Source organism: Trichoderma camerunense (assembly GCF_050948025.1).
Source record: "Trichoderma camerunense strain CBS 138272 chromosome Unknown V8C40scaffold_29, whole genome shotgun sequence".
Taxonomy (NCBI): Eukaryota; Fungi; Ascomycota; class Sordariomycetes; order Hypocreales; family Hypocreaceae; genus Trichoderma; species Trichoderma camerunense.
The window spans coordinates 1-223,440 of NW_028145341.1; the positions used below are offsets into that span (position 1 = coordinate 1).

At 49.2% G+C, this 223,440-nt stretch overlaps 72 protein-coding genes and 3 non-coding genes across 75 annotated transcripts; 42 read left to right on the top strand and 33 right to left on the bottom strand.

Annotated features, from left to right (window-relative positions):
• Window positions 1-1,125: 1,125 nt before the first annotated feature.
• Window positions 1,126-1,832, bottom strand: V8C40DRAFT_132361 (uncharacterized protein). Its single transcript, XM_083211069.1, has 2 exons — window positions 1,810-1,832; window positions 1,126-1,756 (listed from the first exon to the last, which is right to left on the bottom strand). Exon 2 carries the CDS (start codon window positions 1,568-1,570, stop codon window positions 1,211-1,213), a length of 360 nt encoding a protein of 119 aa, XP_083067402.1. The 5' UTR covers window positions 1,571-1,756; window positions 1,810-1,832; the 3' UTR covers window positions 1,126-1,210.
• On the bottom strand, window positions 1,714-2,470 carry V8C40DRAFT_132356 (uncharacterized protein). Its single transcript, XM_083211068.1, has 2 exons — window positions 1,942-2,470; window positions 1,714-1,756 (listed from the first exon to the last, which is right to left on the bottom strand). The coding sequence occupies exon 1, from the start codon at window positions 2,357-2,359 to the stop codon at window positions 2,042-2,044; it is 318 nt and encodes a 105-aa protein (XP_083067403.1). The 5' UTR covers window positions 2,360-2,470; the 3' UTR covers window positions 1,714-1,756; window positions 1,942-2,041.
• A 1,746-nt stretch (window positions 2,471-4,216) lies between these two features.
• On the top strand, window positions 4,217-7,209 carry V8C40DRAFT_258594 (uncharacterized protein). Its single transcript, XM_083218759.1, has 3 exons — window positions 4,217-4,271; window positions 5,063-5,270; window positions 5,482-7,209. The coding sequence occupies exons 1-3, from the start codon at window positions 4,237-4,239 to the stop codon at window positions 6,670-6,672; spliced, it is 1,434 nt and encodes a 477-aa protein (XP_083067404.1). The 5' UTR covers window positions 4,217-4,236; the 3' UTR covers window positions 6,673-7,209.
• Window positions 7,210-7,388: 179 nt separating this feature from the next.
• V8C40DRAFT_258599 (YL1 nuclear protein-domain-containing protein) lies at window positions 7,389-10,478 on the bottom strand. The gene is made up of 2 exons (XM_083218760.1): window positions 8,380-10,478; window positions 7,389-8,318 (listed from the first exon to the last, which is right to left on the bottom strand). The coding sequence occupies exons 1-2, from the start codon at window positions 10,355-10,357 to the stop codon at window positions 7,432-7,434; spliced, it is 2,865 nt and encodes a 954-aa protein (XP_083067405.1). The 5' UTR covers window positions 10,358-10,478; the 3' UTR covers window positions 7,389-7,431.
• Window positions 10,479-10,727: 249 nt separating this feature from the next.
• Window positions 10,728-12,993, bottom strand: V8C40DRAFT_258600 (triglyceride lipase ATG15). The gene has a single exon (XM_083218761.1). The coding sequence runs from the start codon at window positions 12,807-12,809 to the stop codon at window positions 10,968-10,970; it is 1,842 nt and encodes a 613-aa protein (XP_083067406.1). The 5' UTR covers window positions 12,810-12,993; the 3' UTR covers window positions 10,728-10,967.
• Window positions 12,994-13,374: 381 nt separating this feature from the next.
• On the top strand, window positions 13,375-14,249 carry V8C40DRAFT_258601 (membrane magnesium transporter family protein). The gene is made up of 2 exons (XM_083218762.1): window positions 13,375-13,497; window positions 13,590-14,249. The coding sequence occupies exons 1-2, from the start codon at window positions 13,442-13,444 to the stop codon at window positions 13,924-13,926; spliced, it is 393 nt and encodes a 130-aa protein (XP_083067407.1). The 5' UTR covers window positions 13,375-13,441; the 3' UTR covers window positions 13,927-14,249.
• Window positions 14,250-14,317: 68 nt separating this feature from the next.
• V8C40DRAFT_258603 (uncharacterized protein) lies at window positions 14,318-16,763 on the top strand. The gene is made up of 4 exons (XM_083218763.1): window positions 14,318-14,414; window positions 14,624-15,355; window positions 15,418-15,789; window positions 15,851-16,763. Exons 1-4 carry the CDS (start codon window positions 14,404-14,406, stop codon window positions 16,446-16,448), a joined length of 1,713 nt encoding a protein of 570 aa, XP_083067408.1. The 5' UTR covers window positions 14,318-14,403; the 3' UTR covers window positions 16,449-16,763.
• An 833-nt stretch (window positions 16,764-17,596) lies between these two features.
• Window positions 17,597-19,915, bottom strand: V8C40DRAFT_278365 (uncharacterized protein; the record flags this gene model as incomplete). Its single annotated transcript, XM_083221055.1, has 1 exon — window positions 17,597-19,915. One exon carries the CDS (start codon window positions 19,913-19,915, stop codon window positions 17,597-17,599), a length of 2,319 nt encoding a protein of 772 aa, XP_083067409.1.
• A 6,073-nt stretch (window positions 19,916-25,988) lies between these two features.
• On the bottom strand, window positions 25,989-27,775 carry V8C40DRAFT_284139 (ankyrin repeat-containing domain protein; the record flags this gene model as incomplete). Its single annotated transcript, XM_083222108.1, has 2 exons — window positions 25,989-27,198; window positions 27,244-27,775. 2 exons carry the CDS (start codon window positions 27,773-27,775, stop codon window positions 26,039-26,041), a joined length of 1,692 nt encoding a protein of 563 aa, XP_083067410.1. The 3' UTR covers window positions 25,989-26,038.
• An 807-nt stretch (window positions 27,776-28,582) lies between these two features.
• V8C40DRAFT_271181 (uncharacterized protein) lies at window positions 28,583-29,163 on the bottom strand (the record flags this gene model as incomplete). Its single annotated transcript, XM_083220255.1, has 3 exons — window positions 28,583-28,689; window positions 28,808-28,956; window positions 29,018-29,163. 3 exons carry the CDS (start codon window positions 29,161-29,163, stop codon window positions 28,583-28,585), a joined length of 402 nt encoding a protein of 133 aa, XP_083067411.1.
• A 510-nt stretch (window positions 29,164-29,673) lies between these two features.
• On the top strand, window positions 29,674-30,912 carry V8C40DRAFT_278367 (uncharacterized protein; the record flags this gene model as incomplete). The annotated part of the gene is made up of 1 exon (XM_083221056.1): window positions 29,674-30,912. The coding sequence occupies one exon, from the start codon at window positions 29,674-29,676 to the stop codon at window positions 30,910-30,912; it is 1,239 nt and encodes a 412-aa protein (XP_083067412.1).
• A 669-nt stretch (window positions 30,913-31,581) lies between these two features.
• On the top strand, window positions 31,582-32,586 carry V8C40DRAFT_278368 (uncharacterized protein; the record flags this gene model as incomplete). Its single annotated transcript, XM_083221057.1, has 2 exons — window positions 31,582-32,013; window positions 32,071-32,586. The coding sequence occupies 2 exons, from the start codon at window positions 31,582-31,584 to the stop codon at window positions 32,584-32,586; spliced, it is 948 nt and encodes a 315-aa protein (XP_083067413.1).
• A 4,886-nt stretch (window positions 32,587-37,472) lies between these two features.
• Window positions 37,473-37,877, top strand: V8C40DRAFT_271184 (uncharacterized protein; the record flags this gene model as incomplete). The annotated part of the gene is made up of 1 exon (XM_083220256.1): window positions 37,473-37,877. One exon carries the CDS (start codon window positions 37,473-37,475, stop codon window positions 37,875-37,877), a length of 405 nt encoding a protein of 134 aa, XP_083067414.1.
• A 287-nt stretch (window positions 37,878-38,164) lies between these two features.
• On the bottom strand, window positions 38,165-38,245 carry V8C40DRAFT_t202. Its single transcript has one exon. It is a non-coding gene; the product is annotated as a tRNA-Trp (tRNA).
• A 771-nt stretch (window positions 38,246-39,016) lies between these two features.
• Window positions 39,017-39,101, top strand: V8C40DRAFT_t200. Its single transcript has one exon. It is a non-coding gene; the product is annotated as a tRNA-Trp (tRNA).
• Window positions 39,102-39,627: 526 nt separating this feature from the next.
• On the bottom strand, window positions 39,628-43,487 carry V8C40DRAFT_258613 (uncharacterized protein). Its single transcript, XM_083218764.1, has 3 exons — window positions 43,132-43,487; window positions 42,311-43,070; window positions 39,628-42,229 (listed from the first exon to the last, which is right to left on the bottom strand). Exons 1-3 carry the CDS (start codon window positions 43,394-43,396, stop codon window positions 39,718-39,720), a joined length of 3,537 nt encoding a protein of 1,178 aa, XP_083067415.1. The 5' UTR covers window positions 43,397-43,487; the 3' UTR covers window positions 39,628-39,717.
• A 95-nt stretch (window positions 43,488-43,582) lies between these two features.
• V8C40DRAFT_258615 (5'-methylthioadenosine/S-adenosylhomocysteine nucleosidase family protein) lies at window positions 43,583-46,916 on the top strand. The gene is made up of 3 exons (XM_083218765.1): window positions 43,583-43,995; window positions 44,066-44,532; window positions 44,588-46,916. Exons 1-3 carry the CDS (start codon window positions 43,687-43,689, stop codon window positions 46,617-46,619), a joined length of 2,808 nt encoding a protein of 935 aa, XP_083067416.1. The 5' UTR covers window positions 43,583-43,686; the 3' UTR covers window positions 46,620-46,916.
• Window positions 46,917-47,746: 830 nt separating this feature from the next.
• Window positions 47,747-49,910, top strand: V8C40DRAFT_284141 (DUF3176 domain-containing protein; the record flags this gene model as incomplete). The annotated part of the gene is made up of 3 exons (XM_083222109.1): window positions 47,747-47,932; window positions 48,022-48,703; window positions 48,817-49,910. The coding sequence occupies 3 exons, from the start codon at window positions 47,747-47,749 to the stop codon at window positions 49,908-49,910; spliced, it is 1,962 nt and encodes a 653-aa protein (XP_083067417.1).
• A 2,953-nt stretch (window positions 49,911-52,863) lies between these two features.
• Window positions 52,864-56,084, top strand: V8C40DRAFT_284147 (WD40 repeat domain-containing protein; the record flags this gene model as incomplete). Its single annotated transcript, XM_083222110.1, has 4 exons — window positions 52,864-53,214; window positions 53,270-54,245; window positions 54,276-54,447; window positions 54,484-56,084. The coding sequence occupies 4 exons, from the start codon at window positions 52,864-52,866 to the stop codon at window positions 55,808-55,810; spliced, it is 2,826 nt and encodes a 941-aa protein (XP_083067418.1). The 3' UTR covers window positions 55,811-56,084.
• A 405-nt stretch (window positions 56,085-56,489) lies between these two features.
• On the bottom strand, window positions 56,490-58,897 carry V8C40DRAFT_132501 (magnesium transporter NIPA-domain-containing protein). The gene is made up of 2 exons (XM_083211071.1): window positions 57,857-58,897; window positions 56,490-57,794 (listed from the first exon to the last, which is right to left on the bottom strand). Exons 1-2 carry the CDS (start codon window positions 58,797-58,799, stop codon window positions 56,521-56,523), a joined length of 2,217 nt encoding a protein of 738 aa, XP_083067419.1. The 5' UTR covers window positions 58,800-58,897; the 3' UTR covers window positions 56,490-56,520.
• Window positions 58,898-59,752: 855 nt separating this feature from the next.
• Window positions 59,753-61,123, top strand: V8C40DRAFT_258620 (uncharacterized protein). Its single transcript, XM_083218766.1, has one exon. It carries the CDS (start codon window positions 59,767-59,769, stop codon window positions 60,988-60,990), a length of 1,224 nt encoding a protein of 407 aa, XP_083067420.1. The 5' UTR covers window positions 59,753-59,766; the 3' UTR covers window positions 60,991-61,123.
• V8C40DRAFT_258621 (mRNA-binding ribosome biosynthesis protein NOP4) lies at window positions 60,867-63,571 on the bottom strand. Its single transcript, XM_083218767.1, has one exon. It carries the CDS (start codon window positions 63,513-63,515, stop codon window positions 61,260-61,262), a length of 2,256 nt encoding a protein of 751 aa, XP_083067421.1. The 5' UTR covers window positions 63,516-63,571; the 3' UTR covers window positions 60,867-61,259.
• Window positions 63,572-63,751: 180 nt separating this feature from the next.
• V8C40DRAFT_132511 (condensin subunit YCG1) lies at window positions 63,752-67,127 on the top strand. The gene is made up of 2 exons (XM_083211072.1): window positions 63,752-66,456; window positions 66,515-67,127. Exons 1-2 carry the CDS (start codon window positions 63,834-63,836, stop codon window positions 67,006-67,008), a joined length of 3,117 nt encoding a protein of 1,038 aa, XP_083067422.1. The 5' UTR covers window positions 63,752-63,833; the 3' UTR covers window positions 67,009-67,127.
• Window positions 67,128-67,132: 5 nt separating this feature from the next.
• V8C40DRAFT_258623 (mannose-ethanolamine phosphotransferase LAS21) lies at window positions 67,133-70,317 on the bottom strand. Its single transcript, XM_083218768.1, has 6 exons — window positions 69,913-70,317; window positions 69,809-69,853; window positions 69,464-69,755; window positions 68,392-69,404; window positions 67,882-68,336; window positions 67,133-67,806 (listed from the first exon to the last, which is right to left on the bottom strand). Exons 1-6 carry the CDS (start codon window positions 70,125-70,127, stop codon window positions 67,247-67,249), a joined length of 2,580 nt encoding a protein of 859 aa, XP_083067423.1. The 5' UTR covers window positions 70,128-70,317; the 3' UTR covers window positions 67,133-67,246.
• A 93-nt stretch (window positions 70,318-70,410) lies between these two features.
• Window positions 70,411-71,113, bottom strand: V8C40DRAFT_258625 (DUF2423 domain-containing protein). The gene is made up of 3 exons (XM_083218769.1): window positions 70,878-71,113; window positions 70,763-70,813; window positions 70,411-70,685 (listed from the first exon to the last, which is right to left on the bottom strand). The coding sequence occupies exons 1-3, from the start codon at window positions 71,038-71,040 to the stop codon at window positions 70,540-70,542; spliced, it is 360 nt and encodes a 119-aa protein (XP_083067424.1). The 5' UTR covers window positions 71,041-71,113; the 3' UTR covers window positions 70,411-70,539.
• Window positions 71,114-71,674: 561 nt separating this feature from the next.
• On the top strand, window positions 71,675-74,028 carry V8C40DRAFT_132533 (PINIT domain-containing protein). The gene is made up of 6 exons (XM_083211073.1): window positions 71,675-72,046; window positions 72,181-72,504; window positions 72,573-72,880; window positions 72,965-73,070; window positions 73,128-73,353; window positions 73,408-74,028. Exons 1-6 carry the CDS (start codon window positions 71,881-71,883, stop codon window positions 73,847-73,849), a joined length of 1,572 nt encoding a protein of 523 aa, XP_083067425.1. The 5' UTR covers window positions 71,675-71,880; the 3' UTR covers window positions 73,850-74,028.
• Window positions 74,029-74,585: 557 nt separating this feature from the next.
• V8C40DRAFT_258628 (transport protein particle component) lies at window positions 74,586-76,422 on the top strand. Its single transcript, XM_083218770.1, has 4 exons — window positions 74,586-75,056; window positions 75,178-75,295; window positions 75,407-75,496; window positions 75,638-76,422. The coding sequence occupies exons 1-4, from the start codon at window positions 74,731-74,733 to the stop codon at window positions 75,767-75,769; spliced, it is 666 nt and encodes a 221-aa protein (XP_083067426.1). The 5' UTR covers window positions 74,586-74,730; the 3' UTR covers window positions 75,770-76,422.
• On the bottom strand, window positions 76,161-77,774 carry V8C40DRAFT_278378 (lactate/malate dehydrogenase; the record flags this gene model as incomplete). The annotated part of the gene is made up of 7 exons (XM_083221058.1): window positions 76,161-76,301; window positions 76,367-76,511; window positions 76,585-77,047; window positions 77,161-77,248; window positions 77,384-77,494; window positions 77,583-77,614; window positions 77,762-77,774. The coding sequence occupies 7 exons, from the start codon at window positions 77,772-77,774 to the stop codon at window positions 76,161-76,163; spliced, it is 993 nt and encodes a 330-aa protein (XP_083067427.1).
• A 1,339-nt stretch (window positions 77,775-79,113) lies between these two features.
• On the bottom strand, window positions 79,114-80,104 carry V8C40DRAFT_258642 (ribosomal L28e protein family-domain-containing protein). The gene is made up of 5 exons (XM_083218771.1): window positions 79,994-80,104; window positions 79,789-79,889; window positions 79,699-79,722; window positions 79,487-79,611; window positions 79,114-79,408 (listed from the first exon to the last, which is right to left on the bottom strand). The coding sequence occupies exons 1-5, from the start codon at window positions 80,046-80,048 to the stop codon at window positions 79,234-79,236; spliced, it is 480 nt and encodes a 159-aa protein (XP_083067428.1). The 5' UTR covers window positions 80,049-80,104; the 3' UTR covers window positions 79,114-79,233.
• A 516-nt stretch (window positions 80,105-80,620) lies between these two features.
• V8C40DRAFT_271199 (DUF2015 domain-containing protein) lies at window positions 80,621-80,992 on the top strand (the record flags this gene model as incomplete). Its single annotated transcript, XM_083220257.1, has 1 exon — window positions 80,621-80,992. One exon carries the CDS (start codon window positions 80,621-80,623, stop codon window positions 80,990-80,992), a length of 372 nt encoding a protein of 123 aa, XP_083067429.1.
• Window positions 80,993-81,634: 642 nt separating this feature from the next.
• V8C40DRAFT_132701 (sterol desaturase family protein) lies at window positions 81,635-83,169 on the bottom strand. The gene is made up of 2 exons (XM_083211074.1): window positions 82,739-83,169; window positions 81,635-82,600 (listed from the first exon to the last, which is right to left on the bottom strand). Exons 1-2 carry the CDS (start codon window positions 82,987-82,989, stop codon window positions 81,811-81,813), a joined length of 1,041 nt encoding a protein of 346 aa, XP_083067430.1. The 5' UTR covers window positions 82,990-83,169; the 3' UTR covers window positions 81,635-81,810.
• A 6,164-nt stretch (window positions 83,170-89,333) lies between these two features.
• V8C40DRAFT_278380 (WD40-repeat-containing domain protein) lies at window positions 89,334-91,154 on the top strand (the record flags this gene model as incomplete). Its single annotated transcript, XM_083221059.1, has 3 exons — window positions 89,334-89,395; window positions 89,464-90,385; window positions 90,462-91,154. 3 exons carry the CDS (start codon window positions 89,334-89,336, stop codon window positions 91,152-91,154), a joined length of 1,677 nt encoding a protein of 558 aa, XP_083067431.1.
• Window positions 91,155-91,598: 444 nt separating this feature from the next.
• On the bottom strand, window positions 91,599-92,478 carry V8C40DRAFT_132727 (uncharacterized protein). Its single transcript, XM_083211075.1, has 2 exons — window positions 92,166-92,478; window positions 91,599-92,098 (listed from the first exon to the last, which is right to left on the bottom strand). Exons 1-2 carry the CDS (start codon window positions 92,405-92,407, stop codon window positions 91,711-91,713), a joined length of 630 nt encoding a protein of 209 aa, XP_083067432.1. The 5' UTR covers window positions 92,408-92,478; the 3' UTR covers window positions 91,599-91,710.
• A 561-nt stretch (window positions 92,479-93,039) lies between these two features.
• V8C40DRAFT_258655 (transmembrane amino acid transporter protein-domain-containing protein) lies at window positions 93,040-96,166 on the top strand. The gene is made up of 5 exons (XM_083218772.1): window positions 93,040-93,723; window positions 93,807-94,873; window positions 94,942-95,102; window positions 95,169-95,234; window positions 95,307-96,166. Exons 1-5 carry the CDS (start codon window positions 93,554-93,556, stop codon window positions 95,862-95,864), a joined length of 2,022 nt encoding a protein of 673 aa, XP_083067433.1. The 5' UTR covers window positions 93,040-93,553; the 3' UTR covers window positions 95,865-96,166.
• Window positions 96,167-96,808: 642 nt separating this feature from the next.
• Window positions 96,809-99,288, bottom strand: V8C40DRAFT_132743 (kinase-like domain-containing protein). Its single transcript, XM_083211076.1, has one exon. It carries the CDS (start codon window positions 98,729-98,731, stop codon window positions 96,833-96,835), a length of 1,899 nt encoding a protein of 632 aa, XP_083067434.1. The 5' UTR covers window positions 98,732-99,288; the 3' UTR covers window positions 96,809-96,832.
• Window positions 99,289-101,743: 2,455 nt separating this feature from the next.
• On the bottom strand, window positions 101,744-102,294 carry V8C40DRAFT_258661 (uncharacterized protein). The gene has a single exon (XM_083218773.1). The coding sequence runs from the start codon at window positions 102,228-102,230 to the stop codon at window positions 101,802-101,804; it is 429 nt and encodes a 142-aa protein (XP_083067435.1). The 5' UTR covers window positions 102,231-102,294; the 3' UTR covers window positions 101,744-101,801.
• Window positions 102,295-105,040: 2,746 nt separating this feature from the next.
• On the top strand, window positions 105,041-106,873 carry V8C40DRAFT_132831 (protein UTR4). Its single transcript, XM_083211078.1, has 4 exons — window positions 105,041-105,240; window positions 105,360-105,431; window positions 105,602-105,642; window positions 105,940-106,873. Exons 2-4 carry the CDS (start codon window positions 105,380-105,382, stop codon window positions 106,600-106,602), a joined length of 756 nt encoding a protein of 251 aa, XP_083067436.1. The 5' UTR covers window positions 105,041-105,240; window positions 105,360-105,379; the 3' UTR covers window positions 106,603-106,873.
• On the bottom strand, window positions 106,874-108,420 carry V8C40DRAFT_132805 (25S rRNA (adenine2142-N1)-methyltransferase). Its single transcript, XM_083211077.1, has one exon. The coding sequence runs from the start codon at window positions 108,009-108,011 to the stop codon at window positions 107,145-107,147; it is 867 nt and encodes a 288-aa protein (XP_083067437.1). The 5' UTR covers window positions 108,012-108,420; the 3' UTR covers window positions 106,874-107,144.
• Window positions 108,421-108,509: 89 nt separating this feature from the next.
• V8C40DRAFT_258674 (60S ribosomal protein uL23) lies at window positions 108,510-109,804 on the top strand. Its single transcript, XM_083218774.1, has 3 exons — window positions 108,510-108,912; window positions 109,004-109,296; window positions 109,359-109,804. The coding sequence occupies exons 1-3, from the start codon at window positions 108,838-108,840 to the stop codon at window positions 109,444-109,446; spliced, it is 456 nt and encodes a 151-aa protein (XP_083067438.1). The 5' UTR covers window positions 108,510-108,837; the 3' UTR covers window positions 109,447-109,804.
• Window positions 109,625-110,560, bottom strand: V8C40DRAFT_258675 (Tim10/DDP family zinc finger protein). The gene is made up of 2 exons (XM_083218775.1): window positions 110,250-110,560; window positions 109,625-110,141 (listed from the first exon to the last, which is right to left on the bottom strand). The coding sequence occupies exons 1-2, from the start codon at window positions 110,365-110,367 to the stop codon at window positions 109,978-109,980; spliced, it is 282 nt and encodes a 93-aa protein (XP_083067439.1). The 5' UTR covers window positions 110,368-110,560; the 3' UTR covers window positions 109,625-109,977.
• A 150-nt stretch (window positions 110,561-110,710) lies between these two features.
• On the bottom strand, window positions 110,711-113,122 carry V8C40DRAFT_133060 (magnesium transporter CorA family protein). The gene is made up of 2 exons (XM_083211080.1): window positions 111,642-113,122; window positions 110,711-111,575 (listed from the first exon to the last, which is right to left on the bottom strand). The coding sequence occupies exons 1-2, from the start codon at window positions 112,895-112,897 to the stop codon at window positions 110,996-110,998; spliced, it is 1,836 nt and encodes a 611-aa protein (XP_083067440.1). The 5' UTR covers window positions 112,898-113,122; the 3' UTR covers window positions 110,711-110,995.
• A 1,584-nt stretch (window positions 113,123-114,706) lies between these two features.
• On the top strand, window positions 114,707-115,770 carry V8C40DRAFT_258679 (signal peptidase complex subunit SPC1). Its single transcript, XM_083218776.1, has 3 exons — window positions 114,707-115,331; window positions 115,398-115,457; window positions 115,512-115,770. The coding sequence occupies exons 1-3, from the start codon at window positions 115,281-115,283 to the stop codon at window positions 115,683-115,685; spliced, it is 285 nt and encodes a 94-aa protein (XP_083067441.1). The 5' UTR covers window positions 114,707-115,280; the 3' UTR covers window positions 115,686-115,770.
• Window positions 115,559-116,796, bottom strand: V8C40DRAFT_258684 (SCF ubiquitin ligase complex subunit HRT1). The gene is made up of 5 exons (XM_083218777.1): window positions 116,592-116,796; window positions 116,270-116,527; window positions 116,133-116,211; window positions 116,012-116,082; window positions 115,559-115,940 (listed from the first exon to the last, which is right to left on the bottom strand). Exons 2-5 carry the CDS (start codon window positions 116,366-116,368, stop codon window positions 115,842-115,844), a joined length of 348 nt encoding a protein of 115 aa, XP_083067442.1. The 5' UTR covers window positions 116,369-116,527; window positions 116,592-116,796; the 3' UTR covers window positions 115,559-115,841.
• An 895-nt stretch (window positions 116,797-117,691) lies between these two features.
• On the top strand, window positions 117,692-119,037 carry V8C40DRAFT_133131 (uncharacterized protein). The gene has a single exon (XM_083211081.1). It carries the CDS (start codon window positions 117,771-117,773, stop codon window positions 118,893-118,895), a length of 1,125 nt encoding a protein of 374 aa, XP_083067443.1. The 5' UTR covers window positions 117,692-117,770; the 3' UTR covers window positions 118,896-119,037.
• V8C40DRAFT_133132 (uncharacterized protein) lies at window positions 119,038-119,441 on the top strand. The gene has a single exon (XM_083211082.1). The coding sequence runs from the start codon at window positions 119,180-119,182 to the stop codon at window positions 119,390-119,392; it is 213 nt and encodes a 70-aa protein (XP_083067444.1). The 5' UTR covers window positions 119,038-119,179; the 3' UTR covers window positions 119,393-119,441.
• A 612-nt stretch (window positions 119,442-120,053) lies between these two features.
• Window positions 120,054-122,015, bottom strand: V8C40DRAFT_278389 (NAD(P)/FAD-dependent oxidoreductase; the record flags this gene model as incomplete). Its single annotated transcript, XM_083221060.1, has 4 exons — window positions 120,054-120,227; window positions 120,396-121,619; window positions 121,712-121,867; window positions 121,947-122,015. 4 exons carry the CDS (start codon window positions 122,013-122,015, stop codon window positions 120,054-120,056), a joined length of 1,623 nt encoding a protein of 540 aa, XP_083067445.1.
• A 470-nt stretch (window positions 122,016-122,485) lies between these two features.
• On the top strand, window positions 122,486-125,614 carry V8C40DRAFT_133170 (tyrosyl-DNA phosphodiesterase-domain-containing protein). Its single transcript, XM_083211083.1, has 9 exons — window positions 122,486-123,526; window positions 123,648-123,827; window positions 123,949-124,133; window positions 124,249-124,286; window positions 124,360-124,433; window positions 124,495-124,555; window positions 124,619-124,782; window positions 124,884-125,086; window positions 125,223-125,614. Exons 1-9 carry the CDS (start codon window positions 122,813-122,815, stop codon window positions 125,446-125,448), a joined length of 1,845 nt encoding a protein of 614 aa, XP_083067446.1. The 5' UTR covers window positions 122,486-122,812; the 3' UTR covers window positions 125,449-125,614.
• Window positions 125,474-126,767, top strand: V8C40DRAFT_133187 (uncharacterized protein). The gene is made up of 2 exons (XM_083211084.1): window positions 125,474-126,621; window positions 126,693-126,767. Exon 1 carries the CDS (start codon window positions 125,780-125,782, stop codon window positions 126,455-126,457), a length of 678 nt encoding a protein of 225 aa, XP_083067447.1. The 5' UTR covers window positions 125,474-125,779; the 3' UTR covers window positions 126,458-126,621; window positions 126,693-126,767.
• A 7,832-nt stretch (window positions 126,768-134,599) lies between these two features.
• On the top strand, window positions 134,600-137,104 carry V8C40DRAFT_258700 (Gti1/Pac2 family-domain-containing protein). The gene is made up of 2 exons (XM_083218778.1): window positions 134,600-136,436; window positions 136,493-137,104. Exon 1 carries the CDS (start codon window positions 135,135-135,137, stop codon window positions 136,410-136,412), a length of 1,278 nt encoding a protein of 425 aa, XP_083067448.1. The 5' UTR covers window positions 134,600-135,134; the 3' UTR covers window positions 136,413-136,436; window positions 136,493-137,104.
• A 697-nt stretch (window positions 137,105-137,801) lies between these two features.
• On the top strand, window positions 137,802-140,283 carry V8C40DRAFT_258702 (lysophospholipid acyltransferase). Its single transcript, XM_083218779.1, has 5 exons — window positions 137,802-138,084; window positions 138,154-138,198; window positions 138,275-138,374; window positions 138,449-139,470; window positions 139,537-140,283. The coding sequence occupies exons 1-5, from the start codon at window positions 138,063-138,065 to the stop codon at window positions 139,965-139,967; spliced, it is 1,620 nt and encodes a 539-aa protein (XP_083067449.1). The 5' UTR covers window positions 137,802-138,062; the 3' UTR covers window positions 139,968-140,283.
• Window positions 140,216-143,917, bottom strand: V8C40DRAFT_133268 (uncharacterized protein). The gene is made up of 3 exons (XM_083211085.1): window positions 141,680-143,917; window positions 141,216-141,625; window positions 140,216-141,156 (listed from the first exon to the last, which is right to left on the bottom strand). The coding sequence occupies exons 1-3, from the start codon at window positions 143,629-143,631 to the stop codon at window positions 140,903-140,905; spliced, it is 2,616 nt and encodes an 871-aa protein (XP_083067450.1). The 5' UTR covers window positions 143,632-143,917; the 3' UTR covers window positions 140,216-140,902.
• A 2,632-nt stretch (window positions 143,918-146,549) lies between these two features.
• V8C40DRAFT_258708 (CAAX prenyl protease) lies at window positions 146,550-148,215 on the top strand. The gene is made up of 3 exons (XM_083218780.1): window positions 146,550-147,055; window positions 147,136-147,528; window positions 147,639-148,215. Exons 1-3 carry the CDS (start codon window positions 147,002-147,004, stop codon window positions 148,116-148,118), a joined length of 927 nt encoding a protein of 308 aa, XP_083067451.1. The 5' UTR covers window positions 146,550-147,001; the 3' UTR covers window positions 148,119-148,215.
• On the bottom strand, window positions 148,066-149,798 carry V8C40DRAFT_258712 (ERMES complex subunit MMM1). Its single transcript, XM_083218781.1, has 2 exons — window positions 149,605-149,798; window positions 148,066-149,527 (listed from the first exon to the last, which is right to left on the bottom strand). Exons 1-2 carry the CDS (start codon window positions 149,637-149,639, stop codon window positions 148,357-148,359), a joined length of 1,206 nt encoding a protein of 401 aa, XP_083067452.1. The 5' UTR covers window positions 149,640-149,798; the 3' UTR covers window positions 148,066-148,356.
• Window positions 149,799-150,592: 794 nt separating this feature from the next.
• Window positions 150,593-154,863, top strand: V8C40DRAFT_278396 (glucose inhibited division protein A-domain-containing protein; the record flags this gene model as incomplete). The annotated part of the gene is made up of 5 exons (XM_083221061.1): window positions 150,593-151,723; window positions 151,794-152,363; window positions 152,701-152,759; window positions 152,821-153,115; window positions 153,196-154,863. The coding sequence occupies 5 exons, from the start codon at window positions 150,593-150,595 to the stop codon at window positions 154,861-154,863; spliced, it is 3,723 nt and encodes a 1,240-aa protein (XP_083067453.1).
• Window positions 154,864-155,235: 372 nt separating this feature from the next.
• Window positions 155,236-160,638, top strand: V8C40DRAFT_258717 (pentafunctional protein ARO1p). The gene is made up of 2 exons (XM_083218782.1): window positions 155,236-160,017; window positions 160,096-160,638. Exons 1-2 carry the CDS (start codon window positions 155,377-155,379, stop codon window positions 160,162-160,164), a joined length of 4,710 nt encoding a protein of 1,569 aa, XP_083067454.1. The 5' UTR covers window positions 155,236-155,376; the 3' UTR covers window positions 160,165-160,638.
• A 313-nt stretch (window positions 160,639-160,951) lies between these two features.
• On the bottom strand, window positions 160,952-161,046 carry V8C40DRAFT_t201. Its single transcript has one exon. It is a non-coding gene; the product is annotated as a tRNA-Leu (tRNA).
• Window positions 161,047-161,653: 607 nt separating this feature from the next.
• V8C40DRAFT_278399 (uncharacterized protein) lies at window positions 161,654-164,176 on the top strand (the record flags this gene model as incomplete). The annotated part of the gene is made up of 2 exons (XM_083221062.1): window positions 161,654-161,888; window positions 162,405-164,176. The coding sequence occupies 2 exons, from the start codon at window positions 161,654-161,656 to the stop codon at window positions 164,174-164,176; spliced, it is 2,007 nt and encodes a 668-aa protein (XP_083067455.1).
• A 1,078-nt stretch (window positions 164,177-165,254) lies between these two features.
• V8C40DRAFT_271222 (uncharacterized protein) lies at window positions 165,255-165,548 on the top strand (the record flags this gene model as incomplete). The annotated part of the gene is made up of 2 exons (XM_083220258.1): window positions 165,255-165,449; window positions 165,522-165,548. 2 exons carry the CDS (start codon window positions 165,255-165,257, stop codon window positions 165,546-165,548), a joined length of 222 nt encoding a protein of 73 aa, XP_083067456.1.
• Window positions 165,549-166,002: 454 nt separating this feature from the next.
• Window positions 166,003-169,951, bottom strand: V8C40DRAFT_258720 (GMP synthase (glutamine-hydrolyzing)). The gene is made up of 26 exons (XM_083218783.1): window positions 169,858-169,951; window positions 169,601-169,748; window positions 169,511-169,543; window positions 169,419-169,458; window positions 169,353-169,361; window positions 169,287-169,299; window positions 169,181-169,232; window positions 169,039-169,122; window positions 168,865-168,978; window positions 168,655-168,683; window positions 168,388-168,586; window positions 168,303-168,335; window positions 168,095-168,252; window positions 167,936-168,028; window positions 167,853-167,866; window positions 167,759-167,802; window positions 167,678-167,706; window positions 167,515-167,529; window positions 167,442-167,453; window positions 167,267-167,367; window positions 167,111-167,150; window positions 166,980-167,054; window positions 166,893-166,929; window positions 166,778-166,823; window positions 166,598-166,726; window positions 166,003-166,545 (listed from the first exon to the last, which is right to left on the bottom strand). Exons 1-26 carry the CDS (start codon window positions 169,900-169,902, stop codon window positions 166,509-166,511), a joined length of 1,629 nt encoding a protein of 542 aa, XP_083067457.1. The 5' UTR covers window positions 169,903-169,951; the 3' UTR covers window positions 166,003-166,508.
• An 88-nt stretch (window positions 169,952-170,039) lies between these two features.
• Window positions 170,040-173,964, bottom strand: V8C40DRAFT_258727 (ankyrin repeat domain-containing protein). The gene is made up of 4 exons (XM_083218784.1): window positions 173,336-173,964; window positions 172,688-173,285; window positions 171,999-172,614; window positions 170,040-171,935 (listed from the first exon to the last, which is right to left on the bottom strand). Exons 1-4 carry the CDS (start codon window positions 173,888-173,890, stop codon window positions 170,246-170,248), a joined length of 3,459 nt encoding a protein of 1,152 aa, XP_083067458.1. The 5' UTR covers window positions 173,891-173,964; the 3' UTR covers window positions 170,040-170,245.
• A 3,517-nt stretch (window positions 173,965-177,481) lies between these two features.
• Window positions 177,482-178,661, top strand: V8C40DRAFT_284163 (RTA1 like protein-domain-containing protein; the record flags this gene model as incomplete). Its single annotated transcript, XM_083222111.1, has 5 exons — window positions 177,482-177,538; window positions 177,594-177,831; window positions 177,913-177,973; window positions 178,036-178,443; window positions 178,496-178,661. 5 exons carry the CDS (start codon window positions 177,482-177,484, stop codon window positions 178,659-178,661), a joined length of 930 nt encoding a protein of 309 aa, XP_083067459.1.
• A 2,053-nt stretch (window positions 178,662-180,714) lies between these two features.
• Window positions 180,715-183,050, top strand: V8C40DRAFT_284167 (HET domain-containing protein). The gene has a single exon (XM_083222112.1). The coding sequence runs from the start codon at window positions 180,870-180,872 to the stop codon at window positions 182,868-182,870; it is 2,001 nt and encodes a 666-aa protein (XP_083067460.1). The 5' UTR covers window positions 180,715-180,869; the 3' UTR covers window positions 182,871-183,050.
• A 631-nt stretch (window positions 183,051-183,681) lies between these two features.
• On the top strand, window positions 183,682-185,039 carry V8C40DRAFT_133476 (glycosyl hydrolase family 45-domain-containing protein). Its single transcript, XM_083211086.1, has 2 exons — window positions 183,682-184,389; window positions 184,526-185,039. The coding sequence occupies exons 1-2, from the start codon at window positions 184,046-184,048 to the stop codon at window positions 184,932-184,934; spliced, it is 753 nt and encodes a 250-aa protein (XP_083067461.1). The 5' UTR covers window positions 183,682-184,045; the 3' UTR covers window positions 184,935-185,039.
• Window positions 185,040-186,316: 1,277 nt separating this feature from the next.
• On the top strand, window positions 186,317-187,586 carry V8C40DRAFT_284170 (necrosis inducing protein; the record flags this gene model as incomplete). Its single annotated transcript, XM_083222113.1, has 1 exon — window positions 186,317-187,586. The coding sequence occupies one exon, from the start codon at window positions 186,317-186,319 to the stop codon at window positions 187,484-187,486; it is 1,170 nt and encodes a 389-aa protein (XP_083067462.1). The 3' UTR covers window positions 187,487-187,586.
• Window positions 187,587-187,609: 23 nt separating this feature from the next.
• On the bottom strand, window positions 187,610-189,427 carry V8C40DRAFT_258733 (uncharacterized protein). Its single transcript, XM_083218785.1, has 4 exons — window positions 188,934-189,427; window positions 188,618-188,886; window positions 188,425-188,567; window positions 187,610-188,371 (listed from the first exon to the last, which is right to left on the bottom strand). Exons 1-4 carry the CDS (start codon window positions 189,352-189,354, stop codon window positions 187,690-187,692), a joined length of 1,515 nt encoding a protein of 504 aa, XP_083067463.1. The 5' UTR covers window positions 189,355-189,427; the 3' UTR covers window positions 187,610-187,689.
• A 506-nt stretch (window positions 189,428-189,933) lies between these two features.
• V8C40DRAFT_133489 (flavin reductase family protein) lies at window positions 189,934-191,141 on the bottom strand. Its single transcript, XM_083211087.1, has 3 exons — window positions 190,687-191,141; window positions 190,384-190,636; window positions 189,934-190,324 (listed from the first exon to the last, which is right to left on the bottom strand). The coding sequence occupies exons 1-3, from the start codon at window positions 190,965-190,967 to the stop codon at window positions 190,079-190,081; spliced, it is 780 nt and encodes a 259-aa protein (XP_083067464.1). The 5' UTR covers window positions 190,968-191,141; the 3' UTR covers window positions 189,934-190,078.
• Window positions 191,142-191,287: 146 nt separating this feature from the next.
• On the top strand, window positions 191,288-192,309 carry V8C40DRAFT_258736 (uncharacterized protein). The gene has a single exon (XM_083218786.1). It carries the CDS (start codon window positions 191,682-191,684, stop codon window positions 192,216-192,218), a length of 537 nt encoding a protein of 178 aa, XP_083067465.1. The 5' UTR covers window positions 191,288-191,681; the 3' UTR covers window positions 192,219-192,309.
• Window positions 192,310-192,904: 595 nt separating this feature from the next.
• On the top strand, window positions 192,905-194,986 carry V8C40DRAFT_258737 (major facilitator superfamily domain-containing protein). The gene is made up of 5 exons (XM_083218787.1): window positions 192,905-193,183; window positions 193,236-193,339; window positions 193,401-193,748; window positions 193,804-193,944; window positions 193,996-194,986. The coding sequence occupies exons 1-5, from the start codon at window positions 193,019-193,021 to the stop codon at window positions 194,816-194,818; spliced, it is 1,581 nt and encodes a 526-aa protein (XP_083067466.1). The 5' UTR covers window positions 192,905-193,018; the 3' UTR covers window positions 194,819-194,986.
• A 406-nt stretch (window positions 194,987-195,392) lies between these two features.
• V8C40DRAFT_258742 (major facilitator superfamily domain-containing protein) lies at window positions 195,393-197,600 on the top strand. The gene has a single exon (XM_083218788.1). It carries the CDS (start codon window positions 195,755-195,757, stop codon window positions 197,216-197,218), a length of 1,464 nt encoding a protein of 487 aa, XP_083067467.1. The 5' UTR covers window positions 195,393-195,754; the 3' UTR covers window positions 197,219-197,600.
• Window positions 197,418-198,981, bottom strand: V8C40DRAFT_258743 (zinc finger CCCH domain-containing protein). The gene has a single exon (XM_083218789.1). The coding sequence runs from the start codon at window positions 198,832-198,834 to the stop codon at window positions 197,833-197,835; it is 1,002 nt and encodes a 333-aa protein (XP_083067468.1). The 5' UTR covers window positions 198,835-198,981; the 3' UTR covers window positions 197,418-197,832.
• Window positions 198,982-203,986: 5,005 nt separating this feature from the next.
• On the top strand, window positions 203,987-206,493 carry V8C40DRAFT_258748 (serine/threonine-protein kinase). The gene is made up of 3 exons (XM_083218790.1): window positions 203,987-204,582; window positions 204,648-204,863; window positions 204,960-206,493. The coding sequence occupies exons 1-3, from the start codon at window positions 204,274-204,276 to the stop codon at window positions 206,100-206,102; spliced, it is 1,668 nt and encodes a 555-aa protein (XP_083067469.1). The 5' UTR covers window positions 203,987-204,273; the 3' UTR covers window positions 206,103-206,493.
• A 1,002-nt stretch (window positions 206,494-207,495) lies between these two features.
• V8C40DRAFT_278412 (Fructosamine kinase domain-containing protein) lies at window positions 207,496-208,756 on the top strand (the record flags this gene model as incomplete). Its single annotated transcript, XM_083221063.1, has 4 exons — window positions 207,496-207,574; window positions 207,614-207,732; window positions 207,800-208,563; window positions 208,624-208,756. The coding sequence occupies 4 exons, from the start codon at window positions 207,496-207,498 to the stop codon at window positions 208,754-208,756; spliced, it is 1,095 nt and encodes a 364-aa protein (XP_083067470.1).
• Window positions 208,757-210,205: 1,449 nt separating this feature from the next.
• On the top strand, window positions 210,206-211,801 carry V8C40DRAFT_284172 (MFS general substrate transporter; the record flags this gene model as incomplete). The annotated part of the gene is made up of 1 exon (XM_083222114.1): window positions 210,206-211,801. One exon carries the CDS (start codon window positions 210,206-210,208, stop codon window positions 211,748-211,750), a length of 1,545 nt encoding a protein of 514 aa, XP_083067471.1. The 3' UTR covers window positions 211,751-211,801.
• Window positions 211,802-211,840: 39 nt separating this feature from the next.
• V8C40DRAFT_284176 (uncharacterized protein) lies at window positions 211,841-221,406 on the bottom strand. The gene is made up of 24 exons (XM_083222115.1): window positions 221,052-221,406; window positions 220,906-220,992; window positions 220,785-220,850; window positions 220,702-220,730; window positions 220,611-220,637; window positions 220,432-220,552; window positions 219,949-220,373; window positions 219,658-219,887; window positions 219,542-219,571; window positions 219,344-219,483; window positions 219,265-219,284; window positions 219,189-219,210; window positions 219,086-219,120; window positions 218,101-219,025; window positions 217,731-218,020; window positions 217,428-217,659; window positions 217,189-217,372; window positions 216,907-217,127; window positions 216,079-216,844; window positions 215,956-216,014; window positions 215,722-215,899; window positions 214,358-215,666; window positions 214,039-214,292; window positions 211,841-213,981 (listed from the first exon to the last, which is right to left on the bottom strand). Exons 1-24 carry the CDS (start codon window positions 221,358-221,360, stop codon window positions 212,375-212,377), a joined length of 7,566 nt encoding a protein of 2,521 aa, XP_083067472.1. The 5' UTR covers window positions 221,361-221,406; the 3' UTR covers window positions 211,841-212,374.
• A 1,124-nt stretch (window positions 221,407-222,530) lies between these two features.
• Window positions 222,531-223,334, top strand: V8C40DRAFT_258751 (uncharacterized protein). The gene is made up of 3 exons (XM_083218791.1): window positions 222,531-222,690; window positions 222,747-222,997; window positions 223,059-223,334. Exons 1-3 carry the CDS (start codon window positions 222,545-222,547, stop codon window positions 223,277-223,279), a joined length of 618 nt encoding a protein of 205 aa, XP_083067473.1. The 5' UTR covers window positions 222,531-222,544; the 3' UTR covers window positions 223,280-223,334.
• Window positions 223,335-223,440: the final 106 nt, after the last annotated feature.

The following is a 223,440-nucleotide window of genomic DNA, read 5'->3' on the forward strand; positions in this document are numbered from 1 at the left end:
AATTATTATAATTATTATTATTAATATATATTAATTTATACAATATAAAATTATTATTATTATTATTATTATTATTATTATTATTATTATTATTATTATTATTATTATTATTATTATTATTATTATTATTATTATTATTATTAAACTAGGAAATATTTTAGTAATAAATCCTAAGTAGTTCTAAATATAACCTATATTAGAGAGAAGGTTAATACTAGGGTTAGTAGTTTTATATAAAAGCTAAGTAAAATATTATTTAGCTATAATCTACGTATACTAACCTAAAATTATTAATATTACTAAAATATTTAAAAAATCTTTAGGAATTAGTTCTTATAGTTAAGTTCTTGCTAAAAGGAGCCTAAGTTAGCGCCTATTATACACTTCTTAGGCTTAATATTATATACTTTACTATAGTACTTTTATAACGTAGATTTAAAAAAGAATAAAGTACTCTATAGAAATTATATTAGTACTAATACTAAAATATCTTAGTAATATTTCTTAATTAGTTTAAGTACTTATATAAAAATATAAAGTACCTATAATATTTAGGTAGTAATAATAGACTTCGCTAGGTATAATAATTAACTCTTTTTCTTAAAATTAATTTAGTAATAATTTAATATTTTATTAAATCTATCTCTTACTTTATTATAAATAAAGTCTAGCATAAGGTAATCTAGCTGTATATTAGCTAGTGTATTCTAATATATAATATATACAGGGAGGTGCTTATATATAAAAACTATCTTAAAAGTAGTTCTTAATAATTAAGGAGTTAATTACTTACTTAAAATAATTAAGAAATAATTCTAAAATAATTAAAGATATTAAGTTAAAAAAAAAAAATTAAATTAATATACTAGATAGTAAATAAATAATTCTATAATATATTAAATAAAATTTACTTTACTTTTACTTTTACCTTATATTTACTTACTTTTTATATTATAAATTATAACTAAGTTAATTCTTTATTTATATAACAGTTCTATAAGCGGAAATATTTCTAAAAATATTATAAAAATAAATAAGAATTACTTTAATAATATTTCCTTTATATTTACCTTTAAAAAGTTTAATTTTCCTCTTTATTTTCCTTTACTTTAGGGTAATATAGGAGGGAAAAGAAGAAAATACGTAATACACTGCGCAATGTTACAGAATGCGGAAAATTAATTATCTATAAGCTATATAGGGTACAGCTTTACCCCGCTGTAGCAAAAAGGAAAGCTGTACCGGGTATAGGGACAGCTTTTAGGGGGGGGGGGGGGCACAGGTTATTATAACACTGGAGTCGGGCGGGCCAGGCTGAAGATCTGGAGCTCCTGATGCCAGTAGCCGTCGGACCACGCGTACTGTAGCATAAAGAAAGCATCATGTGGTATGATGTGCACCAATGGGTGCACAGAGTATAGAGTACAGAGCAGAGCTTTGGTACGGCAGCGTGAAGCCACCGAATCCTTTCTCTCGCTGCGTTGTACTGCGTTGCACTGCGTTGCACCGCGTTGCACTGCGTTTTGTCCCACAGTCGAGATTGTGGCGTGCATGCACTACACATATGCATGTGCAATACGTGGATAGGCTGGGATCCAGTAGTTTCTCTTTCACTTGGCCTGACAATGCTCTAGTTTGAGCATATTGGCACATTAGCGTGCTTTGCAGAATGCCTGTACGGAGAACACGCTCGTGAATGCTCATCCACTGGGTGGTGTAGAGTGTTGAATACAACCGCAATCATATCGTGCAGATGCTAATTGACAGTCAGCCCTGGCCTCGCCGTCCTTTGTGATATCTGACACACGCCTTCGGGGACCTTCTCAAGGGACCTAATCCAGTTTCACGTGGAAAAGGCAAAAAGGAGCTCGATGGCCGATTCTCGATGCTTGCGGACCAAGCTGGAACAGGGGCATCGGGACCCAACGCAGAAATGCATACCTGAACCCGCCGACTTGTGCATAAGAGGCTGAGACAAGACAAGACAAGACACGCCCCTGTGGCCGCGACCAGGCCTTTTCTGGTCGGTTCGGTGATGCAGTCACAACATGACGGGGGTGTTTGTTGGCATTATTGCTGAAGACGCACTGCCGGGTCGCTGAAGGGGGCCAGAAAGAACTTGTCTTCTTGTTAGAGCTGCCTCAGCATGTCCATGCAAACTGCCATGATGATACGGAGTAGCTGGCATTTGCTTCAGGCCAGCCAAGAAAGAGTTGAAGCCCTGCATCTCGTATCGTAGATTATTACTGGCAAAATACCTATTTACTTCGTCTAGAGCTATCGATAGGCCAAAGCCCGACCAAAGCAGCAGGCGGTCGGGCCAAAAGAGGGAAGGAAGGAAGGAAGGCAATCCCAGCATTTTGTAAGCGAGCGATCGAAATCTTTTCCATCTCCACTCGAACCACAACCGCTTTCATCGAGCAAAAGAATAAGACAAAAGCACATGAAGATACCGCGTGCAAACGTCGAGTATTGCAGGGTATCACAGCATACTGTACGGTCTTGCTCCTGTATACTAACTGCACTGCTTCTCGGCATGAGCCTTGCTAGGCCCGGCGTGGCTAGGCGCTCGGCATCGTGCCATGGTTGAAACAAGTGCTCCCTTGCAGCAGCAAACCAAGACACACCGCACGCAGCGGGACGTTTTCTCTAGTGTGTCGAGTCTGGGCCTAGATTCGACGTCGAGAACGGAGAGGAGAATGGGAGAAAAGCTGAAGCTCTACAGCAAACGCCGAGCCAGTGTCGTCATGCCGCAAAACTGTCAATGCTCAACGGCAACGGCAATAGCCAAGAAACTAGGGTGCTTGAGTGCGGATAATGCTGCCGCCAATAATGCACATAGCGGCCTCTCAGCGTCGACTTGCATATGGAGCCTGATGCCACGAGAGGCATCGCCCATGATTGGCGCCGGTGATGCCCCAGCACGGCCCCGTTCAATCTCTCTGGTCCCTCAACGCACGGCCAATCATCCAATCAGCCTCTCGCTGTGCCTGCGTGCGTCAGAACGTGCCCCTGCCGGGACCCTGGCCCGAAGCTTCCTTGGGATCCGGCTCAGGCGGCTGCTGCCCATCCCCGGCTGAGCTGAGCTGAACTCAACTGAGACCTGGAGTTTGGCATCGCCACGTCCATGTCCCTTCAGAGAAATCTCGGGGGCTGATGAGAGGCCGCTTGGTGCTTTGACTGCTCTCATTGGCACGGCATCGGGCTTTCCGATCAATAACCTCTGGCCAGCAGCTCGTTGTTAGCTGGCTGTTAGCGGAGCTCAACTTGCTTTGTCCCCATCACGCCGGATCCAATTACTACAGCACTAACGAACACTATCTACGAGCGCCGCTCAGCTAGCTAGTCAGCCGTCTCTCCGGATCCCACGGTGGCTCCGGCAACAGTTCAAAGTTTACACGGCCATCACAAGAACAATTACCAAGCTATGGACGAGGAGGAACCTGTCTTTTGCCATCATCTTCTGTAGCCAGGCTGGAGCCTTGCGTCCTCTTCCTCATTTCCCGTCGTCCGTCTGTTTGTGGCTACCTCACCACTCACAGATTCTCTTATAGCATCGCCATTCTTGACCTTTGATCTTGGCAACAAAACTGCAAACTATATCATCTCCGCTTTGAACATCTATTGCTGTATTCAGCTTGTCCGGTTACTCGCGATCCCTGCTCGCCGCGGCTTTTTCTCTCTATCCCAGGCCATTCTACCCGCCTCGCCCCTTCTGGATCGCGAGTAGCAAGATTCTTTTCAATCATACTAATAAGCGCCCGTCTCTTCTCTCCCTCTTGGTCTTAACCCCCCTTACTTCGGTAACATCCAACGCTGGAATACTACCCAAACATCATCCAACCGTCCAGGAACCGATTCCACTACTGTTCCCCCGGCTCATTGACGGCGCTTGCAGCATCCAGATCAAACACACCAATTGGCCAATCACGTAACCCAAGCTCGGTGTTTCGGCGCTTCTTCAAACATGCCCACCAGCCCGCCTTGTTTCACCCTCTGAAGCTCTCTTTTTGTCTCTGATCCAACTTTACAATTAAGGAATATTGCATCGGAATACGCATCTCGACTTACTCTGCCATCGCCTAGGTATTATCCAACATTAGCGCGAGACACTGCAAGATAGCCGCCGGCTACCAGACCGAGCGTGTCACCTTGGGTCGCTTGCGCTCAGTACTAATAAGGCCGTATCCCATATCATACAAACCTTTGTTGTTGCTTCTTTTGCCTTTCTAAGCAATGGATCCGACAACAACTCTCGTTACATTTATGTTGTGAGTGTGTTGTGGAATATTCTCTCTTTTCCTTCTTTTCTTCTTCCCGTGTTTTACATTCATTTCGGTTTCCTCCCTCGTTTTGGAACGTTCTGTCTCTCCTATTTTTGGGTGGTTCCCTTCTTTGCGACAGCCGAAGTCCTTCTTTTCTCTCAGCTGTTGTCTCTCGTTTACTAGTCTGGAACGGGGACAAGGCGCATTGATATTCATTTCTTCATTCTGCTGGCAGACTCCCTCTCCCCGTGCTACTGAATTTCCGCCCTTCGGATGCCCAACCGTTCATATTGTCCGGCCCAGGCTCCGTCATTTTGACAGCACGGTACGAGTACGGAGTAACACCCTTCATTTGCTTTTCTCACCCGGGTGTCGTGCCCATCAGCGTGGCCGTCAGCCCGCTCTAATCGCCCACCCCCTTGCATCGCCTTTCTAGCCTATTGGTATGAGTCCATCATCAGTCTTTGCCACGCCGCTTCCACGCTGCCCTGCCCTTGATTCACCCTTTCCCTTACCCCCTTGATCCATGGTTACGCCGATACCGATTTGACACTACACCTCACTGCCTGTACCCTGTTCACATCACCAGCCCTACGCTTCTTGGGGGCGGGCCCGGCGCATAACACAAGATGGACGGGATCTCGACGACAAGAATTTTGACTCCCGGCTTGTGCTAGTATGGCCCCGGTTTCACACCACACATACATCTATTCGTACCCCCCGTTCAGAAATGATATTTTTTATCAGCCATCACTAGCCCGCTGGAACGGACTTGAGCTGACGCCCTAATCTCACAGTCAGACGGAAGCCTCTGTCCAATCGGTACGCCTCATTGGCTCCTGGGACAACTTTACCATGTGCTATAGCATGGAGCGGGACAGTCGACGTGGCCATGGCCAATGGAGAGGGTGCTTTGCATTCCAAAACATCGTCTGCGATGATGAGAACCCGCACCACCAGAAGCGAAGTGGTGGTCTAAAGATGGGTCACACCTACTACTACTATGTAAGTCTTGTTCCTTTTTTCTATATCATCGACGCTTCTCCACTGCCCTTCCATCTCCCATCTCGATCCATGTTGTGGACCAACCTCCAGTCTCTTCTTCGACTTGATGTTTCCTTTTTATATACTCCCTTCAACCCCCCACCCATTCTTCTCTGTGTCTATCCACCTTCACATATTCCATCATTATCAAGTCTAACCTTTCGCCCTTTAGTACGAGGTGGACGGGTCAACTGAGACTTTTGATGCTACGATGCCCTACACAACTGCCTGCCCATATATGCCTGGTCAAACAGTCAACACTCTCCACGTCCCTATTGAACACACAATCCGCCTCCGAAGTGCATCCATGAACTCTATGCACCAGGAAAACTATAGGACAATGGACCCAGCAACCAAGTTCATGAAGCCGCTGCCACCCACGCCTCTCTTACCAGGCATGGCCAACCGCCGGGCTCAGTCTGCCCCAGTTACACGCCCATCATCGTCGTCATCTCGCTCAGTTTCTCCACCATCATGGAAGAGATTCTTCTCACGCAAGCCACACAGCTCCGACGGCCAACGCCGCCAATCAGCTGCTTCTGAAGAAACCACTTTCACCATCTATGACAACGTCATCACCGTCCCCTCACACGATGCTCGCCATGGTCGTCATACATCGTCACTCAGCGAAGGTGCCCGGCCAAGAGACATCTCTCCGAGCTCACTATCTCGTATCTTACGCGAGGGTAGCCACGCTCCACGTCGTCCTAGCCACACCGCTCAACTGCCATCCTTGACGATTCCTGAAGATGTTATTGAGGAAGACGAGGATGATGACAACTTTGCTGCTTCTGCAGTCTCGGAGAGCATGCCATTTACCACCATCCTGTCGCCGCCTCCCTTTCAACGTTCTTCATCATCGGAGTCTATCAAACGGGATGCCGAGGCTGGCAACTCTGCTGCGGTGGCCAAACCTAAGCTTTCAGTTCAGCCTCCTTCTCTTGACAGGAGCCAGCCTATATCCGCTGTAACAAACGAGCCCAACCCGGTACCTCAATGGTCCAGCTCGACAAAAGATAAAACCACTGCAAGCCCTCTCAACGAGGACGTCCCCATGAGCTTCTATGACGATGAAGATGACGACGACGATGTCCTGTCCAGCAACGATGACGATGGTCACTTCCCCCCTATCCCCATTTCAAAGTCTCGGCTGCTTTCCTTCAAGGGATATAGCTTGCCACGTCACATTGAAGAAACCAAGGATGCTTTTGCCCCTCATCAGACCTTTGCAACCACAAGCTCACCAAAGTTGATCCCCAGTGGGTCGAATATCTTGAACACTCATGTCGAAGCTGGCCTTGATGACTTTGCCAGTGAGCTCGGCTGGATCGTCGATGCTATTGGCACGACCAACAGCCACTAGGCTTTCAACAAGGATCTTTGACGAATATTCTCTCTTTTACTTGCATACTCGCGTCACGCACGATATAGAGCGTGAATCAGTCGCTATTTCATTGAGCTACAGATGGGCTCAGTTCTCACATACATCTCTTTTTAGATACTACCTTGTATTACTTTTCTCTCGTTTTTCTTTTGCTTCTGGGCTCGGCGCACACTGTATAAACTCGGTCACAGGCATCTGGGTGGATATACAGAACGATATACCTCGTTTTATTTGTCTTACATATATACTGGGGATCCCAGGCCAAGCTTCAGCGAAGCTGCTGAATGGGAATGGCTAGGCGTTTAGGTTTGCTTTGACTGGGAATGGAAAATGGAGACGAGAAAGTCTGATTTTATACGGGACATGGAAATGATACCTCAGAATTTAGAGGACTACCTCTCTTTGAAGATAAGGCGTTGGCATGGACAGCGATGAGCATTTAGCTATCCTTGATATTAGTTTTTAGCTTTTCGAATAAGAACGACACGCTCGTTGAATGAATCGAATTCGATTAAAGCAAACATTGTGCATCATATGAGTGAATGGGCCTCTTGAAAATGTGTGCCGTCTTGAAGACATAATAAATGCTTGGCCTCGGACGATACATCACGACTCAGATACATCACTACATAATGATTCCATAGAACATTAGAGCGGTTCTGATGTTTACTTTTTTTTAATAGATGTATATAATTTTCTACTAGTACATGTCTGGTATAACCATTGGGTATGCTTTCGTTATTGTGTCGAAGTTGCCGTTGCCTGCACCCCTTGCTGCGGAACAGGGGACACTTGCGGCCCAGCTGCAGGTTCTTTTTTAGGCTGAACTTGGGATTGAGGTTGAGGGTGAGATGGAGGCTGAGTCTGAGGAGATGGCACTGCTGCTGGAGCAGGGCTTTGTATAGCCGGAGGCGGCGATGTTTGCACCGGCTGTGGTGCTGGTACTTTGAGAGGAGATTGCTGTGGAGGAGCCAGTGCTGGAGACGCATTGGGGGCCGTACTGGGCGTTGATAGCTGCGGCGGCGGCTGCTGCTGCGGTAGTGGTGCTTGCAGATTTGAGGCTGGTCGGTTTTGTAGCTGTTGAGGTGCTTGCAGTTGCTGGGGCTTCGCCAGTTGCTGCTGCTGAACCTGCTGTTGCTGGTGTAAAGGCAATTGAGGTCGATGCTGGGGAGGTAATGATGGTCTCTGAGCCCCCTGTTGCTGAGACTGCTGTAACTGCTGCACATGTTGCGTAACATGAGGCGATTTATGAGCCGCTGCCACGACTGCCGCCGGCGGCCCCTGATGTTGTTGTTGCACTTGAACAGGTTGAGGATGCTGCTGCTGGACTTGCACAGGTTGAGGCTGCGGCGGAACGGCCCTTATCTGAGCCAACCTTTCCTTTTCCCGCTCTTCAGGGGTCTTAGTCGGAGCATTTGGGTCGAGGAATCTTGCTGGTACGCCGCGAGCAGCCATCTTCTCACTACCTACCCAGGCGTTGAGAATTGCGCTCCAGCTCAGTTCTCCACGCTTGATACGCTGGAGCTCCCGATAGGCAGCAACGCTGTGGTACGGCAACCCGGTGTCGGGGTCACGGTAACGGGCTGGAAGGTTTGTAATGACACAATTCTGACTAGAGGGGGGTTCTATACCAATATCACGTTAGTGAGAGTACTTTGAAGTGAGGGAACTGGCTGAATAACGCACTGTTGAGCTTTGTCATCTTGCGACCAAACAAGATTTGAGTCTGTATAGTCTTGTCTTGAATGGCATTCGTATCAAAGTTCTGAAAGATGATGACATTGCGAGTGGTGGTTTCAGGGGCTTCAGGGACCTCAGCTGGAGCAGGAGCAGGCTGCGAAGGTGGCTCTGAGAGGCTAGGGCTTGCAGATTTGCTGATTGGTTCGAGATCGGGATTGATAGGTCGTAGAACGGTGTGTCGAAGAACAGGTTCGTTTGAGACGTGAACAGCACCAGCCATAGGAACAGGGGGAGTTTGACCCTGCATTGGAGGTGCTAGAGTGGTCTGAGGTAGCGGAAGCGCAAGGACGTTGGATTTTGGTGCCGGGCTGGGGCGATAGTCTATGCTCATGACTGGCGGAGGGGCAAGCATAGGGGGCGCGAGTACAGAAGATGGCTTGCTGGCCTCTATAGGTCGCGGGCTACCAATACCAGCGGGTGCCGCCAATGGTGACATCTGGCGAGGTGGTCCAGAGGGTGAGGCGGCCGCCGGTGCAGCTAGACCACTATGAGACGGAGGTGGTGGTGGAGGTGAGGCTATCGGTGGTTGGCGTAGTTCTTCGGAGGGCTTTGCGACAGTAGAAGTAGTAACTGCAGAAGGAGCAGGAGGAGGAGAGAGAACATTGGACGGGGCAGCGAGGGGGCTGGCACCTGAAGCAGCGGTAGTAGCGGCAGCGGCAGGAGGAACAGCATCGCTAGGAGGCCGTAATGATGCGTCTGGAGATGGCTTCGAGGGGGCTTGGGGTTCAAGATTCTCCCCAGTGTCTTCTTGTTTCACCGGAGGCGTTGTGTCTGTAACTTTGCCTTCGGTTGCTGTTGTTGTTTGTTCCTCCTCCGACCGCGACTCAGTAGGATCTGCCTTGGGCTGGGGGGCAGAGGTATACACATCACTACTAGCTACCACTTTCACTGGAGCATCCGTCTGTTGCTGGTCTCCTTTGCCTTGCTTGTCCGCTGCTGGGTTGGCAGCGTCGCCCTTCATAACTTCGGCTTCCTTGGGCTTTTTCTCTACCTTCTTCCTCTTCGGTTTTTCTTCCTCTATGACAACACGTCGCGCCTCGCCGAGACCTGTCCAAAATGTAATCACCGGACCCTTGAGGGTTCTTTGGTTGAGAGCCGCCAGTTTTGCCCTTCGTTCCTCTTCCCTCTGCTTTTCAGCCACCTCCCATCGATTCAAGCTCTTGCTGTTGCGCTTCTCCACGATTGCAGCCTCGCGAAGCCGATCCTCCTGCGTCATGGGGGGCTTCTTCAGTGCCTCCATCTTGGCCGCCTTTTTCTGCATCTGCTCCAGCTGCTTCAGCCGCCGCTCTTCTCGCTCAATCATCTGCTGGTGCAGCTGCTCTTTGGACATGCGCGTCGTCTTTCGAGAGGATGCTCGAGTGGGAAGATCGGCCGGCGAGGGCAGCCATGATGTGCGCTCGGATTTCTTCTTGGGTCGAGGCGCAGGAGCTGGCGTTGAGGTGTCTGATGCTGCCGGGTTGATGCGGACCTTTTTCCTGAACTTGGCTGGGATGGCATCTTGGGCCTTTCGCTTCCGCTGGGCTGCGCGCCGCTCCCGAGCCTGTCGCTCGAGCTCCTGTTCGCCCTCGAGATCGTCGCCAGCATTGTTCTCGTCTTCATCGTCGGATGACGAGTCCATCTGAACGTCAGAAGCATCCCCGACGTCGGAGAAGCCCTGGTCGTTCTCGGATTCGGCAAACAGCAGTTCGAGGTCGGAATCTGGCTCTTCGTTGGCGAGCATCGACTTCATGCGATTGCCAGCCGTAGCTCGGCGCGATCGTGAAGTGGCGAGCCATTCTACGGGCTCGGGCTCCGTCTCTTGTCCCGCCTCTTTCGATTCCTCGCTGTCGCTGTCGGAGCTGTCCAGGTCGCTGAGAGGAGGAGGCGCCGAGAGCTGCGACTCTTCCGGTTCGGACAGCTTCGCTTCGGAGCCGATGGCCGACATTTTCAGCGACTCGAGAAGCAACGGGTGGGTTAAACGACTTGAAAGCTTGAGCACTTGAGCGCGCTGAATTGTAGCGGCTACATTGGAGCCGTGATTGATGGTGAAGAACCAAGGCGGGAGCTTTTTGGGATGGGGGGAGAGAAACGCGTTTGTCGTTGGACCGTGAAAATAAAAATTCCACTTTCACTGGCTGACATCACACCTGCCCTTGATGAAAGCTATGCAAGTACAGGTACTTATGTAACCCATGATTCCGCATACAACGCTATGTACCTCTACTTGTGCAACGAACAAGCTTGTAGATCAAATGCAAGCGATTATAACCATTACCAACACCACCTCATATCACAAGAAGCAGCAGATTGTCAAATTGAAAAATAAACCTCAGTTGTCATTGTGTATATGCCTAGGTACTATCTAGGTCGAGGTAGGTACTGTTTGCCACCTACTCATTTATCGTAAACGCTACAGAATGTTTGCCCGCTTCAAACACGAAATCTTCCCAACTAACCCCAGCAGTGGTCTATTAAATAAACAGGTTACCCAACGCCATAGTATTAAATCAGAAAAGTACATCCATCTCTCTTCCAGTCATTCGCATTCTTTGCCGTCATGTTGGAACCTCGGTGGGGGCCGCTGTGATAGTTGGAGCTGTGCTCCCAGCGGCAGCTTGTGTGGTCGTAGATGTTACCGCATCATTACAACCCCAAAACCTGCCAGGGGTTGCGCAGGTCGTAGTCGCAGGGATCGTTACGAACTGAGTGCTTGTCTCAGTAGCATCATCGTTGCAGCCCCAGAATCGTCCGGGAGTTTCACAGGTCGTTGTTATGGTGGACTGAGAAGTGCTTGCCGGCGTCGTTGTCTTGTCTTTGCATCCAAACCAGCCAGGCGTCTTGCAGGTGGAAGTAGTAGTGGTAGTCGTCGTAGGTTCAGGCACGTGTGTGCCCCCTGTGGTTGTTTCGTCCAGGCATCCCCACCAGCCGGGAGTCTGACATGTCGACGTACGTGTCCGTGTTCGAGAGGTTGTGGTGGGAACTGCAGACGTGGTTGTCTCAGTGCCGTTGCTCTCGTACATTTTCCAGGGACCACAGTCTCTACAATCGGGAGTACGGACACATTTGGGAACCGTGTCGTATTTGAGAATGACATCTGAAATGACAGCCCGAATCTTGTGCGTGCCAATACCGACTCGCCACCCCTTATCAGCCACAACATCATAGACACACTCATAGCCAGTGTGGCAAGTAGACTCCATGGCATAGCCAGCAAACGAGCACGTAGCAGTTGCTCCATTGCATGTACCAATGTATACTGGGTCTGCGGTGTGGCCAAAGTGATACGTGCCAGTGTAGGCTCGTGTCTGTGGTGTGTCGGGGTTGGCTCCAGGAGGAATCGGGAGGCCCAGTCGAGATGCCGGAAGTGCTTCAGGTACGGCCTCGAAGGTTACGGCGGGTAGGCCGTAAGTCAAGGCTAGGAAAGAAGAGACAGCACCTCCAAGAGAATGGCCTGCTACCCAAATGTTGGAGTCAGGATACTGTTCCGTGACGTTGGAGTAGAGCTCGCGAGCCGCGGCGTAGTAACGGTTCTCCTCTTGAAGGGCCGTCCTCACGCATGTGTTGTTGCAGGCATATGTGCCGGTAGCGCAGTCGCATACCTGGTGCCACGTCCATTGGCCCTGTTGAGCGCAGCAACAACTGAAGAACAAGTTGTCATTAACCTTGTCGTTGGTCGTTGTGCCCTCTCCGTCAAAGACGGCAGGCGATGTCCCCTTGAGGCCTATGATGACGGTGGAATTGTTCTCATCAGCCCAGATATGACCACGAAGACCGTCCGTCCCCCAACCAAAGTCGAGGCTTCGGTTGAAAGGGGCGCCAATATCTTGCCAATCAGCCTGCCCATCATTTTCCACGTAGGCATCAGCGGCAACATACGCCATGGTAAGAACGGTGTTTTTATCGGTGATGTCGGGCGAGGAGACTTGGTCCATTGTCCATGCAGAGGCATCCAAGACGGCTGCATAGCCTTGTTTCCGAGATTCGGCGACAATGGGGTCAACAACGGAGGGCCGCCTGTCAACTAGGCGCTCGATCGTCTCGCCACGGCTCTTGGCTGTGAGTTTCGGCACCGTGTGCTCAGCATATCCGTCGTCGGCGGCGAGGAAGACTCGGGACTGGTCGTGGACGACGTCTAACTTCCTGTGAAGCCTCGGGTTTCTGTTGGTACCGTGGTGGTAGATGTGTCGAAGAGTGAAGGTGTGTTCACCGGGATGAACCGTGTTGGGCTGTGAAGGGAGTAGAGGGCCTGGGCCAACAGGCATCAGGACCTGCTGATCGAGACCAACATCACCGCCGATTATATTGGCCGAGACTGGCGAGATGGCGAGTGCCGATGCCAGCAGCAGGGCGGCGGTGACCCTGCCGGCAGGACCGCACCTGGAACTGGGCGATACCATGGGCAGATACGGTATGGAGGAATCAGGTTAGAGATGGGTTATTCCATCTAGAGGGCGAGTTCGGGTCGCAGAGGAGTTGCGGAGTTGCCAGTGATGATAAAGGAGCGTTCGGGTGATGGCGATGGGAGAGTCGAGAGGAATGAATAGGGAGCGGCTGTCAGGTGATGGAGTGCATGTAGTTGTCATGGAGCATTATTGAGTTGGCATCGCACGCGCCCAGATGACTGACGTTATCTCGTTGCTACAGGAGGCGACGCACTGTGTGTGCCAACCCAGCGCTGGCATTGCGGAAGGTACTTGTAGATGGCTGCAACAAGTGTGATTAGCCTCGGTACTATCTCCAAGTATATTTACAAATTAATTTTGCAGTGATGGTACCTGTGAGGCCGACAACTTCTACCGCATTCTGTTAGTGGCCCTGCCACCCACGGAGAGACCCCCGGCAGTTAGCGGGCCCTCCCCGTGCTAAACTTAGTGGAGCCACTGTGCTGGTCACTGTGCAAACTCCTGAACCCGGCGCTGACCGGCGGATGCTTGTTCCATGCCGAGCCTCAACTAAGCTTCACTTGACCTTCTCACCAGCACCAAGTCAGTCGCCAACCTCATCTCACCAGCAACCGAGATCAACTAACATGGCGTGGCTCTCTCGTCCTCTGACCGTTATCGGTCTGGTCATTCTTGCTCATGGGTATGATATTTGCGCCTTCATCTTGTTCTTTTTTTCTTTGTCTTGTTTGTTAGGAATGCACATGTGCATGCATGATACTAAGATGATGCCAGATGTTACTCTGCGCATGAGCACACAGTCCTCTCATCCACCTCAGTACAGCATCCCACATCACCGTCGGCAACTTCTCTACCTCTGGACATTTACATCGAAACTATTGCGGCAACTCTTTTGATCTGCTTGGGGCTTGTGCTGGGATCAGGAACGCCGGAGCCAATTCAATGGCACACTTGGGCTGGCAAGATTGAGCGGGAGGGAGACAGTACCTCGAGCGATGCGGACAAGGAACTGCGCAGCAATCCGTTCAACGCCCTGGAAGCTCGAAGCGGGTTCATCAACATTAGCAAGCTGCGTAACGACTTTGTCAAGTATCAGCAGCTGGGCAAATAGCTTCAAATTTAATGATAATCTTAATGGTAGTAACAACGATACCCGAGCACGCTGAAGCTCTGAGCTTGGTAGAAAGGCAGTACCCAGTCATATTCTGTGCTCTTATGTAGATAATTTTCACTCTGAATATCAGGATTAAGATCAAGATCATTATCAGCCGTATTTTAACACAATACGCCTGTTCTATATGGCTCCTAGTCATGTAGATTCGTCATTGCTAGAGCTGCAAGACCGAGATCCAGAGCTCAGCCTTTCTAATGCACGAGCCACACCAGCTGGGCATACTGGGGTCTGCTGTGGCTGAGGCGCAAAGGCTGAGGCGCACATGCGGGTGGCGCGTCTTTGCGCGGTGCAGCGTCGCGCCGAAGCTCAATTTTAATCTATTAAAGCAGCCTCACCTTGTGCAAAGCCACACGCAGCTCGATTTTCCAAAGCCTTGCTGGCATCATTTATTTCGCATCAATTTGGGCTGCTAAAATGACTGCAATGTGAGTACCCCCGACTAGGTCTCTTCTGTTATTTTCGTTCTTTCCTTTTTTCTCTCTTCTCTATGTTTCTTGCCTCTTCTTCTCCCTCCTCTCTTCCACCAAGGTAGAGGGAGAGACTGCCAGCATCTTTGGCGTTTGTTCACGGCGTCCACCAAACCTTGCCCCCGGAATCGATTCCCAGCATGCTAATCACAGCCTTTCCCATACAGTGAGAGCTTCGACAGCATCTACCTTGACCTCTCCAAGGAGAGCGGCAAGTGCAGATTCGCAGAGACCGGTTTCGGATGGAAGCCCGCGGGCGGCGGTGACACCTTCACCCTCGATCACAGCAACATTGGAAGCGCCCAATGGAGTCGAGCCGCCAGGGGATACGAGATCCGAATCCTGCAGCGCAACTCGGGCATCATCCAGCTGGACGGTTTCCAGCAGGAGGACTACGAACGCCTCAGCAAGATCTTCAAAAACTGGTACAGCACCGTGCTGGAGAACAAGGAACATGCGCTGCGGGGGTGGAACTGGGGCAAGGCCGAGTTTTCCAAGGCCGAGATTGTCTTCAATGTCCAGAACCGTCCGGCCTTTGAGATGCCATACTCTGAGATTGGAAACACAAACCTGGCTGGTCGAAACGAAGTCGCAGTAGAGCTGGCGTTGCCCCTCAACGCCAACGACACCGGCACCAATGGCCAGCTGGGCGGTGCGCGTGGCAAGGGCAAAAAGGCCGGCGCGGGCAAGGATCAACTCGTCGAGATGCGGTTTTACATCCCCGGTGTGACGACCAAGAAGGAGACCGAGGGCGAGGACGCCGGTAGCGACGCCGGCGAGGAGGAGGAGAAGAATGCCGCGACGCTCTTCTACGAGACACTGATTGAGAAGGCAGAGATTGGAGAGACGGCTGGTGATACTATCGCCACCTTCCTCGATGTTCTGCATCTCACCCCCAGGTACGTGTTCTGCCTCCCTAACACCCCCTCATTCAGTGGGCTCTTTGCTGACACATGCACAGAGGTCGTTTTGATATCGACATGTACGAAGCCTCGTTCAGACTCCGTGGAAAGACATACGATTACAAGATCCAGTATGAGGCCGTCAAGAAGTTTATGGTGCTCCCCAAGCCCGACGAAATGCACTGCCTGCTCGTAATTGGCCTGGATCCCCCTCTCCGTCAGGGTCAGACAAGATACCCCTTTGTCGTCATGCAGTTTAAGAAGGACGAGGAGGTGACTATCGACTTGAACATTGACGAGGCCGAACTGGAGAGCAAGTACAAGGACAAGCTCGAGCCTCATTATGAAGAACCCTTGCACCACGTCGTGGCCAAAATCTTCCGAGGCCTCGGCAACAAGAAGATCTCATCCCCTGCGAAAGACTTCCTTACGTATGTAACTCCTCGCTTAGACATCCCTTTTGATACAAATGCTAACTTTTTCATACAACAGCCACCGCAACCAGTACGGCATCAAGTGCTCCATCAAGGCCAGCGAAGGTTTCCTGTACTGCTTAGAAAAGGCCTTCATGTTCGTCCCCAAGCCCGCCACGTACATCGCCTACGAGCAGACCCAGTCCGTCACCTTCTCCCGCGTCAGCGGCGCAGTCTCCGCCCTGTCCACCTTCGACATCACCGTCGTCATGAAGAACGGCGCCGGGTCATCGCAATTCAGCAACATTAATCGTGAGGATCTCAAGGCCCTGGAGTCCTTCTTCAAGCTCAAGGGTCTGCGCGTCAAGAACGAGATTGACGAGGACGCCAACCTGCTCGCTGCCGCTCTTCGTGAAGAGGCCATGTTAGAGTCTGACGACGAGGTCGTCGCTCCCAAGGCGGATCGTGGTTCTGCGGATGAGGATGAGGAGAGTGTCGATGAGGACTTCCAGGCTGACAGCGACAGCGATGTTGCTGAGGAATACGACAGCAATCACGAGAGTTCCGGCTCTGGAAGTGCTGAGAGCGATGTGGATAACGACGACGAGGATGAGGATATGGACGATGTCGATGACGAGGAAGAAGAGGAGCGACCCAAGAAGAAGTCAAAGAAATAAAGAGAGCATTATCCAATCCCGCCAAAACGGGTACTTTGGCTTATACGTCTATTAATTCTACACACTTCACGATGGGGTAAAAGAAAAAGAAAAGAAAAGGCAAACAATGAAGGGATGAAGGGAAGAATGACTAGGATGGCGTTTTCCGGAGGCGTGTGGTTTTGCTTTTTATCAAAGGCTAATCGAAGCTTGGTTTATTTTATAACATCTCTTTTTGATGCTTTCTACGTCGGTTGGGTTATTCGCAAAGATACGGGGTTTCTGTAGTTGATAGTTCAATATAGCTACACATAACAAGAAGCATCAATCATTTCACCACTTTCAAAAACGTAAAGGCACCTCAAAAACATATCCCGTTGTACGGTTCTCTTTTTTTCTTTTTTATATTTCAAGCATTCTCTATTCAATGAAATTATACACAGTTTTGTGTCCTGAACAAATCCAGATCCAAAATCCCCAAAAGCCAAACCCGCACTTATTACCCTTTGAATAATATCGGATTCAAGCACAAAATAAATCCCAGGTATTTTCCTCGCATACAACAACAAAAAAAAAAAAAGGACCAAGTGTGATGCCAACTCAAAAAAGACAAAGAAAAATTCGAGACGAGGACAAAAGCGAGAAAACAACAAAAAAAAAAAACTCCTTCTAAGTCCAGTTCATAAATCCCATCGCATTCGTCATAAAAACCCGCAATTCCATCCCGGAATTTCCATTTCCAGTCTTTCCAGACAAGAGGAAGAGAGAGAAAAGACCGCGGCAGTTGCGTGTGTGTTTTACCTGCCTTTTTTTTCTATATCATTCTTTTTCTTCCGGTGGGGTTTTGCTCTCTCTTTTTTTCCCCTTTGTTCCCATCATCTCTAAGGAAAAGCCCAGCGTCAGGCAAACATAGGCAATCTCGTGCCTCTAAAATTCTATACAGCAGAAATGAACGCCTTTAACGATAGGTAAGAATCTCAAAAACTTGACAAGGAAATAATAGGTGGTGTACATCGCTAAGGATACATAGGAAATCGAATGGCGCATGCTTTCAAAAAGAGTGCGTGATAGTAAGGCCGATTTCGAATCAGATTTGAGTGCGATGTGTGTGTGTATGGGGGTGCGGTATGTAGGAGAGGATGTATTTGTTTGGTGGATTGTGTTTTATTTTAGATGCGATCGCCAGTTGGCTTGATGTATGATCGGGGAAACAGGGCATACTGTCCCACAGGAGGTGCTTGGCTGCTCAAACTAGCAGTCCTAGCTCGTGAGCCACGTCTCTGGCCAGCCTCGAATTGCTTGAATGAAGGCTCTTCGTGGATAATCGACTCGCTGGCATGAGACTTGTGAGAAACCTTCCTGGATGGGCCCAGGGGGAACGAGACAAGTTCGGGAACTGTGTCTTCTGGGCTAGCAATACCCGCCTCTTCTTCCGCGTCAACATGTTGTGGCACATCCACCTGAGAAACGGGCAGGGGCTCTGCCGTCTCGGTCCAGGATCCAGTCATCTTGTGGACAGACCCGCTGCTGCTAGCTGTGTGGCGGGTGAAAAATGACCAAGTAGAGTTGGTAGAGATGTGGCGATCGGCAGTCGAATCAGAGTGAGTGGAGGCAGTCCCCGTTGTGGAGGTGCTTGCCCGCTGCTGCGACCATTGCATAGTCTTGCTAGTTTCGTCATACAAGGCAGCTTGGGCGTATGGCAGCGCTAGCTCATCCTCGTCGGGGTACTCGTGTCTGGCGCCCTCTTCAAGGAGCATCTGCTGATGGAAATCGCCAGGAATGAGCAGAGAAGGCGACAAGGTAAAGCCGTGAGACTCTTTGAAGCTCGAGGCGTGCGAAACGCGGAACAGCTTCTTCTTGTCAAGGAGGGGAAGAGAAAAGTTGGCCGAAGGGGCGGCGGATACAGGCGTGATGGCCTCTTGGATAGTGGGTGTCGATACCTGGCTAATGGGGCTCAAGCCTGGAACGTCAAATGTGGCTACTGAAAGCATGCCAGGGGACGACCTTGCGGTTCCGATGGGCACCTCGACATCCTCGGGAGCCAAAGTCACCTCGACTGGGAGAGTATCGCTATCACGGGCAGTATCCATGGAATCACGCTCCCACTGGTAGTCGCAGTCAGCTTCAGCTTCGTGCTCATAGCAATAGTCAATGTCATCTTCCCAGCTCTCCTCGATAACGCCAAAGTCGAACCCGTGCTTCTCAGCGGTCAGGTCCATAGAAGCCTGTTGCTGCTGCACCGACATCGTGTGAAGACTGCCGAGAGTCTCTGACGCGTTGCTCGCCGGGCGATGGGATCTACGAAGCATAGGGACAGATTGGCTGCCCCGGATAGACCGTCGATGGGCGGCGCTGTGCTCATCTTCCTCCGGGACATCGGCAAGCGGGGTCTCGTATGTGGCCAACGTAGGGCTGGCGAGTGGCCAAGCGGGCTCAGTAGGCGAAGGCTGGATTGGCGAGAGCATCGTGTTATAAACATGGAAGTCTTCTCGGCTAGTCATGATCGGCATAGGCGGGAGTGGCTCGGCTGGGTCGTTGGGGTTGTACGGCTGCGGGTGCCGGAAACCGCCGCTGGTCTTTGGTCGCTCGATATTGACGACCGGGAGCTCCTCCTCAACATCTTCGTATGCCACTTGGAGGCTCGGTCTGCGAGCGGGTGAACCAGGAGAGCCTGGTTGCGGTGCGGTGGGATGGATAGGGGATCTGGGTGGTCTGGGTGGTGGTGACATGGAAGGAGTGCTTCCTCGGAGCTGGTCCTGCGATCGGATCCGCCTCATCAACCGACGAGGTCCAACTGATGCTGACTGGCGTGAACCCGCAGCAGGCCGGGAGAAGAACGCGCCAGAGTCGTTGTAGGCGTCGGGGTGGAAGAGAAGACCAGATCCCTCGTTGACGTTGGGGGCGCTTGTTGGGCCAGTTGCCCGCATCGTCAACTGCTCGGGGGCCTCATTCGCCGAATTTTCGTCGCGATTGGTGTGCATGACATGCTGGAAGTTGTAGGGACCCGAGATCTGCAGCTTCTTCTGTGCTGCTGCGGTGTCATCTCGGGAAGCTCGTCGTCGAGCAAAGGCCTGGATGAATGATTCTTTGGGGGGCGGAGCAATGGCATTGTCCGGTGGTGCTTCAGCTGAATACATGGAGCTGGCTGAGGAGGAGTTGGCGCTGCTCTCGCGCTTGGATCTCACTCGCCGATGGAAGGGGTTCTTGCCAAAGCCGTAGATGCTATCTGAGCGCTCTCTCGAGTGGGCACTGCTGCCGGTGGACTTTACAGAAGCACGCCTGCCAAGTGACAGGTTCTCCAGAGTCTGCTCCCACCCGGGATTCTCGAGGTTGGAAGCTACTGAAGCCGACGCGGCGGTGCGGTGGCCGTTCTGGCGGCGCAGCTGCGAAGCTCGCCTCATCTGCGAGTTCAGCTGCCGAAGTCTGCTTGGGGAGGGTGGCCTGTCCATGGCAGGCTCGAAAAACTCGGCGGCACTCATGGGAGACATTTCGGATGATGGATGGTTGTCGAGGTTAGGAGAAGAAGGTGCCGTCGACGACCTATTCAAGTACCAGTAGGAAGACGTCTGAGGCCTGGCCCTGGAAACTTGCTGCGGCGCTGGGCCGCCAGCATAGAAGGCTATGGCATTCATGCTCCACATTGCGAGTCAAGGGCTGGGGAGGGCGACGACAGACCATGCCCTCTGGGGATCTGCGGCGAGACTGACTGATCCAGGGTGAAGCAAGGCGATGAGGGGCCTGTTTTTTTTCCTCTTTTCTTTTTTTGGTGCTTTGCTTTTTTTTTTTTACACTTGGCTCCGCTATTCGTATGAGTACTTGTAAGGATATGATTGTCCGTGCTCCATACAGGTATGAGTATGAAGATTGTTCCAGGGGAGTCTGGTGATGAACTCAATCGACAGTTCGGCCAGGGCGAAGCGTGAAGTGGATATGCTCAGCACGAGGCACGAAAGTAGCGGTCCTGGTATATTATATCTGGATGCTGGAGCTGAGATGAGCTGGGCCAGAGAATCACGAGCGAGGGCTTGCCTCCAGGGCCCTAGACAGAGTGTTGCTGCTAAAATTCCCAAATTTGGGGGCTATCCTTGACCCCAGGTCAGTCAGGAGATTGGACCGCGGAACCTCGTCGAGAGTAGCGTCGTCAACATGGGGGGGCCTGATGGAGACGATGGTGCTGGGGAATAGCTCCCTGTTGGTCTCTCGGCCGACAGGGTCGTGGGACCCCTGAAGCGTCTGGGATACTGCATCCTACCGAAGGCTGGGATGGCCGGGCACCTTGTCTGCATACCGATGGGGCCGGTGAGGACAGGCAAAGTTGCACGAACAAGCCGGAATGACTGAGCCCAGCTCTGTATGGACGAGGCCGGAGTGCAGTGCGGAAGAGAGGCTTGCGAGCACCCTCAGGCTCGTGTGACGGACAAGGCTACAAACATGTGCGAGCCATGCAACCGCATTTAAGCGTGATGCAACCTGCAGCTGCTACAAGAGCGTGCGATGCCTGAGCTGCAGGAACGCGACCTCGTACGGAGCGCAAAAGTAGCAGAGTTGAGTCGAGTGGTTGGAAATGGAAGCATCGCGAGATGAGCAAAGGACCGCTCGCGTACGATGGCGTGGAATCGCACGGAGTCCCCCGAAGCTCCTTACAATATCGTCGACGCCCTTCTGTGGGTGCTTCTAGAAGGCGAGGACATGCGGTATTCCGGCCGGGTCTGAGACAGCGCGGCGCTGAAGACGGCGTGTCTCATTTTGGCCGTGCAGCTGAAGATGAAGATCCCAAGACAAGACACTGGAGCTAAGGCCGATCGATAAATGGGCGATGGATTCTGGCGATGGCCGTTGAGGGCGGTGCGGCACCCGCGAAACAGGTACCTGTACCTGTACCCGTACCTGGACCTGTACTGGTACTGGCACTGGGGCCGGGCTAAGCCCAAAGCAACGCGCACGGGAGGATTCCGTCGCTGGCGTGGGAAGAGCAGTGCGCTAGCCTACGCCAAGGTACCAGGCACGAACGGAGAGCATTCGTACCTGTACTCGTACCTGTCTGTGCCTGCGCTAGGATGCAGTCAGTGCCGTTAGTACGAGTACAGTTCTGATTGAGAGCTCTGGCCAGGGGACAGCCAACACTGATGAGGAGAGCCATTCCACGTTGTTGGAGGACCACGTTGTTGAAGGACCACTTGTGCTTGTCCTATTCGGGCACTTGTATATCTGTATCAGCTAGGTATCTTTATCTGTACCTGGACTTTTACCGTACCAGCCCGGGACACACTGCGTACCTTCCTACAGTATCGTACTGTAATCCTTCTGGCAGGAGCCCCAGCAGCTCTATCCCGTCCACGCGTCGGAGAAGCCAGACGGCAAGGATCTGCGTGGCGCTACTGAGCAGTGGCCCAATCCGAAGCGTCGGGTCGGCGCTGCAGGAGCGCTGAGCAAACTCTTACCCTGGGCGAGGGGGAACAAATCGGTGTGCAGTACGGAGTACCTGTACCTGTACATGTGTCTGTATCGTATCTGCGCCTCTGCTCTGACTTTGACAGCTTTCAAGATTTCTATCTGCTAGTAGGGACAAGGGAAATTGGTATCGATAGCCTTGCAAGTGAATGAATGATGTGATACTTTAGTTCAAGCTGCCAGGTACGACGATTTTAGCACCTCATGGCTGTAGATGTCAGTACCTAGTATGACTGGTAAGCTTAGTAGCACCTCGATGCAGGTGCTATTGATCCCATCAATATTCCGTGCCATTATAGGTACTTACCTCGGTCAGGCATAGCTGGGATTAACGTTACCTGGTGTGTTTTGTTTTGTCTTGGAACCGAATCTTGGCTCTCTTCACAGGCTCAACGCTAGCATGTACAGGGACATTGATCCCTAACTCGGTACCAATTAGACCTAAGCCCGTCACACAAGGGGACCAATGGGTTTAGCTCCAGCCATGGCCAAACCTCGTACAGGTACAAGCCTGCAAGTAATCGGCGATATGCGGCCAGCTTCCCCTCCATCCTCTACGGCGTGCATATGCAGGAACGAAGACGAAAGTTGGCCATCGCTCAACGAAGTTTTTATTCGCTCAGCCTCCACACCGCGGCCGGAGCATTTGGGGTTTCTACATGAATATTGGCTTCTTGCTTGCGTTGTGCGGCGTCGTATCGAATGTACGCGCAACACAACAGCAGCACAACACAACACAGCGGCAATGGAACACGAGCCCTCTCGCCTGTTCGGATCGGATACAGAGCTGACGTCCGCTGTAGAGTGACGTACGAGCCCACGAGAACGGCGATAACAATCACAATCAAGCATCACAACATGCAATCTGGTCGCAAGTACCAAATACGGCCAACTAGCTCTTACAAAGCAGGGGCCGCTGTCGAATCGAGAGGCTGCTTGGCTGCCCTACAGACAAGACATGGGTGGGGGCGGACACGAAAAAACTCGCTCGAGATTGCCTGCCAGGGAAGCCCATGTCACGCCTTGCCTAGCTCTCGAGGCCATCAAGAAACAACAAGACGACAGTGCCAGGACTCGCTCGCCCCCGCCAAAACGCTCTTGATCAGCAGGGATTGGCTCTCCGGGCCGGACAGCAGTCGTGAAACGTCTGGCTCGAGGCCTAGTCTGCTCCTGGCACACGAGCATGGTTCTGTATGCCCCCCCGTCCGGCCGTGCTCCAACAAGCCCGACCAAAGGTCCACGATGAGCAGCCGTCCTGTCGAAACGGGAAAGCCACCCATTGTTTGTCAATTGTGATCGCTGCTCAGAAAAAGAGGCGACAGGCTCCGGCGTCTCATTCGGGGCAGCGAGAACCATCAAGTTCCGGGTCAATTGCTACTCTACGGGCTCATACCTGTTTCCTATGCGGCTCTGAATAGGCGGATTATTTTCCACTTCTTGCTCTGATTTTCGTCGGTGCTTTTTTTTTTCACTTACTCCTCCTTTCGTGAGGGGTTTTCCAGGCTGCAGCTTTCGGCATTGCATTGCACAATTGCTAGCGCTCGTGCCTCGCTCGTACAGGTTACATACACACTTGTACGAAGCAAAAGGATGGAGCATGAAGCCAAGACGGTCAGTGGTCCATGGACGAGGATGGAGCCGTTCCGGGCCATGGTCCATGGCCAAGCATCTCCATCATGGTGAGGCACTCAGGGATCCCCCAGCGAAGCTCCGCTCGTGCTAAACAGTCCCAAGCCGACGGTTAGTACCTGCAACAGCGGCATGCCAGTGACCGCTGCCCGATTGCTTGCGTATGAGTACGACAAGTACACGTCGCAGACTCTGAGCAAGAGCCCGTGCGTGCTCGTGGCGGCCCAAGCTGCGGGAAGGATGCCGGTTCTATATTTGCTCTGTGGCTGCTGCAGGCACGCTGGAGGCTTCCGACGATGATACGAAGATGGACGCTCGCATTCGATAAATCTCGGCACTAGATTTACGCGTCTCACGATGCTACCGTGCCCCGTGGTCTCGTTCCTAGAGGATGGCAACACAAAGCAATGAATGGCCCTTGCTCCAGGTAAGCTCCCTCACGAAAAGCAGCTCTTGGTTTCTGTAGATCCCTGCCCTTCAGAGCACCGGCGTACTACTGCTAGTGGTGAGTCGTCGTATCAGTTGTAATTTCCATGTATCTGGTCGCTTATCTCCCTGACCTAGACGTTCATCCAAAACCAATCTCCCCGGATATCGGCCGTCAGGATTCTGCCTGCGAGGAACGGTGAATTGTCGACATCAGCCTGTATTGGGGATTGTGATTGCCAATCCCCATTATTCCCCGTTCCCCCCAATCATCAGCTAGTCAAATTACCGTGCCGTTTGCCATATGTGATGCCCGGCCCAACAACGCGGAGAAGGCGTTCCTGGAGGAGGAACTTCTGCCATGCTCATTTACATACAACCGCGTCCATCTAAGATCGGCTGTGTACTTGATTGGTGGCGTTTGGACTAACACTGTTGGATTTTGGACCTAGGCCTGGGCTCCCGGCGGTCCCTTTCCCCTACGGTTCTTCTTTCGAAACGGTATCACCAAAGAAGCTTCAGTGCAAAGACGGGGGGAGGTTTCGACAGCGAGTGGCAGAATCGTACAGTTCCAATCGCAAATCGTGCAACTTTGGAAGCAAATCGTGCTACTCTGTGACTAAACTTGTTTTCGCAACGCAACCGAAGGGGGTCCGCAACCCCGGACAGCAGCCATTGGGCCGTTTCATTTGCTAGCTGCTGTTGGTTTTAGTGCCCAAGCAAAAGAGTGAGAAGCCAAAAAAAGAGCGTCGTCCGGGACAGGTCTGCAGGAATCCAAATTGAGCTACTCCATTGGCGCATCGCGGGTTCCCACTATGCCGTTCTGCGTAAGTCGAGGTAGAAGCTAATTTGGCTTCCATTAATTTAAATTAACGAGGCGAAGAGACGAGGGAAAAGGCCAAGCAGATAGACGGACGGGATGCTACAGGTACAGTACTACTGTACGAGTACACTACGACGAAGACGACATTGAGGCTATTTACGCCCGCCCCTCGAGAGAAAAGAGGGCACGCACCAGATTTCCTGATACGGCAATGCAGGATCAATGCAACAATCCAGCATTGGACCAACAGCTCGAGAAATGCAGCAGAAAACGTGAGGACAGCAGCGAGAGCCAGAGATGAAATGCAGTGACCAATTATCGCCTTACTGTAAGCATGGGTCTAAAAGCGTACCCGGGGAGAGAAAAGACAAGCCCAGGCCCCCTTCCCGTTTCCAGATCAGCAGATTGAAGCAAAATGTTGGACCAATATGCGGCATGCCGTCCTTGTCGAGTGTTTCGAGAAGGATTCGTCAAGGATTGGTAACACGTTAGCCCTTTAGCTATGCTTATTTATTTTTTATTGCAATTTTTTTCTTCGTCTTTCCTTTTCGTCGCGAGAAACCGGGTTCCGTCCCGCTGGTGGGATTTCCATGCATGCAGGACATGTCGCTTCCTTTGTGGCTGCATATGCAGAGACATGGATTTCGAGCTCAGCTCAGCTCAGCTCTCTCACTTCATCTATATGGAATCTTTGTTGCTGGCTGACGCCCGCCGGAAGCCGTCTTATACCAGGGCTTGGGTGTTGTATCCGCGGCATCATGTGCTTTTTGTTGTTTCTTTCCGCCGGCTGGCTAGGAGCTAGCTACCCTATATGGGAGTTTGTATTTTATGTTTTATGTGAAACTTGACTGGGTAACAGGATGATGGGTGAATTCGGTATGGTTACTAGATTGAAAGAAGATCAGCAAATTAATTAGCTTTGCTCTCCACACTGTTGAGTATCGAAAGGATTCGTTAGACTGTTTCCAGTAGTCTTCTAATAAATGACAACCCAAGTCAAAGTTCAGCAAATCATACGTAGGATTTTACTAAAGCAAAAGTACTCAAGCTTCCAACATAACATGAGCAAAGTTCCTGTAAATCGTGAATAGTCCTCTAGTAAACCCCAGGTAAATTGTATTAGTGAATTACAAGTACGTAGAGTCTTCTACCTCAATGCAGTAAGTCACAAGCAGTCTTTCCGTAAACCATGGGCAAAGTTCCCGTAAATCACAAGCAAATTCAAACACATCATCAAGGCAAATTCAAGCCACCTCCAGGGTTAGTTTCCCAAGGCGCAGTGCTAAGCTTTGCCGCGTGCCGCGGCTTGCTCAACCTCCTCCAGAAACTTTGATATCCTCAGAACCTGATCATCGGGAACCAGATCCCGAGCCGTCTTCCCCTCAAAATCACAAGCCAAGGGGTCGATGCCCTTCTGGACCAAATACTTGCACCTCCAAAGTGCTCTACCCCCCAGAGAATTGGTCCGGGCGACGCCGTGCAGCAGCGTCCTCCCAAACTTGTCACGGACCATCCAGTCAACGCCGAGGTCGTCAAACTTGCCGAAAAGCTCCTCGTCTACGGACTGCATCTGCATCTCGGGAGATTCATGCCAAAACTCGAACCATTGCTTGCCGTGGTCCTCGTTCTTGCGGGGTGTGTAAGAGAGCACAAGTTGAATAGGTGTCAGGCCCATATTATTAGCCAAATTGATGTACGAGGCGCATTGATACTTGTCGAGCAGTGTGTAGAATAGCTGCCTGCGGCCCTCGCCCCATTTGAAAGCATCTAAGAAGCTGTCTGCGAGATAGTGAATGACAGTGTTGCCTTGGGCATCCCGCGCATGAACATCTGCGCCGGCGTTGATTAGGTCCAGAGCAGTATCCCCAAGAGGGTAAAACCCTTCATATGAATAGTTCAAATCATACGACCACATACGCCTTATGGATGAGTGGATCGGAGTCAATCCATTGTGATCGGGCTGGTTGATTAGGGATGGAAATCGATCAGTCAGATAGCGCAATGTCTGATGGTTCACTGGCGATTCCTGGAAAACCCACGAAGGTGCATCTAGCAGCTGATGCAAGGCGTGTTTGCCTTGGTTATCCGTGGCCAGCGGATCCGCGCCCAGCTTCAGCAACGCCTGGATTGCCGTTCGAGGTAGAGCCTCCTCTGAAGATGGCTCCGAGTAGACGTCAGGTGGAAACGTGACGAGATGCTCGCCCATGCGGTCCAACTTTACATCGTCGCTGGAATTCCAGCGTTGTGGCTTATCAAGCAATGCATCTGCTCCCCTCGAGCTGCGACAGGCTGATAGGAAAAGCGTGCGGCCTTGAGGGTCACGGTATTCGAGCTTCAAGTTCCTCATGAAGTCAGGAGACTCAAGAAAAGCCTGAAAATACCCAGACTGCTCCAAAATAGAATGAATGACGGTGCGGAGGCCAAAGTCTTTCCACGGCATATCTCAATCACTGTCCTCGTCGAGCATCTTTTCTGCTCTTTGCACACGGTGAAGCTCCACTGCCATTAGATCTTGCGGCTGGCTAATCTCTTGTCCGGGGAACAAGAGGCGCACTTCTAATTCCGGATCTATCGGCTCGTACAATTGATCTGCGAAAACGGCATATGGATCTGCACCATGGCGTAAAAGTGATTGAACCATGCGATACGCCTTCTCTTTTCCTCCCTCATAGGATGGTGCCTCGGCAGCGAGACCGAGGGGGGTTTTGGTATCACGGTTGTTGTTACACGTCCGATCCGGATATCTGTCAAGCCAGTCATGTTCGCCCAGAGACATGACCTCCTCGGCTTTGGCATGGCGTCGATTGGGGTCTACTCCAGCAGACAAAAGTAGATCAACTACTTCTGGCCTATCAAATTCGACTGCACCCCACAGGACGATAGGCGGAATAGGTGAGCCATTCTCTATGAGCTGCCTGACATGAGCTTCCTTAGACTGCTTGTATACTTTAACCTCGTTTATTTGGGCGTATGTCCAAATATAAGGCTCTATCGACGAATCTGAGTCGTCGGTATACATGATGAACGGTATGATGAATAGCGTGATGATCAATGTCAATTGGAAAGTTTTGGAGCCTTGATTTGAGTTGAAATACTGTTTGCTTGGTGGCAAACGGAGGCGGTGGAGTGGTCATAGCGTAGAGGCTGAGAGTCGGGAGAATGCAGGAATTGTCAAAGCTGAGAGACCGTGCGACACTGGCTAAAGATTGAGTCAGTTGGGATTATGAGTCACCGAATAATAAGAAGGACAATAGTTATTTAGCCATCTAGAATTGTACCCGTAGTTAGGAGATATTGCTGCTTGTTTCTGGACGTCTGGTACAAGAGGCGAAGAGGGTATAGGGACAGAGGCGGACATTGGGAATATTGTTGGAAAGAACAAACGTAGATCTAGTTTACAGGCAAACCTTAATAGCGAGCGTACATGGCAACCGCCGTCTGGGGATGTCGATTAGTCTACATAGTTACAATAACAAAATCCATCATGCATTTACCGTCTTCTATCTCCAACAAAGGTAACATACCAAAGGCAAAACATGGACAACATACTAAAGATAAAACACGGGCTATATAATACATGGGCTCTTTGGATATTGCCCTGATACATGTAATGTAATGATCAATGCGAATAGCAAACATTGAACTTGAATATATACCTCAGTCAAGTCTCTCGTCGAGTACCCGCCCTCTGTAACGCCCTGCCTACCCGCACCAAGCTTCATGTTATTTTCGGCAACTATCCAAGACACCAAAACTCCGATTCTAGGAAGATGTAAAGTTGAGAAATGAGGGCATCTCACGTTTCAAATCGCGAGGACGCCACAAGCTACGCGCGTCCTGCTGCTAGTTGAAGAATCATTGATCGCATAACAATCAGCGGCACCCCTTCAGTAGGAAGTCCAAGAGCTTTGAGAATTCTTCGTGATTCATTGCCTAAAGGCGTGAATTATTACTCGCTAATTTCATAAAGAAGATGCATTTGCGAACAGCATGTTTGGACCCATATGCTGCTGCGACAAGTAAGTTTGGTGAAAAGAATACCACTACTTACCATCAAGCGCAGAAATTTCCTCCGCGGTGGCGGGAAATCGTTCAATGACTTCTCCGGTCCTTAGATCGGCTAATGGAATCAGAGGCACATTTGTGCCGGAAAAGCGTTGCATGAGCCCATTGTGCTCTTGACTATCCGCATTTCGGGCCCTGGAATAAATGAATGTTAGCAACAGTCGTTGGAATATCTGTATCTAAATGATATACAAACCTAGCTCTCAACTCAACTAAAAGCTGCACTTGTATATCCCGATACCTTCGCCATTCTTCTCGATACCGTTGAATCTCATCATAAAGGGTGCGAAGCAAGGTAATCGCCTGCTGGATGCCGTTGGACTCGAGATGGGGCGTTGACATCTTGAAATTGGGTGAAAGCGATTGTTGAAGTGTATTTCTCTGATGTATAGGATAAACGGCGCTCTGAAGGAGAAAGTAAAGGAAGAAGATGAAAGGCGGATTAAGGAACTTATAGCCAAGAGGAAGAAACGAAGAAACCCAAATACCATGATTCCTTCCCCCGACAGCCATTCTCGGCCTATCAGAAAAGGCAGAGGCGTCTTACACTTTAATCCTCTGGGTTTTTCTAATGCTATATTATTTCAGTAGGCATAGATGGATAAAGTAAAAGGAACATCGAGAGAATAAAGTTTTAGGCATCTACTATAATATTGTCTCATAGCCACTTTTCGTATCTTTTATTTCTTCGTTCATCTCCACGTTCCCTAATACATTCAAGGCCCTGTTATCTTTCTCTTAACTCCATTCCTCCAAATGCGTATTTTGCTGCCTGCTATGCTCTTGGGCCCTTCCGCCCTGAGCATGAGAACTACAGATCCTCTACCACCATGCAACGACGAATACTAAACAATGGAAGCGCTAGACGCAGCAGCTGGAAACATCACCGAACACTGTATAACACTCTATACATTGACTGCGCTCAATAACCTGCTCAAACAAAGCTTGAGCAATTATACGGACATGATGTCTCATGGATATGACGACAAATTCAATGTGTATGCTCAATCAGTCGCCGCGCAGGCAGGTTCTACGCTTCGCAATTGGGTCAATACCAACGGAACAAATTACTTTACGTGTGAAGTTGCCGAGACCGCGATTTGTTGCGACGCGTGTAAGCTCAACCAGAGGCGCCCTAGCAAGTGTGATTATTGCTTCAACGATGATTGCTATCACTATGTCCACTCTGGCGTTCCACTCGGGCGGTTCGGTCCTCCAACCCCAGTGTTGCGGACAAAGGTATACAACGAATCGGAGCCCTGTCCGCCAGATTACTCCAAACGAGGATATGGGTCGGATGACCCGTATATGCGGTCGGTTTACTGGACATTTTCCAACGAAACCGGCTTCTACGCAGACATGGAGTCGGACACAGGCATCTCGAAAAACAAGACCAAGATTGGTAATTACAATCGTGGGAATACCTATGCGCCATCGTCCAAACCAGACGACTCGTGTTGGGCCAGGGGCATTGACTACAATGTCCCCTTAATCAATGGATACTCTGCTTCAGATGTAACCAACCCCAAAGAAATCGTAAAGAAGGGCCTCGAAAATGCTGAAACCCTAGGGCCGCAGATCGATAGCATCATCACCACTCTCAAGCTTGACGGCTGGATTGGCGAAGGCTCCGACTTGATTGACAGTCTCAGCATGCCGATTTTCATGATTGCCTCTGCCACAGAGAAGATGGGCTTGGTGGAAAGCATCGCAGACAAAATTGAGGAAGAGAAGAGGAAGGCATTTATACTTGAGTTCTTGACGGCCATTTTTCTCTTCATCCCTATTGTTGGAGAGATTGTTGGCTCTGTGGCAGAACTTGCCGATGTGGCAGTCATTATGGGCTTGATTGGAGCCGCGGGCAATGCCGGAATGGACATTTACACCATCGTCGATGATCCACATAACGCACCGCTGGCTATTTTCGATCTCATATTGAGCCCACTTGCGCTTGGGGATGTGGCCAAGATCAACAAGGCGGCGAACATCCGACGAGGGATGAAGGGGGATGAAGTGGCTAAGTTGGGCGACGGCATCAAATCGAGCATGGACACCATTGAGAAGGTAAAGGGAAAATGTGTGACACGATAACCAAAATCTTGCACTGGGCTGAACGGATGTATCCATAAAGAGTAAGTTTGAGCGAGGGTACGTTAGTGAAGAGAGGGGAGGGTTTTATTTCTGTTGTTACTGATAGATTTTGCTTCTTCTTTTCACTGTTTCATGTTATCAGTGCAGAGGCTCGGATTCGATTATAGATGTAGATTTTGCGATGAGTAATTCTACAGGTTACAATGTTTACCTGCTGATTGTATTGGACATAAATGTGTTAATAGCATAAGTTCCATGTAGTATTCTCACGACCATTAAAAGCCGATATGTAAACTACTATTCTCAGCCTATTAGAAAAGGCAGAGGCGTCTTACACTTTGATCTTCTGGATTCTTCTAATACTATATTATTTCAGTACGCATAGAGGGACAAAGTATAACGAACGGCGAGATGATAAAGTTTTGGGTATCTACATATCTACGCCAGGAAGACATTAAGTTTTTAATCTGTAAACAAAACAATGGTCATCTCCCTCCCGCACCAGACATTTCCTTTTTGTTTCCCAATACATCGCCATCTTACTTACTGTTCCTTGAATACTCCTCGAACCATCATCACCGTCTCTCCTTCCCAAGTCACACATCCCATCCGAGTCCATTTAGCTGGCTTAAGCTGTTATAATCCTTTCTTCTTTTCTCTATCCGCATCATGGAGCTTTTTATGAACTGGAGTTCTTTAATCCCTAGCATCGCAGCTACCAATGCACTTCACAATGCCAACCCACAGCCGCTTCTCTGTGATACTGCCACACATAATGGCTTGGAAGAACCAATAATCATGAGAGATTTGAGAATGAATACCTCCGAAGGTGTCATTAATTACGGGTTTTGTTCACTCGATGGGGCGGAAAACTCCGATCTGGATTTATCGAGTTGTCTCATGATGAATGAACCCATGGTCTCCTTTAGCTTCACCACCGGCAACGATTATAGAACCGCTACTACGAATATACGCAAACCTATTTATCTAGACTTGTCAAAATTTGTACATGGGCCAGACGACACGGAAGAAGAACCGGCGTACTGGACGATTCCAGAAGCCCCCTACGCCGATGAAAGCGTCTCCAAAGAGAAGAACCAAGTCTGTAACTACGATGGTGAAAGTCTTTGCATGTCGCTATTAAAGTCTGACGATTAGGTGTGTTGGACTTTTGCTATGGACTGTGGTGTCTCCTTGGTAAACGGATACTCTGCTTCAGACGTTGCAAACTCCAAGGAGACCGATGAAACGGGCCTCGAAGATGAAGAGGCTCCTGAAGCACAGAATAACGACATCGGCGAAATTCCAAGTTTTAACAGCTTGGTGGGCTCTGTCCAACCTGATGGCCTCACCTTCAAATTCCCCCCTGACTTGCAAACTATGATCTGGATGGAGAGCGGTCTAAGTAAGGTTGAGCAACATAAGGATAACGATCCATTTCTCGAGTTCATGTCACTCTATTTTTCTATGGTCTCTAAAGTTGGAGGTGTCATTGGTTATGTGGCAGCGATCGCCGATATGCCAGAGGTTGCTGATGCGGCAGCCAACCTGGGATTCATCGTGACTGTGGGAAATATCATATTGGAAGTCTGTTCCACTCTCCAAGATCCAGCAAATTCACGACTGGGTTACTTAGTCCGCTTTTTGTGGCAAGTTTGGTTAATGATAAGATGATTGGAAACTCGACAAGACGACTGCCTTCCACAACGACCAACGTTTCCCGGCTTGCAGGGGGTAGATGTACAAGGAAACTGGATGGAACTGGATTGACATGTAAGAAGAAATGAGAGAGTCTAGTGTCTTTTGTGATTATATTTTTGTATTTCGTTGAGTTTGGTTAACTAGCAGCAGAACCTCGGGCTTGAACAGAGGTGGATATATGTTAAGAAGTTCTATAGTGTCAATGGTATAGCTATGAAGATAGATAGAGATTGTGGATTCAACAACAGCCAGTACATCGCTCTCATGAATCTCAGCTTCATAATGTATAAACCACTATTAAACCTGACTCTGCAGTTCAGACTTCACCATGTAAGGTCACTGCTGTGTACGGCACGTAAGGCACTGACTTAAGCCAATATGCTAATATGTCTGCTGAACCGAATTCTTGGTACTTGTGGATTTTCTCTCCACTGAGTGGTTCTACTCCATCCAGAGATATGAACTACAAGGTACGATAATACCATGTTGCAATCCTAATTTCGTAGGGCTCAAGCTTGGGCACAGGAGCCCTGGGTCTTCGGATTCGGGGACGTAAGACGTGGCCAACTGAAGGACGATGCTACCTCTGTTTGATGAGCAGTTACAGGCACCCCTGGCTTTGAGGGACACACGTTTGTAGTGGAAGAGAGTAACCATGGCCATGATCACAGTCGCACCGAAGCGGGGTGTTGTAAGTGACAGTCCGGGGAAAGGGGGAATGTGTGGGGGTTCGTGGAAGAGGCCGACATGTCCGGGATAAGAGTTTTTTCGGGTACGAAACTTGGTCCCCGGTACCGGCACTCGTCCAGAGCTCACATGTACGCTCGGCTCCCAGGTAATTATCCACAGGCGGAGTCCGCGGGCTGAGAGGATGCGGCAAGCTCTTGAAGCTATACTAGATGCTTCAGAGCTAATGGGCAAAGGGCCGACTATTTATTAGTTTAACAAGTTTTAGAGTGAGACAAGAGCTATCCCTCGTTTGTCTCGTGCGAGTTGAAGAATAGTTGCATGTAAGTGCGATCCGGGTAGCTAGTGCCGTGTTCTACAATTCCTCTTCTCACACTCGTATTCGTCTCAGAAAGGAGATGGTGCTTTGAGCTGCCCTGAAGAGAGTTTCCTGCATGGCATCAACTCTTTCTAATGACCGGTGGTACAGTATTATTCCCGAAAGCGACACTGCTATCAACGCCTCGCTGTTATTTATATGACCGACACCAAAAATATACTCAATGAAACCATCTGACCAGTAGCACCTAACTGTAGCATTATAAACTACCACGTGTGCGGTCGGTGTAACAGTGAGTCCTATCCTATTGCTGATGTCGTATTGAGTCATTCATGCTCACGGCCTGGCTATTTTTGCTGCCGATCTTTCGCTAGGATCCCAATCAGATTCGGAAGCTCAAAACGGAGCCGGGCTCAATCGGGCTACATGGCCTTTCAAGAATCTGGGAGTGCTTATTATCACGAATCTTCGGTTCTCGCTGCAAAAGCCAAGCTGGCTGTGTCCACGGCCGCTCCGCCGCGGTTCTCCATACTTGACCAGGCAACTCATATTGATGCGGTACGACGCAGGATCGGAGAGGGCAAGGATAATACCACGTTTGCTCGCGGTCTTGGAAAGCGTCATCTTGCAGATGTCCTCGTGTCTAAGCCATGTCTCTGCATCTTGCGTCTGCATATGATACATAGGATATCCAGGTACAGGAGTCCCTTGCAGAGTATCCATGAGCGAGCAAGGACTTTTTCCTGCCCCCAGCATCTCACAGTCCGGGATCAATCCCTCCCCCTGCTTACGCCTGCAGCAACAAGCATCACCAACGCGTATCCCTGTCCGCAAGGGTTTAGCAACAACCATTCCGCTTCCAGTTGTATCGGTCTGCTAGCACAACTGATGCTTGTACTCCGTGCTATTGTAGTGCTTGTCTAAGACTGTCACCGCCATTATCACCATCGCGGCGCCGAAACCGACGCCCGCAGCAACAGGTCAAGTGGAGTTCCGGAAGCGCCATAACCGGGCCGTCCCTAATATATTTATGCGTCGTACGGAACAGAACTCCCGGCTGAGCGTATACTAGTGCGGTCTTCATAGCACGGATCGTCAAAGTATCTGTACGATTACCTACGGATATCAACACGGCTCACTCTGTCAAGGGAATGGAAATTCTCCGCTCGCCATTCTTCGGCCTTTGTAGTTTTTGCCAGGGGAATATTGTTTGGTGGGTACCTGTAAGAACTACTGTCACCGCCTCATCAGAGTCCAAGTACAGGTACATCTCCCTCGTGGGATGGAATAACCTTGTTGAAGTTACCGCCTATTCGGAACAGTTCCATGCTTGTGGAGGTAGATGAGATGGAATCCAGTATTAGTTATCTTGTTCCACCGACGGGCCAATTCATGTCCACATGGTCAGAGATACGAGCACGTGGTAATCCTTTGCTCCACGGCTTACTCCGTACGCAGTGCCTGTTGATCCGGGATAGACGTAATGTTCTTGCCCAGGGCTACTCTTAATGGAGTCGCGATTTCTATTGGTGGAATCGACTCACGTCCTGGATAGCTTTTTCGACATTGCAGTCCGTATGTGTCGGCTACCTCATACTAGTGGGTTATTTACCAGAGTGAGCAAAACAGACCTCGACTTATCTGATCCTTTGAGAACCTGAATCATGTACTTCAGAGGTGAATCGAACCTAAAGATGTAAAACTTACTTGAGCGCGACACCTTTGCACTTGCTACTCGCCAGGTTTGTATTCCATCTTGCCAAATCTGGGCTACAGACGGCCACCTACCACCATAGAACTACATAACATATAGAAAGCTACCTGCTCTGCCAAGACAGTTTCAGATCTCCCGATTCTCTCTGTGATCTAATTAGACTGTTCACATTTTGAGGCTGCTGTAGATATTCGAGTCTCCACTCGTTTGTAGTGGTTTGGTTCAAGCAATACATCTATTAGATTACAATTATCAACCCTTACCCCCAATATTTGTATCAATGAGATGAATGATAGTTACTGAAGGAATATATAAATGTGTTCCTTTATATATCATTCGGTTTAGTTTGAAAATGGTTCTGCTTGCTAGAAACAGGTCTTAGCTTGAGAAAGGCCCCTGGCCACCATGAAGCCGGAGAGACCAATCAAGTCTCGGTTTGCTTAATGGCAACTGCTGCTTTATCGTTTATATTGGTCAGATACAAAGAAACTCATATGCTTTATGCGCAACACACCATGCTTTTACAGCGGTAGGACGCAGTTGACATTTGACTCTGCAGCTGTCCTGATATATGCCAGGTTCGCTTACTGTAATCAAGAAGTGTGTGGACATTAAATCAGCTGAAAAGGCAGCCATGTATAGAATAGGCAGCTGGGAAACTTGCATCAACTGATCCGCTTGATTACGTGAAGCTTTTCCTGAAATGTGACGAGCATCTCGATTGTAAACAGCTACTTCTCAGATATAAAATCACACCGTCCCAAGAGTTATAATGCGGCTCCTGAAACTATGATAGCTTCTACTATATTTACAAAGAATTTATACATTTCTCTTTTAAATTATGATCACTATCCATTGCCAGAGCCTGTAAATCAATGTAAATACAGCTGTCCTGCCGGCTGTATCTAGCCCACCGTCTATAGGTGTCAGCACAATCGCATGCTATGAATAGCTACGTTTGCTTACGGTATTAATGCGCTATATTTGACCTTCTCAGCTACAAATTAAATAAAAACCGTCCTGTTAGTAATCAAGATTGACAGGGATCGGAGTGTAGGCGGCTGACGAGACCCAATTGAAAGAGATGGTGCATACAACGTCTTACGCTCTTTTTGGTCAAAGAAATGATCTATTACTCAACCACAACTCAGCGAAGGAGAAAAATAACAACGAGAAGGTCTTTGAACTACCACTAGACCTAAACATGAGCGAATTCAGGAAATATTGTGAGATGCAGGTTGAGAGTTCTATTATAGATGTGCAACACCAAATTTAAACTGCGCTTATTATCAAGGCGCAATCAGCTAATCAATATTTACAACAAATGTAGAAACTGAATGAAGCAATCACTTTTGCGCCCTAAATTTATATGACAGGAAACAACCTCCCTGAGCTGTATGGTTACCTATGCACAGATGGACCTGGGAAGGGTGGTTTATGTAGCCAGATTTTACCTTTCCCTTCTTCAACTGCTGGTTCCTGAAGAGGGGATAGCACCGTGCCACAAGCACAAACACATTTTCACCGTCCTGTACATCCATGAAATCGGATGGCAACCTTACCAACAGTTGTCAGTATCTCTGCGCTTATTAACTGGGCCGATGGTCCCAAAGTGGGAACTGAGTACATGTAACCATTGAGGTTCAACTCGCTGAGCCCGCTCAGCCCGCCCAATCCGCTCTGTCCGCTCAACAATATATGATATGACAATGGACAGCTGTCAGATACCCATATTAACCCCCACAGATTATTGGAGAGTTGTGGCCCTTTTTGCACAGTTCTAAGCCCGCAACAATCCGACGGTGTGAACTGAATGACTCCGTGCATGCATTTAACTGATTACATATTACTAAACGGGCTTCTGGTCAACTAAACATACGATTGAGTTACATGATCTCGTGAATCCATAGAAAGGATCCTTGTCAGTAATGAGCTGACGATATAAGCTTATTTGAGTCTCATCAACATGCCTTCTTCAATATATAAATGCTTAGCTCGTTCTTTTCCTTTCAAATCTCCTGTAACTTCATCTCAACTTCCACAACTCAATCTTATCACAAGGTTTCCAGAAAATATTCCAGGTATGGCAACACCATCCTGCTTATAGTACACCAAGCCAAAATTAACCTCAGTTGCAGAATGCACTCCGTTCTAGCCTTCGGTCTCGGCCTCCTCACCATAGCCCCTGGCACTCTTGCCGCAGCTCCCCAATGCGGTGTTCGCGTTGTTTCTAGCCAGGGCTTGACAAACTGGAAACAAGGACGATGGGATGGCTTCTGGGCTGCCCGTGACTGGCTCTGTAACAACACTCCCTGCAGCGATGGAACGTATACGACGGCAGATGGCTTGACCAGTGCTCAGACCAGAATTGCGCCCAACATTGGGTGCAGCCCGCAAAGCTGCTGGAACAATTTTGAGGCCATTATTGATGACTGCATGGACACGGCGCACGCACACAGCACGAATGGTGGGCAAGTCAGTGATTATAACGGAAACGCCTGGTACTGGATATCGACCGACACAGTGCTTGAGAATGGAAACTAGAATATATTTCGCAAGGCTTTTAATTAGACTATTATATACATTGAAGTATTTCCATTGGCTTAACACTGAATCGAATTACGAGTGCCCATCTTCTGAGATGTTGAAATGATGTGACACATTCATCAAGCATTATAAGAGGTGGGAAGTTGTCTGGTGAGAAACCACCTTCATAATCCTTCTTCACAACAGAACAACTGAGCAAATAGAAAAGCACCTGTACAAATTGCTTCATGCGCATAGATGGGCAAAAATAGAAAAAGACCAAAAAAAGAAGTTTTGAAGGGTATTGAACCCAACCCGATTCGAACGGATAACCTTCAGGAGATTCCGAGCTGGAATCTGACGCGCTACCGTTGCGCCATGGGTCCTGTTGAATTTAGTTGAGAAAAATCAGTCTGTAAGCTTTTGGCACTGAGATGGCGCCAATGGCTTGGTCTAGACCAACTTCGTCTACTTCAGACTGCAGCGAATCGCTAACGTATACCTACTGGTATTGGACATTTCTTTATTGCTCTCTCAGCAGAATTAGGAGCTCTATTAGTATTTTGATGAAACTGAATTGTTGGGTAATTATATTTCCCATGTCTGGTCGAAGCTGCTTGTGAAAAAAATCTGCTCTCTTTGTAAGAAATAAACGGCAAACACATCTAGCAATATTAGTTGGCATAACACTCATATTTGAGCCAGTGCATGTGGTCCTAATGGAGTCATAGAGTATCTAGCTTAGATTCGATTGAGCCATTTGGCAAAAAGGGTTGTACATCTTCTCGTTTTGTCATAATCTTCCATAATTGTGTCCAATAAATGTAACCTAGGTAGTAATAGTGGTATGTGAGTATCGCACTCTACTTTAGTGCTCTGCATCCACAGACAGAGACCAGTATGTGTAGTCCGTCGTGCAGTCATGTGAAAAGGTGCCGCAATCATCATTGCTGTAAGATTTGGTTCACTCAAAAATGCAACAGAATTGAAGTCATGAAGAAAACAAAAAAAAATTCATGACTTTGAAAACATACACACATATTTCGGCGGTACAGCACCTGTGTAATCCAATGCCCAATATCCGGAATGCGTGCGATCGGCACCCCAAATTTGTAGAGGGGCTTATGAATACAAATTTCTCGGTCGGCATTCACAGCGGACCCATGGCGCAACGGTAGCGCGTCAGATTCCAGTTTATTTGGAATCTCCTGAAGGTTATCCGTTCGAATCGGGTTGGGTTCAATACCCTTCAAAACTTCTTTTTTTGCACCTTTTTGCTCTCATCTTGCTCAGGCGTTGTTTGAGTTTCAAAGTTTCAATATCTCAATTTGGTGTTTAGTGATTAGCCCATGTCACCCAGTTGTAGGGCGTCTCACGTTTGTCCGCCGTAAGATCATGTGTCGCAGACGGTGTGTGGCTGGCGTGGTAAATGGCATCATTGCTAGTCTTGGTCGAATCGTGTGGTGCATACGCTGTAAGCTGGTCTGTTGGAAGCTGTCTTTTGCTATACCATTGGATCTTCTCAATTGTAATGCGACGGCTGAATCCCACCTGGATGCTAGAATTTTCGCTGCATTGTGCTTACTCGTCGCCTTCAATCGTTCCAAGCTGTGGCCCCGTGTTCCTGTCGCCTAAAATTTCTGTGAGATGAGATGGATACAGTTCTTTAGTATAAAGGCATTAACGACTGCCAACTGGTTACTCATACGGCGCACATAGCATGAAACAACATGTCTGATCACGTTTCTCGGATGGTACATCATGTCTTTCGCTATGCATTCCTCAGTGATAATTGGCACGAGATTCGGGTGACCTCGCGGGCGAAGCCTCACTCCATACTCGCTTCGCTATCAAACTGCTAATCGTCGATTCTCACTAGAAAGGCTTTTGTTGTTGCTGCCGCCGTTATAGCTGCATAGTTCTGCCAGCTATCGTCCCTGTGGCCATCGGCATAATCGCATACGCCCTTGATAGAGATATATGGAAAATTTCCCCAGCCACCAAGTCTGTCCTTGTCAAAGGCAATAACCCCTGCCTGATCTGATGCCTTGTCTCGCTCCAGCCCGTTCTTCACGACGATTTCACCCGATGCAATCTTCCCAAAGTGTATAATTGGCATCTGAGGTCCCCAAACAGTTTCTTCTCGAAAAGTTTTTCGCAGGACAAGTTGCCGTTCGTCACACCCAATCTCTTGGCAAGAAGCTTTGCGAGCATAGCTGCAAACAGCATCAGGGCCCCCATTACATACACTGCAATCGTCAGCCGTGAAGTGGTGCTTGTGAATGTAATGTGCCTCAAACAGGCGATCTTTTAGTCCTGTAACGCTATATTTGAATTTCGTCTCTTTCAACATCTTCCCAATAGCGACTTCTTTAGTTTGAAGTTCAAAGAGAATTCGGTGCATTTCTGCCCATAGGTTATCTTCACTTGCGTCTAATTGGGAAAATGAATACAGAACTTGTTTGGCTCTGTTTTCCAGGGCGTTTGTGCGTCTGAATCTGTAAGTTCTACCAGAGTCGAACCTGTTGATGACAACATCTCCTAGCAATATTTCGACCTCTTTTCCACTACGATTAAATTTAGGCGCGCCTCCGCAAATACCAACTCGTAACAAGAGCGCTGATTCTGAGTTTGTAAATTGAAACTGCGCTGTAGTAGTAGTCACAGCATCAGCTAGACTTCTTGTATGGGGCAGGAGAGCAATCACAATGTTATGCCTCCCAAGGCACCCAGTGGTGTAAATGTTTTCGTCTTGCTCGTTCCGTTCATAATCTTTGTCCCAAATTCTGTCCAATATGAGACAGGCTGCGTCATACTCAATTAAAAGCACACAGAAAATGGCAACATCAAAACGCGCTCTTGCTGTTTGGATGCTAACAGACGGAACAGTTTCGGCACGGTCCGCGTCGGCAGGGGGAAGCTCCTGGGATATAATCGCCGATCCACCTACTGGAATTTCGTCCTCTCCTTCTGTTGACCTATCATCACTGAAGTCGCTATTATTCTTTGTGAAAGGAGTAGCAGATTCGAAATCAATTTCTCCTACTAGATAGGTAAAGATTGTCTCCAGACAATTTTGCTTTTTTTGTGTAAATTGCTCTGCAAGTTCATGGAGCTCTTGATCAAGCCTCTTGTGTGTTTCTTCTGGTATAGATGGGCTTTTCTCAATAATGAACTTTGGCGCTTTAAGCTCGGGATACTCTGTAGGTATATCAATCTTTATCTTCATGAAGATGCCTATTCCATCTTTTCCCCATGGGCCTTTGAGCGAGGCACTCAGCGTCAAGTTGTCCATGTCAATATTGTCCCACCTGACGTTTGGAGTCAGAACACTAATACGCAGGATCTCGTCTTGAATTGTGAGGGGCTTGTCCGATTGGCCATCAGAGTCATCTTGGTCCGGCGAATTTTCATCCGTGAGCTGCTGTATAATGACAATGGCTTCCTCAAGGTGCGCAGCGTCTTCAGCTTTTGAGTATTCGTCGCTGAGAAGTGCCTCAAGTTTGTCTGATAGAGTAGATAGTTCTGTGTCCCCTTGGTATTGCTTGATTGCCAGTCTTATCAAGGTCTTATCAGAAAGCTGTTCTCGCAGACTTGGTGGGTCGTCTCGACCGGCAGCGTCACAGAAATAGCTACATGGACCCTGCAGACCTGGTGGATCGCATTGCATGACAGTGCCACCGATATGGCTACGTGAACCTAACAACCTCCTTGTGTTATGTTCAGAACCGCCATCGCTGTCTGCATTTTCTGTGCTATCAGACTCTGATTCTGATACGAAGTCCAGAATAGTGCCTCGCAAGCCAGGCTTTTTGCCCGGCTTTTTGCGGGGTACACCGGCTGCTGTTAGTTGCACCCATTCGCCGTCGATGTACGAGTATTTCTTTTGCGCCTGGCTTCGAGAGCCTGGGGCGGTTCCAGGGATATTTTCATTTGATATCGAGTTGTCGCTATGCAAGTAATCTCCTTGTTGGGAGTAACGTTCGTCGTCATCTGGCCAAGGCAATGACCGCAATGCAAGGTCGCGGAGATGTAGTCCAACATGGTCCTCAAGGTTATCGGAAGTCCCAATGCAGAATGGACAATCATCAAACACAGTGTCCTTTGGACGTGAGCTGTTCTCTGCAACCAATGATAGCTGGTCGTTCCTGAATTTTCCTGGGTGTTCAATCTTCATATGCTCAATAAATCCATTCTCACTGTCGAACTCCAAAGCTTGTGTATGTGGTTTGGCAATACAGTACCATCTCATTAGATGGCGTGTACTCATGTGGGTAAGCCATTCCTTTCGAGATGAATAAATTTCGATAGGATCATCGCATTTATCAACAACGCAAACATATGGATATAAATCTTTGTTGACATGATCTCTATTTGTGTGTTAGACATTTACAACTTCACCCGCATGGGGTAGTTATAGAAAGAGATGAGACATTCGTGTGGGTACTCACGCCCAGGCCTTTCGGTTCAAAGCAATCTTGCTCGGAAGAATAAGACAACAATAGTCGCAGACGAAATCCTCACCGAGATTGGCCCCCTTGGGCGAAGGTGGTACGAGCAACATGCTTTGCTCATTCAGTGGAGCAGTGCTTCCTTTAGATATGCCGGATGGTGCTAAGACACGTTGGCGGATGTTCTTGTCGACAGTAGTTGCTGTCAATCGTGATGGCGCCGTTGTTATTGCTTCTGGCTCCAACACAACCACCTTCTCATTTTGAAATGGGACACTTGGCTCTAGAGGAGTCGGCATTAATTTAGTCGATGCCAACTCAAGGCTTTTGGTCTTGGGTTCGACTTGAGGCATCTTCCAACGGTGCTGCTGAGATCGCCTGTACATTATCCGCCTTCGCCTTACCAACATTGATGCTGCTAGTCGTTGGACCAGAGTGTCTTGCATGCCGTTAAATTCCCGCTTAATTAGTTTTGTGTAATAGTCTGTCAGAGTATCACTCATATCGTTGTCGTCGTCATCCTTAAGTATGAACTTATCAGCCCTTTTGTGTTGGTTGGCAAAACTGGCTTTCCTGACAAGATTAGACAACCTATGGAGCCAATCAATGCTCTGGTGGATTGATTGCAAAAGTTGTGTAGTATTCCAGTCTTGAAACGTGGCCGCCGTTGTGGACTTGGTGGATGCGGAGATACCCGGCTCTTCATCTTCATCTTCCTTGATGGACGTTTTGGACAGATCCTGCTTAGCAGCATCATGTACTTTTTTTTTCATGTTTAACATAAATAGCATGGATATTTCGGTGGAATTGAAGGAACATACGCTGTTGCAGCCTGCTCTCGATTGTGATTAGCTGTCTTGTGAAGGAGTCTTTGATGTCGTTGAAATCCCGGAGCCGATAATCTAAAGAAGAGTGAAGGTCCGCAAAAACGCCTATATTGGATGTCCAGAGCTTGAACCGGCCGAATTCGTCAAGCAAGCCATTTTGATCGTCTGAACTTTCAGTTTGGGCTAGAAGTAAGATGGCCTGGGAAAATAGATCGACACAAGTAGCAGCACGTTCGCGGATGGTAACATTTTGAGACATGGCAAATTCCCTGTACCTGAGAAGCGATGCTTTATCAAGTTGATTCAAGTGTTGACCGGGAGTGAAATAGAACAACTCGTTTATTGCTCTTACATGGATTGTGCTGAGAAATGCGGGGTTTTGATAACGACATCAACCATTCGCTGCCTGACTTTTCAAATTCCCCCGCTCATCTGCAGCCTTGTTGCACTCAAGTCTAGAACATATCCCGTCTTCGTTTTTTTATATATTGATGGTTTAAATATTCCTTCTTTCACTTCCCTTCTCATTCTTCCCACAAGTGTTATAATATGGGCGGTGTTGTCTCATCCTCAAGCAATACCACGGATTCGGGCGACTGCCTCAAGCTCGTCCTGTACGTCTTACCCATCCTGAGGGAACTCGTCACATGCTTGGAGAAGGATTTGAGCCCGCGCGATAGACGTTATGGGTATTTAGGTAATATATACACGGCTGCAACGGTACTGAATGGCCATCTTGGCGCCATCGGAGAAGCCGAAAGGACACAATGGTTCGTAGGGCAAATCGCAAGCTTGGCCGACCTACTTGAGGAGGTCTTTGACAAGATCATCGACTTTACGCCACTCCAAAAAGAAAATGTATGAAGCCATCAGATGCTATTGTGCCAGCTTGTCCACCTTAAAATGCCGCTGACTGACCGACCTCGAGCCATCTAATGGCCCATCATGCAGGCATCCGCGGCTTCTGGCTATGCAAAAGCTTGTCCCAACCACTCACGGCTGGGAAGAAAGTCTAGCTAAATTATCGATTGTCCCCATCAAGTACCAAAATATTGCATGGGATTATCTCCAAGACGCCTTGGAAAAGCTTTCGGATGAGCTTCAACGATTCGGAGATGACGTATCAAGCATTGACAGACCACAACCACCTATGGCTTCCCTGGGAGCGTCAGGTGAACTCGTTGCATTTGCCGATCGTGTTTTTTCCTTGGTGCACATAACTTGTGACAGGTGTGGAAGTGCACCTCAGCGTGAAGTAAGGCTTAGGATAGGGACCTACAGAAGAGAGAAACGACGTGAAGACGAAGGGGTGAACTGCCTGAGCATATTGCTCGCGCCTGTTGCAGCTGAATACAACTGGCATGAGGTCTCAGTCCATGATATTCAACAACCTGGGTAAGATAACATACTCAGCTAACACATGTGTGCCAATTCTAACCAGTCAAACCAGGAGGAGACCAAAGGTCGGATTTGCCGGGCTAGAGGGAACACCAAAGTCCACAGAACTATGGCGAATTGACAATCCAAAGACTCATCAGTGCATTTGCACACTCTTAGATACTCATTCAAAATCCAGATCCGACTTCTGGAGACTAAACATCATTCTGGATCCTGCAGGTGAAGGGATGCAGAGCCATAAGCCCGACGAGAGAAGACACAAGCGTGAAACATTACAACAAGAGGTAAACCTCAACACTCTAATAGCATCTCAGGCCAAAAGATGGACAGCAATGGCAAAATTTACGCTCAGCCTCACCCTCTGCTACTCCCTTTTCCATTTCTATGGTGGATCCTGGACGAAAGAGCGATGGAGCCGAAGGAATATTGTTTTCTTCGGGGACGGCACTCAATTTCCTTTGCGGCCTTTTCTATCATCTGATCCTCAAAAGTTGTGCGGCCCATTGTATGATCCGGATGGTTATCACAAGTATCCCGAATTCCTCGAACTCGGCCTGATTCTGCTGGAGATCCATCTTGGGCAGAAATTGGAGTCCTATTTGGGGTACGACGAAGACATTTCCAACTACGACGACCTCTGGTGCAAGACCTTGGAACTATTCAAGGAGTTGCGGCCCGATTTCATCTCGACTGTGTATCGGGACGCAATCCAAAAATGTCTGACGGCAGACTTTTCCATCAATGATTCATGCGATGAGCAGATGCTGCGAGATTCGCTCTTCAACGATATCGTAAAACCTCTTGAGGCAGAAGTTGAGACAATCTTTAAAGAATTTTTGTCTATGGATACACTTGATGAAGAAGCAGAAAAGAAAATTAACCTTGGATCAATGGCACAAAGCATGTACCTTCACCCTCGCCCCGAAAGCACCAAAACACTCTCTCCTCCACCTACTCACGATGATACTTCCTCCCTCCTGAACAAGCAACTCACATCACCCCATCTTCAAAAGACCATTCTTACCATCTCTACGATTTATCCACACCCAAATTCCCGCGAAGATTTCGAAATCGCAATTGTCTGTGCGCTACCGCTCGAATATGATGCCGTCTGCATTCTCATTGACGAGTTCTGGGATGAGGAAGACGATCAGTATGGAAAGGTTAAACGAGACCCAAACAGATATACAACTGGGAGGATTGGCAACCATAACATTGTTCTAGTACTTTTACCCGACATGGGAAAGGTCGGTGCGGCCAGCGCAGCCGCAAGTCTTCGACTGAGTTTTCCGGAAGTGAAGCTTCTCCTGTTAACTGGTATATGCGGGGGTGTGCCTGGTTCTGGAACCGCGAAAGAGCTTGTTCTTGGAGACGTCGTTCTGAGTACATCTGTTTTTCAGTACGATTTTGGTAGGCGTCACGGCGATAAGTTCGTGCCCAAAGACACCTCAACGGACAGCCTTGGAAGACCTAGCAAAGATATTCGAAGTCTACTCAAACTCTGCGACACAAACCGCGGGAGGAGACAACTTGCGAAACAGGCATCCCTATACCTTGAGCAATTACAGAACAGTGCCTCCATGGAACACCCTATAGATCAGTATCTCTGTCCGGGCGCTGCAAATGACAAACTGTTTCAGGCTACTTACGTTCACAAACACTACGGCGAACCTCAGTGCCCCTGCAAGAGTCCTTATGAGACTTGCGACAAGTCTCAAAAATTATCTTGCCACAAATTACAATGCGACGAGAAGTTTCTCGTTGAAAGGCGTCGGATAAAGCACAAGCTGCAGTTAGAGCAACAAGGACGTAACAAGGAAGCACAAGCGCCTGCGATATTTCTCGGAACCATAGGATCAGGAGACACGGTAATGAGATCTAGCGAGGACCGCGATCGAATCGCCGAGGAATATGACCTTATCGCATTTGAGATGGAGGGAGCGGGCGCTTGGGATGAGCTCCCTTGCATTGTTGTGAAGGGCATTTGTGACTATGCTGATAGCCACAAGAATAAGATGTGGCAGCATTTTGCTGCTGCTACGGCAGCGTCTGTTATGAAAGCGCTTCTTGAGAAATATACTTAAATAATTTGCATGTCTCATAGGTAGATGAAGCATAGTTATGTTTAGAAAACTAACAAGTTATTAGATTTGAGGCTCTCATCGGAGCTCTGTACGCAAGCGCGAACATGAGTAACGACTCAATTCAATCTCCAAACTTATTCTCCCTCTTTTCTCTAGCAAGCAGGCTATGAGTCTCAATACGATGTGGACTCGAATGCGGATGAGGCTTGGTCTCGAGGGAATCTTGGACAACGCTTTCGAATCTGTTAGTATCTCATCTCTCCAAGTGCTGGTAAGAATGCCAATGAAACCCTTGAGGCCTTGTTTCTTCCATGCACGTGTACGCATCCGCCACCCCACCACCTCATTGTTCTGGATGCCTTTGAAGGAACGAATCATGTATCGCTGATTTCAGCCGCAAAAAAAGGGGTCTGAAGGATACCCCAGCCCCATCACACTTGGAATCCCACATGGCTTCCTCTCTTCCCCCCTCTCCCTCTCTCCCCCTCTCTCAAAATTGGCATTGTCACGATATTTTCTGCATAGTGTGTTATCGTTATGGCCGACTTATCAGCCAAAGTACTCCATACATATAGCCATTCATCTTGTGCCAGTCTGCCTGGATATGGGATTGTGATACAGGCCAGCTCAAAGTCCTCAGATGTCATGAAATACTGCCTATGACCCTTATCACACCACGCGATCCGCTCGACGCCTGGAGGATTGATTCCTACCAATTTTAGGCTAATATTGTTTCGCTTAACTAACCTATCAATTGTTTCATTTGAAGAGCTTGGTAGATGATCCTCCTCGCTCTATCTACTATAGTTAGTAATTTGACAAAACCAGGCGTGGGTTGCACGACGCCTGGGATTCGCAACCCTGCAATACGATATCACAAATGTTGCTAGACTTATGCATGCTGCAGCCATCAGGCTCTAGCATTGTTCAACTGGCAGGCCCTACTTGACAAGCAATTACCACTATTCTCTCTTATACCCATCTTTCTCTCACCTTTCCTAAATTCACGAGGCGAGAAAAGTCTAGGAGATTGTATTGAGTCCCCATTGTGTCTTCACCCTCGAAATTGGCACCAGTTCTGAAATAAAATCCATGACAGCTTAATCCGTGACAGCCCCGAGTTTACCATGTCAGTCAAAGAGCACCCGGATACGGTCGCCAGTCTGGACTCGACAGAGGCCAGCAATCTCAATTTTACCCATGAGACTCCTTCCACAAAAGAAGCATTCAAAAACACCATTTTCCAAGTGCCTGAAAGTGACACGCACTATCAAGCCGCGGAACAAGGTGAAGAGCAAAAATACCATGATAAGGTAACATCTCATTCATGTAAATGGACCGTGAACGTAAACTTGAAATGAAGCGTATTCCAAAAGTATCTCTAACCTAAACGAGATTGAAGGGCCTGCGTCTTACTAGAGGATTTAACTCTATTCGAAGTCGATTTACGAGGCGAAGGAACCAGGTTTATTCGCGGCCGGGAGCTGAACGTGACGATCCTAACGAAACAGAAAGTAATCACCATCATTCCAGTTACCAGACTGAAACTGGGCGGCGGCGGCGGCGGCTTCTCCCAAGACTGTCAGCACTTGCGACATGGAAATGGGAGATGCTGGCTTTACTCATCAGCATCTTATGCATGGCTGCTATCATAGGCATCTTAGCCGCGATGAAAGACCAACGGTCTACCGCTTGGCACGTTGGATCAATCACCATCAACGCAGCCATAAACTTCCTTTCGACAGTATCCAGCATGACGCTTGGCTTTGCAGTACCTGCCTGTTTTGATCAAGAGAAATGGCGATACTTGAAACAAACTAAGAGGCATCGACTTCAACACTTTACTCTACTAGATCGGGGCTCTGGCGGACCAGTTGGTGCTATCAGAGTTATTTGGTCAATCAGATGGCGTTTAACCGCATTGGCATCTGTTGTTATTATATTGGACGTTTTTACCGGCTTTATGCTGCAACAATCCGTCAAAATTGGATCCGCTTCCGAATATATAAACAACGACAATTCGCCTGCGTTTTATACGTATACTGAAAGCTTTGGTACAACTGTCCATGTTTCAACCGAAGATGGTATGGTTGCCTGTATTTCCTACTGATCCTTTTTCTCTTTCAAACAAGATCATGCATCGAGATATTGTCATACAATGACTGGCTAGTAGCTAACAAGTTGTTGTCATGGTTAGCTCAGTCGAGCCTGGGGTTTTCAATGCAAGCCGCCATCTTTCGAGGTCTTTCAGAAACGAGTTGGTCGAAATCGTACACTTGTGGTTCCAATTGCACTTGGCCAGCCAGCCAGTTGGTCTTGGGATTTGACAGTGCTTGCAGCAATGTGACAGCCCAAACAGACAACATCTCACAGATAGCGGCTTTGAGCAGGCAGAGTTCCGGGGTGTTAAATCTAACAACCCCCGGCGGTGTTGTATTCCCATATATGTGGCAGACTGGAGCGTCCAGCGGCAGAGTCACTGCAGCGTCCTTGAAGACCAACACATTGGGAGCTACAGCCATGGCTGCCAACGGCTCTTTCATGCAAGTTGCTTTTCTCAATGATTCTTATTTTGGCTATTACAGCGAAGACAGCATTTACGTCGTAGGACCCTCTACACCCGAAATTGTTGAGTGTACTTGGAGCCTGGTCGCTTGGAACTATTCGCTCGTCACCTCGGATGAGAGCAATCTCAACATTGGATCGCGAGCATTGATCCCACTTGTTGATGGTGTTTACCAGCAGTCAGGCACCGGCTTTATCACAACGACGGCCTCCCACATCAACTACACTGCCGGGGGCCATGACTTTTTTGTTAGCATGGATGCGGTTGAACCTTTGCAGAATTTCTTTGCCTCCTCAGCTTTCGAGGGTAATGTTGATTACGGTGTCGGCCATGGCGCCGGGGTTGGCGTAATACCAGCATTTATGAACGCAAGTTTCAGCGATGTGATGGACCGAGTCGCGCAAAGTATGACCGACAGCCTTCAACAGAACGCGACGCAACGTGCGTACGGCCTCATGCAGGTGGATTTCAACTACTTCCGGGTATACTGGGCGTGGGTTTCTCTGCCCGTTGCGGTGCAATTCTTAGCGCTGGTGCTTCTCATATGTACCATTCTCCGTAATGAGGAAGCCGGCGAGACGGGACAAGTGCCTATGTGGAAGTCGTCGAGAACAGTGCTTCTATTTCATCACTTTAACGAGGAGAATGATTTGCTATGCGATGTTCAGGACTTGAAGGAGCTTGAAGATATGGAGAAGACGATGGAAACAAGGTTAGGCTACTGATAGTTTATGGGTTGGATCGAGATTAATATAGGCTTGAACTTGCCAAATAAAGGGGCCATGCATGATTACGAGAACATACGAATGGAAAGACACGAACACAAGGCAGAATTCACTTGTCCACCAGTGTCTCAATCTAGAGCAGAGAAGTTGCCCAAGGGCGTGATGTTAGTTGCCGCCTCATACGGCAATTCCAATTTGGACAAGATTGTAGAACGGTATCAAGACTTATTGTTTGAAAAAAGGTATCGTCTAGCACAAATGCCCATAGGCCTGTCAAAGTCAAATGTCGGACATGGATTGCATCATTAGCCAAGATGCGGCACAGTCGGCTGAGTCCATGCCCAATTTATACGCACAGCCTTGTTTCTTCCTACATGTGTATGCACATGTTACAATCCAATCGTATGCCCCCAATTGATGTACCATGTACTTTTTAGCTGCAGGAAGAGGGGCTCAAAGGATGCCCAACTTCTTTAGAGTTGGGCATAAGGCTATTGTGAACATTCCATCAAATTTGTCACTTCTTCACCATATTGAGTATCTGCATCGAATACATGATAATAATCCGAAATATCTTAGGGACTATAGACTCACAGAACACACTTTTGTCGTCAATATGGCGGCAGATAAGGTGCCCCAACCAACTAACAGAGACGAATTCGAGATTGCAATTGTCTGTACAAGGGCGCTCGAATATGATGCTGTCTGTTTACTCTTGGACGGTTTTTGGGACATAGATGGCGACCCATTCGGCAGAGCCCAAGGTGATCTCAACACCTACACCACAGGATACATGGGCAAATATAATATTGTTGTGGTGCTCCTCTGCATTTCAGGCAAAGCCAACGCAGCGAGTACATCAGCTAGTCTTCGATCGAGTTATCCTTGCATTGAACTCCTTCTTCTAACCGGAATATGTGAGGGTGTCCCAGATGCAAATGGGGAAGAATTGCTGCTCGGCGATGTAGTCATCAGCGAAACAGTCATTCAGTATGATCTCAGCAGCCCGTTCAACCATGCACTTAAGAGAAGAAATACTCTTGAGGATCGCCAAGGGCGCGCGAACAACAATATCCGAAAATTTATCGCCAATCTTAAAACAGAGATGGGACTGCAGCGCCTAGAAGTGAAAGCGACATTGCATCTGGAGCAGATCCAGAGTCTTGCTTCGGAGGCAAAGTATCGACAAAGACGCAAAGGGACAACATACATGCACCCTGGTTCTGAAACCGATATTCTCTTCGAGTCAACTCATTGTCACAGACATTACAATTCATCACAATGTGTGTGTGCCGACTACAGCACAGGAGAAAACTCGCACACAGTGTGTGATGAAGCTAGAAATTTGGATTGCGAACAGACTGGTTGCGAACTCAGCTCTTTGAAACACCGAGATCGCCTACACCAAAAGAGCCTGCTGGAGGATGGTGGTAACTTGAAGGCTGCACAAATTCCGGCCATATTTTTCGGACGCTTTGGATCTGGCGACAAGGCCTTTAACTCAGGTGTTCACCGCGACTCTCTGGCTGAAACACATGGAATCGTCGCTTTTGAGATGGAGGGCGCTGGAGTCTGGGACGAGCTGCCATGCATCATTGTCAAGGGTGTGAGTGACTATGGAGATGGTCACAAGACAAGAAAATGGGCAGAGTGGCAAAACTTCGCCGCCGCAACTGCTGCGTCGGTTGCAAGGGCTTTAATTGAGCGCTACCCCCAGACCGATAAACCGCCTGTAACTGGGCTGAAGGCCGATAAACTGCGTGCCCAGCTTCAGGAAAACAAGGTTTGTCTGGATGCTTTGTTTATCACAAACCCTGAGGATGACAAGCAACGCATCGAGGACACGAAGGGGGGGTTGCTTCTAGATGCGTATATCTGGATTATACGAAACAAAGAGTTTATCCAATGGCTTGATGACCCTGAAACTCATTTACTATGGATCAAGGGCGATCCGGGCAAAGGAAAGACCATGCTGCTATGCGGCATCATCAATGAGCTAAAGACGACGAGCCCCAGGGGCAGCATCTATTACTTTCTCTGCCAAGCAACCGATGACCGCCTTAACAGCGCTTCGGCGATACTACGTGGCCTGTTGCATATGGTGGTTGTCCAGCAGCCGTCACTTATCTCTTACATCAGAGATGAGTACGATAAGTCAGGAAAGTTGACGTTTGAGGGCGCTAATTCCTGGGTCGTCTTGTCACGGATATTTGAGAAGATGCTTGGAAATAATTTATTAATGGAGCCAATCTTCATTATCGATGCGCTGGATGAATGTGTAACGGATTTAACACGACTTCTCGAAATGATAGTGAGAACCTCGTCGTCATCGTCTCGGGTGAAATGGCTTGTCTCAAGTCGCAATGAGGCGGATATTCAAGAGGCATTAGCAGCTGCAGAGAACAAGTCAACTGTGAGCCTCGAGCTCAATGCAGAATCTGTATCAATTGCTATAGGCACTTTCATTCAACATAAAGTGCAGCTTCTAGCTGACAAAAGGGGTTATAAACAACTTACACGAGAAAGAGTCCAAAGATATCTTTCTGATAACGCAAATGGGACTTTTCTCTGGGTTGCGTTGGTATGTGCCCTCTTGGAGAAAGCACCACGATCTGATCCTCTCCCAAAATCGGCAAATTTCCCTCCAGCGCTTGATCAACTCTACGAACGAATGATAAGTAGAGTATGTGATTCAAGTATATCGGACATTGGCGGAAGAGTTCTAGCAATCGCTACAGTCGCCCACCGACCTCTTACCAAAGAAGAATTATTTCCTTTAATCAATACGGGCCATCGTAATGAAATAATACAGCCTTCTGAGTACGACTGGGAAGACATGCTGGGCCACTGTGGCTCCTTTTTGACTATGAGAAGTGGCACTATATATTTTGTCCATCAGTCTGCCAAAGACTTTCTCGTCAAAGAAGGAAGCCAACGGTTATTTCCGGATGGCATGGAATACGTTCACAGAGAGATCTTCGAGGTGTCTATTGCTTTTATGAGAAGCATTTTGAGAAAAGACATGTATGATCTAGTCGATCCTGCTTTTTCGATGGATAGCATCTTGCAACATGCCTTGCGCGACGACCCACTCGTTCCTATCAGATACGGCTGTGTATATTGGATTGATCATTTTGAACAATCTATTGCCAAAGCTGGAACAGACACCAATGGTTCTTCTGGGAGTTATGAATTGATATATGACTTTCTCAAGGAGAAGTTTATTTACTGGGTAGAAGCTTTGAGCCTCCTAGGAGGAATTTTCGACGGCATAGTAGGAATGCAACGATTGGAGCAACTGGTTGTAAGTCGTATACGAGCCACTCAAGCTGAGATCTACTTCTAACCTACTGTAACAGGCTAATTCTAAAGCATCGGGGATACTTGAGCTTGTCAAAGATGCTTGTAAATTTATTCAAACATTTGGCAATGCTATCGCAGACTACCCTTTACAAATTTATGCGTCAGCCTTAATTTTTAGTCCAACTCGAAGCATTATTCGTCGTCAGTTCAAAGAACAAGTTCCCAAATGGATTCAAACATTGCCCGACGGTGAAGCCGAATGGGATCCATCTTTGAAGATGTATGAAAGTACTATGCCGATTAGAGGTATCGCAATTTCTTGCTGCGGAACGTGGATAGCTTCTAGCCATCCAATGGGCTCTACTATATGGGAAACTTATTCTGGGAAAATAATTCGAGTTTTACATGCAGCTCAAAGCCGTAATGCACCCAATTACGCTTATGAAGACAAAACGCTTATTTCCTTTTCTCCTTGGAATAGAGAGGAGCTAGTATCAAGCTATTGGAAAGATCGAAACCATTGTCAATTAATGGTTTGGGATGTTACAACGGGCACAGTGTCGCGACAGCTTCGAATCGAAGGCTGTATAGCATCAATGTCATACCTAAAATCTGCACGCGATACACTTGGCTTTCTCTCCTATACCGCCGAAATCGAAAAAGACGAACTAGGGCATTCTTGGTATGTCAGTCGAATGCTCATTGCTTCAATTTGGGATACCAAGACAGGCCAAATGATTAAAAGGATTCACTTGCGGGAACCAAGCCCTCGTGCATGGTCTTCCATATTCTCGCCCGCTGATGACAATAAAATAGCACGTTGCGGAGGTTCTGGCATTGAAATCATTGATATTGATACTGGAAGTACCGTTCATCTTCTTATGGATAACATCAGCGGCATCGACAGCATGAAAATTTCTCCGGATGGTTCCTTTCTGGTCGTTAATAAAAACATTCGTAATGATCCACAGTCAGATACATCATCATCACCAAAACATTCGTTCGTTACTATACTGTCAGATACGTCGTCAGGTGAGATTATATGGGCATTTCAAACTGAAGATTCCATTTATGACTCCACTTTCTCGCCCGATGGAAAACTGCTAGCGATTGCTACTTTCAAAAGCATTGAGCTTTTAAGCACAATTTCTGGAAAATGCTTGTGGAGCATCTTAATACGTAGCGACCAGTTAGCCTTTTCTTCTGATGGCAGTAAGATCTTTAACGCTCATGGGTACGTGGTCAACGTTCTAGACATAAGTCAGGAAAGCTTCATCGGGACGAATTCAGGTGATAACTCCCTTGACAAAAATATCATCGATATTGACCGCACAATTTCTCTGTCGCTGAACGGGAGACTTGTCGCATCAAACTTCAAAAACAGACCATTCATAGAGATTTTGGAAATTGGCCCAAAATATCCCACTCGTTTTCTGAGAAAACCCGATCTCATTCAGAATGAAAGTTTGCATCTTTATTTCTCTCCTGATTCAAAAAAACTGGTCGCGACTTCGAAGGATATCATCGTACTATGGGATGTTTCCTCTACACTAGCGGAAATTATCTTCATGTGCGAAAAACGCTCCAGGAGCATTACCTGGCTTAATAAGTTCATTTTTTCGTTAGACAGCACGCGCTTAGCTATCCTGCTCTCCCACGAAGATTCCTTCAGCGTCCAAGTATGGGACACAGACTCTGGAAACCGTTTATTGCATTTGGAAAAAGGACAAAAATTATTGGGCGGTCCCCATATCTGTATTTCACCAGATAACGGACGACTAGCAATCTCATACTTGGGAGACTTCACAATCAGAGTCGAAATATGGGAGATTGCCTCAAATTCAGCCATTCAAGCGATAGACTTGAGCTGGCAGGATTTGCATAACAATTTTCAATCGTCAAATCCTGACCTAGATTCCAGAGGTTCGTTCGACGTGGAAATTCAAGAAGATGGAAAGGCGCCGGATCAGGTGAAAGAAGAGACGAAAGAGAACAACAAGGAGTATATGAAGGCTCAAGTCCCATATTATATTACCCAAAAGGTACAATTCATCGAAAAGGGACACCTAATCTTTGATCTATCAGGGTATGGTGAAGAGGATATCCGAGTTGTATTACAGACGAGAAGGGACCCAGAGCTCACCAGCAACATGATGATACCCTTCAGAGAAATAAAAAGTTACGAGCCGAACCCCCATACTTGGATCAAATTTAATGGGAAAAGAATTATATTGATACCTCGAAAATACCTACTAGATGCGGTACATATTGCACAGGCCTGCATTGTAATCCCCCACCTCGGAGGGCCCCTTTCTATTATTCAATTTTGTCACAGCGAATTGCTCAAACAAATACCTCCCCCACATACATCAGTTATGGAGAACACGCCTTTGATACCAGACACAGAGAGGTTTACATATTTACAAGAGCTAGGAGACGACTGGAAGGTTTTGTACCGCGACATGAGTGAACCAGACGATAAGATGATGCAAAAGATAGAAACTGTTGATGATATCAACGACACACCAGAAGAAGCCGCACAAGAGGGCATTGTTGAGAATTATTCCTATTGGAAGTGGACGGTACTTGGCTTCTAGTGGAATTCATAGAGTCAACAAAGACTCTAGATTGCTGAGAAACATGGTTCTCTTATTTACTTTCCCATATATGGGTTTAAATGTCTTGTTTATTCCAATACAAAAAGGATGAATACCTGTCCAATCTCCAATATTCTACAGCCTAACATTATCACCAAGTAATACTTGTTGAAGGTATATATGCTCATACCATGTTACGAATTGGCGAATCCTAACTTGGGCTGTAGCATAATTGACAAAAGAGTCAAACATAATATTAATCAATACTTTATCAACGTATCTTATCACACAGAAACAGAAAAAGGAGACCAAAAGGGGCTGACCCCATCCCAACTCATCTCGCCTAACCAACACAGCCATATATTCATTTTACTATCATCAAACAATAAGAAATACCGCAAACAAAGCAAACAAAGCAAAACAAACCACAAGCAAAACCAGATCTGACTGACTAATGCCACCCCCCGCCTCATTCATTCATTCATTCAATCATACGAGCCGCTTTTCTCCCTGGCCCCTCCTTCCTCGTGATGCCAAAAATAACGCCGTCACCATGGATGCATCGTACTTCCGCCAAAAAAAAAAGAATCTTTTGAACAATTATCTTCAAAACCAAGATATGAGTAGTGAAATGCGCGTTGAATATTAATATGTAAAGACTGTAAACCCGCCCGCCCCCAAAGAGAGTTGATTGTTTTTAACTATTAAAATTATGGACTGCGACTTGATTGCTGCTCGTCGTCGCCATCTAATAAATGTTCGTCTTCTTCGGCCGCCTCGGCCTTCTTCTGCTTTTTAGGCCGGAAAAACTCTCCAATTGTGTCGCTCAGACTCCGTGCTCTCCCCCTTGAGATTTTCGCGTCTGTGCTCGGCCCAGCATCTTCATGGCCCAGGGCTTGGGGCAGATTGTCGTCTGAGTAAGGAATGATGGGCTCTTCCGCGATGCGCTCTGGTATGAGGGCATCTTCGTCGTCGCTATTAAAGAATAGACTCGCTCGAATGCTAGATCGTATGCGTCGTAGAGAGGATGCAGTCGCCTCTGGGCTGTCATTTTCCCGAAGTATGACGTCCTTGACTGCTGTTGTGACTGTGGAAGAAAAGGGAGAGGGAGAAATAAATGGTCGTGATCGGTGATTGGCCGATTTGGAACTATGTGCTGCCCGAGGTGTTACGGGTCGATCGGTGGAATGTGATGGAGTCACCTGAGGCTCCTTGAAAGATGAGAGAGGATGCGGTTGTACAGGCGTTGAACCCAATCCAGATCTTGTGAGGACGGATTCTGCTGATACTGTGCGAGTGCCTCGAGGGGGATCTGGGCTCACCCACAGGCCTTGCCATGGATTATTTACAAGAACATGTGCTTCGTCGCCGCTGAGATGCGCTGGAGAATGTGCTGATTCGAAATAATGCGTTGAGGGGGGGTCATGGGCGCCATGAGGCGAATCGGACTTGACTCTGTCGGCAAAGCTCACTCGCGACATTCTACTAGATCGGCGAGAGGGTGTTTTGGGAGTTGGCACGCTGAGGCGCCGCTGGTCATATTGTGGTTGAGGAAGCGCAGAGGAAGAGGCGCTACCGTCGTGCTGCGTAAGCCCAATGGTTTCTTCGATGCCGTCCGTCTCGGAGAGCATATCCTCGTCATCATCTCTGTGTTCTCTCCCACTAGTAATGAGAAAGACGCCAAAGAATGTGAGAAGACAGCCGCCAACAAACTTGGCAGCTTGCTTCTTATTCGTCTTTTCGAAATCGCGGTACAACACTGCGCTGCCGATGATGACACACAGTGTGAACATGACGAATTGAATGGGGATGACTTGCGTCGAGTCGAAGCGAGATAGAGCCTTGTTGACATAGCGAATCTGCATAATGGCAGTCGATAGTAGGATAAATATGAGGGCATATGTTACAGGCGTTGTGAAAGCCCCCACAAAGCTGGTGGAGAGCATCGATGATACACCTTTGGTGGCCAAGGCCGTATATCCACCTGCAAGGTCCGAGTCAGTATGAGATCCATGTAAGTGGTGGGTAGCAGCATGAACAACTCACCAAAGAGGCCAACAAGGCCGAGGTCAATCAGGATAGTGCGTTTGCCATATATTCTGCTAGCCCACATGAGCACGATGATGAGAAACGTCGTAACGCCAAGGTAGATTTCGAATTCCATCGTGGTAATTGCTCCCCAGACGTCGTGGGGATTCAGCTTCGTCTCCTCCTGATTCGCACTCAATACGACAGTGACAACGCCAGAAACGGCAATGACAACGCCCCAAAAATCGCGAACTCTAAACTTTTCGTGAAACATGGCGGGTGCAATGATGCAGTTGGACACCAGCGCAACGACTCCGAGAGGCGAGACGATGGAGGCCGGCGCAAAGCCATACGCTAGGAAATTGCCTGCTTCTCCCAACGTTATCAAGATCTGGCCGAGCCACCAGTATGGCGATTTTAGATAGTTTGACGATGGTTTTTTGTCGGATTTGGTATCGGTGTCGGAGCTTGCCGTCGTTGCGCTGGACTGAAACGAGGCCATCAGGGGCTCGTCTTCGGCGAAATCGTGCTCGTCGTCCGAGGGGTCATCGTACAGCCCTCTATCGTGGCCGTTTCCGTTTGTACTTGAACGGCCATTTTGGTAATGATCTCCTGTATCGTCGCTGATGATAGTGCCATAGACGCCGACCTGCGTGCTCCCATTGCTGCTACTGCTATGCGCTCGCTTCAAGGCTGCCCGAGCCTCTTGTTTTAGCCTCTTGCGCTCCTTGTGCAGGCGTGTGTGCGCATATCTCTGGACGTTGAGAGCAAGTGCAATCAGAACGTTGCCGACAATGGCCGTGATGATGCCAATCAGGGACGACCACCGCTGCAGGGCATCTTCGTCGTCGTCTCGCCCCGGGCTGTCTCCGGCTCCCAGGCCGCTTGTGCTTGTCGCTGTCGGTGCTGTGAATACGCTCGTCCACGTCGGCAGAGTCGACTCTGTGAAATCGGGTCCCATCGTCGCCGCCAAGTGAGGATGTGTCTGAGGACGAAGCAAGGCGGCAAAGGGGGGGGGATGAAGAAGCAAATGACGGTAGGATCGGAGATTGGTGGAGAAACGCGAAAGCGAAACTACACTCGCCAGAAGCCGCGGCAGATTGCCTGACAAGGTATCATCGGGGCGAAGAGCAGCGACAGTCGGTACGGGCGAGGATCATGATCTTTTTAACCAAGGCTGATGCAGAGGCTGAGCTGGACATGAATGAAGCAGTTCAAAAATGCGGTCCAACAGTCACGCATCATTATTGCTGTCGCGGGCTTGGCGCCGAATTTCCGCCTGCAGATGCAGATGACGGGAGGTACGTACCCCCACGCTATGTCATCACTGAAGACAAAATTTCTGAACGGCTCAAGGTAACTAAGACAGTAGAACAAAAGACAGCATAAAAGAAGAGAATTGATCATTGATGTAAATGCACAACAGAATTATTTATATCTGTCTATGCTTAATTATTAGGTTATTTATAGTAATCTTCCTGCCTCTTTCATATTGAGCTTGTCTGTTACAAAGAGTGCGTTTAAGTGCTTTCAATAACACCTTGAAAGCCGCCGAAAGGTTACATTCAACGCAGGGCGGTGACATTGATCAAGTACCCGACGAGTCTTCAAGCACAAAGCACACGCAGCTGCACCGCCACAGCCGTACCAGCCACGTCTTGAGTGCGTACATATGCACGCAATTTAGTGCTGTCAGGTACTTAACATGACGGACACTCCCGTTACATCATATGCCAAAATCCAAAAGCTGGGGCTAGCTCCTCAGGTCATGAGACTTCTGCTGTTGTCTCTCGATAAGACACTGTATCATCTTCTTCTTATCACCATCACTCAACTTCTTCTTCATCTCCCTTACCTTTGTCTGTCTCAATCCCTTATCTCATCCTCATCCTCATCCCTCACAGACAAACACCGTCAATGTCCTCGGAATGCCCCGCGACGGCGATCCTCTAGACGTCTTTGTTCGATTCAAGCAGCACGTGGACTCGGCCTTTCACTCCCTCCTCCAACCCCACCAGCCACAACTACCAGCAGACGCTCAATCTGATCTGTCAACCTCCAAATCACCGGATACGCCTATTTCTGACAGCTCTAACCAGCCAGCGCCCCTTGCTCCGGTCACAATGGACAGCTTAGAGTCTCGCCCACCGGCTCTAGACACCGTCTCAGTCGCATCATGGGCTTATTCGCCAGCCAATTTGCGCCACCTCAGACAGCCCGTCCCGAATGACCTGCCACCGCAATGCGACTCGTCCGTCTTCACGTTCGACGATGCTTTTGAAGACTTGCTCGCCGTTTCTCAGGGACAGCCTCTGCCTGACATCAAGTCTAGGTACAAGCAGAGGCTGCTGCTGCGGCAAATGTTTTCCAATGGCGAGCCTACCTGGTTCTGGCTTCGAAGGCTAGAATCTCAAGGTTTGCTTAGACGACCCACTCGGGAAGAGCTCTATTTCCAACCTCGAAATTTTGGTATTTGGGGAGACGATGCCGAATCTGAATTCCCCAACTCAAATTGGAATGACTGGTCTAAGCTTCACGAAGAACTCGATCGGAAAGCAGCTGAAGTATGGAACAGTGTTGCTGCAAGTGAGCAGTCTAATGGCCATAGCCAGACCAACGGTACCAGCTTCTTCGATGAAGTGCGCCAGACATTCAAGCAGCTAGATGATAGTTTCCATGGCCGTAATAAATCACACCAAGACGACCATGGTGACCAGCACCAGAAGAGCCTCCCCGATCACTTTGACGATCTCTTCTCCTCTCTTGGCTCGACCTTTGCAGAGGGCCACAAGACGTGGGACACTTTCGTCAAGAGCATCACGGATAACAAACCCGTGCCCACTGATATCTCAGCTTCTCCATCATCCAGTACGAGTGAAGAAAAGGTATATGACAATGGAAATAAGGAAGTTGTAACAAGAGAGGAAAAGGTCAACAGCTTCGGCTACTTGACTACAACGGTGACGAAGAAGACATTCGATAAGAACGGTAATGAAATCGGAACCGAAACACACTTTACTATGCGTCCGGCGGATCAAACGCAGAAAAATGAGGCGGGGAGAAATAATGATACCAACGTCATCGAGCGAGCAGACGCAGATGCAGAAGAACCGCAGACACAGGACAAGAAGTCGGGATGGTTTTGGAAATAACGGCTCTGCTTTACATTTTCCTTTTTTAACACCTTCTCAGCTCAAAATTCGTAGTATATTTTCACTTGGGCAGAATCACCATTCTTGAACAAAAAGCACATAGCCTCAGCTAAATTGACATTTTTTGAACCCACTACCGTCTAAAAAGAAATCTTCAAATCCATTATAGCCCGTGAGAACAGAAAGACTTATAGCTCGTGAAAACAGAATAACCATGTACAACAAAGAAACGAATCATGCCATTGGATATTAAAATAGACACCCAACAATTATGCTTTTCCCCTTGATCCCGGCTTCTTCTTGCGCATCAGCCTCTTCCGCGCAATCAGCTTCTGCTGAATCGCCTCCTTTGCGTCCACCGGTTTCTTCTCATTTTCTTTCTCTCCGTCATCTTCCTTGGCAGGCTTCTTCACCTTGGGGCCCTTGTTCATGTTTCCCTTGTTCTTCTTGCCCTTTTGCTTCTTCTTTGACGCAGGGGCCTCCTCTTCCTCTTCATCCTCCTCATCCTCAGAGGCATCAGCGGCGTCATTGTCCTTTGTCTTGGGCGCCCTAGAGGCATTCTCGGCATCCTGTCGTCGCTTCACTACCTGTGCGTTCTCAATGGCAAACTCAACAATCAAGCGCTGCTTCCTGCCATTGTTTCCGTCCAGCTCAAGACCGTTCAAGTATCTCAATCCCATCAGAGCCCAGCGGTGAGACGTGTACTCAATGAAACCGTAGCCACGGCTCTTGCCGGCTCCACTAGTTTCAGACACCTTGGATCCCTTGTTGTCCTCAAACACAATCTTGGCTTGCTTGACAATACCTTTGCGCTTGAGCTTACGGTCCTTCTCCTTATCCTTTGCATCCTTACCATCTCTGGCATTCTCCTCCTTGGAAAGCGGCTGTCGGCGTCCTTCCTTGACATCCTTGGCAAAGCCGACGACGGCCTTTCTAGCCAGCTCTTTCAGATCCTTGGCACCAATATCGTTGGGAATGTTTCGAAGAGCAAGACGGGTCATGCTGATGTGCAGCATGGGGTTCTTCTCAACAAGCTTCTTGCGCTGCGCCGCACTGGCTTGTCTCATCCGAACTTCAGCGTCGCTCAAGAGGCCGCGCAGAGGAGATCCCGCGCCGAGCTGGCCTTCTGATAGGAGGTACAATCGGCGCTTGTCCTTTTGCCTTCGCGCGGCGAGAGAGTTCTCTGCCAAGTTGGCCGCCTCATTCTTGCCCACGGCTTGGGCCACCTGCAAGACTCGGCCATCAAGCGTGTATTTACCGGTAGGATCGGCGTTTTCATCTTGAAGAATAGAGTGCTTGACACCTCCTGCGGTCGGCTGTGTGCGGCGAGGAGCACCGATTAAGCAAGTCTTTGCGTCGGCAGCATCAACGAAGCAAACAAAGCCTGTGCCGGCCGGCCTTTCGGTGGCCTTATCCATGACAACTCTGGCATATCGAACACTGCCGAAGTGGCCAAAGAAAGATTTCAGCTGCTCATCTGTAGCCGTAAACGGCAGATTTCGAACGAAAACGGTGGCAGAATTGTCCGTCATCAGCTCACGCTTTGGCTTCTCGGCTTCCTTTTCCTCCTCATCCTCCTCGTCGTCCAACAGCTTCATATCTTCGTCATCTTCATCCTCATCCTCGTCGTCTTGCTCCTCGTCTTCGTCATCTTCGTCTTCCATGTTTCCCATGTAGTTTTTCATAAAGTTTGCAAGATCTGATTGTAGCTGGTCATCACGATTCTTGACTTCACCATCAGCTCCAACTCCCTTATCCTTGGCAGTTGGTTTATCATCTTCATCCTCGGTCTCCTTGGCCTCCTTTCCATCACCTTCTGCAGTTTGTTGCTTGTCCCAGGTCTGCTTATCAACGGCCCAGTCGACGGCCAAGGTTCGACCGTCGATAACTTTGCCGTTGACAGCCTCGAGAGCCTTTTCTGCGTTCGGGCGTCCCCTGAGTGTGACGAAACCGAATCCCTTCAATTTTCCCTTGTTTTGTGGCAGATCGGCAAATTTGACTTTGCCATAGCTGATGAATAGCTTTGAAAGCTGTTCAGATGTCTTAATGCTCCACGGCAGATTTCGAATAATCAACTTGGTGGGTGGTGGCTGGTACGCTTCTCTACCCTTGCCCTGCTTCTTGCCTGCATCTTCCGAATCCGGATCGTCTTTTCGCTGTCTAGGTTCCGCGACTTCGATTCGAATGCGTCGGCCATCCCATTCTTTCTTGTCCAATGCCTCCTTGGCATCCTTGGCGTCGTCGGCATCAGCAAACGAAACAAAGCCAAACCCTCTCGACTCTTTCGTTTTTTGATCAATAACTACAGTAGCATGCTTGACAGGGAAATATTGCGAAAAGAAGTCTGCAAGGCTCTCGTTCGTAACGTTGGGGGGCAATGACCGGACAAAGATGGATCGTCGATCGTCAGTCTTTGCTTTCTTGGGAGTTCGCGAAATTCCACCGTCTGGGTCCTGAGTTTTCGGGGCAGTAGAGGTTTCGCCGTCTGACCTTCTGCGCTTGCGATCATTCGTAGGGGGCGCCATGGTGTTTGTTGTTGCGAAAACAATTGCAACAATACTTTGGCTGTGATGAAAACAAAGTCTGGGACAAAGTATCTCTGCTAAGAAAAAAAAATCTGGAGCTTCAGCTATCAGCATTCTTATCTTATCGATTGACTTGTTTCGATGTTGGCGCTAGCCCAGATGTGGATGGCGGGGTACCAACACCACGTTATGCCAAAACGGGAGAATTGTTGATCGCTGTACCTGGAAGACGCGCTGGCTAAACAACACACGATCCAACATACAACTTTTGCAGATTCACGGCATCTTGCGGCTCACGCAGGATCTCAACAACCAAAAATGCCGACAAGATCAGGCGCGCGTCTGGGGAGACCGGCCAGGGCCAAAAAGACCGAGGCTCCTGTAGAAATTACCGAAACACCAGCCAGTGCGCTTCGAAATCAAGTTTGCGCCATCTTTCGCGATGCGCAAAGGACCACGGCCACGCATCGAAAGCTGGCGGTCAACCTTCGAAAGATCCAGGAATCATGCTGCTACGAGCCCGTCAGTACGAAGAACCCATCCGAGGACCAATTCGACGAGAAGGCGTTCAATCACGAGTTCGTTCGATGCGTGCTGCGGATTATGCCGGTGAAGAAGGCAGAGAGTGTTGGAGAGAAGTTGATCCGATTCATTGGGCTTTTCCTGCGACATGCTTCAGATAAGGATAACGAACTTTTGGATGAGGCCGATGTCGACACGAGCTTGATGCCCGAAACCCCCAGCACACGGCTTTCTTCAGAGGTCCTCCGAACTGCACAGTCCTTGATGCAAGCCAAGGACAAGTACGTGCGATTTAGATCAACACAGCTTGTCTCTCACATCATCAACTCTCTTGAAGCCATCGACGACGACCTATTCCAAAACCTCCGCAACAACCTATTGAAACGAATTCGAGACAAGGAGGCTATGGTCCGCGTTCAGGCGGTGCTAGGCCTTGGACGGCTTGCGGGAAACCAACCCGAAGACGACGGCAAATCAGACGACAGCGACAACCCGTCTACCGGCCTCTTGGATAAGCTCCTAGACGTGTTACAGAACGATTCAAGCGCCGACGTCCGACGATCACTTCTGGTGAACCTCCCAATCCTACCCGCTACGCTCCCATACCTCCTTGAGCGTGCAAGGGATCAGGACGCCGCCACCCGAAGGGCAGTCTACTCTCGTCTTCTGCCAGCTCTAGGAGATTTCCGCCATTTGTCGCTATCAATGAGAGAAAAGCTACTTCGATGGGGTCTTCGTGATCGAGACGACAACGTACGGAAGGCGGCAGGAAGACTTTTCCGGGAGCGCTGGATTGCAGACTGTGCTGGCGTGCCACCAACAGAGGAAGCTCCACCAAATTTTGAAGGTTTGTTGGAGCTTCTGGAGCGAATCGACGTCATCAATTCTGGAGTCGAGAATGGAGTGGCCCTTGAGGCAATGAACGGCTTTTGGGAGGGTCGTCCAGATTATCGCGAGGCTGTGGTCTTGGACGATCGGTTCTGGGAGACTCTATCTGCCGAGTCTGTCTTTATGGCTAGAAGTTTCAATGACTTCTGCCGTAGCGAAGGCAATGGTCGATACGAGGCCCTGGTAGAGGAGAAGCTGCCAGAAGTCACCAAGCTGGCTTTCTTCCTGGAGCGCTATCTGAAGGTCCTGGTGGATGCCATCAAAAGAGTGGCAAACCTTGAGGAGGAAGACGATGAAGAGGATACCGTTGAGCAGGAATTCATCATCGAACAGATGCTCCACATTGCATTGACTCTTGATTACTCAGATGAGGTCGGCCGAAGGAAGATGTTTACGCTGCTTCGCCAGTCCCTAGCCATCCCAGAGCTCCCAGATGAGGTTACAAAACTTACCATGGAGGCTCTTCGGTACATTTGCGCTCCTGATGCTGCTGGAGAGCGAGAGTTCTGCAGTATTGTCCTCGAAGCCGTTGCCGATGTGCACGATACAATTGTGGATGAGGATGTCCCTGGAGAAGACGACGACAGCTTCGTCTCTGCCAAATCCGACCTTAGGAGTCGGGAAAACACTCCCGCCCCTGATTCCAAAAAGGGAACTGAGTTGACTGAAGAGGAGGCTCAAGAGAAGGCAGTGAGAGAAATTATCATCAACTTGAAATGTCTTCACATTGTCCAATGCATGCTTACACACGTCACTGGAAACCTTAAGGACAATACAGACTTGGTGTCCATGTTGAACAACCTGGTAGTTCCAGCCGTACGAAGCCACGAGGCGCCCGTTCGCGAAAGAGGACTTCTCTGCCTGGGACTGTGCGCCCTTCTGGACCGCTCGTTGGCCGAAGAAAACCTGGGGCTCTTTATCCACTTCTTCACCAAGGGACACACAGCCTTGCAGATCACTGCCCTACATATCTTGACGGACATCTTGAACGTCCATGGATCTCAGCTGCTTGACTCGACTCCAGCTGTTATCAAGGTATACGTCAAGGCAGTCAAAGGCGGCGGCAGGTCATCCGAGGTGCAAGCCGCAGCTACTATAGCAGCATCCAAACTACTCCTAGGTCGCGTCATTTCCGACGAAGAGGTTTGCGAAGAGCTGCTAAAGTCCCTAGTCATTGCCTACTTTGACCCCGCGTCCTCTACCAACCAGACAGTTAGACAAGCTCTCAACTACTTCTTGCCAGTATTCTGCTTCTCTCGTTTGGAGAATCAGAATCTCATGAGAAAGGTTTCCCTAGTAGCGCTGCATTCTCTGCTCAACTTGCGTGAGGGTCTGGAGGATGACGATGTTGATGTTGAGGAGGACATGGTTAGCATGACGACCATTGGTGCTTGTTTGGCGGATTGGACCGATCCGCGGAAATGCTACAGCCCAGAAATCCTTCTTGACGGGGAGAAGAAGGGTGTCAATGGTGATGTGCATCTTGACTTTGCCTGCGATATTCTAGAAAGGCTTCGTGCAAGCATTAGCAGTAAGTTTGACCCCCTACATATCAATATTCAAAGAACATCAGCTAACAAAGTTGATAGAAGCCGAAAAGAAGCTGGTTGCTGGCCTTCTCGGAAAACTCTACGTATCACCCAACTCTACTGAAGAGAAACTCCGAGAAACCTACGAGACTATCTCTGAAGCCGTTGAAGAAGGTCTCGTCACCGACACCACCGGCCGCAACGCGCTATACAAGATCCACGTCAGCCTGGGCAAGATTGTCAACAGTCTGGATGAACAGCGCCCAGCGCATAGTCGTACCAGCCGCAGCGTATCAGTCGCCGTAGATCGACAATCGCGCGAAAAATCCGTCGTGTCGACTGTGGAGGAGGACAACGATAACGACAATGACAATGACAATGACAACGACAACGACAACGACAATGGCAATGGCAATGGCAACAAAAGGATTAAGATCGAGGATGACAGCGATGGGAATAGCGACGAAGGTACTGTCGTGCCGGAGAATCCGAGCAGGGATGAGCTTGTGGAGGATTTGTTGTCTGATGAAGATACCAAGATGGAGGATGTGTAAGGCAGCATCGCGGATGTTTAATGTGTCATGAAATATAGGTATATAAGCAAATTGGTTTAGATGGGAGTGGTTCAGGGGATACGATACAATTATTGGCTACGTAGCTTTATGATTTGAAATAATGCAATTATCCTCTTTTTCTATATTAAAATATGTAACTGATTCTAGACGACTGTCTGTAATATGAACTCTTATTCTAGAAATCAAGTCTCATACATAGGCATCTTCCATGTCCAACTCAAGTGCCCACCCAGAACAGAAAGCTCCCAAAGCCAACATTAATCAACAAATGCTGCCCCAGGCTCCACGCCATGCAATACAAATACTTTGGCGAAAACACTGTCCAGATAAACAAATGCGTTCTCAGCGCCGTACACGCCGCAATCACAAACGCCACACTCATCGACACGAAAATCGTCAACAAAATCACATGATTCTTAAACGCATCCTTCTTCCCTTCTCTATACTTTTGCAGAAGCAGCATATTCGTCGCCGATGTCCAGAATATAGGGCCCGCCCAATTACTGATGAGGGTGAGCGCGCCGACGGCGAAGACGTTGAAGCCGCTGATGCCGTTGTACGCGCTGGAGAGGTCGACGGAGGAGATTGCGTTTGAGCCGCCAAAGGCGAAGAAGGTTGTGTACTGGAGGACGATGGAGGTTGCGGTGATTTCGGCGATGGAGAGGCTGGTTGATTGGAGGGTTTGGAGGATGATGCTGGAGAGGAGAAAGAGGGGGATGTTTGTGGCGCGGGATTGGGTCATTGCGAGGAGGGTGCTTAGATGGTGGACAAGTTCGACTGATTTAGTTGATGGGTTAGTTGAGAGTGCTTATAGGATGTGGGAAGGGGTTGATGTGAGGATTGTAGACTTACCAGATGATTGGGAGGCTCGAGGGCCACCGGTTTTTGCTCGGTATATGGCGAATCCGTATAATACCGCCAGCAACCCGAAGATGATCCTCGCTCTGAAGATGAGAGATGGGCCCTGAAAGATGTCCAGGAGGTCGTGAGCAAATCCCACAACCAACTCCGGTGCATCCTCCGCAGTAAAAGCGAGCTTGAAAGTAAAAGTTGCCAAAAAGACGGCCGGCATCAGAGAAGTGGCCAGAATATAGGGCAGACCAGATAAGCTCTGAAGGGTTTGGAAAGTCACCACGACATACCCCAAGGTGATGAGGGCCCAGAGAATTTCAGGGTTGGGAATGAGGAATCTCTTGACAGTGTCTGATTCACCGGCGAATTTCTGACCGGTCTGGTTCCAGCTTCGGATGAGTCTTAGTGCAGCCAAAGCTAGTACGTGGTTTGATATCGAAGAGAAACGTGAAGATCTAAGGATAGTCAGTATAATCACGTATGATAGTAGCAATGATGTAGTCAGCGTACCTTTGAACCTCCTTAACACCGAGGTAAGCCAACCATATGGTAGATGTCCAGTACCAGAAATGATGCTCCTCTTCCACATAGCTACTGGCAAACATCATGGGTCCATACGACGCTGCAAGCATGAATAAAGGCAACAAAAATCCCGCCTGGCAGAATCCTTGCAGACCCAAACTTGCAACACTGGCAATCACGGCAGCAACCGACAGCCCCTGGCCAAGCGACAGTCTTGACATGTCGTAGTTGGATGCCATACTACTCATCAGATCTTGAGCTTTGCGAATCCAAGCAGACGTAGCCGAGAGCCACGCCTGGTCAACCTCCTTGGCACCAGCCTGCGAAGCGGCCTGTGAATTGATCTTGCGCCACTCGCAGGCCAGTTCATCAACATCCGAAGATGTCGAAACGCACGGGTCGACAGAAGCCTGAAGATCAAAGAGCTCGCCTCCAAAAGCCGCCGTGACAATGTTGAGGATCTGTCTCGCGTTGCGAATGAGAATTTGCACTTTATCACTCGAGCTCGGCCAAAAGGGCAAAAACTCCGGGATAAACGCCCCAAGGTTATTTTTCGAGATGGGAAATCCCATGAGCGCGGCAAGAGTCGGCTGGATGTCGGATTGCTCAACCATGGAATAATAGTCGTACTCGTTCTTGGGCTGCGCAGGGGCCGGATATCTGGACGATATTTCTTTGAGCTTCGGCGCCAGAAAGACTAAAGCGGGCGATGTTTCTCCAGGGGATGATGCTCCGTGGTTGCCTGCGTCGTTCATGCCGTGATCGCCGCAGAGAACGAGCAGCGTCGACTGCAGATGGCTCTTGGTCTGGAGGGCGTTGAACAACTGGTGGATGATGCCATCCATCTCACGCTGCTTACCAGGCATGTGCGTGCTTCGGGGTCCCGACTTGTGGCCAATATGATCCAGGCCAAGATAGTGCAGAACCATCAAACTCCAATCATCCTTTTCCAGTTCATCATTGATGTGTCTCGTCACATTATTGTCCACCTCTGTAAAGTCCTTGAGATACATGTAAGCCAAGGGGATCACCAATCAGAACGTAACGAGTGAAACCTTACTGCGACGAAAAAGCTAGAGGTTCCATCATGGCGATCAAACGTCTCAGGAAACAGTTTGAGCCACGTATCGTCACCATACATGAGGAGCTTGCCAGTGTCTTTGGCCTTGAGCTGAGACAGCCATGTATCTTGGGCGGCCAATGTTGAAGAGGTGTCAGCCTCATCGAAATTGAGAATCAGGTCAACAAAAGAAGGAATCGATCCAGTGGTGATGGCCTTGATTCTAGGCATTGTCACCGTGGGTGATCGAGCATTTGCTGTAAAGGGAATGGCACTGCCATCTCGAATGAGGCTATTGGGAATATGAGAGACTGAGGCCAGCAGTTGTGAGTGTACAGAACTAACCGCTGAGTGTATTCAAATCCAGACTCCTCAGAGAATACAAAATCGCTATCATAGCATCTCAGTATAAGTGACGGCGCGTCCAGGTGGGTGAGTTTCAACTATACCTCCGCAACGCATCAACCACCATGAATACGAGTCTATCAAAGGGAGCCTTGGGCGGAGGTCCATATTCGAGAGGCTCAAATTCTGCCAGACCAGGAAGAAAAGGTTTATACGGGAAAAATCCAGTAGCAAAAACCAGGATAGAAAGCGGTATTAAAAGGTTGGCCGCAGTGAGCAGCAGTGAGCCTGCAAGCGACCCATTTCTTGAGGCCACCATGTTGTTATTAAACGAGCGTCAATCAAAGACAAAAAGAGGCTAGAGAGGCGCCTTGACTTGGGTCAGTGTTCCATTAAGATTATGCACAGTGAAAGCCATATGGAGAGGCGCGTATAAATGAGAATTGAGTCTCCCTTTCACCAGGTGTTGGAGGAAGCTCCAAAACGAAGCCAGTGGGAGTGGAAGAATGATTGGCCAAGGGAGAATCTACAGTGAGAGGATGCTGCGCCACAGGCAACCAGGGCGCGCCATCAAATCTGAACTTTTTTTTTTTTTGGAGATTGTCATGGGTATCGTCAATTGAGACTGCAGAGCTGATATGTAGGACAATATGTATAATGAGTACTCCGTATAAACGATTAAGAAAACAGAAGCAAAAAGAAAATTGAGACCAGAATTAACCATCAATCAGTTACGCCTTCTTTGGTGCATTTCGGGCAGTCTTCCTCAGTCTGTCGCTGTACTTGGGGAACACAATGCTCGACTTCTTCCTCTTCTTGTTGATGCCCTTCTTGGCGCTAAAGGGTCTGTTTGGCTTCTTTGAGTCGACGTCCATGGCTGCGTTTCACAACATGTCAGCAACTGTCGGGTCGATCTGGGGGCACAGAGGAGAGAGAGGAGAGGGTGGAACATACAGTTCTCGTCTGCGCCGGTCTGCTCTTCCTTTTCGGGCGCATTGTCACCATCTATTACCATGTAATGTTAGAGAACCAAGAGTGTAGAATAGAGCGCATCGGGTCGAAAACTCACCATCGATCTTCATCTCTGCGGGCTCGGGCTTGGCCTGCTTTGCCAACTCCAGCAGCTTGGCCGAGAGACGCTCTTGTCTTGCAGTCTCAGCCGGGCCGAAGATGGAAGCGGCCTTGCGCTGGTTGTTGAATTTCTTGCTGCTCGATCGAGAACTCTTGGCCATGATTGCGGTATTGATGGACTCTGTCCGTCTATTATTATGTCGTTCGGTGTATGGTTGTTTATCTTCGTCTTCAACTGCGCAGAGAAGAAAGAAAAGTTACGATAACGGCGGGAAAAGATAAGATAAAGCGCCGGTGTGGCGTATCGTCACAAACTGTGGCTGGTGCGCCCGGCGATCTTTTTTCGCGTCTCATTTTCACAGCAAAGGCACTCGGTTCTGCCAGCTGCCGCCGCCTGCCCAATGCCCAAAAGTCTTGTGGCGATAGCGTCGAGTTATCAATCATTATCTTAGCACCATGTCCGTGTCCATGCTTGCAAAAAGCGACCGAGGCTGATGGCGAGGACGACGAGGGTGAGGAGAGAGTGAATGTGAAGGACGCCGCTGCATCACCTGCGCGTTCTGCCAAACCCAATCCGATCCAATCCATCGCAGTCACGGCACCCGCCGATATAAATCAACTTCCCTCTGCCTTGCCTTGCATCGCCTTGCCTTGCATCGCCCGCGAAACTGCAGTCAGGCTCCCCATCGCGGCATCTGCCGGCATCGCAGCTGGCCTCACAGCGACCGCCTGCGCCGTCCAGCGGCTAGATTCCGCTCTTCTCTGCTTTGCGACTCTATTTTCCAATCAATCTTTGGTCCTTTGTCATCGTCCTTTGTCCCCAGATTATAGGGTGATTCGACCGCATTCCGATAGAGACGACGTCCGCATCGCTTCACGCTCTCCCTATATCAGCCCAATTCTTCTCTCCTCTCGACTTCGACCCCCGACTTCTCCGCACCCGTTGATGCATTTGCAATCCTATTCATCCCTCGACCTACGATTCGCGCCATCACGCAACCATGGCTTCGCCCAACATGACGTCGATTTCGCGGCATGACGTGAACGCGCTGCTTAGGCAGGTCCAGGGCAACTCTCTGTTCAATAGACAACTCTCATCCATCTGCCAAGTAAATGGGCTTAAGAGCACCGGCGTCAAAGCTGAGCTTCAGCGACGCATCGTACAACGTAGGTCTCCCCTCTCTTCTGCATCGCCCTGATCGCGACACTGTTCGCGTGCTCCTTGGATTATCTCTGCGGTCACAGCCTCGGGCACCATCTCAGTCTTCGTATATATACTAACCTCTGTATGCATCCCACAGTGATTAACGAAACGGTTACCAGCAACGATGTTGTGCGATTCCATCAGATCCGCCACAGCATCCACAGCGCCTTTCAACAGCGAGCGAGTCCTGTCAAGGCCGCGACGGCTAGAAGCAACGGGTCTACAGCACAACCTGGTCTGCCTACTTCCGCGTCATCGTCGTCATCCTACGGCACCAGTAGTTATTCTGGACAACGGGCGTATGGGCAAGTCTCGGCAAACGGGGTGCCATCTTCTCCTTATGGAACGTATAGCTTCTCGTTCAAGCCGAGCCCTTTCTATTACGTTGAAAGCGCCGTGAGCGTGTTGCGTACCTGTGAAGGTAAGAATCCCTAATCCCCTGGTTCACTGCCATTGGAATCCCGGCTAATCGGTGGCGTTCATCTCCAGCCATGGCACAGCATAGGAACTCTGTCACCATCCCATTGAGGTTAAGCGACCACCCCATTTTGCAGCGATGCAACGACGACAAATCATACAGAATCATGGTGTTTTGTGCTAGCGACGACAGCGGCGTACAAGACGTTGCGTTCCCACACCAGTCCGAGCTTAGGGTAAATGGCGACGAGATCAAGGCCAACCTCCGAGGTCTCAAGAACAAACCCGGCTCAACGAGGCCAGTCGACATAACCAACGCTCTCCGCCTAAGGGGAAACTACATGAACAACATTGAGTTTACATATGCGCTGACGAACAGGGTAAGTTGAATTGAAGGACCATGAGCTTTACACATACGGCCCCTTTCTTGCGGACTTCTGCTAATATTATTTTGTTCTTGGCAGAAATTCTACCTAATCGTCAACCTTTGCAAGACTACTTCGGTTCCTGAATTGGTGACGACAATATCCAACCGTAGAAAGATTTCTGAAGAATCGGTGATATCTGAGCGTGAGTCTTTCCCGGACGAGGTGCTTTCCCAACATATACTAACGTGATTATGGGTAGTGAATAAAATAGCACAAGATCCAGATGTTGTAGCGACATCTCAGGTCCTATCCCTGAAATGCCCTCTATCCTACATGAGACTAGAAGTGCCTTGCCGCAGCTTGAGCTGCACACATTTGCAATGCTTTGACGCAACATCCTACTTGCAGCTTCAGGAACAAGGTCCACAATGGCTTTGTCCTATATGCAATAAATCTGCGCCGTTCGACCAGCTAGCCGTTGATGGGTGCGTATCATTCTGTTCCAATAATACTCTTGCCATATGCTAACCAGCGTCTAGCTACGTCAAAGCTATTCTGGAAAAGACATCAAAGAGCCTGGAAACGGTGACCATTGAGCCCAACGGCAGGTGGTTTAGCAAACCACCAAAGGAGGAATCATTATCCAGGCCAAATGGGGCAGATCTTGAGGACGACGATGACGACGATGATTTGGAGGTATCCGAAATCAGCATCAGCGGCCGTCGAATAGAAACGCCCAAGAAAAACATGACCTCCTACACAGAGATGAGCTCTGGTGGTAGAGACGGTCACTCGGCCCCGCGAACCGGCTCACACAGCGCCAAACGACCAGCGCCAGCAGTTATCGACCTGACGCTGTCGTCTGACGACGAAGAGCCCATTCAGCGGCCGCATAAACGGCAACACACGGGAGGGAGCAGCTATCGCGGCTCGTCGAGTCTCCCGTTCCTGAGCGAATCACCCAGCAACTATCCGTCGTAGGAGAGTGGTCTAGAAGCAGCGAGTACGAGACGTCCGCGGGCAGAGCCTCGCCAGCGAAAGCGCTGGAGGAAGCGATGAGTGTTGTCTATAAAGCGAAACCAATATATAAACGATTATACCGGGGGACGTGGGAGGAAGATGAAAGGAGAGGAAAGGAGAGAAGAGAGAAGTTTGATTTACCAAGTCAGCAGAGGCGTTTAGGGTGTGACGAGGGACAAAAAGGATGATTCCCCTAGGGTCGGTACAATGCTAGTTTTTGTCTGCTTTTATTTCTATTATTAAAGGGGCAGGAAAGATGTGAATTTGTATGACTACCTTAGATTATTAGTTAACGGCGACTTGCCGATTAGAGGTTGATTTAAGAAACTGGATGTGAATACTTTATGATTGAGCGTATCTGTATTGTGTCATGCGGCCTGTACCTTTGTTCATATAGGTATTCACAGCTTGTACCCAAGCAGTACTGGTAATTCTCATCATGTCAATATCTTATCTTAAACATCAATCGCATTAATCAGAACCAATCTCATATTAAGATACATATAAATAGTGCTCATAAACACAAACGTAGACAGAAAGAGTCAGCTCATATAAAAGCATCATCCAGTAATTTATACATCTACTTCTACACCCCACCACATCAATCCCACCCCCACACCCAAACCACCCTTTCCCCAACCCAGTACTAACCCATCTGTACCTGTACCGCAAGCCCATAATCGATTAAGCCACTACACTGCAACTTTACCTCTCACCACCAAACCTCCAAACATCACCAACTCCCTCCCCCAAGCTCCCACTTCTTCTTCTCTCTTCTCCTCCTCCATTCTTCCACTCCCTTCTCTTTCTCCAAAGAAAAACAAAATAAATAAACAGCAAAAATGTCCCTCTCCCCCCCAATGCCCCCCTTCAACTCCACCGACCCAACCGCCTCCTTCCTCTCCTCCTCCTCCCTCGACTTCCTCCTCATCGAGCTCGTCCCGCTCGCCCAGCGCGTAACCTCCCAGCGCGACTTTCCTTCTTCCTCTTCCTCCGCTACTCAGAACCCCGACGGCGTCACATCCTCTTCGCATCATCGCAAATCCGATTCGCATCATCCGCCCGCCGCCGACTCTCTAAAAAAGATAGACGACGAAGAGCATCTCGATGCAGTGCACTTGAGACTCGAGTCGCAGGGCTATCGCGTCGGTCAAGGTCTCGTAGAAAGGTACTTACCTTCAACAACTTAAATCCTCCTTTCCTCTTCTCCCATTCAAACTACTCCTGCGCCGTCTCTCAATCGAATCGACAATATAGAGACACATAAGCTAACACCCAGCTTTCCTCAGATTCTCCCGCGACCGCCCCCGCTTCAACGACACCCTCGACGTAATTAAGTTCCTCTGCAAAGACCTCTGGTCCCTCGTCTTCGGCAAAAACATTGACAATCTCAAAACAAACCACCGCGTACGTTTCCCACACACAAATACACACTTACAACCCCCAAACAAACAAACAACACACATCATAGGATCAAAACCTCAGACTCGTACTCACACCGCGCGCGCATAAATCTAGGGAGTCTACGTCCTCACCGACAACACCTTCCGCCCATTCTCCCGCATGAGCACAGAAACCGGCAGCCAAGCCGTCCTCCGCGCACAGCCTGTACGTCACACACAAACACACAAACAAACACAACAGCGCAGAACCAAGCACTCTTCTAATCCAAGTCGTCGCACGGTCCCAACATTGGTTCGAATAAGACGAGAGTTTTTAACTAACTTGCTTTACTTGAATTTTGCTTAGTTCCTATGGTTTCCCTGCGGCATCATTCGCGGCGCTCTGGCTGCCCTGGGTATCAGCGCCACCGTTCAAGCCGAGGTTAACGAGCTACCAGCAGCTATATTCCAAATCAAGACCATCGCCGCCAAGCCATAATAACCGAACCGCATTAAGACAGCATTGCCCGATTCAAATCTACCAAAAAGATGGAGAGCGAAAAGATGGATGAGATGACCCCATATGCGAACAGACGACGACAAGTCCGCCCAATACTTCTCCCGAATAATCCTCCAACTCAGCCAAGAGCAACTAGCAGTGGACTAATCAATGTGGAATGAGAAGCTGTCCCGAGGGGAAAGGGCTTCGCATGGGGATAGAGATTCTGGGGACAGTTTACAGCCTATGAAAGAAAGCAAATCATCAGCCACCCTGCTTATGCACGCGTATATATTCATTATACCCAGTAGTCATAGCTATTGTCCCTCAAGACCGGCTCCCTCGACACTTGAACAGCTACCAACAGGTTGGATGTTTAGGAGGAAAGTATTTACTTTTGGGGAGGGTTGTGGGCAAAGTCGACGCCCTTCTGAATGTTGCCCTTGAGGCCCTCGACAGCCTTGCCAAGGAGCTCCTTCTCCTTCTCGGTGATCTTCTCAAGAGGGTTGGACACGCTCTCCACACCATTGGGCTGGGTTCAAAGTTAGCCAACACACATCTTTGGGGGTCAAGCATGGGACAGAAGTGTAAACTTACTCCAAGAGTGACGGGGACGGAGAAGAAGTCGACGCCAGTAGCCTTGGCAACAGCCTCACCTCCGGGCACGCCGGGCAGGTAGACGTAGCTGGGCTCGACGAGGCCCTGCTCGCCCTTGACGGCACGAAGCAGCTTCTCGGCGAATCTAAGTTTATTTGTGTCAATGCCCGTGTCTCATAAAAAAGTGAATAAAAACAATTGCCGGGTTGAAATCTTACCGGAAGCCAGCATATGCCATGGAGAGGGTGGCGGAACCAGCACCATCCTTGGCCTTGACGACCTCGTCACCACCAAACTGCACACGGTTGACAAGAGCGTCGTACTTGTCGGCAGGGATGTTGACAGCGGGTTGGGCGGCGCTGAAGAGGGGCAGGATGGTCTCGCCAGAGTGGCCACCAACAACGGGGATGGTGAGCTTCTGGGGCTGGGACTCGCCAACAATCTCGGCAACAAAAGTCTCGGCACGGACAACGTCCAGAGTGGTGACACCAAAGAGGCGCTTGGGGTCAAAGACCTTCTTGGCCTTGAGGACCTCGGCGGAAATGGGGACGGTGGAGTTGACGGGGTTGGAGATGACGAGGATGAAGGCCTTGGGGGCAACATCAGCAATGACCTCGATGAGGCCCTTGACGATGCCGGCGTTGATGTTGAAGAGATCGTCACGGGTCATGCCAGGCTTGCCTGTGAGCAGTTGCAGCGTTAGCAGCGGCAACTCGGGATTCAAATCACATGCCGAGGCTTTGAGCCAGCCCCAGCTAGATTTTTGTAGTAGTCATATGAGTTATAGCACGTACGGGGAATGCCAGCGGGGATGACGATGATGTCGGCATCCTTGAAAGCGGCCTTTGCGCCGTCATTGGCGGGCAGGTAGCCAGTCACTTTCTATCATAACACAGCGGCGTTAGTGAGCTGGAGCTGCAGCGGAAGTCGGGCCAAGGGAAAGCTCGCAAGGTGGCTGTCGGCGATGCGGAGAGTCGGGAGACCACGAGGACGATGGAGCTGGAGCTGGGAGCTTACCGCGGGGGAAGAGATGTGAGAAAGGTCGGCAGCAACGCCAGGGGTGTTGACAACATCGTACAGAGCCAGCTCGTCGATGAGAGGGCTGCCCTTGAGGAGGAGGGACAGGGGCTGTTGGACGGCGCAAAAAGATGCGCTGTTAGCTAGATGAAAGCAAAGAAGGTGATCGCAATCGCAATCAGAGCAGAGGAATGCATACCTGTCCAATGCCTCCGGAGGCACCAGCAACAACTATCGCAGAAACCGTCAGTATCACGTTTGCCCGCACTCCATTTTCACCTCAATGACGCGAGCTCTTTCAGACAGCTTCACGTCGCCGTGGTGCGGGGTTGAGGGGCAACTTCAGTGCTCGCGCCTCTGGGACAGTAATAGCCATACCTGCTTTGACCATAGTAGCGGTTATAGGGAAATATGTGGAGGGATAAAAAGGGAGAAGAAGAAGGCTCAAAAAGAAGATATTCAGAGATGAAAGCTTGGAGAGAAAATAAAAAAGAGAAAGGTTAGGAAGATGGAGAGCGGATGGATATACTTTTTGCAAGAGGGAATTGCGTAAGACGGGGAGGAAGGTACCCTTGGGGATGGCTCTTGCACGGCGCAGGGACTCGGCGCGCTATATTCCCTTAACGGCCTCCACTCGCTGCTTTCAGGCGGCCTTTTTTTTCTCTCTCAGAGAACCTGGAAGGCTAATGGAGGGGTAAATTGGACAGTCGGGAGGGGCCGCCTATTGCCAATGCGTTTTTACTTTACTTTGGAGGCACGACGTGCTGCTACGGACGGTATTTGCTAGGCCTACAGTAGTATCACTGCAGGTGGCTGCTATGCCTGTGCTGTGCTTTGCTTGTTTCGGCGCCGATGACACGGGGGCCGGCCAATCGGGGTGCAGCAAAGCCAGCCTTACATTGCACATGTATATCTCTTATAACGCCGAATTGGTAACAGCTACGATACCAGTAATATCGTCAACAAGAAAAGAAGAAAAAAGATCGTCCAGCATCTCGAAAATGAACCGCGGCCCCCGTCACATTCCGACCCGGCTGCAAGGTCCCGAGAATTAAAACACACAAGAGAAGGCTTGTGATTGTGCACGGCTTAAGGGGACGCAGTCGGAAGAGCACCGCTGATTCCGAGGTCTGCCGGGCCGGAGCGGATGAGCGCCAGGTCAAGGTAGCCGAGCTCGTGTGAGATCGGAATTGGACGTGACGTGAATGACTTAAGATTGTCGGTCAGTGATTGATTAATGCTTATATAATTGTTTACTTGTGCATTTGACATGCTAATAAGTGTTGCCGACTTTGGTTGTTTGATTTGCCGACTTTGGCTTCTTTCCGGGATGATAAGCCGGATGTGCTTCTGGCTCTCTCCGACGGCACTCGGAGGACATGGATTGCTGAACCAAGTGGCGATACAATGCAATGACTATTGTAATCACTTAATTGTAATTCCTTACGAGATGATCTCACAATAGCTAAAGAGAGCCAGCAAATACCAACACCCGGAAATACAATTCCAACATCAATCACCATATGCAGTTTCACATTATCATAAAAGAACCATTGTGCGAGAATCCACTGGAATTGTTTCTCTTCCCTGCGAACCCTCAAAGCGGCACCTCATCGGCAACCACAGTAGAAAAGTTTCTTCTTTGTCTCGACAGTTTCGGGATCCAGCTGCAGCTCCGGCCTGTAACAACGAACCTCTAAAGGGAGGGTTTTCTCTTTTTCCTTTTAACAAAAAACCAGGCCAAATGTACAGTTGAAAAAGCCGTTTCAGACCCCTACTCCCAGCCCAGCCAACTCCCCCATCACCATCTCCTCAAAAGCCTTTCCATTTTTTCGTCCCGTTCCTCCAATTTAGGACTCGCCAGCGGCAGCAGCCTTGGCCTTCTTGCCTCGCAGCTTGGGCTCGGGGTCGGCCTTGACGGGGAGCTGGGATCGGCGGATGGCAGAGGCACGCTCGATGGCGGCGGCACGGAGGTCAGCGCGGTAGCCGGTCTTGGCAACCTGGGCAGCAACGGCCTTGTAGGTCCTACAGCAGTATTTGTGTCAATATAATAAAAGATTCTCCCCAGTGATATATCGTATGATCTCTGGCAGTTCGACTCACTTGCGGGTGGACTTGCCGCCACCGATGGAGGTCTGGGCAGCAGACTTGCTGGGCTGGTGAGCAGCGGCAGTCTTCTTGCTGGTGACAACAACGCCGCCCTTCTCGCCAGGGGCAATGCCGACAGCCTATTCAATTCAAAATGTTTTAGCAACCACGTAATTCCTTTCCCTTGTTTATAGTCGGAGACCGTGCTCGATCGGAATGTGTCGTACCTTCTCGTTGACGAAACCAGCGTACTATTCCAAACAGTTAGCCCCCCCTCTAGTGCTTTCCGTCCATTCCCATCCAAGAGTTTCTCGTACCTTTCGGCTGTGGACGTTCTTCAGGTTAAGGGGGTCGCGGGAGAACTGAACACCGCCGTTGGAGGCAGCACCAGTCTTGTGGAGGTAGCTGTTGTTGCTTCCTATCCAATTTCATCATTTTAGCCTCATCGAACGTCGTCTTTTCGAGCTCTCTCTGTTTTTTCGTGTATCAAACGAGCCCGTGGGTGAAAGTAAAAAAACTCACGGACGACCTCCCAGATCAGGTCCGAGGAAATGTTGGGCAGAGTAGCAGCGGCCATTGTGTCGATTGTCGAGTTGTTGTGATGTTTCGCGACGTTTCGAGGTTCGTTCGTCTTCGCTGGATGTAAAGAAACACACTCGGCCTGCAAAAAGTGTGGGCTCGCTTAACTGCCGCATTGCGGTTAGTGCGACCAGAGCCATCGTTATCAGTTGCTTATCGCTCCCCGTGGCTGGTGGCGCCATCAATTTCATCTCACAGGCAAGACAGGCACCCCAAAGCACCCACATGCGGCGAGCAGGGAGCTTGAATGGATCCCGCACAGCCACTCGCTGCAAGCCGCCATGCAACACGTCAGACGGCAGCTGAGGCCTCACCAAATCCGTTCCTGTTCCCAATCATTCCTCCAACAAGAGGCTCGTATCAACAGCCAACACCAACAACCAGAGCAACAGCCTAGCCATGAACTGGTTCATCTGCTAGTCGCCGCATCTCAAGGCTCTCTTCCGCTAGACTCGACACTATACTGCTTTCCTTTTCTTTCGTTTCCTTCTCCGCAAACACTCCTTAATCAACCAACAAAACTCCATCTCCGACTGAACCGAAACCAAAACACCAAGGATCTCCGTCACCATGGCCTACCTCCTCACCTCCCTCTGCATCTCCCTCGTCGTCCTCGCCACAGCGCTCTTCCTCACCCGATCCTGCTGGCTCCGCCGCCTCCCGGGCTCCGACTACCTCTACTCCCGCCTGCCCTCCACCTTCGCGGGCGACATCGAGGCCGGCCTCTCCAGCAGCACCTTTGACCTCAGCGGCAACGTCGAGGACGGCGACGGCCGCGCCGGCCTGGACGACGAGAGCAAGGCCGAGATCCTCAAGATCATGAAGAAGAGGCGCCTGCCGTTTGACCAGGCGCGCAAGGTCTACATGGAGAACAAGTTCAAGGCCAACGGAATTGGCGCCGACGGACGGCCAAGAGACCCCAAATTTGTCAGCTTCTCATGAAAGCGTTGAGCGACTTACCTGTGCAGTACAGCGCTGCGTGTCTGGAGTCTCGAATCTTTTATACAACAAATATCCCTATTCGCCATTTGGAGCATTTTTCGCGGAGCCTTTTCTTTTCTTTTCTTTTTCTTTTTCCTTATCTTTTTATCTTTATTCTTCTTTTTATTTTTGGTCCTCTCTTCGTTTCTTTTTTTTTAACCTCTTTTGCTTGTCGCGCTTGGCCGCACACGTATCCATTCATTGTCCTCTCTCAAACTCTTTTTATTCTCTTGTTCCTTTGTCATTTTAAACAAGACAGAAATTCTGGCGGTCAGAAAATAAGTCAGTGGGTGTATGCAATATACGGCCAACTCCTCAAGACGAGCGTCACTTGGATTTTTTGTTCTTCATTCTTTTGTCCGAGCTGGAGTTTGGGAAAATGCCTTATTATTATTACATCGCCGGGTTATAGACGCCGGTGCATTTGATATCAGTCATCAAATGAAATATACTATAACTTTATCATTCAACAGACATTTTTTTCGTGATCCCATGTCCTCTAAACGCCTCTGCCACCCAAATGCCTGACAAAAACCCAATAGTGAAGCCCCATGATTACCATGGGATTCCCTCTCATTATCCTCCCAATAGAATTTTGTAAACTATGTACACAGCAGGTAAGAATAAATATGTGGCGGCAGATTATACAAAATATTTGGCACCAATCAGGCACCTCGCCGTAGCGCGACCTTCAACGTCGCGCCAGAGGGGGATGGGACTTTTCATGGTCGTAAAAACGTCGCAAAGAAGGCTTGTTGTGCGAGAAAAGATGTGCGCACTTATTTGTTCTTCTTGGTCGCCAGATCAGGGACGTAGGTTCGGTCGTCGGAACCCTCGACCTCCTTGACAGTGGCGTCGACCTCCTTTGCCTCGTCCTTCCACTTCTTCTCGGACATCTTGACCTCCTTCTCGAACATCCAGGCCTCGGGCATCTTGTAGGTTCCGCCCATGCGGTCAAAGGCAGTGAAGAACTGGCCGTAGTTGACCTCGAATCGAGAGTGGTGCAGCGAGTGGCAGGCAGCACCGTTGACGACCGGGTTGTTGGTGAGGTACTCGCCGTCGTGGATCATAATGGTCCAGAAGTTGACAAAGACGAAGAGGAAGACGTAAGACATCTTCTGCAGCGGGAAGATGAAGGGGAAGACGTGGTAAGGGATGGACTGCATGAAGCCGTCGACGGGGTGGAAGGCATGGCTGGCAAAGGGCGTAGGCATGATCCACTTGTGGTGAGGCTTGTGCAGGTACTTGTAGACCCAAGGGTGGTGCAGGTATCGGTGAATCCAGTAGATCCAGAAATCGGTGAAGACGAGGAAGAGGGGGAACTGGAGGATGTTGTACCACAAGCCAGGTCCCTCGGAGGTGATGTCGTAGAGCTTGCCGAAGCCGCGGACTTCGAGCAGGAAGAGCGGCGCAGTGAGGAGAGACATGAAGGGCATCGACTTGTTGGTCTGGACGATCTCGAGCCAGATCTGGTTCTTGATATACTTGGGGTGGTTCATGGTGCGCTTGTCAAAGATGAAGACGTAGGACAGGGTGGCGAAGATGAAGTAGACAATAAGACCAAAGATCCTGACGTCGCGAACGTGTTAGCCAGACTGTCTGTCACCAAGAGGAGCTGTATAGGTGTTGAAAGGGGCGGGGAGCCTGTAATTTGGCGACCGCGTTCTCAAGTCGAGATCCAGAGCAGAGCGGAGCGAAGTCACCTACCATGTAATGAGGTAAAGCGTGACGAACTGGCGCCAGGCGTTATCTCGAGGAAGAGAGCTCAGGTACGCAGCGGGATAAGGCTCGACCTGAAAGTACTTGGTCGCGGGCTTGTAAGTCCATGATGAGTAGGCCGCTGAAGCATTGGCCGCCGTGGCCTTGGGGAAGTCGTACGGCGCAGGCTGCAGAGGGAACAGCCAGGCGTAGGCGTGGTCGGCGATGAAGGTGTCGGTGAGCTCGAGCACGACATCCATGATGGGCAGAGCAGAAACTGAAACCGAAGTGCTAGCAACTCAAAACTCAAGAGTGAGTGTTGTCGCAGATTCGGAGTTGGCGGGCAGCCCGGTCAAGTCGCGGCAGCAGGGCCAATTTAAATACTGAGCCTAGACAGGCGACGGTCTGGGGGAGGATGGGATAGACGAGAGGGAAAAAAAATAAAAACTGGGGCGCAAGTTCAGGGGTGCAACGCGGATCCCGATTGAGCTTCGGCGCAAACGTGGAATTAAGTGAGAAGGTTAGTAGGAGTAGGGGGGAGGGATCGATCAGATAAGTTTCGATTGTCGAGGGTCGCCACTTGTCGTCATGGAGATGCTGCTGTTGTAGCGGTGGTGACCTCAATTGGAGAAGCTGTGAATAGAGCAGAGAACAGAGATCGAAGAGGCGAAAGAAGGACCAGCCACTGTTTTCGATCTGGTTTCCAATGCAATGTAATGGCAAACAAATAGAGCCCCGTTGTCAGGCTCTTCTTTATATAGCTGGCCCCGTATATCGCAGGATGAGGTGCATCTCCTACGCGATTCCGTATCTTCCCTCCCACACTCACTCACACTACCATTCACGCTCTCTCTGCTCATCAAACTTCTTCCCCCCTTTCCCGGAGCTGCAACGTCCCGGCGCCAATAGGTGGTCTGATTCACACCACAGAAATGTCCGAACATCTACGGCTCTCCGAGTCCAGCGCATCAAATTGGACCGCCGAGCGGAGCCGAGTGGCCAGAGAGGAGACTGAAATGTGCTGATATAACGGATGGTGCCTGAGACGCGACGTCGATAGGCGGGTTTGCCTTATATAAGCCGCATCCGTTGCGGGGCCCGGCGATCGCATTCGTATCGATAAAGAACACGAACACGACTTCGAGAACTTCAATCTCCATCCTTGCGGCATTCTTCTGCGGCGAATATCCACAAATCCAAATCCTGCTCTCTTTCTCCGTCGCTTCGGATTGGGCAGGCAAATCAGAGGCCATTTTACTGATGGCAATGAAGGGCAGCTTCGGTTTTATCGTCCCAATACTCCGTACTATCAACTTGCCATTCCCACTCACACTGGTGTTCTGACCGCTACTATCGTATATCACAGCCTAACTGGTACATTACCAATGGCCTTTTGTTAGGCCTCTCTCGGCTATCAACATATATTACAATAGTTCATCGTCGAGTAATGGCAAATAATCTGAGCACGCATTAATTACTCTTCTTCAATTCGGCTGGACAACCTAACCTCCATCGCGCCTCCTCGTCTCACCGCGTTCAAACACTCTTCATCTGATTAGACCACATATAATAAGCGTCGTTTTCTATATGCATCACATCCCACTAACAACCAAATGGGCCACAGGCACCACCTCTATCACGCTGCCGCTATACCTGTATGATCTGCCTCCGTCTAGATCGGGCGAATACTGTAGTAAGCAGGTAGGGTTGCAGAATCACACAGCGCAAATGCCATGACACCCGGACCCTTGGTTGGGAAACCCAATGGATTGCTATGCTTCTTTTTTTTCCACTCACTCAATTCACGTACATATCCAAGGTATCGGAATCTGCTAGTATCATTACTCTGCAAGGAGTGACTCTCACAATAAACTCTTTGTCATGATGCTACCTTTTATTTTGACAGCTGTGCCCGTCCCTTTAACAAAGTTCACATCACGTCGAATGATGGCGTCAAAGATGTGGAGAGAAACCGATGCCATGCCGTTGATGGAGACTGCGTGATTAACAGCAATGTCAATATGTCATGTCTTCATGCCCGAACTGCTCCACGGTTGCCGAATGTCCGGGTCCAACTTACACTGACAGCATCTCCTTCGCGGTGGGTTCGGCATGAGCCCGGCATGTTGGCCAAGGGCAGCTTATGTACGAGCACAGGTGTCAATCCAGCTTAGCACTCCACAGCATTCTTTCGCGTTTCGTGCCTGGGATTAATTGCGGGTAGATTCCCGACCCTAGCCTTGAGCACTCTTGGGAAAGTTTGCCGGGTGACATAGCGCCTGTGCTAGGGGGTTTGTTTGAGATTGATGCTTGAAATGCAGTGTGCGGGCGGCGGAGTATCATCGGCAGCGAAATGTTTCGCATGAAGGCATATCGACTCAACAAGCAAACAATGAACGCTCTAGCCAATCCAACTACGGTGACACTGAATTGTTACTAGTAAGTAGGCATCTGTTACCCCGAGTGCGATTTAGTAGTTAGGCTGCGTGCGATATTGTGTGTAGTACATAAAAAAAAGCACCTACTCGGAACCGGAGTCGGGGTTTAATCGAGTCGAGTTGAATCTTTGTAGGGTAAGTGGATGGGGCAGGCCCAGCACGAGGCCTCTCGATCTCAACGAGGGCATTTCCACTTGCGGATCGCGATGCACGCACAAGTTTGTGGCGTTTACTATTGCAAAAAGGAGTTGTTTCCGATACCCACGTCATGGTGGTCACGCAGGACATTAAGTGTGCAACCACACAACTCCATAGCACACCAGACTTCGAGTACATGCATGTAGCTATCTCACTAAAGCATAGAAGGTCTCATGAGTGTTTTTGTCTGATGCAGATAACTGGTGGCGATGTTTCTTTACGCGGACACTATGAGTGGAAGATTCCAGCCGCTGTTACGACTACTACTAGTCTACAGAGACTCTGCATACTCCACGTCGGAGTTTACGCATATTGATGGCTTCAAACTAAACAAACGCGTCTGATGCCGGGCCTGTTTGACGCTACCCGCTAGACAGCCCCAAAGCAGACTTCATCCCGCCTCTAATTATACCCTGGACAAGCACTCCCAAAGCACAAGCCATGATCAAAAAGCACTACCTTACTCCGTACTGGGTACAGATAGGTATGTGTATCGTATGTGCCATGAGCCCGATGGCGGCCCGTGAAAAGAGCTTTCCAAGACATGCGTGCATACAACCTGACACCTGTTACATGGTAGGATCGCTGGGCACCACCTACAGTAAGCCGCAGATGGCCAATCCTACCAGGGGACTAGATTAAGACACGCACATGTTGGGGTGGCTGCCACGGAGAAAATCAAGCATCATCTCACAGATAGGAAATACTGTATGGTACACGAAGCATGGGTGGTATTTGAGCAGCAAGGGGGGCGGGAAGAGACAAATGGGGATGGCAATGGAAAAAGGAAAAGCGGGGGATGGAAAAAAGAGGATGGATGTTAGCAGTGCTGGGTTAGAATTACGGAGTACGTATCCGGCCAGACACACACACACAAGATCTAGAAGCAGGCAAACGAGGCTGCCAAGACATCTTTCCATCGGCGGTCCTCAGCCTCATGTGGCTGACCGGGGGAGAGGTTGCGAGACACATGTGCCGCGTGGGTGACAAATAAGAAGAAGCGGCAACGTCTGCATGCAAACGGCCAAGTTCAACGACTGGTACGCAAGAAAAGAAAAAAAAAAAACAAGAAATAAGAAAAAAGGAAAATAGTGAAGACAAAAAAGAGTGAGGGCGAGGATATTAAACCGCTACTCTGTTTCTGGCGGCACTTTGTTTGATGCCGAGTTCAGCTCGGCTTAGCCCAGCTTCTCTTTTTCAGGGGCAAGGGTCAACCTATCTCTGTCTGATTCAACCGTCTTTGACTCACCTCTGAGGATAGTAGTCGACAAACGGTCGGACACTTTATGCTAATAATAAGTGACTCAGACTCAAGGGAAAGGAATGAATGAATAAATGAGTCTCGAGCTCGGATAGTGCACATGGCGCCTCCATGTTCGGATACCGGGTTAGGCCTCGATGTGCTTCGTGCGTGCGTGCGTACATGCGTGCGTGTGTGTCGTACAAATAATCACAAACAAAAACAAAACCCACAGCGCAGTTGAATCGACAAAGGAGGACAGACAGGGCCCCCTAAGCCGCAAGTGGGTGCAGTGCAGAGCCAGGTACGGTAGTACGAGCACAAGCACTTGGGCGATGGATATCATGGGGAACAGACTTGGCTGGGCTGGGCTGGATGTGGCTGGTGTTGTTGGCTGGTGTTGGGCTTGGGCTTTGCGAGACTGAGACCCGCTCCAACAGCCCCTTGTCAGCGCTGGGACCGGGTGGGCCCCGTTGGTGGTGCCGGGCCCCACACGCTGCAGCCCACTTTTTGCATCCCTGCGTTTTTGTGACGGAACCAGCAGCAGTTGGTGTTAGCACGATGTGGGCATTCGACGGACGGGTTGCACAGTGTTTTTGCCCCTTAGTAAGCCAGTCCCAGGCAGAGCAGAGCAGAGGCAGAGGCCGCGACGTGAACACTCGCCGTGCAGATGCCCATCAGGGCTAAGCTGGTGCCCCACCGTGCCGGGCTGGGCCTCTGCACCGGCCCTGCTGCTGGGGAACGGGCGGCGGATTGGGAAGCCAGGATGAGGGTACGTAGAGAGGAGACCGAGGGGGGGCGCGCTTGAAGGGGGGCTGAAAGGCGCTTACAGGTACATGCGGGTTGCGGAGCTTTGATTACGGAAGGACGGAATACAGACTGGACGGGGGGACTGGCTGTATGTGTGATGACCAGCAGATACAGATGACGATGGCCGATGAGAGGGCTACGAGTAGGTATATACGCCTCTTTACCACTTTGGCTTGAATGAGCGCGCCGCCTCACCGGAAAAGACAGCAAAAGTCAAAACATCTCACCGAAAAGCATCAATTTGACATCTCAACCCCATTATTTAAGGTACATGACGGGTTAAGTCGTGGTATGGAGTTTATCTCACCTTACCTACATAGCACTACTACCTGTAGTAGGTAGGTTGTGGCATATAGTCTACCTACTATGAGCCACCCCGTGCATGTGTGTGTGCATATGCATGGCGTGCTCTGGTCTGCTCTATTCTGCTCTACTCTGCTCCATTGCCGTGTAACAGACTCACTTGCGCTCTTCTGCCCGTTGTGTGACCCCAGGTGAAGATGAGGTGTATGAGTACATTACCTAGCAGTATTTATCTCCAGGTACATACTCATAATCCGTGGACCTCTGCACGGCTACGGTAACCACCTGTGCTACCCGCTCATTTAGTCCCCATCCAGCATCCAGCGTCCGGTACGAGTTCAGTTCTCGTAGCACCGCGACAACTCGTTGATGCCATGCCCCATCCCATGCCAGCCCGCGCTACTGCACACCCCTAAAAAGAACAAGCACGCCCCCAAGAGAAAAAAGAAGACGACAGAACCCCATCCCAAGGGCAGAAATGGCCCGAGCTTCCTACTTCCCACCTCCCACCTCCCACGCCCCTGCCCGGCTGTGCCAGACACTTTGGGGCCCGGCTAGCGGGAGTACATGCAGCCCCTGTCGCCTGTACATGTGGGTGCTGGAGCCCCCCAAGAGTCCCCTCCCCGTGGATGCGTGGATTCGCGCGTGCGGTGGCCCGTGCCCCAAGTACCGCCAGGTACATGCGGCGGTCGTCTGGACTTGGGCTGCATGTACAACGAGGCGCCCCCCTTGGAAAAAGCCCCCCCCAGCTGCCTGTGGTCAGGCTACGAGCCCCGAGACGAGAAGCCTGCTCGCTTCAAGTGCTCCACCGAGTTACCTTATTCCCCCAGCCGCGACGCTGTACCTCCAAAGTTCCTCCTCTCACCTTTTTCTCTTTCTTCTCCTTGGACAAACCTCCCACGCCTCGAATCACGTCCCGTCGCTCCGTGGACGCGCGATCCCCAGGCCCTGGCCACGAGCTTTTCCTTCCCACCGCCCGCCCGTCTCATCATCGCCTCTGCCGTTCAGCCTCGGCCGGTCGAAGCTAGAATTTTTTTGAACATCATCATTTTTTTGGAGGGTGTTTCGATTCGCGGGCTTCGATAGAGCCTCGTTGAGAAACTCGGCACTCCGGCAATCCCGCCTGCTGATCTCCGGATCGAGGCGACAGCTGGTCTCAGGAATCGCTTGACATTGCCTCCTGCTTCACCTCCCGATCCGATCGATTGTCGCGCCGCGCACCGTCGCCCTGCCTCCTATTTCAGTCACTCAGCCCGTCTCGATCAATCATGTCCATGTATTCCCATCGCGGCATGGGCGCTGTGCCCCCCGGCAACGCTCGCCTCAACGAGCTGCTGGAGCAAATCAGGGCCGAATTCGATAGCCAGCAGCGTCAGAGTGAAAACTTTGAGCATCAGAGTACGCTTCCCTCGCAACTATAAACTTCCCTCCCCCGCCGCCTCCCTTGCGCTGTGACAAGGTGGAACCTTGAAACTACGAGTGAAAAAAAAGGAGGAGAAAGATGGAGAGAGAGAAAATGAAGGGAGAAAAACAGAAAGAAGAAAACGATCAAGGTTGCCAAGCAATGGAATTCTGGGCTAACAGGGTGAATTTAGTCTCGGCGCAGGTCAGCGAAATGCAGCTGGTGCGAGAAAAGGTCTATGCCATGGAGCAAACCCACATGACGCTCAAGCAAAAGTAAGCAAACCTTCTATATGGGCACACGGCTTTCATGCAGCGCTAACCGCATCTGCCTTTCCCTACAGGTATGAGGAAGAAATCAACATGCTGCGACATCAGCTCGAGGTTGCTCGCAAGGGAGCTCCGCAGTCCGGACTCCAGGGACCTCCTCAGCACGCCGGCCCGTCTCAGCAGCCTCCCTCGATAGCGCCCGGGAATGGCCTCTTTAGTGGAATCATGGCCGGCAGCCAACCCGGAGGCCTTGCGCCGCCTCAGCCTCAGGCTCCCCCTCAGGAGCAGCAGATGGGCCCTCACCATCACCAGATGGCTCAAGGTCCTCCAGGACTGCCCGTCGCCCCTCCTCACCCTAGCGCACAGCAGCAGCAGCAACAGCAGCAACAACAGCAGCAGCCTCAGCAGCAGCCGCCGTACCAGGCCTACCCCCCCAACACCATGCCTCAGCCTCCGCCAAGCACGGCCTCGCCTGGTCCGGGCCGGCGAGCCATGGCCCGTCCTCCGGGTGCCGTCGGGCCTGCTACCCCCCAGATCAACACCCCCGTGCCGTATCCCGGCAATGCTCAGTCCCCGCAAGTGAGCCACCCGACCCCCGACCACGCTCGCATGAACCCTCGAGCCCCCCCTCCTCCCATTAGCAATGCTCTGGGCGATCTCGAGGTCGATGCTGTTGCTCCCCACAATAAGAAGACGGGCAACGACTGGTATGCCATTTTCAACCCGCAGGTCCAGCGCGTCTTGGACGTTGACCTTGTCCACTCCCTGACCCACGAGAGTGTCGTGTGCTGCGTCCGCTTCAGCCACGACGGCAAGTACGTCGCCACCGGATGCAACAAGTCGGCCCAGATTTTCGATGTCCAGACTGGCGAAAAGGTTTGCGTCTTGGAGGACCACAGCGCCACCGACATGGCTGCCGATCTCTACATTCGAAGCGTCTGCTTCAGCCCCGATGGCCGATACCTGGCCACCGGTGCCGAGGATAAGTTGATTCGGGTAAGCAAACCAAAGCTTGGCAGACTCCAATCTCCCCACACAGCTCTGAGACACTAACATTGATTTCCATCTTTAGGTGTGGGATATTGCTACCCGAACCATTCGTAACCACTTCTCGGGCCACGAGCAAGATATCTACTCGCTCGACTTTGCCCGCGACGGTCGTACTATTGCGTCGGGTAGTGGCGACAGAACCGTGCGTCTGTGGGATATTGAGCAGGGCACTAACACCCTCACTCTTACGATTGAGGATGGTGTAACCACCGTTGCCATTTCCCCCGATACACAATTCGTTGCCGCCGGCTCCTTGGATAAGAGCGTTCGCGTTTGGGACATTATGACTGGCTTCTTGGTCGAGCGATTGGAGGGACCCGATGGGCACAAGGACTCCGTCTATTCAGTGGCCTTTTCGCCCAACGGCAAAGACCTGGTCAGCGGCAGTCTGGACCGGACGATCAAGATGTGGGAGCTCAGCTCCCCTCGTGGCCCTCCCAGCGCTGGCACTAAGGGCGGCAAGTGCGTCAAGACGTTTGAGGGTCACCGAGACTTTGTCCTGTCTGTTGCGCTGACCCCTGACGCCAACTGGGTCTTGTCCGGCTCCAAGGACCGCGGCGTCCAGTTCTGGGATCCCCGAACGGGAACGACCCAGCTCATGCTTCAGGGACACAAGAACTCGGTCATTTCCGTTGCCCCGAGCCCGCAAGGAGGCTACTTTGCAACCGGCTCAGGCGACATGAAGGCTCGCATCTGGTCCTACCGCCCTTACTAGAAGCCATACCCGGGCACTGAGAGGAACCCGATCGTGCTTGACTCAATTCCAGCGCGATATTGAGACGTGAAAAAAGAACGAAATACGCGAATAGAGCCCTCGCCACGAGGCCAAAAAGCAACACGACTTGGTTTGGAAATTGGGGAGAAGAATGGATGGTCTTGGGGGAGGATTTAGAAAAATTCCGCCCCCGCCCAAACTGCTCTTTATACCTTGGAATATGCGTTACGAGGCAAGATTATTGGGGGAGGGAGTGGTTATTATCAACTTACAAAGGCTGGCGCACAAGGTGGGAAAGCACAGCCTTATTGAACATGTACGGTATGAGGGAGGCCAAGTAGGGTTTATTAATTCGTCGGCCTTGTTTATCTTGATGTTTTTTTTTGTCTTTAGTTTTTATTTTTGGTAATGAAAACGAACTTTTTATGCAATGTAAATGAATGAATGTGAAACTCTTTTATTGCGAATCCTGAAAATGCGTATTGATGTTGGCAAAAGCCGGGGTATCTATAGATGAAACATGACTGGCTGAAAAGACAAATGTTGCTGGCTTTGGTTACGTCAAGGAGCCGAAGAGGCTGGATAGAGCGTCCCCCTTTGCCTTTTTCTTCTTCTTTTTCTCTTTTGATGAAATTTCCTTTGATTTTGACTTGGATGGTTTTATAGCATCTCGATCGAGCTTCTCGCCTTGTTGTTCGTCTGAGGGAGGTTGGATAGTGGATTGTGTTTTTAGGCGCTCTGTTGGCGGGGGTTGTTTCTGGCGAGCTATAGCGACGCCTTTATCCTGGTGTACGTCATTGGCGCGGGTAGTTGAGGATGATGGCGGAGGAATAATTGGTTGATCGAGAAGTTGAGTGAGGGCTGTATGTGTGCGGGCGAGGATGGCGAGGAGGAGAAGGCCGAGGGGAGCGTGTTGGTTGTCTGCGGCGAGTTGTGAAAAGGCTCTATTATTCCCCAGGTCAATGACTGAAATTGTTGTTTTTTTAGAGTGTAGTTGAGGTTGTTTGTTACATGTATGCTCTGGAGATGAAGTGCTTGTTGAGCCAGATTGCGCGCGGAGGAGGAGACGAGACATCTTGTTTCCGACGAGGAGAAGTTAGGTCGTCGATGAGGGCGCGGATGGTTCGACGGAATATGCGGAAGACGGGCCACCAGTGGGCGAGGCGGTGTTGGTTGTGGTGGCGGTGGTTGAAGGCGTTGAGGATGGGGAGGATGGGAGAGAGGGAGGTTGTTGCTGCCGTTGACGAGCTCATTGCGTAGGGAGTTTGGTGATGGTGGAGTTGGTTGTAGATGCGGTTTTGGAGATCCAAAATGGTAGTTTGCTTTTTTGGTGAGATAAGAGTTGATTTGCGGCTGATAGTGGCTGATAAGGGAGCTGGGGCGGGTGGATTAGGTGCCGTAATGGGTTGGTTTTAGTGTGTGTGGAGGGGGGATCATGTGAGATTGATTGATACTACAACGAAGGGGGTTTTAATTGATAAAGGTGAAAAGTAATCGAGATGGATTGGCTGTTATCGAGATTGAAATAGAAGTGAAATAGAAGAAGACAAGAATTATCTTTGGAAACAATAAATGAAGTAAATAGGGAAATAGAGACAGCATCAATCGCCGATCAATCAATCAAATGTCGGATGACGATGTTGGTGCTGCCAAGGTGCTAAAACACACAAGCTGCATATCCCATCAATGTACGAGTAAATGCAAGCATGTACTCACTTTAACCCAGACAGAAGAGCTACCTCGGCCATCACCTCTCCGCCCGTACAAACCCAGGTACTCCCATGGCCAAACCATCCCCCCCACACTCTCATCTCCATCGCGCGCAAAAAAACAAGATAAGCTCCCATGCATGAGGCCATGGTCCCAACTCCAGCCTAGTTAGTCAGTCTAGCTTCTCTCGTTCCCTCTTCCAGCTTTGACCAGGTGAGCATTGGACTTGGATTCTAGCGACCGAATAGCCTCCGTTTGACCTGCTGTTAGGAGCTAGGTATTTTAACATGGTTGTGTTTTTCCCTTGTTGTTTTTAGCGCATGATACGAGTATGATAATGGGGTGTTTGCGCTGAAAGGACCAAGGGCAAGGGGGGGTTGGTGCCACCCCTCACTATCTCGTTGCCGCCTGTGATCACACGCAGTTGGGGATATCTTCTTGTTTTCTCTGGTTTTCTCCGCCATTCTTCTTACTTTTCGCACGTTTCTCCCTTGTTCCGCGAGTCGGTTCATTCATAGAAACACACCGCTATTTCTCTTTTCTTTTCTATCCAAACACATTGGATCGCGCATCATCCCCATACATGATATAGACATCCAAACCACCAGAAGAAAAAAAAAGTTGACCTCATCGCCACGCGGCTACCAGCGGACACACGACAAACCAGCACCGCGGCTTCTCAGCCCCCAATGGCGCCGCCCTCGAGAAATCCCACCACATGGGACGAGTACGACGGCCTGGCATCGCCTTCGGGCAGCGTTTCGTCAAACCCTTTCGCAGAGGAACGACCGTTGCTCGACGATGACGACGCTGACGATGGTGGCGCGCATCCCGCTGCTCGACACATTGAGCGCAGACGGTAAGCTGACAAAGAACGGGAAAAGAACAGAAGACAACTATGTTTGCGCAAACATGCTAATAAAGTCCCCCCTCGTTGCACAGGTCTTCCGTCACAGATCGTCTTGCCGCCATGGCAGATGTTGGCGGCGTCAACAGCTTCAGGTCTTTTGCCCGCAGTTGGCAGCGCGCCGCCGCGTTCCCAGAGGTCCTTCCCCGGCGCCCGAGCTTTGTCTTTGCGGCCGATCAGCAGATGGACGGTGAAGATATCGAGTACACGACAAGTCACGACGACCGCGACGATGGTGGGTTTGGGAGGCGCTCGGAGGCGTCGCCGCGGGTGGGCAGTCCCTTTGCTGGTGCTGGCTCGAGCAACAATATCGTAGATGCGCATGGCAGAGAGCGCGAAGGCAAGCAGAATGTCGACGTGGAAATGGCGAGCGGTGCGCTGCCGGCTACATTTTCTAGCCATTCGAGCATATTTGGATCGTCACCTTACTTGGCCACGCCTAGCATCATTGGTAGCTATGGCTCATATCGCAGTTATGGTACAATTGGTGGTCCATCGCTTATTCGACATCGACCGTCTGTTATTCGAATAGCACCAGGCCAGACGGAGGAGGAAGCGGCGCAAGAAGAAGATGCTGCCTATGGCGAGGAGCAGCCCATCTTGGTCAAGGAGGTGAAGCAAGGAAACAAGGTTGTTCTGACTGTCGACGGCCAGAGCACCTTGCCCCAATCCATCTTTAATTCCATCAATGCCATCATTGGCGTTGGACTGCTGAGTTTACCATTGGCCTTTAAGATGAGCGGCTGGGTCCTCGGACTCATCATTCTCACGGTGACTGCAGCCGTCACAGGGCACACGGCCAATCTGCTGGCCAAGTGCATGGATTACGATGCCAGCCTCATTACCTACTCTGACCTGGCATATGTTTCGTTTGGTACCAGAGCTCGTATCATTGTATCAGCCTTGTTTACCATTGAGCTCATTGCGGCTTGTGTTGCTCTCATCATCTTGTTCTCCGACTCGCTTGCTCTGCTGCTTCCCGGCCTGGCAAGTGTAGAAGTGTGGAAGTGCATCTGCGCCGCCATCACCCTCATTCTCAACGCTCTGCCTCTACGCTGGCTGAGCTATACTAGCATCATTGGCATCTTTTCTACCTTTTGCAGTGAGCCCACCTCTATCTTCTTATATCTGCAGTGTTCGATCAATACTGACTTATAATTTCTCACCTAGTCGTGTGCGTTGTCATTGCTGATGGCCTCATCAAGCCGGATGCCCCTGGCTCCTTGTGGGAGCCTGCTGCTACTCACCTTTTCCCTACGAACTGGTTGGCACTGCCTCTGGCATATGGTCTCATGCTCAGCCCATGGGGAGCTCACTCTGTATTTCCCTCGGTAAGAAGATACCCCTTGTGTTTTTACAATCGTCATATAATATTTTCCTAACGCTGCAAAAATCAGATTTATCGAGATATGCGCCACCCTCACAAATGGGGCAAAGGCGTTGCCGTCACTTTTTCGTTTTCCGTACGTGCATCTCCCTAAACCTCTCTCTCTATATCACTCTGAAAACAAACTAACACACACTCCCAACTACAGTACGTTCTAGACACCTGCCTCGCCATCGTCGGCATGCTCATGTTCGGCGACGGCATCGGCGAAGCCATCACCAACAACATCATCAGGAGCTCCAGCGTCCCCAAAGGCCTCACCATCTTCATGTGCATTTGCGTCACCATCATCCCCCTGACCAAACTCCCTCTCAACGCTCGCCCCCTCATCACTACCGCCGATGTCCTCTGCGGGCTTCACCACCATCACCACCATCATCATCATCCCTCCACCGGTGCCGAAGACTGGAAACCCGCCTTCGTAAGATCCTGCCAAAGGACCCTCGTGCGCGTTGTAGTCGTCCTCATCTTGCTTGGTATTTCCATCCTCTTCCCGGCGTTTGATTCCGTCTGCGCATTCCTTGGTGCGGCGTTGTGCTCGCTCATCTCCATCATCTTGCCCATCTCTTTCTACCTTAAGCTCTACGCAAAGGACGTCGAGACGAGGGAACGTCTTGTGCTGTATTGCTTGCTGGTGGTGTTTGGTGTGTTTGGTCTCATCGGCACGGTGTTTACGTTTTTGCCAAAGGAGCTTATCGGTGCTTAAACCAGAGTGATTTTGTTTTTTGTTTTATATATATCCATTCATGGCGTGGTATGTGTTGTTTTTTTGCATGGGGTTTATAGCATCTAGCATCTTTCTGGGCATTTACGATACAATTCCTTTGTTTCTTGTCAAGAGGAATTACTCATCTAGGTTGTTCGAAATATTTCAAGCGTGTTTCTTAACTTTTATGACTACTCTATGAAGCATAAGCTCTTTATTTGGCATAAACTTTCCACCTTGAAACATCTTTAAGCCCTTTATTTGGCATAAGCTTTCCCAACTCGAAACATCTTTAAGTAGACGACATTTCTAACTAAACCTTGTTTCTACTTTATTTGGTGTAACTATGTTCCTTGGCGTAAATCTGTGAGGTAACGCCACCTTTGAGCCCAAAACTTTCTATATATATGTCATCTAAGTCATGATCAAACCATTATAGTATCCGCGACATACCTCAAGTCATATACATATACCTCATAAGAATCATCAACATCATGTCACAACTGACGTAAGCTGGAATGCTCCCATCTCCATCTAAGACTACAAACAAATACATCACAGTGCACATGAAAACGTATAAGTGAGTGGGTAACCTCTGGTATATTTTATTATGTTAAATAAGTGATACGCAGAAAGCGAGTCAAAGCCTATATCGTCCCTCCCCGGCACAAAAGCAAAAGCAAGCAGTGCCCCTCAAAGTACTCTAACCAAAAAGTAAACCAACCATGAAGATCCAAATCGAAATAAATCGCCGTCTACAATGCAGATCCCCCAAGTAAAAGGGGGCTCGATGCAGAGACAGCAAACCATTTGCTTTTTTGTGTATGTTCTCCATGATCCTAGTCTAAGTGCTCCAAGAAAAACTGCTCCCAATTTTTTGTCTTCTTCCATGCCAGCAATAAAACGATGGCGGCGATAACCACGATTGGTGGTTGAGAAAGCCCCAAACAAGAAAAGGGGAGGCCCCCTTACCAACCACCAACCCACTCAACGTCTCCCAGATCGGTGCGCCTATCCTTGCGCCAGTTCCAATCTTTGGCCTTAGTCCAAGAATTTTCCTTGAGGCGATCCTTGCTCCAGCCCTTTCCATAATTGTTGTGTAAAGTATTGTTATTGTGAGAAGTAGAAAAATGATCCCAAACGCCCGCTTCATAATATTTGTTGTTGTTATTGTTGTTGCTGTATCCAAACCCGAAATGACGACGCTGCTTCCAACCGGGGCTTTTCTCCGGCTCCATGCTGATATTCTGGCCCCTACGACGCTCACCAAGCGCCGCCCACTTGTCAATGTTGCCGCGCTTAGACGGAGGCGAGTAGCGCGGCGTGATAGTAAAGGCCTGGTGCTTGGTGGGCGGCGCGGCCTCGTGAAAAAAGAAACCATCTGCAACCAAATCATCGTCCACATCCCCCTTGATGTCGTGAGCCGCGGGAACGGGCTCAGACTTTGGCACCGAGTGTTCGTTGGTGCTCTCGTGGCTCCAGGTGCGCGAGTTGAGCTCCTGGAGAGCGTTGACTCGCTGTTGCGCCTGCTGCTCCTCTTCCTCGTCCTCATCCCACATGTCGCTCCAGCTCTTGGAAACCGTGTCCTTCTGCATGCCAAAGACGGTGGCCATGGAAGGGAACGGCTTGCCCATGGCGATGGGCAAAGATCCAGCAGCGGGAGAAACCTTCTTGGGCAGGGGAGGAGGGCGAGTAATGTTGAAGGCCCTCATGCGAGACTCCATGATGCGCGTGTCCAGGATGGAAGACGACGGGGTCTGCACATAGGCGGAGCACCAGTCGTTTGTCTCACCCGACTTGGAGAAGAGGTCTTCGCTGTAGCTCTCGTCATCAGGGATGGCGCTGAGCTGGCGACGATGAGCAGGAGTCTCATTAAGCGCCTTGGTCCACGGGAAAGCGCCTCCATCAACGTGTGGGGTTTGGATCGACGGAGTACGAAGAGGCTCACGATGGGCGGATGCAATAGTAGGGTTCTCAGCACCGCAAAAGTCGTCAAGGCTCTCGTCCTCCGTCGTAAAGCTCACAACGCGAAGGAGGGCATCCCGGGCACCCTCAAGGGAACGCTTCCTGGGATCCATGTTCATGCACTGCACGATGACCTCGTAGGTGTCCTGGGACATGCTAGGGAAGACATCAAAGAGGCTCTGCTTGTCACGAGAGAAGTCAAGGAACAGAGGGTCAGACTCGGTGGGGGTAGTGAAGGGGTTGCGAGAGAAGAGAATGTTGAGGAGGCAGATACCAATGGCCCAGATGTCGGCCTCGGCGGGCGAGTATCCAGCACCGGCGGAGTCGAACTGCTCAGGGGCCATGTACCTGTCACTGCCAACGGTGGTCTCATAAGACCACTTGTCGGTAGTCGCAAGGCCAAAGTCACCAAGCTTCATGGCACCATCTTGAGTGAGGAAGATGTTCTCAGGCTTGATGTCGCGGTGATAGACTCCCTTAGAGTGGATAAACGCGACAGCATCGACCAGCTCGAGCATAAACTGACGAACATGCTCGGTCTCGAGGGGTCCATGACCGTTGCGGATGGCCTCATAGAGGTCGCCCTGAGCGCAAAACTCCATGACCAAGAAGACGTGCGCATCAGTCTCAAACGTGTCGAGCAGGTTGACGATGTTGGGGTGCGATCCGAGGCCGTTATGCAAAGCATACTCCTCAGATTGGTCGTCAACGGCGAGTTCGAGACCGATGTCGCAAGGGGCTGACTTCTTGGTCAGGCACTTGATGGCGACAACCTGGTTGGCCACGGTATCCTGAGCCATGAAGACCATGCCAAAAGAGCCATGGTTGAGTGGTGAGATGGTCTGGTAGCGACCTCCATCAAGGAGGAGGCCACCAGTGAACTTGTTCCTCAAGCATTCCATGCTGAAAAAGGTTGAGATGGGAAAAATAAAATAAAATATAAGATAAAAGGGGGAAGTCGAGATGAAAAGAGACGAAAAACAAGACAAGCAAAACTTATTTATACAGGCGTTTTGTTTGGTGACAAGATATGTAAAAACCGATATATGCCTTTCTCTTTTATCGTGAATCAAAAAGCAGCCTTTGGGTAAAAGAAGCGTTCGACGTTTCTATACGCAAGGTTGCGATGAGGCGAAGTAAGGAGAAGAGACGAAAAAAGACTGCTCAAAAAAGACAAGCAGTTGAAGAATCGAATAACAGATAACCGAAATGTACAAGCCGTTAGACAAAGAAAAGAGGTGAGACGACAGGTGTAGCCACGTATGATATTTGTTGGTTGGTTGGTGTGGAAGTGTTTTTGGCGGAGTGTAGTAGTAGTAGTTTTATCAGGTGCGCATTGGTTGAGAGGTTTCAAAAAGAGGTAATGAAAAAAGAAGAGACAAAGGAGATGCGAAGTGATGAAGAACCGTGGCCAAAGATGCCGAAAGCCGGCTTGCGTATAGAGAAGAAAGTTTAGAAGAGATGGGAGATTCGTTATGATAGCATCGAGGTCGCGTTATGGAGGTTGTGCGTAAATGAACGACTGGTGATGATTATTGGTTGCTTGTATCGGAAATGAGAAGACGGCGAGGGTCGGATCCGTCGAGTCGAGAGAGGTAGGCGAGTTGAGTATGGTGTTGAGAGGAGTGACAAGTCAAGGAGAGTGAAGCAACGTGGCGGACCAACCAAACTGGCGGCCGGAAGCGGAGCGTAGCTCTCGCTGAAAGGGGGGTGACTCAATCAAGGCGACGAAGATTGTACTGGAGTCGCGAGCGCAGTTGAGCCGAAGAACTTTTGGGTGAAAAAGCCGCTGTTGGGAAAAGAGGCTTGTGCCTTATCCGCCGTGTGACTCGATGAAGATTGACTGAAGATGTCGAGTGCGGGCCGAGACCGGGGTTGGTATGACGAGAACGGCGGGAGGCTGAGTGCCGAGGCAATAGAGTAGAAAATTGGCGACGATATAGTTTGCGGCGAAGCAGTGACAGACAGGACAGTAACACGCTGACAGACGGGAAGCTTGTTGCGGCGTCGAGAATGTCAAGTAGACAAAAGGCGCTGATGGACCGCTGTAGGGGGATCTTGCAAGGCAAAGGGACCCTTCTTTCTCTCGTCGACTGTATCAGGGGATCGGTCGGGATAGTTGACGGACTTGCGAGCGGATCGTCTCGGGGTGGCGAATTGAGAGTTTGGAGTCAATGCGAATGGGCGCAATGGCAGAGTTTCGAGGATGACGAATAGGAGTTGAGAGAGACGCAAGCTCGAGGAGAAAGAAGGCCTTTGAGGTTGGAGGACAGCAGTGCCAGGGGGGAAGGAGGAGATGTGATGGGGGAGGGAATGAAGAAGTAATGTAGGAACAGGAAGGGTGAGAGAGAGGATGAAAAGGGAAGACTGGAGACTGGACTGGGGATGAGTAAATGGCCGGTGGAAGAGAGTGGAAGCACGGGGGTGTGCACAAGAGCCACGAGAACCTGCCAGCAGCAGCGCTGGGGGGGTGGGGCAGCGCACTAGCCCGCTACCAGCGTCCCATTGAACGAGCGCTACAGGGCGCTACTTACAGGTCAACAACGGTATCGGTACAGTTAGCACGCAGCCTACAGTGCCTTATGGTACAGCGCTTGGTTGGACTTGGTAGGAGGATTGATATCCATTAATCACTAGTTCGAGTACTGGGTACCTGTGCCTCGGCGTCGTGCATGCGGCGGTGCGGGTGCAGCTTGGACACGAGTACGGGGTACTCGGTACTCGGCGGTCGGCGCAGGGTCCTGGCACACACCTCGTTTTTAGGCAGGACTCGTACAAGTACCTACAGTACTCGATTGGAGTGCTCAGGACCACGTTGCAGCATTGAGGTTAATGTTGGGTATCAGTACGAGCTCTGGGCTTTGTACACGGTGTTTGGGGCCCATGCAAGTACTCCGTGGCGCATACTGAGTACAAGCCGCCGTGCACCGTGCGCGCTCACGAGCTCAATCGTTGACTCTTTTGCTTCCGGCTGCGGCCTCGCCATCTTTGTTGGGCTCTGCTGAGAGAGTCACGCGTGGTCAGTTGCGGAGCACCGTGCGGGCTTTTGCACTTTGGATTGCACCACGCATCCCGCAGGTTCCCGGGCCATGCAGTTTAGACTGCTGCGCTGGGCACAAAAAGAGAGATGGCGAGGTACCAAGAGTCCAGATAGTACAAGCGTTTAATGCTACTGCTTGGTACTCGCAGTAGGTACCCGATAGGGCCTAATCGGGTTGGGGAGTCGCGGAGTACTCCGTGGCAGCAGTTTTGGTTGCGCTGCAGGCTGCTCGCATGTACAGCAAGTACTTTCTGCAGGTCAGGTACAGATTGGTCTTATATCAGGCCACGCATAGACTGACGATTCGGTACAATCTTCACGGCCTGCATGCCTTCAAGATAATCCCCCGTATCGGTGTGCACTGAATGGGACCACGCAATGGATTGGATTTCTTACAACATGCGCCGGAATCGCTGCATGAGTCGCATAGTGGTCCTTTGTAAACGTAAACATCAATAATTCGTACAGTACTATTACGAGTATGTAATGCTGCTTGTTGATGACGAACAACTTAAGAGCCGCTTGGAATGAGAAAGCGGATTGAGTTGTTTTAGTCACCTCCCAACAGGCAAGTCGCAACTGTTAGCGTTTTGGCCGACTGGTGACGTGCCACGCTAGCAGCAGTGCCAATAGAAATGCCAATATCGACCGGCGCTGACAAACTTGACGCCTCCCCTGGAACTAATGGCCAATGTAGAGGTTCATGTTCCATTTACGTCCAGCAATGCAGTCACGCCAGGTGGCGGTCCCCACAGACGACGAAATGACGAGGGTCTGCGTGACTGGGCCGTGCCGCTGCTGTTTGGGCCACTGTGCAGCTTAACAATTTAGCACAGCATCGTCACCACCTTAGTATCCCTATCGATTCGCTCACCTTACAGCACTCATACAGGTGGTGCCAGTAGCGTCTATCTTCACCGCACGGACGGGCATCAATGCGAGTTACTCATCCTTGGGGAACCCAAGTCCGCAATCCGGAGCACACCCTCAGCCAGGCGACCCAAAGATGCGATGCGTGCCGCTGCCAATCGCCAGTCTCGGGCCAGCACCGCCGGGGGGGGGGGGGGTTGAATGGACGAGTATTCGTATGTACACGCACACGCATATGCACTTGTACGTGTACATGCTGGAGTACATGTCATGCTCTCTCTCTGTCTGCAGGATCGCTTAGTTGTATCTCGGCCGCGGATCGCCATCCGTCCACGTCGCGGCACGACAAGTCGAAACAGACAGGCAAAAAGGAAGAACATGACAGCAGTGCTGCGTGGCACCAATTGAGATGCATATATCGTCTCTTCTGCTTTCGTCCCCGCGTTTATTTTGCCCGCAGCAAGCGCTGAGATACAGGGTCTCATAGTCATACAGGGTCGAGGGCACACGACATCAATCAATCCAAACGGGGCTGCAGCTCTCTGTTGCTGATACGACTATTGTTTGCTTCTCACGCTAGACTTGCTAGCCAGCACCCAAAGTTGAGCTACCTACCTATCTCGCATCCCGTGTTCCCAAATGTGGTAGCGATGATCGCAGATGCTAGACAAAAGGTAAGATACGAAGTGGTAACAGAAGCTTGAGATTATCTGGCCAATCCCTCCATCGCATATCTTTTACTGTACACACCTCTACAGCACTGTGCCTCAACCGGTGGCAGAAAAGATGGGCATTGCATAGCCTCCATCTTCATTTACAACGGCTCTCCCCTCCACCCCCCTTCTTTATTCTCTATCTACTCGTACTCGCACTATGTATATGATAGCTGACGCAGCCGCGCTTCATACGGAGTACATTGGGTCGCCATACAGTACGAGTACATATCGCTCTGCGTGCGGTTGCCCGTCAAGGTCCTCGTACAGGTAATTAGACTTTCTGCTATATATGTCGTGATTGACGAGATTAGCCTCTCTGCGCAGTGCCAAACCCGCGGACCTGGACAGACAGTACCTCGAGCACTGGTACCTCCGCACCCCCGTCCACGATGCATCTCGGTTGCAGCTCAAGAGGGGAGACGAGAAACAGATACCCTTGGTCCAAGTACCTGCCGGATCCTGCGCAGATTGTCGAGCCCGACCGGGTTTCTGCGTTTCATGTGCACAGGTATGTCCCAATGCCGGACCTGATTGGACCGAGACATGATTTTGTTTCTTTCCTTCATACTGTATCGTATCGTAGAGAAACTCGGGGGGTTGATACTGTATACCGTACACAGTACAGGTTCGTTTCGTGCCTTGTGCAACCCTTTGTCCGGCTTGTCTCGACTTGCGTCCAACCACGGCGGCAGATCTGGTGCACTGTCGGACACCAGAAACTCGAAACAAACGAGTTCATGTACTCCCCAACCATTGGCACCGGCAGTGTTTCACATTCGGAGCGCCATGTCCAGGGAGAGAGAGCAATCAAGCCACTTTTTTTGCAGCAGATACTGTAAGGGAGGGAGACTCAGACATGATGCTGTTTTTGCCATTCTTCAAGGGCGAGTGAACCCTTGGTTATAGAATTTTCCATTTATGGCACGGCTGTGCAATTATCGGACCATTGCGTGAAAACAGAAAACCGAAGAAATGACGAGCGAAGCCTGCATTGGAATGCCCGTTTCGCAGCTTGCCTCGGGTTTCTGGGGGAACAAGATGGAAGCCAACAAATAGCCAAAATAAGGCCCGTCCATGCATCATCCTGCGCCGCGCCGGCGCCTTGACTGGCACTGGGCGTTGGGCAGGCATCCTCGGCCGGCTAAAGTAAACAAAAAACGGCGCTTCAATTGGTTGCCTTGGACGCATCCAGGAATTGACCCCCTTTTGATTGATTTTCGTTTTTGAGCGCAAATCAATAACTCGCAACTGTTGATCCGTATGTGCGAGTGAGTATATTCACTCGTATGTAAGTACAGTTACCTGTAACCAGCATGGATGCAGCTGCAAGTACGGATACGGAGACGGATTATGATTATGGGGTCTGCACTTTAATGCCGGAAGCAAACCGCCGTCCGTCCAGGTACACCGGAGTTGCAAGTACCTGATAATTTCAATCCCCAATCCCAATGCCCAGACTCCCTCCTTACCCAGTATCCAGTGTTATTTCCCACCGCAATACGCAACACGCAAGCATCCAGTCTATTCTGTCAACGTGTCCTGTCCTGTTCTAAAATTGGTGAGTCGAGAGTCAATGGAACTTTCCATCACGGCCGCTCTCATTCCACAGCAGTGGCAATCGCTATTTTCGTCACTCAATTGCCGTCATAGGGGCCCAGTATTGATATGTTTCTCCATAGATAGATAGATAGCACGAACTTACAATCACGATGGAGCACGCAAGAAGGTGCCCATCCATCTGTTGTTACTCACAGTACAGTGGGCTCTAGTGCCGCTGTCGGCGGATAAAGCAATGCGGCACGGCGCTGTAACCACTAGCATGCCCGCTAGCACCATCAAGCATCAATCAATCAATCAACGGGACAGATGGGTGTGGTTCTCCCCCTGGATGCTGTCTGAATGGCGAGCTTTTTCGCTAAACGAATGCGCAGAGTGGTGTCATCCTTTACAAAAAGCAAGCAAACATAAGCCGTTTTGTTGATCCATCAAGGTCCAGTTCTACAGCAGCGCGACATTCCTACCCCCTACCGACCACAACAAGCACTTGCATGGAAAATCCTGCTTTTTTTGCATTTCCCTCGTGTACGTAAATTCGAGAGAGACTAGACTAGGGGGCGCAAAACGTCGCCCTGGCAAAGCGATAGAACAGCAAAGAAGCACCAGAAGACAAAAAGCCCAGAGCAAAAGAGAGACAGAAGAAGAAGAGAAAAAACCTCCCCTGACCGCCTTCCAAGAGGCTAAAGTCATCGAAAGGTGCTGCACGCTGACGCACCTCAATGCGCCTCTAATGCAACCCTCATGCATGCAGGCTACCCCGAATGATACTACTCGTGCTTCTTTGTCTCAGTCCAACAGTCCAACAACCACACACAGCAGCCAAGCAGCCCAGAAGACAGACCCAGACCCCCTAATTAATTCAAGCCAGGAACTAGCCTAGACTGCTGTAGAGTGCTGTATCGTAGTACTACGAAGGGGGTGGCCCCCGTCAATGTGCGTCGGGCTCTAGGGTAGCAGGGCCGCTTGGCACCAAAGAGGCAAGTAGGACGAAAAATTACCCAAACAATGACGATTGCTCGCCCGATTGAGGGGGGAAAAAGAAGGTAAAGAAGTGTGAGAAAAAAAAAGGGCTCCATCGTAGGAAAATTTTCCCTTTCCCGCTGGTGCCCCTGGACCTGTTTTCTTCTCTCTCAGCTACAGTTTATTACGACTACGCTCTTACTAAACACTGCAACCCCAGCCTTGCCGACTCCCGCTACTCTCTCGCTTTCTTTTTTCTTTGGTACGAGTACGTAAAAAGACTGCACTAGAATATTCCGCAGGCTGTCTGTCCCCTCACCGCCTGCATCTTCTCAGCATCCCTTGTCTACCTAGTGGTAGTTTCTCAGCTAAAGATAGACAAGACAGAAAAGACAAGAGAAAAAGAGATGGCTGCTGAGACAGATTTTGGCGAGTTCCAAGTCCTCCTGCTAGACATTGGTATGGCGCCCCCTCCCCCCACTTACCCCGGGCTGATCAACGTGGCCAGCGACGAGCTGCGCGAATTCGCATCACGGGTTGCCCTTTGCTTCTTGCTCGCATCTTCCTCTCATGTCCCTCACGTCCTCTTCGCCTGCTGATTGCTTATCGCGCAACCTTCACTCATGCAGAGGGCACCGTCTGTCCCATCTCCTTTGTCAAGGATGTCTTGGTGAGTTCTCCCTTGGCTGGCTCTCATTCGTCACCCGGCGACGGTCTGGATTCGCTGTCCCGTCAATCGCCGCCGGCCATCCCTGTCCGGCAGCCAATCGAGTGGCGATGTGCAAGACTAGACCACCCTTGCCTTTCCCCAACACGACACCTAGCTTCCTGCTCAACCACCTTATGCGCGCATAGTGCTGGTGCTGCTCTTCATTGCTGTACTCGTCCACTCGTCTCTGTCCCGTCCCGTCCCAAACGCCGTGGCTGACTTTGAATGGGCCCTGCGCCGTGTCTCTCCTCACTTCAGTTTCCCTATGCCCTCGATGTTCTCCCCACGTTCTTGACTGAGCAGTGGGATGAGTCGAGCTTTGCCGAGTACCGCAACGCTTTCCCCGAGGAGTACCGCAACGACCGCAGTGCCTTTGAGGCCCACGTTCGGGACCTCGTCGCCCGAGATGTCAAGGCTTCGTACCTAAAGGCGCTCCAAGGATACCTCTGGAAGAAGGGGTACGAGTCCGGAGTCCTCAAGGCTCCACTGTTCCCTGACGTGCCGCCTTTCATCACCAATGCCCATGCGGCCGGCCAAAAAATCATGATATACTCGTCCGGATCGGTCCCGGCCCAGAAGTTATTCTTTGCTCACACGACCGCCCAACCCCCCGACATGAGCGTCCTTATTTCTGACTGGTTCGACACCGTCAATGCGGGGCCCAAGACCGACGTGGCTAGCTACACCACTATCCTGTCTCACTATCCGGACATCAGCCCCGCACGTTGGATCTTCCTGAGCGACAACCTCAACGAGGTGGACGCTGCTCGCCAGTCGGGCATGCACAGTGTCCCGGCCGTCAGACCGGGCAATGCACCGCTGCCGTCCCATCACCCGTTGACTGAGTTTGCCCTTTCCGAGTTCACTCCAGTCTCCGTTGCACAGGCCGCAGCTGCTATTGCATCCAAAAAGTCGGCCTGAAAGATAGAAAGCCCGTTGGGGATTGGTAGCTCGACTTTCAACACTCAAGCAAGTTTCCCTTCGCCGTACTCGTAAATACCCCCCACGAGTCAGTTGATGGCGGGGAAAGAATCCGGTAGTCAGGTGTTCAACATCGCATATTTAGATGACGGCAGCTTCGTGCAAGTATGTGCTGATATGTCGACAAATTTTGGCCAGCTAAAAAGGAAGCATTGCTATTTGACTGGGTCGCTTGTGAGATCAACCATGCGGGGGACTAGTTGACCGCCATCTCGACGCTCGGTTGGAGGTTTCGACCTACTTGGGGGTGTGTGGGAGGGGGAGAGGTATGTAGGGAGGAACTTCCTAGGCGGTCAGTGTGTGGCTTGCTTCTTCTCTAAAAAAACAACCAAAGAGAGTAGTTCTTTGCCGAAAGTATCATGACGCTCCGCACCCGATTTTGTTGGGCCCTAGTGCATGAAGCTGTTCGTCCAAGATGCCGCATACCGAGTTGGGAGCTGTGTCGTGATCCGAAGCTTCCTGTCCGTCAGAAGAAGGACCAATCAGGTCTTTCGTCCTTTGAGAGTCATGACGAAGTTGTTTCTGGTCTTTCCTGGGTTGACCTCTTGCTTTGGGAACGCCAGGCCTTCCTTTACCACTCCGGCGACTCTTCTCCATAAGCTGTAGGCCAGTTTCTGTGTCTTCTTGCTCCTCACTCTCGTGTAACAAAGCGCAGCCATCAGCTCGTCAAACTTGTCATCCGTAAAGTACCGCGAATTGTCGACACAGCTCCTCGGCAGGACGACGAAGAGACAGGGAAAGAGAGGTTCGGTAGTAATCGTGGTATCGGTATCGGCCCGGAGAAACGACTGCGTTCGTAGAAGCATGGCGCCACGGCCGAGCGCATCGGGCACGAAGTTGAGAACCAAGCTCAGCGAGATGATATCGAATGGGCCCTTGCCATTTTCAGGCAACGGCCTCTCCATAAAGTCCTGCTGCTGAATGCCCGGTTCCTGGCTGTTCAAGTCAATGTGCTCAACGTTGAAGATTTTGCTAGTTGAACAAGCGTTTCGGGTGCTCAACGCCCCGACTTCGAGCATCTGCAGAGGTTGAGTTTGTTTCTTGAGCTCATCTAGCGGGAGCCATCCCATGAGAACCTTTGACGTGTCTCCTCCTCGGTCGATGCTTTGTCCCTGTAGGCTGGCCTTTTGATAGTGATCCAACCCTCCCAGGCTCTCGAGCTCAGCTGTGATCTTGGTTTCTGTTGCCTTATCTCCGGCTCTGATGGCCCTTGTTCGAGTCTTTTCCAGCTGATGGTGCTTGTTGATCAGAGTCCTGCTTGCTTTGCGAGTCATAGAACGCGATGGTGTAGCAAGCGGCGGGCGGCCTTGGGTGAGACGAGTCAACGTCTTTTTCTTCTTGACGACCATGGTTCCTGGTGTTGTTGGGGAGGGTTCTCCCAGTATATCTGTCAGATATGGGAGATGTCTTGGCTATGAGGATGAGCTGTTGATGAGCAGGACGAGCTTCGTGGTGACACTCGCACCAATTCCAATATCATGGACAGCTGCTGACAAAAGAACGAGATGACGCCTGTGATCCTGGCTGTGGCATAGCTAGCCTTTCACCGTTGATGTTGCATCGTGTAATAAGACCTCGTATCGATAGTTTCTGCGTACGAGGTGCTGCGTTCAGAGTTTCGACGCCTCTGCGTGCAGACAAAATGACCATCTGGCACGAAATGATGAGAATGGCCATATTGAACACACTTTTTTACTTATAAATACTCATCCGAATGCGGTTAGCACGTTTGGCAAAACCTATCAATGATGCTCGTGGATGAAAGTCACATGATTTTTGCGCTGAACAGGCCAATCACAGCACACGCTTGCTGGAGCCCTAATTTTTTTTTCAATTTCGCCCACACTGGCGGATTAATCTACCTCACGTAGCTGGAGAGACTTCTTTTCCCTTCTCTTTTTTTTTTTTGCTTTCACTATTCCGATAAGTCGACAACTCCTCAACCGCACAATCCCTCTCCGTGCAAATTCGACACCAAGCCGATACAATGGCCCCCGCTAACAAGAAAGGTACGACTTGAAAGAGAGTCTTGTTGTCGTCGACGGAGCCGAAAGCCATCAAACCGTTTTTGCGAAGCGACGATATACACACACAACATAAAATGCTCTCCCCCAATCTCCGCGCAAGCATCATGCAGCAGCAGATTTTGCGAGTTCTGAATAAGAGCGATTGCTGATGCGTCATGTTCATGTAGCTGCCGCCAAGGGCTCCAAGCAGGCCAACGCCGCTGCCAAGGCCGCCCTCAAGGGTGTAAGTAAAATTCTCTTTTTGATATAAATCGCAGAACCAAGGAAATCGTTCAAGGGCAGTTTTCGCTAACAAGACGTGCTTCGATGTACAGACTCACTCCTCCAAGAACCGCAAGGTCCGCCTGACCACCTCTTTCCACCGCCCCAAGACTCTGGTCCTGTCCCGCGCTCCTCGCTACCCCCGCAAGGCCATCAACCACGTCCCCCGTCTTGATGAGCACAAGATCATCATCCACCCTCTCAACACTGAGAGCGCCATGAAGAAGATGGAGGAGAACAACACCCTGGTCTTCATCGTCGATGTCAAGGCCAACAAGGCCCAGATCAAGCTGGCCCTCAAGAAGCTCTACGACATTGACACCGTCAAGATCAACACCCTGATCCGGTATGTTTTTTCACGGTTCCGCGTTATGATGAAAAGAGGGATTGTTCTAATTCAATTTATAGCCCTGACGGCTCCAAGAAGGCCTACGCCCGCCTGACCCCTGATGTCGATGCCCTCGACATTGCCGCCAACAAGCTGTCCCTGGTTTAAGCTGGATACTTGGTTGAGCAGAGGTCGTTTTTTCTTTAGTCTTTCTTTTTTCTCGGCAACGGAATTGGTCTGGTCTTGAATGCGTGCGCACAACACAAAAAGCATGGGCATCGGAAACTATGGGAGTTGAAGCTTTGTCACTTATCGGATCGAAATTATGATACTATATGCAAAGACAAGCCGGTCCATCCACGTACCGAATTTCGGGGAAAACCATAAGAGAGAATAAATGAAGACGGGAAGTGATGACAATTTCCAATGTTCGCCATGATGATTGTTCCATGTTTGATTCATGTTCCCAATCTTAGCACTGCGTAGTTCAACAATGCTAAGCCCAAGCAATGCAATCCCATCATCCTCAAACTCACAACCCTCGTCGGTGGTTCTCCATATTGGAATAATTAGTTCAAGAGAAGGAAGAATGTCTAATTCCCATTCCATGTAATCAAATCCATATCCTCATAGCACAATACATAGCATCCATCATACATAATCGTACAACCCACCACCCCAATTCCCTCCACTCGTCTATTATGAACGCATGTTATTCAAATGCTTCATCGTCAAAAAGTTAATATCCAAAAACCGATCCACGCAATTCGCCAAGCACCCTTCCTCGCCCTTCTCCAGCTTCGCGCCCTTGATGTTGCCAGTCACGCACTTTTTCCAGCAAATCTGCGTCAAGTTGTGCGTCTCTACACATTTACTTCGTCAGCAAACAATAAATCATTCCCCCAGCTCTCAATTTCTCTCTACGTAGTAGAAGGAAAAGAGGGGAGCAGGAGGGAGAAAAGGAAACGTACGGGCTTGAATCTGCGACCGCTGCTGCTCATTCGCAAGAAACTGGCGGAGCTCCGTCTTATCTTTATCGTTGAGCTTCTCGAGGTCGAGGTTCTCGATTCCAGTCTGTGCGGCGTTCATGATGGGCAACCAAACGTTATCGTAATATTCGTGAATAAAATATCAAATTTCTCTTGAAAGTGAATGTGACCGGAGTATGTGCTCGTTGTAAAGGACGGGGGGCGGTAAATCCGGGGCTTTGTATGTAGAATTGATTGAATGGGATGGAGGCTGATAATAATTTTTCCTTGCTTTGGGTTTTGGGCCAATGGTGGTGTAGTGTTGGAGGTGTTGGTGGACGAATGGGAGGAGAGGGATTTGTCTCCACTTTGGGATAGCTTGGAATGCCTTCAATAGACATGATGAAGATATTGGACTTATATATATTCTTGGTTCTCAATTTTAAGAAGAAGAGAAAAAGTATGTGTGATCTTGTATTTCTAGCACAAGCTTCTCAAGACATATGGAAATGACAAATGTATGTATGTATATGCATAATGAATTCAAACTATTATATCACAAGCAAGGCTATAATCATGACCGCACGCCTCAGAATGCTTCCCGAGTCTATGATGCCAATTCTACCCTAACAACGTCCAATGAATAAACAAGAAAACGAACAACAAACGACAAAACAAAAAAGACAAAACAAGCAAACAAAACTAACCCCCCTTTTATGTACCAGACCGCTACATGCGACTCTCGTTCTTTATATCCAGCGCTTCAGTCTCGCCACGGTAATCATGAGAATGCAGAGAACAGCCATGAAGCCGATGACGCCAAAGAAAGGCCCGAGACTTTCGCCCCCTCCAAATGGCACCTTGACGTTCATTCCAAACACACCGCTGACCAAGTTGAGCGGAACGAGAATAGATCCAAGCATGGTGATCTTGCTCAGCACTCGGTTCGTGTCGGTACCCTGGGAGATGCTGTTGATGGACAAGGTGGCCAGGTAATTGCTGTGGGCGCGAGACAGAATCTTTTCAAAGTGGCCCAGGTTGGTCGCCATGGTCACAACGTGATCCTGAATGTCACCAAGGTACATGCCGATATCCATGTGCGGCGTCACTTGGTAGTTTTCGTTACAGCGCTTGGTGAATCCACGGAGGACGTCAGCCTTGCCGCCCAAGAGTCGCAGGAGGGCCATGCAATTCTTCCGCACTCGTCCAATAGACCGCAGGAACGTGTTTGAATCGTCGTACCGCATGACAAACACTTCGTCTTCAATGGCGTCGGCTTCAATCTCAATCTGGTTGATAACAGGGGCGAAACTATCGACAATGTTGTCACTGCCGCCACATTGTTAGCCTAACTACATATTGAATGTGAGAAAAGGAGGCATTGTGAAAACTTACATCAAGGCATAGCAGATCCAGTCGCTGCTAAGAGAAACATAGTCCTTAAGGGCCGTAATTCTCTTGCGCACCTCCGAAGCATGAGAGTTGGGTGTAAAGCTGAAGCTGAGCGTTCCCTCTCTGAACACAATGACATAGATGTTGAAAGGCTCGTATTCTTTCCCATCAGGTTCGTCTACAACATTAAACGACCGGAAGCACGCAAAATAGTACGACGGGAAAAGCTCAATCTTCTCTCGGGCTTCCTGAGTGACAATATCTTCAATGGTCAGAGGGTGAACGCCAAAGGCCTTGCAAAGGCCGTATACTTCTGCCTTTGTGGCGTGGTTGACATTGAGCCACCAGACACCGCCATCCTCGTCCTCTGGAAGTTCAAACAGCCCTCGGATATCTTCTCCCGGGAGGACGAGATCGGCCATCTCTGCGGCGTGAATCGTCGACTCCCATGCGGAAGAGAAGAAGCTGAAGCGTGTGTTGTCAACCGGAGGCTTCTGCTGCTGGAGCTTGGGAGGAGAAACACCTTCCGAGAACACCTTCTCGTTAGACATGGAGTCGTCAGAGGGAACCTCGAGGATATCGCCGTCCACCGTCACCATCTGTGCCGGCTTCGGTAAAGTAGACGTGCGTCGCAAGTCCCTGAAGCTCTCTGAGGCTTGAACCTCTGCTCGGGCAGCTCGTTCAGCCCGCTCTTCAGCCATAAAGTCCTCAAGATACTCGAAATCAATCCTGAGGTCGTGCTGCTTGGGATGCTTCTCCTGGAGAGGATAGCAGACATCTTCTTCGGCGGTCTTGTTGGTGAGGAAGCTCCTGGCATCGGCTTCTCCAGCATTACTGCGATGGCTTCGTCGGCTGGAGATGGACATGGCACGGCCAAGGACTTCCTCAACCTCGTCCCTTCCTCCAGAAAAGGACATCTCGCGCTCTCTTCGTCGAGCCTCGGCGAACGCTTTGACCGAGTTAGGGGGCGAAATGGATCTACCATCCACCGACGATTCCACCGTTGGGCGACGGCCGTGTCGCGGCGGAGGCTGGATATCTCCCTCTTCATCGAGTATGGCCTCTTCAAAATCACGGACTCTAACCGCCGCGTTGCCGGGCTCGGACTCGAGATGGCGAGCGCCGTACAAACTGTCGAAAGTTCCACGGCGCGGTCGCTCAGCTCGTTGAGCGGTTGAATGCTGTCGGTGGTCGTCAAGTTCAGGGACGGGGGCATCGTAGCCTCCCGCGTCGGGGAACGTTTCCTCGTGCTCAGACATGGTGAAGAATCTGGTTTATCGAAGGGACAAGAGCGGTCTGAATCGGATCGAAACTAAACTAACACCGCGCAACTCGGACGAAGCCTGCTGGCAACTCTAAGGGTTCTTGGACATAGTTTGGCAATGGTTTCTCTGACGCTTTAAGCCTGGGACAGGCTGTCAAGGGCCCTCTCGGCGCGGCAGAGGCGCGCCGAGTAGTTGGTTTGGAACAAAACGAAGACCCCTGGGTCTGTAGATGGTATTTCCCCCGTCTTTTGTAGCTGATGGAGCTACGGTAAAAGGTGAAGGGAAAATGCGGATTGGCGAGCGAACAACTATCAGAAGGCCAACTTATGGGGGTTCTTTGTTGACTCCGCTATAGACCCAGCAGCCGGGTCCTAGGAGCGAGGGGAAGATAACGACCGGGAAGGCGAGTTGAGCCAACTTGAAGGTTTTCGGGGTAAAGTCTGCGATGCGCAGAAGCGAGGCTTTTCGGGGACCCTACGGAGGGTTTATGGCTGCACAGCGGCTATGCGAGGCCTATCGAGTTATCGAAGAGATGTGGAAAATGGTTCCTTTCTCTGAAGGATTGATGGTGGTGAGTAAAAGGAGATTCTCCGAGTCTCGTCTCTTTTCGTTTGCGGCGAAGGGAAAAGGGCTGATGTGTGCGCCGCAAGGAGAAACGACGGGGTTTATACGCTATCACCTTAGCGAAAAAAAGGACTTGATTTGTTAGAAAGGCCCGAGAACACGCGTCAAGGGCTGATTAAATTAGGGAGACAAAAGGCATCAAAAATGGTGCCTTTGGCTTATGATAAAAAAAAAGAAGAAGAGTTTGTAGAGAGAACAAAGCCAAAGAGCAAGGAACCCGTTATTAGCCTTTTGGGCGAGGAGACGAAATTTTCCCTTTTAGCGGTGCCCGCCGCCACGAAAACCAGCTGGTGGTCGCTAAGCTGGTTTGGCCAGACCGAAGAGCGCTGCGTTTTGGGGGGCCAAAAAAAAAACTTGGTGCTGAGGGGGAGAAATTTTTACTGTACGAAAGTCGGAGGACAAAGGTTCCGTGGTACTTGGTTGGAGCACTAGGGGAACGGACTTGGACTTGGACCATGTTAAGGTTCTCACGTGTATCATATGATGCTATTATCCGGACAAGAGTATATTCTGGCTCGTCGCTCTCCCCTTGCCAGTACCTGCTACCGGCACTCAACGGTTTTCCCAGCGAGCGCCACCCGGTAGCTTGTCGCCCAGGTCCGCGATCACGGCACGTTTCGGCCTGCCAATGGGGAGAACCAGGGCAGTTTTGGGGGCATATGCAGGTGCAGGGCGGGATTAAATCGGTTTACGATGTTCTGATCGTCAAAGATTTATGTAACTTGTCGAGTAAACTCGATGACGGATCCAATAGGGCTGGTGATACACACAACTTTTAGCATGCGAGACGAGCATGTGAAAGTCCAGAACACTTATGTTCGGACAACGGCACGGATCCTTAGTATGTGTTGCTGTAATTGCCTCTCATCAGAGCTCCCCTCCGGCTGTGGTTTGCCGTGCAAGTAATCCGTAAAATAGCTCTCGAAAATGTTCAATGGGCGGATATCATCCCGGAGAATGATCGCTTCGATCACTTGCAGAAGCATTCAAATTGGTGCTACAGACATACGTCAAGGTGCTCTGATTGCCACCGCAAGCACTGTGCCGCTGCCAAGGTTCTGCATCATCTCCGCTCTCGCTTGCTGGACGCATCCCTGCTTGGAAATGATGCCCATCTCTCGGAAGATTTGATGGACTGACCGAAAAAATCTCCTTAATATGTGCCCGAGTCAATTGCATCACAGCTGCAGAAGCTGTACTCGTACTCACCCGTAACTTCAGCACGAGCACTTTATTGTTCTACATAGCTCTAGACAAGATCTCACGATTCAGAGTCTACACTAAAAACTTATGAGACAGAAATAGCATCCACGAGATAATACGATGACTCAGTATTACATACAACGTGTCACAAATACCAATACATGACATGCGCGTATATCGCTTAGAAAAAAGGGAGAAAGGGAAAAGAGAAAAAAATCTCACCAGGATGCATCATCATGTCTTCCTTCAGACCCCAAAATCCAAATGCAGTCAAGCAGTCCAGGTTAGGTCCCAGCAGTGACATGAGCTCGCACCGCCACACTTCCCCAGGCTGAGGCCCCACCATCTTCCCAGCCCGGAGATTTGCGCCACATGCATCACCTCTAAAGACGTGTCTACTATTACGGGCATGCAATCGCTCGGCAGACATCGTTAACTGCTTTGATTCCGCGCTCGCCCGTCAAATCTCTACGAAACCGCCCCCACACGCGATCCTACACGAGGAAAAGCGGATTGAATAAAAGCCGTCGAAGAAGAGGCGTCACGCAACATGGCGGAGGAGATCCTGGACAAAGTTCGGGATGTGGTGGAGGGCCAAATTGTCAGGACACCAGCATCCCATCTACCGAAGCGAACATCGGCTGACTGATTCTTTTTATCATGATAGGATTTTGAGGGCCAGCGACGAGCAGAAGGCCTTGCCACCCTGTTCCTTGCCCTGACAGGAGTATGAATGACCCCTCCTAGCCTCGAATTGACTACAATGCTTACAATTTCCAAGCTCATCGCATTCAACGTCGGATACGTACTACAAGACATCGTCAAATGCCTATATGTTGGACTAGGAGGAACGGTCTTGACATTTCTCATTATCATTCCGCCGTGGCCGTTCTATAACAAGAACCCGGTCAAGTGGCTGCCTATCGGATCTGCGTTTAACACGGGCGGGACATGACGACTGGATAACGCCGCTCTGAGCAGGCCCCGGCGTTTTGTCACGTTGTCAAAATCAGCATGTAGCTTAAATCTTTCCCAAAACATGTGCCACATTTCCCCTTCTCCATGTCGTGATATCATTCCTTGCTTTTGCTTCCCGTTCCGCCTGCTCCGTTTATCGACCGTACTTTTGGAACTCCCAGTCTCTGTTGTCTAGAGGGCAGACTGATCGGGCCTTTAGCCATCGTGAAATGCAGTGGAAGTGGAAAGCATGCTAGTAAATCGTCAGTCAGTCACTTGTGGTTATCGACAACGGCTGGTTCATGTGTGGGATGGACGCCTTACGTTGCAAATTCCCCATGCGACGGTGCACTCCTCGCTCGTAGCGGATGCCTGGTTCGCCTGACATTCTATGCCTGATGGGCGTAAGTAAAATTCCACCGGTAGGGCGGGGAGAAAGGCTCACAAAGATCCATGATATGGTTTCGGCAGATGGCGCAGTTGTCGACAACGATATCCCAAGCCCACAGGGCGACAGCGTTCCACTGTTTCAGTCAGTACTGCTCAGTCCCGCATTATATCGAGAAGTTCCTTCCAACATACCTTCTTGACTTCAAACTTCTTCTTGTCGGAGCCTTTGCTGACGACACCGTCGGCCTTTTTGGCGGCCACCGGGGCATCGCTCATTTCGACGTCAGCCATGTTCGGATAGCTCGTGACTTCTCAAGAAGCTCTAGCAGTGACGATGGTTCCGTGATATCGCAGTGTCGCGATGGGGATGTAGGGGTGTGAGGATGTGTAAACGAGTAAACGAGGGGAGCAGTCGAGCTCTCGGGACTCGATGGATGGATGATGGATGACCTGTGCGGCTCTGGTTAGCTATCAAGGTCCGTCGTAGCCTAATGTTAGTCCTGCAGTTACTCGCCTCAAGCAACGCTGCAGGAAATGCTGCTGATTAAGCCTTGTCACCGGATGCAGCAGGCCTGGATAAACCAGAACTGTGAGCTAAGAAATGGGGTCCGAGACAAATCCTGCAGAGATAAAGAAGAAGAAAAATGCCGAATCAACACCAAAATCCTGCTGCTGCTGGGCTATTCGGAGATGTTGTAACCGTGCAATTGCTGTACGGGACTCGAGTTACTGAGGCAAGGCAAATCGCAGCGAGGGGCACGCTTTGATAGCGGGCCGGGTACCAGTTGCAGGCGTAATGGATTCGCAGTTACTGCTGTCACTAGCAGCAGAATGCCCTGCGGGTTGCGAGGATGTACAGTTAGCGCTGTCAGCATGCGTGAGGAGACCTCTGGCCTACTTTGCGGCTCTGGATGCTTCTCTCCGCCGTTGCTGAGCCAGCCAATGACGACAAAGGCAGCCTAAGAGTAAACACCAAGGCGTACTGCAAGTCGCTGTGTAACAAAGACGTCAAAACCAACCTTGGAGTGCCAGAAACTCTAATTCACTGAGGGTATTTACTTCGTAGATAAAGAAGATATACTCATAAGAAGAAGTATAAGGACAGATATTGGAGTTTCTGTATTGATTTATTCTTTGTGTCCTTTATCTCTTTACTTTCTCATCAAGAACTCACACAAAGTGTACCACTTTAACAAAGCCAGCCCTCTGCAAGCGCTGCATGTAGGTACTTCGGCGGCTGCCGACCGGAACAAAACGGAGGTTTCGTCTTAGTAGCAGTACCGGTGCGCCCACGCAAAATTCGCCATGGCTCCAGTAGCGGTACCTCTAGCTCCCCATTTCCAGCTGACAACGCATGCATGCCCAAGTCTTAGTGCCATGAAGGTAAGGAACCACCGGGGCTGAAGTCTTCCGCAACTATCAACTCCATTCCAGAGCAAACGCATCATGAGCACTGCCCAAAGCATTTAGTTTTAATCCTCTTCTTCCCCCTCCCGGCCGTTCCACCTCGCATCCTCGCATTCATCACCGAATAGACGAGATCCCCTGGCACTTCACGTGATTGTCTGCCAACCGAACCGAAGCCTGTGGGCAGTGTTTTCACACCTCTCCCAGCAACCGACGACAACGGCCCTTTGTACTCGACCTCGAGTGACCGAGACCATCATCAGATTGATACACAACTTCAGATCCAATGGACGCCCACGCATCACCGAACAAGACCACGACAAATCGTCGCAGGCATCCTAGAGGCAAGCCTGCCCCTCTCAAAGCCTATGCGTCAGAGAACGACGCCGCTAGCTACGGAGCCTCTCCCCATCACCACCACAAGACGCCTCAAACTCCAAAAAAGATACTCTCTGCTTCCCCTGCACTAGCGGAAAACTATAATGCGCAGGCTGGTGGCAAGCAACGAAACCGTAGCAACAAACCCAAGGGCAAAGTCGACGCTGCCTCTCCCAACTATCACCTGAGCAACAACCAGTCGCCTCCTAGAACGTCGCCGACCTCGAAGCCTGGTGTCAGCGCAGCATTTGCTGGTGCGACCTTTCATGCCTCGCCTGCTCCAGCCGACCTCCCCATTCCGAGCTTTCTAAAGTCCAACAGCGAGTCCCCGATGGTGCGAAAGAACAGGGGCGTCATCCCGCAACCATCCCCTCCGGCTACCGATTCAGAGGCACCCACGCCGTATCGACCCGCCTCTGCCTCTCAGCATCGCGAATCTCCTCTCGACTTCATGTTCCGAGCCCACAGAGAAGAAAAGGCTCGGCAGCAGTCTGACAACACTGCTGGCCCGGCCTCGTTGCTGGCCGGCATCATGTCTCCACCACACCACACGGACACACCCCTCTCCCCGTCCTCGTCCAACCTGGCACAGAACCGCCGTGCATACAGCCGACAGTCCTCTGGAGGCGCCGAGATATTTGAACTGGATGGTACCGGAAGCCAACACCTCGGCCCACCATTTTCAGCTCCCTACCAGGATCGGATCAATGCTGCTCGCAGTTTCACCTCAAACCCCCCGACTGCCCACACGACTCCCCAGCACACTCCAAGCGCCAACAGCAGCACGGCTGAGGATCCCACTGCAGCTCTCAAGAGGTTCCTTTTCTCCCCTCAGCCGTCCACAACATCAACCCCGTCCGCTGCCAACCTGCCGCCGCGCAACCCCGAATACTTTCCTAACAGCCAAGTGGACAGCTCGGGCTATGATAGCGCAGGCAGCATCCAGGCCATGGAGAACGATCTTCGACGGATTTTAAAGTTAGATATGGTTTCTGAGGGTCCGCCAGCCGAGCGGAGACTTTTTACTCGTTAATTGCGATTAACTTTTTCCCAATTTTTTTTTGCCTTGCATTTTCAACAAATATCGCTTCTTTGTTTCCCATCTTGGGTGATATATCATCGCTGCGGCTCACTGGGAAACGGTACTAAACATGTCCTTTCCCTCCTTTTCTTTGCTATGTCTTTCGCATCATCCTAGAACGGGATACAGTACGGCTGCCTACGTACGGCTTTCGGAGCACACGAAGGGTTTGTGTGTGTCTGTGTGTGGTTTGACTCTATGCAAGCTTTCGTTTCCTTTCTTTTGTTTCTTTTCAAATGGCCAAGGAGAAACTTGCATCGAAGATGCTTTGGGCGCAAGCAGGAGGGCGGATTTGCATATCAACTATGGTTTTTAAACTTTTTCTGTTCTATTTTTACACGGTACTTGGGAGGGATTTGACTCTGGATGTTACAAGAACATGTAACCTTGCATCAGGACGAAGATTTTTTTTTCTGCTTTGGGGCTTGACTATGTTCTGGTTTTCATGATACCCGAGGAGTCATGGGCGGAATGCTGGCAGGCTACCAGACGAAATCTTTTAGCACAGGCAGTGATTCCAACGCTTTCTTGTGCTGTTTGCTCTTTTCATCTTTTTTTTTTCTTTTCCTCTCGTTTGTTGTTTATTGACTTGCTTTCAAATCCTTTTTTTTCTTTTCTTTTGTTCACATTGGCATTGGGAGGATTTTGACGGAATGGGTATACTGGGCTGGGGCGGAGTTGTTTATGACAATTCCTCCTTTTTGTCGTCTGCTTTGCACGTTTCAGCTGCTCTTTTCTCGATTTTATCTTGTTCATTACTCTCGTTAACTTGGTCTTTTAATTGTCTCTCCTTTTACTTCTTAGTTTGTCCTTAGCGGATAATGTTTTGATATGATCATCTGTATGCTTAGGCTCAGCATTCATTTTACGTACATCACTCGTTTTATCTCAATGTCTTTTTGCATGAGTGGCGTGGCATGGCGTAGATAGCATTGTGATTTAAGCCTTGCATTTCCACATGCGAGCTTGTTGCACGACGTTTCACTTTCATTGCGATAGCTTTCTACATAAGCATTTTCTTCCATCGTACTGAGCGTTTATTTTTGCATGTGATAGAGTAGGGAGATGACAGATTTGCGATTCCTTATATCTATTAGACGAAAGTACTTTCTAGACGGCCTTTTGTTTTCTCCTCTTCTTTTCTTCCCGCGAGAAGAGTTTCCCGTGGGAGACTAGGAGGTACTTTACGAAAAAGTCTTGGGCGAAGTCGTCGAACTTTTGGTATGTTGCGCCGAGGCGGTAGGCGGCTGCTATGCCGCTGATGCAGGCGACTTCGTGCATGTTCTGTTGTGTTTTTGCATTCGTTAGCGGATATTTCATTTCTTACTTGGAGATGTTGTGTAAAGGGGATGGCATCTGTGGCGATGTGATAATATATGTAGTAGAAAAGGAGACAAAAGAGGGAGAGGGAGAGAACTTGTGTGCCAGTAGAAGGCGAGGGAAAAGACATACCACTAAGGTCCATGATCCGGCGAAATAGGTGTTGTTGTGACCCTGGAGAAACATGACACCTGGTACGACGCGGACGTAATGCTGCCAGCGGTGGCCGAGCTGATGCCACCAGTTGAGCTTGATGATTTTGGACTCGTCGATGCCGTCGATGGTCCAAAGATCACTCTTTTGTTTGTCAAGGAAGATGGTCTGGTAGACTGGCTCGGGAGGCGTTTCAGGGGAGGAAGATGCTTGATTTTGTTTGAATTGGTGTTGGTAGTTGCTGCAGTTGAAAGACATTTCGATGAGTCGTGGGTTTTGCTGATACGTGTACGTGTAATACATGGGATCGAAAGATTGATGCTTCGAACCAGAACCTGAACCTGACCCGGAACCAGAGCCAGAAGCATAACCAAGAGTAGGAGAATCTCCCTTGGCAGACGAGATTTGGTGGCATTGAGCTTCTGACTTGGGCTCTCCGCACAGCTCGGGCTTGAAGCGAGTTTCGTACTGCTTCGTAAAGTACTCGGAGTCGTGGTGGGTGACGGTGAGGTCGTCGTAGAAGGATGCGCCGCCGAGGACCAGTTTCTCGCGCCATGTTGCTGATTTCCCTAGGATGCGGAGGGCGTCGTCGGCGAGGACGCAGAGGACGAGGTTGTCGAAGTGTTCTGTGGTGATGTTGTCGGTGCTGTTGTCCTTGATGACGAGATCGACTCCTTTTTTGGATCGTGATGGGATGCTTTGGACTTCAGTGTCGGTTCTGATGGAGACGCCCTTTGCTATCAGGTCATTCTTCCATTTCTCGTAAAAGTTGTGTAAGCAGTCAAACGAGTACATGGTGGGTTGATTCGGCAGCAGAGTATCAGCATCGTAATCCCAGAGCTTCATGTTAGGATCGTTAAACAGCCGCTCAACAATTGCAGCGGGAACGTTTGCCGTCTGATTCCCCGTCCCGAGAAACAGGGCAATGAGCGGATAGACCATCTTGTCGCCAAAGTCCTTGCTGAAGAAGAAGAGGCGAAGCATGATGGAGATGGGCAACAGGCCGAGGACGGGCATGGTCCATTTGACGACCTTGAGGAAGACGCCGAACCGCTTGATGTCGGAGGAGTGCTGGGCGACGAGTTTGCTGGGGAAGCAGTTTGTCCAGAAGCCGGATTGGCCTTTGCCGAAGGAGACTTGGAGCTGGAGAGGCTGGGCTGGGAAGCCGTATTGGTTGAAGAAGTTGAAGGTGTGCTTGAAGATCTGGGGGAGATGGTTGTTAATTCATCATCACTCAGTGAGATATTTCATGTAATACCAAGGTATATATATATGTGTGAGAAAGATGAACTAACCTCAGATCCTCCTTGAACTCCATTATTCATCCATGATGCACCGAATCTTTTCTCATCGAGGGGGATGGATGTTGCTTGGCCTCCTACAACGCTGTTCTTTTCGAGAATCGTAACCTTGAAGTCTTCAGGGTGATTGGCAAGAGTTGCAGCACAAGACTGTGAAAATAGATATGAGTTAGTATCCATATAATAAAATGATATAGAGGCAACGGAGATGAAAGTTTAGTTATTTTACCATGCCTGCAGCTCCGCCTCCAACAATGACAATGTGGCGCGGTGTCTTTGTTTGGTTGCGAGAGGACATTTTCACTGTATGGAAATAAAAGATATATAGAGCAATATTACTTCTGAGAGCGTATTGAGATAAATTGTTATCATGAAATTGTTGAACTACGGACAGTAAAGGGATTTTGTTTTTATATGATTTGAGACGAGGCTTCGTGGACGTCATTGTCCGATGCGCGTGTCGTCCAAGGCGCCGCCATGATCGGAAACCTTGTCAAGCAAGGGAGGGGGAAAATGCATGACGGCTGTATCTAACTACTGATTGATTCAGTCTTAGTAGTCTATCTAGTAGTAAAATAATTGCATGTGTAAACAATTTCAAAGTAAGGAGGCTCTAATGCTGTCTTCTTTCTGCTCACATGCTGATTACAGGTGCGTGCATCTACTGTATGTGCGTATTAGTGTACGTTCATTCACATGCTCTGGAAGCCTCGAATACCCAACTACAAGCCCCAGCACAAATACCCTTATTAAGCTATCAATTCATCCATCGCTGTAGATTCAACCCTTTACAAAGCACAAATTCATTTCATCTGCTCCAATTGAAGCCCCCTAAATAGCTCTTCTCGCCCTGCATTCAACTACACAGCAATCCATCCAAAGAAACACCCCCCACGTGACAGCGCGCCTGCCTGATTCACGCAACTGGAAAGACAGGGATCACGCCGTGACTGACGCAAACGATCACGACCAAAATCACGTTAACAAATGCGGTGAAATTTTTTTGGCCCCCAAGTTGGATCAATAAGCTTGGTTCAACGACATTCCGGGTGCGACATATTGTGTTCACTTCTTGTAATCCGACCGCATTGAGACATGGCGAAGCCGGAGGGCCGCGTGCCTGAGCTGGCGGACGATGCCGACGACGACGAGGCTCTGCGATACGCGATAGCGCTGTCGTTGCAGGATGAGGCGAATTCACCGGTGGTGATTGTCGATTCGGATGATGACGATGATGAGACAAAGGCGGGCTCTTCGAGGTCAACTCAGCAGATGTGGTCGCAGACACAGACACAGACACAATCATCACAGACACAGACGACGCAGGCATCACAGTCACAGCATCAGTCTCAGTTTGGCAGCCTCCTTCTTGACCGCAAGGCCATGGAGCAAGAACGTCTCAACCGCCTCGCTAAACGCCAACGTTCACCCACTGATGACGGGAACGACGACGACGATGTGGTCGAGGTCCCTCCGCCCAAGAAGCAAGCCAGAACAGCTCCGGAGCCCATGAGCAAGATCACCAGCAAAGCAAAAGTAACAGAGTCAGTTACGACGAGCAACATCACAAGCAGCAGCAGCAGCACCAGAAGCAACTTACCGTACCCAAACGGCACCGTCAAACGGACATGGTCTCGCGGCTGCCCACGAACAGGCGACGAAATCACCATCGAGGAAGTCTTTCAAAAAGACCAGCTGGAGCTCGCCGTGCTGTCGTCTTTCCAGTGGGACGAAGAGTGGATGATTTCCAAGCTCGACATCAGGAGGACAAAGATACTGCTACTAGCATTCGCCAAGGACGAAGCTCAGGTACCCTTCCTTTCCCGCCCCTGACGTTCCCTCTCCCTCTCCATCTCCTATCTCCGCTCTCCGCTCTCCGGGCATCAAACCTTCTGCGGCCGTCAAGTTGCTGACAGGTAACCTCGTATAGAAGAACCTTATGCGTGGTAACGTCCCCTCCAACATCAAGTTCTGCTTCCCGCCGATGCATGGCCCTGGAGCGATGCACTCAAAATTACAGCTGCTCAAGTTTACGGACCGCCTCCGTGTCGTCATCCCAACGGGCAACCTTGTGCCGTATGACTGGGGAGAGACCGGGGTCATGGAAAACGTCGGTATTCCCCTCTCCCTCCCCGGCCACTCTGATATCATATTATTATTCCTCAGCCTTTTTGGCTTTTTTGTCTTTTCCCATACTAACCAGGGGCATTCTCGTTCTTGTCTACGTGCAGATGGTATTTCTAATTGATCTCCCAAGACTGGAGGACCCCGCTGCCAGTCCGCCGCAGACGCCGACTGGATTCTATACCGAGCTAGTATACTTCCTCCAGGCAACGGGCGTCGGCGAGAAGATGGTTGCCAGCCTATCAAACTACGACTTTTCCAAGACGTCAGATATCGCTTTCGTCCATACCATGTGCGTGCTTTCCAGGGATGTACCCGAGAGGGGCAGGGGGACGAGAAACAAGACAAATTGCCCCTCCTTTTGACCGACGTTGTATTACTGACCGGAATCAAACCTCATCTTTTAGACCCGGAAGCCACACGGGAAGAGCAGCAGAACGCACAGGTTGGTCTTGACAAAACCCGAGGTGTTATGAGTCGAGTGGGAACTTGCCATCGCTGACTGTTGCCTGCAAAAGGGTATTGTGGCCTCGGTGCCAGTGTAGCGGCCCTCGGCTTAGCCAATCCCGAACCTGTCGAAATCGACCTTGTGGCACGTTTTCTACGATAGATATCCACTGGGATGGGATGGAGTTGCTAATGGTAAGGCCTAGTGTGCGTCGTTGGGATCGATCAACCGCGGGTTGGTAGAGGCGATATACAATGCCTGTCGAGGTAAAACGGCCCAGCATGACGGATTCCCACCTGCTTACTCCCCTTGACCAACATATTCTTTAGGTGATGACGGCATCGATAATTACAACAACTCCGGGGGCGCTAGCTCAAGGTCAAGACCGGCCAGAAAACCGGCAGAGACGACGTCCTCAAAGGAGCTCAAAGACCGGTTCCGGATCTACTTCCCTACGGACCAGACAGTGGCCCGAAGCAGAGGCGGACGCAATGTAAGTTATCATGGGCCTCCCGAGGTCATTATGCTTGATCAGCAAGCGTTATTTCTGGCCCCGGCTTACGACAGTTCATAACTGATAATTGACAATGACAGGCGGGAGGCACAATCTGCGTCCAGGCCAGGTGGTGGCGGTCGCCTAATTTTCCAAGAGAGCTGGTGCGGGATGTCATCACTCGTGACCGGCTCCTCATCCACAGTAAAGTGATATTCGTGCGTCGGGTCGGAGATGGCCAAGCGACGCGGCAACCGCCAGGCTGGGCCTATGTAGGGAGCGCAAATCTTTCCGAGAGCGCCTGGTGAGTCTTGAGAGTTTTCTACCACACACCCGGTTCCCTTTCCCTTGTTTGTGCTTGCTGATGGGCACTTGGTGACTTAGAGGCTGACTGTGCCCGCCGCCGCCGTTGTGACGGCCGCTGGGGGTGGTTTTCTTAGGGGCCGGCTATCTAGAGACAAGTCTACGGGAGGCATCAAGATGAATTGTCGCAACTGGGAGTGCGGAGTGATCATCCCGGTACCTGAGTCAAAAGCAAAGAGTGTTGACAAGACACGGGCTAGCGCCGACATGGCCATGTTTGCGGGGACGGTTCCTGTTCCAATGCAAGTTCCCGGGCCTGCGTACGCATCAAATGACCAGCCCTGGCTTTATCCAGGAGCCTGAATTGTGTTTGATTGAGCGATTTGAGCGATTTGAGGGTCATGCGTAGCCCTTTTTTTCTGGAGCCCTTGCCAAAAACCAGGGGTCCCTGAAAGCAGGTCCGCTATGCTTACAGATTTCGACAACGGCACGAAGAAAGATGACTTTTGATAGATGTGTGTAAGATCCCTGGGAAAACCCAAAAAAACATGTGGTCAGAAGCGCAGAACATGCTTGCTTGCAGATAGCGTGCGGCCTGCATGAGTGGGGTAGGAAACAAAACCTTGTGGAGATGTTTTCCGCTGATAGGCTGGCCCAGATGTGACCAGGGCGCAGTGATCTGAAGAATGATACGATGGCAAGGATGCTGGAAATATGGAGCAGCACTCCACCGCGGCAAGGCAAGGCGCAAGGCGCAAGGCTCGACGGTTCGTTTCCTTTGGTCTGGACGGAGAGAGGTTGCTGTTGGAGGATGGATCGATGGATCCCCCCCGGCCTACGAGACGAGAGACGGAGCAATGGCCCACCGTCTTCGTCCCCATGTGGGTTGCGATGTGTGAGCCGGGATCATGTTTATGAGCGCTATAGGCGTCAACGAGAGCGGCTTTTTTTTTTCTCAACAACCAGACCGGCCCGGTTCCCAAGATCAGGTCATCGGAGAGCAATAACGAGTTACACCCATGAATGGGCTTGCCAGAATCACAAGGAAATCTGGGTGTGCGCTCTCCTCGGCCGACGATGTGGCTTGCGCCCAGAAAAACAAGCCGGGCTAATTCATGACAACGAACGGGCTGAGTTGAGAGAGAGGAATCGAAGGCGAAAAAGCCATGTGTTGTATGTAGCTAGCATGGCTTTGGGAGGGACTTGGCACCTCTTTGGACAAGACCTTTTCCCCTCTAATTCGATGGCGTATATGGAACCAATCACGGACGGAATCACAAGAGAAACAGCTTGTTTGTGGCCAGTAGTCGACTGCAAGCAAAATGTTTCGTTTCGTGCTAAAAGGCTTTTTGGTCCAACCACCTTTGAATGAAGTGCTCTGCGAACTACTTCCTTGGCTTGAGTAGCTGCTTGGCTTTGCTAAATCCAGCGCAAGTTCTCTAAGAATGACAAGAAATGAATAGATCAGAATTCAGGTTCCTCGCTTGGAGAGGCCGACGAAACTACGCGCAGCTAGCTAATGTGGGTGCATTATAGGTAGGTCTAGGTAGTGTGTATGTGTATGTTCGTTTCATTTTAATGGCATTGGCACTGACAAAGAAAATGAGTTGACCGAGCCCGATTTGGCGGTGCCTTGCGAAAATATGACTGATAGGAAAAAAAAAAATCCCAGGTTGCGGAGATGACGGCCTTTGAAGGAAATACAGGAAATACAAATTAGAATACTTGCTTGTCATAGACAAAGTAGTGCCGGTGCCGGTGAGATCGATTATGATAGAAGTGTCCCAAAAAAATATGATCTGTAACGTCAGCACGGGCAGACGAGGAGGAGGGGAAGACAAGGGTGCTAGCCATGCTTAAGTCATCGCGAACTACGCTTAGTTCTTTGTGGTTTAACGACTAGAAAGCAGTTCGCCGGTTCTCATTTGTCGTGCGTGAAATCGGGGCTTTTTGATGGAGGGTGGGAGAGGGGGAGGGGGGAAAGTTGCCAAGGGGTCTTCTTTCTTTCGCTGCTGCTATTTTCCTGGGTGCTTTGGTCTTTTGGGTTGTTTCTTGATGGAGGGGTGTGTGCGTTGAGTAGCATGTGGTGAAATGAAGTGTGTGTGTGTTGAAGAAAAGAGATGAGTGTGTGTGTGTGTGAGTGCTGCATCTTGGTGTTCGTTTCGCTTGCACTTGCAGCTATCGAATGCATCAAGGAGCCGTGGAAGCCGTGTTGGTGCCTTTTTTTTTATTGTTTTTCTCTTTTGAAGGACCTTGATGGTATTGGCGCTGCATGTGTCTGCTTCAGGCTCAGGCGGAACTAGTTTGATCTATGATGACGAGAGGATTCTCTCAGAATTGGCGTTGACTATTGTTTTGGGCGTTTTTGTTGATGGTGGTGTTGGTGTTCATCAAGCAACATGAAAAAATAAAAATCTCCCCGAAGTTGGCCGTGATAACCAATTAGTCTTGCCGTCATATTCTGCTTTTTTCGGTCTCTTCCTGCTCCATTCCCAACGTCACTTACACGATGACAAGATAAAAGAGCAATCAGTGGCTGTGCAAAGCAACGCCGTTACAGTAAGATGTGTCTGGACTCTGGTGAATGGATGAGGAGGAGATGAAGGATATCAGTTGCGGCTTGCACGAGTGATCATCGGATGGCGCCGGTGGTGAAACAGGGGAGTCAAGATGACGAAAAAACGACGAGTAACAAAAAGACAAAAAGACGGTATTAGTTTGCATTGGTACCCCGTATCGTGACTTTTGTTCCAGTCCAGTCCAGAGTCCTATGGGGGAGAGACGGCTCAGTTAGTAGGTAGTTTTGCAGCTGTTGTTGGCCGAGAGCAGGACGATACGATACTACTAGGTAGGTAGATACCAGATAGATAGGGCACACAGCGGCCTGAATCTGGATAAGATGGATAGCGATGGCCACAGCCACAGACGAGGCGAGACGAAGTCAATGGAGGAAGAAACGAGGCTACTAGAGGCTGGACAAGTTGCAGTGGAATGACGAGCCGTTCGCTGCAGTGGTTCTTGGTTGCTTGGCCCAGTTCGCCCAGTTGAGTGGCTCCCAGTGGTTCCCAGTTGGCTCCAGTTGGTTCTCAGTGGTTCGCCGGCCGGGCTTTTTGGGCTCATGCAGGCACTCCGATTGGCTCATGGCCCGTGCGTGTGAGAGAGGGGGCTTGAGGGGGAGCTTCTGGGGAGGCGCTTTTTGCGGCGCTGTGCTGGGCAAGCTGCGGTTCGCTTTCGGGACGTATCCCCGACCCAGCCGTGTTAGTGGCTGCGTAGAGTTTGCCAGCCCTGCGATAACTGCGGCTCCGTCCAGGTACTTATCTCTGAGGGCGGTGGAGCCTTTTGAGGCAGCAACCCTGGCGATCCAATTTTCTGCTAGCGCGTGCGATCTGGTTTCCACCATCCGAAATCTAGCCCCAGTTCGAATGGGTTGATTGAGCGCAGATTGGCCGGTCGCGAGCAGGTACGAGAGCAGTACAGCTGAAGATGTCGAGTTGTGCCGTGTTTTGCTACAAGTTGCTACAGGTTAGCCCGAGTACTTCTCCGTACGAGTACTAGCACCGACTCGAGTTCCCCTCGAATGGCTGGCTGTTGGATGTTGGATGGCTGTTGGTTCTACTGCTTGCTTCCCTGCCTGAGGCGCCCGCTTGGCCCCATGGAGCCCTGGAGAGCTGAGCGATATACGACAGTGTGGACAGGCACGAGTGAGTATGTACCGGCGCTGTACTTGGCCGTGACGTGACAGTCTGCACATACTGGCACATACATGGCCTGACCTGAACTTGCCTGACATACCTAGTAGGTAGACATGGGTGTGCTAAGCGAGCAGCAAGCAACGCTGCCACGCGGCCAGACCAGCATGTGATGAAGACACAATATGATAAGTGAGATTCTTGGCGGATTGGCGATGCAGGTACGCTGCATTTTGACAATGACAGTGGCAATGTCAATGTCATTTGCCGCTTCTTTCCACAGCGCTTGCTCGTCTCGTGGCCTGGCCTGGCATCTTGTAATTTATTTTGTCTTCTTTTTTTTCCAACCTTTTTTTTTTTGAATCGCACCCAGCCGGCCAGGACAAGGACAAGAAAGCGCATGGTGCGCGCATGGCTCGTGTCGGCCACTTCCGCGAGCCGGGTGGCCGCCAGACAAACTCTGAACCACAAGCTTTTGCGTGTTCCTGAATTCTAAAAAGACAAGCAACAATGGTGTCCCACACGCACAAGTTACACATCATATTCTCGTCGCAGAGCATTAGGAAATAGATACGCATTCTTGTGTGTGCGCGCGGGCAGAGAGACAGAGACAGAGTGCGAAGGAAAGCGAAGGCACAACATACTGTAGAGCCAGCCTCTGCCAAGGGAGCCGGACACGCAGACCGGTCTCATTCGCAGGGTGGCGGGCTTGGGCGCAGACGAACCACTGGGGCAGCCCTCTCTGGATCGACGGAAAATTCGGCGAGCGAAGGAAGCTGGCTGAAGATTTGATGCTCATTGGACAGTTATTGCCGACCCAGACCAGATACATTACGTGCTGCCAGATTGGCCGGAAAGATGCACGACTCACTCTGACGGGTCAAAGAAGCGGAGAGCGGGCTTCTCTCTTTCTCCAAGCCATAAGAGCGAGCGAGTGAGCGACAGCCAACCAGCACCGCCAGCCCAGCCCAGCCCAGCCATTCAGCGAGCTTTGCCGGGCTTTCGCACCCTCTTGCTCCCCTCAGGGTGTGTATCCACGCTAAGAGGCTTATTCCAGCCCTATCCAACTCCTAGCGCTATTGGGGGGCGTTTGCTTAGCAGCTTGGGTTGTTTGGTGGGTGTTTTTGGTTGGAGCATGGTGGCGAACGGCCGTGGGGCGGCGAACTTGGATCGCCAAACCACGGAGCAGGGTGAGCTCTAGTTTGCTAGTGTGCTCGAGCAATGTTAGTCACGGCAACGCCGCTACGAAACGAGAGATGAGAGAGAGAGCTCGGGGCTATTTTTTGAGAAATCCGGAGAAGGGCAGGGCAGGGAGGTGAAATCCTGGGAACGGCGTCATCAGCCAGGGGGGAAGAGCGAGAGCCAACGGTAGGGCGATGAGTTTGATGTGATCTTGGCGTCCTTGGCTTTGCGATTTGACAGGGGAATACGAGGATGAGTAAGGCAATGCAGGTATACTTGCGGGTAAGTACGCGGTCATATCTCCGATCAAGAGCCGCAACAGTTGTTAGTCATAGGCAGAGCGAGGCGCAGAGCACGCCGTGGCGGGCAGAAGAAAAAAGAAACTTGCAAGCCGTACGAGTACGAAGTATACGCGCATACAAAGCCATATCGTCAGTATCTCTTTGCACGGGCCGGGCAACTGCCGGGGTTGTGCGCATCATTGGGGCCCGTGTGTTCAAAAACTTCCTCATTCCCTGGCTTTCTTGTCCCGCCTTGCTACGATAAGCGATAAAACAAGGCGGGCATGGGTCGATCAACTGTGAACCGGGTTACCGTTACCGGGCTATTAATACATTCAAATTCAAGCCAATGTTTCGAAGCTCTTTTGTTGAGGCTCAATGAGGGGTCTTTTTTGGAGGGGGCTTTTGAATCGAGGCCCACGATCGTCGATTTGCTCGATCGTAAGGCCAGGGCCCAGCCTTCAAGCCATGACGATGTTATACGGCACGACACAACTCAAAGCAACAAGGCGGAGAGCGCCGACATCAGCAACCCACGTATGTCCCCTTGCTTTTCTGGTTGAACGAACACGAAGAGACTAGTCGTATACAGTAGAGAGTGTGATTGAGGGCAATAAGCTGCATATTCGAAGCGTCCGCCGTGTGTGGTATCAAGGGCTCAGTTTTCTCTCACAAACCGAACAAACCACCAGCATCTATCGCAGCAGTAGCACGACCCGATACCGATTCGAGGCGATAAAAACCACGCCGTAAGGCTCGCACTAGGACGGGCACCGCCAACTTCTGCTGCATATCTAACTCGTAGTCACAGTATCGAGCATGTACTTTGCTGCCTTGCTAACAAAGTACAGTACAGTAGTGCCATCATTTTGCTCATAAACCTGGACGGCCGCAGCCCCTCCCCTCCAGCGCGGAAACGGCTGGTTGCGGGAGCAGCAAGTTCGGTGCCTCACCTTTTTTAGGCGCCTCCACCAACCACTTGGTGCTAGGTAGCTTGGGCTTTTGGGCTTGGCTGGCTTTGGGCAAAACAAAAACCGCGGCCACGCTCGCGGAGCATCCTAGCAACAAAAAAGTAGCGCCCAGCCCAGCAGAGGGAGAGGGAGAACAGTGGGGAAAACAAGAACGAAGGGAGCGTTGGACCTAGCCCAGCCCAGCACCAGCGCGGCCCTTATGCCGGTACTATACGAAGCGTGCAGTGACGCTCTGTGAGCTGTCGCTGTGTCTCTGTCTCGTCGTTGGCCTTTTATCCGCGGCAGGATTGAAATTAGAGCTGCAGATGTGCATTGGCCGTTAGCAGCGTGTCTCGTGTCATTAGGTAAACTGGCATTGGCTGGAACCATACGGAACCAATGCATTGTCATGCTCGTGCATTTGAAGCAAGCACCTTTTCTCTCGTGTCTCTCCTCTTCTTCCCCGGCATACCTACTTGCAACAGGGTATCATCATTATCACTACCCGTAATCGGAGCCATTGATTGCATCGAGATGCCTCTGCGCACAGTACGGTGGCTAGTCTCCGCGAATGGGTCTTCCAAATCGACGTGTCCGGGTCTCAGAGTCACGTTTCCCCTCTCCGTCTCCGTTTGTTGTTGCAAAAGGCGTCCATGTTGGCGAGATGACGCTGAGCGGCGTTTTCCCAGTCCAGCCTCGTTTCGTTGTCTGAAGCTTGACCAGAACCAGCCGTATCTTCCAAATGTCATCTGCTTTATGTCATGGTCCATGGTAGCTGTTTGGTGTAGTACTTGCAAGCCAGTCACTTGGCACTCAGCACTTGGGCTGCTAGTACAAACGGGCGAGGTACAGTAGCATCGAAAGGGCGCCCCTCCTCTCTGTTCGCCCACTTTGCGCCCACCTTGTGTCGTTCGGCCGCCTCATTTCTTTCCCCTCCCTTTTTTCTGCTTGTACTTGCGCCTAACATGCAAGAGGCGGAGGGGCATCTATCTTGACTGCGCTCTCTGGCGTCGTTGCGCTCTCTGGTCTGCACAGCCCCTTTGGAGGATCTTTTTTATCTTGATATCTTTTATATTCATATTTTTTTCAATATGTTTCTCTTGTATCTTGCTCATAGTAATTTGCCAGTAAAAAGTAGCGCCGATGCACGGTAAGGCAATCGGCTCAGATCTCCTTTGCTCAGCGGGTCCGACGCTACGGTGCGGTGCACAGGCCCCGAGTGCGATTCCTGCCTGCTATGTAGGTACATATCAGTCAATGCCACTGCATGGTTTCCCTCTATACTTTTTGTGCCTGAACGCTGCCAAAATGCAATGGACAAAACTTGTCGAGGTCAATTGAGAAAATGCGATCGAGTCTGGTCTGCCACGAGTTTGCTTGACTTTGGTGGCCGTGATGCTTTGAGCCATCCGCTGCCATGCCGCTGCTACGAAGAAAACAGTGCAATAACAAGAAGCATCATCGCATCTGAGATCGAGGGCCAGTTGAGTAGACAACTGGGAGTGCAAAGCACCTTGTCCCGGCTAATAGCCCAGACTGCTGGTAAAAGGGCCCTTGACCCTGCTGTCGGCAGTTGCGGGAAATGGGGCCCAAGCACCCACGTCTCCGGGGGGCCGCGCTAAACCCAAGCAGCTGCAGTGGTCGATGCACGGAGGAGGAGGTACCACTCCGTCCTGTACTTGTGCTTGCCCGTACTGGGCTGTAATCAAAAGATGAGATGACTTAGCATTTAGTACATGTAATCAGTCAGTGAAATTTCAAGGAAAATATTATTATCAAATTGCTCTGCTACCACACACATACACTAGACACACATGGACACACACACACACACGCACCGCATCGGTGCTACTGGCGCGCGCACTTGGTTGCTAGCTGTGCTGACCTGGCTGCCAGCGATCCGGCTGCTCGCGCTACTCCAGGTACGTCGTCGCGACGCTGGCACAGTCGGTACTGTGGAGGTACCTGGCCGACTCTGGGTCCAGTGGTAGGCGCTACGCCGACTTGTGCCCGCGTCGCCCGCACCCAGCCGTGTATCGCCTACATCTTGTCCTCCTCTGGGTCTTGTCGCTTCCCTGGGTCGCATCCGCATTGGGTCCAAATCGGTCTCGCTCAAGCCACGGCTTGCCAGACCCACCGCACCACATCCAGGGCGTCCTTTGGTACGATACACTTTCGCTTTTTTCCTCCACTTTGCACCGCCCAAGCAATCCAAGGTACCGCACCGCACGCAAGGTATCAAGGTACCAAGACCCAGCAACGGAACGAGGGGACCCAAAAGGTATGCCGCATGTAGACGCACCCGTGCCGGTACCTGGCTGCCCACCCTCCCTCCGCCCTGGCCGCCGGTACACACCCTCCGACACCAGCTCATCTGTACCTGCCTACCTAACTGCGGTCTGCGGGTGGGGCCCGACGCCAGCTCTCGTTCTGCCGCTCTCGAAGCAACTCCAACGCCCCTCTTCTCCGGCCTCGTTCTCCCTCATTCTTTTGCAACATTGGATTTTTCTTGCTTTTGGTCCCCAGCGAATTGCGCCGCTGTCCAGATAAACCTGCGCTCTCCAGCAATTGGGCTTTTTTAACAGCTGCGCTGCCCTGAGATTGCGCTGCCCGGACAGCCAAAAAGAAAAAAAAATAAGGCGAGAGAAAAGCCACCACCGCCTCCTGTGACGAATTACTGGCTCATACAACGCCCTCTTATCTCTTCTCTCGGTATTTTTTTTTTATTGCAGTTGCCTGCGGCACTGCTTCGGGCCCCGATCTCTTCATCGTTGCTTGCTGCTCTTTTCGTATTTGGGGGCCCTATATAACTTGATCGTCGCCAGTTCTCTGCCTCGGCTTTTACTTCGTCTTGTTCCTTGCGCAGAAAACAACTTACCACTATCGTCCACCAACTACTTCCCACGTACCTACTCCCTACACACTACTCCCTAATACCTATCCCCTACTTCACTTCCGCTTCTATCTTCACATTCAATATCACTGCCGCTGCCATCTCTCTCCTTACTGGCAACTGCTTCAGCGGCAGTAACAGCTCCGGCTTCGCGCCCCGGATCTGATCTTGAACGTGATAGATATCAACCTTTACACTTCGGCAGTGACGCCGATCCGTCTCTTCCCAAGCTTTCCACCAGACGGCTTCCGCTTCACCACTCCCGCTCCCTCAAAGTTCAGCTTGGCAACGTCAAACAAACCCAAACTCAACACAAATTCAACTCCCTCTCTCCTTTGCTCGAGTCAGTGTCCGTCATCAGCGATATCGAACCGGCAGCTCTACTCGTACCTTGCCGGCCTTTGACATCCGACTTGTCTCCGACAACGATAGCTTTGCCCCCCCGGCCCTGGCTTGGTACGTATTGATTTCTCTCTTCTTTCTCACTCCCCACTTAGATCCCGCACACACACAAGTGCAGGCATACATACACAATACACACACCCTCCTCTCCACTTTTCCTTTCTTCTCTCCTCCTCCTTCTCCTCTCTCCTCCTCCTCCTCCTCTGGCTCTACTTGTACCTACTGCTCTCTACTTCTCTCCCCCACTATTATATATCTCTCTGCTTCTCGCTCTCGCCTTCTCTTATCTCCTCCCTCTCCCTCTCCTAGTATCCCTCCTACCTCGTCTCTACCCATCATCTCTTGCCCTCTACCATCCCGTCTCTTCTTCCATCAACAACCCATACCGTCACTGGTATATCCGTGTTACGCACTTCAGCCTGTCTCACGCTCCCTCACCAACTTGCCTCCAACTGTCCGCTTTGTCCCTTGGGGAGCATCAGGCCAATCCGTGGCATATGGACAGTCTCGTGTATAGACATCGGTCCCGACACTAACACTATCCACCTCGCATAGGCACTCGCTGCTTATTCACACGCTGTACACACAGAGCAACAACCTTCAAAGCAACAACCTCAAACTTTAAGCCATCCAAAGATCAAATTCGGCTGCAATGGCCAGTCAATCACCTCTAAACCCTACATTCAAGGGGCACGTAGCCACCACCTGGGATGCACTTCTCCTCTTCGAAGCGTGCTTGCAGGGTCAAATTAACCACGTGCCTCGACGCCCGCATGATCGTGAACGCCAAGAGCTCATTTCTAGCGGCAACATCTTCATCTATGAGGAGCATGCCTCTGGCATCAAGCGCTGGACAGACGGTATCTCTTGGAGTCCTAGCCGCATCCTCGGCAACTTTCTCATCTACCGAGAGCTAGACAAGCCCTTTCCTCCCGGCGAAAAGAAACGTGCGCTCAAGAGAAAACGAGGTTCTCAGGGCGTCAACAAGGCTACCCCTCGGTCCAACTCAACTGTCCTAGACCCGGCCACCATCGCCCGAGACCCAGAACGGTCGCTGGTCGGTTCTCTGGTGGACTCTTATCTGTTCAAAGAAAGAGGACTCGTCAAGAAGACAATCAGCATCACCTTCCAGGGTGTGCCGCACCATCTCGTCAGCTATTATAGCATAGAAGACGTCGACAACAAGTCTCTGATGACCCCGAGCGAGTCCAACTTCTTTTCACACATCAAGCCTCGCACAGAGCTTGTCATGTCCCAAAACTTCCGCAATCCTGTGGATGAAGTCACCTTATTTGGGCAGGAAGACAATGGCTTCATGGGTGCCAACGCACACTTCTACAACATGGGTGGCCACGTCGCCAACTTCTCCCCACACCAACATGTTGCCCATGTTGCCGACTACGGCTCTCAAGTCATGATGTCTCAAGCCCTGCCGGTGTCAACCATGGCCGTCGCTCCGATGGCTGCCTACTCTAGAGCAGACTACGAATACCTTGCCCAGCAGCACCCACCTCACGATCACTTTGAAGCCCAAGTGGAAGCCCAAGCTCAGGCAGAGGCCCAGGCACGCTATGCTCATCGCCAACATTCATTTCAATATCACGACCACATTCCGCAAGGTCAACTGCCGCAAGAGGCATTGCACCACCAGCAGATACAACAGCAGCAGATGCATCACCACCAACAGCAGCTGCAGCGCCAGCAGCAGCTGCAACATCAAATGCATGCGATACAAATGCAGCAGCAACAGCAGCAGTTCCATCACCAAATGCACCAGCCGCAGCCCGACGAGCAGCGGCAGCACCAGTTGTCCCACCCATCACCGCACCAGCAAGATGTGCAGTCAGACGAGCAGCAACAGAACGGCGAGGGTTTTGACTGGTCCAATTATCAGGGACCAAACGATTACTACTATCCTCAACAACCTTAGTAGTTTGACGCGGAGGAAGCCATCGTGAGTAGTGTGTTGCCATGATGATGCCTGACACGATGACTGACAAAAACACCTAGGGCACTACCGTTGTCTTCCGTAATATGCCTCTTCGCTTTGGGCGCCTCGGGCGTTTGAAGAGAGCGGGTTTCTCATGTACATTTCTGTGCTCCTTGCTGGAGCCTCTCAAAACGGATTTGGCGCGGTGTTATACGGGTGGGAGCTTTGCTTTTTTCTTCTTCTTCTTTTCGTTCAGTTTTCTTTCTTTCTTTTTTCTAATTCTTGCTCTTCTCTTTATATTGTAATTTCTCCCTGGTTTCTTTTTACGCATAGTAATAGTGTTGCGGTGGGTTTTTTTACACACGGTCTTGAGGGCATGTGTTTTTCCCATGATGGGCCATGGCGTTGGGCTTTGTACAATTGCTTGGACCTGGAGTTAATTGGCGGCGTATACGGAGTAAGGTTTGCGCCATTGTTCGGAACTGGGCGGGATTTGGCTCGTCGATACTTTGGCTTGTTCGTATCATGGTGGTATCTGTGGGTTGATTACCGGCGTTGGATGGGATCTCTTTTAACGGATGGGCTTTTAAAAGTGCGTGCGGAGAATTGCTGGCTGGGTGGCCATGCGCTCTGATATACACACAACCAGCTGTACCTTAGTGATAGGTTATTGATACTCTGGATATGTCTTATATCTCTTTTGAAATCTGCATGTGATGGTTCTATTTATAAATGTTTGTAGATTTGTGGTCGGCTTCATCCATGATAGCGATCGACAACAACCAGAGGCTACCAATAATAAACAAGTATGTGTATAAGTGCATGTTTCACTCTCCCCTGGCTTCTGTGCCTTGATTTTCTGCTTGCCAGGCTGTCCTGTCAAAACTACGGCTGGATGAGGCGGTGATCAGCAGATTTGCCCGAGGGGGGTGTGTGGGATGCGTCGCCGGTGATGTAATTGGAAAAACCTAACCCATGATTCTTTCATTGTGTTGAAAGTAATTTCCTGGCTGTCATTGTTCTTTTTTACCTTTACATGTTTATCTTAATCTTTATTTTTATGTTTAAAATATTGAATTCAGTCTACTGAATCTGAATTCAGCTTCTTCACGTGCATTTCTTTGCTTTTTTTTTTTAGGTTCCTGATTGTGTTGGCGGCACGTGTTGGTCCCTGTAGCGAATGATGTCGTCCCGTGCTTGTGGTTGTTGCGCATGTGCATGTGGGAACCCCTTAGGGAGTAGATCGGTGTAGATGCATCGTCATTTGATGCGCTCAACAATTTTTTGGAGGGGGGGCCCTGATTTGGTAGAAGCCTTACTGCGTAGTCACTGGACGGATTTTCCTGATATAGATGCCTAGATTTGCCCTTGCTTCTTCTTTTCTTCTTGTTTTTTTTTTTCCTTTCTTTTTTTTGACCTTGTTTATTAAAGAGGTCTGTCTGGTTTCTAGCCAGTATATTTATTCGTTTCCCGTTGAACCTTGTTTTTTTGGGGTAGCTTCCCGCTTTTTTTTTTTCTTTTTTTAAATTTAGCTGGGGTTGCACCCCTCCATCTTCCCTCCCGCTCTTGGAGCTTCTTCTTCTTCCTTTTGCCTTTTGTCAACTTTCTTGCTGAGCACCTTTATTGGGACGGGTGGCACATAACGCAGCAATGCTGTTATTTCTGCACAGGCGTGAGTTTGATCTTGCTTCTTCGGATTGTGTCCTGTATTTGAGCTAACGTGTGTGTTTGCAATGTTCAGCTTTCGAGGCGCTGGCGACGAAGCTTGCTGCTTCTCCCGACGAACGTAAGAGACTCTTCGATCAGAAACACTCTGTTCTGCGCAACCTGCATCGACTCTAACCAATACATTCTCCCAACAGTCAAGCTGACCTTTTCGTTCCTTCTGTCGTATCCGTTGGCGGGCATCCTCAAGCGTCTACCGGACGCGAAGCCGCTACAAAAGAACATCTTTATTATATGGTAACTCGCCAGAAGTTCAACATCTCCCCCCTTCAGCTACAGCTTAGCTGACACAAGTCGCAACGAACCAACAGCGTCTCGCTCTTCTACCTCGTCGGCCTCTTCGACCTGTGGGATGGCATCCTCACCCTGGCCATCAGCGCGGGCGGCACCTACGCCATCGCAAAGTTCCTGCGCGGCAGCCCCTACATGCCCTGGATCGGCTTCTTCTTCGTCATGGGTCACATGTCCGTCAGCCACATCCAGCGCCAGATCGCAAACACCCCAGACGTGGTCGACATCACCGGCGCCCAGATGGTGCTTATCATGAAGCTCTCGGCCTTTTGCTGGAACGTGGCCGACGGGCAACTCCCCGCCGACCAGCTGTCCGAGCTGCAGCAGAACCGCGCTCTCAAGGAGCTCCCGCCGCTCATCGACTACATTGCCTACGTCCTGTTCTTCCCCTCGCTGTTCGCTGGCCCGGCCTTTGATTATGCCGAGTATCGCCGCTGGATCGACACCACCATGTTCGACGTCCCCGCCCAGATCGATCCCGCCAAGAAGCCTCCCGTGCGCAAGAAGCGCAAGATTCCTCGCAGCGGCACCCCTGCCACCAAGAAGGCCGTCACCGGGCTTGTCTGGATCGGCCTCTTCGTTGGCCTGTCGGGCAAGTTTAGCCACACCCACGTTACCGACCCGTCCTTTACCGAGCGATCGTTCCTCCACCGCGTCTTTCTCATCCACATGGCCAGTCAGGTGACGCGCTTCAAGTTCTACGGCGTGTGGGCGCTGACCGAGGGTGCCTGCATCCTGGCCGGCTTGGGCTACAACGGCATCGATCCCGCCACTGGAAAGGTTTCGTGGAACCGCCTGCAAAACGTCGATCCCTGGACTGTTGAGACGGCCCAGAATCCTCGAGCGTATCTGGCTGGATGGAACATGAATACCAACAACTGGCTGCGCAACTACATCTACCTCCGAGTGACGCCCCGAGGCAAGAAGCCTGGTTTCCGAGCCAGCATGACGACGTTTGTCACCAGTGCCTTTTGGCACGGATTCTACCCTGGCTACTATCTCAGCTTTATGCTGGCCAGTCTGATTCAAACGTCAGCCAAGAGTAAGATGTCTTCCGCTTTACCCATCTCTAAATACTTGTTGGCCCGAACTAAAACGTGACTGATAGACTTCCGCCGACACGTTCGCCCCTTTTTCCTCGATCCCATCACAGGAAACCCCACACCCAAGAAGAAGTACTACGACTTCGCCACCTACCTCGTCACCCAGCTCACATTCTCCTTCACCACACTGCCCTTCCTCGTCCTGGGCTTCAAGGACTCGTTCCGCGCCTGGTCCCACGTCTACTTTTACGCCTTCATCTGGACCACGGCATCGCTCGCCTTCTTCGCGTCTCCCGGAAAGGCCCTGCTTAAAAAGAGGCTTGAGAGTCGTCAGGGCAAGGCTAGCGCCCGGCTCAAGCGCTCGACGAGCAGCGAGAGCCTTTCGGGCATGGAGCCGATTCTGGGCATCTCGAAGGATCCTGAGGAGGATATTGCTGAGGCTGTGAGCGAGTTTAAGGCGGAGATTGCGGCACTGCAGAAGCGGAAGACGCGATGATTTTTTATGTATTTAATTTCTTGTCGGACACTTTTTCTTGGAAATGTTTGCAAGTGTGTGTGCCTTTTGGGACGAGTATAATGGAAACGAACAATAGACAAATGGGTGGGCTTAAGGGATGGAATATATATTTGCACGGGAATGGTTAGAAGAGCAATGCGGATTTTAAGGGGGGACGACCTGTTATAATGTAGAGAGACAAAGCGTAACCCGCCTATGAATTTCTCGCTGTTAGTGTATTTCTTCCTTTACAGGGTTTAGTTTGTATAACTAAATGATGAGAAAGATGTCCATGATGTAAAAAAATATAATGTGGTTTTATTTCATCTGCTTTTGTGAAATCTAGCCTTCCTCCTCTTCATCAACACCCGTAATTTTTTTTCAAAAACATCCCTCTTCATCAAAAAACATCCCGCGAATCCTTGGGCTATGCGTATATATCGTACAATATCAGCATGTAACATTCGGACCTCCCTCCCTCCATCACCCAACATCAGGTATCTATTCTCATGCCTCCCATCCATCAAAATTGTAAAAAAGTTATGTATATAATATAAAAAAATTGTGTTTATAAATATGATCGAAAGAGACGTCAAAAAGGGGTTGTTTGCGTAACGCATAAAAAGTCGTGTGTGTTTTGTGCGTGTGTACACACATTTGTTGTTGTTGTATAAAATGTCTGTAATAATGTAAATGCGAGTGTGAATCGTTATCTCATAAGAGTTTGTGCGAAAAAAAAAAATCGAAGTGAAAAAGAATCCGAAACGGCGCCATCCAGAAACGAGTATCCCAAAAGAGTATTGTTTCGTCGTCATCCCATCAGAAAAAAATGATCGCTAAAATATCCTAAAAGTGTGTTTGTCGCTTTTTATCCAAAGATGAAAAATCTCCATGTCAGCAATGAAAAAACTCCCCGCCCAAAAGATCCGTTCCGCTCATTTGTGCCACGTCGTCACGCCGACGACAATCAGGACAACGCAGAGGCAGATGATGAGGGCGCCGATGATGGACATGCGCCGGTTGACGCTCCTCCACCACCTGGCGCGTTCATGAAGGCGCTCCGCGTTGATGTAGACCCTCTGGTTGCGTGCCTCCATTCGAATATCCAGATGGCCTGTGCTGTAGGCTTGTTCTGTCATTTCTCGCTCCAGCTTGGGAGGAATTGGCAGAATGGCGCCTATTATCCAAGCTATTGTTTCATTCTGTTAGCCAATGCTCGGCGTGTCCGTACAATTCAAGAGGACTTACTAAATGGACAGATGAAGCCGAGAACAAACAGCACAAGCTGGAGGTTTCGTTTCCAGATTCCATAGTCGGCAGATTCGGCCAACGAAGGAGGTGACCAGATGCTAAATCGGCTGGCTCGTCTATCGGTTTGCAGATGCGGTGACCAGACGCTCGAGGTCTGCTTCTTGACGCTATGATCGACGGGCATATAAGGCTGAGGGCGAATGTCCATCGAATCGGATTCACTAGCGCGTCGATGCATTTCTCGTGGCCGACGACGGGGATTGAAAATCTCTCCAGTGTGCGCCTCATAGCTAGGGGAGCGGCTGTGGGACGAATCTCGGTGTAAGCTGCTGGTGAACTGCGAAAACATGGACTCGTTGGAAGGTTGCGCCGCCAAAAAGCGCCGTTCTCCACTGCCGTAATAGACCCTATTCAAGTTAGAGACACCAAGCTTCAGAGGCTGATTACGGGCTCTGGCTTACCTTGCCCATGCCGGAATGACCGACGCGTAGCTTATGCTGTTGTTTCGAGAATTGCTTCTGGAACGGGAACGGTGATTTCTGGCCCCTGAGTGCTCAGAGGCCATGCTTAGGCCGCGGGCACGGGAGGGGAGGCGGTTCATACTCTCCAGGTCTGCTAGACCATCACCATCCTCATCATGGTCACGTACAAGACGAGCAGTGGAAAAAGGTGTATCTCTACCGTAAACTGGTTGAGGTCGGTCCACAGAGCCGTTTCGAGAATGGGACGCCATGGCCAAAGCCTCCTCCACACCAAAGGTGGAGAAGCTTCCTGTCTGCCTTAGCTGGTTGAGCGTAAAGACGCTGCTGCGAGCATTGCCAGACAGTCGAGAGATGGACCGAGTCGTGTCACTCCGTTCGCTCTCTGACATGACTGTGGACAGAGCAGTACCCCATGGCTGCGTTCGAGACGTATTTCTGCGGTGAACACCTTGGCTAGCGGTTGACTGAGATCGCGAATGTCGCCCTTCTAAATCGACCTGTGTGGACACGCCCGCTGGCGTATTGAGATCGACCTCTCGGTTGAATCCGGAGCCGGAAACAGAGTTCAAGGACCCGGTCCTCAGATGCTCGAGCGATCTAGTGCTAGGAATCGTCGAGCTAGAGTAGAGGCGACCTGATCTCATGGGTCGTAAAGGAGCCACTACCATGCTATTGTTTGAGTATTCGGATGGCGCATGAGAGATATCCGTCCCGTCTGACTGCGTACGTCGGTGTCCGTGGACAACATAGTTGGGAGTTCCCTGGGCTTCTGAATCTGAGTGCGCCCGGGATTGGTCAGATGTTGACGCGCCGTCATAAACGACGTAGTTGGGTCCGCCAGGGAACAGCGAAGATGTGTCGAAATCCGATGCCATGGAGCCACGGACAGTGTCCGGGCCCGAAGAGCTTTGCGCATACGTCTTGTAATTTGTGCGATCCGACACGGTGTTGCCGGTTTTGTTGGACTGAAATGATTTCTTGGTAGTCAGAGCAAACGCAGCGATGCGCTCTTCCTCCACCGCAATCTTGCCTGAGGCGACAGGATCTTCTTCCAGGAATGGAGGCAGCTGGGTGGGGGTTAACTCGGTCTCGGTGGCATCGCTGAGGTGACTCTCAACCTTGCGCAGTCCACCAACAAGGTTATAGTTCCAAGGGGACATGGATTCATCATCCTCTTCGGGGATTGATGGACCTAGGGATGATGCGGTCACAGAGGCGCTATCCTCTGCCAATGTCGTCAAGGCCGAGCTGGGGCGATCTTCGCTAAAGATGCTTGAAGAATTCTGCATGTAAGAGGAACTGGAGGCGACAGAGTAGTGCGGGTTTGAGTCGGTGCGGGTAGAAACAACAGAGTTTGTCCGGGAGGCCCGAACGGAGTTAAGGGGGACGAGGGAGAAGGTCTTGTTGTCGGAATTAAGGTTGATGTCGATGAATCTCTTGGGGCGACGTTGGACAGGGGATGTCGTAGCAGAGGCGGCGGTAGCAGCAGCAATATTGGCAGTAGCATCAAGTGGGAGTTCAGGTGGGAGTTCAGGTGGGAGTTCAGGGGATGGCGGAGACGTCAGGCTTTTCAATGACTGCGACAGAGATTGAGATCGATATCTCCCCCGAGGGGCGGCCTCGATAGCCGATGAACCGGTGTCGAGGATTTCATTTGGGCCAATACTCGAACTCCGTCGCTTGCCAGCTGAGGCGCGAGACGGACCGGCAATGGTCGAGGCTGAGGAAGGAGGGCTTGCGGTGGCGGGCGAGTCGTCCGCAGAATGGACTTCGACATTGTCCAGGTTCGAGCCGATGGAAGCATTCGGGTTGAAAAGCTGAGAACCGCCGCTGAGCCGGGTCGGTTCATACGGCACAAGTCGAATCTGAAGTTTCTCGTTCGGAGACGATCGCCCTTCCGAGGACCGTTCGGAATCGGGCGATTCGGACATCCTCTTCTCACTAAACAGGAGAGCCGTCTCATAACATTTGCCCAACTAATTTTAAAGATGGCGAGAGGTCGGCGCGACTGTGAATGAAGAAATTCGGTCTTGCAAGGCGCGAGGATGCGTAGAGCCAGTGAATCGCTTGGTGCGGAGGTGGCGATTGCCGTACGATACTCGATATTACGTCCGAGGGTTTCGATTCGTCGTGTGGTGCGAGCCGATCGGGCTGCTGGTCATGCCAATTCGGGTTGGACAGGCAGTCTTGCACAGAAACAAGAAACTGCCGGAGCACCAAGGGGGTATTTGAAAGCAAATATGAAGAGGGGAAAGAAGAAGCAGAAACTGATTGGTCGCGTCAAAAGGTCGGCGGCTATAGTGTTGGCAAGCAGATGAAAATAAAACCCGTGAGAATCGAAAAGTGTAACCAGAAAAAATTAGCAGCGCGCCTGAGAGAGAGTCGCAGGCGAGCTGAAGAAGAATTTACGGACTAGTCCGAAGTAGCGACTGGAAGAATTAAAAATTAAAGAAGGACATAAACCGGGCGATTATTCGTAGGATCCTCAAAGACTGTTGCGGCGGTTAAGCGGCAAGACGAAGCACAGCGATGCCAGCCAAGGCGTGCGCAGTCCGAGTATGGATAGGGCAGAAAAGAGCGTAACGGTCAGCGATTCGAGAGAGCGACAGACGGGCAAAATGAGCGTGTGGAGGATTGCAAAAGAGCGAAAGAGAGACAAGGCGGTTGATGGGGCACGAAGATGCGGCCCGGGGGGGAGGCCCATGAAAAAGGGGAGGTCCGTAGCGTCCATGTACGAGTAGCCTGGCCTGGCCGCAGCGCCCGGGGTTTTGGTGGATGGGGATGGGTATGGACGAAGAGTCCGCAACTGGAGCTTTGGCCCGCCAGAGTTTGTGCTACTGGAGCTGGACCCGTCTAGAGAGTTTTTGTTTTTGAAGCAATCATATCATGCAAGGCGACGATGGTGGTTGGTAGCATGTCGAGACAAGACGTGGAGCTTAGTGACTGAGTCTATTGTCGTAGATGGATCATGCGACTCGGTTTGAGTTCAGTTCAGTTTGGTACAGATGATCTGTTTCTGGTCTTGTTTATTCATGCGGTAGGTACTTGAGCTCCCAGGTCCAGAACAGGTACAGCATGTTCGTGCTGTACATGGGCCTCCCAGCATCGCGATGGGGCGTTGCCAGGTATATTCCCGGTTGTCTTGACAGTCCTTGACCGCCTACGCGTGGCTTCATTCAGCTCCGTGGACATCGACATCCCTTCTATGGCTTCTCTCGATCCGTCTCCCTCCGTTTTGTCGCTGACTGTGTCTAGCAGAAGTGAAAAGAGTGGCTCCCAGCAGGCCCAGGTTCGACGGATGGCCAGACGCAGATGCAGGGGTTGCAGAACAGAGCAGAAGCGCCGCTAGCTGGGCCACCTGCAGGGAGATGCAGGTCCGGGCTTCTAGCGACTCCAGCAGCGCGATAAGACGTACGAGTAAGACTGAGAGAAAAATAAAAACAAGCAATTGAGCAAAAATGTGCGCAGCGGAATGGAGCCCTCGGACGACGGGCGCTGGCTGGCTGGTTGAGTTGAAGCCATCGCGATCGACGCGGTCGCAGAGAGACGAGGTGAGGTAACCAGATCGGTGTCTAGCATGAACTCTACGGGCTGCTAGCTGTGGACTACTAAGATTTCAGGCACCGCAGGTGGTTCCGCGCTGGAGAGGCTCCTCCGGAACGGTGCCTGGCTAGGGAACAGTACCGTTTGCATTAATTACGGTGTCGAGGCAATGGACTGGAATGAGAGAATCCGGGACAAACAGCTTCAGGTTGAGCTCGGATCAATTCAATCGCGTCCAATTCAATTCAATTGGCTGCGGTATTAATCTTACTCTTTAGAGTCTTTTACTGAGGGAAGCGAGTGGCGCAGTGCGCAGATGCCCTGCATGCCCTGAAATTACAGGCTCGGGCGGATGCATGCACACGCACATGCACATGCACACAAACAGCTTCAGGTCGTTTCCAATCGTTTGTTCCAGTCGTCTCGTGTCCTGCAGGCACTGCACCGCACACGCGCCCGCCAGGGGCAGAAGAAGCGCAGTGCATGCAGCAGTGCAGTCTGACAGTTACTATTGCTTTCTATTGCTACCTAATTGACTGCTGATCGCACTGATGTGATGATATCCAGTCAATGGTGCGCAGCCGATTGGCAAACATGAAGCCCATTGGAATGGACCTGAGCGCAGGCCTTTTATGCACGAACACTTGGACGAGTGAGATTGGACGCGGCTGGAGGCTAGCCAACGCTAGAAGCATTTGGCAGTTTGGAAGGATGCAACGGTGAAACGGTTGCTGGCGTCTGCGTTTGCGACTGGAGGTTTCGGAGCTTTTTCTGCGTTATCTTCATCCACATCCAGAATTGATGGCGACATATTGCATCCGGCTCATTCATTCATTCACCTGAAGCGTTTGGTGAGAGTGGCCATCCAGTGTTAATTAGCTACGAAGCAGCATTACAGAGATTCATCACCGTTGACGCCATTTGCTCACTTCCGTGGATACGACAACGTTCCCCCTGGCAAATACACAGACGGAGTACCCGATCCAGCACGGTTCGCATATTGCAGGACTCGCTAGTCCGCACTCGTAGATTAGATATTGATGACTGTGACCGGGACACCCAAAGTAATACTCGTACCTGTCAGATAATCAAAGACAAGCAAAGCATCACCAAGAATAACCTAGAGCAGCATTCAATTGGGGATGTCTTCATGTAGGTTGTCTATTAAAGTTTTCTAGGTACGCAGAAATAGTCAACCCATCATCTGTAGTCGAGGCTTTAGTCATCAATGGTGGCCATCCATTTCCGCATAGAGTTCCGTTAGAGCCGCAGTAGCATCAACCAAAAGTTGCAACCAAACGCCCTAATTCAACTAAAAGTCCTCCGCACCAATTCAGGAACCCATTGTTCTAACCCACGACAAATCCATTCTCTCATGTCATACTCCATTATGAAAACAATAATACCTTCGTCTCCATGATCCATTCTATTATTATGCTGCATATCATCAGCCAAACTTTGCGTCATTCCGCTCCCCCCATAGGGTAGCCATCCCCTCTTTTTTTCTCTTCTCTTTTTTTAAGCGGAACCACATGCACATGCAAGCTTCTCCGAGTCTTCGTACGCTTACTTTGGCGACTGGCGCGCGGCTGTTCAGCTTCAACCGAGCCTTTTGGTCCTATCCCTAACGCTCTGTATATCCTGTCGTGTAACTGTAACTTCAACCCTGTTTGACAGCTGGACATCTCGCCATTTACACGAACACGCTTCACTCTGCAATAGGCCGAGAGTGCCGCTGTTTCATATTAGCCTCATCAGATGGATCCTCCGCCTCCAGGTGCTCTCAGCCAGCCCCAGGCGTTTGGCCTCTTGGTAAGCAGTATCGAAACTCTGTTCAGATCATGCACACATCGCTAATCTATTATGCTTTATGCTATTTGGGGAAAACACAGGCGGCGTACACCCTCATCTATGTGCTCCCTCTCTATGCATCCTCAGAAACGAGAGCTGCCCCTGGCAAGTCAAGAGACGCCCCCGAGGCCATTCGCGCCAGGATCTTCGTCGTCTCACTGTCTACTACCGCGTGCTCTCTCGTTACGTTTCTCCTCTTGCCCTATGTCTGCACCTCAGCGGCCGCCACCAGCTGTAGCCCGCTGCATCTGATGGGCTACTGGCCGCTTGGCCTGGTTGAGACGCTCAGGAGCTGTCTTCTGACGGGCCTGCTCTTTGCCGCACCCCTTTACGAGTGTCTTATCATCGACGGCGTCTGGCGAGAATGGGCAGACGGTCTTCAGCCTCTCCGGGAAATCTGGGCTGAATGGCCCACCTGGCGAAACCTGGTTGCTGTGAGTTTCCAAGCATAACCCCAGCACGATGAGATGAAGAGCCCCGTCATCGATATACCCCTGCCCGCATGTTTATAACTAGTCCGAGTGCTCATGTTTTTCTTGCGCAGGGCCCCATCACCGAAGAATGTCTATTCCGCTCCGCCGCTATCCCACTGCTCCTGGTGGCAGGGTCTAGCATCAGCAGAATCATCTTCCTGTCTCCTGTTGTCTTTGGCCTTGCTCACGTCCACCACTTTTACGAATTCCGCATTACCCACCCGCAGACGCCCCTGGTGGCTGCCATTGCCCGCTCCGTTCTGCAGTTTTCGTATACTTCCCTCTTCGGAGCCTACGCAAACTTCCTCTTTCTGCGGACGGGATCTCTTCTTGCCGTCATTCTGGTCCACACGTTCTGCAACTCCATGGGCTTGCCTCGCGTTTGGGGCGCCGTACAACCGTACTGGCTTGACGAAGTCGACTCTTCTCATCCGAGACGCACAATCTTGTGGTCTGGGATTTATTACGTGCTGCTCATTGGTGGCTCAGTTGCTTGGTGGAAGAGCTTTTATCCTCTAACTGCGTCGCCTATTGCTCTGGCAGTATTCTAGCATACTTTTCACTATCTGTCCACATCGTTTCTCCCATGAGCTGATACATCCAGCTATGAATGCCAAAAGAAAAGAAAGAAACCAACATTACTCCTGTGTGGCGATTCGCTTTTGCCTTTTCATGACTCCCAACCACACTATCGTGGGGTTTTGATGCTGCCCTTCTATATCCCGCAAATGTTGCCTATCAAGCCCGTATAACCAGAGGTCTCGTCCATCATAAAAACATACTTGTGCCCTATTGGCCCCTCGTATCCCTACTAAGACTGCGTAGCGAGCCTTCTTTGGAAAACTCATCGTCCATCAATGGTCTGCGGTGCCGTAGAGTAGCCTGCTCCCGGCTTTCACTTCCAACAGAAGGGTCTCTGTCTTTGCCTTTGGAGAGCCCAGCAGAGCTTGTACTTCCTTCTGCCATGGCATCGTCAGGGCCCCTGGTATTCTTCTTCCTGGGCCACAAGCTTGGCAGTGCAATCTGCTGAAATCTTGGCTCGACTGCTCGTTCATCAAACCACCTGTGTAGCCGTGATTCAATCAGCTGGGCAATCTTGGGCACGTCTTGCAACCGTGAACGGCTACCCAGCAAACTCCTGATGGAGAAGTCGAGCCGGTAGTCGTCGAGGAAGTTAAAGGCCATCATAGTCGGGGTCGATTGAGAAGGGTTGCTCGGGATAAATGATATAGATAGCGTTCCGCTGAATCTCACTACCGAGACGGAGAGGGCTACTGGAAGAACCGCAGATAGCTTTTTGGGATAGTTGAGGAGCAGCTTTGTCTCCACTGCCATCGTGAGCATGTCGCTAAGGTCGACGTCCATTCGGGCTTGGAGGCGAGTGCCATCCCGAGCCGCCGTGGCGGGATCGATTTTCACATGGCTGCCCAGGCTGATGCCGTCTTCATCGACAGGAATAATGCGGCAGTTGCTAAGAATGGGAAATTCTTCGCCCAGGCTAAGCTCCGTGACGCGAATCTCGTCGACAAAGTCCGGCCTGGACGTCCCGTTCAAGGTTTTGGTGAGAGAATTGAGAATGGCATCGTCATGCTGGGCGTCGCTGCGAAACTGAGCAATTGTCTGCGCTATCAGCACGTTGAACCAGTCCAAACTCTCCGGCTGATGGCTGTCGACGTTGTAGTACGTCTTGCTCAGGATGGATCCGATGGTCAGCGTCGGCGGGTTCCTCAGGACGGTGGACTTCTTGCGATTCAAGGTCTGGCCGATGCGTTGGCTGGGAGAGCGTAGTCTCAGGAGGGACTGCTTATGTGCCAGCGTCCTTGATCTTCGCTCTGTGGCGCGGAGGGAGGCGGCGACGTCGGGGGAGGGCGCATCGCCGAAGATGAAGAATTTGATGAAGGCGGCTAAGATTAGGACGACGGAGAGTTGGCCTACTATGAGACCTTGGGTGAATGAGAGGCTTGATGCGTGGAAATGTGAAACTTGGGTTAGTTTTCAAGGTGAAGGTTTTCTGCTTTGATATAGAGGACAGCTTACGTCGGTTCATGCCGCGCCGGGCAAGAATCCGCCATTCTCAAAATAATTCGATTTTATTCAAGGAGGCGAGAATAGAGAATTGGCTAGGCAAACTTATAGCCGCCCATTGAGTGGGCACTGGGCTGGGTGTGAAGTAAAGGGTGAATTTGGTGATGATTCACTCTGTGGTAAAAGCACCATGAGATCGACACCTGAGGTTCAATGATGGAGTGTAATGGGCCAACTTTTACGCATGTAAACACGCAGCCAATCAGGCGTGAGGGACTGCCCACAGCCTTTTGACAGTCTTTTAGCGGCCAAGCAGAGAGAGGGTGCATACCCACCTATTTCGAACTGAGGGCATTTAGAAAAAAAGAAAGAAAATAATAATAATAATGGAACGATTAGAGCATCATAACTTTTGTTTCATTTTCTTTCCTTCTCTATATCTCTCGATGCTTGAGTCATCTTCGTATGTGTACATGTTGTTGTAGTGAGAGCATTGAGCATGTCTCTGTGCATCCAGAGAAAATGAGGTGGTAGATCTCCGTACTCGCCGGAACATGTGCCAAAAAGTTTCAATTTTTCTCCATCGATGTTAAATTATACATACCTAATTATTATTCTTCGTTTTCCCCTCATTTCTATACTATCTTGCCATGTAAAGATATAACACTGCTGTGAGCGAAGAATAGCTGAATGGTCATTACGTAGCTTCCTAAGTCTAGTCCTGATTGGGCACTGGTTTGCTAAGCTCCCTCATGCGGCAGCCAGTTCTTCCGCTCTCCGTCTTCCCTCATTGGGCATTTCCCTCTAGGCGTCCAGTGAGGTCACCCCAAACTCCATAACACGTCTCCAGCTTGTCGATAGGCGAGTGAGCGCTCTCAGTCCGGATATTCTCAACTCAGCAGCCCGGCTTATCACCATTTTTCTGGTTGTTCCAAATACAGTTCAAGCTACCCGGGGCATGATATCATGTAGCTAGCGACAAAAAGAGAAATTCGTCATCATGGATGTCTCTCAAGCTGTCTCCGGATACCTGTCCAAGATGATGCTATCATCGGGCGATCCTTCGTCTTCAAAGATGAAGGTTCTGTTGCTAGATAGGGAGACTATTTCCATCGTCTCAACAGCCATCACACAGTCTTCGTTGCTTGATTATGAAATCTATCTCATTGACCGCCTGGACAATGCTAGCCGCGAGAAGATGCGCCATCTCCGGTGTATATGCCTAGTTCGCCCCTCGTCAGAGACAATACAGCTGCTTATAGATGAGCTTCGAGATCCGAAATACGGAGAGTATTACTTATTCTTCACGAACGTAGCCAAAAAGTCTGCCTTGGAGCGGCTTGCCGAGGCAGATGACCACGAAGTCGTCAAGCTTGTGCAGGAGCATTTCGCCGATTATATCGTCATCAACCCAGATCTATTTAGTCTCAACATGTCTCTTCCACAGCAGCGGATATGGGCTGGTGGACCTGACAAATGGCACCCCGATGCTCTCCAGCGGTGCTCTGAAGGCCTTTTGGCTGTACTTCTCTCTCTGAAGAAGAAGCCGTTAATTAGATATGAGAAGAGCAGTCCTCTTGCTACAAAACTGGCCTCCGAAGTACGCTACATAATGACAAAAGAGGAACAGCTATTCGATTTCCGAAAAGTCGATACACCTCCCATACTTCTCATACTGGACCGCAGGGAGGATCCGGTGACACCTCTTCTCACCCAGTGGACGTACCAAGCCATGGTTCACCATCTTCTCGGCATCAAGAACGGCCGTGTTGACCTTAGCGAGGTTCCTGATATCCGACCCGAGCTCAAGGAGATTGTCCTCTCTCAAGACCAGGATCCATTCTTCAAGAAGAATATGTATCTGAACTTTGGCGACTTGGGCGGAACGATCAAGGAATATGTCGAGCAGTACCAGTCCAAGACGAAAAACAATGCCAATATTGAGTCAATATCTGATATGAAACGGTTCATCGAAGAGTATCCGGAATTTCGGAAGCTCTCCGGAAATGTAAGCAAGCATGTTACGCTTGTGTCCGAGCTTAGCCGGAGAGTCGCTGCGGAAAGCTTATTGGAAGTCAGTGAGCTCGAACAGAGCCTGGCTTGCAATGACAACCATGCTTCCGATCTAAAGGTAAAGAGCACTTCTACAACTGTAACTGGTGATTAACAAGGAAGAATGATGAAGCTAATGATTAATCCAGGCCGTACAAAAAATAATCCAGTCCCCCAACATAACGACAGGAAGCAAGGTTGGAGTGGTAACTCTATATGCCTTGCGCTACCAGAGGCACCCATCAACTGCCCTTCCAATGCTCATGGACCTTCTTGTTGCAGCCGGCAATGTATCTACGAGACAAGCAGATCTCGTCAAGAAAGTTCTTAAGTATCATTCTTCATTACATACCTCAGACTCTCGCACCGGCATTTCAGACATATTCGACTCGGCTGGTATCTTCTCTGGCACAGCAAACCGGTTCAAGGGTCTCAAGGGCGTGGAAAACGTTTATACTCAGCATAGCTCGCTGCTGGAAGGCACCTTGCAGAATCTCATCAAGGGTCGATTAAAGGAGCAACAGTATCCGTTTGTGGAAGACGGGAGCTCTACTAGAGACAAGCCGCAGGACATTATCGTTTTTATGGTTGGAGGTGTTACGTATGAGGAGGCCAAGATGATTGCCGGAGTCAACGCTACGATGCCCGGCGTGCGTGTGGTTCTTGGAGGCACGTCAGTTCATAACGCGACAACATTTTTGGAGGAGGTTGAGGATGCCGTCTCCTCTTGGGCTTGAATAGAGACTCGGACAGGCGTTGATGACACGATTTGCAACGAAATGGCAGCCATAGCTACTCTAATATTTGACAATATTCAGAATTCTCTTGACTTTAATTGTGAAACCTCTTGTATAAACCGTCTTAATCTGGTGAGCCATCCAGACGCTGCGGTAGGAATACGTCATATGCACATAGCCGATATATGTACCTACCTATCAAACAGCTTATCGATAAAAATTATTGCGACACTCTAGAAATCAAATCTAGCAGACGAATTGTCGCATGAGGATTTCTAGGAGGGAGAAAGCATACAGGTGGTGATCATACCGAGATGAGATGAGTGCCTTATTGCGTCCTCGGTCGTTTCACTGGCGCCCCAGTTTGAGACATCGTCGGTTTGCTACAGTGACCGATAGGCATAGGTGTGTTGGAAGACTTTTCGGAGACACTACAAAGAGAGAAATCATCAGCTAACACGTACAACAGAGCCTTCGATGTCGTCGTTATAGGTGGTGGGCATGCCGGTGCCGAGGCATGCGCTGCTGCTGCGAGAGCCGGTGCGCGGACGGCCCTGGTCACACCCAAGCTGGACAATCTGGGAACATGTTCCTGCAATCCGAGTTTCGGAGGTATCGGCAAAGGAACAATCATTCGAGAGATTGATGCGCTGGACGGCTTGGCAGGGAGGATCATTGATAAGGCTGGTGTTCAATTCCATCTACTGAATCGTAGGAAAGGACCGGCTGTCTGGGTATGTTTGCTCTTGGTTTCTCATGTTGGGCATCCGCCTCCGTCTGGTCGCCATGCTGATATGATGCTTGTTGTTATCAGGGCCCGCGTGCACAAATCGATCGAGACCTTTACAAAAAGTACATGAGAAGCGAACTCGAATCGTATCCGAATCTATCGCTTGTCCTCGAAAGCGTGTCAGACATCATTTTAGCAGAAAACGAAGGCTCTAGCGACGGCGCAAAGGGCACAATCGCCGGTGTCCGACTCGAGAATGGCGAAATTCTACAGACAGGAAGAGTAGTCATTACGACCGGGACTTTTCTCGGAGGCGAAATACACATTGGGCTTGAGGCTTATCCGGCTGGCCGCATTGGAGAAGCAGCAACAACGGGCTTGAGCAAATCATTACGGGAAGCAGGCTTCCAACTGGGACGACTGAAGACGGGCACTCCGCCGCGACTTGATAAATCAACTATAAATTTCGACATACTTCAAAGGCAGCTGGGAGATGACCCCCCTGCTCCTTTCAGCTACCTAAATAACCAAGTGGCCGTTCAAGATCAACTCACCTGCAGCATCACATTCACCAACGAGGCTACACACAAGATTGTTCGTGAAAACTTGGATAAATCAATACACATTCGCGAAACTGTCAAGGGGCCGAGGTATTGCCCCTCTCTGGAGTCAAAGGTTATCCGATTTGCAGATAAAGAGCGTCATATCGTCTGGCTTGAACCAGAAGGTTTCGACAATCCAATCATATACCCTAATGGGCTTTCTATGACAATACCCGCAGAGGCACAAGAGCAGGTGCTGCGTTCAATACAAGGGTTGGAGCAAGTCAAAATGCTGCAGCCTGGTTATGGTGTCGAGTACGATTATGTTGATCCTCGAGGATTAAAGTCCACCCTTGAGACAAAGGCAATTGGTGGTCTTTATCTAGCAGGACAGATCAACGGCACCACAGGATATGAAGAGGCTGCAGGCCAGGGAGTTATAGCTGGTATGAATGCTGGACGAGCTGCCCTTGGACTGCCAGGTGCCTCATTATCTAGATCGGATGGCTACATTGGTATCATGATTGACGATTTGATTACCAAAGGTGTTACAGAGCCTTACCGCATGTTTACATCGAGAAGCGAATTTCGCATGGCTGCCAGAGCAGACAATGCTGACCTACGCTTGACGGAAAAGGGACGAGAATGGGGCGTCGTCTCGGACCACAGATGGAGCGTTTTCTCGGATGAGAAGCAACAGATTCTGGATCTCACCAAATCTGTCGGTGCTGTTTCTTTGTCGCCTGACGAATGGATGAAGGCAGGGTTTCAGTTGAAGAAGAGCTCTCAGCGCCGAACCGGCATTGACATGCTGAGACTTTCCAATACCGCCGAGCGAATCCAACTGGATCAGCTCAGCTCCATCGTGCCTGAAGTCATGAACTACTCGCCGCGCATTCGAGACAGGGTTGTCATTGAAGCGGCGTACGCACCTTACATTAAGATGCAGGCGGCGGAGCGCGGGCGGTTCGTCAATGATGAAAATATTCGCCTCCCGCTTGATTTGAACTACGATAGTATTCCTGGGCTGGCATTGTCGGAAAAGGAGGTTTTGAGGAGAACAAGACCTGAGACTTTGGCGCAGGCTCGTCGTGCTGAAGGCATTACGCCTTCTGGGTGCATTCGGCTGCTGGCTTATATTCGTCGCCAAGGATCGTCTGTAGCAGCGCCTCTTGGGTTAGAAGAAATTGCGTTGGATGCTCGCCTTTGATGATGGATATATTGTTATGAATGATTATGAAGGCTGCGATTGTAAATGAGGCGTATAAGCCGGGATATTACTTGTAGCAGTAGATATTTACCTGTACATTATTATCGAAAGAAAATAAACCATTACCCGCTACTGTACTGTGTAAAGCCGTGGCGATTGTTATGAGGCTTATTATGCATTTTTTTTTTCTCTCGTCAGTTTCCTACACAGGTCCTCAAAATACAACGTAATTAACATCTGTCCACTCTTCCTGTCAGACGACGACACGAGGAGCTCTCAAACCCTTTCCGGAAGCTAAGTTGAGTTAGCCTATTTGCCGATATCGGTAGTGACTCGATGAGCTGCATAACAGACTAAGACTCACCCCACCAAGAATTTCTGACCTCCAATTAGCTTTTGGATAGAGGGGGAAAACTCCAACAAGAACCTTTTTTTATACTTTTTGTCTTTTGCGAATCCCGTCCTCATTGAAAGAAATTGGTCAGAGGCGGCATCGCCTTTCAACGACCAACAATGGCGGAAGCAACGAAAGCACCTCCCCAGACGATTTCGATCCTGGGCGAGCCAAACATCGTTGTCGACCACGCCCTGTGGCCCAACTACATTGTCCAGGACCTGACTCAGAATCTTGCCTCGTCAACCTATGTCCTCATCACCGACACGAACCTCTTCGACACCTACGTCCCTTCGTTCCAGAAGCGATTCGAGTCCTCCAAGGCGAATCAGTCCGCGCGGCTGCTCACGTACGCAATTCCTCCCGGCGAGGCTTCCAAGAGCAGAGAGACCAAGGCCGAGATTGAGGACTGGCTGCTGTCCCACCAATGTACGAGGGACACTGTCATCATTGCTGTCGGAGGCGGTGTCATTGGTGACATGATTGGCTATGTTGCGGCGACTTTCATGCGTGGTGTTCGCTTTGTTCAGGTGCCGACGACTCTTCTGGCCATGGTTGACTCATCCATTGGCGGAAAGACGGCCATTGATACACCCATGGGCAAGAATCTTGTTGGTGCGTTCTGGCAGCCGCGCCGGATCTTCATTGACCTTGCTTTCCTGGAGACTCTCCCTGTGCGCGAATTCATCAATGGCATGGCTGAGGTTGTCAAGACTGCTGCCATCTGGGACGAGAAGGAGTTTACTGTCTTGGAAGAGTCGGCCGCGACCATCTTGTCGAGCGTTCGCTCCAAGGGCCAGAACCGACTGGAGCCCATCAAGGATATGCTGAAGCGCATTGTCACTGGCTCTGCTCGAGTCAAGGCAGAGGTTGTCTCTTCTGATGAGCGTGAGGGCGGACTTCGAAACCTGCTCAACTTTGGCCACTCCATTGGTCATGCTATTGAGGCGCTTCTCACCCCACAACTTCTTCACGGCGAGGCTGTGGCTATTGGTATGGTCAAGGAAGCCGAGCTGGCCCGATTCCTGGGTGTTTTGCGACCGGAGGCTGTCGCCAGATTGGAGAAGTGCATTGCATCCTATGGACTGCCTACCTCGGTGAAGGACAAGCGAGTCGTCAACTTGACTGCGGGCAAGAAGTGCCCCGTTGATGTTCTACTCAAGAAGATGGCCGTCGACAAGAAGAATGACGGAAGCCAAAAGAAAATTGTGCTGCTGTCTGCCATTGGAAAGACGCACGAGGCGAAAGCAAGCTCCGTTGATGACAAGTCTATCAGAATCGTCCTCTCTGACTCCGTTGAGGTTACTCCTGGCATTCCCTCCGATCTTCGCCTCACCATTACCCCTCCCGGATCCAAGAGTATCTCAAACCGAGCCTTGATTCTCGCAGCTCTCGGCTCAGGTTCTTGCCGAATCAGAAACCTGCTGCACTCTGACGACACTGAGTTCATGCTGTCAGCCATTTCGACACTGGGAGGCACCTCCTACTCGTGGGAGGAGGGAGGCCAGCTTTTGGTTGTCGAGGGTAACTCTGGCAAGCTCAAGGCCTCAGACGAGCCTTTGTACATTGGCAACGCAGGAACCGCATCGCGTTTCTTGACCACTGTTGCAGCTCTGTGCGCTCCTACTAGCACGGCCACAACTACAGTTCTGACTGGCAACGCGAGAATGAAGCTTCGACCAATTGGTCCCCTTGTCGATGCCCTGCGCAGCAACGGAGTTGCAATTGACTACGTGGAAAAGGAAAAGAGTCTTCCCCTCCGAATCAATGCCTCAAATGGCCTCGAGGGAGGTGAAATCGAGCTTGCGGCTACTGTTTCCTCCCAATACGTGTCTTCTATTCTCATGGCTGCACCTTATGCCAAGAAGGCCGTCACATTGCGATTGGTTGGAGGCAAGCCCATTTCCCAGCCATACATTGACATGACCATCGCCATGATGAAGTCGTTTGGCATTGAGGTCACTCCTTCTACCACTGAGGCGGACACATACCACATTCCTCAAGGTGTCTACAAGAACCCTGCCGAATACACCGTTGAGAGCGACGCCAGTTCCGCTACCTACCCGCTTGCAGTGGCTGCTATCACCGGAACCACTTGCACCATTCCCAACATTGGTTCCAAGTCCCTTCAAGGTGACGCCCAGTTCGCTGTCAAGATTCTCGAGCCTATGGGATGCGAGGTTCACCAGGACGACTACACCACTACTGTTACGGGTCCCAAGTCTGGAAATCTCAAGGCTATCCCCAACGTTGACATGACAACCATGACAGACGCTTTCCTCACGGCCACTGTCTTGGCAGCTGTGGCGACCGGAACGACGGAGATTGTTGGTATTGCCAACCAGCGAGTGAAGGAATGCAATCGTATTCTGGCGATGAAGGACCAGCTTGCCAAGTTTGGAGTGGTCTGCACCGAGCTGGATGATGGCATCCAGATCACCGGCAAGTCAAGGGAAAACCTGATTACACCGACAGAGAGTATCCACTGCTACGACGACCACCGTGTTGCGATGAGCTTCAGTGTCTTGTCACTTGCGGCTCCCGGTCCCGTTTTGGTGACTGAGCGAGAGTGCGTTGGCAAGACTTGGCCCGGATGGTGGGACGTCCTTGCTCAGTCGTTCCAGGCCAGCCTCGAGGGTGTGGATACGGAGAGCAGCCGTGAAGTCAAACCCAAAAATGCTACCAGTCTTCAGCGCTCCATCTTTGTTGTGGGCATGAGAGGCGCCGGAAAGACAACTGCTGGCAAGTGGGTTGCCAAGACCCTTGGCTGGAAATTCCTCGATCTGGACCATGAGCTTGAACGCCGAGCTGGCATCACGATTCCGGAGATGGTTGGAGGCCCTCGTGGCTGGGAAGGATTCCGGGAAGACGAACTGGCGCTTCTGCGTGACGTTATCGAGGCTCATCCCAATGGATACGTCTTCTCATGCGGAGGTGGAGTCGTCGAGACCCCGGCTGCCCGGGAGGTCCTGAAGTCGTACGGCGCCAATGGTGGTCTTGTTCTGCTTGTCCAGCGGGATACTGATCAGGTAGTTGACTACTTGACCCAGGACAAGACACGACCGGCATATACAAACGAAATCAGGGAAGTGTACGAGCGCAGAAGGCCCTGGTACAGAGAGTGCAGCAACTTCCTGTACTACAGCCCACACTCACAGGACTCTCCTTCAGTAGGAGAGACTGAGATTCCCGATGACTTTACGCGTTTCGTCTCTTTGATCTCTGGAAAGTCCAAGACTCTCGAAACCGTCTCCAAGAAGAGACAGAGCTTCTTTGTGTCATTGACGCTTCCCGATCTCAAGAACGCTGTGGACATTTTGCCTCGCGTTACTGCTGATTGTGATGCCGTGGAGCTTCGCGTTGATCTCTTGCAAGACCAGCAGCCCCAGGCCGTCATGAAACAGGTCTCTTTGCTTAGACATGTTACCGGAAAGCCCATCATCTTCACCGTCCGAAGTGAATCCCAAGGTGGCAAATTCCCTGATGACAACAACGACCTGCGTCGTGCGCTCTACCGCTTGGCCCTCCGGATGGGTGTGGAGTACATTGACTTGGAAGTGACTTTGTCTGATGAGATTATCCAGGAGGTCAGGGATTCTCGAGGACATACTGTCATCATCACGTCTCACCACGATCCCGCTGGTACTCTGTCATGGAAGAACGCGTCCTGGGTGTCTGCTTACAACAGAGCTCTGCAATATGGCGATGTGATTAAGCTGGTCGGCACTGCTCGAAGCGTCGAGGACAACTTTGATCTGATCCGCTTCAAGTCTAGGATGCTGGCAGCTCAGCCAACACCCATCATCGCCCTCAACATGGGCTCTGCCGGAAAGCTCAGTCGTGTGTTGAACGGATTTTTGACTCCTGTCTCACATCCTGCCCTTCCGTTCAAGGCCGCTCCTGGACAGTTGTCTGCGGCCGAGATTCGACAAGGTCTGGCTTTGCTCGGCGAGATTGAGCCGCAAAACTTTTACTTGTTCGGCAAGCCGATTTCCAAGTCGCGATCGCCAGCTCTTCACAACACCCTCTTTGGTCAGGTGGGCTTGCCTCACGAGTACCAGCGCCTGGAGACGGACAAGGTTGAGGATGTGCTGGAGGTGTTGCGCAGCCCGGATTTTGGAGGCGCATCAGTTACCATCCCTCTGAAGCAGGACATTATGCCTCATCTGGATGAATTGACCGATGCGGTTAAGATCATTGGTGCTGTCAACACTATTGTTCCTGCGACTGACAAGTCTGTGGATGGCCGCAAGCGACTCACTGGTGACAACACAGACTGGCAAGGCATGGTCTATGTTCTCCGCAAGGCTGGCGTCAAGACGCAGACTGGCAATGCCAGCGCTGCTGTAATTGGAGCCGGAGGCACGAGCCGCGCCGCCATCTTTGCCCTGCACTCACTTGGCTTCCAACCCGTCTACCTCGTCGGCCGAGACGCCAAGAAGGTTGAGAGCCTCGCATCGAGCTTCCCTGCTGAGTACGGCGTTCAGCCCGTTGCAAGCGCCGCTGATGCTGAGAAACTCGCGAGCAAGCCTGTCGTTAGCATTAGCACCGTCCCCGCCGACAAGCCTCTCGATTCAGGAGTTGAGGAGACCCTCGGCGCTCTCTTCAAGTCTACAACTGCTGCTCAGGGCGAGAGCCGCGTTCTGCTAGAAATGGCGTACAATCCTCCCCGCACCCCTGTGATTCAGATTGCGGAGAGTGCTGGTAACTGGACGACGATTTCTGGGTTGGAGGTTCTTGCTGCCCAGGGCTGGTATCAGGTATGTAACCCCCCTCTTTGACTTGTACTTTCTTTCAAATTGAGCTTGTTGAAACTAATACTTTCTCTTTGTCTTTAGTTTGAGACTTGGACGGGCATCAAGCCGCTTTTCAGCGACGCTTATGATGCGGTAGTGGGTAAGGAGTAGATGGCCAAAAAAAGTTTTCATTTATAAAATGTAAATAAAGAAAATCTTTCGTTTATGAACATATGTTCGTGCCGGATCAGATTGGAGACGAATACAAAGCATCTTCAGCCTAGTTCTCCTCTTATTTCAGTAGTGCCTTCTCTACTCTGTTCATATATATGCTCCGTACGTAAACCTGGCCGCCTTTGCATAGAGGTTTGGCAGCAGTAAGAAAGGGAATGTAGCAATGAGGCGTTGCAATATGGATGATCTACAAATGTTTGCTTTCACGAGCTATGATGCTGCTTCTTTAGCAAGTGTTTGGACTGTACATTACTGGAATAACGCTACAAAATGCACATATAATGGTTCAAGACTATTTGTGAAGTAGAGGGATGGCTATCCTTTGTTGTAGTGTTCTCCCAAACACAGCAGCTGTAAGACTAGGAGATTGATGATGCTTTTGCAAGCCCTTGACTGCTACCTATAACCAAGCTCCAGTTAGCTAAAATCTCTACGATTGAAAGCGCTAAAATTTATACTGTAAATAAATTTGGAGAGGTTATCTTAAGAGCTAAGGAGATCAAATTGCATTTTATAGCTGAAGCGTTTGGTAGAATATAAGCTTTGGGTATACTTTGGACTGAAGATTCCTCAACTGCCTTATATACTCTTTTTGCATTTTACAGACGAAACGAAGTCCTTATGACTTGTAAGTAGGATCAAAAAAGAGGGGATTTCTTCGGATTATATGACAAAATTATTATAAAATTATTTCAATAAATATACAAAGAGTAAAAAAAAGTTTTGCTGTCTAGGAGGTTCGAACTCCTGCATCTTTCGATAATGGTGTTTAGCTTGAGAAACTTAAAACCATCGCCATAACCACTCGGCCAAGACAGCTTTGACTTAGTCGCAATAAATTTCGCAAAAGATTACCTTATATAGCGTTGAAATGAAATACATTCCTATCTTCACATAATGAGTCTCAAATTGAGGAATTGATAAATGCATATAGCTATCTAAAACAAAAGGATTATTAATTTAATTTCTATCCTCATTTTTATTTGCACAAGAAGCTTTAGGAACTAGTATTTTACACAATACAAGTCACCGCGTTAACGCCTAAGCGGCTGCTTGCTGTAAGATACGGGTATCGGTCACCGATTTTTAATGTCAGACCGGATACTAACAGAACTGCAAATGCCCGTATCCTCACCGATAATTTGGACCCTCTCAAAAAGATAATGAAAGAAGGAAAAAGAAGCAAAGGGAGAGAAATGAAAAAGAAAGAGAGAAAATATATATAAGGCGTAATATTTCCCCTTTGCACACTAGGTAGTAACAGGGACTTAGCTACAACTTCAGCCATTTGACAGTGCCTGATATTCTCTTTTTCTTTTTTGATTGACTTAGATTGAGTCTTTGAATATCTTGCTGAAGTTGATCTTTTGGAAAAAAAACTAGCTGCAACAGCCTCCTTAACTTACATCCTCTTAATTCCTCCATTATGCCGCGGGTATCCTGGACTAAGCTTCCCAAAAACCGTGAAAAACACGCGTTATATATTCGAAAGATCATCGAATCAAATCCCGGCAAGCTTATCCGGGATATTCTTCAGCACAATTTCCAACGTGACTTGACCTTCAGGTCGGACAACTACGAAACAGATGTTGAGATCCATGGGATACAAAACAAGATTGCTGGTGCTATCCAGCAGCGAGGCGTTGTTAATTATGACCCATGTGGGTTTTGCCTGCAAGGAAAGGGTCCTTTTGTAGGGTGTGTTCATATTGAAGGCTTACAACATGGACGTTGTGCAAATTGCATATATGAAGGACAGGCATGTAGTAATGCTGATGGTAAGCTGTGTCTTCGTTTCTGATTTTTTTAGCCGTCTCAAGCTGACCAATTTGGTACTCTAGACGGTAGAGAGGAAATCTACAAGCTGAACCTAATCTCTTCCAGGACAAGAACAGGGCCTGTGTCTGGCGCAAGTCATCATCCCAGCCCGAGTTCTACGGTCCTCGAGGAGCATGCTTCTGGGCAGGCGGAAGAACAAGCTAGCGGGACAGACAATACAGACTCGTATCTTGTTCTTGGAAATCTGGTGCTTCCACGGCCCCCTCAAGAGCTCAAGAATCGAGCAGAGGAATGGGAACCGCATCTTGCAAAGCTGAACGCTCGGAATATGGAAGGTAATGTTGCACTTAGCACGTCATACTTCGAGGCGTAATATTCTGACTGTATGAGTATTCTAGACTTGCGAGACCGTCCGATCAGAGATTTGGACAAGTCATTCCTAGAATTCCAAGCTCGGGAGTCAGATATATTTCAGTCTGTATTCCAAAAACCGCCGTCACCAGAGCTCCTAGTAAAGCCATCAGGTTCATTGGCATCTCCACTGGCTCATCGGTTGCATCAACCCTCTTTCACGACCGATTGTCGTGACAATGCAGAAACGGCGGATCCGTCTAACGGGTGTTTAGCCATGGTCATGGGGAATGTGTATACTCTGGATACGTTGGTGTTTGATCACATTCATCGACGCGATGCCCAGTCGGAGGGCATTCAACAATATCCGCCAAGGCTGCTTAGCAGCCATGAAGATTTTACAAGGGACATTGCTCAATCAATGACTGCCAAAGTGGAGATCCTTTACGGAAAAAAGCTGCAGCAAAGAGTGCTACAGACTCAAGGTTTTGAGATTCTGCCTTTGTGGGGAGAGTTTGAAGGCGTCATCCTCTTGCTGGCCCTCGAGTCTAGTTATGGTAATGCAGACCCTCGATACCGCTTTCGGCGTATCATGCTAGTTGCGAGCCATCCTCAGCACATGTTCTACCAATCTCGAGGCAACGCTACTGCATTGAGACAAGACAAAGTCATGGAGGCTGCCGCCCTAATGGTTTGTAGTGCTGTCCCCTGGGTAGACGGGTATTTTTCAGATAAGCTTTGGATGAGTCGGGTTCCGTCTCATCTACAACTGCAAGAAATTCGACTTTTTGGAAAGATCCTAGGAAAGGAAGACCGAATACCGACAGTTCTTCAAATTGATGAAGACGAGGCTGGACAACTGGACAAATCGGCGGAATGGGGTGCTTGGGGTGTTTACTTTGATGCCCAGCCGCACAGTAACAGCAAGTTGGTGCGCTTGATACCGCCAGCTTTGAAAGCTTTGCGCAAATCGAAGTCCTCGAATACCTGGAACGAACTCACAGATTTACCTGAGCCTGTCCTGGAATGGATTAGGGGACAGAAGCACGCTTTGTTCCCGGATGTCCCCTTATCCAACTTTTCAGAAATGATAAGCGCATTGGAGGAATTTCTTGAACGACCAATTCCCAAATCTGTCTCTGAGCCGGTAAAATGGATCCTGACAGAAGTACTACAATTTCAGAAAAGATTCTTTGAGACCTCTCCAGGTCGATGCCCAGAATATTTATATAGCACGTTCGGCAAGCGGATCATTGCGCTCAAGTGCAAGGATTGCAATCAGCAATGGCGCGTTGACGAAAATCCGCTGTGGTTGGTCCATCGACCTGGCACCTTTTTATGTCCCTCGGTACGATGTAGAAGCGAAGCTTGCGTTGGCACACAGCATTGTATCATCCCTGTAGATGGAAGAATTCCTTACTCTACATCGACGCCGACAAAGATGAAGCCGACTCCGGTACCAAGGTCTAAAACTAGTCCATGTGAAGATTATGTCTTTCAGAAGGGCCCTAAAGACCATGACTTGCCAACGGAAGTCGAATGCCGATGCATATCGTGTGGGCAACACGAGTTCATAGATGAGACACCAAAATGGACGATCGGCTCTCGCTTATACCTCGAGCAGAGGTTGGACTGCAAGAACAAAGACTGTGGTGCGCGGCGAGGGCGATTCATCCCGATAAAAGAGATCCCCTCTATTGCGGAGGATAATATCAGAAATTTTCATAAGAAGCATATTGATTTGAGTCTCGAAATGCGCTTAACATTGATGGCTCAATTGAAGGCAAGTTCACGAGAGGCGAGGCAATTGAAGAATTGATGGCGAGAAAGGTAGCGGTACTAGAAGAAGGTAGCAATACTAAAAGAAAGTAGCGATACTGGGAGAAGATAGTGATACTAGAGAATATAGCGATACTTGAGGAATATAGTGGTACTAGAAGAATATACCTGTATTGATCGTAGCAGAGAAATTCAACAGAGCAGGCTACGGTGCACAAGACAACTTCTCAACTGTGACGCCAGTGCACCCGTCGCGAAAAATGAGGAGTTCCCCATCACCGGAAAATCACGGGGATGGACGATTGGCTCTCGTTTATACATGCCTTGACCGGAAAACAAGGGGGCAAAAGACCTGCAAGGCAGCGCAAGGGCCATATTCACCCCAATAGAAATATTGCGGAGGACAATGGGGGAGGAGTCGTGAGCATGAGCGCCATGGTGGCTCGAGCCTCAAAACGCGCCCCAATTGCCCCAATGTTTAATGGCTTCATTGTCAGCACGTTTCACGAGAGATAAGACGATTGGGGGGATTGACGGGGGAGAAATGTAGCAATTCTAGAAAAATGGATGAAAATTAGATGGACGAATTGCTCCTAGAAAACCATTTCGAAACTACAAGAATATGTAGATGGTGGAAGAATACTAGACATCAATAGTGGCAGAGAGCTACAGCAGAGCAGAGCAAACGGCGGTGCTTGGAGCTACTCATGTCTCAATCAAAAGTGCCAAAACTAGTCTTATCTGTAAACTCGTATCTTCGAAATCAGCTGTTCTTATTGTACTAAAGCTAGTTTATATTATTGTAAGCGATCACGAATACTCACCGGTTCAACTCACGGTCCTGATCCCCAAACGCTCATACCACCATACAATCCCACCACAATTCCTCCCCATTTAAAGCAAAGATAAACCCCAGCTTCTGCATTCTTAATAGCTCACTCAAAGCACGTGCTATCAAGCACATACTACAAAGCGCATGCTATTTTTAAATCCATTCATCCTCGTTTCGTCTATAAATGTTTGGCCTTTTCCTCCTCTCCTCTCATCACACTCACTCTCCTCCATCCTCAACAAGTACAACTAACAAAGAAACAAACAAACAACATCAATCTTTCAAGATGAGATTCTCTGCCCTCCTCGCTATCATTCCCTTGGCTTCGGCCCTTCCTCAGGTCCCGGCTGCCGTCGAGGCCCGAGCTATCGAACCCCGAACTGAATGCTCTGATACGCGAGACACCTGCGTGGTCAAGTGCAGACCTACCGGGCTTGGCTACATCTACTGCGTGAGCGCCTGCAACGCCGCCTACTTGTGGGTAAGTCACAAATCTTCCTCCCTAATTCCATTAACCCGCATGTCTCTTCAGTAAGACTAATGCTCTGAGCAGTGCAAGGCCGACAGCGACGACGAGTAAGCGTGATGCTTCAGAGGAGAGCTGATAATGGAACTGTCATGCCAACGTCCATTTCTCGTCTCAACAACACCCTTCTGTAACAATTATGGAGTTGTCTACAGGTTGTTCAAAGTGGTAGAGTCACATCTCCCAGGGCAGTGGAGTATATATCTTTGTTCTACTTGGGATCTTATAGAGTAAAGCAAATAGATATAGATACAAAGAGAGTTGCATCGTTGCTTCATTTTCCCAAAATGCTTCTTTCATGCCGAAAATTCCTTTGTTGGTCTATTTGTTGCTCTCTTGGTGGACCAGGTCTAATGGTACAGCACATGTATCTACCTAGGTTAGGTACTTACAGGTAACCTCTGCATCTTTAAGATAATGGGGCTATCAAAAATGAGATTCGTTGTCTTTTCCCGATATATTTGCGTGAGGTTTCGGATAATGCATGAGAGTGATGTTTTTGTAACTTGTTAATCAGTAGAGGCAAGAGATGCATGTGTCACAAAACAGGACATGCCGTTTCGTGAAGCGCGATGTCCCAGGTTTTATTCTGCGATAGAGAGTCTGTAACGAGATTGTATATTGACGCCTTTTAATCACAGTACAGCAACGGCATGCGTAGCGGTATGGATACCCCTGCGACGCCGCAAGTAGAGACGTATCGTGCAACGCCGAGTGCTGTACTGGCAAAACTACTCCGTAGCTCTGTTACAAAGCCTTCATACATATACAGCTTGCATCAAGACTATTTCTTGATTGTGTTTTATTTTGAGAGCCTTGCTATCCCCGAACAGGCGCCGATCCTTAGAAACGTAGCTTGGCTGTTTTAGCGTATCCCTGCCTTAGAATATATTCCGATATCCAAGCGACCAGGAAAGCTCACAGCCAGAGGCTCAGTGTATGGCGTGGTAGCAGTAGGTGCTATCTATATATCAAACCTCAAGTACATTCTCCCTACTTATGAACATAACCTTCTTACTCCAATTCAATAGTTCCGGGAGGTTTTGAAGAACTATCAGATTTTAGCCAGCACTCTTGAATCGGGAGGGGAAAAGGGAGCATACAGGTCATAGGTGACACGAGAAACTCCATCCACCTCATTGACAATTCTGCGGGCCATGGCCTTGAGTAAGGCGAAGGGAAACTCGTAAGGCTCGGCACTCATAAAGTCACTGGTTGTAACCGCACGAAGGCTATCAATGAAGTTAGCAATGACCTAGTTAAATAGGGGGAGGGCAGCTTACATGATGATATATCCATAGACACGAGTGTCACCCATCACACCAACAGCTATAAGAAACAGCCAGTTAGCAACGAGACAAAATGATTTCTCAACTGGCGCGGCTCTGAAGTATATACCCTTGCTTGTATCTAACCCAGCGTAGGCTTGGGAAATCTATTGAAGAGTCAGCTGTTGCTCGAACCATTGATAGTATACCAACCTACCTCATTGTAGATTCCGGCTTCCTTAATCATGGAGATGAAGATATGATCGGCTTGCCTTGCGATTTCAATCCGTTCCTTGATGATTGTTAGCTCATAGCTCATTTACACCTTCGTTTTCTCTGCTAGCTTACAGGTGTGCACTCTCCGAGAATGCGTACGCCAATGCCGGGCCTGTGTAATTCGTAAAATCAAATCAGCTTGTTCTCATAGCTTGACTTGCTGCGCTAAGTGTGCCCTGCTGCAAGGGTACTTTTGGCGACAACCAAGTTTATAGAGAATGAACTTACCCTGGGAAGGGAAACCTATTAACCAGATCTTCGTGAATTTTTAGGCGTCGACCAAGGTTTCTGACTTCATCCTTGAATAGCTCGCGAAGTGGCTCAAGAAGCTAGGGTACTGTTAGTCAATGTTTTCCCAAAGATAGGTGGAGAGTCCGCTTGAAATGGGGAAGTCTCAACTTACCCTTAAGCCTTGCTGTAATCGCCAGAGTCAGTCAAGATGCAGAGCGTATAATAAGAAAGGGTGTTCAGCTTACGCCATCCATCATGCGCTATACCTTGGTTAGTAAAAGTTTCGCAAATGAGATGAGAAATGAGGGCAGTGGTGTAGACGGTGTCAAAGCGGCTCGTGGACTGATCAGCCACCAGCCGCCGTTTGACACCGTCCGAGGGAAAGTAGTGGGAGAAAGAGATACTTGCCTTGGGTAGACCTCCAACGTTGTGATGAGCTGCGATAAGAGTTAGCAATTGCAGGCCTTGGTGTCTAGTAGAACTACAAACTTTTTATCGTTGCTGAAGGGCCCTTGAAGGAAAGAGATTCAATGCTGTATACAATTAGTTACCCTTCTCCTGGCACACAAGCCACTCTACTTACACGTCCGGGTACAGCTGTATCATGGTTAGTTTTATCATTAATCTATGCATCATATCAACAGATCATGAGGCAGGGGAGCATACCGTTCCCTGGAGAAACCAAGAAACCTTTCCGGCGTTAGGAGTATTCTCGGCTTCCGTCTCGATCCTGATTGCTTCTTTTTCGAACAAGTCGATCTATGGTTTAGTTAGCGCTACTGGAAATCTGAACTTCGTGACAAGATTTCGAGGTCGAGAACATACAAAGGTTTCTCCGATAATCTTGCGCTTTTTCTCTGGCTCTGTGACGCCCTTGAGGCGGTTGAGGAAAAGCTCGGTGCCATCAATCACTGTGAGATTAATCCCGAGATGCTCTTTCAGCGTCTCCTTTACTTTCTTGGACTCGTTGAGACGCATCAATCCTGCCACATGTGAGTGTCGGTCAGACTCATGTGAGAGGTTCAGGTCATACCGTTGTCAATGTGCACGGCATGGAAGCGGTCACCTGAATTTGCGTTAGCCTCAATTCACATCCTTGACAGCCGTTAAGGTCGTACCGATTGCTTCCGTCATAAGCTTGGCTGCCACTGTGCTGTCCACGCCACCAGAAACGGCACCGATGACTTGGGCTTTATCACCAACAAGCTTTCGAATTCGAGTGATCTCCTGCTCGATGAAGTCGCTCATTTTCCAGTTGGGTTGCGCTCCACAAATGTCGACACTGAAGTTGCGCAAGAGCTCACTTCCACGGGGGGTCTGTTAGATGTATCGGGTTAGTCAAGTAACAAGGAGTGAAAAAGACAGGATGGGACTGATGTGCATACATGTTCAAGCTCGGGGTGGAATTGTACACCTGTTGGTATTTCAAGTCAGTCGATAGGCACAGAGTTGATGATGTTGGACTGTGGTAGATATGCAAAGCAAAAGAGAAAGGAGATGGAGGGGGCGAAAGGAAGGGGTAGAGGGTCAGTAGAACATAAGAAATAACGGACGGACGGGTGACATGAAGGATGGAGATGGGGAGGAAAACTCACCGAAGATGGGCTTGGTCTGGTGGGCAATGCCAGCAAACTCAGAGTTGGCCGTCTTAGCCACGACCACGAAGCCCTCAGGCAGGCGGACGAGCTTGTCAAAGTGACTCATGTAGGCTGTCGAGAGTTAGGTTTGTAGAAGGTAGGGATGTTTTATATCGAATGGGAGCAACTCACCATGCATGGTCTCACCCAAACCAGCGAAGAGACGGTCGGCATGGCTGTCGACTTTGTGAATGGTGACATCGGCATGACCGTATTCTGTGCAGCCGAGTTGTCAGAAGATGTAAGGTCAGGAGTTACATAGATAAATTCGAACCTCGAGCTGTTCCACGAGCAACGTTCTCAGAGTTGCTCTGCCAGGCAATTTCCTGCGCGCAGTTAGTAACAATAGATGAAATGAGATGGAAAATGGCGGAATTTACCTGGCAACCATAGCTAGACTCACGGAATTAGCACCGCGCCATAATGGGGCTTAAATTGAGTCATACCAGATGCCTCTATAAATGTGTGTCAGTAAGAGCGCATGTCCAACCAAGGGGTGCCAAGGCACTCACAAAATAGGAACACCGAGCTCAAAGACAGCAGGGTCAACGTCTTTATGAATCAGTAAGACTCGCAGGCCAGATATGGAGGATATGAATCTTACGAGGCGAGCCTTCATCGTAAACGGAGGAGGGACCTATCGATCGAGTTTGTTAGAATCAAAGACGGAGCGAGACCCATGAAGAATTCCTACCTCCAGACAAGACGATGCCCTTGGGCTTCCAGGTTAGATCGGCGAGCTTGGCGGTGCAGGGCAGCATCTCAGCGTAGACACTGAGAGCTCGCAGCCGTCGGAGGATGAGGTGTGAGGTTTGGCTGCCAAAATCCAACACCAAGATGGTCTGTAACGAATCAAATCAGTCATGTGTATAGCTCGTAGGAATACGGGGATGCCGGTTGTTGCTGCTACCAGGGCAGACCAAAAAAAATGAAATTTAGGAATTTACACACGTCGAAATTGTTGTGAGGCGCCTCGGCATCGTTATCGGTGGCCATCTTGTCTGATTGCTGTTATCCAAGGATGGGATCTAGATTGATTGATGACTGGAAAAAAAATTGAATGCCCGCCAATTTTCATGGATGCCCCTCCAGATTGAACGGATTTATCTTATCTTATCTTATCTGTAAAGAACCCCACTCAATACGCCTATAGTAGTAGTACTATAGTACTACCTACCTAGTAGTAGGTAGTTAGTACCTTAATTAACCATGCCGCTCAACCGCTGTTGCGTGTCACGTGTAACATGTACAAGGTCTCTCGACTGCTCCAATTCACCATCTAATCAATTTCAACCTGCGTACATATATACAATTCAAGTTATATGTACGAGCACTTCCGTTATACTTCTAAACCGAGGTCAGTCAAAATACTGGCCTGAATATAGCCTCCCTCCACAAGATATCTCGCTCTTTCAAGTGTGCGTACCTCCGAGGGTATGCTCGGTAAACCTGGGCATGAGGATAGAATGCTGCCGTCTGCCCCTGCTTCTTCAACCAAGTACTTGACAATCTCAATGCCCTCTGCCCACCCAAAAAGAGCAGCACCCAATGCACTGCCGAACTTTCCATGCTTTAGTTGTGCATTTGTATCAGCACCGTGCTCTATGAGAAGCTTGACGCACTCCAGCCATCCTTTGTACGCTGCCGTTGCCAAGGCACTGCCGTAATCTCCGTGGTTTAGCTGTGCATTCACGCTGGCACCATGCTCTAGGAGAAGCTTGACGCAATCTAGCGATCCTCGCCACGCGGCTGCTGCTAGAGGACTTCCGAATTCTTCCCATGGACATGTCGGTGTGAAATTAACATCTGCCCCATGTTTTATGAGCATCCTCACTGAGTCGACCCTTTCCGAACCGGCAGCTGCCTCTAAGGCGCAGCCATATGCGCAACACCGGCACTGGATATTTGGATCCGCTCCTGCTTTGAGAAGCATTTCGACCAGCTGCTCTTCACGATGAGCAGCAGTACAAAGATAACTTGAATATTTCGCATAGTTGTCAGGGTTGCAGCCTTTATCTAGCAAGAATGCCGCGGTTTCAACCTGTTGACGTCCAAGGGCCCAGGCTAGCGCACTGTAAAGCCCGCTTTCCAAGGTTCTGTCGATAACGCTTCCGTGGTTGACAAGATCCGAGCAGAGACTGCGGTGACCATATCTGGCAGCAATTGATAGTAAGTCCATTTCCTCATCATTAATTAGTGACACATCGATGTTATCATCCCACCACCCTTCAAGCAAAGTGTGAAGGCCCAAGGCACAAATCCCAAAAATAGACATTTCTGCTGGAAACAGATCACGAAAATCCAAATTTTCAGGTCCAGTTCTTGAATTAATGTGTTCGCACCATGCTTGATACTGTCGGCTTGAAGATTTCTGCGGTCCCGCCGCTCCTAGAAATCGTTTCAAAATCGGTGATACTCGGTGGTGGGCCGAAGCACTGCGCGCATGCCACGCCCAAAACCTCCTTGCATAATCTTGAAGTGGATGTTCAAGGTTGAGATAGTCGCCAAGATCTAGTACATCCAACGTAAAATCTATATAGTCGTTCCAATGTGGTATTCTCCACTCCGAGTAGCAGTCGATCAAATAAGAAATCAGCAAGATTGCCACATCTTCGTGTGCCTTTCCCGTCCAGTCCTCGTGTCTGCCCTCAAAATATTCCGCGGCTGATGCATGGGGGAACTTCCACACTTCCAGCTTGGAATCTCTGACAACCAAGTTGCAGCAGATTGACTCCAATGTAGACTGTGTAACAGGACTTGATAGTGTGAGGGCTGCTTCAACCTTGCTGTCTGTCTGGGTTTCCAGTCGAATGGCCCATAGGAGCACGTCATTTGAAAGTGGCTCTGCAGCGCACAAGACCCATTTGACTGCCCGCTGCAAAACGGCCAACTCATATCCTTCATTTTGGGAATAAATCTCGTCATAGGCGTGCTCGAGGCTTTTGGGAAGCTTCCCCAGTCGCTCAAGTATACTTTGGTCGGTTTTAAATTTCTTGAGCTGCTCCCACTGGAGATATGCCCATCTAAACCTGGAGATGGATATTAGCAGGGGATTGCTCAAACAAATCGAGGTAGAAGCTCAATACACTCACATCCCATCGCTTTGGTCGGTAATCGTGCGCTTGACCTCTTCTCTAACGCCTTGTGAAACCGATTCCCATTCTTCACCAAATCGTGTCATCTCTTGTTCAATGTACTTTTCGATATCACCCTTATTATCGGAGGTGCCAATCTCGATTAAACTTTCAGAGCCCAGACTTCTTTCAATGTCAGGTTCTCTGCGACTAGCGATGTAAACCTTGACTGGGCGCTCGGCATCCGTAGCAAGGCTGCGCAGAACAAGAACAATTTCTTTCCTAGCGCCTACTTCGCATTCGTCAAGAGCATCGAGTACCAAGGTAGTCCGTGGATAGGACTTGAGAAGTTCGGACAGCGCTGCTTTGCATTCGGTTATACTAAGTTCTCTCTGCTCTTTCTTGGCCTTGCGGTATAGATCAGAGATGCTCTTGTGCATTCCCGGTGGGTAATGGTTTATTTGAGCAAGTTGGCGAATGTAGCTTTGGTAAACAGATTTCGGATCTCGACGAGCTGCGTCTGAGCGGCTGCAGTAAAAATAGGCAAACCCTTCGTCGTTTTTACCTTGTGCTTCATTGTCAAAGACATAGCGGTCAATAACTTTAGAAGTAAGATAGGATTTCCCTGCACCAACTATAATAACTAGTCAGCTCATCCTAATCATATTCACGGCGGTAATCTGATTAAATCTCACGGGCTCACTTACTACTTCCTTGAAGCCATAGAGTCGAAGAACAGCTTGACTCTTCCCATTCAAGAAACCTTCGGTGTTTCAACAGCCACTCGCATGTCTCGGGCGCTCTAGTCTCTCTCTTCTCAAAATGGTGCTTCCCGATGGGGATGGCACTGATGTAGTCCAAAGCCTCGTCTAGGCTTTTCTCTTGGAGATGCTCGACCAAGGTTTTCACATTCTCATCAACGCGTCTCAGTGGTGCACTAAGACTTTGCAAAAGATCGTGATGCTTTTGTAATTTGACGGCACCACAAGCTTGGACTGTCATTGATAAATTGTGTTCGTGGCTAGATAGGGCTGACACTAACTCTGCACCCCTTCCGGGGGACATGAGGGCGTGGAGAAATTGCCGTCCTTGTCCCTCGTTCAATCGCTCAAGTGCATGGCTTAAGAGCTGCAGCAATGCCTTATAAAGATTTAAAAGAACATCTTTCAGGTCCTCTGTTGCGTCGCTAGGGTGCGCATCTTGAAGATACACTATCTCATACACTGCACCCCGTCTCATGACGCTGAGCACCTTTTCAGCACATCCGAAGATGGCTACGAGGTCTTCACATTGGGCTACATTTGTCTGTATTCATCGTTAAAAATAAATAAATTTGAAATTGCGCATGAGATTACCTTCATGAATACTTTGAGAGCAGACCAGATAATGGGAGACGGCGCGGGAGCGAAGTTGACGGCAATATCGCCGATTGTCACCAACCACGTTACTGTCTTGTTGGCATAATCTCTCCAGATAATCTCACGGTCACCTATCTTGAGCTTCGGAGTACTGCCTTTATATTCCTCTTCTCTTTCTCGAACAAGAGTTATAAGGTCTGCGGTCCAATGTTTCCCACTTTCCGGTTTGAGTTCAGAAGTGCCTAGGATCCATTTGCGGGACTTTTCATCCAGTGCTTGATAAGCTCGGGACCATAGATCGGACTCTGGGGTTGTTGTGTCTGGAGATTCGGTAGGCCTCTCTCCTATGCCGCTCATCAGCCTTAGGTTGGGCGATTGAGACGAACCCGTCAAGTGGGATTGTTCAATCGTCTGTGCACCTTTGATGGGTGGTTCTTCCATGTTTGGTGTTGCGTCATTTGACTGGTGAATGTTTTCTTGAGAATATGGTTCTTTTTTTCGCCGGAAAAAAGAACGCAGCCTTGAAGATTTCGCCTGCTTCCAGTCACCCATCTTGAGATAGTTAGACGCCCTATCAATTATTTAAGCTAATACTGAGAGAAGCTCAAAAGCGCAAATGAGTTGATGGAGGTGTAAAAAATTACCCAACTAATCGAATTGGGTAAAAATAAGGCTTGGAGCCTCAACAGCCAATTACATGTACATACATGTATGCATGCCTGTAGTGTCGTAAGGCTGTGCAGTAAAGAGTGCAGGGGTATGGTGCCTGTGCAGTGTGCATACATGTAAATATGGCGAAATGGAGTTTCAATTCTGCTTGCAACTGTATACAAACACATATCAATCGTGGCATGCTTGAGGCAGCAACAACACCTATTAACGGAAATGAACATTGCGGCCCTCATGAGCCTGATCCCTTAATGCACCGACTAATGTTTGAGGCACACCGGCTGTCACCTGTTAACATCATCTCCCAGGTTAAGTCTCCGTTACTAACAGTTTGATTAATATTTTGCTTCTGTATACCAATCTTATAATTACTCATCCTAAGCTCTGATAGATATATGCACATAATTTAAATAAGAGCTGTATACACATCTTTAGACAAGAGCGATAAGGTATGTAGTTTATTTACTATTTAATACTCTCTGCTTCGCGTTCATGCTTCCGCTCCTGATGTTGGAGGCTCAATTGCACTTTTCTTCTCGAGCCCTTCTAGATTATTCACAGATTTCAGCGCAGCAACAATATCCACGTCTAAGCTTTCAAGAGTTCGCGGTTGTATGAGGTCATTGTCGTCTTCAGTGAATCGTTGCAAGGTGAGTTTTACGTGCATGAGACAAGTTGCAAGCTTAGATCTAAATTCGGAGTCGTAAAACACGAAACTTTGTGACAAGCATTGAAGCGTTTCGCTCAAATCACTCAGCCTCAAATTAAATGTTGGTAAAGCAGCAACTTCCTTCATTTTAGCCAAGTTTGTACAGTATGTAAGGATAGCACGGATTAGATCAGGAATATGGTAAACCTCATCCCAATTGGATTTTTCGTCTGCAAGCTCATCGTTGGCGTCTGAAGATGTAGTCTTCTTACTGTCCGAATCCACAGATGTCTGTGTATCGTTATCGAGTCCAATAGTTTCCTATGGTAAAGCCTGCAGCGCAAAGGAGTGCAAGTGTTTAGCAATATGACTGTCTGTTTCTGGCTGTAGGAGAGGCGTGCTCCTGAAGTAAAGTGGGCATGAGACAGGGGAACTACTCTCCTTCGGCTTGCATCAGTCATATCTGGCAAGTCAATCTCGTCATATTCCCCGTTGTGTTTGGTTACTATGTGATCATGGCACTCTTTTTTCAAGCTTAAACTCGAATCCAGCGGGATTATCTGATTCAAGCCAGCAGGCAACGCAAAACCAGCGAGGCACCCTATGGCAGTTGCTTATATGCCTCTTTCATTCGTCCGTCGTGGCGTACATCTCATCGGACTTCTTGCAGTCTCCATAGACGCAAACATACGGATTCAAGTCTACGGCCACGTGGCTACTATTGCACTTTAGAGATGCAGCAGTAGAAGGGACATCGGCTGAATGAGCCGTCATTTCTTATTCTTGTCCTGTTTTGCATAAACAGAATTCAAGGCTTGAGCGCAATACAGACGCCGGAAGTTTTTATCTTCAGTGGTAGGGCACTTCAGATAATCCTGTTTGAGCACTTCATGGGAAAATTCCGTGCTAATCGACCTTGTTCCCTGCGCTCTTGGCCGTTGAGGAAGGACGAAGCTACTACCAATTCCTGTTGCAGATTGCTGAGATGATAGCCTAGACCTAGATTCTTTTGCTATGTTTTGCTCAGGCGGTGTAACATCACATGCATATTCCATGTTAGCCACAAAATCGTGATCCTGGACTTGGATAAGAGTTTATCGAGTGTCTGAAGTTGGCTTTAATCTTCCGGCGATACTTGCTGAAATAAATTTCGAACCGGTTTTGTCGAATCAAATTGGTACGAATGAGTCGCTCTTGGACAAGACTCAGCCTCTGTGCATCTGTAATATACGTCGGTACTTTGCGCTGTGGCAGAAGGGACCAGAAAGATGGTTAAAAGAACCATTGAAACCAGATACAATGGCCGTCGCCCATATATTTATAGCATATAAACATGTCCGAGTTCATGGTTCGTCTGATGAAATTACTTCACATAGGTACTTACGAGATGGGCGCAAAAAACATTATCCCGCAGTCCATGCCAAAGATGAATAGCAACAAGCCACACTTGCAATCAACTCAGATACATGTAATTGACCGATTATTTGTCCATAAGTGGAAGAATACAATGCTGAAGCACACGTTTTGCAAGTTACATGTGGTCGGAAACGGTAAGCTGTAATACTTGCCTTAGGACGATGGTGGCAGTGTGCATGTGGCTAACACACAGAATGAGCTACAAGTAACAGTAATCCATTTCTGTCATTTAAGGAAGTTTTTGGGCCTGCCTGGGCTATCGATGCTGTCCCAATCGGCGACTGTAGTGCTGATCAAGCTTGGCCGCTCTTGTTGCTCCGAGATGGTTTGGGACATGTTGTACATGCTCAAGGAAATGCAACTTCGACCTTTTCGCTGTATTGCCGTATATTGTGTTCATTTCGGACATGTGGAATGTAAAAGAGTGTATCACTTAAAGTTATCGACTCAGAAGGCGGTGCCATACTTTATTATCCACACCCAAGTATGTTGAAAGACAATTACGTGTAATATTGTGACCGTAGGGTGAATAAGTTGTAATATTGTCATAGCTTGATTGCTTATGCTGGGCATCTTACCTATCTCCAGTGTCAGCCGGAGATAGGCACCACGGCAAACCAGACAGAGCTAGCCTATGTAGTGGTATGTGGAGTGGATGATGGTGCCAAGCCGCTCTATGTAGTTGTATTGTACCAGAATATCGTGTAACCTACTAGACATGGTGCGTAATGGGCTATTTCAGGAAACAAAAGAGGCCAAGGTTTGGGTTTAAAATGCTAATGTCAGGCCGTCCTAGAGGATCGCCATCGGTCAGGGGCTATTACCCATCAGCCCCAAACTTAGCAGAAATGGAAACGGGAAGCCCTTGCGAGCCAACCAATCATGTTTGCTTTCTTGGCCGTAAATAGGTATGGGATCGTATTACGAATGCAGGGAATGAGAGAAAGCTTACAACTAATTTAAGGGGCCCTAGAAAACCACTACTACATCCCCACTTAGCTTTTCCCAATACTCTCAACTCTGAGGTAATAGCATATGCCTTGCGGTTGAAAATGGTGAATTGTAAGAATCTGTCACTAAGCTATGCAATTCCGCAGGCTGAACATTGTTGTCCCCAAAGGAATCAGCCCGTACGTTCTCACCCTTCTAGCTGAAAAGGGTCAGGTTTGCCAAAGTAACAAATCATTGGGGCGGAGTAGACCATGGAATGTGCATGTAAGATCCATGTTGCGGACTCGTACATAGCGGCGAATTGCTCGTTATCGTTCTCTTCTTTGGATCTTGCAATACAGGTACAAATACATCCACTTGAGTAGGCTTGACTGTATTTCATTGTAGACCTAGCAATTTCCTCCTCATTCATTCTCTTTTACTTCCATTCTATACTCATCCATTTCTTTTTCGTTGACATGGCGCAACAAGACTATTTTATTCATTTCGGCCCAAATGCTAATTGCACTCTAGAAGTAAATGTTATCTATTCATTGCCAGGGAGCCAGCATCTGCTAACATGTAGCAAAGTTGTGTAGTATCGATGAGAGTGTTTACGGCTACCGACCATCGCTAGCCGCAAATGTTATATTCGCTGGACTCTTCACGCTCGCCTTAGGTGTCCACGCCTATCTCGGCGCGCGATGGAAAACTTGGACCTTTATGTGGTGTTTAATCCTATCCTGTCTTCATGAGATCATAGGCTACGTCGGACGCATCATCATGTGGAACAACCCATGGAGTTTTGTGGGTTTCATCATTCAAATTAGTAAGTACCACCTTCGCCCGTTTTCCTCGTAAGCTGAAGTCCATCTTGTTCACTTTGGGTCTCTACTAATCAGTTGTAAAGTTTGCATCACACAGGCACCAGTCTTTTATTGCGCGGCGATATATGTCACACTGCATCAAACGTAAGTGTTGAATAATGTTGCATTCGAAGCCAGCGAGCGGAAATCTCACTGATTGGGCATAGAATCGATCACTTTTCTCCGTCGTTGGCGCGTTTCCCTACAAAGGTCTTGATCTGGATCTTTGTTCCTTTTGATGTCACTTCACTTGCACTTCAGGGAGTTGGTGGTGCCTTGTCCGCATCATCGTCTGGCTCCAGCCAAACTGGCGTCAACATCGCCTTGGCTGGATTAATCCTGCAAGTCATCACGCTGGTTATATTCTGTGCTATATTCGGAGACTTCTTTTTCAGATATGCGAGATCGTCGAAGGGGCAAGTGCATGAGTTACAGGAAAAGCTTTTTGTTGGCTTCTTGTCTGCCTCTGTTCTCAGTACTCTAGTCAGGTGCATCTTTCGCGCCGACGAATTAAAAGATGGATATGACGGATCTACTGTCAAGAATGAGGGACTATTCATTGGACTAGAGGGAGTGTAAGTGTCGGTAATTGTCCTCAATGCTGCACGACGTTTTTAACGGTTCTAGATTGGTTATATTCGCCGTCTTTTGCCTCTGTATCGGGCACCCGGGCTTTGTTTTCAAGAGGAACAACCGTATGCGCGAAAGTACCGAGATCAACAAAGATGTAACGGTTCCTTTGACGCAACAAAATTTCGGATATGAAGGCATACACAGTACATCCTATCCTTAGTATCGCCACCTTTATTCAGGGATACTGGCGGTAAGGCGATCCTAGATCAGGCCTATTCTACAATGTAACCCAAGTTTCATTACATCAAAATACTGAAGAAGCAACGCATTAGCGTGAGCAGGCAGCTTCACCTTACACACTCTTTTTCATTTCAGTTTAGATAGATAAATACACCGACGCACTTCTTAATGTCAGCAATTACCTGTTATAAGATACAGGTCTACATGTAATGTCCACTAAAAGCTAAAGGCCTGACGCAATGGAGCGCATGAGCGTTGCATGCCCCAGAAACAACCAGTGTGGGCTATGAACAGTTTCACCAGCTTCAAAAAATAATAAATGAACTAGTTCCTTGCCTGTTCTCAATAGTGAGCTTTGTGAGTCATCTGTATCGCTAAAACAGGGCCTTCATCAATTAGTTCTACTGGTCGATGATCCTTGGCTACAAGTATCTAGGTGACATGATCTCTATCGACAAGATTGTTTGTTTTCAAGTTTCTTCCTCGTTTTTTAGTACAGATGTGGCAGTGAACTCATTATGCCAGAGTGTAACGCTGTCTTCCATATGTGCTATTCCATCCAGTCAATACAATAGGATTTTATTATAACGGAATTATGCCTGGCTAAATACAAAATCTTTTACAATGCAGCAAGAGTTACGTTATATGATGACGACTGTGTCTCACTAGGTATATGTATGTCACCTTAAGGTACTGACAGACAGCTCTCATCGCATGTATCTAGCCGTCAACATCATCCCGCCAAATCGGAACTCCGTTGCTAACGGCTTCATTAATCTGCCGCTGCCGCGTGCTAGCAGTAATAAGCCTACATGTATCTTCATGAGTGAGCTCCCGGACAGGTCCACCTGAACTCCGGCAATCATCCCCACCTTAACTCCGATACTAAAAGATGTTCGGAGATGCAGTCGCCCACCTTAGCTGACACTGGATCTCGACATTCTTCTCACAGAGTCATTTCTATTACAAAAAGCACATATCAAATTTGGCATTTATCCATGGTTCCTTGGCTCTGTCATAGCGCTGACCATGTCATCCGTTTCTGAAAGTTGTCTCCACGTAGAACGCATCCCCAATTTGGGGGCTGATTTACAGTAGAGCCAAGTCGCATTATTAAAAGCTAGAGCTCCTACAGCGTATGTGAAATGTGTTAATTCAAGACTCACTCTAACCATACTCATTCCGCTGCCAGAATACTCGTAAATGAGATACTCTATCACAAATTATTAGCGGATACGTTTACTAAAAACAGCCATGAGCCCGACGTTAACCGTCTCTACACAAATTGAGATCGCAGCAACTCCAGCTGCTGTTCGATCAGTGGTGCGTGTCTACCTTATGTGTAGCAGCTAGTGACTGAACGCGTGGGGGAAAATGCATTAACACCGAAGATGGTTTCTAGTTCATAGACTTCGCCCGGTATACGCAATGGCAGCAAGGATGGAAATTTGAACCAGCCGACTCTGATAAGCAGCCATTGGACCTGAAGCCTGGTGACGGACTCAAGGTCAAAATGAATGGAACTTCAATGCAACCAATTGTCATGGTAGGTCAACGGTTTGCTATTACAATGTCATTATATATACTAACTCGCAGAAGGAAAACTCAGCCGATTCCTTTCAGTGGGAGGGATCGCTACTCGGACTCATGAAAGGTGTGCATCAATTTCATTTCACCCCAAGTGAAATAAATCCAGGAGGCACTACATTCATCCATAAAGAGGACTTGAGGGGGATCTTAATCACTCTCTCTTCGCCCTTGTGGAGTTCTCGGGAAATTAGCCCAACCTCTTGGAATCAATTTAATTCAGATTTAAAGAAGGAGGTCGAGAATTCTTTAGCATAGAGTTTAGAAACTTTACTATTTAGATACTAGGCAGCGGTTACTTTAATAGAGTTTGAGTGTAAGTGAGACGGGATCGAGTTCTTCGCTCTGCATGCAGATGCATGTACGCTTTATGGCATACCCAACCCCTCACTGGATGATCGGCGACCAAAATAGCTCAAAGAATGCATGTCGATTGCACAATATGTACTCTTTTTTCTTTGAACGCTGATTCGCATCTTCTACCATCATCTATATTCAGTTGAAAACACAGATAAGCTGTCTATTTCTGGAATATTAAACACCAGAAGACTTGGAGTTAGACCAATATTTCAGGCCCGCCAACCCGCCAACCTGCCAAACCATGAGCCCATGTGCGTCTTGCGTCTCCATCACCTATTCTAGCATCGTTCCTGGAGCCATATTTTACTTTGATGCAGACACTCAGAATAGAGATCAATGCAGATTTTGTGACTTAGTTCGAGGATCATATCTGGAGTACCTCACGACCAATATCTACTGGATCTACCGTCCGCCAAAGGCAACGCTGCAGAAGACAACATCACGGCATCTAATAAAGCTCACAGTCGACGATATTGAGTTAGCATCACCGGATGAGCATCAATGCAACTTGAAGATTGCTCAAGCCACACTCCAAGACACTTGGTACGATGATGAAGTCAAAAGGGCGTTCTATTTCCACAGCAGCCATTCTCAGGGTATATGCAGATTGGATCATGTACCTAATCATAAAGAGAACGGAGTTCTTTCAGCCTGGGCCAGCCTTGGACTTGCTCGGAGCTGGATCGAAGACTGCGACCTACATCATACAAACTGTCAGCCTATTGTTCCTGCAGTGCCTTCAGAGGCACTTCATCCTTCCACAAGATTCATTGACACGATTTCTGAATGTCTGGTCTCTCTTGACGAAATAAACTCGGCGTCCTTCAAATTTGTGGCCCTCAGCTATGTTTGGGGCGTTGACTACCAGTTACGGACAACCTCTGCCACGCTCGAAGATTTCCGGAGGAAACTTCCAGGACTGACAGCCACCGATGACAATCTGAGGTTGCCACTGACGATCAGAGACGCTATGGATGTGACACTCACCCTGGGGCATTGCTATCTGTGGGTCGATGCGCTTTGCATAGTCCAAGACTCACCGTCGGACCTTGAGATCCAGTTGGCACAGATGGACCGTATATACGGCTTGGCTGCGCTCACCATTGTTGCAAGGGGAGGCAGAACCTCAGATAGCGGTTTGCCAGGCATGTCCAGTCCACGAAATTGGTTGAGCGGTGAGAACATCAATTGTGAGATGAATGGCACTCTTACTATCGGCTGTTGGGATGTTCTAGACAGAAATTACGAGAAATACGAAGAACAGCATGGAGTTTTCGCAGACACGGCATGCTACATGTGGCGTGGCTGGACTTTCCAAGAGCAGATACTATCCACACGCACTCTCGAGTTCAACCGCCGCCGAATGGTTTTCTGGTGCGGACACCCAGAACATGCTGTAGAATGCGGCGTAGCTCCGAGGACGGATATGAGGGACGCTCACCACTTCCGCAGTGCCGTCCGGAAATATAGAGAGACTGATGGCATAGTTCCTCCAGGCCAGCCGGCGTGGGAGTACATGACCAAAGACATGCTCATTAGCCGATGGAGGGCTATTCGTGAACATTACTCGACCAGGCACTTTACTTATCCCGGTGACCGTCGGAAAGCAGTGCTCGGTACGGCCTCGATGCTGAGGCATGTGATTGGCGACATTGACATCAGCGGCCACGTTCTCAGTCAGCTTGGTACTGAGTTGCTCTGGCGTAAAACACTGCATCCCGGCTGGAATGAAAGTCAACAGTCAGCCATCAAGTTCTCTTACAGCGCAGTCCCATTTGGCACGTTTCCGTCTTGGTCATGGCTCAGTCTATGGCCGCTGACTTGGCCTAGCGACTATAAACCGTTTCCCAAGGTAGAATTGCAATTACACGATGCTGGAGCTGGTTCTTTTCTTGAGATACGAGGGCGAGCTCTTGAAATGAGTATGATTGCAGAAGGGGGAGATAGCGAAAAGGATGAGGTCAGAGCATACTATAAAGATGGAACTACCGCGAAGCTCGAAGTGTACCTTGATCGATCCATGGAGGCACAGATGGCAGTTACGTGTGTCCCTATTGCTTCAGTCATCCATAGCGGTAAATCGATGCCGAAATGGTGTTACGGGATGTTGCTGCTTCAAAATGTTGAAGAGTCGGGCTATAGAAGAGTCGGAGCTGCGTTTGTGGTGGAAGCTCGAGCTGGCGAGTTCTTGCGGCGTATTGAGTTAGACGAGGCCCGCCACCTTGTGATGAGGTGTGTATGATCCTAGCAGCCTACCATCATCTTCCATGCCATAGTGAAGACATCAAGCTGTTGTATATATGTAGTCTCCCCAAGCTATATCGTCATTCATACACCTGAAGCGACACTTGCCACTTACAGTGCAAGTCGATGTATGAGATTAAATTGTAAGAGAAATGTCCACGGATTCATAATGATGAGGGCAATCTTTATATCTTCAGCTCCTCGTGCACGAAAATCCCACAGCTGTTGACGATTGGTGTTTGACCAACCAAAGAATACTCAAGTGCCCATGGAGCCTCCGTTTCAATTAGTGCAATGCGGACGATGATGAGCCTGGCATTAGAAGCCCGGTGGGTCAAGAGGAAGGGAGCCCCGATAGCGATTGAAGCCTTGGATTTGCAGATAGAACAATCCGAATATCGTCCAAAGTCTTGGCTTCATTTGCGATTCGCGTGTCCTCTACCGCAAAGTTCGGATGTTGTGCGTCCCGAGACTTGCCCTCTGCTTGCGACACTACTCGTAACCTCATCTTGGATCGTCTGCAACGGTTCGCCTAACGCCAAGCTGGCCGTCTAACAAACTGCTGCCGATGACATTCCTTGGACACATGGATGCAGATTTTGAGGACTGGCCTGCTGCTCGATTTCCCAAGTCGGTCGGTTATGGAAGTAATCACGCGGCGGCCTCATGTACAGAACTGGTGGTGGTGGCCACGGATTCCTGCACGCGGCTCGCCACCGCATAAGCCATCCACTAATGCCGTGGAAATAAATCTGCGGCTGATTTTTGCACGGCTCCTCCACAAAGTTGTGCCCATTTCAGGCTGCGGCCACTCGGCTGCATGTTGGCCCTCAGCTGGGAGGCTAAGCGGACGATGGATGATGGACGGTTTCGGTCTCACCTGCATGTCCTAAGAAGGGCGGAATTCAGGACGAGCCCAACGGACTGACTAGAAGGTTGCAGGGCACGTAGTCAGCCTTGGTACCGTGGAAGAAGGCCCGGAGTGGTGGTCAGTGATCAAACGACCCTCTTTTTGCTGTTCAAGATGTACATTGGGTCCAGATATAAGTGTATCGCTCTCGTTATCAGAATCTTCTCAAGACCAGAGCCAAAGTCTCAACATCTTCTCAACCCAGGGCACCTCATTGTCCCTGATACAACTTTCTCCGCCCTGCCCACAGGCAACAAAATACGATGACTCCGAATCTAGTTCATCTCTTCCCTCTGTTCGCGACGGTGTTCATGGCGGCTGCTGTTCTTGCTGACACTGGCATCACCACCCGATACTGGGACTGCTGCAAGCCGTCGTGCGCTTGGCCTAGCAGAATTCAGGTATCAGAACCCGTGCGAACCTGTAATAAGAACGACAAATGGCCGAACCCTCTCAACTCTAGCGCCCAGTCGGCTTGCAATGGTGGCGACGCGTACACGTGCAGCAACAATGGACCGTGGGTTGTCGACAATAACCTAGCGTATGGATTCGCAGCGGCCAAACTTGCTGGGAAGTCTGAGCAGGATTGGTGCTGTGCTTGCTACAAGTAAGTCCAATCTGTTTCCAGGACGTTGGATGAGGAATAACACGCAGGCAATGGGAGATGAAAACCCCCGAGGACCAATGGTGGAGATCATCATGGTTTATTTGACTCAACTGACGAGTTTCCCCCAATCTAATAGGCTCACTTTCACGTCAACGTCGATTACCGGGAAGCAGATGATCATCCAGGTGACCAACACTGGCAGCGACCTTGAAACCAACCACTTCGATCTCGCCATCCCCGGCGGTGGCGTGGGCATGTTCCCCCAGGGATGTCAATCACAGTTTGATGGCGCGTGGATGGGTGACACATATGGCGGCTACCAGAACAGGAACGATTGTTACAATCTTCCGGAGGGCCAATTTCGCGACGGCTGCTTCTTCCGTTTTGACTGGTTCCAAAACGCCCAGAACCCAACCGTCGAGTTTCATGAGGTGTCTTGCCCGCAGGCCTTGATTGACAGGACGCAATGTGGTCGGTGGAGTTACAAGGATTTCGTCGACCAAGGTAAAGACGAGCCCTTAGAACAGGCGGGGCTAGAACTGTAGATTACATGTACTTTGTCTTCTTTTAAAAAGTGCCTTCTATCAAAAAGGCTCATTGAAATTCATTAACTAAAAAGCTATATTGAAAAGGCCAAGCCACAAGACGAGACGCTAGGGTGAAAAGGATCAGTGTAGCAGCGTAGCTTTAGCTTATAAAGTGGCACGAGGAATTCCTTGCCTTTACTGTATAAAGCAAAGAATATAAATGCTTTATTAACAGGAAGGATCTTCTCTTTTTCTTCAGCCTGATAAGATTGCGATTGCGGCGGTCACAGTATATGTACTGAGGAAGTCATCTAACGGGCCCTGGCTAAGCTACATACATGTATCCTAGAGCAGATGTCTAAGTGCCCCTAGGGTGCTACAAGCAACAGCTTAGTAGATATTGCGATGGCGCATTTTTGGCGATGAATCATGATGATGATGAAAATTACGATACTGTAAGAAGGAATGCAAAAAGCAACGCAGGAAACGCTAGCCGGCCTTCCTGACAGCCTTGCTGACAGCCTTCTTGGCGATATCAGTAGCTTGGATGATTTCTACAGCCTGCTGTCCTCGCCGACCTTGCCTAGGTTGAAAGTGCTGTTAGAAACACTATACAAACGCATTATAGGCTTCATCAAGGAGGGCAGGGAAGCCCGGAATTCATAGGAAAACAACATATACAATTACATCCTTTGAAATTGTAGTGTTTCAATTTTCCGGGCGTTTCATGGATTTTCAGGCCAGCTTGAAGTGGGGAGCTGAAGGTAAGCAAAGGGGGATAAATGGGACGATTCTTGTCTTCCAACCTCACTATCATTCAAGGAGCTGTTCGACATGCTGACTTGAAAGCCACATTTTTATTTGACCTCTGAATGTGCAGCAATGGTATTGCCCGCATGCACTCAGCCTTCGGGGACCTCGGAGTACGCCGAAGGAATGCAGGTATCTAGCAGGTAAGATTTTACTTACCAGATGCAAGCTGACGCGCTGACTTGAAAGCCACATTTTCATTTTTTGACCTCTGAATGTGCAGTGATGGCATCGCCAAGACTCCAAGCCAAGAGACAATCAAAGGAAATGCATCCTGCGGTCCCAGTATCGTCAGGTTAGCGGGCTTCAGACTTTGCTAGGGAGGCATCTCGCCAGATAATTGCTCAACTCTCGATGTATATATACCAGGCTTGTTTCTGCAGAGGAAAGCATTTTCAGATCATCTCGCACCTATATATTCACATCTTCGTAGCTTTGGAAGATTAGTGTTGGCTGGTCTATCCGGAAGGCTACAAAGACCAACCGGTACATTACACTGTCAAAGATTACTCACAAATTATCATTGTTCAACCACGATCTCCGAAATTTCGACCCTAACCCACCGTCGACGCCATCCTTATCTGATCAGGATGGCCACAACTCTCCTGAAGATGCTCGCCGTCGCAAGCGTTCTGGTCTCTGCCGAGACTACCTGGAGCGAGAACCTTGTCCTCGCCGATTGCGGCATCGGTTTGGGGCCAAATGGTGGCTCTACATCACGCGAGATGATGTATTATTCTGCTGAAGCTTGGGGAGCACCAAGATACATGAAGAACGTACCGTGGGATGGCTCCTACCCGTGGCGTAACAGCGGCGTGTCTCAGACCCTTCCCAACGGTGATACATGGACCGCGTTTATCAACAACGGCGCTGGAGATCCAAACTTGGCTGGATGGGCCACTCATACATATGATAATGTCGCTCTGACATGCTGGAGTCGACACTTGGATGGGCTCTTCACACTGGCTGACGGCAAGAAGTGCAGCATGGCGTACATCTGCAATCATCAGTCAGTAAATCCGCCTCCGAATCCGCCTCCAAACCCGCCTCCAAATCCACCTTCAGGCCCAATAAGCGAGAATGCGACTCCTGGTGCCCTCAAATACCAACCTGTAATTGACTTTGACAAATCAGCCTGCTACAACACCGCAGCTATCACCGGTGGTGGACATTGCAACGATGGTCTCGAAATCGGCCAAGGTGACTGCCGCCAGTTGGATCGCCTGTACAACAGCAACACATATGTACGCGAAAAGTGCACAAACGACGGCTGGTGCTTCTACCTATACGGTTACTACTTCGAGAAGGATGAGGGAGGCGCTCTGGCGCACGGTCACAAGCACGACTGGGAGCATCTCGCCGTCTGGACGTTGAACAACGAGGCGAAGTACCTTGCCTGGTCGGCCCATGGAAACTATAAAGTTAACAAACCCAACTCGGTCGAGTGGCAGGGGAATAATCCCAAGTTTGTGGTGGAACGCGACATGGCCACCACCCACGCGTTCCGCAGGGCAGAAGGAAACGAGCCGCCCGAAAATGCATTGGGAAAATGGTATCGCAGTCCGTTGGTCAGTCTAGAGAGGATGGATGGAACACTTAAGGAGAAGATGTTGACTCACGACTGGGGCAACGCTCATCCTGATCTGACTGATGAGCGATTTGATAAGGCTTACTGGTCTACTTGGGAGGCTGCGAAGGCTCTCGACCATGTTGTACCACCACGGCCAGATCCATCCCCACCACCACATCTAGAGTTGTGAGTGTAACAGGTGGGTTGGGCCAGATCACTCCTGAGCCAACTCGTGCATGCTGGCACCACATTCTGCGTTTGGTAGTTTTGAAGTTTTACAGATCAGTTGCCTACATGTACATGTAGATATTTTGTCTCAATCTAGGTATTCATTAGAACCGAATATACTAGCTAACTATATAATTCAAATTGGACATTTGACGCTCATCTATCCTATATTGGCCCATTTTCCCGATGGTACGGCTCACTGCTATCAATCTCTCTCCAGACACTGTGACACATCTCCCGGCAAAGGCTACCCATCTCGACCACCCGATTCAGGTAAAACTCAAAACTATTTTCAGACACCACGTTCAATCCTTTGCAAATATTCCGCAATAAGTTAATCCACCATTCTTGAAGACATTCGATCTTATTTGGTGGCCCAGAAGTGGCAGCACCAATAAAGCAGATCCACAGCAGAAATAAATTTGAAGGGTGATTGCTGAAAGCTTTGCCGTTTTTGTCTATGCTCTGACCCACGGCGGCATGAAGACGACCCAAGAGGGGTTGGTAAATGCCAGCAGAATGGGGAATCTGGCGAAGAAGCAGATAGACGTAGATTATAGCTGCTATTCTTTTTGGTTCATGATAACAAGAGTATATATCTTGAGGCAAAGAATGTAGAGCGTGCTCCACCAAATAAAGGTTGTTGCTGAAGGAAATTCGACGTGAAAATGGATTGTGAGAGTCGCAAAGCGCAACAGATAGTTCCGAGAGCATGTCGAATATAGACCCGATACTTGAAAATAGCGAGTTATCTTGTACATAGGGCCTTGATAAAGGCGAGCTGGAAGGCCTTAATACAGCAAACCGTGGTTTCTCGTTGGTGAAGGCAGCGGAGCAGAGATCTGACCTTTAAACTAGTCAGCAGGAAACGTCATGTTGGAGCAGGCTTCAGGTTCTTACCAGCATATTGCCCTTTGCAATAACGATGTTCCACAAACCTGCCGAGCTTCTGTTCCAACAATTTGCAAGCCACCTCTTTGAACAACCATGCGTTGAAGCCCTCGAAGATTCCAACGAGCGTTTTGGAGTCGGCCATCCAGTAACTAATCACTGATGTTAGCGTTCTTCCAGTAAATTGGCAGAGGTGACTTGCATCAAATGTCGCCAATGCAGTTACAGCACCGATTGTCCCATCACTAAGTTGCAATGGCGTCTTGGTAATCCGTTCATTTATTATCCTCAGCATCTCGCCTTTATGCATGAGACAAAGCGGAGTGACCTTCGTTCCGACGCTAAGATCACGGTACAGGCTTGTGAGTGCAAATAGAGCGTGGAGCAGCGCGGCGTCAGCGAAGGCATATGGTAGAGGGGAATATTCTGGGTTCAATACGAGAGGGTTCTGCATGTAAAAGGTCATAGGTACTAGGAAAGTCAGATTAGAAAGCTCTGTACTGGGAAGAAAGACCAACTTAGTTTCAGAAGATGTTCTTGCAATGGACCTATCTTAACTGGAAGAGTATGAAACGGATCACTCTTGCCTGCATCGAGTGCTCGTGGTATGCATGTCTTGCCTGTTGCTGACGCCGCTCTCTCCTCGCTGCCATCATCTTGAACTTTACTGATGAATCGTGGTTGTCGCGCTTTTCTGATCTGCGTGTAAGGCCTTGATCGAAATTTGCCCGTTAACATTGACTGGGGCCGTAACGCCGGCGTGATCGGAGCCTGGTCACCCGAGAAAGTGGCGGCTTTCGCCCGGGAAGACGCGCGCATAGCATGTTGCCGGATCCGTGTTTTGGACTGAGAGTAAATTAAAGATTGTGTAGAATCCAATGGCTGTCCAAGAATTATGCTAGCGAATTCTATAGGTTGGTGATCGGGTGTGGCATCCATAACATCTCTCACAGCTACTGGTTATGAAGGCTGTCAAATTAGGCTTGGAAGAGACCCTACTTTATAGAACCACCTACCGCATGTGGCAGTATTTGGAACCTTGGGGAGGGGGGGCGAATTTGCTTACTATTAATAGTTGGCTAGTTAGTTGACACAGGTGGAGTTTTCGTTATTTGTTATTAGACTTTGCCCCCAAGTGATTCTGTGCCGCTATACGTGAGTCTCCATGTTCCGCCGGCCCATAACTCTTATTCCTACCATGACTCTTTGGTAGCTTCGTCGCGATCCAGACGCTGTAAGTACTATTGAGAATAATGAGATCTGTTAGTCTGTGTCAAGGCCACTGACCATATGTGATTTTTTTTTTTTTTTTTTTTTTTTGAATTGGTTGCGGATAACACGAGTAATGTGCATCTGGTGGAAGAGCGGATACTAAAATCTTTTTTGTAATTTAGAATCCACTAATTTCTAAGCGTATAAGATGTAAACTAATCATTTTACAATAGCTTTACTTGATCTCAACCTGTTGGTTAAGTGTTGCCCGACTATCGCATCTGCAATACTTGATCAATAAGTATGGGTTTATTCTTTGATTACTACAGTCTATGAATCATGCCGTTGACAAAGTTGTTCAAGGTGCTAAAAGTCTAATCTAGGATACCGCATGTCTCTATGGAGGGTTCCAGCGCTTCATGAAGAACTTTCGCAGAGTTTATGCTTGTCCTCAGTTACGCTCAATCGTAGGCGTTTGCATATGTTCCAGCTCCTCCTGTTTTTTCTCTTCGAGTGACCTATTATCCTTGGTTGCATATAGCTCGGCATCTGAAGCTCCTTTCTCACCACCAAGCGTGTTTCCACTAACATTGTCATTGTACATGAAGGGCATTTTCATATCGAAAACCTCGCGGATGGCAGTGTACTGATGGTAGCCTAGGCGAGCAAGAGGAGCGGCTTTCAGAACATCAAACAACTGCGTAAACTCAGGTCAATTTCGAACGCAAATACACAGACACATAAAGAAAGACGTACCCCATCGGCTGTAATATATTCTCCCTTTACATGGATGGCGACGACTCGGCCAACCACGATATCAGAATGCCCCACGAGAGAATCTCCCTGAATCCTGACAATGGAGTGGACTTTACACTCCAGTTGGACGGGGGATTCTGCTACTCGAGGAGGTTTGACAACGCGACTTGGTGCTTTTGTCACACCGGCAATGGGGAATTCGTCATTCCAAGACTCTAGCGCTGAGGCGTTCATTGCATCTCTAGTATCGAACCTGACGTAGGATTAGCATAAAGCTCGTGCATATCACTGTTCCGTACTAACGTTGCCATATTCCAAACAAACTCTCCCGTCTGTCGCGCATTGACAACCGAGTCCTTGCTTTCACGTTTATAGACCGATTGATGTCCCACAAACATGATTGTGGGAGGATCAAACGAGACGTTGGTGAATTGACTGAAAGGCGCAAGGTTATCTTGGCCACTAGAACTTGTGGTACTGATCCAACCTATTGGTCGAGGGATAACAAAGCTTTTAAAGGGGTCATGAGGTAGACCGGACTTCTCGCCTTTAGGTGGCTCATAAAAGATATCAGGGTGGGTCATTTTGATGAGTTTATTGTTTAACTGAAAAGTATGAAAAAGAAGATGAGTGTGGTAGAGTGTGTAGATTTTGCTGGAGCTGCTGTTGCTTTCTTATTGCTTGTGATTTACCGAGAGATTCAACAACACAATCCCTCTTACAACTACTCTACTTATACATCACGATATTTGCCATGGATGTTTTATGTAATGACCCCGAACAACTCTGGCCGAAGGAAGAGAGACCCTGGACGCTACGTCACTTCGGTGCCACCCTCAGTGGCTGGATCATTAATTCGGTGGGATGCCTCGGCCCACATAATCCTCGGCCCGCAGTTTAGAGTGAGAACTTTTGGGTGCTATACAGACATCGGGCGTTCGTTTGTTCCAATTCGTGATGCTAGAAAATGTGCCTTTTTTTGATTACTGATATTGTTTTGCGCGATGGAATGTATCTTACAATTTTGTTGATTATGAATTACGTATGATGCATGAAGAGGCGAACTTGCTATCTCTCATCCACCGGACTCCCCGAAGAGAGGGACTTCTTGGTGGAACGAGACAGGTGTATCATAGAGACGGATGTTATATATACAGCGGCTAATCTGGCTTGGAGAGCTTCACTCCTCATATGTGTCTCTGCATCATAACATAACATACATACAATTTTCTTCCTCAACCTATATTGCTTTCTGAGTTGCAAATCAACACGTTTGGTGTCTTCGACTTCACCACAAAATGTCATCTCCAGTAACAACACGTGTCGAAGATACCTTCACCAGCAAACGTGTCACTATTAAAACCACCCGCTCATTCGATGAGGTAACTGCCCGCCTTTACAACTCCATTGGGACTCCTGCGGATGCTGGCTGGCCATCTATCGTCTCATACCTGGAAGGTCCTTCTCCAACAAAAGAGGGCTTCGTCACAACTGCGAAGCAGTACATTGGTCCGGAACTCTTTATGCTGTTCTGGGAAATTGATCATAGTCTCTGGACGCCTTTGTATGGCATTGCCCCAGGTCAAAGGATTAAGAGAGTTGTTTTGGGAAACCCCATGAGTGCAGCGACAGTGCTGGCTCATGAGGTAAAGGCAGGACTGGCAGCACCAGCGGAGATATTGATTCTCGAAGGAGCCGGTGGAGAAGGTACTGAAGTCATATTTCAGCTGTTTTCAAGCTTAGCCGCAGGCGTGGAGAAGAGCGAGGAGTTGGTGAAGGCGAGTTTAAATTTGGATGCAAAGGTTCAGCACTTGGTGGATCACATTACCTTATGAGGTATTGTCTACTGTTTCTTGGCGTGCCAAGGAAGTTGAAGGGTGTATGTACTTTTGGCTGATAGTCACTATATGCCTTTTTATTATATACCTCCACTGTCATTAAGCTTCTCCTCCCGCTCCAATTACTGTACATATGTAGTTTTCATCGATTTCTCTTATTTTATCTAACTTTGACCCTATAATGAAATATTTTTATCAGCATTGGCTACAGGCACTAAGTAACCAAGCTGATGATACTTCTACCACTGGCATCTGGAAGCATATTTCTTGTCCGTTGAAGGAGCATAAGGTAGTGAGGGATTCGGTTTTAAGATCGAGAAAAAAGATGAATTACAGGATCTAAAGGGCGTGTTGAGAATCCCATTTAGAAATTCTATTCGTTAACCCATGTGTGAGAGGTGAACATAATTGATCACTTGCAAGCTCACGAGTCCATCAAAATCCATCATTTCTATACAAACTGTACTAGGGGCTGTTGTAATTATTTTCTCTTACTAAGATTGGTAGGTTGGCGCTGACTGCTACAGTGTTTGAACTATGCGACCAAACTTGAAAACTTGTGTTGATGCTTACAAGAGCTGAATTACCGGAGAAATACTATTTTACAATAACTGCAGTCTACTCTGTATGGGGTATTAATTTACGGTTCCGACAGCGGAGAATGAACCTACCCCGCAAGTTGAGGTAACCCAAGTACATGTATCTTAGATATATAATAACTACCTAGGCGGTGTCTTCCAGCGTTACTATCTCACTTAATTATTCCAATTACCGAGAGCTTCTGGAATATATTAATAATGGAGCCATCACCAGTGGAACAAGTCTCAGTCGAGCTAAGGGAGGTGAACGACACCTCCCAGAATCACGACCAACCGACTTTTGAAGCCGTAACCACAACCAGCATAACAAAAAGGCACAGGTTACTAATAGTAATTTTCATCGTATCTAGCAATATGGTCCAGGTAAGACTCGACTGGCTAATCTCTATCTTAATCTCCTTCTTAATGGGACTAGATGATATCTAACATGGTTGGACTCGCCGCCGGACTTGAGATAAGCAACTCACTGGGCTATGCAACTGGTCCTGGCAAAGCCAACTGGGCCGCCGCGTCCTACCCGTCAGTCCTTACATTCCCAAATTATGCCATTAGGGTAGTTTTTTAACATTAATTCCTGAAGGCTGACGCAAGGCACCTTCGTTCTGATCAGCGGTCGCCTCGGTGCCGTCTACGGCCATCGACATGTCCTCATCGCCGGCGCCGTCTGGTTCGTCATTTGCTCACTCGCAAACGGCTTCTGCAAGACGTTTGTCACTTTCAATGTTGTCCGTGCGCTGTCTGGAATCGGAGGAGCATTAATCATGCCGAACGCTGTTGCTCTGATCAGTACGACAATACCACCTGGAAGATCGAGAAATGTCACGCTGGGATTTTTTGGGGCCTCGGCTCCTATTGGAGGTTACCTTGGTGCTATTTGGGCTGGTATTTTCGTTGAATATGTGGATTGGACGTGGATATTCTTCGGCTTGTAAGTCTGGTTGTGAACCCCCCGTTGGAGATACGTCTAATATACATGTATGTAGGGCAATTTTGGGGACATTCGTTTTTGGGATTCTGGCGTTACTTCTCCCAACTGACTCTCCCGTTGACCGAAAAGGGACAATCGATTGGATCGGCGCATTCCTTGGTACGGGCGGCCTAATTGCTTTCAATATTGCTTGGAAGTGAGTGAAACAGCTCTCTTAGCAAGATATTTCAAAACTAACCTTTTGCAGCCAAGCACCAGCGAGCGGATGGGAAACGCCTTTCGTCTCCGTCTTGCTCGTTATATCAGTTGCCATGCTCGTTCTCTTTGGGCTCTGGGGCTCAAGGTTCAGCAAGAATCCCATCATACCACTCGGGATATGGACAGCACCATCCTTTACAGCCGTCATCTTGGTCGTTCTCTTTAGCTTCATGTCCAACGGCATCTTCCTCTGGTACATGGTGGCATGGCTCCAACTCCTGCGTGGTAAAACCATCCTCCAGTTTGGCCTTGAGTGGACTCCATTTGGGATTGTTGCAACAATCGGCACGTTCCTCGCAGCATGGCTGATTCCACGCCTGGCTGCGCAATGGATATTGGCAATTGGCTCCGCTGCTATCTTAGTCGCGAATCTACTCTTGGCTACGATGCCAGTCCAGCAGACGTACTGGGCTCAGGTCTTCCCAGCGACGATATTCATGGCCTTCTGTCCAGACTTTGTCTACGTTGCGGCCCAGATCGTTGCTAGCAACAGTGTCAAACGCAGTCAGCAGGGCATTGCTGCATCTCTCATTGGCACGCTTAACTTGTATGGGAACAGTCTCGGCCTTGGATTTGCGGGGACGATCGAGACGCAGGTGAACAAATATCGGGCTGATCAAGTGCTTGGATACAGGGCTGCGTTGTATTTTGGAGCCGGTATCGCCTTGGTAGCGACCGTGCTAGACTCGCTATTGGTAAGGGTAGTAAAGGATGAGAGGGAGGGATGGACTGATCCGGCGGACGAAGTAGCCATTATTGGGACAGGGTTTGAGGGAGGATTGTCGACGGCTACTGAGAGAATCCGGCGGTAACAGGCTGCCTGCAGAGTTCACGCAGGTTCTGAACTTCGGTCTCTGGTCCTCAGCAATTGGCTCTTCCTCCTGTAAGACACATCAAGCGGTACGGCTGGATGCATCATCGTCGCTCTACCCCGTATTGTCTTAGCTGTTCCATTTTTGATCAGAATAAACATCATAGCGAATATTCATTTTTTTTCTCTTCAATTTATAGAGTACTTAGATCACGAGCATTATGATCATGCATTCCATTTCGTAAATTCTTTTACAGTATTATCTTCTAATTCCGGACAACTATCTTTTTCTACAATTTCAGAGCGCAGAGTTCTTGATAACACGAGAATATGTACCTGTAACAACCTGGAATCTTATTACAGCAATCTACCTGTACCTAGATTAGTGCCTCGCTCACTAAAATATAGCCAAGCATCGACCATACTTGGAAAGATCAAGCCCATTTTTAACAATAAAACGGCGTCTTAATACAGTAAAAGCCGAAGCCGGCTATATCGGCAGAGGCCTTAAAGAACGCAAATAATTTTTTCACTTCCACGTGTGCTAGCAGAATTTAGTTAGATACTAGCGATCGTGCTCGTCCAGGTTATTGACGTTATATAGAAACAGTAAATACGCCGGTATTACGGCCTCTGGCCGAGCAGAGACGACAACGCTACCTAACAGAGTTGAGTCGTATTTGAACTTACACAACTGAGTTGGGAGATTTACCGCTCTTTGGGTTCAACACATACTTCATTTATCCACACACCGACATTCTATGTTATTTTCCTCTCTCTGCCATTCTCATTGTTTACTTCATTTCAAATAATACAGAACCGTCATCGGAGGAGTTGACTAAGGCTGTTTAAACCCCGCGGAGATTGCATACTTGTACATGCATTTTCATGTTCTTGCACCCTCAATCTCCTCCAGGTTGAGTTGTCGTGTGCCATTATGAATCGTCTCCAAGTCGACAGCCACCGCTTACGCGAAACTGCTCATTGGCTTTACCATGAGTCTGGGCTTCGCTCCGTCAATATCACCGGCCGTGATGCATGGTTGATCATCCTGGCACGAACATGTCGCATGTTTGCCTTTGGAGGAACGTCGCTCATCATGGCGCTCTTTTTCACTACCTTGGGCTTTAGTGATCCTCAGCTCGGACTCTTTATGTCCATGACGCTGGCCGGAGACACCGTACTCTCCTTTCTGCTCACCTTTATGGCGGACAGCCTGGGTAGACGTCGCGTTTTCTTTGGTTCCGGCCTGCTAATGTCAATTTCCGGGCTGGTGTTTCTCTATTTTGAGAATTTCTGGATCTTGCTGCTGGCCGCCGTCATTGGTGTAATATCTGCCAGTGGAGGCGATTTTGGGCCATTCCGAGCCATCGAAGAGTCTGTGCTATCTCATCTGACGAATCCGCAGACGCGCTCGGATGTGCTATCGTGGTATGTTGTGACATCGAACCTTGGATCAGCTGTTGGTATTGAAGTGGCTGGTCGAGTCATTGAAGAGTTAAAAAGGCGTGACGGTTGGAGTGAGATACGAATATATCATGCCGTCTTTGGGGCCTATATCGTTATGGGGGTCGCTAACATGGTATTTTCCTGCCTTATGACCGACAACTGCGAAATCACCGAGCCGGTGCTGTCAATAGACGAGGGAGCGCAAGTTACCCAGGGACTTCTCAGCAACTCCGATGAAGAAGGAGAAGACGTGATTGTGCCACCCACCACGGAGTCACCGGTGGAGCAGAAGAAAAGTCGGTTTGCAGAGATATCGTCGAAAACGCGGTCCGTCATGTACAAACTCTGGTTCCTTCTCACCGTCGATTGCTTGGCGGATGGCATGGTTTCGTACACCCTGACCAATTACTATCTCGACCGCAAGTTTCATCTGCCCAAGTCGCAACTTGGCGACTTGATGTCTACAAACTACATCCTTGGTAGCATATCTACTGTCTTTGCCGGTCCTCTTTCGCGCCACTTGGGACTCGTCAACACAATGGTTTTCACCCACTTGCCATCTTCGATGGCTGTGCTCCTCTTTCCAGTGCCACAAGGAATTGTCCTCACAGTGATACTTTTATTCATTCGGGGTGGTCTAAACAACATGGATCAAGCTCCGCGGGTAGCCCTCATCGCCGCAACGGTGAAGCCCGGGGAGCGAACAGCCGTCATGGGAATCACGAGCACATTAAGAACGTTGGCCGCTCTTCTGGGGCCGAGTATAACGGGTGCTCTTGCAGATTCAGACAAATTCTGGGTGGCATTCGTGGCTGCCGGTGCGCTCCGCGTGGCCTATGACCTGGGGCTGTGGGCTATGTTTATCAATGTGAAGCTGCACGAGCATGAGGAGAGCGACCAAGACACGAGCAAGGCAAGGCGAGTAGCCGATGAAGAGGAGTCGACGGATTGATCAAGAGGAAGATGAATGCAAAAGCGTATGATAAAGACATTGTTGATTGTGCTTTTCCTAACGCGCCCCTTCCCCCCTAAACAAAAGATTCAGCCGATTGCTCAACTGATTTACTGTGTAAGAGATTTAGCTCGTGTAGAATCTAGCCAAGGTCCTTGTGCATGCCCATGACGAAATGTGCCACGACGAGGACATGGGGGTCAATTTTTCCAGTTCTTGTAGATAAAATAAAGAGGAGCTGTTCGCTAGAAACAAATTTTTAAACATTTCGACTTATTATCCCTTCAGCTTAATTGGGTTTATGTGATAAATACCTACGTTGCGCAGAGTCTTTTACACTGCTCTTGATACACTCGATCCATATTCTCAAAAAGGACATAAGGCAGATGTTGAATCTGCCTACCTAGGTAGGTACATATACCAGCCTCCGCTATACCAAACATTTTTAGAAGCTTAACATATTTATTTGTTAATACTCCTAAGATTTGTATGAAATATCAACACCGCGTGAATACAAGCAAGCGATGATATTTTTTTGAGCTCTTTTGCCACAGCACAGGCATGCCGTTGCTCTTGACTGCGTCATGGATGATGCTTTTTGCACGGCTGCCGTTCTACATGTCCACGTAGTCGCTGTGGCTGCTAACATGCAAGTTGGCGCATTTTCTACCGTATTTGCATTTCCCAATCTGAAAAAAGAAACAGGGTTTGCGTTCGCTTGCCACGGGATTGTTTGATTGACTTGATGGTGCCCATGGAACCACCGGCGTGGACTTTTCAGCAACGGTTGAAGCGGGGACAGAACGAGAAGAATTGGAGACAAATGTTGCGTCTAGAGGTAATGAGTGGAACACGCCAGGAAGCTCCTCAATTCCCATGCCCAGTTTGAGATATTCCTTGTGGAATTTAACACCAGGCGAGTTAATGAGCGTGTATCTCTCTTTGTTGCCGATATACGTCGTCAGGTCGGAAATGTATCCACCGTCATGACAGGCCGCGAAGTAGATGTGCTTGCACTGCGAGTTCTCTGCGTACAGGTTGAGCATGGCGCGCAACTTGAAGTCGGCATTCTCTTTCCACTCGCCAGCATCCACGTAGTCAAAAAGGCCGTATGACCTATTGAAGCTGGCGACAAAGGGAGTCATGGAGCGCTTCTCAGGGCCAACGAGTCCTGCTTTGTGGAGCGTCTTTGATAAACCGACAAGATTTGCCCATACTCGCACCATGATTTGACAGTGGCCAAGGCCCTTGATCTGAAGACTGGTCTTGATGGATTCGTGGAGTAGCTGCGCCGCATTACGACCACCATCGATCCCTTTGCTCACTAGGCTCTCATTGAAAACGTAGCCATCGCCATCAATCAAGACGAGCACAAATGGGTTTCGTTCCTGGCCTCTGGCAATCTGCTTGTACCTTTCCCTAGCGTCGCGCTCCTCCTCGTAATCGCTCTGCAGGCGCTTGTAGCTCTCAATCAAGGCGGCGTATCGGTCTAATATTTCTGGAAGAGCACTATCCGCACGGAAGCCGGCGAGTTGCTGTGCTGCTCTTTCAAGCTCGTCGTCTTTGGGCGCTTCGTTCATGTTGTTCGAGCGACGAGCTCTTCTGGACCCCAACATGAGGGGCTAGGATAGCAGGTGGGCTTGATACTATTTAAGAGTTCCTTTTCTCTTAAAAACATTCCCACGCATGTGCCCTATAAAAGAATCTACCACGCCTCCTTGATTCACAGCAGTCTTGGTCAAATGGAGTTCTGTTGCTCACCGGCTTTCCGTGAAGTGGTCACAGAAATGGGCCAACACTCATAACCCCACTATCAAGGTTCAATGTTTACGTCAGATCGAAGAAATGTTTAATTATACATGTATGCACCGAGGCCACGTTGTCAGAGTTCAATGTCCTTATTTACTTTTATGGATTTTCTATTCTATTTTCTCCGTTGCTTTGTTTCTCTTCCCTCTGCCAGATGCTTTCATATTTGTTGATAGTGATGTTGCCCATATTTTGACAACTTGTAGGCCACGCCGCTGCATTTCGGAACCAAGAGTATTTCACGGTAAAACGACATTATGCGACATCGCAATCTTTCTGACATTCCTAGACTTACATCGTCGTGGTGAACCTCTTTGCAACCCTGGCAGCATTAACGTCAAATTAACAGAAGACTGCTGCAAATTTTTATTTCGATATGACTTAGAGCTATCAGTATTGTTCAAAGACGATTGTAAGTCTCTGCTCGTGCATACAGCCGCGGGGTATGTGCTTCCAGGCAATAATAAGGTATGGCTGATAACGTGAAAACTTCAAAGCCAAACTATAAAGGCGCGAACAGGCCCGAACAACAGGGTTCAAGCACAACGCAACTGGCTTCAAGCCTGCAACTTATTGTTCAATGGCTCAACCAACATGTCAGATAGGTTGTTGCATCGCTCCATCAGACCATAAAAGATGGCGATAACCTTCTCGTCCTCAAAAAAATGGATGGTGTATTCCAAAAGGTGACCAGGGTGTGTCTGGTTAGGCAAACTACATGTACCTTGTATCCCGACAGAGGGACACTGATGTGGCAACTGGAACCTCTGGCACCCTGATATTCCAAGCTTTCAGAAGCCTTGAACAACATCTCACCTTTCGCAACTCGAAGTTCTTCGCGATAGATTGTAGCCTTGCGGATCAAACTTTTTCGCAGCCCAAGACAATGGACCTTGAAGCGACTATTTAGAGTCAGGCACAGAATCTTGAAGCTGTAGTTGAACGACACCTCTGTATTTAGTCTGAGAGAGTTAGGCTCAACTCGGTAATGTTAAATATTGAGGCATCGTCCGAAAGGCCTACGCCAGTTAAAATCACGAAAGAGGAACAGTCTTCTGATCAACCCGAGCGCCAGTTTTTTCTGAGGTAGGGGACCGTGGTTCTATGCTGGCTGTTCGGATATTGCGACGAACAAAACTACGGAGTCAACATTTTTAATCCATGTGTCTTCTGAGAGTAGTTCCGGCCTCTAATTGATCCAGAATATGTGTACTCAGGCGAGCAGCTCTCCCAAAGTCAGCAGGAGAGACAGAGCATTCGAGACGAGTTTGCAAATAGTAAAGATGAGTCCTCCCCTTTATAAGGGAAAATCGTATTACTGATCTCTGTAGTTAGGTATGTATATTGAAGAGATTCAGCGGCATTTGTTCGCCTTTGATAAAGTCTTCGTAGGATTTCTCGTCATAGTCAACCGCGGTCCCCTGGTACATGTAGTGTTGGTCATATATACTAGCGCACAACACTCAGTACGCTATTGACATGCAGCCATCTATTCAGCCAAGGTAGGTATCTTCGCACGTTCCTATATGCGTTATAAATACTCGAAAAGCTTATCTTCGTCATCGTGATGATCTAGGTAGTAAGATGTGTTATTCAGAATCCCTCGACGCGGAAACATAGCTATTTCGTTAGGCGCAGCGAAATTTACTTACCCACTATTTCATGTTGGGTGACTCCCTAGCGTTTCTGCGAGATTCCAGGTAAAAGCCTGGCGCAACGCAGTTGTTTGATATGCCTCTCGCATTGTTCCCGGATTCAGTCTTAGAGTCCAGAACGGGACTTATCATGCATCTTAATTGTGTCCATGGATCTTCGCTGCTCGGTTGCGATAGCCATTTCTCTAATTGAAAGTCGTTCGATGCTTGGACCAATTCTTGCTGTGAAGCTGTTGTAGGAGTAAGCCACAATTGACGCCATACAACAACCCAAGTTCAACATACAGGCCTTCTTTGAGTCTGAACTTCCATTCATTTTCTACAGACTACTGAATAAAGCACCGTGCCGTAAAAGTCAAAACGCAAGTGTCGGATAATGATAACTGTAATAAAGCAGACATGTATTAATATTAGGTCTCTTCAAACATGTAACTCCGTATGGAGAGAAATTGAACTCTAAGTACCAAAGGCAAGCCATGACAGTGTCTCTATAACCATTATGTACTCCGTGTTACTTTGTTATAAGTTGCCCTCGGTGAGAAATTATTGGTGATATGTTAGTATATGTATTGGTGTCTAACGAGGGCCTTTTCTTTCTTAATTCAAGAATTGAAACGTAACTGTAAGAACCAAGGATGACGGATTGCAGCATAGCTAGTAGCCAATCAAAAAATTAGCCCTTGAGTCTGACCCATAGAAATCGGCGTTAACCCCACCTTTTACGTTCGTTAGCCTGGGGGGGCGCCAAAACGAAGGAAACAAAAACCGACGCATGGTCTCGTACCATCGGCCGCAACTGGAGCCAATCAGCAAAACTGCCCTCACCCAAGTTACAAAATTAGGGCGACGTGAGCCTCATCTCCTATGCTCAGACTTCCCTGAATACACGCTTGGCATGGATGCTATTCGTGTCGGCAACTCGTAGTTTCGGTTACGGCGCATACATATAACTGGCTAATTGCTGCCTAATACCGTCTCAAGAAAAAAATACGAATAGTACGATTGGGGCACAATAAGAACGTGGGCATGTATTCGGTAGGAGTTGACCATTTGGATCAAGCGCCCTGGTATAATATCGGGCAGCAATAAAAGGCAGCGAATCAGAAAATTAGCCCTTCTTCTATTCGGTCTAAACAAATAACAGCGCGACCCATATCTAACGTTTCATTATTTTTAAACTTTGATCCTTCCTTGGCCATCCTAGCTATATGCCGGGGGCCGTTCGTAAGAGCCACTTTGTAGTCCATATCTGCTCCAAGGAGTACGCGAGGGCTCCCAATAGGTGCACTGGATCCCGTGCACCTATTAGGAGCCAGCACGCAAGATGTCGATGACAAAGCGAGACTGATACATACTATCTTCAAATGTTCCTAACAGCGCTTTGAACTGTAGATATTTCGTTTGGCGGACAAAGAGAATTCCAAGATTCTCTCATTGTCATTAGTTATTAGGTAAACGCCAGCAATAACTTAGCTAGTCGTCAAGATCCTTTTTTCCTTTGTCTTCTGTGGGTTCTTCTGCGCGGGCCGAGCATTCAGAGGTATCGGTGGGGTAGCGCCGTATTACTTGTAGACGATGGTGCAACAGGTGTGCAAACCACCCCGTTTTTGCAAAATGAAAAATAACAGAACTATGTCTCCTATAACACACTACCTAGGTGCAATACTATAACACACTGTGGAAATCCTCCTGGTTACGTCATTAGCTTGACCTCGATCAAAAATGCATGTACTTTGTAGTTGATCTAACTCAAAGACTGCGTTATAACTTTTGTTATAACTTGAGGACCTCAACTGATCAATATAACATCAACCTAACTCACGATATAACATTAATCTAACGGAATGATGACTTAGATAAAACTGAATGAGACTTTGATCTACCTATCTAGCTATATAATAATAATAGTCTTCTGGCCATTAAAAGTAAACTGAAGTCTACAGCTCAGCTTTCTGTTCAGTGCCACAGTACATACATTCCAACGATACAGCAGTTATACTGTGCATAAACCGTTTTAACTTATTTATTATCTGGCTGGTACTCCAAAATGAGTTCCATACCATGTTCACCTAAGTCGGTCATTGATGTAGACGCAGATGAACACAATCTCCAATGGTACCTCGGTATTGCAGAGGGGTCAAATAAACAGGATGGAGCCTCTGAACTGCAGGCAGCATCCACAGATCCAGATTCTCAAGTCGCGCCATCGACCCAAACGCTGGTTTCTGACAAGTCTTTCTCCTGCAGCTTCGATAATTGTCTTGAAAGCTTTTCATCTGTGAGCCAGCTTGTAGATCACCACGAGTTGGAGCACCTGCAAGACGGATGCTACTGGTGCGGGACTTGCCGAGTGAAGTTTAAACAACGAAACAAATTCCAACGGCATCTTGAAGGTTCAAATGCCCACAAGTTATTGGTCATTCAATGTCGGTGTGAGGATACCTTCCGCAAGGACAAGCTTCGTGAGCATTTACAACGCCAGGTGCCCTGCGACGCCGTCGTACCTTTTCTATGCTACTGTGGATACAATGTGGACAGCAACCAATCAGATGCAATCTCCATCATGCTGCAACACATGCATGGCTGTGGACGGGGCAAGCCAGGTCGACCAAAGAAATGACGGATCAAATTTTAATACTCGTTGTCTCCACCTAACGACAGGCCAAGATTCGGAGTACATGTACGGACGGAGTAGCCAACAGCACTACTTGTACGTACCGACAGGGCTGTTTCTGCCAAGGGCATCGAGGTACCTCAAAAACTGCGATTTTGGGGGTTATTCTGTCGACTTTTTTGCTTTGCAGGAGCTTGTAACCTCAATGTCCTGCCCGTTGTCGAGTTGTAATTGAAGCCAACGGGATACAACAAAATACTAGGCCTTTAGCTAGACTAGATATATTGAATTAGACTATCGATCCTCTGTTGACTACTTCTCTGAGTATTCATTCCAAACCTCATGCATTTTAGCATATCCAATACCTCTCGTATCTCGAGCACATACGACCATAGGTAGTGGAGAATTCGAGGTCCCGTCAAGCCCTTTTCCCAAGCTTAATGCCTTCCCTTTTTTACATCTCAAGCCTCCAGATTAATTAACCCATCTATAGTGCCAATAATGTCCAGAGCGCTCAACAGATAGATCGTTTTGAGCAATTTTCCAACGCAAGGAGCTCGGCTCAATCAGCAAGCCTAAAAGCTGGAGGTTTCGGTGGTGCCACAGCTCCACGAACATGCATATGTACACATGTACTTATATACAGGGATTGCGAGCGGCAGGTGCGTGAGGCTGAATTGCTCAGAGTCGACCACATGTAACAGCCCCGCCCTTGGAGTCGAGCCCCTTACATATTCCGGCGGCAAAGGATTCAAGTCCAATTTACCTAGGGAAGTTAATTATATATACTCCGTCCTCCGTATTTTAAAGTGCAATTCCTCCTCTTCACAGCTCGTCTCGCGGGACTATCTGAATTGTCATTCTATGAAACCAAGGCCTACACCATCAACTTCTAATCATCGGATATTACCCCTAGTTGTCTTCAAGTTTGACTGACACTCCACAGCCGCCGACGGATCCTCCTGTCCGACCCCGCAATGTCGCAACTGCCGGACCTCGTTCGTGTCACCCGCCTCAACACCTCCTTCCAAGACGACTTCACAATACATTACCACGACGATGCAGACGATGACTCTCGATCCACATGGCGATCAGAATACTGGCGGGCTACGGGTCATCTGGCCCAAGGAAGCTGCGGCGACGTCTGGCTCCAGGAGTGTGTCCGAGGAAAACGCCCTGGAGGAAACGACCAGCGTGCTGTTAAAGTCCTTCCACAGCTAAAGTTTAGGGACAAGCACAACCATTTAATCGAGCTGGAAGCTTCTGCTAACTTCTCTGCTAAGCCTGTAGGATAGTACCTTTTGTATTCTGTTATAAAATGGAAGGGAAATGCTAATAATTATATGCTTAGTATTCAAAATGTTTTGTCAAATTCCTTGGGTGGTATGAAACTAGTTTTAATCTTTATATTGCTATGGAATATTTTCCTCTTGGCGATTTACACAACTATATGGACAAGCATGGGCCCTTATATGAACCAGATGCACGAGAGATATCTTTCCAGGTTCTTGAAGGGCTATCTTATATGCACCAAGAACAGTTCGCTCATCGAGATATTAAGCCTGCTGTATGTTCTCCATAACCACTCACCTCCCTCCTACCATTTTAATTTAAAAAAGAGAAGGAAAAAAAGTATACTAATTATTATTTGCATATTCTTAAGAATATCCTCATCAGGGCCCGGCCACCGAACAGTAAATGGTGGGTTAAGATTAGTGACTTCGGGATGACCAAGCGCGTTGAAGGGTCAAAGCAGGTAATGACAAGTGCCTGGGATACAATTCCTTATATGGCACCGGAGATGCTCTCTTATGAGGCGGGCAGCTTAACCTTTATTGACCACAAGGCTGCTGATATGTGGGCACTTGGTGAGATGGCTTATCGAATGCTCACCCATACGGCAGTTTTTCCAACCTATGACGCACTTATACATTATCTAGAGACAGATTCGTTTCCTATTGAAAATCTCAGTAAGCAAAATGCAAGCTCAGATGCCGCATGCCTTATTCGCTCGCTTATGAAACGTCATCCCGATGAGCGTCTCACGTCGGAAAAGGCTATGGACCATGCTTGGTTTGCTCCCTTGAAGAACCAAGAGGATTATGGGATACTTGCGCCTACATCTTTGGTGGATTCATCAAGAGCTCTATCTCATTTAAACAGCCAACCTGCCCCAATTCCCGGTCCGGACCCCTGGACCACAGTGTTGACCAACGGCTTGCAGCTTGCCGACTCTCAAGCAAGCGCAGGAGTTCCGGAAACGGCCAATGGTCCATCTACACAGATGTTATCCCCTTTTTACAGCAGAGCGATTGAAGTAAGACGAATGCCTGCCAGACCATACAAGTGCACCTACGAATCTTGCCCCAGTGGTAAACAAGGGTTCGAAACGCCTGCGAAGCTGGCTAGACACAAGAAAACAGTCCACCGCGAGTACAACAGCAACGACGCCCTTTATATCTGCCGCCATGGAAGGTGCGCTCTTGAAAAGGAAAAGCTGTGGCTCAGGGGGGACAACTTCCGAGCTCATTTGGCTTCTCATGATATACATATCGATGGACTTCAAGGTCTTGAAAGATACCGCGCCACAAGTGCGCGCAACCCTAATCCACAGTCATTAGTACCGATGCAAGTTGACCGCCAAGATTTTGTAAACGGATTAGGGGGTCATTCCGGTGCAAATAGTATTGCCGGCGATGGCATCTCTGAAATTGGGTCTGTCGCACACGAAAGCGAATTTGCATCCGTGTTTGCATCCCTGACGTACAACTACGATTCTGATACAAGGGATGAAACCATCGCTTAAATTGGGTCTGCCACCGACGAATTCGAGTGCACGTTCGATTTGGAATGTGTGAACCCAAAGGATGAAGATTCTGCGAACGAGTGTGGCCAAGATATCAAAGTCCTTTAAGGTAATTGAATCGAAATGAGACACCTCATCAAGGATCTTGGGGAACAGACGGAAGAATGCCATCCACAAGTCTCGGCTGAGCGTCTCTACATTTTCGTCCTTCCGTTGGCCCTCTCCATGGAGATCTTTTACAAGGCAAAGTAGCTTGATCACAAGCACATACGACCATAGGTAGAGGAGAACTCGGGGTCCCGTCTGCTCCCCCATAGATAAGCCTCTAACCGGCAGATTAGTAGTTGAGTGGGTGACCATCAGCGAACACCGGCTGTTGTATGTTTTCTTTTTTTGCTTTTTGCTGTGTTAATGTTCATTAGGCTTGGAATCTTGAGATTTGCAACAGCTTGATTCCGTTGTCATGAGCAGTCAAACGAACAGATTGAATGCATGCTTTGGGCTGCTGGTTTGTTGTTTGTGGGGATATGGATGGCTTCCTGAATGTCGAGATCTAGACCGTAGTGAGTTAGTTGTCTATTTGAAGGGATTAAATATAATATCTGTTTACTCGCCACAATTGGCTGCCTTCGTCAGATTCTGGGAGGGAGGGAGACATAACTACAAATACATGTATCATTCTGATACGGACTGGATGGAACGAAGTCTCAGTATTGAGAGCGGGCCAACGTACTACTTAATCATAACAGTTTCCAGAAGAGGATGACATGTGCCAGAGAGAGGGGGGGAGAGACAGGAGGGGCCGAGAGAGAGAGTCGAAAACGCACGGTGTCACCGGGGATCGCGAGCATCGGCACTTACACGAGCATGCAAACTTGCATATATGTTTGGCTCCTAGATTCCGTGGGGGCGAGGCAACCTCTCAGCTCTCAGAAGCCCCTTAAAAATAAGATACATTACTAGTAATAGTAAGTGTAGCACAGCATGAAGTGCTTGTGCTATTGTATGACAACCAACACATGAATCCCCTTGCATAATGTCGAAGGCTAGTTCCAAATCTTCTCTTAGAAGAAAAGCCATACAAATAGACGTAGTTTGCCCGAAAGTTCAGGTTTATCAGCTACATACAGTATTTAACCAAAAACAATTGCCCAGCTTTTGAGCGCCACTCTAACGATACATAACCTTCATGCACCCATGCATGTAAATCCTAGCCATGTCGCTGGAAGTTATCCTAACCCAATTACCACAGCCCTTGATAGAGCTGCAATTTGAACATACACATGAAGCATCTCTTGAAGATGCCCATGCACCATCTCTAGAACATGCCGACAAGGTGCCGGCTAATAACGGCCATCAGCAGCCACCTGAGCATGAGAATGAAGCACCGCCAATGACGATTAAACAAATTCTCGCCCAGCTTGGCGGAGTATTTCCAATGGACGAAGCCGTGGTCGAAGGTATTGAGCCCGGTGGTTGTTTTCGGTCTTCAAGCTGACTTTATCCCATAGCTCTTCCAGCAGGGAGTACATTCGTCTCCATCAAGCACTTTGGCACCAGCGCTTGGACCATAACTGGACGGCTCATAGCCTTGGGCCAGGACGGATATGAGAAGATTTTCTTTTTAAAGGTATCGCAACATGTTTAACTGTATAAATGTCTTTTGTTGGATTCTAATGTGTTTCTGTGGTGGAAAGGTTGCGTATGGCGAGACGGGCCGTATCATGCTTAACGGCGAGTTCGAGTCATCCAAAACAATATACAGCACCATGTCAGACTTCATTCCAGAACCATTCGGGTTTGGTAAGTACAAGATTCAGAGTCCACCGACGTACTTTTATCTCTCCGAATTTCTCGACATGGACGTCACGACGGCCCCGGATCCAGGAATTTTCTGCCATAAACTTGCTGCTCTACACAAGCTGAGCAAATCTCCGACTGGCAAGTTTGGGTTCCATACCAAGACTTGCGACGGTGACAGGGCTCACGTGGTTGACTGGCAAGATAGTTGGGCTGTGTTTTACAGAAACTTATTCCTTGATGTCTGCGAACTCGACATCAAGCGAAATGGCCCGTGGCCTGAATACGAACGAGCCATCCAACAAATTGCATGGAAGATCATTCCTCGGTTACTGGAGCCTCTTCAGTCAGATGGTCGCCAGATCAAGCCATGCATCATCCATGGCGACCTCTGGGAGGGTAATATGGGAATCAAGAGAAACACTGGAGAAATGACCATATTCGATGCAGGTTCATACTTTGCTCACAACGAGATGGAGCTAGGTCACTGGCGGTGCGAATTCACCTACGTTTTCAGGGCCGAGGTGTATACATGGCATTACCTGAAAAACTATCCTGCTGCAGAACCAGTGGACGAGTTTGAGGACCGCAATCGATTATACAGTCTCAAGGGCGCTATCAACTACGCGGCCGGACATCCGAAGAGCATTATGAGGAAGACGTACGTACCGTCCCTCGTTTCCTAATCATCGTTCCAATTACTAACTCTAGAGCAATCAAGTGCCTACAACAATATGTGCTATCTGTGCGAGAAATACGCTCCTATTGATGGAATTGACAAGTATGATCCTCGCATCGACCCATCGATCACAGGAGCGCACATTGTCCCCCACGTTGATGATGATCTGATTTGATTCGACTAGAGTACATGTAGCGTTGGTTAGGAGCCAGTTTGTGTTTGTTGGATGCATAGGTAGATTCCCCGGTTTGGATATTGTGTGGCGATGCATATGGTCGACAAATCATGTTGAATGCTTGTATATCATCAGGTCTCAATGATATCATGAAACACAACTTTCCTAGAATGCTTTCCAAGCCTCTATCGACAATTCCTCTTACATCACAACTTGATGATTAATCCATGCAATCTCTCTTTGTCGGATATCCCGATATAGTGAGACACATCTCCTCCCACCGCATGTTAGAACCAGTGAGGAGAGTCCCACTGACACCATTCTCGCTTTGCCTTGCCAATATGGGTATCGTTTTAGCCGACCCTGCATTCGTTGGCCTGATCACAAAGTGCAGGTGAAGGTCTAACATACGTATGAAAGTCCGTCAATGTATTGAGCAAAGACCGTCCATGGGTCTGAGCAATAGGTCGTTAGTCCTCGGAGCGGAGAACCGCTCTCAGTGGAATGTTGCCTACAGGTACTTACACCTTGACATTGGGAAACTCTGTGGCTCATCATCCGATAACGGTGCATTGGGATCACCCCTTCAGATCCCATGACTATATGGAGGTTATCTCGACTTCACAAACAGGGAATTACTATTCCCTTCACTCCCTCGGCCGAATGACTTTCTCAGCAACTCTTCGTGCGCGGATGTAGTAAAAATAAAGATAAGTAAATATAACGCTAATGCTCTAGCAACATTTATATACATAAGTAACAAACCCCCAGATTCTCATTTCAACAGCTGTTTCACAACTAACATGTAGCGTTCCGACTTTTGCCAGTACTCTTTCTAGCGCTCGATTCTTTCAGCAACCTTTCTAGAGTCTTCAATTCCTCAAGGTATTACAGATCTTTTTGCAGCTACTTTTTACACCTCTTATTATAGCGCCTTTTACAGTTCAAAAAATGAGAAACTACACCGTAGGCACCATAAAAGTACTACAAAGAGTACCGGTAGGACTGCCGGAAAGTGTCGGATTGAACCCGGCCGTTGTATGCATGTAATTATAATCCGCAAAAGCAAAAACTCTGTACTATATCAAAGATTTTACATGTCCAATCATTAAGCTGCACCTTTCTATCATGCTGGAACGCGGCCATGGCCAAGAGAGCCAGTCATATTAAGGGAGTTCACACCTACATGTACATTCTTTTGCCTACATATTTCTGTCGCCAACCGTGCACGTAGGGGGAGAAACTCTTGTAATGGCCGTTGGTGGTGTGCGTACATTCCTTTCTGAAGTGCGCTTTGTCCTGAAATAAGGCTTTTTTTTTGGTATAAGTACAGATTGGATGGAATTCCGTGTTCGTAGACATTTGCCGACTCCCTATGAAGTATATGTCGCATTTGGCAGTGAAATTTGATCATAAAGCCAGGGCTTTTCGACTATCAGAAAAGCCAAAATGACGGACATAGAGTTGAATCCGGTACAATCACCGATAACGATGGAAAAGTCAGAGGCAGCGCAGCAGCATAATAAGGCCATCTTCACCGATGCGGAACATGAGGAACCTTACGAGTACTCTGTATTCTCTAAGGCATTGCGCACCTATCTCACGTACTTCCTCGGCTTCGCCATGATCTCATCAACTTTGACGGCAACAATCTACTTCCCCCTTATCCCCATCCTCAGCACCCAGCTGCACGTTTCCATCCAGGCTATCAACCTCACAGTGACCGTCTATGCAATCACACAGGCTCTTTCGCCAGCATTCTTTGCATCTCTGGCAGACAGCTTCGGCCGCCGCCCCGTACTATTGTGTCTTGTGACGATATACGCGGTCCCCAGCCTCGGCCTTGCTCTTAATCGCACGAGTTATCCGGCCCTGATAGCATTGCGTGCCCTCCAGAGCATTGGTGGCTCTTCCATAACATCTATTTCCTATGGCATTGTCGCCGATGTTGCTCCTCCTCCTGAGCGCGGGAGTATGCTGGGCCCTATGCTCTCGACGTGCAACGGCATCTCCGCTGTTGGGCCGGTCATTGGCGGCGCCGTTGCTCTGAGTACCGGAGGTGTGAGATGGGTTTTTTTCGCTTTGTTTATTGTCGCAGCTTTGTGTGTGGTGCTGGTTGGATTTACATTGCCCGAGACTGCGCGGACTGTCATTGGGAACGGCAGCGTGCCAGCTATAGGAATTTGGCGGACGTGGTGGTCAGTCCTCCAAAAAAAGAGGCCTCAAAGAGAAGACGGGCATGATGAGTCCCATCCGAGCAAGGAAAAGAGACCCTGGCGAGTTACCAACACTTTCGCTGCATTTCGCATTATCCTTTATAGAGATGCCGTGGCTGTGCTTTGGATGGTGGCTTCATCATACTCCGTCTACTATACGTTCCAGGTTGCAATTCCGGTCATCTTCGACAAAATTTACGAGTATAATGATCTTGAAATCGGGCTTGTCTTATTACCTGGATTGGCAGGAATGACAATTGGGGGGATAATCGCCGGAAAGCTCGTGGACAGAAATTATGCCATTACTGCGAGAAATCACAATGTCGATCCTCGGGAGAAGAACGCGAAACTCCAAATAGACTTCCCCATAGAGGCCGCTAGATACAGGAATTGCTTTGCCTTTATCCTTTTCGAAGTGTTTCTGGTCATTGGCTATGGCTGGGCGGTCTACTTTCGTGTGCATCCTGCTGTGCCTATTGTTCTTCAATTTTTTATATGTGGTACATCAACTTTGTTGAGCCACACTGCCAGTGCACTACTTGTGGACATATTCCCCGAAATGTCCAGCACTGCCTATGCTTCAGGACAGATCCTGAGGTGTGGACTGAGTGCCGCTTCAGCTGCTGTTATACAACCGCTCATCAATGCAGTGGGATACGGTTGGTACTTTACGATGTTTTCCCTTTTCATTGGAACAACAGGTGCCGGCTCGGTTTTCATCAGCCGTTTGAAAGGAATGAAGTGGCGGCAGAAGAGAGTCTCACAACGAGGTACCTAGTTCGTACAAATAAAATGAAGAAGGCTTTACCAAATGTCGATAACGGTATCAATGCCGTTCTGATACCTTGGGGGTTGAAGTGTAAATTGTCAAAGTATATTTTATATCCCTTCTATGTAAAGTAGTTCAACATCATCAATTCGCTTCTCTCCAAACATTTTAATTGCGTAAATAAGCATGCAAATAGGTCATATTATCGCCGCATGATCTCTACTTAGGTAGGCTACAGCAGAAAGTGCGGAATATATATCATGGCATAGGGATGTCCGTTACAATGATTGCTACAATTGCGATTATTGGCCTAATTTTTTGCCCTGTTGGCGCTACGGTATAACGGAACGTAACAGGAAAGCACCTGCACCTTGAAACACACTAAACCCAGCTTGTCTGACCGCTATAAGGATCACGGCACGAGAATAAGTCGGGGAATCAATTGATCTAGTTGGCCCGGCTATGCTCCCGTTGGAATGAGGCCGTCTGCACAACCAAGGGTCATTTTGAAGGGGAAAAATGTCTTGTTATTGCTATCAAGTTTGAGGAAACAGGCCTCTTTTATACCACTAACTCAGGCTAGACCCGGCTTAGCCACCAAGCTTAGTCAAAATAACAGGACCTGAAGATCCCTTAATTCTTAATTAAAATTTGCTTGATAAACTTGAGAGGCATATCATGACCAAAAGATTTCTTGTACTCTTTCTGAATATCATCGTCAGAGAGTCCAGCAAGTCGCAGTCCCTCAGCAATACCAATAACTTCGTCTTCATTAAAACTCGCAATCTGGGCGACTGTCTCGTCAACAGAGTCTGCGGGGACTGCTGTCATGGGCGAAGTCACGTATTGCTCAATCTCATTTGTGTACCAGGCGGGTAAGCGAGCAACCAGAGGTTCCCTGGGCGTTAGGAGTGTTGCTCCTGCAGCTACATGCGGAGCAGTCTCGCTGTCTTCTGGCTCTGTGCCCATAAGGCATGTAAAGTCTGGTTCAAGGGAGAATGTTGTGGGGAAACCGAACCCTTCCGGCAAGTGCTTGAAAGGGTCATCCACCGGTAGGCTAGGCGTAGGGGCTGGCGCCGGGGTAGGCGTAGGCTTCTTCGGAGGATCCGTAACACCGGGGAAGCCGGAGATCAAATCGCCACCAATGATGGGTTGAGTCAAGTCTCCAGGGTCGGCTGGCGTGGGAAACTTGAACATGTCCTCCTTGGGTATGTCGGGCAGCCAGCCAGGTGTGCGATGGGGGGGCGGATTCTTGCCGTAGATGGGTGATAGTAGCTTCGCGCCCATGAAGTTCCCAATGCCCAGATTATTGTACAAGTCGAGTGCGTCTCCATATACCATGTCCAGCTGTTTCACCACGGGTCCAATGATTTCCGTGACTGGAATATGCTTGATGTCAGAAACCAGACGGACAAGTTGGTCACCAGTTGCATCAAAGTTCTCTTCAAGGAACTTGATAACCTTCGGAACTTCCGTCCCAATGTCTCGGATCCAGCTCATGACGAGTTCGGTGAACGTTTTCTCGATATACTTCCAGAGTTGGCGGGCAAAGGTTTCCAAGCTGCGAAGGTCACTTTCTGTAATCTTCACACCGATCTCACCAATATCCCAATCCTGATCAAAGGCATGAGCTTTTCCAGATAGGCTTATGGACAGGGGGTCTTTGCCTGCTGCCCACGCTATTTCAATCTTCAAGTCTCCCGAGAAGCCGACAGAGGTGCTTTTGCCGGACGTTTGGTTGAAAACATTTGTTCCCAGCGCTCCATCCAATTTGGTCAGTGTTGTCGCAAGGGTAAGAATGTGCTCGCCAAGGTCTAGATTCGCAAAAGCCGCAACGTCAATTGATGATTTAAAAAAGCAATTGATGCTGAAGTCGAGGGTGGCAATACTGGTGCTGCTGTGGAACTTTGCGGTGAAGTAATCTCCATTTACAGCAACGAACAAGTCGTGCTCCGTGCCGAGGAATTTGAGCTGTGCAGAGATGAAGACCGGATCAGGGCCCTGGGATGTAATTTTCAAGACGGGGCCATGGCTGAGCATGCGCGGAGTAAGGTAGCTTGGATTCACCTGGGTTAGTTGTAGGCTGTAGGTGGCTGCGTTCGGACCTTGGCTGCTTCTTTGCAGACTGAATACCTCTTCATCGACAAGCTGGATTGGATCCATCAAGGCGATGGCGGCGAAACCAGAGTCTTTGATGTCGAGAAGCATGTAGCCAGCCCAGAAGGGGTCACCGTTCACAACTGGATCATCGGGTCAGCAGTCAAGCGTCTTTTTCACAAGGGCTAAGACGATATTACCTAGAGAGAGAGATCCTTCGAAGTAGATTCTTTTCTTTAATTGCTGGTTGTTTAAACCGACCATGTCTCTTGGGATGAGCTGAATAGACAGGAATTGGAGATTAATTCCGTTCTTTTGTAGGAAAGACTGGACTTCCACAGGCAAATCAACTGCGGCTGCGAATTTGGCCAAAAGGTTCATCAGGTTGAAGTTCTCGAGCCTGCCTTCAAGATAAGAGTTCAAAGGATTCTTAGCCACAAAGACAACACTTAGGCTGGTAAGAAGTTATTAGTGAGGCGGTAAGACGAGTGTGAATGTTATCACGGGATGTCAACTTACTGCCCAGAGACGTTGTTGAGATCTTCAATGCGTACACCCCCCTCTACGCCAAGGAGAGTGGGCATCAGCCCTGCATCAAGAGCAAGCACCAGCTTAATGCCGATAGCGTCCAAGTCGAAACCTTTGATACCGCCAAGATCCTTGAGTTTATCTTCGGTCTGCAATTTGAATGATAATCCACCATTGTATAGATCAACCCCAGCTGAGACACTGCCAGCGATGGGTGTTTTGGATATCACGGGAATGTTGAATTCAAAGTCACCTTCAAGGCCAAACCAAGGCTGCTTATCAACATACGAGAGGAGGAAACCTCCACTTATTGAGAAGGCGTTGTCAAGCAGGGTCAGTCTGCCCACATGGACGCCCAAAATGAAAAATCCGGCCCCGGCGGCACCAAACACTTGCAATCCGTCAATTTTCAACCATTCCTTGAGAATCCTAAGGTTAGAGCCGAAGTTTAGGCTGGTACTGATGGCAATCCCGCCGTTTTTTCCCAAAGCGTCTCGCGACATACCATTCAGAGTCAACTGCTTCACTCGAGGGCTGACATTGATTGGCCCATAGAAAAGGTAAATGGATGTATCGCCAAACGTCACATACTTTTCAACCTCAGCTGCCCAAGAGTCAGGAAGAACCTTGAGCGGACCGTCTTTGCACTGAAAGTGCAAGTCGAATGCCCATGAGGTGGTGTGAGACGCAGTCAAGCTGACGTTTGTAAAGGCGAGCCATTCGAGGTCAGCCGTTATGCTGAATGTCCAGAACGATGGTGCTATCGACAGGTCGAGGTCAACGCTATGGATCTTGATGTCGGTGTACTTGCTGAGTTTTTCCAAGTGCGTTCTTTGCAGCATTTCTGCAAAGTCGGCGCCCGTGAGCTTTGAAAGGATATCATGTAGTCCTAGCTCGCCTTTGAAACTCAACTGCGCAGTGTAAGACGTCATTTTATCTTTCCCTAGCACAACAGGAGATTTTTCTTCTCCTTCTTGTGGTTCATCTATCAGACTTGAGTCGCTAGATGCTCGATCGTACGAAAGACTGCCTGAAAAATGATAGTTTCCAATGGACAGCGATACTCCAAAAGCGATATGCACACCAGAACCTCGAATGTAGTTTGTCAGCAACTTGACGTCTGAGAGTACCACCTGAGGAGAATCCCAGAGCTCAAAATCCCGATGTGCTTCGACTTCGACGAACAGTGAGTCGATTTTGTACCCAGAGCCGGAAGTCTTTCGGAAAGAAACATTCATTGGACCAGCCTCGATGCCCTTCATAAAGGAGAAGTCTTGAGGCAAGTTCAACGTGAATTTATCTGCATAGAACTGTCAGTCGGTGATCGCATGTAAAGTGCAACGGCAGCATCATACCAGAGAGTTTATTTGTAAAGAACGCTATTACCTCGCCCAAAGCGATGAACTCATTGACTGGGATAATACTCATCCCAATGATTGTGTCTTGGTCGGAGTCTATCCAGATTGTGGCCTGGAGTTCTTCATCTTCAATCTGTGTGTAAACGCTTATGGAAGCATTGATGGCTCTTAAATCCTGCTGTCTGTTAGATAATGGACATCGAGTGTGACAGCTGGGTATAAGTTGCTCACCTTGTCATTGGGGTGGTCGACGCGCAACTTGAACCGTGGGTTGCTGATGCTCAGCCCTTCTAGAAGAGAGTTAGCCTCAAATGCTTGTTCGTGCATGTCGACTAATAGCGATCAAGAATATACCAAATATTTCCATGTCCTCTTCCTCTAAAATAACCTCCAAATCTATCATGGCGATTTTGTTCTTCCCATCATCATCCTTCTCTATGCCAAGTCTGAGTTTAGTGATACCAGTCCTTGTCAGTATGGTTTGCAGCGCCGGCGGGAGGCACGCGACATTGGGCATAAAGTGCCCTAAAATGTTAGAAATGGACAATGCTCCCGAGTCACCTGTGTTTAATGCGAGTCTGAAATAACCTGGAATATCATCGTACGCATATACACTCTGCCATTCTGGTCGATCGCCATAAGCGATGAGAAATTGAACGGAACAGTCTTTGATGATGAGGTTTGCATAACTAGTTGATGAAACCTTATAGCTGGAAGCCGATCGATCCAGACGAAGCTCAAGAACCGCATTCTCTACCGCCAAGAAATCCGGAACTAAGTTCATTTGGTCGAGCTGGATAGAAAGCTCAACAAAATCCGGTTTGGCGGAAAAGGATTTTCCGCCAGAACCTCCGTCACTCCCGCCGAACCATCCAAGAGAGAAGGATAGAATATGCAGCGAGTCGAGTAATTTCTCTAGGTCGGGAATGTCTGAGAAGTTTGAGCTTGCGACACCAAGCCAGTCGAGCAGTCGAGCTGGTGTTAGACTATCTTTGGGGGACGAAGAAATATAGGAAAGTTGGTAAACGGTTTGATCACCACCCCGAGAGCGCCTCGTCTCAAAGACAATCGGCACTGGAAAACCATGAATATCGAGTCTCTCTTCAATGCGAACAAATACCTGTAGCGTGTTAGACCGTCGATTGGAAAGAAGCATGTAGGATCGGAAATTAGGATCAATACCTTGAGAGGGACAGTCGAAAAGAGATTCTGAATCTGAAGTCCAATGGTCGGTAACCTAATAGTGATAATATCACCAAATGGCTTGAATTGCTGATTTTGGTCAAATGACACAGTTCCGAAGATGCGGTTCAGTGTTACGTCCGGCACGACGGGAGAAGCTTTCTGCACCACAAAACCACAGTTATTGATGCTCATATACTCTCCTATTGCAATGGGGGTATCTGCGAGGCTAAAGTTAGAAATTTCTGTATGTGGTTGAAAGGATTGTAGAAAGATCAAAACCTTTTCCAGGTAACAAGAGTGAAGCAGCCAGAGTGCTGACACTGCTAAAAGCCGTCGGGATTGCACTCCAAAGGTCTCCAACTTTCATCACGCAGCCGTCTGCCACAAAATCACTGTCTGCAAAGCGAATATGGTAGTCTAAGGCAGAGTCCTTGTCTGGGAACCAAACAAAGTCTACAACAACCTGCTCTAGAAAGTTAGTATAGCCACCAAGCTTAATGGAACACAGTTTGACAGACATTGCTCCCTTGCCCATTCCAGAGCTTTCCAAGGAAACATCCATAGACATATCGGCAGTCGCGCTCGAATGGGCGATATATGAAAAACTTCAGCTCGCTGAGCACCTTGATCTGCCAGAAAGCCATTGTGCCGCCGGGTAATCGGTACGGCATGTCCCATCTCTGGTACGCAACGGGTGGCTTGACACTGAAAGTCATGGATTTGACCTCGCTAAAATCGTTTGCAAGGTTTCTTTCAAATTGATGTCAGCATATCGCTCCATTGGTTCGTTTGGAATACAATGAGCATGCATCTGCTCTCACCTTTGCTTGGGATGGCTGAGTATTATCGAGTCGAAGTTGTTGGAAAGAGGCCAGAAGAATGGAGTGGTGGAGAACAAAGCCTTCTTTGCAAGCGTGATCGGGAGAAGGCTGAAGAATGAGGTGCTCAGAAATTTATCGAAGACCAGAGAGATGATGCCCCCCAGGGTGATTTGATTGTTGCGCATGTAACCAGTCTTCAAGGCCGTGACTTGATCTGGGAGGAGCCATCCGCGCAAAGCTAAATAGTTTACGAGAGCATCAGTACCAGAGATAGCCTTGGTCTTAGATCCCTAGATAGAACCATTAGTCACTGGGGTCATTTACTCAAGCTTTGAGCGGATCTGAGAGCTGGGGAATGAGTTAAACGAACCTGTGATACCGAAAATGTTTCGTAAATCAATTGCGATATCCTTATGTCGAATCTTGCAAATGTTGCGGGCGACAAACCTCCATGATTTCCAGTTGCTTGCCGCCATACTTTTGACAATTGGGTTTCTGTTCGGTCTTGGATCTGTTCTGGAGTCACTGAGATATCCGTGGTGGCAGCACCCAGCGCTGGTGGCATAAGGCGATCCAAGGGATCATTCATCTCCATTTCTGGTTCCATGCTGAAAATTTCATCCTCCGAGTCATCATTCTGTTCCTTCTTCTTGTTGTTTTTGGAAGTGGTCCTACGGTTGCTCTTGGAGGCATTCATGGGCGAGGCATTCTTGTCGGTCTTGTTAGTCTTCTTGTCAACTGTCTTCTTAACCTTCATTTCAGGCTCCTTGACAATCATATTACCGCCCTCGGTTTTAACTGCTTTCCCATGAACATGGTTCACATCCTTATCACGCTTGTCAAATTTGGGCCTTTCCCTACCAACAGTGATTCGAACATGGGTGGTGAAATGAGTCTGGTGATACATGACCCAGAATGCGTCCGTGAGAGCCACTTGTTGCCAAGCAGGATTGCAGGATGGATCTTTCTCAGCTGGATCAAGCATAATGGTTCCAAATTTATGGTCGATCTCTGCTCTAAGCTGCCAAATGCGATAGTAGGAGCCAGTTGCATCCCAAAAGAGTTGCGGTTCTTCATCTTTGTTGGGCGGCGCTAGCATCACGGCGTTGATAATCTCCTCAGTCATGACTGTTTTATCATCGATTATCGAATTCGACATTGGTCTACCATAGGTCTCGAGGAATCCTAGAACTTGTACTTGTAATACTTGTGTCGTTAAGTATATGTCAACCACCTTGTTCTTCTCTTTACGCACTATCGCACGAGTTATGATACCTGCCAGCGTGCTCAGATGACTATGCCAATAGTCAGCATAATATAAACAAGCAGATGGGCAGGTCAAATTCAGATCTTACGGATTGAGATGGCCTTCCGTAGTTGACGAAGAGATCTGAGAATCCGTGTAAGTGATTTGCGTGTGGGACGATAACATTCTGGCTTCGATTTGTGTGCACTTACGATGTACTTGTTTGCTAGCACACTTGGTTATAGTCAGTACGTGATGGTATGTGGCAGAGGAACATTTTGTGCATACTTGACAAAGAATCTAGTCGGCTAAATGTAACATCACATCAGGCTTGTCCGATCAAAGAGGTCGAGGAGTTCTCACTTACATCATCCTGGCCATTCGTTCTGCAATTTTCGGGAATTTCTTTTATCCAGTTCCTGTCCACGAGTGCTTCTTTATGTAAGGGCTGCTTCGAATCCTTGATCAAAGCATTGATCCTCGTATTGACCGCGCGTTTCTTCCAGCCTAAATATTGAGCGTCAGCTATAGCTCTCGAATAATAATAGCAAAGCCTGGTACCCACAATTATTGTGTTTACTTCCATGATGCATGACTGTATTTACACATTGTTAGCCTCCCAGACTCTCATTTCTCTGTCATTGTCGTTCCTGTTTGACGTAGGCCTAGATAATGTCTTACTTTTCAAAACATCATACCGCAGAGGTTTGCCTTCCCATACGGGGAGGAAAGAAGCCATGGCATTCCCATCGCCGGTGAATGCAGCACTGAAAGTGGCATCTTTGTCTCTGACAACAAAAGCTAGAGACGATTGATTCTTAGCACTTGTATCGTTAAGATTCCCGTGCACACCCTTGCCAATGTGTTCCTGGATTTTTGGAGTCATCTCTAACTTTTTAGCAATAGTATCGCTAGTAGAGACATATCAGCATTCGTTGACAAGGGAAATTATGGGAAAGGGAGAGTACCAACTTTGAGTAGATGGGCTGGTTGCCTGCCGCATTTGGGAGTCCCTTGTACTCAATCCCTTGTAAGCCCTTTGCTACCTTTTCTTGTGACTTTTTGCTTTTCTTCGCCTTCTTTTTCTCTAGCAAGCTTGTCTTCTTTCCCTTGTCCTCTATAGCATCATCATCTTGATCTTCACCTTCCTCCTTCTTTTTACCCTTGATGTACAGCTTTTTCAATCTGTTGACTTGTTTCATATTCGGGGACAAGAATTCAAATATGAGATTTGCCCGTTTGGCCTCTCCTTGGAACATCTCTTTTTTTTTCTTTTTGTCACCGACAACAAGTTTCTCAAAATCCTTATTGCATTCCGGGATAGCTTTTGCTGCTTTGGGCCAGTTCTTCTTCAAGAGATCAATATCAAGATCGAACCATCCTTTTACCTCCGGATCCTATAGTGTTCTTATCTCAGTAACTGCCCTATATGAAATGTAATAAGGGGATTTATACCTGGAACATGAGTGTCGGGGAATTGTACCAGACATTGGAGAACGGGGATTTCTTCTTTTTGAGTGCTGTAATGCCTCTTTCGAATCGGAACTCCGCATTGCCTTTACCTGATCTGTCGGCCCTGTTATCAATTACTTAGTAATGTTATATCGACAGTTCCTAGTCAATATCTGTCATACATGCTTAACATCATCTGATGCAGTCCGCTACAGTTTTCACTGTCAGAAATTTGGAGGCGTCAAATGATCTTTGATTTTATTTTGAACATACTTGATGTGGTCTGCGTCATCATGGGTAATCTGAATTTCTGGTTAGAACTATTAATCACGGGGCAAACCCAAACATTTACTCACCACTAAAGTGTCCAGTGCGTTTGGGCACCCCTTCGGGAGAAGCGTGTTGAGCATGGCATACATATTCTGAGATTGTGTGATGTTAGAATAGATCGTAACGGCTCAGCGGTAGTGAACTCACGGCCAATGGTGTTGTTGGGTTCAATACAGTCCCCACCACCTGGTAATTAGCTGGCCCTCCATCGATAAGAAAAACTTTGCGTGTATCCTGAAAGATCTCATTAGCTTCACAGTCAGAGTAAGTTACTATTATGTGGAGGGCTCTACCTCTTTTCGTTGTTTGGACACGTTTAGATCCGGTCTGAACTTGTAAGTCTGGGGCATCTGATGCTCTTCTGGCTTCCCTGATTTTTCCTCTTTGATCTCTTCTTCAATAGGCTCTATTTTGACCAATTCCAGTCCTATTGAGCCAGGAACGGATGATTCATTGTCAAACTCGATGGCCAAACAGTCTCCATAAGACGCCTGGCACACATGTATTTTCACGTAGCTGTACTTCTCCAGAGGGATAGCCTTACCATCATCATCTTTTTCTTCTTCAAGTATAATCTTATCGTTAGCATCATCGTAATTCATCTTGGGCTACTACCTGGGCAAAGGCCAAGAAGCAGATTGATTATCTAGGAAGAGTCAATGCAAAATTATGAGTATCTAGGAGCAGTTGTTGCGCCAACTTTTCCTTTTTTGCTCACAACAGAGAGCTCGAGGGTAATTGTGTAAATCTTTACCGTGGGCCTGAGTTGGAATTGTCTTCTGCCGCTGGCACGATGTTGAGCTTGCCTTCAAAATTCAGTGAAGGAGACAGAGGACCATCTTTTCCAAGATCAGTATTCTTCAGAATGCTGAGGTTTACCTTGAAGTACTTGGTTGCAGACTTGGCCAAACATGAAGAGAGATTCATAGGAGACAAAGGTCCGAGCTCACCAGTCACGAACACGGAGTCCACATGAACGCGATACTCGAAGTGGACGTTCAGCTACGGTCGTGATACCTACTGTATGATATTTCCACGGCACTAGCGAATGTGGCGCTTCTGAGCGCTTCAAGAGATCCCAGGGGTCAAGGTTGGGGCGTGTGTTAGAAAGTCTCACCCCCCTCTCTAAGGATATCACGCTATTGACCAGCCTCATGCACGTTATAGCCTGGACCTCTTGACGAGCTTAAAATTCGTCAGCACCATTCTAACGACTGCTCTATTTTGGAAAGCGATGAACAGAGGGCTCGGGCATCTCTACTAACGCGGAGATGGAAGTGTCCTGCGGAGGAGATTGTATATACAGAACTAGTTAGGTCCACCTCTTAAACAACGCGTTTACCTGATCAATTGATTCGGCAGGCAGTAATACCGTATTCATTCTACGTTTCTACTTGTTACCTTATCGAATCTGTTCTTCTGTTTTGTCAATCCCAGACTCGCGAACATGGCTGGCCCATCAGATGCACCGGCACCCGAGGACATCTTTACCCTCGGCTCACTTTCCCAAGTTCCAGAAGAAGATGAGACCATAATTGCGGGCATTGATTTTGGCTCGGGCATTGCCGACATCTTGGGATCAGCTGCTTCCGTAGTCGTGGATGCCGCAGCCAGAAGCGAAATGTTCCCAGGTCTCGCCGTGTTACGAGCAGAGCCAACGGTGGTTGGGCAAGTCGCGGGACGAGCCAACGACATTGCCAGTTCATGCCCTCCCATCTGGTACCTAAACTTTCCCCCCCAGATGAATGAATCCGTACGCCAAAACTTGAGCGACCGAGCGCAAGCAATGCTGGATTTCAAATGTTGGGCAAGCTTGAAGTGGTGGTCACATGTCTTCCAAATTCTTCCAAGCTCTGACGACCCATACAACAAGTTGATACAAAGCGGTCTTTTCGTGCAAATAGCAATGAAAGACTTGCCACAGATACCCTGGTATGCTTCCACTCGCAGTTATGTTGCCTTGACTGCCCCTCTGACTTTTGGCAAAGGTTGCGTTCTATCCGGGAGCCCACTGTTACTGGCGAAGCCTTGATTTGTCCCTTTTCCGAACTTCACGGTCAAATTCTTGATCTCTCCATGAGAAATTTCCGCTCACTCGATGAAACGTCCAGAAACGCTATTGAACCCGTTCTACAAGGCATTGTTCGGTCCGCTAGCGAGGCCAGCGTCGAGTACAACGACCTGAAGATGGTTTTGGCAGAAAAGCATGAGTACCGAGGCCAGGACACCATAGTGTCCAGTACGTTTCTCCCACCTTGATTAAAAGAAAAGCAGCTAATATTCTTTCTTCTTTATCCTAGCTATTCGTCAGATCTGCTTTGCCATTGGCGAGTCATTTTACGATGTACAGGAGGGCAAGAACTCACGCCGCAGATATGTCAAATGCGAGGTGAGATTTGTTCAATACGAGGCAGAATTTGACATGAATCTATGGAGGGCCTTTTCTGCTGGTATCAATGATGCTTCCAAGACGGCTTGCCATGATTTCGTCAAAAGTCGGACTATCTGTGTGCCAATTTGACGGCATGTATTGGTTTTATTTTTATTTTTACTTTGAAGTTCTGCGAAATTTTCGAAAAAAAAAAAAAAAAAAAAAATGGAAAACAAAGGACGAGGGTGGGGGGGTGGGTGGTTAACGTTCTTGGCTGTCCGCGGGAATCGCCTAAGTTTATTTTTTCACTA

What these genes read in the sequence shown, in the direction of transcription:
- V8C40DRAFT_132361 (XM_083211069.1), bottom strand. Translation starts at nt 1,570, where the DNA reads ATGCATATGTGTAGTGCATGCACGCCACAATCTCGACTGTGGGACAAA.
- V8C40DRAFT_132356 (XM_083211068.1), bottom strand. Translation starts at nt 2,359, where the DNA reads ATGCTGGGATTGCCTTCCTTCCTTCCTTCCCTCTTTTGGCCCGACCGC.
- V8C40DRAFT_258594 (XM_083218759.1), top strand. Translation starts at nt 4,237, where the DNA reads ATGGATCCGACAACAACTCTCGTTACATTTATGTT. An exon ending in ACTCTCGTTACATTTATGTT is followed by an intron (nt 4,272 to 5,062) that starts GTGAGTGTGTTG and finishes CTAATCTCACAG; the next exon opens with TCAGACGGAAGCCTCTGTCC. An exon ending in GTCACACCTACTACTACTAT is followed by an intron (nt 5,271 to 5,481) that starts GTAAGTCTTGTT and finishes TTCGCCCTTTAG; the next exon opens with TACGAGGTGGACGGGTCAAC.
- V8C40DRAFT_258599 (XM_083218760.1), bottom strand. Translation starts at nt 10,357, where the DNA reads ATGTCGGCCATCGGCTCCGAAGCGAAGCTGTCCGAACCGGAAGAGTCG. An exon ending in CAAGATGACAAAGCTCAACA is followed by an intron (nt 8,319 to 8,379) that starts GTGCGTTATTCA and finishes ATATTGGTATAG; the next exon opens with AACCCCCCTCTAGTCAGAAT.
- V8C40DRAFT_258600 (XM_083218761.1), bottom strand. Translation starts at nt 12,809, where the DNA reads ATGGTATCGCCCAGTTCCAGGTGCGGTCCTGCCGGCAGGGTCACCGCC.
- V8C40DRAFT_258601 (XM_083218762.1), top strand. Translation starts at nt 13,442, where the DNA reads ATGGCGTGGCTCTCTCGTCCTCTGACCGTTATCGGTCTGGTCATTCTT. An exon ending in CTGGTCATTCTTGCTCATGG is followed by an intron (nt 13,498 to 13,589) that starts GTATGATATTTG and finishes AGATGATGCCAG; the next exon opens with ATGTTACTCTGCGCATGAGC.
- V8C40DRAFT_258603 (XM_083218763.1), top strand. An exon ending in GTTCTGCATCTCACCCCCAG is followed by an intron (nt 15,356 to 15,417) that starts GTACGTGTTCTG and finishes ACACATGCACAG; the next exon opens with AGGTCGTTTTGATATCGACA. An exon ending in CCTGCGAAAGACTTCCTTAC is followed by an intron (nt 15,790 to 15,850) that starts GTATGTAACTCC and finishes TTCATACAACAG; the next exon opens with CCACCGCAACCAGTACGGCA.
- V8C40DRAFT_258613 (XM_083218764.1), bottom strand. Translation starts at nt 43,396, where the DNA reads ATGTCTCAAAATGTTACCATCCGCGAACGTGCTGCTACTTGTGTCGAT. An exon ending in CGAGAGCAGGCTGCAACAGC is followed by an intron (nt 43,071 to 43,131) that starts GTATGTTCCTTC and finishes TGAAAAAAAAAG; the next exon opens with TACATGATGCTGCTAAGCAG. An exon ending in TTGAACCGAAAGGCCTGGGC is followed by an intron (nt 42,230 to 42,310) that starts GTGAGTACCCAC and finishes ACACACAAATAG; the next exon opens with AGATCATGTCAACAAAGATT.
- V8C40DRAFT_258615 (XM_083218765.1), top strand. Translation starts at nt 43,687, where the DNA reads ATGGGCGGTGTTGTCTCATCCTCAAGCAATACCACGGATTCGGGCGAC. An exon ending in CGCCACTCCAAAAAGAAAAT is followed by an intron (nt 43,996 to 44,065) that starts GTATGAAGCCAT and finishes ACCGACCTCGAG; the next exon opens with CCATCTAATGGCCCATCATG. An exon ending in CATGATATTCAACAACCTGG is followed by an intron (nt 44,533 to 44,587) that starts GTAAGATAACAT and finishes CAGTCAAACCAG; the next exon opens with GAGGAGACCAAAGGTCGGAT.
- V8C40DRAFT_132501 (XM_083211071.1), bottom strand. Translation starts at nt 58,799, where the DNA reads ATGGGACCCGATTTCACAGAGTCGACTCTGCCGACGTGGACGAGCGTA. An exon ending in CGGCCTTGTTGGCCTCTTTG is followed by an intron (nt 57,795 to 57,856) that starts GTGAGTTGTTCA and finishes CGGACCTTGCAG; the next exon opens with GTGGATATACGGCCTTGGCC.
- V8C40DRAFT_258620 (XM_083218766.1), top strand. Translation starts at nt 59,767, where the DNA reads ATGCCCCGCGACGGCGATCCTCTAGACGTCTTTGTTCGATTCAAGCAG.
- V8C40DRAFT_258621 (XM_083218767.1), bottom strand. Translation starts at nt 63,515, where the DNA reads ATGGCGCCCCCTACGAATGATCGCAAGCGCAGAAGGTCAGACGGCGAA.
- V8C40DRAFT_132511 (XM_083211072.1), top strand. Translation starts at nt 63,834, where the DNA reads ATGCCGACAAGATCAGGCGCGCGTCTGGGGAGACCGGCCAGGGCCAAA. An exon ending in GCTTCGTGCAAGCATTAGCA is followed by an intron (nt 66,457 to 66,514) that starts GTAAGTTTGACC and finishes CAAAGTTGATAG; the next exon opens with AAGCCGAAAAGAAGCTGGTT.
- V8C40DRAFT_258623 (XM_083218768.1), bottom strand. Translation starts at nt 70,127, where the DNA reads ATGGTGGCCTCAAGAAATGGGTCGCTTGCAGGCTCACTGCTGCTCACT. An exon ending in GTGGTTGATGCGTTGCGGAG is followed by an intron (nt 69,854 to 69,912) that starts GTATAGTTGAAA and finishes ATGCTATGATAG; the next exon opens with CGATTTTGTATTCTCTGAGG. An exon ending in GGATTTGAATACACTCAGCG is followed by an intron (nt 69,756 to 69,808) that starts GTTAGTTCTGTA and finishes TATTCCCAATAG; the next exon opens with CCTCATTCGAGATGGCAGTG.
- V8C40DRAFT_258625 (XM_083218769.1), bottom strand. Translation starts at nt 71,040, where the DNA reads ATGGCCAAGAGTTCTCGATCGAGCAGCAAGAAATTCAACAACCAGCGC. An exon ending in CGCAGAGATGAAGATCGATG is followed by an intron (nt 70,814 to 70,877) that starts GTGAGTTTTCGA and finishes ACATGGTAATAG; the next exon opens with ATGGTGACAATGCGCCCGAA. An exon ending in GACCGGCGCAGACGAGAACT is followed by an intron (nt 70,686 to 70,762) that starts GTATGTTCCACC and finishes TGTGAAACGCAG; the next exon opens with CCATGGACGTCGACTCAAAG.
- V8C40DRAFT_132533 (XM_083211073.1), top strand. Translation starts at nt 71,881, where the DNA reads ATGGCTTCGCCCAACATGACGTCGATTTCGCGGCATGACGTGAACGCG. An exon ending in AGAATCGGTGATATCTGAGC is followed by an intron (nt 73,071 to 73,127) that starts GTGAGTCTTTCC and finishes GATTATGGGTAG; the next exon opens with TGAATAAAATAGCACAAGAT. An exon ending in GACCAGCTAGCCGTTGATGG is followed by an intron (nt 73,354 to 73,407) that starts GTGCGTATCATT and finishes ACCAGCGTCTAG; the next exon opens with CTACGTCAAAGCTATTCTGG.
- V8C40DRAFT_258628 (XM_083218770.1), top strand. Translation starts at nt 74,731, where the DNA reads ATGTCCCTCTCCCCCCCAATGCCCCCCTTCAACTCCACCGACCCAACC. An exon ending in GGTCAAGGTCTCGTAGAAAG is followed by an intron (nt 75,057 to 75,177) that starts GTACTTACCTTC and finishes AGCTTTCCTCAG; the next exon opens with ATTCTCCCGCGACCGCCCCC. An exon ending in CCGTCCTCCGCGCACAGCCT is followed by an intron (nt 75,497 to 75,637) that starts GTACGTCACACA and finishes AATTTTGCTTAG; the next exon opens with TTCCTATGGTTTCCCTGCGG.
- V8C40DRAFT_258642 (XM_083218771.1), bottom strand. Translation starts at nt 80,048, where the DNA reads ATGGCCGCTGCTACTCTGCCCAACATTTCCTCGGACCTGATCTGGGAG. An exon ending in AGAACGTCCACAGCCGAAAG is followed by an intron (nt 79,723 to 79,788) that starts GTACGAGAAACT and finishes TGTTTGGAATAG; the next exon opens with TACGCTGGTTTCGTCAACGA. An exon ending in GGCGGCAAGTCCACCCGCAA is followed by an intron (nt 79,409 to 79,486) that starts GTGAGTCGAACT and finishes ATACTGCTGTAG; the next exon opens with GACCTACAAGGCCGTTGCTG.
- V8C40DRAFT_132701 (XM_083211074.1), bottom strand. Translation starts at nt 82,989, where the DNA reads ATGGATGTCGTGCTCGAGCTCACCGACACCTTCATCGCCGACCACGCC. An exon ending in ACGCTTTACCTCATTACATG is followed by an intron (nt 82,601 to 82,738) that starts GTAGGTGACTTC and finishes TCGCGACGTCAG; the next exon opens with GATCTTTGGTCTTATTGTCT.
- V8C40DRAFT_132727 (XM_083211075.1), bottom strand. Translation starts at nt 92,407, where the DNA reads ATGAGCTCGTCAACGGCAGCAACAACCTCCCTCTCTCCCATCCTCCCC. An exon ending in TTCATCTCCAGAGCATACAT is followed by an intron (nt 92,099 to 92,165) that starts GTAACAAACAAC and finishes GGGGAATAATAG; the next exon opens with AGCCTTTTCACAACTCGCCG.
- V8C40DRAFT_258655 (XM_083218772.1), top strand. Translation starts at nt 93,554, where the DNA reads ATGGCGCCGCCCTCGAGAAATCCCACCACATGGGACGAGTACGACGGC. An exon ending in CGACACATTGAGCGCAGACG is followed by an intron (nt 93,724 to 93,806) that starts GTAAGCTGACAA and finishes CTCGTTGCACAG; the next exon opens with GTCTTCCGTCACAGATCGTC. An exon ending in CTCACTCTGTATTTCCCTCG is followed by an intron (nt 95,103 to 95,168) that starts GTAAGAAGATAC and finishes TGCAAAAATCAG; the next exon opens with ATTTATCGAGATATGCGCCA.
- V8C40DRAFT_132743 (XM_083211076.1), bottom strand. Translation starts at nt 98,731, where the DNA reads ATGGAATGCTTGAGGAACAAGTTCACTGGTGGCCTCCTCCTTGATGGA.
- V8C40DRAFT_258661 (XM_083218773.1), bottom strand. Translation starts at nt 102,230, where the DNA reads ATGACTATGAGACCCTGTATCTCAGCGCTTGCTGCGGGCAAAATAAAC.
- V8C40DRAFT_132831 (XM_083211078.1), top strand. Translation starts at nt 105,380, where the DNA reads ATGGCTGCTGAGACAGATTTTGGCGAGTTCCAAGTCCTCCTGCTAGAC. An exon ending in AGTCCTCCTGCTAGACATTG is followed by an intron (nt 105,432 to 105,601) that starts GTATGGCGCCCC and finishes TCACTCATGCAG; the next exon opens with AGGGCACCGTCTGTCCCATC. An exon ending in CCTTTGTCAAGGATGTCTTG is followed by an intron (nt 105,643 to 105,939) that starts GTGAGTTCTCCC and finishes TCCTCACTTCAG; the next exon opens with TTTCCCTATGCCCTCGATGT.
- V8C40DRAFT_132805 (XM_083211077.1), bottom strand. Translation starts at nt 108,011, where the DNA reads ATGGTCGTCAAGAAGAAAAAGACGTTGACTCGTCTCACCCAAGGCCGC.
- V8C40DRAFT_258674 (XM_083218774.1), top strand. Translation starts at nt 108,838, where the DNA reads ATGCGTCATGTTCATGTAGCTGCCGCCAAGGGCTCCAAGCAGGCCAAC. An exon ending in CCAAGGCCGCCCTCAAGGGT is followed by an intron (nt 108,913 to 109,003) that starts GTAAGTAAAATT and finishes TTCGATGTACAG; the next exon opens with ACTCACTCCTCCAAGAACCG. An exon ending in AAGATCAACACCCTGATCCG is followed by an intron (nt 109,297 to 109,358) that starts GTATGTTTTTTC and finishes TTCAATTTATAG; the next exon opens with CCCTGACGGCTCCAAGAAGG.
- V8C40DRAFT_258675 (XM_083218775.1), bottom strand. Translation starts at nt 110,367, where the DNA reads ATGAACGCCGCACAGACTGGAATCGAGAACCTCGACCTCGAGAAGCTC. An exon ending in GCGGTCGCAGATTCAAGCCC is followed by an intron (nt 110,142 to 110,249) that starts GTACGTTTCCTT and finishes GTAAATGTGTAG; the next exon opens with AGACGCACAACTTGACGCAG.
- V8C40DRAFT_133060 (XM_083211080.1), bottom strand. Translation starts at nt 112,897, where the DNA reads ATGTCTGAGCACGAGGAAACGTTCCCCGACGCGGGAGGCTACGATGCC. An exon ending in TGGATCTGCTATGCCTTGAT is followed by an intron (nt 111,576 to 111,641) that starts GTAAGTTTTCAC and finishes ATGTGGCGGCAG; the next exon opens with TGACAACATTGTCGATAGTT.
- V8C40DRAFT_258679 (XM_083218776.1), top strand. Translation starts at nt 115,281, where the DNA reads ATGGCGGAGGAGATCCTGGACAAAGTTCGGGATGTGGTGGAGGGCCAA. An exon ending in ATGTGGTGGAGGGCCAAATT is followed by an intron (nt 115,332 to 115,397) that starts GTCAGGACACCA and finishes TTATCATGATAG; the next exon opens with GATTTTGAGGGCCAGCGACG. An exon ending in TGTTCCTTGCCCTGACAGGA is followed by an intron (nt 115,458 to 115,511) that starts GTATGAATGACC and finishes ACAATTTCCAAG; the next exon opens with CTCATCGCATTCAACGTCGG.
- V8C40DRAFT_258684 (XM_083218777.1), bottom strand. Translation starts at nt 116,368, where the DNA reads ATGGCTGACGTCGAAATGAGCGATGCCCCGGTGGCCGCCAAAAAGGCC. An exon ending in AAACCATATCATGGATCTTT is followed by an intron (nt 116,083 to 116,132) that starts GTGAGCCTTTCT and finishes TACGCCCATCAG; the next exon opens with GCATAGAATGTCAGGCGAAC. An exon ending in TCGCATGGGGAATTTGCAAC is followed by an intron (nt 115,941 to 116,011) that starts GTAAGGCGTCCA and finishes ACGATTTACTAG; the next exon opens with CATGCTTTCCACTTCCACTG.
- V8C40DRAFT_133131 (XM_083211081.1), top strand. Translation starts at nt 117,771, where the DNA reads ATGGACGCCCACGCATCACCGAACAAGACCACGACAAATCGTCGCAGG.
- V8C40DRAFT_133132 (XM_083211082.1), top strand. Translation starts at nt 119,180, where the DNA reads ATGGCCAAGGAGAAACTTGCATCGAAGATGCTTTGGGCGCAAGCAGGA.
- V8C40DRAFT_133170 (XM_083211083.1), top strand. Translation starts at nt 122,813, where the DNA reads ATGGCGAAGCCGGAGGGCCGCGTGCCTGAGCTGGCGGACGATGCCGAC. An exon ending in AAGAGCAGCAGAACGCACAG is followed by an intron (nt 124,287 to 124,359) that starts GTTGGTCTTGAC and finishes TGCCTGCAAAAG; the next exon opens with GGTATTGTGGCCTCGGTGCC. An exon ending in AATCTTTCCGAGAGCGCCTG is followed by an intron (nt 125,087 to 125,222) that starts GTGAGTCTTGAG and finishes TGGTTTTCTTAG; the next exon opens with GGGCCGGCTATCTAGAGACA.
- V8C40DRAFT_133187 (XM_083211084.1), top strand. Translation starts at nt 125,780, where the DNA reads ATGGCAAGGATGCTGGAAATATGGAGCAGCACTCCACCGCGGCAAGGC.
- V8C40DRAFT_258700 (XM_083218778.1), top strand. Translation starts at nt 135,135, where the DNA reads ATGGCCAGTCAATCACCTCTAAACCCTACATTCAAGGGGCACGTAGCC.
- V8C40DRAFT_258702 (XM_083218779.1), top strand. Translation starts at nt 138,063, where the DNA reads ATGCTGTTATTTCTGCACAGGC. An exon ending in TGCTGCTTCTCCCGACGAAC is followed by an intron (nt 138,199 to 138,274) that starts GTAAGAGACTCT and finishes TTCTCCCAACAG; the next exon opens with TCAAGCTGACCTTTTCGTTC. An exon ending in GATTCAAACGTCAGCCAAGA is followed by an intron (nt 139,471 to 139,536) that starts GTAAGATGTCTT and finishes CGTGACTGATAG; the next exon opens with ACTTCCGCCGACACGTTCGC.
- V8C40DRAFT_133268 (XM_083211085.1), bottom strand. Translation starts at nt 143,631, where the DNA reads ATGTCCGAATCGCCCGATTCCGAACGGTCCTCGGAAGGGCGATCGTCT. An exon ending in GTCATTCCGGCATGGGCAAG is followed by an intron (nt 141,626 to 141,679) that starts GTAAGCCAGAGC and finishes TAACTTGAATAG; the next exon opens with GGTCTATTACGGCAGTGGAG. An exon ending in CGGCTTCATCTGTCCATTTA is followed by an intron (nt 141,157 to 141,215) that starts GTAAGTCCTCTT and finishes ATGAAACAATAG; the next exon opens with CTTGGATAATAGGCGCCATT.
- V8C40DRAFT_258708 (XM_083218780.1), top strand. Translation starts at nt 147,002, where the DNA reads ATGGATCCTCCGCCTCCAGGTGCTCTCAGCCAGCCCCAGGCGTTTGGC. An exon ending in CCCAGGCGTTTGGCCTCTTG is followed by an intron (nt 147,056 to 147,135) that starts GTAAGCAGTATC and finishes GGGAAAACACAG; the next exon opens with GCGGCGTACACCCTCATCTA. An exon ending in CCTGGCGAAACCTGGTTGCT is followed by an intron (nt 147,529 to 147,638) that starts GTGAGTTTCCAA and finishes TTTCTTGCGCAG; the next exon opens with GGCCCCATCACCGAAGAATG.
- V8C40DRAFT_258712 (XM_083218781.1), bottom strand. Translation starts at nt 149,639, where the DNA reads ATGGCGGATTCTTGCCCGGCGCGGCATGAACCGAC. An exon ending in CCGGCGCGGCATGAACCGAC is followed by an intron (nt 149,528 to 149,604) that starts GTAAGCTGTCCT and finishes CCACGCATCAAG; the next exon opens with CCTCTCATTCACCCAAGGTC.
- V8C40DRAFT_258717 (XM_083218782.1), top strand. Translation starts at nt 155,377, where the DNA reads ATGGCGGAAGCAACGAAAGCACCTCCCCAGACGATTTCGATCCTGGGC. An exon ending in CTGCCCAGGGCTGGTATCAG is followed by an intron (nt 160,018 to 160,095) that starts GTATGTAACCCC and finishes CTTTGTCTTTAG; the next exon opens with TTTGAGACTTGGACGGGCAT.
- V8C40DRAFT_258720 (XM_083218783.1), bottom strand. Translation starts at nt 169,902, where the DNA reads ATGGCCACCGATAACGATGCCGAGGCGCCTCACAACAATTTCGAC. An exon ending in TTACGATGAAGGCTCGCCTC is followed by an intron (nt 169,459 to 169,510) that starts GTAAGATTCATA and finishes TGATTCATAAAG; the next exon opens with ACGTTGACCCTGCTGTCTTT. An exon ending in CCCTTCAGCAACGATAAAAA is followed by an intron (nt 167,707 to 167,758) that starts GTTTGTAGTTCT and finishes CTCTTATCGCAG; the next exon opens with CTCATCACAACGTTGGAGGT.
- V8C40DRAFT_258727 (XM_083218784.1), bottom strand. Translation starts at nt 173,890, where the DNA reads ATGGGTGACTGGAAGCAGGCGAAATCTTCAAGGCTGCGTTCTTTTTTC. An exon ending in CTCTCAAAGTATTCATGAAG is followed by an intron (nt 173,286 to 173,335) that starts GTAATCTCATGC and finishes CGATGAATACAG; the next exon opens with ACAAATGTAGCCCAATGTGA. An exon ending in ACCGACCAAAGCGATGGGAT is followed by an intron (nt 171,936 to 171,998) that starts GTGAGTGTATTG and finishes ATCCATCTCCAG; the next exon opens with GTTTAGATGGGCATATCTCC.
- V8C40DRAFT_284167 (XM_083222112.1), top strand. Translation starts at nt 180,870, where the DNA reads ATGAGCCCATGTGCGTCTTGCGTCTCCATCACCTATTCTAGCATCGTT.
- V8C40DRAFT_133476 (XM_083211086.1), top strand. Translation starts at nt 184,046, where the DNA reads ATGACTCCGAATCTAGTTCATCTCTTCCCTCTGTTCGCGACGGTGTTC. An exon ending in TGGTGCTGTGCTTGCTACAA is followed by an intron (nt 184,390 to 184,525) that starts GTAAGTCCAATC and finishes CCAATCTAATAG; the next exon opens with GCTCACTTTCACGTCAACGT.
- V8C40DRAFT_258733 (XM_083218785.1), bottom strand. Translation starts at nt 189,354, where the DNA reads ATGGATGCCACACCCGATCACCAACCTATAGAATTCGCTAGCATAATT. An exon ending in AGAACATCTTCTGAAACTAA is followed by an intron (nt 188,887 to 188,933) that starts GTTGGTCTTTCT and finishes TGACTTTCCTAG; the next exon opens with TACCTATGACCTTTTACATG. An exon ending in TTGCAAAGGGCAATATGCTG is followed by an intron (nt 188,372 to 188,424) that starts GTAAGAACCTGA and finishes ACTAGTTTAAAG; the next exon opens with GTCAGATCTCTGCTCCGCTG.
- V8C40DRAFT_133489 (XM_083211087.1), bottom strand. Translation starts at nt 190,967, where the DNA reads ATGACCCACCCTGATATCTTTTATGAGCCACCTAAAGGCGAGAAGTCC. An exon ending in TTTGTTTGGAATATGGCAAC is followed by an intron (nt 190,637 to 190,686) that starts GTTAGTACGGAA and finishes ATCCTACGTCAG; the next exon opens with GTTCGATACTAGAGATGCAA. An exon ending in AATATATTACAGCCGATGGG is followed by an intron (nt 190,325 to 190,383) that starts GTACGTCTTTCT and finishes GAGTTTACGCAG; the next exon opens with TTGTTTGATGTTCTGAAAGC.
- V8C40DRAFT_258736 (XM_083218786.1), top strand. Translation starts at nt 191,682, where the DNA reads ATGTCATCTCCAGTAACAACACGTGTCGAAGATACCTTCACCAGCAAA.
- V8C40DRAFT_258737 (XM_083218787.1), top strand. Translation starts at nt 193,019, where the DNA reads ATGGAGCCATCACCAGTGGAACAAGTCTCAGTCGAGCTAAGGGAGGTG. An exon ending in TATCTAGCAATATGGTCCAG is followed by an intron (nt 193,184 to 193,235) that starts GTAAGACTCGAC and finishes TAATGGGACTAG; the next exon opens with ATGATATCTAACATGGTTGG. An exon ending in GCTTTCAATATTGCTTGGAA is followed by an intron (nt 193,945 to 193,995) that starts GTGAGTGAAACA and finishes AACCTTTTGCAG; the next exon opens with CCAAGCACCAGCGAGCGGAT.
- V8C40DRAFT_258742 (XM_083218788.1), top strand. Translation starts at nt 195,755, where the DNA reads ATGAATCGTCTCCAAGTCGACAGCCACCGCTTACGCGAAACTGCTCAT.
- V8C40DRAFT_258743 (XM_083218789.1), bottom strand. Translation starts at nt 198,834, where the DNA reads ATGTTGGGGTCCAGAAGAGCTCGTCGCTCGAACAACATGAACGAAGCG.
- V8C40DRAFT_258748 (XM_083218790.1), top strand. Translation starts at nt 204,274, where the DNA reads ATGTCGCAACTGCCGGACCTCGTTCGTGTCACCCGCCTCAACACCTCC. An exon ending in CTAACTTCTCTGCTAAGCCT is followed by an intron (nt 204,583 to 204,647) that starts GTAGGATAGTAC and finishes TTATATGCTTAG; the next exon opens with TATTCAAAATGTTTTGTCAA. An exon ending in ATCGAGATATTAAGCCTGCT is followed by an intron (nt 204,864 to 204,959) that starts GTATGTTCTCCA and finishes CATATTCTTAAG; the next exon opens with AATATCCTCATCAGGGCCCG.
- V8C40DRAFT_284176 (XM_083222115.1), bottom strand. Translation starts at nt 221,360, where the DNA reads ATGAATTACGATGATGCTAACGATAAGATTATACTTGAAGAAGAAAAA. An exon ending in ACGCACTGGACACTTTAGTG is followed by an intron (nt 220,731 to 220,784) that starts GTGAGTAAATGT and finishes CCAGAAATTCAG; the next exon opens with ATTACCCATGATGACGCAGA. An exon ending in GAACGAATGGCCAGGATGAT is followed by an intron (nt 219,285 to 219,343) that starts GTAAGTGAGAAC and finishes TGTTACATTTAG; the next exon opens with CCGACTAGATTCTTTGTCAA.
- V8C40DRAFT_258751 (XM_083218791.1), top strand. Translation starts at nt 222,545, where the DNA reads ATGCTGGATTTCAAATGTTGGGCAAGCTTGAAGTGGTGGTCACATGTC. An exon ending in GACTTGCCACAGATACCCTG is followed by an intron (nt 222,691 to 222,746) that starts GTATGCTTCCAC and finishes CTTTTGGCAAAG; the next exon opens with GTTGCGTTCTATCCGGGAGC. An exon ending in CCAGGACACCATAGTGTCCA is followed by an intron (nt 222,998 to 223,058) that starts GTACGTTTCTCC and finishes TCTTTATCCTAG; the next exon opens with CTATTCGTCAGATCTGCTTT.